The sequence below is a fragment of the Dipodomys spectabilis genome, unplaced genomic scaffold, assembly GCF_019054845.1.
Source record: "Dipodomys spectabilis isolate Male_0828 unplaced genomic scaffold, ASM1905484v1 ptg000089l, whole genome shotgun sequence".
NCBI classification, from domain to species: Eukaryota; Metazoa; Chordata; class Mammalia; order Rodentia; family Heteromyidae; genus Dipodomys; species Dipodomys spectabilis.
The window spans coordinates 593,999-837,791 of NW_024870766.1; the positions used below are offsets into that span (position 1 = coordinate 593,999).

General features: G+C 39.3%; 1 protein-coding gene and 1 long non-coding RNA gene across 2 annotated transcripts; one reads left to right on the plus strand and one right to left on the minus strand.

The window, feature by feature from the left end:
- Window positions 1-45,526: 45,526 nt before the first annotated feature.
- On the minus strand, window positions 45,527-80,603 carry LOC122111859. Its single transcript, XR_006148055.1, has 2 exons — window positions 80,448-80,603; window positions 45,527-45,694 (listed from the first exon to the last, which is right to left on the minus strand). It is a non-coding gene; the product is annotated as an uncharacterized LOC122111859 (long non-coding RNA).
- Slc25a13 (solute carrier family 25 member 13) lies at window positions 79,624-240,485 on the plus strand. Its single transcript, XM_042684629.1, has 18 exons — window positions 79,624-79,802; window positions 102,698-102,751; window positions 110,105-110,247; window positions 142,319-142,434; window positions 158,972-159,111; window positions 173,418-173,564; window positions 176,175-176,313; window positions 177,034-177,127; window positions 177,349-177,433; window positions 181,370-181,454; window positions 181,932-182,090; window positions 194,306-194,358; window positions 195,670-195,750; window positions 216,364-216,504; window positions 231,281-231,419; window positions 239,275-239,433; window positions 239,534-239,624; window positions 239,879-240,485. Exons 1-18 carry the CDS (start codon window positions 79,788-79,790, stop codon window positions 240,063-240,065), a joined length of 2,028 nt encoding a protein of 675 aa, XP_042540563.1. The 5' UTR covers window positions 79,624-79,787; the 3' UTR covers window positions 240,066-240,485.
- Window positions 240,486-243,793: the final 3,308 nt, after the last annotated feature.

The window sequence follows — 243,793 nt, forward strand, 5'->3', positions numbered from 1 at the left end:
CTGAAAGCAGGTGGAATAACTAATAAGGTAAATAAAGTTAGATGGCAAATTTAGCCTAAGTTTAGGGAAGACAGGACCAGGACAGTTCAAGATGCTGCTTAGAAAGATATATTTAGAGCTATGTAGGCGTGTGATGAATTATCAGCTCCAGTGAGAGCTAAGCAACCTCAGGTCAGACGTTTTCTATGGCTCTTCTTCAATTTTCTACTCTAAAAATAAGGACAATATCAGTACCTGATCTCACAGTTGTAGAGAAGTAATATTTTAAAAAACATATTAAGCTGTTTATCACAATCAACAAAAGCAAACATTCCCACCTTTACAGGGTGTGGATATGTTAGGACACCACCTTTGCTGGGATACGCTACATATCGGTAGCATTACTACTTCATTACTATTTCTACTATTACTGTCTTCAAGATGAAATGGAGTATTCAAAACAGATAAGAAATGTACCCATGGATAAAGAGTTACTAAGTAATCAAACAAGAATTCCAACCCAAGAGAACTGGCATTGAGCCTCAGCCTTTAACTATTGGGTAGGTTTAAACATTATTGTTATCCATACTTTGCATTACTCCAGGTGTTGTCCTAGGAACAGGTCACCTTTAACTCAATTCCTATGTTGCTAATGGCTGTGTATATACATCTAAAGAGCTGCAGCAATTCCATTCTACACTAAACAATCACATTCCATTCTACATTAAACAATCTCTCTCTCTCTCTCTCTCTCTCTCTCTCTCTCTCTTTCTCATACACACACACACACACACACACACACACACACACACACACACACACACACACACATTATCCTCAAGGGCACTTTAGAAAGAAGTAGACTTTCTAAGTCAGAGAAACACTAGACATATTTAAAAAAAAATGTTACAGTATAAAAGGAGGATTTCTGATTCATTTTTTTCAGTTAGCCAAGAATCAATTACTTAAAGCCTCTCATTCCAGCCAGGTGTGGGTAGTTCATACCTGTAATCCTAGCCCTTGAGAGGCTAAGACAGGAGGATCTCAAATTTGACTCCAGCCTGGGAAATACAGCAAAACCTTGTCAAAAAAATTCTATTTCTCCTAGAATTCTGGTTAACTGAGATTATTCTGTACCCTAAAAATAATACATGTGGTAGAAATTATAGAGTCAAATGACTTCAATTTCAAAAAGGTACAAAAATTTACTCTCATTTATCTAGTTTCCAAAGAATCAAGTTTCAAGCTGTTGGTAAAATTCCAAGTAATATTTTTATTGTCCAAAGAAATGAAATTTGAAGAATTAGAATGAACAGAAGGACATGACATTCAATGGAAATATCAAACAGGGCCAGAAGTTGATCGCAGTAATATATTCTAATAACCAAAACATTACACAGCCCAGGGATATGGTTTTATACTTAATATACTGTTCTTCAAAAGTAGCTTATGTTTTATTTGTATTTTCATGTAAGTTCATGTATGAACTCATTTGATTTGCACAGAGAAATAGTATCAGGTGAAGAACACAGTAGAGATATCAGCCCATTGTTAGGTGAGGAAACTGAGGCTCAGAGATCCACTGGCCTGGCCCAGGTCACACAGTTGTTTATTTGCAAAGCAAGATTTAACATTTTTGCTATTCCTACTGAGTCTCAATTCTCACTGGTACCCTTGCTGAGTATGGTTTGTCATTTTACTTAAACCAAGGCAGCTAGTCATCAAGGATTAGGAAGAGGAATGATTTTTGTGGAGAAAAGTCTAGAACAAAAGGTGGTAATGCATGTCTAGCTACACCCCTCCCAAACCATGCCCAAGAAGCACTAGCAGAATTGGAGGAGAGGAGGTCACTGCTCAGGAGAGAGAAACTGTAAAAGGCAAATGTTCCAATTTTCCCACATCCTAGCCATGCCCATCCCACACTTTATTTTGTATTAAAACTTCTGGCTTTCGATTCCAACTACAGTGGTCACATCCTGGCGCCAGTCTTCCCTAACCTCTTGTGGCCCATTTCCTTGTTGGTAGAATGGCATTGAGAAGCAGACTGACTTTGCAGGGTGGATGAGAATTAAACAAAATAAAAGCCCATGCAAAAGCCACAGCATGGCAACTGACACATGGTAAGTACTTAATATTGTCATTATTATTTCATGCAGAGATGTAAGCAGCACCAGGATTTGGACTCATCTAGCTAAACTCCAGAGACCAGTTTCCTAATCACAATCTCACATAGCTTCATATTTGTTTTATCCATCTATTTGAAATGCACCTGCCCTTGATACAGCATCTGCCAGACTCTGCTCCTCTCCACCCAGAACCCCATTCATGTGTCCCTTCCTCTGAGTGCCCTTTCATGGCTCTCTGATTTGAAAAAGGACTCCCAGTGATGCTCCAACTCTTAAAGCTGTTACACTTTTCTTCATGCAGCAATTTAAACAATACTGGGTTTTCTTGATTATTCATGGACTGATTTGTCTATTAGTAGAGAGTAAATTCTGTGAAGGCAGGAGCTTAGTTTAGTTTGTATCAACAGCTTTTGTCTCTAGAACACATTCAATGGTTTGCTACATAAATTTATATATTAATGAGAAAAAATACATTAACAGCAGTAACTGACATAATGAACCATTATCAGCAGAAGAACCAAAGTATATAGAGAAGCTCTGCTTCACCTGGTGTACCCACTGGCAGACCAGTGGTGGGGGTGGAAGGATTGTGGTTTGAGGCTCAGGCAAAAGTTGGAGACTCCTATGTGAAAAATAAATTTTTAAAACTCAAAAGGGCTGGAGGAATGGTCAAAGTGGCCAAGCACTTGCCTAGCAAACTACCATGCTATCTATCTATCTATCTATCTATCTATTTATCTATCTACCTACCTACCTACCTATCTATCTATCTACCTGTCTCTCAACAGATAGAGAGGTGGTATTGGTGTGTGTGTGTGCATGTGCGTGTACACATATACATATAATACTACATAGGGTATATCATGTATATCATAGAGATTTTATTTATATTACATATATGTATGCTATATATGATAACAGTGTCTGCCAAGGTTAAATAAGTGAATCCAATCTCTGGCCCCTTATACCATGACTTTATCTTTTTGCTAAGGTGCTGACATCTCCACCATTCCATCCTGATACTCAGAGAATGGTCTAGAAGCAAATACCATCAAATAAAATTATAAGTTTTCAGAAAGCCACTTTAGAGATGCAATGCTCTCAATGAAATCAAACATAATATTTTGGGGGGATAGCATCCTTCAGAATGCTCTATAGCAAGTACAGTCAGTTCTACTCAACATACTTTTTTTTTCCTGGTTGTGGGGCCTGAACTCTGGGCCTGGGCACTGTCCCTCAGCTCTTCAGCTCCAGGCTAGGGCTCTACCACTTGAGCCACAGCGCCACTTCCAGGTTTTTTTTCTGTTTATGTGGTCCTGAGGAATCGAACCCAGGGCCTCGTGCATGCAAGGCAAGCACTCTACCACTGAGCCACCTTCCCAGCCCAAAGGACATATTTTTATCGGTATAATTTATTCCCCAAAGTAAACTAGGGAAGTAGATACTTTACAACTGCTAAAAATTCGAAAGCAAAGTAGGCCCTCAGCTTTGTTCAGTCCAAACTACTGGACTGTGTCTCCTGGGTAGGTCATTAATCAATCCCATTATGTTATAATGCTTTTCCGAGCTAAGAAAACACAACCCAAACAGTAGTAAGCATTTCCTCCCTTGCCACTTACCCCTAAATATGAACAGTGGCCTTCAAAAAAACTTCAGCCTTCCTGAGATTAGCACATCTGCAAAATGTCCACTGGATGTGTCCAGAGAGAAAATGTGCCAAATGCAATGATGTGAGAACATGGCTTGCCTCCGACCACTCTCACTCAGACTTATTTCCATCACCCCGATAAAGCAATGCAGAACCACACAGGATGACAAGACTAAAATAAAACAAATCATTTACAACATGATTTCCTGCTGAGTTGTGTTCCAAGCTGTCCTCTGTTGGATAGTTGTTAACTAACATAGAACAGACCCCAGAATCTTGAACAGCAAATCCCTTTAAATGACAAATAGCTTTGGGTGACTGCCTTTCTATGAATGGAGACTGCAGGAAAATAGCAGGCTATAATGAACATCAAAGTTTATAGCTGAGGAAGACTACACTGTACTTTATCAGAGAAGCTCACCTTGAAACCAGGAAAGTCTTGAGATTCTTATCTCCAATTAGCTATTTTTAAAAAAAAAGCCAGATGTGGAGCTGTGGCTCAAGTGGTAGAGTGCTAACCCTGAGCAAGAGCTCAAGGACAGCACTGGAGCTTGAGTTCAAGCCCTATGACTGACACCAAACAAAAAGAAAACTGAATGTTGTAAAAAGCAGCACCAATGTTGAGAGTAAGCTCATAAACAGAATTCATGTATTTCCTTCTATATATGCCTTGCACTTGTATATAGATTTCAGATGATGTGTAATTATATTTTGAATTCTAACTATCCCTTATATGGTTTTGTAAATATTTACTATTTATTTCAATGGTTGCAATAAAAGGTCACTGTGTTACTGAAACTCCTTCCTTAATCCTGAATATTTATTTGAATTTGAAATGAAATTGAAAATGAATTTGGTAATTAAGAGGCTTTTATGTTGCTTCTGTAGATTTTCCTTTAGAATTCTTTTGTGTCCTCAGTTCCAGAGGGCAGTTCCTTTATAATCATTTGTAAGACAGAGTAGATGGAAGATCATGAGCTCCAGCTGCTCTTGTTAGGGAAGGGAGGCCACCAAACAAGCCCAAAACCCAAGTTCTTATATTTGCCTTCAGTTATTGGATTGACTGGTTATGCTGTTCCTTTATTTTGATTTATTTCATCAGCCACTTATTTTAATCCTGTATTCCTCTTGGCCAGGTAGACATAGTTTAAAAATATGTGCAGAAAAGATGTTTGGACTTAATTTTAATATGTGCTTGTCTGCATTTGTTTATATCCTGTCTTGTTATATAAAAAAAGACTCCAAAGCAGCTCACTTAAGAATTTTTCTGAAGGACTTAAAATCTTTAATAATTCATCTTCTTTCTTGTTTTTGTTTCTCTGTTCCTAGAACACTGATATCAGTTAAAGAAATTTTATATAGGAATTTTATTTCTTACAGTCTTACTTAATATTACAGATATATAATATTGTAGCTCCTGTATGCTCTGCTTTCTATAGAGACATGCACAGTCTCACACTGGCATTTGGGATTAATACAAATGTATCACATTGTCTCCTGTGTAATGACAAGCTGGTGAAATATGTTTGCTCAACCTTCTTAGGTCACACACCAGTCTTTTCTGGTTTATATCCATAACAATCAACCAAGAAACAACAGCAGTAAAAAAGTAAAATGCTGACGATTTCTGAACACAGAGTTTAATAGTCAAGCAGAGTGTAAGACAGAGTGGCTAGAGTGAGAAAGGAGACTGGAAATGTTCCATTTTCCTTGCAATGGGAAATCATTCCATGGAGATGTTAGTTCAATTATGACATGCTTTTTTGTTTACTATGTGTTTTTATATTTTGTTTGTGTGAATTTTCTGTATTCTGCACTGTAGCTGAGAGGCATTTTGGAAAAGGAAGGACATCTACCAAACATAAGTCCTCAAGAATTGACATATAGGTTTCCCAGTGTGACTTTCACAACAACCCAGTGAGGGAGGTAAGGCAGGAATAAGTATCTCCATTCTATGGTAATGAAACAGAGAGGCAGCGATATCATGATTTCACACTCAAATCCATCAGAACTAGAAAATGGAAGAGAACAAGCTCAACCCCAGTTATTCCCATCCCCAACTAGCTTACTACCACTCACAGGTATAATTTAAATTTTTCAATAAGTAACCTTTCCCTTTGAGGAAATTCTGTAATTCACACTTACAGATTGGTTTTTACCAACAATTCAAGCGAAGAAGAATCTGTTTGTGAAACAGCTTTGCTTTTTACTTGGGATAAACCCAAGAGTTAGTTCTCCCCCAGATTGGAGAGTCCTGATATCTAGTGAAATGGTACTCACAAGAGAGTGAGACTTCCCAAAGTAACTAACACATGGGAACTTAGACAGGGACGAGACACCTCACCCTCTCTGGTTGGTGGTGGCTTCCTTTGGGTTCCCATATTTCCTCTCTTCACTCAGCCAAAGTCCACATTCCTTTCCCTGTCACCACACACAGTTTAACCCCAGGCCAGAGTGGCATCTTCCTCAGTCAGTCCCTTTGAGGTCAAAGCCCAAGCTGGACAGTGGGCAGTGGGCATCTGGGGACAGCTATGTCAGAGCCTTTCAGCAGCAGGCCCTACATCTTACTTCACAGTGGCCTTGTGTTCTCCTTGGTTCCTTGCTTGGGAAAAGATCCATCCTTCTCAGCCCAGGCCTCCCACCAAGTGTGTGACTTGGGCCCTCAACCAAAACAGGATGGTGGCTGAGTGTTGGAGATTATTTGACCACCATTAGCTACTCCTTACCTCACCTCCAGCTGCTTACAGCCAAAGGCATTAGAATCCCATTCCAAAGGACTTTAGGTTGTTTTGTTTCCAGAGCAGGAAAAAAAAATGAATGTTTTCTTTTCTTTTCTTTTCTTTTTTTCTCCTATGCTGCTCTGAAAAGACATGAGGGGTGGGCCCACTGGAAAGAAATATTTTCACATCTAGTTTACAGAGAGAAAGAAAAGTTTTAACCAAATGTCCAAATGTCTGAGAACCTTTTTATTATGAAAACCTGAGATGAACCACATTGAGGAAGATTGGCATCATCAAGGCTGGAGTACAACAGCGCCGTCTACTGGACAGAAGATTCAGTTCGTTGGTGTTCTATTAATCGCCATGAGAGAAACATGGCTGAAACTATGGATCAGTTTCATGAAAGAAAAGCCAAGAACAAGGACTTAACTCTTCCTGAACACAGCACACCCAATACAAGGCAAGTACTATAAGTCATTGCTTTCAAAACAAACTCCAGGACTTCAGAATTTCCCTTAAATTCAATAACTTTATTCCATATATACCCCCATGCCCATCTACTGTCCTTTTTATGAGTCTGTCACAAACATAAGCACTTATTAAACACCCTCTCACCTTGACACCCATACATTCATGTCTTTATTCATTCATTCAGCACCAAACCATGAAGTAGGCTTTTGGAATACAATGAGTAAGACCCAGAATCCTCATTTGTTGGGCTTCTTGAAGCAGGCATGGACAGGAATCCCTGTTCCTAGTCTTTCCCTATAGTAGAAAACTCCCTGTTCTGGTCTTTCATCCTTGTATTTTCCTTCAGTTCCTCTCTGAGTCCTGTTCTATACTAAAAAAATAAATGGTATATTCAGGAGTCCATGTAAATAAACCAAGTTACTAGATTAACAAAGGAATATATTTTTAGTCTCATGTCAAAATGAATCCTTGAATCTTTAAGAATGCTTTTGCACTGGATATAATGTCAAATGCTGGTAACCCTCTTTCAGGAGGCTAAGGCAAGAGGATCATGAGTTAAAGGCTAGACAAGGATATATAATGAGACTCCATCTCAAAACAAAAGAATGAATGATTCTACTGTTAACATCTTTAAGAATATGACAGAGGGAGAGAGAGAGGGAGAGAGAGAGAGAGGGAGAGAGAGAAACAGACAATGAATAGGACATAGGGTGTGTATCCTTCAACCAAGCACTAGCTCTGGCTGGCAGATTAGAACACAAAGAAGGTTGAATTTCCTTAGGCATAATGGTTTTATATAAATATATCTCTTGCATTCTTCATTTTATTCATTAATTCATGTATGAAATGTGTGGCCAGGTTTAAAAACATTGGGCAGCCTCAGTAGATGAACGGATCAAGAAAATGTGGTGTATATATGCAAAATGGAATTCTATGCCTCCATCAGAAAGAATGACATTGCCCCATTTGTTAGGAAATGGAAAGACTTGGAACAAATTATATTAAGTGAAGTAAGCCAGGCCCAAAGAAACATAGGTCCCAGGGTTTCCCTTATTTGCACTAACTAGTATATGTCTGAGTCAAGCAGAAAAGGTCAGATAAGTTGATGTTAGGTGAAATGAACCCCAAGATAAGGACTCACATGGTTTTTTCTTTCTTGCTATTGTTTCTAACAATTTATAAGGTGATTTTTTTTTGTTGCTTTATATGTCCCTCCCCCTCAGTATAACCCCTGTTTTCACTGTATTTGATGTTGGTATAATTTGTGGAGGGGAAGGGAAAAAACAAATTGTTTAAATAGGGATACAGGTGGACCCATTGCAGCAATGAGATGTACAAGATGCTATATTGAAAAATGAACTTTACAACTTTGGGGGTGGGGATGGGAGGGCATGGATGATAAGGGGAAACAAAGGAGGAGGCAACAATGCTTGATAAGAAATGTACTCATTACCTTACTCATGTAATTGTAACCCCTCTGTACAGTATTTTCACAATAAAAAAACTTATTAATAAAAAATATTGGGCAGGCCACACTAATATCATGAGGAAAAAAATAAACTTTGATAATGAGACAAGATACCTATCTGTTCATTAAGGAAGTTTTAATATGCTCTATGAGTATTTGTTCTTAGAACAAACATTCTCCACAATAGATTATTTACAAGGTGACAGAGGGAAAATGCCCACAGTTTCTTAATGCTAAAAATGAAGCAAAGCCCAAATATCAATGCAAGGTCAAGAGGAAAGGTTTTCTTGATCCCTTCATGTATTTCATTTCTCCTCATCCTCTTTCTTCTCCTCTTCTACCTCTTCTCCTCCTCCTCCTTCTCTTTGAGGAAGTGGTACTAGTATTTGAACTAAGGACCTCATTCTTGCTAGGTAAGTACTCTATAACTTTAACCATGCCTCCAGCTCATCTCTCTCAATGAAGCCAACTCAAAGCAAACCAGACAAATTATATGAATTTAATTATTACATTTTTAGGGGGCCAAGTGTGTTGATTCATACCTGTAATCTCAGTACTCTAGAGGCTGAGATAGAAGGATCATAAGTTTCTAGCTAGCCTGAGTTATACAGCAGGCTATTTTAAAAAAAAGACAAAACAAAAATAAACCCCACATTTGTTTCTAAAAATATTGGAGTTTAATTGTTGTTTGTTAGTTTCATCCTGGTAAGTAAAATATATTCATTATCAAAAAGGTATTTATTAAGCTTTTTCTGAGGGCTGAGGCTATAGGTCAGTGGAACAGTACTTGCTAAGCATGTATAAGAACCTGGGCTCAGTCCTCACACCATGAAAACAAATTTTTATGGTAATTTAAAACTCTAGATTAAACCAATGCTTGTGTTTTCTCACCTGGAGAGGGTGAAAGAGTGTAGACTAGAGATAGAGAGCCATAACCAACCAATTTATTTCTTGTAATAGTGTTCATACTCTTGAAGCCTAAGTTTAATTCCATTTAGGAGCATTTCTTTCCCATTATAAGCAATTCCAGATTGATGGGCTGTTTCAAATAAGCCACATCTTAATTTTTTGTTAAATGTGTGAGCTTAATAGCTCACAGTGGCATCACATCTTACAGTCATAAGGTAACTATATCTCTTGTCCCTTCTGTTTATCCAGTGCAGAATGATGGGTGATTTGAGTACTTGTAGGAAGCTATTAATTAATGCTTGTACAAATTTCCCTTATTTGGAAGGGTGCTGTGGCATAAGTGGTAGAGCACTAGCCTGGAGCTGAAGAGCTCAGGAATAGCACCCAGGCCCAGAGTTCAAGCCCCACGACTGACAAAAATAATTCCACAAATTCCCCTTATTAAAAGAATCACATGTCTCAAGCTAAATCAGAAACTCTTGGTTTATATTTCTAATTCCTGCAAAGGATGTGAAATCTTGAAATAATGACAACAGTGTTTTTAGAAATGAGAAACAGTTGCCTACATATCTGACATGATATTTGTTATGCAGAAGAACCATTTGTATGGATGGTACTGCTTCCAGTTCTACTAGAATTTGCTTTTTCTGGAACAGTCTGTTCCCAGCCCTGGAATAATGAACTCTTATCACCTGCACTGATTCCTCCTGCAGCCATAACTTCCTCTCTGTGTTGTCACCATGAGTGACAACCAACATCGCAAGTGCAATGGATCACTTCATAGTACAAAAATAATAGTCCTTCTTCCTTAGCTGGTTGAGTAAAGTCAATATGGTTTCAAACAACTTAATTTTATCTTTCAGGAGCAAGTCCTTCTTGAATCCCTTCTAACTTAAGAGGGATAGACAGTAGTATAATTGCTTCTTATTTAGCCATATTACTACTGACCATCAACTTTACCCTATTTTTGACTGCACCTAATCATCATCTTAAAATAAGTCATGTGAGTATTCAAAATATAAACAGGAATTGCTTTCAATAAACGAAGATGAGGAATATGCATTCCCTGATTTGTAAAATAGCCACAAACTAGTTAGTCTTGGTGGTTCAAACCTCTAATCCCAGTGCTCAGAAAGCTGAGGTAAGAAAATCTTCAGTTCCAGGTAAAAGTAGGCTATATAATGAATTCAAGGCCAGTCTAAGCTATGTAATAAGACTATATCTCATAAATAAATAAGTAGATAAATAGGTAAATTGATCAATGAAATCATAAACCTCATACTTGAAGAGCTAATGAATGATTAGCCTGGCATTTTGCTTCAGTCAGTAATTTTATATATGTTTTTATTGTAAAAATACTCTAAGGAGGGGTTACAGTTACATGAATAAGTTAATGAGTACATTTCCTATTGAGCATTGTTACCTCCTCCTTTGTTTTTCCCCTACCATCCCTTCCCTCTCCAGCTCCCCAACTTCTCCCTCTCCACCCCCCACCCCAAGTTGTAAAGTTCATTTTCAGCATAGTGTCTTGTACATCTCATTGTTACAATGGGTCAACCTGTATTCTTATTTGCTTCAGTCAGTTATTAACTCCCATCTTTGCATTTAGTTTGGCCCTTTTAACAACAAAGATTGTATATTTGAAAGTCTATAAACAAGTATTTATAAGAGACAGTAGACAGTACTATTCTGTTTTCTAGTCAAAATAAAAAACTTCTCAATATTTCCATTTTACTATCATAGACTATTCCAATATTTCTGTTAGTGACATTCAAAATTTAAATGTGCATACAATTTGAATAACATGTTCAATTCTAAGAACTGTAGTCAATACAAAGAATTGCTAAAATATATGTATAAAGATCTTCACCATATTATTATTGAAAATTAAATTTCCATCAATGAAAGAATTAATGATACTGGCATAAACTGGCACAGTTTAATGACTGAATATGTTAAAAAAATCTATCATCTGAATGAACAATAAGGTGTGCATATATCTGTGTGTTTATATGTCTCTGTGTGTGTTTTCAGGATAGATATTTTCCAGATATATATAAGAGAGAGACTATGATGCTGCTTTTTTCAGATATATGTGCTCTTTTTTAGTAAATACTTTATATGTTATGTAAAAAAGTGCATGCATAGAAAAAGGTTTCAAAAATATATCAAAATATTAACAGCAATTATACTTGGTGGGTAGCCTTATAGGTGAAATTATCCTTTAATTTTGTCATACATATATATATATATATATGTATGTATATATTCATATATACATGTATATTTTGCATCATTCCCGGTTTTAAAGGCTTTTTTCACTCAGGAAAAAGCTACTTCTTATCTGAAGAAAACATTTTATTTTATAAGGTTTTGTTGTCTTCAAATGAAACTGTGTATGTAAAGGAAAAGTTCTACATACAAAACTTAATTTTATGTAATGAAACTGGTGAACAAATGAGGAGAAAAATGCTAGTTAACGGAATATACAGAGTCTATGTGAGCACAGGGCAAGGAACACCAAAGAAACACTACAGAGTGGCTTTCATCCAAACTTCTAAGACTTTCTATTTTTAATGACTGGACCAAAACAAAAAAACAGGCAACTCTCAATCCAGCAGTGGTCATGAACCCACATTGTTTGGCTGTAAACAAGCATAGCTTCTCCCTCTACTCTCACCAACAGATCTACTATATGAAAATGACTTAACCAATTTGTAAAGCTGCTGACTAGGATGTATGTGTGTGTGAAAGAGAGAGGGGGGGGAGGGAGAGAGAGGGAGAGAGAGAGAGGGAGACAGAGAGACAGAGACAGAGACAGACAGAGACAGACAGAGACAGAGACAGACAGACAGAGAGACAGACAGAGAGACAGAGAGAGAGTGTGTATCAGTACTGGGGCTTGAGCTCAGGGCCTCATGCTCTTGCTTAGCGTTTTCACTCAAAGCTGTGCTCTATCACTTAAGTCACATTTACACTTCCAGCCTTTAGGTGGTTAATTGGAAATAAGACTACTAGATTTATTTGTCTGGCTTGGTTTTGAATCACAGTCCTCAGACTTAAGCCTCCTAAGTAACTAAGTAACTAAGATTATAGTACTGAGCCACAAACCCTAGCATCTTAGAGCTTTTTAATACTGGAGGGATGCATAAAGTGGTTTCCAGAATGCCATCCAGAGTCCTCAAGAGAAAGAGTCCCCTGTAAGACAGTTGACCAGACCTGACAAACACCAGTGTCCTTGCCTTGAACCTAATACATTCTTTTTCTGGCTGAAGAGTACATAGAACAGTATTTCCAATCTAAAGATTCTTTGAGAAGTTAGCAAACCAAATTATTAAGCTCTTTAAAATATCTAATACAAGACCTCTGAACAACCATTGTGCTCCATGTCACAAGAGATTTTCATTTTAATAGTTAGTGGCTGGTAAGGGATGACTCAGTCCCATGGAATTTAATTTTAAATTGCTCTCAGATAAACGCAAAGGGTCCCGTGGCATGAAACTTTGAAAGGTGACAAGGTGGCTTTGCAGATTTGAGAGTTTCTAAAATCATATATCAAAGGTGACCTGTGACAGTTGTGGGGATTTATCTTGTTCACGACATTAATTATTCCAAAAGGCTCTCAACCATGCTTTCCTGTGCAAGAAAATTAAATGTGGAATTCTTGTCATCTTTGCCTGCCTGGAACCTCAAAGTATCAAGTCACATATGCCTAGAAACTGCTCAAACATTCCTTTCTGGGGTTTGTCATTAAATCTCTGTTTTCTGGAGGCAAAAACTGTGAGGGTGAGCTATTGGTCAAGGTCACCCAGTGAGTCAGTAGCAAAACTGGGAATACAACCCAGACTTTCTGACTCCCTGGCCCATCCCCTGACCATCAAACCACATACTCTTGACCAGGATGAAATGAACTTGTCTGCCTCAGCGTTCCTGAGCAAGCCGAGAGAAAGAAACAGCAATAAATCCGCTTCCTTTCCCAACATTCGTTTGTCATTTATTTGATCAGCTAATAAGCAAATCACTTCAGATCATTCTTCTCACTTAAAAGGAAAAAAAGAACCCACTAATTTGTTAAGGAAATGCTATCTTCATTTGGAAGAGCAAAGAAAACCACTTTTCCCTCATCACAGCATATTGTGTAATACTGGCTGTGCAGCCACAATAAAAACCCACAGAAGCTCCTTCCTGTGTTGCTGAGGACTGGTTCTCCAGCCAGCATCTCCATGTGTCCTTCCTTGTACTGGGGTTGGGCATCCCACGGTTCTTGGCAAAGAAAGGTCCCATGGACAAGCCAGCCCTTGACGTGGCTGTTCCTTCTCCTCCTCTTTTGGATGTTCCTTGACCACAAGAGAACCCAGCCCTGCTGCCAACTGTACCCCACATGCCACTTGAAGTGGAGTCAGCGGTGACTGTCTAAAAAGGCACCAGCCCAAGTCCAGGACAACTTTACTAGGGACAAGGGCAAATGATCTCTTGCCCATGACCACTAGGAAGGAGAAAGGCTTCTGATACTACAGACAGCAGGACAGACCCCAGGGTTTCACGGTCATAAAGTTATTGCCTCAGTGTATTATTTCTGTCCTAAACACTTCTTTGTCAAAAGAAAATGAACTAATGTGTTTATTCCCAAAAGCCTGTTGCCATTTTATAGACAACTTTCCAAACACAGAGCTAGGATTTTCATCTCTCCTATTTACAATTAGCCATTGTGATCTATAAGACCTTAGTCTTAGGAGCTGCAGACTGGAAATGTGAACTGACGGGAAAGAGGGTGCAGGGCAGGACAGATGTGTTGTGCTGTCAAAGCACCTCTGATGTATGGCTAGTGAAGATCTTCTCCCAATCCATGGGCTTTCTATTAATCGTGCTAGCTATGTCTTTGACATGCAGAAGTTCTGCATGGAACTTAGTTCTGGAGTTGTTCTGGTGCAAGGTGATATATAAGGACCTAATTTTAGTTTTCTGCAAGTATTTAACCAATTTTTCCAATACCATTTACTGAAGGAGCTTTCTTCCATGCTATTTTTTGGCTCCCTTATCCAAAGATTAGGTGGTTATAGGTCTGCGGGTTTATTTCTGGGGTCTTCCATTCTATTCTGTTGGTCCTCAGGTCTGTTCTTGTGCGTGTGCCAAGCTGTTTTGATTACTCTGGCTTTGTAGTAGAGTTTGAAGTTTGGAGTTTCTATTCCTCCAGCACTGTTCTTTCTGCTAAGGATTGTATTTGCTATTCAGGGTCTTTTATTGTTCCATATGAATTTTTGGATTGCTTTTTCTATTTCATTGAAGAATGAGGATGGGATATTGATGGGTATTGCATTGAATTTGTAGATAGTCTTTGATCTTCACTAGCCATATAACAGACAAGGGCTTCATATCTCAAATATACTTAGAACGCAAAAGATTAAATCCTCCAAAAACAAATCCTCAAGGAAACAACTGCCCCATTAATAAATGGGCTAAAGACTTAAAGAGAAACTTCTCTGAAGAGGAAATAAGAATGGACAATAGACATATGAAGAAATGTTCAACCTCTCTAGCCATAAAAGAAATGCAAATCAAAACAACAGTGAGATTCCACCTCACCTCAGTTAGAATGGCTATAATGAAGAAATCTACTAACAACAGATGATGCAAGGGATGTGGCCAAAGGGAACCTTACAGCACTTTTGGTAGGAGTATAAACTTGTTCAATGACTTTGGAAAGCAATATGGAGGTTCCTCAAAAGACTCCACATAGAGCTCCCTTATGACCCAGCAATCCCACGTTTGGGCATTTACCCAAATGATCACAAACAAAGCCACACTAAAATTACCAGCACAACTTTGTTTATTGCAACATTTTTACCATAGCTAAGATATGGAACCAACCCAGATGCCCCTCAGTAGATGAACAGATCAAGAAAATGTGATATATATATATATATACACACACAATGGAATCCTCCATCAGGAAGAATGACACCGCCCCATTTGTTAGGAAATGGAAAGACTCAGAAAAAATCATATTAAGTGAAGTAAGCCAGGCCCAAAGAAACATAGGTCTTATGATTTCCCTCATTTGCAATAATTAGTATATGTCTAGGATAATTTTATCAGATGAGCAGAAAAGCTCAAAAGCTATGTACATATGACCATATAAAATGATGCTACGTGAAATGAACCCCAAGGTATGGACACAAGAGGTCTTTCTTTGTTGTTGTTTTTAATGTACTATGTGATTTTTTTTGTTTACTTTATATGTTCTTCCTTCTATGATATATCCCTTGTCATTGTACTTGAGTTTGGTACCCTGCATCTTGTGTATACATTTATCTAATTTGGGGAGGGAGAGGAATAACAAAAGGCTAAAACAAGGACACAGGATGACTTATTTCTTTTTTTAAAAATAAGTTCTTTGTTGTGAAAATACTGTACAGAGGGGTTACAATTACATGATCAAGGAAATGAGTACATTTCTTATCAAGCATTGTTGCTTCCTCCTTTGTTTTTGCCCTACCATCCCTTCCCTCCCACCTCCACAACTACCCTCTCCACCCTCCAACCCCCCTCCCCTGCCTAAATTGTAAAATTTGTTTTTCAACATAGCATCTTGTACATCTCGTTGTTGCAATGGGTCACCCTGTATCCTTATTTAAACAATTTGTTTTTTCCCTTCCTCTCCCCACATTATACCAACATCAAATACAGTGAAAACAAGAGTTACACCGTGGAGGAGGGACATACAAAGCAACAAAAAAAATCATGTGGTGCCTTATAAATACGTTAGAAACAATAGCAAGAAAAAAAAAACCACTTGTGTCCTTATCTTGGGGTTCATTTCACTTAACATCATCTTATCTGACCTTTTCTGCTTGTCTCAGACATATACTAGTTATTGCAAATAAGGCTGGAGGGGATGTGGCCAGAAGGAAACCCTACTACATTGCTGGTGGGAGTGTAAACTTTTTCAACCACTTTGGAAAGCAGTATGGAGGTTCCTCAAAAGACTCCACATAGAGCTCCCCTATGACCCAGCCATCCCATTTTTGGGCATTTACCCAAATGATCACAAACAAGAGCCATACTAAAGCTACCAGCACAACTTTGTTTATTGCAGCATTATTTACCATAGCTAAAATATGGAACCAACCCAGATGCCCCTCAGTAGATGAATGGATCAAGAAAATGTGGTATATATACACAATGGAATTCTATGCCTCTATCAGAAGGAATGCCATTGCCCCATTTGTTAGGAAATGGAAAGGCTTGGAAAAAATTATATTAAGTGAAGTAAGCCAGGCTCAAAGAAACATAGGATGACCTATTTCAACAATGATACTCACAAGACACTATGTTGGAAATGAACTTTGCAACTTCGGGCAGAGGAGGAGTGAGGGAGGTTGGGGAGGGAAGGGGTAGTGAGAGAACAACAAAGGAAAGGGTAACAATGCTGGGCAGGAAATGCACTCATGACCTTTCTTCTGTACTACAGCCCCTCCATACAGCATCTTTACAATAAAATTTTAAAAATTAAAAAAAAGTACCTCTGAACTCTTCGGTGCATTTGTTAAATCTTCTTAGTCCATACTCATCCATCATGCCGCAGTCAAGTGGGAGTGGCCCTGAACCATCTCAAATGTGATCACTGCCACATCAGCCTTTGCTACCTCAAATGCCTGTCTGCTACCTGTGAGAGATTCTGTGGGCTACATACTTCCCACTAACAGGGCAAAACCAAATCCCCACTGATGCATGAGGTGGCTCTAACTCAATTTTCCTACAGTTCTTCAAATTGCAAATACTTAACGAGCCAGTCCTAGCCAGGCACCCAAGGTTCACACCTGTAATCCTAATTACTCAGGTGTCTTGAGATCTGTCTGAGGATTGAGGATCGACGCCAGCCCAAGAAGAAAAACATCCACCATAAAGCCAGAAGTGGAGTTATGGCTCAAGTGGTAGAGTGTCAGCCTTGAATGAAGAAGCTAAGGGACAGAGTACAGACCCTGAGTTCAAGTCCCTCTATTGGCACAAACATACATACACACACACACACACACACACACACACACACACACACATATACCTAAAAGCTATTCCTGATTGTCTTTCCTATCACACATGCCTCCAAATGCACCCTATTCTTCTTTCCTTGCTTCTATCTGCCAGCACAGGCCATCAAATGCTACGTTCCTGTGAGAAGAGATGTTTGCTTAATGTGACAGCAGAGAATGTACTCCAGGGAGAGTGACAACATAATTTTGTTTACTATTCATTCCAAGTTCTAAAGAAGTAAACTTCATTACATTAATTTTTTTGTTAAAACACAAAGACTCTATTATTTGTCTTACCCATAAAATTAAAAACAACAACAATAACAACAACAGCAACAACTTTGATGTCCCCAAGAGGTAGAGGTTTTTTGGAACTTCTCTTCCCTATTCAAGTGATCTAGAGGCTGATGGAGCCTCTTTTGGCCTCTGACCTATGATGAAAATGTCCAGGTAGGCAGTTCTGTGGGCTACTCAACATAAATCTCTTTTACCAGCCATGTAAACTGAATGGTCCACATAGCAAGTTGGTTATCAGAACAAAGAGAGTTGGCTATAGTTTTGATTAACATTATATAGGCATACATTTTTCACTCACAGAGAGTAACAAAACTATGGAGAGAGACTGGTGTCTCATTCCAAATAGTTTCTCAAGCAAACGAAAGAGAATTAAACGTATTCCATACTCCACCACAGCTCTAACTTCAGTCAGAGATAGAGATGGAGAAGAAGAAGCACAAAGCAAGGTCAAGACCACAGCGAGAATGAATTGGCCTGGCCTCTTCCCTATATGAATCTGGTAGAAGCACTAAAGGATTCTATTTAGGCTTAATTTTCTGTCTGCCTGGTGAAAATGTGCTCTTTGAATAATAGATCATAGGATAAAGTGTCTGGGAATTTCTTTTAAATACTTTCGGCAGTACCGAGGCTTATACTCAGGGTTCTATGCTTGCTAGGCAGGTGTTCTACTATCTGAGACATGGATCCAGCCTTTTTTGCTTTCATAATTTTTCAGATAGGGTCACTTTTTTCCCTTTAGGCCAGCCTGGACTGCAATCCTTTTATTTGTACTTCCTAGTAGCTGGGTAATAGGAACAGAGCACTGCACCCAGCTCCTTTGTAGAGTTGCATCACTAGCTTCTTGCCCCGTCGGTCCTGGATCCACAATCATCAGAATCTTTGCCACTCAGATTACAAGCATGAGCCACCATGCCAATAATTTTTATAAGTGTGAAAAAACATTCAGTTATTTTATTTAAAAAAAAAAAAGCTAAAATACAGGTCGACACCCTCCCCCACCCCCAAAAACTGGATATTGGAGTATATTACCTTATTTTTAGTGACCTTATTCTATCTCTCAAAGGGAATGTCCTTGCATATAATTGTGTTATTGAGCATAGGCCCAGCCTCTGACTGCCCTAAGACATCCACTGCTTTCAAGGGGAGTAGCAGGCTAGACAGTCCAACAAAAGGAGGTCAGGCCTCTCACATTCATTTCATTAAAATGTGTTTGGAGAATGATAAATCTTCTATATGTTAAACAACCATCTTTCCTGCTTAATTTTAAAAGCAGCATTTGAAGATATGAAGGTCAACAATGTGAGTGTTTTCTCCCCCTCACCCCCAATAACCTGCTGTTTATGGTGTAATACACAAAGTTGGAGAGAAAGAATGTGAATTTCTAAGAGACGTAAGGAGACTTAAAATCGTGGGCTGAGAAGGTGGCTCAGTGGGAGAGTGCTTGCCTTGCATGCATGAGTCCCTGGGTTCCATTCCTCAGCAACACATAAACAGAAAATGCCAGACATGGTGCTGTGGCTTAAGTGGTAGACACTAGCCTTAAGCTGAAGAGTTAAAGGACAGCGCCCAGGCCCAGAGTTCAGGCCCCATAAGAGACAAAATGAGATGTACAAGACATTATATTGAAAAACTAACTTTACAACGTTGATCCTTCCAATCCAGGAGCATGAGAGGTTTTTCCACTTTCTAAGTTCTGTTTTGATTTCCGTTTTCAGTTTTTAAAGTTTTCATCATAGAGGTCCTTCACTTCTTTGGTTAAGTTAATTGCTAGATATTTTATTTTTTGTGGGGCTATTATGAATGGGGTTGCTTTTCTGATTTCAGCCACGCTTTTCTCATTGTTGACATACAGAAAAGCCATTGATTTTTGAGGGTTAATTTTATTTTATTTTTTATTTTTTTTGGGTCCCATCATGGGGCCTGAACTCTGGGCCTGGGCGCTGTCCCTCAGCTCTTCAGCTCAAGGCTAGCACTCTACCACTTGAGCCACAGCGCCACTTCCGGCTTTTTTCTTATGTGGTGCTGAGGAATCGAACCCAGGGTCTCGAGCATGCAAGGCAAATGCTCTACCACTGAGCCACCTTCCCAGCCCAAGGGTTAATTTTATACCCTGCTACTTTGCCAAAGTTTTGAATCAGCTTGAGTAATTTGGGAGTGGAGTCTATGGGATTCTTTAAATACAAGATCATGTCATCTGCAAAGAGGGAGAGTTTTACTTCATCTTTCCCTATTTGGATCCCTTTTATGTTTGCATCTTGTCTTATTGCTGTAGCTAGGCATTCTAATATTAAATTGAAGAGAAGTGGAGAGAGTGGACATCCTTGTCTCGTTCCTGAGTTAAGAGGAAATGGCTTTAGTTTTTTACCATTAACTATAATGCTGGCTGTAGGTTCGTCATATACAGCCTTTATTGTATTGAGGAATGTTCCCTGGATTCCTACAAATTCAATGCAATACCTATCAACATTCCAACCTCATTCTTCAAGGAAATAGAAGAGGCAATCCAAAAATTCATATGGAACAATAAAAGACTCTGAATAGCAAAAAACGATCCTTAACAGAAAGAACAGTGCTGGAAGAATATCAATACTAAATTTCAAACTCTACTACAAAGCCATAGTAATCAAAACAGCTTGGTATTGGCACAAGAATAGACCTCAGGACCAATGGAATAGAATTAAAAACCCAGAAATGAACCCACGGACCTATAGCCATCTAATCTTCGATAAGGGAGCTAAAAAAAATAGAATGGAAGAAAGACAGCCTCTTCAGTAAATTGGGCTGGCAAAATTGGTTAGTCACTTGTAGAAAACTAAAGCTAGATCCTTATATAGCACCCTGCACCTGAATCAACTCCAAATGGATCAAAGACCTCTGAGTCAGAGCAGACACTCTGAAAACATTACAGGATGGAATAGGAGAAACACTAGGTCTCCTTGGCACAGGCCGAAATTTTCTTAATAGAGACCCAGAAACACAACAGATCAATGAAAGGTTGGACAAATGGGATTGCATGAAATTGCAGAGCTTCTGCATGGCAAAGGACATAGCTAGTAAGATCAACAGAAAGCCCACGGATTGGGAGAAGATCTTCACTAGCCATACAACAGGCAAGGGTCTCATATCTAAAATATACCTGGAACTCAAAAAATTAAATGCCTCAACAACAAATCCTCAAAGAAACAACTGCCCAATAAATAAGTAGGCTAAAGACTTAAAAAGAAACTTCTCTGAAGAGGAAAGAAGGATGGTCAATAGACACATGAAGAAATGATCAACCTCCCTAGCCATAAAAGAAAGGCAAATCAAAACAACACTGAGATACCACCTCACCCCAGTTAGAATGGCTATAACCAAGAACTGTCATAACAACAGATGCTGGAGGAGATGTGGACAAAAGGGAACCCTACTGCATTGTTGGTGGGAGTGTAAACTTGTTCAACCACTTTGGAAAGTAGTATGGAGGTTCCTCAAAAGACTCCACATAGAGCTCCCCTATGACCCAGCAATCCCACTTTTGGGCCATTTACCTGAATGATCACAAACAAGACCATACTAAAGCTACCAGCACAACAATGTTTATTGCAGCATTATTGACCATAGCTAAGATATGGAACCAACCCAGATGCCCCTCAGTAGATGAATGGATCAAGAAAATGTGGTATATATACACACAATGGAATTCTATGCCTCCATCAGAAAGAATGCCATTGCCCCATTTGTTAGGAAATGGAAAGACTTGGAAAAACATATTAAGTGAAGTAAGCCAGGCCCAAAGAAACATAGGTCCCATGGTTTCCCTTATTTGCAATAGCTAGCATATGTCTAAGAAAAGCATAAATGGTCAGATAAATTGATGTTAGGTGAAATGAACCCCAAGATAAGGACTCAAGTGGTTTTGCTTTCTTACTATTGTTTCTAACATATTTATAAGATGATTTCTTTGTTGCTTTTTATGTCCATCCTCCATGGTATAACCCCTATTTTCACTGTATTTGATGTTGGTATAATTTGTGGAGGGGAAGGGAAAAAACAAATTGTTTAAATAGGGATACAAGTTGGCCCATGGCAACAATGAGATGTACAAGACGTTATGTCAAAAAAAGAACTTCACAACTTTGGTGTGGGGGGAGAGGGGGGGCGGTGGGGAGGGGGAGTGTAGTTGTGGAGGTGGGAGGGAAGGGAGAATAGGGGAAAAGCAAAGGAGGAGGCAACAATGCTTGATGGGAAATGTATTCATTACCTTACTCATGTAACTGTAACCCCTCTATACAGTATTTTTTTTGGGGGGGGGTGGGGGTTTGGGTCCGGTCATGGGGCCTGAACTCTAGGCCTGGGTGCTGTCCCTCAGCTCTTCAGCTCAAGGCTAGCGCTGTACCACTTGAGCCACAGCACCACTTCCGGCTTTTTCTTTTTGCTTATGTGGTGCTGAGAAATCGAACCCAGGGCCTCATGCATGCAAGGCAAGCACTCTACCACTGAGCCACCTTCCCAGCCCTGTATTTTTACCCCCAGTATTTTTACCCAAAAAAAGTATTAAAAAAAAAAAAGAGAGAGAGACTTAAAATCGATAGACTGTCTTTCCCTGGCAACCTTTTATGTACTTCCTCTTTTTTTTTTTTTTTTTTGTCGGTCGTGGGGCTTGAACTCTGGGCCTGGGCGCTGTCCCTCAGCTCTTCAGCTCAAGGCGAGCGCTCTACCACTTGAGCTACAGCGCCACTTCCTGTACTTCCTCTTTATATTTGCATAGTCTAGGTTTCTTTTCTAATATTTGTTCTGTATCCGATTTGAGAAGTTTTCAAGGTCTGCTTATGTTGTAACATGTTGAAAATTCCATTTCTAAAAGAGGTTAACTTTTACCTATAATGAATCAGATTTTGTGTGTTTTCTGTTTTCAGCCCTTATTTTCTAGAGTTGAGTTTATTAAATCTTCACAGGGGGTAGCAGTGGTCTTTTACCTTCTTAACAAAGATCATACGTCCCCTGTACTTAGAAGCCTTTCTCTGCTACCTGAGAAGCCCAAAGAGGTTCTGGTTTTATTTTGATTTTTCTTTCAAATTTCTGACATTAGACCTGATAAGCTTTTGTCTAAGAAGACAAGGACTAAAAATCTCAGAATGAGATAGGCTGCATGGTCCACCCCAAAAGCACATTTAGGGCCTCTGTTGACTTAAATATTTGTTGTAATTTTTCTGCTGTTGAATCAGGCAGGGGTAAAATGTGGACAATGGGCATTCAACAAAACCCTCACTCATGACCCCTGCTTTTGCTGGAAGCATTTAGTATAGTGCTTCTCAAGCTCACAAAGCCCAGTGCCAGCAAGTAATTTGTAAAGCTCCATTTGCTAACCTGAAATGAGATTCATAGTCACTATAACATATAGCCAGTCAAGACAGAATCTTTAAGAATTATATAATTAGGTCAGGTGTCAGTGAGCCACATCTTTAATCTTAGCTACTCAAGATTGGAAATCAGGGGGCTGGGGAAGTTGGCTCAATGGTAGAGCGCTTGCCTTGCATGCATGAGGCCCTGGGTTCGATTCCCCAGCACCACATGAGCAAAAAGAAAAAGCTGGAAGTGGCGCTGTGGCTCAAGTGGTAGAGCGCTAGCCGTGAGCTGAAGAGCTGAGGGATAGCCCCCAGGCCCAGAGTTCAGGCCCCACGACCGGACCCCCCCCCAAAAAAAAGATTGGAAATCAGGAAGATCACTGTCCCAAACTTGTATGTCCCAAACATACAAGTTTGCAAGTCCTCAATATCAATATCTATCTCAATAGAATATCAATATCTATCTCAATAGCTAGGTGTCATATACTTGCCATGTACATGTCATCTTAGCTATAGTGAGAAACGTAAATAAGAAGATTGTGGCTAGCTCAGAAGAAAAGTAAGATCCTATCTCAAAAATAATCAGAGCCAAAGGACTGAATAAGTGGTACTGCTGAGCAAGTGGGGGAGGGAAGGAGGGAGGAAGGGAAGGAAGAGAGAGAAATAGAAATGGAAATAAAAATAGAAATAGAAATAGATGTATTGCCAGGCACCGGTGGCTCACGCCTGTTATCCTAACTACTCAGGAGGCTGAGATCTAAGGATTGGGATTCAAAGCTAGCCCTAGCAGGAAAGGCTGTGAGACTCTTATCTCCAATTAACCACCAAAAAACTGAAGTGGCGCTGTGGCTTAAGTGGCAGAGCACTTACCTTGAGCTAAAGTGCTCAGGGACAGTGCCCAGGTCCAGAGTTCAAGCCCCACCACCAACCTAAATAAATAAATATTCTAATATTTAAATGCATGAAAATGTAATATATTCAAAAATGTATTGATATAGCCAGAAGCTTCATTTAGATGGAAAAATCACTTTGCCTATATCAACTATAAACACAAACCAAGATCCTGCTGTATAGAGATCTAAATCCTTTAAACAATATTACAATTTTTGACAGTCATTCATACTTACAAAATAATAAACAACGTTTTAAAGTTATATCTGGGTATGAGACTGAGGCAGTAGCAAGATACTGCATCAGAAAAGGAAAGAAGGAAGGAAGAAAGGAAGGAAGGAAGGAAGGAAGGAAGGAAGGAAGGAAGGAAGGAAGGAAGGAAGGAAGGAAGGAAGGAAGGAAGGAAATAAATCTAAATAAAGCCAAAGCACAAAGCTTTATTCCTAGAAAACACACTGTGTTTTCATAAGAAATGATGTTAAACTTCTTGCTTGAATAGTTATACACAAGTTTTTCCAGACTGGTAAATGTGCAGTTGGATACGTGAGAGTCACATGAGATATAGCAAGACTGTCTCAAATTTGTTACAACATTGATATCCTGGACACTTATTTAGTATATATTACAAATGATCCCCAACCAGTGCAGCAATCATAAAGCAAACTAAAAAATTAATGATACACAAGGGAAATACTATTTGGTACAATATTTTCTGAAGAAGAAAGCAAAAATTGCCAAGTGTGTTGGCATGCCCATTTTCTAGCATGAGGCTTGCAGAGAGAAGGGCCCACAGGAAAATCAGGCAGGCAGGCTCCTTCGACAAATTCAGTCTTTGGGGTAATTTTTGGACTTTACCCTTATCCTCTGCCTTTGTTTTAGGATGCTTCATCTACTTCCTAAGTCAAAAGAGAACATAAACAATTTTATTGCAGGGTGGTGGACTTCATGAGATGAACATGCAAATTATGTCATTGCAGCTTCAAAAAGAGGTCAGACTCTCTTCTACTTCATTTTCTCTTCAAGGTTTACCCTTAATTGCAGCCTCTAGACCAATGCTGCAAGCTTTGGCATAGCTCCTACACTATTAGAAAAAAATCTAATAATTTCTATCTATCAGTGTCTCCAGTCCACTTCAAACTCAGCTCCACACTAAATTTCTCTCCCCAAAGTTGGCTTAAAATCAAGGCTGGTAGTTTCCTGGTGTTTCCTAATTACCTGTGTCTGAGCTATCTTCCTCCCTCCCTTCTTTCTTCCCTCCCTCCCTCCCTCTTTCCCTCCCTTCCTTCCTCCCTCCCTCCCTCCCTCCCTCCCTCTCTCCCTCCCTCCCTCCCTCCCTTCCTCCCTTCCTCCCTTCCTCCCTTCCTTCCTTCCTTCCTCCCTTCCTTCCTTCCTTCCTTCCTTTCTTCCTTGTCAGTTGAACTCAGGACTTAGGCCCTGTCCCTGAGCTCATTAGCTCAAGGTTAGTGCTCTACTACTTTGAGCCACAGCACCACTTCCAGGTTTCTGGTGGCTAACTGGAGATGAGAGTCTCACAGCCTCCTGAGTAGCTAGGATTACAGACATGAGCCACAAGTGCCCAACTGAGCTATCCCCTTTCTAACACCTCACTCTCCTAATCACCATTCAAGCACAAACAATTTCTCACATTCCCAAAAGAGCTGTTCTAAAAGGGCAGATTCTACCTTCACACACAGTGAGACCAAAGGAGGATACTCTTAGGGGAGGATCACAAAGATGCAGATGCCTATGTGCTTCTGATCACACAAAATAATATTGATGGGAATGAACTCCAGGAAATAAAAAGGTTTTTTCTTTGTTGTTGTTTTTGTTTTCTTTTCGTCTTTGTCTTGTTTCGTTTATCTGTCATTGGAGGGCAAGGGGGGGAATACAGAAATGGAGGAATAAAGGGTGAAATGTAGCAGTGGTACTTACTAGACACAATGTTGAAAATGAACTATACAACTTGTGGGTGGAGATGGGAGGAAAAAACTGGAGGAGAGTAAGAAATGTACTTATTACTTGACTTATGTAACTATAACCCCTTTCTTTGTACATCACCTTTATAATAACAATTAAAAATAAAAACTTTTTAAAAAATTAAAAATAACTTTAAAAGAAAACTTTTTAAAAAACTTTAAAAAAAACAGCAAGACAGATTCTAGGCTAGGGGTGTAGCTCAGATTCTAGGCTAGGGGTGTAGCTCAGTGGTAGAGTCCTTGCCTGTGCAACACCCTAGGCCAGTCAGTCCCTGGAATTGCAAAAAGTAAAGAAAACAGATAATTTTAAAAAGCAGATTTATTTTATCCCTGTCACGTCAGAAATCAAGGAGGTAACATTTTACCAGTAAGGTCACTGAAGTATACAAAGATTTGTTGATTTGTAATTTTTTCTAATATCAGAATATGAACTCAAGGTCTCATATTTGCTTGGCTTTCTTGATCGTAGCTGGTACTCTGCTGCTTGAGTCACATCTCCAACTCAGCTTTTTGCTAGTTAATTGGAGATTGCATCTTGTGGAATTTTCTGCCTGGTTGGACTGTGATCCTTCCAGTTTCCAGACTCTTGATTAGCTAGGATTTCATACCATTATGTGAGCCATTAGCCATGAGCCCACACTACCAATTGGTTATTAAATTACACAATCAAGTAGCAAAAGGGGGAAAATTACACCTATTTTTGTTCACTTTTCTGCTATTGTCTTTTAATTTTAATTCAGTTAGTTTTTACAGTCATTTGTTCACTAACCCCATTAAAATAACAATCTCTTTAGTAAACTAATTTGTATCTAGTATTTCCACAATCCTTTGAGACTTAGCAAGTCTCTCAAAATGTCTTCCTGCTTTTCTTTTTGTCAGTACAGTGGGAAAACCTTTCATTTTCTAGTCTATCATCATATCCCCATAAGTGCCTCTGCCCTTTGGATGATTGAAGGTACCCTTCCTTTGACCTTTTCCAACATTATTTTTCTTCTGCATGTACAGAAATCAGACTTGCCACACTAAGAGATATGTATTTACTACATTTGGGCACATAGGTATGACGGTCCTTTCCATTTTATTTCTGAAGCACAATGTAGACTGAAGAGTACTTTGGACTTGAGATGTCTCAGAACATCAATCACTGTGTGTCTACCATATACTGAGGACTCAGCTTTTTGTGAGTCATACCTCACTTTTTAACCCTTTCTTACCCTAAAATTCAATCAACCTTCAAAGTTTAGTATGAATGCTTGCCTCTTCTATTATATTAGTATTCTCTAGAGAATACTAAAAATCCAATATGATAATACACACACACACACACACACACACTTCATATGGTAATAGAGGCTAGGAAGTTCCATGATCCAACATCCACAAGCTAGAGCTCCATGAAAGCAGGTGATATAGTTCCAATCTGAAACTGAAGTCCTGAGAACCAGGAGAGCCAATAGTATATGATCTACAAGAAGTCTAAATCCTGAAAACTGAGAGAGCCCCTTGCTCCTAAGGTTCATCTATTGGAAGGCTTGCCTCCCAATGCTGCATTGTTCAGAGATGAGAATTTAGGGAAATAACTGAATCATGAATGCTCTTAAGGACCAAAGTCACATCTTCTAAAGCCTTAAATAACACATTCCTATTCTAAGAAAACAAAAACAAAACAAAAAAAAAAGAGAATTGCCTAAGCATTTTAAACAAGAGGCTCTTTAGAAAAGCACTGTACCAACTGAAAGAAAAGATGAGTAATAGGGATGACTAAGAAAGACCAGTCCATATGCCACTGCAGTTGACAGCCAAAGGCATGGAGGGAGTAAGTAGGGCATGTTACAGAAAGCTGGGGAAAGAATCTGTGTCTGAACAGCCTGCTTATGTCATTAAGGTCTCTCACCACCCCGTTTGTCTCACCACCCCATTGCTCCAGCCAATTCTCCAACCATAAGTTTTAGCAACAGAATACCACATATATTGAGGAAATTTTAATTTAACTTGCCCCAAGAGCTGGAATTCTACCTCTTGCAGAGTTCAGCACATTCCTCAAAGCTGCTCTCACTTCCCTGCCTGGCTGAGTCAGGCGAGGTGGGGAAAAGGCCTCGGTTGCTAAGACAACTCCATCCTAGGCCTCCACCCTCTTGCTGTACTCTTGGACTAAACCCTCTGGGATCACATGGAAAATTACAAGCTCAAGCTATGAATGCTACTTCTTCACTTATCTTTTCCAGAAATCCCATTCTGATGTCTCTAACAACCATTTTATTTCCTAGCATTTTTTTTCCACTTCAAACTCCCTCTTTTTTTTAAGAGGAACATGGACTTTGCAGTCCAATTAAATTTAATTGCTGATATCTTTAGACTCATTTGCTATTATTCTATTTGTTTGAAAACCAAACAAAGGAAGGTGCAGAGAAGGAAAGACAAGGCATGTATCTGGTACTAGGTACTTGAGGCACACAAGTATTGAACCTAAGCTCATTTCCTTGTTAAAACATATGACACCATATATTAAATAATAGCAATATAGTGCCTGTGGATTTCAAGATGGTATTTGGCAAAATTTCAGGACAAGGAACAAGGTGAAAAATGGAAATTGGATAATGTTGTATGGTTAGAACACTTCAAATTTGACAAAACCCAGAAAGTGTTGGAGAATGGATCACCTACTTTTTGTAGGAAGGGCTGAAAGTTTATTTTCTGTTCTTCAAATTTAGCATCTCTTGGGCTGGGAATGTGGCTTAGAGGAAGAGTGCTTTCCCACGGTGCATGAAGCACTGAGTTCGATTCCTTAGTACCACATAAATAGAAAAAGCTGAAAGTGGTTCTATGGCTCAAGTGGTAGAGAGATAGCCTTAAACAAAATAAGCTCAGTGATAGTCCCCAGGCCCTGAGTTCAAGCCCCAGGACTGGCAAAAAAACCACAAATTTATCAGCCCTTATAGTAACACATGATATTAATTTTGCAGATGATTCAATTTATCTAGCCCAATGCTAGGGCACATAGTAACTTCTCAGTAAATGTTGAATCTCATTGAGAAGAAACCCCTTGATGTTTAGCTGCAAGATTGAATCACAGCTATAAATCAGTTTATTAGGCCAAAAAAGTTAGAATTATGAATACAGTAATATTGAAAAAGAATAAATGAATTTAGTGCTTGTAATAATTTGGACATGATGGCTTGTGTGTTGAGAGTTTGGTCCTTTATGGGTGGCACTATTTGGGGAGTGTCTAGGAACTCTAGGAGGTGAGATCTACTGGAGAAACTAAGTCACTGGGGATGAACCTCACGTATCTTCCCTGGAGCTTTCCTGTCCCTCTGTCTTCTTTCTCATTGCCACAATGTAAACAGGTCTCTGGTACCACACACTGCCACTGTCATAATGTTCTCCCCTCAACACAAAGGGCCAAGTAAAACAGCGACCAAAACCTCTGCAACTGTGAGAAAAAAAATTCCTCCTGCCGGGCGCTGGTGGCTCACGCCTGTAATCCTAGCTACTCAGGAGGCTGAGATCTGAGGATCGTGGTTCAAAGCCAGCCCGGGCAGGAGAGACCGTGAGACTCCTATCTCCAATAAACCACCACAAAACCGGAAGTGGCGCTGTAGCTCAAGTGGTAGAGCGCTCGCCTTGAGCTGAAGAGCTGAGGGACAGCGCCCAGGCCCAGAGTTCAAGCCCCACGACTGACAAAAAAAAAAAAAAAAATTCCTCCATTAAATTGATTACTCTGGCTGTTATGGGACAGAAATGAATAAAGTAGCTAAATTGAAAACTGGTAACAGAGAAGTGGGGTTGGTGCTATAACTAAAACTTACCATATAATTTTTTTGTTTGTTTTGGTACTGATACTAGGGCTTGAACTCAGGGCCTGAGCATTGTCCTTAAGCTTTTTGTGATCAAGGCTAGCACTCTACCACTTGAACCACAGTTCTACTTCTGGCTTTTTGGTATTTAATTGGAGATAGGAGTCTCATGAACTTTCTTGACAGGGCTGGCTTTGAACCACAATCTTCAGATCACAGCCTCTTGAGTAGCTACTATTATAGGTATGAGCCACTGGTGCCCAGTATCATGTAGTTTTTAAGCTTTTGGAACTGGCTTGGATATGTGGAATAATTGAAATGCTATAAATTAAGCTTAATAAGTAGTTCCCAGCAGGAGCTCAGAAGACGACAATGGTGACAAGAATTTGAACAGTGGCAACCAGGTTCGTGAAGATTTAGATAGGATCCAAAACTCTTAATAATCAGGCTGGAGGCCATTCACGTTACATTCTAGCCAATTACTTACCTACATTTTGTCTGTGTGCAGAGATTTTAAGTGAGATGAATTCCAAGTTAATAGACTAATTAAGTTGAAGGAGGTAGTTTTAAGACAGCAGAGCACTCAGGTTGTCAGATGGCATTGCTAGCAGTTTTTAGGTAGGTTTAGAGTGAGAATTGAGAGCAATAATCTGAGTGGAAAGACTGGGAAAATTGTCAATTTGGACAAAAAAATGAGTACTCTTAAAGTTGCAGACAAAGAGGGCAACTTGCTAAAGATAAGATATTATCAGGGGCTGGGAAGGTGGCTCAGTGGTAGAGCACTTGCCTTGCATGCCTGAGGCCCTGGGTTCGACTCCTCAGCACCACATAAGCAAAAAGAAAAAAGCCGGAAGTGGCACTGTGGCTCAAGTGGTAGAGCTCTAGCCTTGAGCTGAAGAGCTGAGGGACAGCGCCCAGGCCCAGAGTTCAGGCCCCACGACCGGATCCAAAAAAAAAAAAAAAGATATTATCAAAAAGAAATCAAGGCTTGAGGTAAATCTCAAGTGGTACAGTGCCTGCCTAGCAAGCGTGAGGCCCTGAGTTCAAACCCTGGTACTGGCGAGAAAGAAAGAAAAAGATGGAACAAAAGAAAAAGAGAAAGAAAGAAAGAAAAAGAAAGGAAGGAAGGAAGGAAAGAAGGAGAGAGGGAGAGAAGGAAAGGAAGGGAGGGGAAGGAAGGAAGGAAAGAAGGAAGGAAGGAAGGAAGGAAGGAAGGAAGGGAGGGAGGGAGGGAGGGAGGGAGGAAGGAAGGAAGGGAGGGAGGAAGGGAGAAAGAAAGAATGAGAGGATGAAAAAGAGAAAGGGGAGAAAAAGAAAGGAAGGAAGGAAGGAAGGAAGGAAGGAAGGAAGAAAGAAAGAAAGAAAGAAAGAAAGAGAAAGAAAGAAAGAAAGAAAGAAAGAAAGAAAGAAAGAAAGAAAGAAAGAAAGAAAGAAAGAAAGAAAGAAAGAAAGAAAGAAAGAAAGAAAGGGAAAGGAAGAGTGTGTGAGAGAGAACTTTGCGGTGGGACAGTAGACATCTTAGAAGCTGGTCAAACCCCACCAATCATAGGATCAAGTGTGTAAAAGGTTTTAACTCATTTAACAGATTTTGTTTGAGAAAAGCAAGTTGCTGAGGCACCTTGCTCACAAAGGGCCACTTAGGGAATTGTTTTAACAGGCACTCAGGGTACTGCAGCCATGGTCCAGTGGAGCCTAGACACTGCTCAAGCTGAACTTGAAATCATCCACATACTGATGTACAGAATGCAAATGTCACAGCATCATGAAAGCTTCCAATGGCCAAGCCATTGTCCCTATAGTGGACAATCCATAAAGCTGTATTTAAGGTGAAGCCTAAACTGTGGTGCAAAGAACATGGAATGCCTGCCCAGGGAAGCCAGGGGCAAGTAGAGCCAACACAAGACATTGGTGCTGTGATTACAAACTGAATCATCATAGAGACGGTATTGTCCAAGCTCGGTGGAGCTCACATCACGTCATGTATACTGGATGCTGGGTGTGGAAATATAAAGTATTCCCTGCAAGGCTTTAACCCCATTTTTCTTTCTGTACTTTTATTCTTCCACTAGAAAATAGGAAAGTTTCACTTTGTACTATTGTATCTTAACAGGGCTTTACAGCTAAGAGTTTGCCTCAAATCTCAGAAGAGACATTGAGTTGTGCTTTTAAATGATGGTGTTATTAATAACACTATAGGGGTTTATGGAGATGTAGTGGATATATTTTACACAGAGAGATATAAGTTTGGGGAGCACCAGAGGCAGAGTATTATAGTTTGGATCTGAGGTATCCAAATCATGTGTTGAACCCCCAGCTATTTTGACATATTCTAGAATTTACCTCAAGTAGGACCTAATTGGATGAAGTGAGATGAATCCTTGAGGTATCTTTTTTTATTTTTCTTTTGGTTGGTTGTGGGGCTTGAACTCTGGGCCTGGGCACTGTCCCTCAGCTCTTCACCTCAAGGCTAGCACTCTACCACTTGAGCCATAGCGTCACTTTTGGCTTTTTCTGTTTATATGATGCTGAGGAATCGAACCCAGGGCCTCATGCATTCGAGGCAAGCGCTCTACCACTGGGCTACGTTCTCAGCCCTCCTTGACGTATCTTGTTTTTCCCTGTCTTCACCCTTTCTGTCTCTCTTGCTCTCTGCTTCCTGTTCGTCATGAAGAGGAAACCTCTCCATTACATGCTCCTGTTGCCATGATGTTTGTTCAAGCAAATGAGGCCAAGCAACCATGGGCTGAGCCCTTTGAAACAGTAAGCCAAATAAATCTTTCCTCCTTTCAAGTTGTGTGTGTGTGTGTGTGTGTGTGTGTGTGTGTGTGTGTGTGTGTGTGTGTGTGTGTGAAACATTTGTCACAGTGACAAGAAAAGTAACTAATACAATGCTCTTCAGCCCAACTAATCAATGATAGGAGTCTATGACTGGGAAAATCCAATTAAACATATTTTTAAATGTAGAGGAAAAAAAGGACTGAAAGCAAAATATGATTAATAGATTGCTTACAAAGTTAATACAGGCTACATTGCATCATGTACAGATCAAGGGAGATAATAATTTACTCACCCTTGCACTGTGCAGACAACATCTGGAAGCTGTGTTGCATGCTAGGAACTGAATTTTTATGAAGATCATTAATCAACAGACCACAATGTCAAGGGAATTAAAATGTCGCTATTCAGGTGACCTTGTAATGGGAGAGAGTATCTTGAAATATCTGGGTGGGCCCAACATAATCACAAGTGTCTCCCAGGGTGAAAGTGGAAGACAGAAAATAAAATAAAGGACCAAATTGATGGCAGTATAAAAGAAAACTATCCTTTCTTTTTTTAACATGGTGCTAAATTTTTAATTGAATAAGACAAAGTCCTTGACCACAGGAAGTTTATAGTCTTGTGGTAGAAAATGACCTGAATAAATAACATGGATACGTTTCCTATGATTGCCTGCACATTGCAGGCACTTGTGTGGGTTTCAAATTGCTGCTGTTACAAATTATCAAAATTCAGTATCTTTTGCTTATTTGTATTGGAGATTGATCCCAGGATCTTTTTTTTTTTTTTGGTCAGTTGTGGGGCCTGAACTCTAGGCCTGGGCGCTGTCCCTCAGCTCTTCAGCTCAAGGTTGGCACTCAACCACTTGAGCCACAGCGCCACTACTGGCTTTTTCTGCTTATGTGGTACTAAGGAATTGAACCCAGGGCCTCATGCATGCAAGGCAAGCACTCTACCACTGACCCACCGTCCCAGCCAAATCCCAGGATCTTTTGACTGTTAGGAACATGCTTTCCCCCTGAACTATATCTGTAGTCCTTTTCCTTAAAACAAAATAAATTTAAGCCAGGCACCAGTGGTTCACACATGTATAATCCTAGCTACCCAGGAGGCTGAGATCTGAGGATTGCAGTTCAAATCAAGCCCTGGCAGGAAAGTCTGTGGGACTTTTAAACTGGAAGTAGTGCTGTGGTTCAAGTGGTAGAGCATTCACCTTGAGTTGAAGAGCTGAAGGACAGTGCCCAGGCCAAGAGTTCAAGCCCCACAACCAACCAAAAAAAATGAAAAGATAAATTTATTATCTTACAGTCAAGTCACAAGTCCAACATAGTTCTTACTAAGGTCAAATTAAGGTGTCAGCTTGGTGATCTTGAAAGTAACGTGTCAGCTCTTTCCTGAGTTTCAAACAGAAAATCCCCGCTTCTAGATACCATTCCTTGTTTTATAACCCTATTCCTCCACTTCAAAGCCAGCAATGTGAGGTATAGACTTGTCTGCACAGTCACCTTGCTTTCTTGTCCTTTGTTTTCTGCTTACTGAGTCCACATTTAAAGATATTCGTGATTACATTGGGGCCAACCAGATAATCCCAGGATAGCCTTCACCACTTCAATATCAGCTGAATAGCAACCTAAGTTCCACCTACAACCTTAATTTTCTTTGCCATTATGTCGGTTGGCTAGTGCTGCCATAACAAAATAACACAGACAGGGTGACTTAAATAACAACATAATGCCGATTCTCTTATAATTCTGGAGGTTGGAAATCCAAGATCAAGGTGCTGTCAGGGTTGAATTCTGGTGCAGTTTGTCCTCTTCGGGCTTGCAAGGCTATCCTCTCTCTGTTCCCTGACATGGACCTGTCTCTGCCTGTGGCTGCAATCCTAGTGCCTCCTTCTCTGCTTATATTGATAATTGTTCTGCAAATGAGGGCCACCTTCACACCAATTCAGTCCACAGGATCACGTGATTCTATGAATCACATATTCCCAGTGTCCAGTGATTGGAGTATGAATATATATATTTTTTTCTTCTTTTTTTAATTTTTATTTATTTTTTATTGTGAAAATACTGTACAGAGGGGTTACAATTACATGGGCAAGATAATGAGTACATTTCTTATCAAGCATTGTAGCTCCTCCTTTGTTTCCCCTTCCCATCCCTTCCCATCCTCCCCCCCTGCCCCCCCAATCCTCCCCGCCCTCCCCCCACCAAAGTTGTAAAGTTCATTTTCGACATAACAACTTGTATTTCTCATTGTTGCAAGGACTATGAATATATTTGAGGAGCTACTTTTTTTCTGCCACAAAACTCAGGAAATGCTTGTTTCTCTGTAGTTTCCTATTTCATTTTTTCACGGAATGGGGTTTAAACCCATGTCCGTCGCACTTGTTAAGCAAGCACTCTACCACTTGAATCATGCCCCCAAGCCTGGAAATGCTTGTTGAATGAATGAGCGAGTAAATGAGTGAATGCTAAGATAGAAGTGCTTACCGGACAGTCTAGAAGAAACTCAGATCACCCTGACATCTCAGGCAAAGATTCCTAGAAGGTCACTGCAAATGAATAAAATATTAATCAAAAAAAGAGCTGATTCGTTGGCATACCCTGGGTTATCTGGGGGGTGGGGAAACAAGAATGATTGTCTAGGTGAAAACTGCCTGATGTTGTCCAACTCTGTATAGTCAGTGGGCTACCTAACATTCAGCACAATAGATAAGTCATCCTAGAATTTAAGCCACTTCATTAGAGATGCAGTTCTTTTGTTTGAGGTCTTGCTGGACTAAGAATTTATTGCTGGCTTCTTCCCCAACTCATTTAACTAAAACCTTTCTCTGCTGATGGATGATCACTGCTTACTTTGCTGGTTTTAGAAATATACTTGGCCTGTTCACCATGTAGGCTGCGATTTCAGCCTGCTGGATTTTGAAAATCTGAGCTCAGTTGTGGGTTTATTTAGTTCTGAGACTGGAATTGACTTTCCACATTCCTAGGTCTTATGTATCTCAAAACGTTCAGTCTGGCTTTACAAAGGGATCCTATGGTGTAACATTAGCTCCTGAATGGTAACATAAATTTGGTAATAATAATAATAAGGAAATAAGGAACCATCTAAAATTATTAGCATGGACATGTGAAATAGGTCATGTTGCAACAAATCTGTTTCAAGGATAATAATCTTAGTTTGGACAGAATTGAAATCAAGACTTCAGCCTTGCTAGGATTCCCTAATCCATTTCTGAATATGAACATTTCCAGATATGTTCTTAAATGCCATGTGATCCCAACTTCTCTTCAGATGACACTCTAAAAGAAAGTCTTTCCTTCCAACATTTTTTCAAGTACTCTAGTACTTTTTTTTTAAAGATTTATTGTTATCTTTAAGTAGTTGTATAAAGGACTTGCCATTTAACAAAGCAGTTTATGAATATAATATATCTTGGTCAACGTCACACCTTTCAACGTTCTCACCCATCCCTCCCTGACCCACCCTTCTCTTACTCTTCTTAATTTTATAGGATATACATTGGATTCTTCTCTGTATTTCCCACCCACTTCCTCTTCATTCATTTATATCTTTTCCCTTGACCTAATCCCACCCTCTTTGAGTACCTGCTTCCTGGTGTTTTACTCTTTCTGAATTCTGATATTGATTCTTTAAGGAATTACACTATTTGAGATCTCTCTCAAATTTACCACATTTCAGTTAATATACTAGTATATACTTGTATACCACCCAACTTACTTATGAGTTTGTAAGCTAAATCTAGCTTCCACATATAAGGGAAAATATAGATCCTTTGTCTCTCTACACAAATTCATGATTTTTTGTTCATGTTGTATCTATATCCTGGCACATGTTCAGTATTCAAATATATTAATTGGCCTAATGGCTAGGCATTAGTTGTGCACACCTATAATTCTAGCTACTCTGGAGGCTAAATTCAGAGGATTATACTTTGAAGCCAGCCCAGGAAACAAAGTATATGAGATTCTTATTTCCAATTAACTACCAAAAAAAAAAAAAAGAGAGAAGAAGCCAAAAGTGGAATTATGGCTCTCAACCTTGAGCAAAAACACTCAGGGACAGAGCTCTGGCCTGCAAGATGTAGACAAACACATACACACAAAACACACACACACACACACACACACACACATACACACACACACAGACATACCACACTACAAAATTGGTTTAATAAATTAGTTAATGTATTCTGAGTAATTCTAATTAAAAAGCTCATTTCTGTGGTTATTGAAAGGATTTCTGCATGATGGCACATGCCTGTAGCCCCAGTACATGAAGCTGAGGCAGGAAGATCTCAAGTTCAAGACCAATCTGTGCTATATACTGAGACCTTGTTTCAAAAAGAAAAAAAATAAAAGTAATGAAAAAGTTATTTGAGATATCAAACCTGAAAATATTCATAAACCCCTGAATCCTAAGATCAACCTATTTTTTCCCTTTATGCTATGCCCTGTAAGATGTGGAAAAACGTATTTCTACCAATTAAATTGACTTCAGTTTTCTAAAAATTTATTTCTAAACAAACTATGCAATTAATATGTTTTATACTTGCTGTCATTCAATTCTCCTTTTATTTGAGTTAACTTATTTGGAAGAAATCCAACTGTCAAGGGCTCAGCACTCATAAAACCTCATGCAGTATATTTTATATAATTTGTTTTGAAGATTATCTCGTCTTTCCTCTAGACACTGAACACATACTAACATTGCCCATTTTCAAAACACACCCTTCCAATTTTATAGTTTTTCTTTGTACTACAAAGCTAACTGGGTCAGCTTCATGTATCTGAGCCTATCTACAGCATACTGTTTAATGTGGTGTCTTTCCTGGGTGGTACGTGTTGTCTCATTAGAAACACCTATTTCAGCCATCCTGGTAAAATGCCAGGGGAGCATTAACCTTTCTAAAGTAGGTGTTATGTCAACAGCCACATACGTGTGTGTGTGTGTGTGTGTGTGTGTGTGTGTGTATGTGTGCATCCAGCCCAGAATTACATGCTGAAGTTTTCCATTACTTCTGGTAAACTAGGAGAATTGAACACTCCTCCCTTTCACTCTACTTTAGGATTTTTGCCTATGAATTGAATAAAGAGGAGCAGAAGGCTGCAGATAATCTAGTTCTTCCCTCACCAAAGAGGGAAGAGCAATGATTGGCTGGAGGCTGGTGGCTCACACCTGTAATCCTAGCTACTCAGGATGCTGAGGTCTGAGGATCAGAAAAGTCTGTGAGACTCTAATAAACTACCAAAAACCAGAAGTAGCACTAAGGCTTACATGGTTAAGTGATAGCTTTGAGAAAAAAAAAAATGCTCAGAGACAGAGCCCCAGCCCTGAGTTCAAGCCCAGGACAGGCTCATGCACACACACACACACACACACACACACACACACACACACACACACACAGAACAGTGATTGATGATTCTGGAGTTTTCTGCAGTATATTTCATGTGAAATAAAAAGGTTAAAAGAGATATTTGAAAGAGATGCTGCCGGCCACCGGTGGCTCATGCCTGTAATCCTAGCTACTCAGGAGGCTGAGATCTGAAGATCATGGTTCAAAGCCAGCCCAGCCAGGAAATTCTGTGAAACTCTTATCTCCAATAAACCATTAGAAAACTGGAAGTGACGCTGTAGCTCAAGCAGTAGAGCACTCACCTTGAGCTGAAGAGCACAGGTACAGCGCCCAAGCCCAGAGTTCAAGCCCCACAACTGACCAAAAAAAAAAAAAAAAAGATGCTACTTTTTTCATTCCCACTTAATATCAGCTTCTTAACAATAATAGAGTATACTTTGACCCTAAAAGGTATAAAGGTTTGACGCGTATATGTGTTTTGTGATCTTACAAAGAGAATAATTTGATTTTTACAAAAGGACAAAACTTGCTCAACCACTAAGTATCTTTATCTTGCACAGTGTGCTCTGATAACTACTCTTAGTTCATGCATTCTTGGGACCTTGTGACATCTACAATGACTCTTTAGGCCATACTGTTCTTCACATAGCTCTGGCACAGGTTTCAGATGTCTAGCCTGGGCTGAGTCTTCCGTCTTCCATCTTCTAAACACTGTCATCTTCACTATAAAAATGTAGGTCTAAATTCCTATATTTTGTAGAGAAATTACTTTCTATTTGAGTTTTTTCCAATACACAAAAGCATAAGATAGAGCTATACTTTGCATTAAATAACAATAAATATGCCTCTCAAGAGATGAACTTGTAATGTGGTTAGGCAGTCACTTTATGTCCTACACAGTATAAGGAGGTCAGCCTATATATGTTATTTTGGAAAAGACTGAACTCCTTCACCAAAGATATTCTTCATGTAGAGATTAATGGCTAAAAAACAAATAAATTAACTTCTTGATCATGTACCCAGGTAAGGTGAATCTTACCAGTGGATAACTCTGTAACACAATGGTGATTCAGGAGCCTAGACTATAGATAGCTGAGCTATCTTCAATATCTTCCCAAATTCTATTTACAAGCTTAAAAATAGACTGGAAGAACCAGATGATGCTGGCTCATACCTGTAATTCTAGCTACTTAAGAGTCTGAGATCTATTGAAAATAAGGGAAACCATGGGACCTATGTTTCTTTGGGCCTGATTTACTTCACTTAATATAATTTTTTTCAAGTCTTTCCATTTCCTAGCAAATGGGGCGATGCCATTCTTTCTGATGGAGGCATAGAATTCCATTGTATAAATATACCACACTTTCTTGATCCATTCATGTACTGAGGTGCATGTGGGTTGGTTCCATATCTTAGTCATGGTAAATAATGCTGCAATAAACATAGTTGTGCTGGTAGCAAACTAGTATATGTCTGGGACAAGCAGAAAAGGTCAGATAAGATGATGTTAAGCGAAATGAACCCCAAGATAAGGACACAAGTGGTTTTGTTCTTGCTTGCTATTGTTTTTTAATGTATTTATAAGGTATCGTGTGATTTTTTTTTTTGTTGCTTTGTATGTCCCTCCCCCATGGTATGACCCCTGTTTTCACTGTATTTGATGTTGTTATAATTTGTGGAGGGGAAGGCAAAAAACAAAATGTTTAAATATGGATACAGGTTGACCCATTGCAACGATGAGATGTACAAGATGCTATGCTGAAAAACGAACTTTACAATTTAGGGGGTGGGGAGGGAGTGTAGTTGTGGAGGTGGGAGGGAAGGGATGGTAGGGGAAAAACAAAGGAGGAGGCAGCAATGCTTGATAAGAAATGTACTCATTGCCTTGCTCAAGTAACTGTAACCCCTCTGTACAGTATTTTCACAATAAAAAAAACTTATTAAAAAAAAAAAGAATCTGAGATCTGAGGATCACAGTTCAAGAAAGCCTGCAGGAAAGTCCAAAAGATGAGACTCTTATTTCCAGTTAACTGCAAAAAAACAAACAAAAGAAAACCCCAAGAGGTCTGGGAAGGTGGCTCAGTGGTAGAGCACTTGCCTTGCATGCATGAGGCCCTGGGTTTTATTCTTCAGCACCACATAAGCAGGAGGGGAAAAAAAGCCAGAAGTGGCGCTGTGGCTCAAGTGGTAGAGCTCTAGCCTTGAGGGACAGCAGAGGGACAGTGCCCAGGCCCAGAGTTCAGGCCCACGCCTGGACCCCCTCCAAAAAAAACCAGAAAAACAAGAAATAGAGCTGTGACTCAAGTGGTAGAGTGCCAGCCCTGAATAAAAAGCTAAAAGACAGTGTCCAGGCTCTGAGTTAAAGTCCCAGTGTTGGCACACACACACACACACACACACACACACACACACACACACACACACACACACACACCACCCATACTGGAAGTTTTAGCACTTTATGGTTAAGGATATGGCTCATTAGTTCCTCCCCCACTGTATAACCCCTGTTGTCATGTATTTGATTGCGGTGCCCTGCATCTTGTATATACATTTTTCTAATTTGGGGAGGGGAAGGGAAAAAACAAAATGCTGAAATAAGGATACAGGTTGACCTATTTTAACAATGAGATGTACAAGACACTATGTTGAAAATGAACTTTACAATATCAGGCGTAAAGGGATGGGAGAGGGGGAGGGAGGAGGGAGGCAGAGGCGTTGGGGAAGTGGGGAGGGAAGGGATGGTAGGGGAAAAACAAAGGAGAGGGTAACAATGCTCAATAGGAAATGTACTCATTACCTTACTCATGTAACTGTAACCCCTCTGTACAGTATCTTTACAATAAAAAATATATATTAAAAAAGAATATGGCTCATTAATAATCTTATTACATCAAGCTGTAAATTTACTCTTTGCTCCCCTTTGTTATTGTCACAGTGACTTTTTGTTAATATTTTCTCTTTTTTTTCTTCTTTTTTTTAATTGTGAACATACCATACAGAGGAGTTACAATTACATGGGCAAGATAATGAGTACATTTCTTATCAAGCATTGTTGCCTCCTCCTTTTTTTCCCCTTCCCATGTCTTCCCATCTCCCCCCTCCCCTCCACCCCTCTCCCTCCCACCAAAGTTATAAAGTTTGTTTTTCGACATAACGACTTGTACATCTCATTGTTGCAATGGGTCCACCTGCATCCCTATTTAAACAATTTGCTTTTGCCCTTCCCCTCCACAAATTATACCAACATCAAATACAGTGAGAGCCAGTCCTGGGCTTTGAACTCAGGACCTAGGCACTGTCCCTGAGCTTCTTTTGCTCAAGGCTAGCACTCTACTGCTTGAGTCACAGTGCCACTTCTGGCTTTTTCTGTTTATGTGGCACTGAGGAATAGAATTCAGGGCTTCATGCATACTAGGCAAGCACTCTACCACTAAGCCACATTCCCAGCCCTGGCATAGTAACTAATTTTTCATTTGCAGAATTATCAAAGCTCATTGATTAAAACCATACATTTCTCATTTTTAAGCTCTCTTGAGGAAATGAACTACTCTAAAAGAAGATTCCTTGTATATATATATATATATATGTATATATATATATGTATATATGAAGGATTAATGATACAGGTTGATGTTTAATGTCTTATTTGTAATTATGTTGATATGCCAATGTCAGACTGTCTTTCTGTAGAGGAACCTAAGCTTCAATAACAAACAAAAGAACATGTTCTTTATATTCTGTTTTTTGTTGACACCAGATTTTTGTTCTACTCAAAAACAAGGGCTTTTTTTTTCTTTTTTGTTAAGTAGTGACTTGGACTAAAAAAGAAATAAGAAAATAGCAATGTATCATTTAATCTAGGAGACAATGGTAACATTTTTTAAAAATACATTGTGAAACACATAGAAAAGTGGGAGAGTCTGAAGAAGGGTATATTTTTAATTGTTTATGATTTCTTAAAAAAAATGTGTGACTTGAAAGTTGATCAGTGTTCATTTCTGGGATAAACAGAAAGTCAAAAAAGGTGTACATGTAAATATATTTACCAAGTCAGAAAAAGTTATTCTTTGTATATGTATAGAATATATATACATATATATGTATATATAGATATATATACATATATACACACCTATATATACATATATAGGTGTGTGTTTGTTTACTGCCTGCTGTAGAAAACCAGATATTTGATTGGTTGAGTTATGCACTGGTGGCTTATGCCTCTAATCATACCCACTCAGGAGGCTGAAATTTGAGGCTTGTGGTTCAGAGCTGGAGAGGGGAGATGTGTGAAGGACTCATCATCAATTAATCAATCACAAAGAGTCGGAAGTAGAGTTGTGGTTCAAGTGACAGAGCACTAGCTTTGAGCAAAAAGCTAAGGGACAGCACCAAAGCCCCAAGTTCAAGCCCTAGTACACACACACACACACACACACACACACACACACACAGAGTCACCTGGTTTCTCTATGAGCTGGCTCTCTTAGGCAAGAAGATCAACAACTCTTGAGCAGATATTCTGATGCAACTGGAAACAGACAAGAGGCTACTTCAGTAGTGAAAGTACTCTGTGGTTTCTAAAGGAAGGAGAGAATTCCATGCTCTCAAGTCACTGCCCACCTTCTACCTGTTGATGGACTCAAGTGTAGGAGATGTTCATATCAGCGTGATCCTAAATCCACCCACCCCTCCCCCAAGACACTTGATGTTAAATCCCAGAGGGCTGCTTCTCTGCCTTCCATGGCAGTCCCAGTTTTGGCCACAACCATTTCTTTCTACATTTTCTTTCTCCATTACAATGCAGAAATTTGTGATGGAGCATGGAACATAGTACTCTAAGCCAAACAAACTGCACTTGTAAAGACTGTTCAAATATCCTTCAGTTAAAAAGTCACTTGGCTTGTAATTTCAAATGCTTGTGATTTCACATTTACAAAGTTGGGGCTACAAACTTGTGAAATACCCAAAAGACCACAGGGTGGAGTGTTACAGACTAAGCTGTAACAGAGAACAGAGAAAAGATACATCAGAAATGCAGGGAAAGAAAGGATCCCTAATTAGAAGCTGTAGGGTTGATGTTCTGCCTTGAAGATACTTTAGCTATAGCCAATGCCTTTCTCTAGTACAAAACCATGGGTTGATATACATGTACTAGCTGCTCATATTCTGTAAATATTAATTATCCCAATTAATTATTTATATTATTAAGGAGAGTTAAGAACCAGTCGTATTTTGCTGCTAGTATACCTGGTATTAACAAAATAGCTGTAAACTAAGGTGATCAACTATTAAAATACATGATGAATTGGAATCTAAGCAGTCAACTGGAAAGCAATCATTTCCTTCTTTTCTATTATGTGCATATATGTACATGAGATGCACACGTGCACACACATACACACACATGCACACACACAGAGCAGCCAAGGGGGAATGAAAAGAGGTAAGTAAGGAAAAGCAACTAAAGCAAAATGAGGCAGAATTGAAAATCAAAATAAACTTGCATCTGAAATGATGTGATTAGCAAAGTAGCCAAAGCATGCTCCTCAGACATCAAAGTAACAAGAGCAGGACCAATTTCCAAAAGTCCACATAGAATAAGGGAATCATTTCACTGTACCAACTGCAACAATATACACAGAATGAATCTTTCTAGTCATAACAAGAGTTACTTGAAACATATACAGAGCGAAGAAAAGAGTTTTGGTTTTGAATACTGAAAATTCAAGGAGAGAGAAGTTATTTCTTTTGAAGGCTGGAAAAATATATATATTACATACATGTGTGTGTGTGTGTGTATATATATATATATGTATATATATATATATACTGTGACTGTAAGTTTTAAAATTGTGCGAGTTTTATTCACTTTTATATTGAGAACCTGGAATCATTTAACTTTCTTGCAAATTAAAAAAAAATATTATAAGGGTTGGAGCTGTAGTTCAAGAGAAGAGCACTTGCAATATGCACAAGGTCTAGGGCTCCACCCTGCACATCATAGCAAAAGGGAAAAGAAGCTGTAAATGTTCACATGACTGGGCATATATTTAATGGAGATAAAACAATGAGCAAAAAGAATATTTTGGTTATGGTAGTGGTGGGGAAGTTCCGAGACAATGCTGGATTTGAATAATGGTGATCCTCCTGTATCAGACTCCCAAACTCTGGGAGTGTGACCCACTACACATCATAAAATAAGGGAAAAAATCCCCCTGTGCTGGTACTGAGGCTTGAATTCAGGGCCTTGGTGCTGTCCCTTAGCACTTTTGCTCAAGGTTGGTGCTCTACCACTTGAGCCACAGTTCCAATTCCTCAGGAACCGAAACTTAACAGGCATTTTTTTCTAAGAAAAGATTTCTTGAGTGAATTTTCCAATGGTTTTAAAAACAGAGTAGGGTTTGTTCTATGTACCCGATAGACAGATAAGATACAGATAAAGGTAGCTACAAATTTGTGTGTATGCTTATGGTTTTTTTCATGCTTTTTATTGTTATTATAAAGATGAAGTATAGAGGTGTTACAGTTATATAAGTCAGATAAAGAGTACATTTATTTTTGAACAATGTCACCCTTTCCCTCCCTCTCTCTATTTTTCCCTCCCATCCCCACCTACATTTGTATAGTTCATTTTCAAATAGTGTCTAATGCTGCATTTGTTCACCCTTTGTCCCACAATTTCTGTTCCCTCTCTTACCCTACAAAAGACCAATAAACAAACAAGACAAAAAGAAAATAAAACAAAGATAGCAACAAAGAAAAAAAAAACCTCTTGTGTTTGTTTTTGCTGAGAGAAGCATTGACAAATGTTGCAGAATGTTAATAATTGGTGAATCTAGGGAGAGTATGTAACTTTGCATTCCTTCAACTCCTCATTGGGTTTGAAATTGCTGAGGGACCATGAGTAACTGAAAAATAGATACGTGCAATTTCTCTATAGAAGTGTTTCATACAATAAATGAAGATGTCATGACAAACTATTTCTACTTTGCAATCTCTAATATACTCATGGATCTAAGCTCTTAGCATCAATGTCCAGAAAAGGAAAAGTAATCAGATACTGTATGCTTTTTCAAAAAAAATACACCACTACCATGAAGTAATCATGCCACAAAATATGAAACATTAAACAGATCAAAATCGTAGGTCAGCCTTTTTCAAATATCAGTGGAAATAAGACCCTTAAAGTCTTGTGAAATCACACATTGTTGGACTCACTACAAGCCATGCTTGTGACTCATTGGGGTAGAGAATGGTTCAGTGATTTTTATTTCTAATCTCTTGAACTGTTGAGATTATGTTTCAGGACCACTCTTTGAGGGCAAATTCTTTAAATTAACCTAATGGTTTATAGTAACAGTATGTTAAATATTACTATGGGGATGCAGTTAACAAACTAGAATTTGGAAAAGACTAGTGGAAAAAAATTAGAAAAATAACCTCCCTACTTCTTAAATTCACAAATTTCAATTGAAATAAACATGAGAAGACAACACAGGTTAAAAGAAACTCATAGATATACCAAAATTGAATGGTGTTTTTGGAAACATGTATATGCTTTTCTTCTTGTTTCATCATTTTCCTGACTGGATGAATTATTGTTAACTTGGTGGTGTTTTAAGGAGTTCTTACTTTTTAGATACACATGTTAAAGCAGAAAAGATTAAAAGAAAAAAGAAAAATATAAAAATAAAATTAAAGCAAATCTATAATCTTAATGCATTCACTGATTTTTATTCTCTACCAAGAATATTTCATCTTCATTTGTTTTATCTTTAACATTCTTTCTTCCTCTTCTCCTCCTGCTCCTCTTCCTCCTCCTCCTCTTCCTCCTCCTCCTCTTCTTCTTCTTCTTCTTCTTTGAAACTCAGCTCTTAGAAACCTGAGGTGAAAAAAAAAAAAAAAAGAAACCTGAGGTGACCATCACAGTTATTTGCATGGTTAAACTCTGTCTTTACAGATCCCAGCATGTCTCTCCTGAATCCAGGTTGTGTATTGATACAGGATTGTGGTTGATTTCCACATTGTTTTCACAATTTTAAATGTCAAAATACTAAAATATCAAAAAATAAAATAAAATATCAAATGCACTGTATAAACTATATTTCTCTAAATTACAAGTAAAAATAGTTTGGTTAAACTGTGAAAATATCACCTACAAAGAGTATGCAATGAATGCATAGCTTGAAGAATAACAACAAAGTGAAGGCCTGTGAATTCTCCACTCAGCCAAGAAGTTGACCGTTTGTCAGTACCCTGACTGATCTCTGAATGTTCCACTTGGAACACTCCCCCTTACCACCCCTTGGAAATGACTAGCCTGCTGGATTTTGTGCCAGTTATTCTTCTACAGAGCTATATGTTTGTTTTTTTTTACTGCCCAACCCTGTAGCTTTATCTGTCTGAAGAGTTGTAAAAGTAGAACTATATCATGTGCATTCTTTTACATTACTTATTGTTGTTGTCTTTACACTGTCTTCAGGATGCCACCATATCAATATATCCATCAGTAAATATAAACCATTCATTTTTGAGCTGGATCATTTTCACTTGTAAGGATATTCCAAGTTATCAAGTGTTGATGACTATGTTATCTCTTTTTTCCCAAATTTTTTATTTGATTATATTATTACCTCCATTTCAAAGTTGCAGTAGATGACTTGGCAAGGGGGAGTTGACTGTTTGAACTTTGTTCTTCCTGACTTGGGTACAGTGCCTCTAGTGTTTCCCATTAGTCAGTGCTGCCTCCCAGATTGAAATAAACACCTATGTCCTATTAAGGAAGTATTCATATATTCTTATTTAATTGAATGTTTTTGTCAAAATTATTGCAGAATTTTGGCAGGTGCCTGTTCATCATTTATGAAGATGATACTATGATTTCTCTAATCAGTACCTCCAATTTAATAAGCATAGAACTGTGATTGGTTCATTGAATAAGCTCCCAATGCTAATAATGTTTTAATGATACATTTTATTTCTACTTTCTTTAGGAGTATAGCATCAGAATTTACAAGTTAAATTGGTCTGTAGCCATTCCCAACTTTCATTTAAAAATTTTCACATTTTGGAATCAACATCTTATTCATATCATAAAAATAATTTGGAATAGTACTCTGTGTACTCTGTGTGTGGTGTGCATGCATGCATGCATGTGCATGCGTGCCAATACTGAAGCTTGAATTCAAGCCTCAGACACTGTCCCTTAGCTTTTTTACTCAAAGCTGACACTCTACCGCTTGAGCCTCACCTCCATTTCTGGCATTTTGCTGGTTAATTGGAGGTAAGGGTCTCACAGACTTTCCTGTTTTAGCTAGCTTCCTTGAACTGTGATCTCCAAATCTCAGCCTCCTGAGTGGCTAGCAATACAGGCATGAGCAACTGGTACCTGACTGAAATGGTACATTTTTCTATGCAACATGCTGTTGAAATAGGAAATAGCATGAGTGTTGTCATCCTTTAAAGGTTTAGTATAGCTTTGTAGAAATAAATAGGCCTGAAACTTTTATTTATTTCTCTACTTCCTCTAAGATCAATTTTTAGATGTAACTATGTCTTTTGATGTCAAGTTGAGTATTTTATTTCTACATAAAATTATTCTTTTCTCTAGATTTTCAAATAAATTTTCACATAGCAAAATCAAGTTTTCTCATTAGTTTTTCATTTCCTATTTGTTTTCTCCCCTTATTATCATTTCTTCCATGAATTTGCTTTATTTTGTCATTTTATGATTAACCTAAATAATCTCTTACCTATTTATTGTTTTTATATGGAATTTTTCTTTTTCCTTTTTCTTTTTTTTTTGCTGGTCATGGGGCTTGAACTCTGGGTCTAGGCGCTGTCCCTCAGCTCTTCAGCTCAAGGCTAGCGCTCTACCACTTGAGCCACAGTGCCACTTCCGGCTTTTTCTGCTTATATATGTATATATATATATATATATATATATATAGGTATATATATACGTATATATATACGTATACATATATATACCTATATATAGTTTATATATATAATTTATATATAAATTATTGCAAAAATACTGTACAGAAGGGTTACAGTTACATGAAAAAGGTAATGAGTCCATTTCCTATTGAGCATTTTTACACCTTCCTTTATATTTCCCCTACCATCCCTTTCCTTACCACCTCCTCAATTCCTCCCTCCCCTCTCCCACTCCCCACAATGTGCCCCCCGCAAAGTTGTAAAATTTGTTTTTAACATACTGTCTTGTACATCTGATTGTTACAATGGGTCATTCTATGGAACTTTTGAAATATAATATTGAAGATATATTTCCAGCCCAGCACCAGAGGTTCATCCCTGCAATCCTAGCTATTCAAGAGTCTGAGATCTGAGGATCACAATTCAAAGTCAGCCCAAGCAGAAATGTCCATGAGACTCTTACCTTCAATTAGCCACTAAAGGAGCCACTAAAAGAACCAGAAATGGAGCTGTGGCTCAAGTTGTGGAATACCAGCCTTGACTGAAAAGGCTAAAGGAGAGCTGCCAAGCCCTGGGTTCAAGCCTCAGTGCCAGAATACACACACACACACACACACACACACACACACACACACAAATTAAAGCTATCAAATGTTCCTCTAAAGGCTGCTTTTGCTCTATCCTATATGTCTGGATATTTGGATATTATTTTTCTTTCACAGAAATCACTTGATTTGTAACAGGATTTACCATTTGTTTACAAATGAGATAGACTATTTGCAATTTCCTATTTTCATTTAGTAAAATATTTTAGTAATTTTTTCCAATTAGTATATAAATTTTTTAAATCCATATTGTATGTTTTCTATGAATATATCTAATTTCACTTGTTCATTGTGCCCTCACTTAAATGTGTAGAAACTATATCCAGCCTTTGATGGTATAAGCAATATTTAAATACATATTCATTTATGAATGCTTAGGTAATTATATCTGGAGGAGAAATTTGAAAAAGGGAACTGTGGGTTTTCATGAGTTTATATATCACCAATGTATGAGAGTCAGACATGCCATTTGAAAGACATTATCCAGCATGTATACAAAAGGCTACATAAACATTGAATTGACTAATAGGAAGAGATAAATGCTAGATGACCCTCATCTGTTTATGAAAACACATCTCTATTTTTATTTCACCTTTTTCCCTGATGAATTCAACCAGTTACCATTACTATAGAATGATTCATTCATGATTTCCTAAGCATGATAATTAATTTTTAGGGTTTAGAAATATTTTATAGAGTTTCCAATAGAATGATAAATAGCCATTTAAAATGACAGACAATATCATCAACAGGAATTTATGGGCAAAAAGAGAGTTGTTTGAAAAATGATACATTCCAAATTTTCATGACTTATTCACATTACTGTGTTTTTAAATGTTTTATGGGTCCTTTGTGAAGTACTGAAGGTTACTGAATGTATGACTTATTTTTGCAAATCAAATGTTTCTTTAAAATTCAACAAATTTTCAATGAGGTTTAATTAGGCAGAGAAGTGGCTCAGAACTCATTTTAAAACATGCATGATAATTAGGCAACATCAAAGACTATTGTTACATTCTAAATTGTAAACAACTGACTGTTAATGATTTAACAAATTCCAAACATTATCAGATAGGACAGAGAACATTTATTTTTTTCCAAAGGCAAGTGAATATTAGGGTAATGATTTACTCCATCTTTCTTCTTAAAAAAAAATAAAATAAAAAAGCTTCACCAAACACTGCATCTATCTTTGTGAGGGTCAAAGTTTCTTCAGTTTTGGCATCAGAAGAGACCTCAAGATCCTCCCACCTCCCAGCAGATGTGGACACCAACTTAGCTAATGTCATATTTGATGACAAACAGATTGAACTAGCTTTCCTGGCTTCCAAGCCTGATCACTTTTTAACTACATTTTGTTAAATCTGTGTTAATACATGTAAAAGCACTTGCAACACTGCCTAGTGAGGTTTTTTTTTTTTTTTTTTTTTTTTAATGAATTAACCTTTTTTTTTTCAATTAAAAAAATTTGCTGTTCAGTAGTTGTACAAAGTGGTTACAATTTGGTAAGTTGGGTTATAAGTGTAGTACATCTTGATCACAATGTTACTACTTCTATTATTTCTATTGTTTCTATTGTTTCTATTGTTCTTCCCTCATTCCTCTGCCTATCCCTCAAATTATGTCCTTCAGCTTTTATATAATGTGCATTGAATTTGCTCACCCTTCCTCCCTCCATTCCTTTGCTTCCCCCTCAAAACTTGTTTTCACTTTTTGGTATTCTGTTTTTTGTGGGGTTTTTTGTTTTGTTTTGTTTTGTTTTTGTCAGTTGTAGGGCTTGAGCTCTGGCCTTGGGCAATGTTCCTCAGCTCTTCAGCTTAAGGCCAGTGCTCTTCCACCAGAGCCACAGCACCACTTCAGGGTTTTTCTGGGTATGTGGTACAGAGGAATCAAAACTGAGGCTTCATACATTCTAGGCAAGCACTTTACCACTAGGCCACATTCCCAGCCCTTGGTATTCATGTTGAAGAACAGTTCATTAGTTCCTCAGAGGAGTTACATCTTTGGATTCCTCCCCTAGGTATACTGTCCTATGGTCTGTCTGTGTGTATATGCATAGAGCTTAGCTCTATGAGTGCTAGAGGCTCATGCCTATAATCTTAGCTACTAAGGAGTCTGAGATCTGAGGACTGAAGTTCAGAGCTATCCTAGGCAGACAAATCCAAGAGACATCTATCTCCTATTAGCAAGACACCAGAATTGGAGTTGTGGTTCAAATGATAGAGCTCCAGCTTTGAGTGAAAAAAAAAAAAAAACAAGAAAGAGTACAAGACTCTTGAGTTCAAACTCCAGTATTAGTACCCTCCCTCCACCCCCTCCACCCCCACCCCCACACACATACACAATAGTTCATGTCTGGAATTGACGTGATAAGTAATAGAGACACATAATGAATGGGGGAAAGAGTTTCTCTCATTCTAGAATCTATATGTTGGTAGGAAGATTGCATTGCCATGAAAATGCTCTAAGGAATGTCTGGGAAATCCTGCTGGGGCTGATTAGCCCATCTCTTCTGGGCTTGCTAGAACAATGGCATTCCTGTATGTCAGCATTGTCCTATGATCTGTCACACTTTGATAACAATCTTCATTTTCTCCCCCACACTTGAACTTCCCTTTTAAAACATGCATCCATCACCAGGTGTGATCATCTCAATGTCTTGTGAGGCAGATATCATCTCTGTTTCCCAACTGGGGTACATACAACTCAGAGAGGGTGACTTGCTTGAAGCTTCATGGTCATAAAATTGTAGAACTAGCACTCAAACCCAGGCTCTAGGCCTTTAAGGTAAATGCAAGAGCCATAATATTAATCAGAATTTCACAAAGTCCAAATATTTATTTTTCTAAGAATTCTGACATATTAAAAGGAAGATCTTTTAGTGAAAATTTGGATAACTTAAATATCCAAATTATAGAATGCTTTCTTAGAAAAAGAAAATAGTAGCATCCAAAATTTCCATGGAAATGTTGTGGTGGCTGTTTGTACACTGTGGGGTTGGCCTTTGTTCCTCCATTGTTTGTTTCATTCCTTGTCATGGGGCTAAGGAAACTTGAAAAATAAAACATCATTGAAATTAAATATGTTTGGAAAGAAGTTTGTCAAAATAGTACCAGTAGTTGGGTTACTATTTAATTTTCTTTTCTTTGTTTTCATATGAACATTTCTCATAATAATTATTTTACATTTATGAGAAATGATTTAACCTGTATCTATATGTGATTCCCAAATTATTAGAAGAAAGAAATTAAGACTTTTTTTTTTTACTAATTATGATGGAGAGATACTTGGATCTGCCTCTGATAAATATTCTTTTAAAAATATCAAATCTATGGGGCTGGGAATATGGCTTAGTGGTAGAGTGCTTACCTAGCATGAATAAAGCCCTGGCTCAATTCAGTACCACATAAACAGAAAAAGCTGGAAGTGGCACTGTGACGACTCAAGTGGTATAGTGTTAGTCATGAGCAAAAAGAAGCTCAGGGACAGTGCCCAGGCCCTGAGTTCCAGCCCCAGGACTGGGGGTGGAATAAGGTAAAGAATTGATTTGAACATTCTTGCATTCTTTTGGACAATTATTGAACAACTATTATATGCCATGCAGTTTTAGGTATAGGAATACAAAACTAAACAGAACAGAACAAAATTCCTCCCTTCAAGGATCTTACTTATATTTTGGATGTATAAACAGACCAAAAGAATAATATTTGTGTATATGTGACAATCCTGCTGCTTAAACTCAGAGCCTGGGCACTATCCTCAAGCTTTTTTGCCAAAGGCTAGAGCTCTATCACTTGAGCCATAGACCCACTTCCAGCTTTTTAGTGGATAATTGAAGATTAGAGTCTTATGGACTTTTCTGCTGGAGCTGGCTTCAAATCACAATCCTCAGATCTCAGCCTCCTGAGTAGCTAGGATGATAGCCACAAGCCCTAGCACTTGGGCAAAAAAAAAAGCCCCGACTTTAAAATGATAATATATTCAATAGAATGTGATAAATGCAGCCAATTATTAAAAGAAAAATGAAGCCAACGAAAGGAATCAAGTTCCTGGGGTGGGAACATTTTAGATAGGATGTTTCGTGAAGGCTGAGGAGGAAGGGAGAGATAGACAGCATCTAGATTTATTTTGAAAGTAAGACCAACATGATTTGTTTATGGACTGAATAAGGGCTATAAAGAAACAGCACTCACTCAAAAAGCTATGACTGTGCAACTAACATCCAGACTTGTCATTTTCTAAGACAAAGTAGGCTATGAGAAAAGCAGATTTGAGGTGGACATAATTAGAGCTCATTTTTGGATCTACTAAGTTTGAGATGTTTTTCCTCTGTCAAGTAAAAATGTTAATTTGACACTTAGGTAAACTCATTCAAGGGCATGGTTTGACCTAGAGATATGAATAGAGGGCTTGTGAGTATGTAGATGACATGGAAATCCATGAAACCAGATGAGAATAGCAAAGACTATGTGGACATAAACAAGTAAGAGCCGAAACCCAAAGACTGAGCCCAGAGTCCCACCTACAACCACATGCCTGGGAAGAGAAAATAATTATGAGTCAAGGCACCTTGGAGAATATCGAGGACATGGTCAGTTGATGGTAAGTCTGGTTCTGCTGAGTGTTTTCACTAAAGATCAACTAGTTCTCAGATAATTCTGAAGTTTTTGTTCCTGGGCTTAACTACCCATACCAACTATGTCAGTGGAAAAATACTTTTGAGGCTATGGGATAATGGGAAAAAGTCCGTTGGAAACATGGGGTTGAGAGTCAGCTCCACCACTTACTGGCTATGTGAGCTTAGGAAAGTCACTGTTGGCTGACAGCATCTGTGAGACAGAAGCAGTCCCGGCCTTCTCACGCTGTTGCTGTGTGAAACGATGGAAATGAAATCCTTACTGTTCTCCCTAACCAACATTAGGCACTCAGTAAATGGTAACCTCTTGTTTATTTTTATTTGTTTGTTTGTTTGTTTAGTCAGTCATGGAGCTTGAACTCTGGGCCTGGGAGCTGTCCCTCAGCTCTTCAGCTCAAGGCTAGTGCTCTACTACTTGAGCCACAGTGCCACTTCTGGTTTTCTGAGTGGTTTATTGGAGATAAGGGTCTCACAGAATTTCCTGCCTGGGCTGGCTTTGAACCGCGATCCCCAGGTCTCAGCCTTCTGAGTAGCTAGGATTACAAGCGTGAGCCACCTACACCCAGACTCTTTTTTTGCTTTGTTTTGTTTTGTTTGGGTCTGGTTGTGGGGCCTGAACTCTGGGCCTAGGTGCTGTCCCTCAGCTCTTCAGCTCAAGGCTAGCACTCTACCAATTGAGCCACAGCGCCACTTCCAGCTTTTTTCTTTTTGCTTATGTGGTGCTGAGGAATCGAACCCAGGGCCTTATGCATGCAAGGCAAGTGTTCTACAACTGAGCCACCTTCCCAGCCCAGTCTGGACTCTTTTTTATTAAATGGGCTAGTTCCTGTGGCCAGTGTAATAGAGAGAAATATAGGAGTGTCTAAGATACTTTGAGTATCACAACATTTATCCGTGGTAACCAGATTTTCCTTCTTTCTAATTGCTCAAGTGTCAAATGCAAGTGTCTTGCTAAACTTTTAATTCAGCTTCTTATATAAACAAACAAAAAGCCACCTTAAACTAAGGAACATATACAAAATAACATAAGACCATGTCCTCCAATATCCTTTGTTTTGTTTTTTGAGGTAGGGGCCTGTTTCTCCTTCCCAAGGGCTGCAATGACAAGATCACAGGTGTGTGTCACCAAACCCTGTGTCTTCAAAAATTTAAGGTCAAGAGAGCCTAAGAGCTGTTTCACCAGTGCTCTGGAGGCTCACATGGGAGGAATACTTGAACCTAGGAGCTTGAGGTGAAGCTGGGAAACATAGTGAAGGAAAAAAATGAAAAAGAAAAAGGAACAAGAAAAAGAAGGAAGAAAGAGAGAGAAAAAGGAAGAAAGGATGAAAAATGGTGAGGAAGAGAGGGTAGCAAAGAAGGAAGATTAAATGACATGACAAATAAGAACATATTAGACTGGTAAAGCTATAATAAGGATAACTGACAAAATTGAAATATAAAATGTATATTAGGCTACACATAATTAATATATTAAATGTCCTGAACTGGATTACTGTGCACAAACATCTTAGGGGATATCCTTAATTTCCAAAATAAAGACTAAAGCATTACAGAGTAAACAATTTACTAATAAAATAACTCTATATAGCCAAGAGAAAGAAAAGCAAGAGAGTAACAAAATGTTAAATACCAGTGAATCTGGATAAAGGGAATGTAACATACCTCTGTATTATTTTGCTCTAAGTTTGAAATGTTTTCAAAATAAAAGTTGAAAAATATTATTATGTTAATAACTTCATGCAGAAAGTTTCTTGCCCAGACCAGTTTGGGGGCAACTTTTGCCCAAAATATCTTACAGATCCTTTTATATGAATGATAAATTTCATAACAAAGAAATTGAACAAAACAATAAGAAATGTCTGCATATTTGTATTCATATGGAAATAATCAATTGCTACAAGAAAATAGAGGTTGTAGGCCTCCACATTTTGTGTGTGTGTGTGTGTGTGTGTGTGTGTGTGTGTGTGTGTGTGTGTGTGTGTGTGTGTGTGTGTGTTGGTTAAAGAGAACCAAAAAAAGACTTGGCAGGCAGGATTAAATTCGGACACGGAGATGGAAAGACTATCCTCATAATCCAAGCAGGACCCAAGGAATCACAATTGTTCTTTCAAATAAAAGTAGAAGTCAATCAGAGCATTTTGAACATGTTATGCTGTTGGTTTTAAAGATGGAGGAAGAACTATAAGTAAACTAAAATAGTTGGCCTCTAAAAGCTGGAAAGACAAGGAAACAGACTCTCCCCTATGTAGATTTCCTGCTGATTGCATGAGTGTGTTGAGACAGAACATTGACACAGTCAGAAAAAGCCTATTTCTTGAAAATAGACAGTAAGGATAAACAGAGGCCTAGGAGCCATGAAAATTGGACCCCCAAGGATTAGGAATACAACTTAATGTAAAAAGAAGTCTGTCTATACTATAGCTCTTCCATCCTGGGTTTATATACCCTGGACACCATTTGGCCAGTGGAGCTCAAGCATTACAGAACATCTTGTTCTAGAAGGAATAAGAATTTCACATCCCAGGGGCTGAGAAGTTGGCTCAGTGGTAGAGTGCTTGCCTTGCATGCCTGAGGCCCTGGGTTCGATTCCTCAGCACCACATAAGCAGGAAAAAAAAGCCGGAAGTGGCACTGTGGCTCAAGTGGTAGAGTGCTAGCCTTGAGCTGAAGAGCTGAGGGACAGCGCCCAGGCCCAGAGATCAGGCCCCATGACCAGACTCCCCCCCACCCCAAAAAAAAAGAATTTCACATCCCAGTAGACTGGGAAAGTGGCTCAGTGGTAGAGTGCTTGCCTTGCATGCATGAGGCCCTGAGGTCAATTCCTCAGCACCGCATAAGGAGAAAAAGCCGAAAGTGGCGCTATGGCTCAAGTGGTAGAGTGCTATTCTTGAGCTAAAGAGCTGAGGGACAGTGCCCAGGCCCAGAGTCCAGGCCCCACGACTGGCAAAAACAAAAAGAAAAAGAACACATCCTAAATTGTTGCTGACATTTCTTCCTGGTCTCAGGATGTTTCATTTTCTGTACAGTCTGCACAAAGCTTGCAAGCCAGAGGGGACATTTTCACCTGGGTCTTGTTCTCCTATAGCCTAGAGACTCCAGAAGGAGTCTTTATTTTAACCCAGTAAGATCCAGTTTATATTCTTTGAACCTCCAGAACTGCACAGTAAAACATTAAGCTACTAAATTTGTAGCAATTTGCTACAACAGTAGAAGAAAACTGATAAGTGAAGTTATCTGTACAAATTTATTAGACTTTTCACAAGCCAAAATTTTGTTGTTCAAAGTGGTAGAGAGAGGGGGAAAGGGATGACATTGTCCAAAGAGAGATGTATTCAGTACCTAACTTAGGTAACTATAACCCCTCTGTATATCACCTTTATAACAATAATTAAAAAAGAAAAAAATTAAAGATGATTACAGAGACTATAAAAATTTTGTCATTCAATAAATAACATTTTTCAGAAACACAGCAATCACCGTGATTTCTTCTTAGGTCTCCACTATGTGTTGGCAACAAGGGAGATCTTGAGAACTGAGAGAAATATAAATGCAGTCCTGGCATCCAGGAGATCTCAATCCACAAGCATAGGGTAACAAGGTCATATTGATTGTACTTCTAAGATTTCATTAAGTGTAAAAGTGCTTTTGAGCAATTAAAGCAGAAGTTGGATTTTAGCAATATTTTAGAAGTTGGTGCTTTAGAAGCGAAGCATTGCAGATATCATGGGTTAAGAGCATCAACTTTGGACTCATGGGACAGAGTCCTGAGTCTGCCACTGCTTTTCCCTAGAGTGATCTGGAAAATTACGCGATTCCCCTCAACACAATTTCTTCATCAGTACACGGGGATAATGAGATTCATGCCTGAAAGTTGTGATGAGAAAAAGAAGTATATAAAATAGTTGTGTGCAAAAAAAAAAAAGTATAGGACTGGGAATTTGGCTTAGTGGTAAAGTGCTTGCCTAGCATGCATGAAGTCCTGGGTTCGATTCCTCAGTACCACATACACAGAAAAGAATCAAGTGCTGGAGTGTTAGCCTTGAGCAAAAGAAGCTCAGAGACAGTGCCCAGGCCCTAAGTTCAAGCTCCAGAACTGGGAAAAATAAAAATTAATTAAATAAATAAAGGTATATAGACACTTTAATGTTTGATACAATATAATAGCTCAATAAATATTAACTTTGACCCAATGTTGCTGGCTCTTACTACTACTCAAGAGGCTGAGATCTAAGAATAAAGGTTTAAAGCCATCCCTGACAGGAAAGTTTATAGTACTCTTTGTTGTTGTTACTGTTGTTGTTTTGTCTGTTGAGGGGCTTGAACTCTGGACCTGGGCACTATGCTTGAGCTCTTCAGCTCAAGGTGAGTGCTCTACCACTTGAGCCACAGAGCCACTTCTAGTTTTCTAGTGATTTATTGGAGATAAGAGTCTCACAGACTTTCGTGCCCAGGCTGGCTTTGAACCATGATCTTCAGATCTCAGCTTCCTGAGTAGCTAGGGTTACAGGTGTGAGCCACCAGCACCTGGCTATAATACTCTTCTCTCTAATTAATCACCAAAAAGCTGAAGTGGAGATTTGGCTCAAGTGGTAGAAAAGGCCAAGCAAAGAGTAGAAAGTTCTGATTTCAAGCCACAACACTCTACTATGCAAAAGATTCTTCACACTGAGTAAATGTGGCATCTCTCTTCCTTTTGGAAAGTTAGGATATCTGAGAGACAAGTCTATATATTGGTTTTTTCAAAGGCATCACTCCTCCCACTATAGAACTTACATAATCCATGTTATATATAAACTGTTAGCTATAGTAATCTTCCCCTGAGATCACAGTAACTACCCAAGATTTAGGCACTTGAGACCGGATGCAATTTCTGGGCTCTCAGAAGGCAGCAGAATCCAACTTGCAAAAGAATTCAAACTATTTAATAGTGAGGATCTTCCAACCAAGGTACATAAATAAATGTTAGCCTCCCTCATACAGAAATATAAACCCCAGTGTACATATTGCTGGTGTGTGTGGAGACTGGAATCTGTCCAATCTCAGGCTACTAAAGAATTCAGTTCCTTTCATTATAACTACTTATTAAATGCCTTCTTTGTGTCTAGCTCTGTACCTCAATTCTGTAGGAAATACAAGGACAAAAAAGTAATAAAGAAAGAGATGGAGGAGGGAAGGGATAGTGGGAAAACAACAAAGGAGGGGGTGACAATGCTCGGCAAGAAATGTACTCATTGCCTTACTCATGTAACTGTCACCCTCTGAACAGCATCCTTATAATAAAATAAAATGTTTTAAAAGGTAATAAAGTAAGAAGGATAGATCTTTGCACTAAAGATTTTGTGAACAGCTCCTTACAGTAGAGAAATTTAAATTTTCAAGACTTCATTTGAGTAGCTATGGTTATGAGCCACCACATCTAGCTTAATCTCTTGATATAGGCAACAAGTTGGCCTGATTTCAAGGGCATTGTGTTGTGTGGGGAAAAAAGCTAACTCAAAGGTAACACACTGTATTATTTCATTTATGTAACACTCTCCAAATGATGAAGTTACAGAGGTGGTGAATAGATTAGTGATTAAGGGGTTAGACATGATTGGAGATAGGTCAAGCCTGAAAAGCTGGCATGTGGAAGATCTTTGTTATAATGGAGTAGTTTTGTATCGTAAGACAATGGCTACCTGAATCTACACAAGTGATAAAATGGCACAGAAGTAAGCGCACATTGTACCAATATGAATTTCTCAGTCTTGCTATTATACTAGTAACTGTGTAAAATTGGGAGAAATGTGGTGAAGGGTTCAGGATAACTTTCTGAAATACTAGTTACTTCAAAATAAAAAATTAAATAAAGCCAGATGCTGGTAGCTCATGCCTGTCATCCTAACTCCACAGGAGGCTGAGATCTGAGGACTGAGGTTCAAAGCCAGGCTGGGCAGGAAAGACCATGAGACTCATCTCCAGTGAATCATTAGAAAACTAGGAGTGGTGCTGTGCTTCCAAGTTGTAGAGTGCTATCCTTGAGCAAAAGACCTGGAGTTCAAGCTCCACAACTGGAAAAAAAAAAAAAAAAAACAACTAAATGAAAAAAAAAAGCTGAGAAGCATGGTAGGGGGTACATACCTAGAATCCTAGCACCCAGAAAGAAAAAGCAGGCAGGAAGATGAGGAATTTAAGACCAGCCTGGCTACATAGTAAGACCCTGTCTCAAAAAGAAAGAGAAAGAAGGAAAGAAAATGGAAGGAAGGAAGGAAGGAGGAAGGAAGGAAGGAAGGAAGGAAGGAAGGAAGGAAGGAAGGAAGGAAGGAAGGAAGGAAGGAAGGAAGGAAGGCAAGAAGGAAAGAAGGGGAAATAAAGAGAAAGGTAAAGACGTGATAGATGAGAGAAAAGAAAAGAAAATAGAAAAACAGACAATGAATTTGCTTTGGCTTCTGGACTATAGTTTTTAACGACTGGAAAAAAGACAAAAATATTGCAGTATAAATAATAAAATTCAATGTGTATAATATTTAAGAATTTATAAACCAGCAAGGAAATGACAAACAAGTGATATTTTGGGGGGGAGGGGTCTAGTCGTGGGGCCTGAACTCTGGGCCTGGGCGCTGTCCCTCAGCTCTTCAGCTCAAGGCTAGCGCTCTACCACTTGAGTCACAGTGCCACTTCAGGCTTTTTTCTTTTTGCTTATGTGGTGCTAAGGAATTGAACCCAGGGCCTCGGGCATGCAAGGCAAGCACTCTACCACTGAGCCACCTTCCCAGCCCCACAAGTGATATTTTTAAAGTGATACAAACATAAATAATTCACAGAGAATGAATGTCTGTGAACACAGCTCAGTAATTTAAAAAGCCAATAACATTTTTTCTACAGCACCAAAAATCTACAAGATTAATAGTATTGGTAGCATTAGAGAAATATGTACTGACATATATAGTCAGTAGGAGCCTAAAATACAATTTAGTGGTTTCTATAAAAATTTTAGCAGCAGGGGCTGGGAAAATGACTCAGTGGTAGTGCACTTGCCTTGCATGCATGAGGCCCTGGGTTCGATTCCTCAGCACCACATAAGCAAAAAAAAAAAAAAGCCAGAAGTGGCGCTGTGGCTCAAGTGGTAGAGCGCTAGCCTTGAGCTGAAGAGCTGAGGGACAGTACCCAGGCCCAGAGTTCAGGTCCTATGACCGGACCAAAAAAAAAAAAATAAGAAAAAAATTTTTAGCAGCAACTGGTGACTCTCAGTACTTAGAAGAGTTAGGCAACAGAATCATTAGTTCAAAGCCCATCTGGGCCACATAGCCAGACCTATCTGAAAAAGTAAATAAAATCAAAGTAATTAAATAAATATTCCTTTGGTCCACAACCAACATCTCAGAATTAATTCCACAGATATTATTGAGAACCACAAAGATAAATGTATAAGGATGTTTACATGTTTTTTAAGAGTTCATGGAGGCTTCATTTATATAAAATAAAATTCACTTATTTTAAATACACAAATCAGTGATTTTTAAAAAATTTAAAAATCCATAATTTCTTTTACCTCTAAGAATCTTTATTCCATTTTGAAGTCATTCTCTATTTTCACGACTAGCTCTGTGTAATCATGAATCCACTTTTATTACTATAGATTTGCCTTTTCTTTGATTTTTAAAAAAATATTTAGAAGTGCGTGTGCATGATAATGGCTTCATTTGTATTGAGACAGATTATCTTTGTGTAGCCCAAGCTGGCCTCAAATTTAAGATTCTCCCATCTCAGCCTCCTGAGATGGGAAATGAAATGAAATGAAACTGCATTTCATTTCAACTTTAATTGGAATATACTCAATACTCAGCATCATAAATCTGGTACTGATCATAAAGCTGGTACTGATCCAGTACCAGTTATGGATATGATTCAGGATCATGCTCAAATTTAGCTTAAAAGCATCAAAAATACAGCTTCAATGGTAGGAGATGGAAGGAATTTTAAATTGTATATCACAGAAATTGGTATTAACACATTTACTTGTATTCTGTATTTCTTCAGAATTTGATGAGCAAAATCAGTTGAACTTTGTCACAGAATAATGCCACGCTGCTGTTACACATTTCCCCATCTATTGGGTGAAATAAAACGGATCGGTACATTTTCAAAGCGGGAGGCATTGGTACTTTGACAGAGTTCTATTAAAGCGACAGTATTCCTATTATGCCAAATGTCTAATGTACACCTAATGATTGTATTATACACAGAGAGCTGTTATGCACTGATTACCAACTGCTGTTTATAATCTTTTAAATGCATTTTTTCAGAGCTGCAAAAATACTGGAAAAAAATCACGAGAGAGAAAATGGAAGAGAAAGTGATCCATAAACAATGGGGCTTTATGTAGCTCCATGTGGCTGCATCAAGTCTCATGATGTCTGAGAATCACTGACAAGTTTTAGGGGCATGATGAGTCTCTAGGCTTAATGACAGATGCCTTTGATTTAACATGTCCGTTGGTTCCAAGAGTGTTATAAGCCTTGACATCATGAGTCCTGAGATGCTTAGGCTGAACAGCAATTGCTGTGAGGATTATATGCCAGCTGTAAATCATCAGTAATCCTAATCAATCAGGTATCAATTCTCCTATGGAGAAACTGCATGCTTAAATGTTCAGAGCTATTTTCTATGTTGGTTATGATCTAATAGTGTTGTCAGATATTTAAAAGGCTACATGCAGAAGGGAGGAAGAGGATTTGGTCTCTTGGTGCAGGGTGGGTACTGTCAAAACCAGGATAGTATTTCATGGTTATGTTTTGTTTACCCATTCATGTAATAGATAGGCCTTAAAATGTGTCTGCCTTTTGTTTACTGCGACTGATGTTGCTAAATTATGTTGGTCTACAAGTATCAGCTTGGACCTCAGCTTTCAGTTCTTTAGGTACAGACCCAGGAGTAGTATTGATAGATCATATGGAAATCTGTGTTTGACTTTTTGAGGAAGTAACCTCCTTTTTCCTACCACTTACATGTTCCTTCCAAAATGGTGTCCTGCTAATGACTTGCACTATATAGCAAGAAGGTAGCAGAGTTTCAGCTTCTAGTCCCATTTAGGAAAAATGACTTTTGCTTTTTATCAATCTGCTAGGCTATGTTATCTTCTTTGCTATATAATTTAATAGTTCAACCCTACCAAAGACAAGTAATTAACTGGTGTATACTGAACTCAGTTTCAGGGATTTAAATGTTATATTATTCATGCAAGTGAAATAAAATAACAATTCAGTTTCATTTTTGTTGAGTCTAGCTCTAAACTAGATGATGAAAAGGTAAAATTAAATCATCACATAGCTTTGCCTCTATGCTATATGCTTTTTGCAGGTCGTATTTGGTAATGATAAGGATGAATCATGGATGCTTTTATAGGATTGCTTCCCAATTTGCTTTTTTCACGCTAAATACTTGGATGCTTAGTTTGCAATACTCTAGTTTCAAAGTCGTTGTATGTAATTCATTCATTCTCAAATGTGTTTGGAAAGTGTGCAGTAAAAAAAAATGTTAAAACTTTGGTGTTGCAGGGTGCTGGTGGCTCATCCCTATAGCTCTAACTATTCAGAAGGCTGAGAGCTAAGGATCATGGTTCAAAGCCAGCCCATACATGAAAGTCCCCAAAACTCATATGTTCAATTAAGGACCAAAAAAGCCAGAAGTGGAGCTGTGGCTCAAGTGGTAGAATGCTAGCCTTAAGCAAAACACTCAGGGATAGCATCTAGGCTGTGAGTTTGAGCCCCATGACCAGCAAAAACAAAACAAAACAAAATTTTGGTGTAACATATTGGTGTGCAGACAGGATATAGTGTATATACTTATTTTGTAGTATAACTTTCCTATCACTTTTAACATTCACTCGAAGTTTGAAAACTGCTGCTTTACACAGTCTTTTCCTCTTATCCAGTAAAGCACTTTCCCACCCTCATGGAATACAGAGTCAGGACTCCTTTCCTCATTTCTTGCCAAGTTTAGGCCATAGTCACTCTGGTTTTAAGATTGTACATGATTAGTACTCTCTTCTCTTTCCTGAGTCATTTTTCTGTGAAAGTTTTGCTTCCTAGTAACTAGCTTCTGACCTTCACAAGTTAAATGTGACCTGCTTGCTGGATTGGTCGATTGTCATCGTATTATTGGCTTTCAATAGTCTCTCTTCTAGAAGAATATGCTTTATCTATCTCTGTAGGATTAATCTGACCAAGGAAATTACCCATACTTTTCTCTATACTGACTCATGGTTTCAGATAAGGAAAATGGTTTAAGTCACCACTTCCAAATTTGTCAGTGCTTCTCTGAGTCATCCAAAGAATTTTAAAGTAATACAATTTCCCTGGACCTAACCCTAGTCATAATTGAATTTTAAAAAATTCCAGAGTGGTTCTGAAGTAACTAAAATTTCACTCTATAATCCAATTTTACTTTTACTACTTTTTATTTAGGAGTGGAGCTACATTTTATAATAATATAACTTCTCTTTATCATTCGTAAATTTTAAAATGTTTTCTCAATTACCTCTCAAAACTCTGAGATATAAGCAGGGTAGGTATCATAACTTTTTTTTTTGGTAGGTCATAGGTCTTAAACTCTGGGCATGGGCACTGTCCCTGAGCTTTTCAACTTAAGGCAAGCACTCTACCACTTAAGCCACAGCTCCACTTTCAGTTTTCTCTGGTGGTTAATTGGAGATGAGAGTCTCATGCATGTTCTGCTCTGGCTGGCTAGCTAGGATTACAGACATGAGCCACTGGCCCCCACCACGTGTTACAATTTTTATAAATGAAGGTTAAAAGATGACTGAGAACAGCTGATCAACAGTAAGCCAGGCCATGGTCTCTGGTTTCAGTTGGTACAGTCTACCAGTGGTGAGATACAAGATAAAGTGCCATACATAATAGATAATAGAAGGAGCCCAGAGCACATAACAAGAACAGCTATGTAGGATTTGGGGATAGTTCCATGTCAAAGATGAGAAAAATTAGAAATTAAAAGTCAGAAATGAAGATGTTTAAGAAACAGAAATTAATCCAGATTGACAAAACAAAGATTGCAGGAATCCAAGTAGTCAAAGATAAGGCTAAAGTGATAATGTTAAAACTTTGGGAATTTATCTAAGGACAACAGGAGCTGGTGATTTCTGGTAGAGGAATGGCTTGATGCATTTTGTATTTTCCAAGATTCACTTTGGATGTCAGGTGGAAAATGGTGTAGAGAGGAGTAAGGCTGGAGTGCAGAACAGTTCAGAGACTATATTAGAACTCCTACTGACATGATCATAGATCTATCAAAGCTGTTTGGGTTAGTGTTCAATTTGGACACATAAAGTATAAATACTCAAAAGCAAATACATATTTAAGAAATATTAGTTAGCTCAGGTACAGAAAAAGAAAGAGGAAAGTTAAGATGACAATATGGGAAAACTGGAACTCAAAGAGAGTAAAAATATCACAGAGGTAATATAACTCAGGTCTTCTTATTCATATTGTAATGATCTTGCCTAAGAACTAGAAGGGAGAACTCCAACATTGTATTAGAGTCCTGACTCAGGGAGAGTCTGGACTTTTTATGCCTTATTTTCTTATCCTATGGTAAGGAGATATTAACATACACTGTCTTATACAGAGATCAAATGAGAAAACATATCTAAAACATTCAGCTTAGTGTTAGATATGCAGTACAGCCAAGAATCCATAAATGATAGCTTCCACTATCACATTCAGTAAATTGTAGGTACAAGTTCCTTTGGAGGTTATGGCATATATTACATTGAAGGATATTGATTTTAATATTTTGATTTAAATGTTTTTCAATTTTAAACAGTAGTCACTGGACTTGGGTCTGTTACAAAGATGGAACTTGGTGAGGTCAGAGATAGAGATAACCATTTGTGTACTATTTTAGAGTAGCTCTGCCTAAAGCTAAGGAAGTGATAGGAGTGATAAGTACTTTTAAAATCTTGGGAATTTATATAAGGACTATGGTGAGCTTTTGGAAGATTCAGGGTGGAAAAGTATCTTAATGGAGTTTGTATGTTCCAAGACTCACTTGGAGGTAGGATGGAGACACAAGAACCACTTATAAAGTTATGCTTATTTATGTTTGGGGATATTGGTATTAACTATAAAAGCAATAAACTCCTTTATAAAGAATAGGGTACCATATATGGAAGGAAAAATGCCCACTGCATGAGCAGTACTGTAGTATCTGTTCTCATAAAGAAAAATTATGAACAGAAAAAGACATGATAAATATGCTAAGTTTATACAATATGGGCTCAGTGATAAATATTCTAAGCATGTACTTCTGTAATTCTCTCATCAGAGCAGCCTTGTTACCCCCACCATCAGTAGATACTGATAATTAATCAACTGAAATGAATCTTCACAGAATAAACAAATCTGTTATACATGAATGATGATTATGTCTCTTTCAGTTGTGAAGGCTTTTCATAACTTATTCATACCAGTGTTAGAAACACTTCTCCCTTAGGGAACAAAATCTTCTGTTTGGCAAGGTCTCTTTTTAGACTCTTCTTGGCAATTAGTATTATTTTAGCCCTATCTAGTGGATGTGGGTTATTATAGGAAGCAAATATTGGTGTTCTGTTTCATCTCCCAGAGGGTCACAAGGGTCCTCTAACTCTCTCATGCACATTTGTAGTCTTGCTGGCAGAGCCGGGACAGTTTGCCCTGCTTTCACACGTGAAAGTGTACCTGACAATTTCCTAATGAGTGAAAACTACTCCCTGACATCTCTATGGCTAGGAAGTGTAGAAAAAAAGTAGACTGTCATCTGATAGCCAGGTGCTGGTGGCTCACGCCTGTAATCCTAGCTACTCAGGAGACTGAGATCTGAGGATCGTGCTTCAAAGCCAGCCCGGGCAAGAAAGTCCATGAGACTCTTATCTCCAATAAAAACACTATAAAACTGGAAATGGTGCTGTGGCTCAAGTGGTAGAGCAGTCGCCTTGAGCTGAAGAGCAAAGCGATAGCGCTCACGTAGAGTTCAAGCCCCATGACTGCCATCTGAAAACAGGCTTCAGGACTGAAGAAAAGAACATTAACCTAATAAACAAAATATATGATAAATTAGCTCCTAACATAGTATTTGTTACTGTACTAAAGGTAATTCCTTACAGATTTCTCTCTCTCCTTCCCTCCCCCCTCTCTCTCTTCTCTTTTGGAGCTGGCACTGGGCTTGACCTCAGGGGCTTTCACTCTCACATAGCTTTTTTGCTCAAGGCTGGTGCTATACCACTAGAGCCACACCTCCACTTTGTTTTGGTGGCTCATTGGAGATAAGAGCCTAATGGATTCCTCCACAGTCCTAAAATCTCAGCCTCCTGAGTTGCTAAGCTAGGATGACAGGTATAAACCACTGGTGCACCACAGATTTCTTGCTTCCCCTCCACCCCATCCCTGAACGGATTCCTCTATTGGCCTTTGCTCCAAATTATTTATCAGGATGTTTTCATGACAAACAGCTTCAGATGCTCCTGAATTTAAGAGGTTGCAATCCACTGCAACTTCAGATACCAGTCTTCCCAAGGCTTCTCTGTGAGAACGGGGACTTGTGAAACTGAAGATACTCTTCCTGTTGATATTGACCCTCATGTGACCCAGGATTCCCACATTTTCTGTCATTAAGCACAAACTTGTTAGCTTTCAGGCCGTTCCTGTTTTTCAACATAACATTTCAGCATATATAACATTTATTTCAAATTACTGTAAGTTTTAATGTTCTTTAGCTTAAAACTTTAGCTTTTGTGCTTCCATTCCTCCCAAAATGAAATATAGGATAGAACAGACCTATAGTCAATAAAAACAAATTTTATTTCTAAAGGTGATGTTGAAAGCCAAGTGGTTATATTCTTAATCCATAGTATAGAAAATGGTTTTTTACATTTTAATTATTAAAAATGAAGAATGAAAAACAATACTAATATTTTCTCAAAAAACAGACAAAATTTTATAGTAGGAAGAAAACTTTACAAATGAATTGATTAAACTGACTTCTTCAATTAAAAACAAAAGCCATCTGAAGAATGATTCTATTGACTTCCTTTGTATTTCCCACAATGGCTTTTTATAAACTCCTACTTTCCTTAGAAATCACAACAAATTTGATACCCAAAGACATTAATCACATTTTACTTGTGATAAATAAAAAAATGATAAATAATTTAAAAGCCTATGACTGGAAAATGGTTGAAATGTTGGCAGTTACAATGGCATATTGGGTAACCATTCATAATTGTGTTTTCTAAGAATACACCCTGATGTGGCAAAACATTTATAAAACAGTATGACTCAAGAGCATTTATCCTAGTAATAAAGCACACAATTACTGCACATACTCATGTATATAAAGGCAAAGGAAGAAAATTACTTTAAAATATTAAAGCAGTTATAACTGTGTTAGGAGAGTGTGGATGATTTTACATGTTCTTTTTTTCTTCTATGATTTCAAAATTCCTTATAACCAGAATTTTACAAACATTACCTTTTATGCAATAAATGAAAATCTTATTCCTACATAATAACATTAATGTGAGAAGGGTCTATCTTTCTTGAATCCACCATGTCACTCATTTACTTTTCTTTTTTCCATTTGAACCCTCTTCCCTACCAGTGAGAAAATGCACTTCCAAGACATTTGGAAGGCTGGGATGGGATTGTAGAAGTCTCCTTTCTCGGGGCTGGGAAGGTGGCTCAGTGGTAGAGCGCTTTCCTTGCACGCATGAGGCCCTGGGTTTGATTCCTCAGCACCACATAAGCAAAAAGAAAAAAGCCGGAAGTGGCGCTGTGGCTCAAGTGGTAGAGCGCTAGCCTTGAGCTGAAGAGCTGAGGGACAGCGCCCAGGCCCAGAGTTCAGGCCCCATGACCGGGCCCCTCCCCCCAAAAAAGAAGTCTCCTTTCTCCATCCTGACCCTCCTGAGCAACTTGTCAACTCTTGCTTCATAGGAAATCACATATCTTGAAAGTCTCTAGAATTTTTACTTTTGGCAGTCACAGACAGCTCCTTGGCATGGTGGAACTTTTGTTTTGACCTGCTGCCTAGCGGTGCAATCAAGCCCAAACTGTGAACCCATTAGGCAAGGAGTCTTCTGGAATCAGTCAATTCTCTGCATCTCCTCCATCAATGTCCCCCTTTGTTAAATTGTCTTCTCTCCTACACACACACATACAGGCACACATGCACGTATGTGCACATACACGCACACAGAGAAACTCTACCTCTAGATCAGCACTATCCAAATGAAAAGTATTTGTAAACCTCTAACTAACTTAAAATTTTCTAGTAACAATAACAAAAGTGTTAAAAGGAACACATGCAATTAATTTTAAGATATATTTTATTTCATCTAATATATCTAACTCATTGCTATTTCAAAATGCAGTTGATATAAGTATTATTTAATACAGTATTTTGTATCTCAGTTTTCATAATTAATCTTGGAAAATCACTTTTTAACATTGTTTTTCAACAAACTTCAGTTCACATAGCTTCAAGACTATAGTATTAGACAGGGGAGAAGTCTTTTTCTCCATCCCTCCCCTCTTTGGTAGTGATATTAACTCAGGGCCTCACACTTGCTGGGCAAGTGCTCTACCATTTCAGCCATACCCCTAGCCCTTTTTAGCTTTATTTTTCATGTAAGGTTTCATGCTTTTGCCTAAGCTGGACTTTGTAGTGTTCTCCTCCTACCTTTGCCTGCTGATAGCTTTGAGGACTGATTCTACCCAGAGAACTACTTGCATTTAATTGGAAGGAAATTGCTTGTCTTAGAGCGTGGCACACATGTTTGAGGTGATAGTAATTTCTTGTTCTGCTATAGAAGAGTAGGTAGTTCATCTCTCTGGCTTCTTAATCCAGCAAGGGTAAGTGGAGATCTGCCTCTTATTAAAGGGCAATTTGCTAGTGAAGTCCAGGGGCCACGTTTCCCTGTATATGGTAGCCTATCCTCCCCCCTCCCTCTAAAGTGAAATTGGGGATAGAGTGTTACTTTGAAATTGGCTGTCCAAGAAAATACAGGAAAGTAATAAAAAAAAACAAAACACAAAACTAGAGTGCTAGTATTTGAATATGCCTCTTCAACATCGACCTCCCTCATTCCATTGACAGAGAAACTGAATCCTGGAAGGGAAATATGACTTTCCCATCATTATATAGCACTAGCTATAAAGTAGATTGGAATTAGCATTCAGGTCCCAAGTCACTTTTGACAGTGTTAAGTATTGAGTGGGTTAATATGTCAGGTCATTTACCCCCCAAAAAGTCTCAGAATCCACAGATGATAAAGAGGCATTCCTCTTCTTATTGGAGCCCAAGTCTTGTTCTTCAATGTCATTTCCTGGTAGGAAATATACTTTTTTTTTTTTTTGTGAGTCAAGGGACCTGAACTCTGGGCCGGGGTGCTGTCCCTCAGCTCTTCAGCTCAAGGCTAGCTCTCTACCTCTTGAGCCACAGTGCCACTTCCGGCTTTTTTCTGTTTATGTGGTGCTGAGGAATCGAACCCAGGGCCTCATGCATGCAAGGCAAGTGCTTTACCACTGAGCCACCTTCCCAGCCCCCAGAAAAAATTTTTTTAAGACCAAGATTATTATTCCCTCACTATGATCAAAGACCAGAAGGCAGGGCTGTAGAAACATACAAAGATGGGCTGGGAAGGTGGCTCAGTGGTAGAGTGCTTGCCTTGCATGCATGAGGCCGTGGGTTCGATTCCTCAGCACTACATAAGCAGAAAAAGCCAGAAGTGGTACTGTGGCTCAAGTGGTAGAGCGCTAGCCTTGAGCTGAAGAGCTAAGGGACAGGGACAGGCCCAGAGTTCAGGCCCCATGACTGACAAAAAAAAAAAAAGAAAGAAAGAAAGAAAGAAACATGGAAAGATGAGGAGCTTCTAGCTTTCCAAGGGGAATTCCCAGAGACATTTTCCCTGAGGACCAGTAAGAAGAGAAAGACAATCTGGAAAGTGGTATGGCAGACCTCTAGGTAGTGAGCAGAGCAAGTATGGAAGCCCTGGGATCAAGATGAGGCTAGTTTGTTTCAGAACACCAGACAGCCTGTAGGTAAGGGACCGGAGGGCCTGAAACATGACAAGGGGTGTGGTAAGTATAGTCCTATAGAGAAGAGCTAGGCATTCAGGTAAAAAAAATATATATTATTTTCCCTTTGATAATATGATGAGTTTCATTTTAATGATATATTTTTGCTCTTTCAGGCTAAACATGGTGGTTCATGCTTGTAATCCTAGCCACTGAGGAGGCTGAAAAATGAGGATCATAGTTTGAAGGCAACTTGGGCAGAAAGTCCATTAGTGAGTGTCTTGTTTCCAATTTATCAGCAAAGAGCTAGAAGTGGAGGTGTAGCTCAAGTGGTAGAGCACTATCCTTGAGAGAAAAAAAGCCAAATGAAAGTACAGGCCCTGAATTGTTCCTGTACTGGAACAAAAAATTATATCTATATATCTATATACATACATATGTATATCCATACACATATAAATTGCTGTTTAAATTTTTTTGTTTCATCATAATCTAATTTGTTGTGCAACCTAAATTTACACAACCTAATTATCTGTGCCACTTGTAAGAGTCCTTGAAGGTGGAATGCTGTCTCTTGTTTCTAGCAGTGAATCTAAGGGACTTAGGCAGTAGCAGCAGGAAGTAAGTTAAAGCTCTGCTACAGTTGCTGGTCCTGGGGGTGGGGTCATGCGATGTTCACTTGACTAGTCCAGACAGGAGCAGTTTTGATCCAGTATCACCAAGCTGGAAATCTAGAGCTCACACTAACAGATTGCTCTTAAATACTCAAATGCTTTTATGTTTCTATGTTGTCATCCAAGATTAAATTTCCAGTTTCAAAAGTAGATTTTGGAACTGAAAGTATGGCTCAGTGGTAGAGCAGGTACATAGCATGTGTGAGGTCCTGGGTTTGAGCCCTAGCAACAATGAGGGGGAAAAAAAAGGAAAAGGAAAGAAATAGAAAGAATAATTTGTAATTCTTCCTTCACTCCTCAAACCCCTGTTTCCTTGCTTTAGAAAGTCCTCTAAGGAGCTATGGTCTTCCTCCTTGTACCAGAATAATAGAGGTTAGGTTGGGCTCTGGGAAGTCTCAGAACAGCTTCTGTTCCTATATGACCTCTCATTTCAGTACTATTATTATTATTGTTGTTATTATCATTAATATATTCTTATGTGCCATGTGTTTTATATATATATATATATATATATATATTCAATTCTTGTGGAAAACTTTAAAAATGAGTGTTTTTAAACATTTTATTATTTAATAGTTGTACAAGGAGGTTACAATTCCATCAATGGGGTTATGAGTACGACGCATCTGGATCAATGGCTCTCCTATTGTTCTTACCCACTTTTCCCCTCTCCTATCTCTACGCTCAAGTTACATAGTTCGGATTTTACATAATGTACATTGAAAACAGTGGGTTTTAGAAATCTGTTTTGTAAATCAGAACACCTACGAGTTTTGCTTCCCCTTCTCCTCACCAGTCAAGCGCCAGACCACCCTGTTTGTTTATCCCATAAATACTCCTAAACTCTACCCTTGGGCAGGTAGATTTCTTGATAGCTCTTCTATCTCCATATGATAGCTGCTTCCTGTATAAACTTTTTATCTTTATAAATAAAATAAAAACTGGTAAGATTGTTTTACCAAGCATCTAATTACTTAAAATATTGTATAGCCCTTGATAAAGAGTTTTAGGAATTCTTGCAAGAGAACTTGCTGTTCTTTGAAGAAACACTTCGGATATGGGATGACCAGGTATTATCACTGGCTGCTGCTAACTCTTGCTCATTCTCAGATACTGGGCTATTGGGGTACCTTCCAGTTCTGATGTGTGTATTTGACTCTCCGGACCAGGATGTTCAAAGTTCAATTTCTCACTGCTGGTAAACCTTAGCTGGGTTCACAAACACTATCAGGCTTGGTGAAAGACAAAGGGGTGTTGTGGTTCTGGGCCCTAAAAACTGAGCTCAACCACCAAACTCTTTTCATGTAGTTATACTGTGAAGGGTTACTTTTGCTTTACTGGGATCATATAGAAGGTATTTTGTTGGTCTTGAGTCATGCACACTGGGCCTGGGCGCCGTTCTTGAGCTCTTCAGCTTAAGCCAAGTGCTCTACCACTTGAGCCACAGCACCATTTCCAGTTTTCTGGTGGTTAATTGGAGATAAGAGTCTCATGGACCTTCCTGCCTGGGTTGGCTTTGAACAATGATCCTCAGATATCAGCCTCTGAGTAGCTAGGATTATAGGTGTGAACCGCCAGTGCCCAGATTCAAATAATGTGATCTTAAGAGCTAGTACTTCTGTAAAATTTGTTAACCTCAGATAGAAACTCTATTTGGAGACATGGTCTTTCAAATATTAGTTTAAAATAAGGTCATTAGGATAGATCCTAATTCAGCATGACCAGTGTCCTTATTGATGTAAAAAGGACAAGTCACAGACATTCACAGAGGAAAGAAAAGTTATTGTCAAGCCAAGAAAAGAGGGTCATAGAAGGAACCGATTTTGCCAACAACTTTACAGTTTTGAGACTGCTGTTTAAACTGTCCAATTCTTGGTTTTTTGTTATGGAACACTCTAGCAAACTAATGTATTCAATTGACTTTAACATTATAAGGCTATCCTGGGGTCCTTAAATAAAGAAGAGGGAGACAGAAGATGAGATCAGGTGATGTAACACGGATCTGGACTCTCTGTGTCTGGCATTGAGGATGGGGAAGGGCTAGGAGCCAAGAAACATGAGTGGACCTAGAAACTTCAGGCAAGGGGATGAATTTTCTCCTACAGCATTCAGAAAGCAACATCTCTCCTTTATTCTCAGAAACTAGCAAGTTAAGGCCTTGTTGACAGGATATAGTATCATCAAGGTGTTGGAAATTTCTTTTCAATTATATTTCCCTAAGGTATCTTACATTTTTTTCCTCCTGATTCACTTCCTCCTCTTCCTTCCTCCTTAACTAAAAATGTTGACAGCTTCCTCATTTGGATCTACTAAGAAGTAAGGCTATGTCTGCCCATTCATACGGCAGATTTGTCATATATGACCTGAGGCCTGCTAGAATTATACAACCAAATTACTGCAACAGAGGGTGTCTCTGTGTTCCTGAAGGTCTCCAGAGCTTGGGAGCTCCTCATCTACAAGTGTTCCCGTGACGTGTCACACCAACTCCTTTACCAGCCCTCTTGTTTATTACCTTTGCAAAATACAATCTGCGTAAGGATTGTCACTGAACTTTGTAGTTACATGTTTCAAATTTCCTGTAGTTGATGTACAATGCAACCGTTCTGACTGGATTATCTAGCCTAGTAGTGGAGCTTGCTGGCAGTGGTAGTGGCATCTTGTGTTTGCTTGTTTGTTAATGTAGCAGATGAGCATCAGTTAGTTTGCAAGCTGGTCAAAGGGCATCTACAAGGCATATGTACTTTGGGAAAGGTGAAAGCTCAGAGAGGGCCACGTTGTGCCCTGTTTTGAACTTGGCCTCAAGCTCTTGTTGTGTACCTTTAGCCCACGAGCTTTCCCCATGATGTAGGTTGGCTGCTTTCCCGGCCAGCAAGGTTTGCAAAATATGCTATAAAACACAGGTGGTTTGGGGATCTATATTAGTTTCTGAGGGTTGTTGTAACAAAATACCACAAACTGGGTGGCTCCAAACAACAGAAATCCACTCTTTCACATTTCTAGTAGATAGGAGCCCCAAACTCAGGAAATAAGGGGGCCAAGCTTCCTCTCGCACTTGTCAGAATTCTTTCTGGCTTTTTGCTAGACTGTGAATTCTGGTTTTTTTTTGGTCCTGGGGCTTGAACTCTGGGCCTAGGCACTGCCCCTGAGCTCTTCAGCACTCTACCACTTGAGCCACAACGCCACTTCTGGCTTTTTCTGTGATACTGAGGATTCGAACCCAAGGCTTCATAAATGCAAGGTGAGCACTCTACCACTAAGCCACATTTCCAGCCCCTAGACTGTGAATTCTTTTGTTTTTTTTTGGTCGGTCATGGGGCTTGAACTCTGGGCCTGGGGTGCTATCCCTCAGCTCTTCAGCTCAAGGCTAGTGCTCTATCACTTGAGCCACAGTGCCATTTCCTAGACTGTGAATTCTTGATGTTACATGGCTTGTAGCTGTATCACTTTAGGCTCTGCCTTTGTTATAAGGTAAAATTCACCCAGTGTATCGCTGTCACCTTATAAGAGAATCAGACATACCGGATTAAGTGCCAACATAACCTTCTCCAGAATAAACTCATCTTAACTAATTATATCTGTAGTTCCCAAACCTCAAATTAGAGGTATGAAGTTAGGACTTGGGGATGAGGGGCATAGTTCAACCCAAATAGGAACTCTCAACCAAATTTCAGTACCATAAATTGTGTGTGTGTGTGTGTGTGTGCATGAGTGTGTGTGTGTATATGTCCGTGAGAGTGTGTGCGTGTGTGTGTGTGTGTGTGTGTGTGTGTGTGTGTGTGTGTGTGTGTACTTGGACTTGAACTCAGGGCTTAGGTGCAGTCCTTTATCTTTTTTGCTCTAGGCTAGCACTCTATCACTGGAGCCATAGCTCTAGTTCCAGCTTTTTGTTGATTAATTGGAGATAAGAGTCTCATAGAGTTTTTCATCTAGGCTGGCTTCGAACTGTGATCCTTAGCTCTTAGTCTCCTGAATAGTTAAGATTATAGGCATGAGCCAGTCACTGGCCCTGGTCATCATTTACTTTTAAATAGAAGGGGAAAAATGTGGCCTGTGGATAGAGAAGGGACAAGATAATTCACAGTTACATTTATATCAGAGGTGCATTTAAGCTACAGGATAAGCCAACATGACAAAGGAAAAGTGGAAGGTACACCATTTGCTATTACTTGATATTCCCAAGTGATGTCTCACATCATTTTTTTTTGTTGTTTAAAATAAAGTGGAAACCAGCAAGCATCTTTGACTTTCTTCTTTTAACTATTATGACAGCTTCCCTTATTATTTGTATTTGGGGATTTCAGAAAAGAGTGAAGCTTAATTAGCTGAGAAGAATTCTAAATAGAAATAGAAATACACTTTTATGAAATATATCCAGTGTATTAGGTTTGGTAGGGTGAGTAATAGCCTTCCCAAAAGATGGCCATAATCTGATCTCTAGGGCCTGTAAATGTTATCTTATGTTGAGAGACTTTTAGATGAGACTTAGGATCTGGAGGTAGAGAAAAACCCCGGATGATCTGAGAGTCCATAAATGCAAATAGGTATCTTCTTTGTTGTAGTCTGGGGGGAGGCAGGGTCTCATTATTCACCCAGGCTAGTCTCCACCTTGCTATACAGTGGAGCTAGTCTCTAACTGGTGATCTTCCTTCTTCAGGAGTGAACCACCATGCCTAGCTAAAGGTATCATCACAAAATGAAAGACAGAGGGAGATACTGTGCTCCCTGCTTTTGAAGATGGAATGTGTGCCATAAGATGTAGAAAGGCAGAGAAACCAATTCTCCCCTAGAGGCTCTGGAAGGAGAATAGGATTGTGGACTCCTTGAGTTTAGCCCAGACTTATTTCAAACTTCTGGTCTCCAAATGAGTAAGGAATAAATTTCTGTTGTTTTATGATACTAAGTTTGTTGTTGCTGTTGTTTATTGCTTGTATTGGAGCTTAAACTCAGGGTCTGTGCTCTCTCTCAGCTTTTTTGCTCATGGCTGGCACTCTACCACTTGAACCATGACCCTAATATGTCTTTTTGATGGTTAACTGGAGGTGGAATCCCTTGGACTTTTCTGCCCAAGATGGCTTGGAATCAAGACCTGCCACATCTTAACCTCTTGAGTGGCTAGAATTATAAGAATAAGCTAATGATTACCCTGCTGTTATAACTTCTTATGGAAGCCTTAGAAGGCAGCTACTATACAGGATGATTCATTATACTGAAATTTAAAAATAAACCAGACACAATCACTGTATGATTCCACTGATATGAAGTACCTAAGCTAATCCAGCTTGTAGGAATAGAAAGCAGAATGATGGTTGTCATGGGATGGGCGAGGAAGGAATAGAAATAGTGATACAGTGGGTATAGAGTTTTAGTTTAGTGAGTTAAAGAGTTCTGAATTTGGGGCTGGGAAGGTGGCTCAGTGTTAAGAGTGCTTGCTTTGCATGCATGAGGCCCTGGGTTAGATTATTCAGCACCAAATAAGCAGAAAAAGCCATGAGTGGCGCTGTGGCTCAAGTGGTAGAGTGCTAGCCTTGAGCTGAATAGCTGAGGGACAGGGCCCAGACCCAGAGTTCAAGCCCCACAACCAACAACAACCAAAAAAAGAGTTCTGAAGTTTGGTTGCACAGCACCATGAATGCATTGAACATTTGTCCACTTGAACATTAGAGTAGTAAAATATTCTATGCATTCTTTTGGGGGGGGGGGTCCGTCGTTGGGCCTGAACTCTGGGCCTGGGCGCTGTTCCTCAGCTCTTCAGCTCAAGGCTAGCGCTCTACCACTTGAGCCACAGCACCACTTCCTGCTTACTTCTTTTTGCTTATGTGGTGCTGAGGAATTGAACCCAGGGCCTCTGGCATGCAAGGCAAGCGCTCTACCACTGAGCCACCTTCCCAGCCCTCTATGCATTTTTTTAAAGGCTCCATTTCTTTTTACAAAAGGATAGCCTTAGTGTCGCTTTAAAACAAATACACAAAATATGGTATGAATCTGTTTTCATACAGTTGCACTTTCTTTTTTTTTTGTTGTTAACAAAGAAGCAACTTTATTGAGAAGGTTCCTACACTGTACAGTTGTATTTTCTTTTCATCTTTTAAATACCATTACAGCAGTCATTCTTTACTTTTCTGTATCGAGTCTTCTGGTTTTTTTTTTTTTTTAAAGATAGGGTCTTGATGCTTATTCTAGCCTGGTCTTGAACTTGCAATTCTCCTTCCTCTGACTCATGACAGCTAAGATTATAGGTGTGTGCCAACATGCCCACCTTTTGCTTTTGTCTTTATTCTTTTACTATTCACTGGTCCTCCTTTGGGCCTATGAACATGCTTAAGTCTTCTGAGTTCTGATGGATTTCTAGAAGTAGGTTAATTAATGACTCCTTAATGAAGGCTTCATTCTGTGGCTTCCTTAGTATAACTTGCATGTTGCATAATTTTTTACTGATAGACACAAATACCTACAATATATACTCATCTTGTATTACTAACCAAGTATATCTCTCAAGAAAACAGTATTTCAGGCCATGAGGGAATGTATGATGAATACGTATATATAACTGATCTCTATGGTCAATTAATTTTACATTTCACATATTCCTTTAATCCTATCATGGCCTCTCTCAGCCCCCGTCCCCCCAGCTTGTCTTGTTGGATATTCAGGCTGTTTTAGTCTTGACTGTCCTCCATACTACAAGCAAGTGGCTTAGCCTGATTTCTGCTGCTATTACACAGTACGTGAGACCAGGTGGTTTGTAAGAGACAAAAATTTATTTCTCTTAGTTCTGAAAAGTCCAAGATCAAGATGCCAGCAAATCAGGGCCTAGGATCTGTTTCCAATATGGCTTCCTAAGGATTATGTCCTCCAGAGAGAGAAAAATGTTATGTTCTCACAAGCGAGGAGTGTAATTATTTTTGGAAGCCTCTTCTTTGTTTGGACACAGGGTTTTGCTATGTAGTCCAGGATGGCCTAGAACTCAAAATTCTCCTGCCTTTACCTCTGGAGTACAGGGATTAAAATCAGTTTTGAAAACAGTATTCCAAGCTCTTCTTATTGTGATATTAGTCCATTCATTAGCACATCTTCCAAAAGCCTTCTACCTCCCACTACTGTTGCCTTAGTGATTGACTTTCTCACATGTGAACACAGGAGACAAATTTAAATCACAGCACAGAGAGATCCATCTATATCAGAAACTAGCCATGCTTCTTCTAGTATCAAAGCGCCTTAGAGTGTGTACATCCTTTCTTGATGGCATGTGACACACTCCATGACACATTCAATTCCAGTTCCTGCAGCCCAGACTCCTCTACCAGGCCCACAGCGGAGGTCACCTCAATGAGCAAGCATCTGGGCTCCCCAACCATTTCTGGGCCTTCTGCTTTTCAGTTTTCCTTTAGATAGAACACTTGCCAGGACCCCTTCACTGGACTGCCACAGAGCTAAGTCATCTGTAAGGCTTCTTCAGTCTTCCTCTTTCTCACAGTCCTCCTGGAGTAGGTTGTTGTCTTAAAAGGTTAAAGGGAAGTTGACATTTCTATCTCTCTTCTTGCTAGCCCTTAGGCTATTTAAGTGCCATCACCATCCCTTACATAATTTTGTTGTTTCCCAAAAGAAGTGCTGTGACTGGTACAGCTGTTAATGTTCACTAATTAAAGTGATATACAACACGTTAAAAGTCATTTGTCTCAATCCTTGTCTTCTAAACTTGGACAATAAAGCCAAAGGAATTAAATCTTGACAAAGAGGAATAAAACCTCTGGCAGTTACACAGTTTTTTTTCCCCTCTTTTGTTTGCAGTCACTAATTGCCATTTGTTTTAGTAGAGCCTGCTTTGGGAGAGGGCATGAATTTTTTTCCCCCAGCCATGCAGTTTATTTGTACAATATTTGAATGGTATTTCTGCTATATCCACCAAAGACTATGACTTACACAGAAATGTTACCTTTTCTGCCTATTTTATTTTAGCATGCAGGCCAGGGTGAGTGTGAGTTAGCTATAAGGTATCTAATATTCTTCTTTCCAGGTTCTGAAACAGTGTGAAGGTATATGCTGCTGAAACCTGGAGTGCAGCTAACTGCTACCAGGACAAACTGAAAGGGGAACTGACTGGTTTTGTCTTAATGTACAGGGCGGTAATGGAGAAATTCCACAAATTTATTACTCATACTTTACCTGTTGCTTACTAGATCTGATCTTAAAAAGGAGGTTTGACAGCATAATTTGCCACCTCCCCTCCCATCAATCAACGTGTGTGTGTGGGGGACGCTTATGTGCACTCAGGGCTTACTGCTGTACCTTACTTTTTTTTCACTCAGGTGCTTTACCACTTGAGCCACAGCTCCACTTCTGGCTTTTTGCCAGTTAACTGGAGATGTGTCTTATGGACTTTTCTGCCCAGGCTAGCTTCAAAGCCAGACATGGTCCTCCAATCTCAGCCTCCTGAGTAGCTAAAGTTACAGGAATAAACCACTTCTGTCCATCTAGTAGTTTTGGATTCGAGACTTTTTGGATCCATTCTATGACAGAGCAGAGCAGTCTCTAGGAAATCAAACAAACTCGGAGGAGCTGGCTAAACACGTGCTTTAGTGTAGAGCTCAACTTCCCCAGGCTGGGCACCACCTACTGCTCCTCCCAAGCCCCAGGTACCCGGGAAACCAGCTTCCCCCCTCCCCCACACCTGGTCACTGGCATCAGGTGAAGGGCTTGCACTGGGCCGGGACCCCCGGGACCCCCGCCGCGAAGGGAGGCCACGCGCAGCCGGAGTCCCGAGTCCGGGCCCCTCCGCAGCCCCCCAGACCAGGGCCCTCCCCGGCCTCAGGCCAGAGGCCGTCGGATCACGCGCGTCCCAGCGGGCTCCGGCCGGCCCCGGCCGGCCCAGCCAATGGGCTGGCGGCTGCCGCATGACCCGCGCCAGCGGGAGGGCGTGGGGAGAGAGGCAGGCCGGGCGCGCACGCTGCCGGGCCGCATCGCCACCCCCGCCGCTGCCCCGCTGGGACGGGAAGTGAGCCGCAGGGACCTCCAGCGCCAGCCAAGCCCGGGAGAGCGGCCCCCACCCCCCGCGCCAGCATCCCGGCCGCAGCATGGCGGCCGCCAAGGTACGCGCCGGCCCGAGCCCGGGCGGGGGGGAGAGCATCCGGGAGGCAGGGCCCGGGAGACCCGGGGCTGGCGACGCAGAACTGGGGTCCCGGGCGTCCCGGGGAGCTGTTCCACCTCGCAGCTGCGGGAGGACGCGGTGTGTGTGTTGGGGGGCGGGGGGACTGCCCTGCTTCGGCCGCGCACACAGCCATACGGAGGCCGAGGCCCCATCTTGCAGCGGAAACTTTGCCGGTTGGACACTCCCACTTGGCGGGGGAAGGGAGCTCGTTCCCGAGGGGCCCCAGGCGAGGTGGACCCGGCTCCGCGGGCGCGATCGGGCCCAGGTGACCCACGGTCCGGGATGGGTTCGGGCCCAGCAGGGGTCCCCTGGCTAGCTCGGGGCTTTCCAGCTTCAGAGCCGGCTTGTTGTTGACCGGGGCATCCCCTTCCACAGGGGCAGCGACAGGGCCCAAGCCTGATCCTATTACGGATTCAGTAGCTCCGCCCTCCCGCGAGTAAGGAAGTCACCTTGACTTCGATTTTGGAAACTGCCCGGGTGACTCGGCCTGCGCACGTGTGCGCGGCTGGTCCTGGGACCCTTCCCTTCCTCCTCCTCCCCTGCCTCTCCGCCCTCCCCCCCACCCATCCCATCTGATAACACTTACCAACTGGCCTCGGAGCGTTTGGGGGGCTTCTTTTTGGAAATGACAAAACAGATGGTCCCGAGAGCTTGTCACTCCTATGAAGTTGTACTTAAAAGGAATTCTGTGTAATGTGAATCATTCACTACCCCGGTGGAAAGGGAACTCTGACGGCTTGACCTTTCCTCTTTCACCATGTCTTGAAACCTGGACACCATTTCAGTCTCTTTGGACTTTATTTCAACTTTGCTGGCAGAATACCATTTTTAGGCCCAATCACTTGAATCATTGGAATTTATTGCTTTTAATTTTAAGTTCACGAAGGCAGCCCTTTAATCAAGACTGCAACTTCTTAGCTCATTTCAAGTGCAGTGAACTTAAATATACCCAACATTTCAAACATTTGTCCTTAATCAAAACTCTGTGATAACCCTCAAGAGGAAAACATGGCCAACACATCATATTCCTATTTATTCAAGCAAAGTAATCACATTTGCAATGGAAATTGTAAGCAGACAAATATATTTAAATGCCTTTCTGTGTCTTAAGTCTCTCCAGGCTCTCCAAATCTGCAGGCTTCTTGTTCCTAGACACCATGGCCCCAAGGGGCCTTTCTCCTGTCTATTATTACTGTTTCACCATCAGGAGTGTACTCCGTGTATGTGTGAGTGAGCACATAGGTATGTAGGTATGTGAGGGGATATTTCTTTTGGAAATTACATTAATTCAATCCCATAACCTTTGACCTTTTCTTTGGATTAAATTTGTATTAAGCCAAATGTCCAAGGTATCAATCAGTTCCTCAGAGTAGATAGGAGTCAGTACCCATTCTTTAGTCCCTTTTTCTGTCTTTAAATGAATTAAATAATTTAACTGTTGAGATAAATTACTGAGGATCCTAAAAGAGTGTGGTTAGAAACATCTTAAGACTGAATTAGTATGAAGTAATGTAAATGATGTGGAAGTAGGTTGCCCGTTTCTTTTATCTTGTTATTAAAATGTCACCTCCTGTCAAGCGCAATTGGTTTTTAGCCAAGTAATGAATGTCAGAAAAGTGTAACATTCATTTGTTGGTTTGAGAACCTGCATTTTGGTTATTTATTTGTTTAAACTCACCTCTTTTCAGGATTTCTGATGGCTCACATCCTGAATACATAAATGTACAGTCCAACAGGGCATATCAAAATCAAATCTGAATAGATGAGAAAGCCAAGATAAAGTGAGTTGAAGCCAGGACTAAGGTTAGTGGGGGAAAAAAGTGTGTGCCTTCTAGAGGTAAGTATTTTCTAGCAGCCAAAGCAAAGAAATAATCAGAGAGGTCAGTTACATGGGAGAGAAGGCTTCTTGTGTTTTCTTTTTTTTTTGGTCCGGTTGTAGGGCCTGAATTCTGGGCCTTGGCGCTGTCCCTCAGCTCTTCAGCTCAAGGCTAGCACTCTACCACTTGAGCCACAGTGCCACTTCCGGCTTTTTTCTTTTTGCTTATGTGGTGCAGAGGAATCGAACCCAAGGCCTCATGCATGCAAGGCAAGTGCTCTACCACTGAGCCACCTTCCCAGCCCCAACTCTTGTATTTTCTGAAGGCAGTTTCTTCCCATGTCCTTCTATATGCTGTGGATGAAAATTTAAAACTAAATCAGTACCACATCTATGGTTTCATAAAGCCATTTCTTACCCTGCAGCTCAAGGGTAGGTAGTTCAATTAATGTAGTCTTAAAGGGTGTCACAAGGAAGCTATGCGATTCTAGCTTTGTCCAATAATAATGTCTGACTTGCTTTTGGGTACCATCCTTATATTGCTCCTATCTGCTATGGGGATCCTGAGTTCAGGGCTACACTCCTTGTTTTTTCTGTGGATCATAGGAACTATATGCTGTCAATTGATGTCAGAGCCTGCAGATTTAGGAATTTGATCTGGGGCTAAGATTTATACTGCCTGAAGAATTAAGCAGTTAGAGAAGGAGAGAAGTTCATCCCAATGGAATTTTTAAGGAGCTGGACAGTAAACTTGAGGGCTCAACAATTATAGGAGAATTCCAACCCTAACCACACTCCCTGTAGTGAATTGTTTGTATATTCAAGTTGACTTAATATTTTCTGTATAATTTTTACCACCATTAATCATTTCCTAATCTTGTCTTAATTTTCTTGGTCTTTGTGGTTATTCAAAGTTTATGAATCATTCATTTCCTTCTTTAAATTAATTAAATTAGATGACTGAAAAATCCAGTCTTTGGTCTACTTTGTGTGTGAGAGTGGGTGGGTGGAGTCCTGGGGGCTTGAACTCAGGGCCTGGGCACTATCCTTCAGCTTCTTTTGATCAAGACTATTACTCTACCACTTGAACCATAGCTTCATTTCTGGCTTTCTTTTTGTGGTTTAGTGGAGATAAGAGTCACACAGACTTTTCTCCCAGGCTGGCTTTGAACTGCAGTCCTCAGATTTCAGCCTCTTGAATAGCTAGGATTACAGCCATTGTTCCTGGCTTGGCCTGCTTTTTAAAGTTTTGATTTCTGCCATGAATTTACTATTTAACAATGAAAGAAATATTTGTTCTTTTTTGTGAAAAACTTTGGAGTCATTATTTTTTAGGTTAATCCCAAAACTTGCATTTTCTTCTGGGAATAATTATTGTTGTTAGGTCTGCATGTTCTATTTGTGTTTTTGGCTTTTCTTTGAGAAACCTTCAAAAAAACTGCCCTGCATGTATTAATGTGAGGTTTGTTTTGTTTTGTTTTGGTTGCTCATTGAGCTTGAACTCAGGGCCTGGGCACTGTCCCTGAGTTCTTTTGCTCACATTTAGCACTCTACAACTTTTTGTTTGTTTTTTTAAAAATGTATTTATTTTTCTTTTTTATATTTTTTTTCCTTTATTGAAAATATCAACATGAGCTCCAACTTATGGAAACAAGTGGTTTACATTGCATGTAGTTTGTTCTTTTTTCTCTATTTTATTGTTTTTCTTCATTTTTCTTTGTACCTCGTGTTTTTTACATATTAGACAAAGCAATATGTGGAAGGGAAAGGGAATCACAAACAGCAGGACAACAAATGAACCACAGCAACATTGATACTCGCTTGACACTTGGATATGAGCCATAGCACCACTTCTAGTTTTCTGATGGTTAATTGGAGATAAGAAACTTAAGGGTTGTCTGAGAAGGTGGCTCAGTGGTAGAGTGCTTGCCTTGCAAGCATGAGGCCCTGGGTTCGATTCTTCAGCACCACATAAACAGAAAAAGCCGGAAGTGGTGCTGTGGCTCCAGTGGTAGAGCGCTAGCCTTGAGATGAAGAGCTGAGGGACAGCGCCCAGGCCCAGAGTTCAGGCCCCATGACCGGCAAAAACAAAAAAAAAAAAATAAAAAAAACAAGAAACTTAAGGGCTGCCTGGCCTAGGCTAGCTTTGAACTATGATCCTCAGACCTCAGCCTCCTGAGTAGCTAGGATTACAGGTACAAGCCACTGGCATCTGGCTTAAAGTAAGGTCTTTTTTAGGTTATAAAAATGGCATTGCTAAAAAGTAATAATTTCCTCTCTGCCCCCTTTTTATGCAAACATTTCCCATTTTGTCATTGGTAAAGTTTATATATTAAGACTGGTGAAATTGAACTGCATAAAGTTTCAAATTAGAAATTGCTTATATGAGTTCAGGTATGAGAGGTGAGAGATATCCTGGTGTAAAACTTGACATGACTCTACTTGGTAAAATTAGCCTATACTAAAAGAAATACATGTTGTGACAAAGCATTAATAATAATGAAAAACTGATCTGTAGGTCCTGTGTTTTTGCTGCTGATTTTCCATTCATGGATGAGTCATATCTGTGGTTATTAACTCAGCTAGAATTGTGTATTGTGATCTTTCTAGCATGTGAGTGGGACTAGACTCAGAACATTAAAATAAATTGGACTTTGGGCCTTTGAGAAAACCAAAACTTTATCAGGGACTAAGTTCTTTTTTTTTTTGGGGGGGGGATGTCCGGTCATGGGACCTGAACTCTGGGCCTGGGCGCTGTCCCTCAGCTCTTCAGCTCAAGGCTAGCACTCTACCACTTGAGCCACAGTGCCACTTCCGGTTTTTTTCTTTTTGCTTATGTGGTGCTGAGGAATCGAACCCAGGGTCTCAGGCATGCAAGGCAAGCGCTCTACCACTGAGCCAACTTCCCAGCCCCAGGGACTAAGTTCTTTAATGGAAATATCTTACTATGAAGACTCTGGGATCCTGAGGAAAGGAGCTCATCGATATCTGTGGGCCTGAAAGAAAACTTCTCAGAAATGGTGGTATTCTAGAAAGAATGGGTGGGGAAGAGGACAGATTCAGCCTAGTGATTGGAAACAGCAAATTAAAGGAAGGGTTATGAGAGCACAGAATGCATACTACATTTAGGGAATTACAGGTAATAAGTGTTTAGCAGATTAGCCCATTCAATGCCTCTGATGCCTGCTATAGGAGACTAACTCTATTATATGGATGAGGACTCTTAAATACCAATGATGTAACTTGATCATTGAAAATACCAAAACTTAATAATTAGGAGGTGATGGAGCTGGGATTCAAATGGTGATGACATTCTGGCTCAGAGACTTGCTCAATTGACCATATTTGGTTCATGGTAGCAAGGTATGTCAAAAGTAGAACCTATCAGAACATGTGGGAGATAGCTTGGGAGGAAAAGTTAGGGACCTCTGTATAAGCTACACTTTTTAAGAGATTGCCTACTTAAGTGTTTGCTGTGTGCCAGTTATTACCAAATAATTCATTTGGATTCATAATGCCAACAAGTGTGTACTTTGTGTTTTTTGTCCTTATTGTACAGGTGATAAATTTTGGTTCTGGGAGGACCAGTAATGTCTCAAGATAGTACAGTCAGTAGTCATTCAGCTTGGGCTTGAGCCATTTCCCCTTCAGACTCACCTTCAGGAAGTATAGGGATGGTCTTTATCTGTATCTAGTCTCCCTTTCCTTCCAGATCTTAAAAAGAATTCCTTCCATGTTCATGAATTGACAAGCCACCGATTATGGACATGTGTATTTTCTGGTCATTCCAGGCTAGCAGCTTTTGTCTTAGAACACCTTTGTCAGTTAATAGAGGCATCATTGCACTGCTTTTTTTTAAATCTCTCCAATCATATTGTAAATCTCCACAGGACAAGAATTGTCATATACTTGTTTAAACACTGCTTTATTGAGATATAATGCACTTACCATACAATTCACCCACATAGAGTAGTGTACATTGGTAGTTAGTATAAGTCTCAGTTCTGTAACTGTTACCACTGTTCATACCTTTGTAAAAATATTTTAGTGCTTGGGCTATCTGTTTAATTTTTGTGTTTGTCATATATTTTATCTATAATAAAACCCTCCTCTGATGTTTGTTATGAGGATAAAATATGAGTGGATTAGGATATGAATCATTTGTCAGGCTTCCTTTCCCTTATGGGAGAAATGTTTGATGATAATACAGCAGACCAGTCTGTGTTTGTGCTAGAAGCGAAGGAAAAAAATTATGTGTTGTTTCTAGACTGTTGCAATAACTGTTCGGAGGGCAGGTTTCTATGGTCCTGTTCATATATGGATTTCAGGGTTTCTTAAATTGTTGGAATTGAATGGTCCTTAGAGTTTATGTAGCACCATGCTTTTCAATTCAATCAAAGGAATGGAATTCTGGGAAAATTTTCCATTGGTCCCAGTTCTGTAAACTCTTTTGGTTTGTTCACTCTTCTAAACCAGGGTTTCGCAACCATTGGTATCACCTGGACAGGTATAAAAAAAGTTACTAATGCTGGCATCTCACCCCACAGCTTCTAAAGCAATTAGAATCTAATGGAGCCTGAACCCAAAGTTTTTTTTTTTTTTTTAAATCCTGACAATCACTGTTCCAAACTATTTGCTTCAAGTGATTATTGTTTGGCTCTGTAGGATAAGAAAATAATTTATTGAGATAGACGAGACACATGAGATAACAAAGGAAATTAATATCTGGGATATAATTCAAAGGAGAGAGGAGGAGGACTTCAAGTTCTCTTTCATGAAAACTTCTTTCCAGTTCTGCCTGTGTCCCCTTGGTGCTTAGGTATCAAAGTTAACACAGTTTATAAGTATCCTAGAAAGCAGATTTTGCCATTAAAATGGATTGGAAGCTCTTCTGTGCTCGTTCAGCTGTCTGGTTTCCTATGAACAGAGAAGAAAACATCAAGAGTGAGTCTGACCTTACAGCCCATGTTCCTGACTCCTTATCCAGTGCCATAGGTGCCAGTATTCCTGACTGAGGTCACTTGATCTTATTATAGGAGTTGGTCAGCAAGTAGAGGAATGGTTGGGGGTTGGGGAATACTGACAGGCCATGTGAAGTGACTGCTATTGAGTGATTGATTTGTGGGTTTTTAGAAGATTGCCAGAGGATTCCTGACTTTCTTTCCTACTGTTTCTGCTTCTTCAGAAATCTTTCCCTCTGCTTTTCATTTGTCCTTACAGGAGTTATTCCTTCCTTTGTCCTGAAGGATGAGTTTGATGCCTGCAGAGTACTGTCCCTTCCATTTCTCCCCACATAGCTTTTGCTGCCTTAATAGCAACTACATTTCATGCATGTTTGGTGATTTAGAGGAATTTATGACCCTGGCACTGTGTGTTGGTTCTGTGGGCTGGAAGGTGTGACCCAGTGTGCTAAGCAAAGTACTACTATCTCTGGAGCAAACCTGTGCTCACAGCCTGTTCAACCAGATCCTCTTGTTGCATCCAATTAACTCATTTAAGTGATGGCTATCTCACTTTTCTAAATTAGAGTTCATGCTAGTAAGTGATTCGTAGAATATTAGTCCAGCTTGTTGATTTGAAATGTTTAATGGAATGCATACACTCATCTCTTGTGTAGTTGCACAAGTGAAGACGAGGCCTGGATGGTTCCTTTTGGTGTTTGATGCTGACAAACATAGTGCAGTTTGCAGTATTGAGATTCTAAGCAATTCAACCTAAATAAGCCACTCTATTTAATGACTGCTATTAGGCTAGTAGCTTTGTCTTGATTTGCACAGAGTCAGTTTCCACATTACCATGAAAACTGTTGACTTGTTAGGAGGGTTAGATTTCATGATACACTTAATGTTTATAGGGAGATATCTAGCATAAGATGTGTGCAGTGCAATTTGTAAGAAAACTTCAGAAATAAGTCTGATTTGAGCAGTCTCTTGTACATCCAGTTACATGTTTAGTATTTTTTTTTTCAGAATGAGATTTGGTGTGATTTGTGGATGATTATTCTGAGCACTGTTTTAGCTGTACGTAGAGCGTGTAGAGGACCTGTGCACCTATGAGCTCTGTTGTACTCTCTCATGTGAAGGAGGCTGCCATCCGTCTTTTAACCCCTCAACCCTAGCTAATAGTTCTGCTTAGTGAAAGACCTTGGAGCAGAAGGTAGCAGAAGGTAGGTAGTTGCCACTGATGCTGAAAAAAAAAATAGGTAAGATTTGAACTTGTCTGGCCACTCAGTATCATTCTAGTGCAAATGGGACATTTGTAATATCTGTGATGATCACATGAAATTAAACAGGAAAGCATTTTAGGAATCATGAATTGTAATATGAATATCAAAAGATGTCTGAAGTAGGACATTTTCAATTAACTTCAAAGTAGGGGCAAATATTTGGCCTATCTGTACAAAACCTGGTGTGCTTCACTGAAGCTCAGGATCTGCTATCATGGCTAGCCAGCATGCTTGTTTCAGTAGCTCTGTTCTCCAAGTGCTTTGCTGGAGCTTTGCCATTGGAAACTTTTTTTGTTCAGGCACTAGAAGTCTTGGCTTTACTTGGGAGCTTGTTAGAAATGGAATGTGTTAAACCTCATGAGGCTTTTGATGGAGCCTCTTCCTGGGCCTGCTAACATCTACATGAGATAGTGGCTATGTTAAATTTAGGATACTATGACTTTGAAACTCCTGTTACCATGTAATTAGACTTAGGTATCTTTCTTAAATATAAGTGTAATGCTTGTTGGATTCATTACAAATAGTCCAATTTTTTGCAAAAGTAAATATACAGTGACAAAATCCAGTTTAAATTTTAGGGTTCTTAGTGTTTGTTTTGATTCTACCTTTGGGCCCAAGTATTACTTGGGAGCACATGTCTGAATTACTACTTAAGGGAGTTATATAAGAAGTTGTACTTCTCTTCGTTTCTTTGCTACCCCCCTCCACACTTAAAATTCCTGAAGATGAACATCTGCCTGTCCCCTTTTTATGTCGTTGTGTTCTTGAGGTTACCTGTGATCTTTGTTCTCAAGTCATTTCTAGCCTCATGTGAATATCTTTGTCTTCCTACCATGCATGCTCATGGTGAAACTTCTCATGCTCGACCTGTTGCTGCTCATCTATTCTGTTTTCCTTTGCAGCCTTGTCTTCCTTGCATTGGCATCCCCCAGGACTCTTTCCTTCTCCTTCAGTTCCTGTGGCATTACCTGCCTTGAGGAGAGTGGTGGGGCAATGTCACTCTTCAGCATGTGCATCACCTTTGAGCCCCAACTTGTTTTCAGATGTTTGTGAGAAACCTCCATTTGTGTGTCTCAAACATATTTCAGACTCTATTCATCTAGAGCATAGCATTCCTTTCTTCTAGCCCACAATTTAACTTTGCTACTAAAGTTTTTGCTCAGTGAAATTAAGTGCCTCTTCTAGGGGGCCAGGAGAAACAATAGGTAAGTAATCCCTTCTTCCCTGGCGTTTATATGTCCTGTCTTCTCCATGTAATTTTAGTTCCTCATTATTAAATGTGCCATCACAGTGGGTCATACACTGGTTTCCTTGACCTTGATTTCTTCATTTCTATTCTGCCCCAAACTCAAAAGAATCTTCTAGGATTGGTTATTGTTACTTAGAGAGTAGCAGAACTGTGGTTGTGTGTATAGAACTTAACAGTCTTAAATATACATTCAGATATATAGTTGACACCACTTGTTGGTTTCTCCAACAAGAAATCTATTAGACCTGTTTTCAGGGATCTTACAGATACAGAGAGTAAGCTACCCACATAATATGAAGACCCAAACTCTATTATAATCATGTGTGAGGTAACAGGGAAGATGCTGATAATGGCATTTAGCAGAATTTAAGGATCAGAGAAGTTATGCAAATAATAGCAACATTAGTTTATGTTTATAATTGCTTATAAAAGCCAGGCACTGTTCTAAACTCTGTCAAGTAGTTTAATCTTAATAACAATTTTGTGACATATGAGCTATTATTGTCTTTATTATACAGATGGGAGACTCATTTGCTCAGAAAGGCTAAGTTCTGTGAGGCATGGATAGATTACATAGCTTGTTTAAGGTACACAGTATATAAATGGAAGAGGAATAGTTGGAACACAGGCGGTCTGATTCTACAGCATAGGCATATAACCATTGTGCTACATTGCCCTATTATTTTTCATGTTTTCTTTTTCATTGTCCTCTTAATTTACCTTGCTACACAGTATAGCTTCTATGGTCAATAAAACAAAATAAAATTTAAACTGTTTAGAAAGCTAAATTCTCCTTAGTACTTTTCCAACATTAGCTCACACTGATTCTCTGTCACATTGTCACAGCAGTTTTCGGGGACAGATCCGTCCAACCCGTTTGACATCCTTGCCATAAAGCCATGGCAGTAGTATAGTAGGGAAAAAGCAAAAGCCTGCTTGTTTGCATATGTGTCTAACTTAGACCTCGGTCAGAAATAGGAATGGTTCCTGTTACTTCTCGGTGTTGGTGGATAGACTTTAACATTTTAAAGCTCTTCTCCTTAATTTTCTGTTTTCTCAGTTCTTGTAGACCCCATCAGAACATGAAAACACAGGTTATAAGTTACCGTTTTTTCCATAGGTTTTGTTCTAATCAGGCTGCACACAGTCCACATGTAGCATTTGGCTGGTGTTTTGTTTTTTGTTTTTTTTTTTTTCTTTTTTACGGTCGTGGGGCCTGAACTCTGGGCCTGGGCGCTGTCCCTTAGCTCTTCAGCTCAAGGCTAGCGTTCTACCACTTGAGCCACAGTGCCACTTCCAGCTTTTTTTTTTTTTTCTTATTGCTTATGTGGTGCTGAGGAATCGAACCCAGGGCCTCATGCATGCAAGGCAAGCACTCTACCATTGAGCCAACTTCCCAGCCCTGGCTGGTAAGTGTTTTATGTCATGTCAGTCTGTGGAGTCTTTAAATTTTTTTTTTTTTTTGGGGGGCAGTTTATATGCTGAGGGATCCTTTTCCCTGTAGTCCTCCACAGTTTGGACTTCGCCTGTTTCTTAGTTCTCAGCACCTCTTGCCAGATGATAGTTCTAGAAGCTTGACCAAGTTAAGCTCTTGCTTATTTCTTTTGTGTGTGTGTGGGAGGGGGAGGGGAAGTGGTAAGAAACAAAGCAAAGTGAGATGTGATGGAAAGTAGTGAAGTAAAACCTTTGTGTGTCAGTGTGTATGTGCGCACATGTGTGCCAGTAATGGGGCTTAAACTCAGGGCCTGAGCATGTCTCTTAGTTTTTTTCTGCTCAAAGTTTAGCACTCTGCCAATGAGCCATAACTCCACTCCCTACTTTTTCATGGTTACTTGGCAGTAAGAGTCTTACAGACCTTCCTATCTGGACTGGCTTTGAACCTCAATCCTCAGATCTCAGCTTCCTGAATAGCTAGGATTATATAGGCATGAGAACTGGTACCTAACTGAAAACTTAAAAAAATTATCTTAGCCAAAGAATGCTACTTTTATCTCCAGTTGAGTAACAAGAAGCTGGAAGCGGAACTGTGACTTAAGTGGTAGAATGCCAGTGTTGACCAAAAGATAAAAAGCTAAGGGAGAGCAAGAAGTAAGCTGTGGTAACAGCGTATACATATGAAAAAACAGGGGCTGGGAAGGTGGCTCAGTGGTAGAGCGCTTGCCTTGTATGCCTGAGGCCCTGGGTTCAATTCCTCAGCACCACATAAGTGCTGGAAGTGGCGCTGTGGCTCAAGTGGTAGAGCACTAGCCTTGAGCTGAAGAGTTGAGGGACAGTGCCCAGGCCCAGAGTTCAGGCCCCACAACCGGACTCCCCCCCCCCCCCAAAAAAAAGAAAAAACATTGTTAAAAAAAAAAAAAGCAGGGCGCTGATGCTTATGCCTGTAATCCTGCTTACTCAGGAGGCTGAGATCTGAGGATCGAGTTTTGAAGCCAGCCAGGGCAGGAAAGTCTGTGAGACTCTTATCTCCAATAAACCATCAGAAGAACCAGAAGTGTTGCTGTGGCTCAAGTGGTAGAGCGCTAGCCTTGAACTGAAGAGCTGAGGGACAGCGCCCAGGCCCAGAGTTCAAGCCTATGACCGACAAAAAAAAAGAAAAACAAAAGAAAAACATTGTTGCAATTCCCATTGTTTCAGAGTATGAACCTATAAATGACTTACTAGTTACAAGAGAAAACTATCTACATGGAGAAATTGATCATTCATAAGGGATAAATAAACTGTAATTGTGTACCTAGTGACATGGGGCCACAGGAAATGATCTTAGGAGAGCATTTGCCAAAATTTCCCAGGGATTTTAATTGTGAGAAATCAATTAGAAAGTGAGATATTCAATAAGATCGCTGGCCTGATTTAAAAAATGTCAATGCTATGAATGGAAAAGTCTGAAAACAAAGATGACTCCCCCCCCCCCAAAAAAAAAGATAGGAGTAAATAGATAATTTGAACCTAGATACAAAAAGGATGAGTGAATGAATGAATGAATTGGTCCACTTGAAACAACTATATATCAAGTGATACTGTATTAGTTTGATAAGGCTTGCTTCTGTAACAAAGTGACAAAGACTAGGTGCCTTACACAGCAACAGTTTATTCTTCCTTACAATTCTGGAAACTGAAACCTTGAGGGTCAAGATGTCAAAAAGTGTCAGCTTCTCCTGAAGACCCTTTCCTTGGCTTGTTGCTGGATAGCTGTTTTCTTCCTGTATCTTCATGTGGAAGTTCTGACTGTCAGTATACTAATTTCTAATTCTTGTAGAAGTACTAGTCATAACAAACTCATTTTAATTTAATCTCTTTTTTTTTTCTTTTTTGGGTCCGGTCATGGGGCCTGAACTCTGGGCCTGGGGGCTGTCCCTCAGCTCTTGAGCTCAAGGCTAGTGCTCTACCACTTGAGCCACAGCACTACTTCCGGCTTTTTTCTTTTTTCTTATGTGGTGCTGAGGAATCGAACCCAGGGCCTCATGCATGCAAGGCAAGTGCTCTACCACTGAGCCTCAATTTAATCTCTTTTATGACTTTTCTTCATGTACAGTAAGTTACATTCTTTGGTTAGGATCATAGAAATTTCAGTGTATGAATCTGAAGGAACACAGTTTAGTTCTTTACAAATATTGAGCCATTTTAAATCCTGTTGGGTGAGATATTGAAGTTGTGGTTCTAAGGAGAATGTTTTTTGCTGTTTGTTTTGTTTCCTAGTAGATTTTAAGTTCCTGTGGACAGGAACCTTCTCTAAACTTACATATCCTGCAGATTACCTATTGTGTACTGTTCAGACAAGTTGTTTGTTGAATTGTCCATTCATTTGGCAGGCCACCCATAGCAACGTGAATGGGGGAGTAATTAGTAATGTTTCAAGGAGGGTCAGCTGCTAAGCAAATCTGGGCAGTGGTTGGGTATACCTTTGTAGGCTACTTTCCACTTGTTTACCTATAATTCTATTTTTTGGTGACTATGGAAAAGCTGCTTCAAGTGAAGGTGCCTTGAGAAATACTTTTGATTAGGAAAACCCAGCTACATTGCAGGGCCCAATCCTCAGCAAATCCCAAACTATACTTGGTCATAAGGTAGCTTGAAATATGAGTTGTGATGGTTGATCTCCAATCTGACCTTTCTGTGTCCATGGCTAGAAGTTTCATTCACAGACTCATTTTCTTGCCAGTTGATGTTGAACTTAGTGGAAGGATTTCACTTTCTTTTCATTATCTTCCAGTTCAATTTATGGAATTTTCCATTAGCCATTTATTATGTCTACCAGTTGCTTAGATATAGTCTAGTCATGACCTTTTACCTGATTTTCTGTTGGGTTTTGTCTGATTTTCTATTTACACATTGATTTGTTCCAAGAGGACTTTAAAATCACGAACCTTGCCCCATTGGCCCGTCTGTGTAGTTATTTCTCCCTTCAGTTGTTTGATGTTTAACTGGTTCACATTAATTTGATGTTAGTCATTTTATTCTTTTATGGCTTCTAAGTTTGTAAGTTATATTTATAATAAGCCTCTCCACTTAATATTACATAAGAAATATTTTCTAATTCTCTCTTGTATCCCTCTGTCTCTATCACATGTGCCCCCCACCACCACCACACATCAAAGGTAGCTGTCTCATAATAGGTGGACATTTAGTTAAAGCTTGTTGTTCAATCCTAGGTGTTCACTAGCTTTTACTAGTGCCAGTCTTCAGCCGGTATGATCCACTGCCATGCAGACTAAATCTGCATGGAGTCTTAAGAAAAAATATGATTAGCTAAGTAGGCACAGAGATCCTACCCCAATGCTCAGGTATCTTCTGCAGACTCATTCATCTGGGCTGTTCTGACCATGAAATTAATAACTGCCAAGCATGATACTGCTAGATTCTGTCCTAGGCATGTGATTTCATTTGACATTTCTCTCTCTTTCTCTGAGATAGGGTCTCAAATATAGACCAGACTGCCTTGAGCCTCCGGAGTGATGGTTTTATAGACATATGCTAGTATCTCCCTCTCCTTCCCCCCTACTCTCTCTGGCTGGCATTCTCTCTCTCCCTTTCTCTCCCTCTCTCCCCCTCTCTCCCCTTCTCTTGCTCTCCCTTTCTCTTGCCCTCTCTCGCTCTCACTCTTTTGTTTTTCCAGGGCTTGACTTCAGGGCCTGGGCACTGTCCTTGAGCCTCTTTATGCTCAAGGCTAGTGCTCTACTACTTGAGCCACAGTGCCACTTCTGGCTTTTTCTAAGTAGTTTATTGGAGATAAAGAGTTGCATGGACTTTTTTTGCCCAGGCTGGCTTCCAGCCACGATCCTCAGATCTCAGCTTCTTGAGTTGCTAGACTTTTAGGCTTGAGCCAACAGCACCTGATTTCTCCCTCTCCCTTTTGTAACAAGTGGGAATATAAGAAGCTATGCTGCTGTTAGCAATAGGGTCAGAGTTTAAATTTCTGACAAAGCACATAAAATAGGTGAATACAGGAGAATCTGATTGGAGAATCTAGGAAAAAAATTACAAGAGGAAGAGGCATTTGACTTCATTTTTGAAAATGAAGGCACAGCAGAAATACCAGTTTATGACTAATATTGTTTCATTTATACTACATTCTCTTGCTTCCCACCCTTTATTTTTTCAAAAGCAAATGCCAGATATACTGTTGTGTCCTTAAGTATTTTATTTTTGTATATATCTCTAAACAAGATTTTTTTAATTTATGGATTTTTTTTTTCTGGAGATTGAATCTAGGGCCTCTGGAACTCTGCCACTAAGCTATGTCTTTAGTCTTTTGAACAGTTAGAAAATTGTCCTTAAAAGCATAATCACAGGGACATTATCATACTCAAACATTTACAATACGTTTTCAATATCTTTGTATATTTATTCTATATGGATTTAAAAAATAGCTATTTGTAAATTGTATTGAAACCAGGGCACATGTTACAGTTAATTGATGTGTCTTGGCCTCCTCTTCTCTCTCCCCTTCTTCTTTCTTGCTACCTTTCCTGGGGTTTGAACTGGGATTTGAGCCTAGAGATTGCAGGTAGCCTGTACTCTGCCATTTCAGCCAGACCTCCACCTTTTTTTCTCCTTTAGTTATTTTTTTTAAGGTAGGGTCTTGTGTTTTTGCCAGGGCCTGTCTGCAAACCATGATCCCCCTACCAATCTCACTTTTATCAGTCTGCACACATTCCTAGCTTGAATGTGTCAGGCTTCATAAGAGTGAGAAGGGAATCTTGCCAACTTTTCAGCTGGGTTGGATTTGAACTGTGATCCTCCTGATCTCTCCTTCCCGAGTGAGCTACCAGGACTTCACTTTCTCTTAATCTGAGTTTTCTTGTTCTCTCGTGCTTGCTCTCTTTTCTCTTGTAAGGCAGTGTAACATAATGGTTGAGATGAATTTGTATTTATATATTGTCTCAGCTACTTGCTATGTGATTTGAGCAAGTTGGACCTATCTTTACCTCAATTTTCTTATCTAGCAAAGGGTCATAGTTGTAGCTATTTTTGGGTGCTGTTGTGCTAATTTTTTCAAAGCTTAGAACACAACCACCACTCTCATATATTTTATTTATGTTAGCTGTGGATGTGGAGTCAGAGATGTTGCTCAGTGTCATGGCAAAAGTGCCTATGCCATGGGAGAGGTTCAGGAGAGCTCAGGCGCATGGAAACCTTTGGGATGGGGCTCCTGGCTGTATAGAGGGCTCCTCGTTTTCTTTTTACTTCAGTGAGATGAGGATGAAACCTAGCAGAATTTTGAACAGGTAAGGTATTATTTAGTGGGAGCAACTTACTTTATTGTTCTTTCACTTCAGGCTTTCTCTTTCTCTGTATTTATTAACTAGCTATTCTTACTCAGAAGCCATTTTAACTTTTTATGGCATTATCTGGGCTCCAGCAACTTGTGATCTCCTAAGTAGAGCCTTTCAGCACTTTATAAATATGTCATATAATTTTTATATTCCTTTGTTCCCCACTAGGAACATGCATTCCAGATTTCAGAGCAGCACAGTTTTTATTCGTTTGGGGAGCAGTAGTAATTTGACACTTGCTAATATGTAACAAATTATATTGGGAGCAGTAATTATAATTGCAGCTGGTTCCTAATTATACTGTAACCTTGATGCTTAAAAAAATTGAGACCAAGTACAGTATGTATTACTAGAAAGCAATATTCTTCATTAGGCATTTCTGCCTTCTACTGAACTATAGACATTTATGAATCATAATGCTAAATCAAAAATAATTTTAAATGGTATTACTTAAAATGCTCATGGAACAATTCATCAGAAGGGCTTTACACTATCCTTGCCAAATTCTAGGCACATCTTATAGATTTGTGTGTGTGTGTGTGTGTGTTTTCGCGCACGCACGCACACGCGTGTGTGTGCAGTGGTACTGGGTCTTGAACTCAGTGTCTAGGCACTGTCTCTGAAAATTTTCACTCAATATTAGCACTCTACCACTTGAGCCACAGCTCTACTTCTTGTTTTCTGCTGGCAATTGGAGATAAAGAGTCTCACAACTTTCCTGCTTGGGCTGACTTGGACCATCAATCTTCAGATCTCAGTTTCCTGAGTAGCCAAGGCTACAGGTGTGGGTCATTGGTACCCATCAGTTCTCCATATTATAATTAGCCTAGAATCACCTGAAACTTTTTAGACTCTGAAATGTCTGAGCTTCCACATCTGAAAAGCAGAAAATATTGATGCCCCTAAAGAGTTTAAGTGATATTTAAACGATGTCTAATACACCGTTTTAATACTAGGCTAGGTGGTGGTTGGCTTTAACCAATAATAAATGATCAATAATAAATGATGCAAAATGTACTTTTGTGACACCTAAACTCCAGCAGAATTATAATCTTGGGTCCTTCTCCACTGTACTTTGTGATAGCATGTATCATCACATACTTTGTACCAGCCAGTTGTTGGTAACTGTTATTTCCCCTTGGGACAGGGGAAGTAGCTTATTTGGCATAGTCTCCTCAGTGGCTGGCAGTGAGACTGGTACACTGCAGCCTTCCTGTACCTGATGCTGCTGCATGTGTGGAGCATCACCAGCTAATACAGTTGATACCTGGGAATGGGACAGATATTTTCCCCTAAGGGGATATTTAACAGTGTCTGGAGACTTTTTGATTATCATAGTTTGGTTTGGGGTAGCTGGCTACTGGTGTCTAGTGGGTAGAGAGCAAGGGTGCTGGCTCAATGTCCACTGCACTGGATATTGCAACAAAGAGTGATCGTTGTACCCTACCATCAAGATTGAGAAATCTGGTCTAAGAATCTGACCTGGGTCTGTGACCTTGTAGAAAAGGTATGGTTAATAGATCAACCTGTGGGAAGGGATGTGAAGGGTAAACCAAAGGAGGAGGCTGCAATGCTTGGTAAGAAATGTACGCATTATCCTGCCCATGTAATTGTAACCCCTCTGTACAGTATGTTCACAAATAAAATAAAATTAAATTAAAAAAAATAGATCAACCTGTATTTGATCTTCAGTTGTCTCAATAGTCAAGGAAAAGGATCTTACCCGCTTTAAGAGTTGTATGGAAAGAAATGGATGTGGCTTAGAATGTGGCTTAGTGGTAGAGTGCTTACCTAGCATGTATGAAGCCCTGGGTTTGATTCCTCAGTACCACATACAGAAAAAGACAGAAATGGTGCTGTGGCTCAAGTGGCAGAGCACTACCCTTGAGAACAGAATGACTCAGGGTCAGTGCCCAGGCTCAAGCCCCAGGACTGGCAAAAATTAAAAATAAATAAATAAATACATAAATAAATAGATGGAGGTTACACAGGTATATGTGTAGGGTCATTTTGATGGTTTCAGCAACCTACCATCCTCTGACCTGGGTTTTATTTTATTAACATTTTTATTCTCCCCATCCTACCCCACGCTCCCTACCCCAAACTCAATTCCCAGCTTATCTTGCATGTTAGAACACAAACTAATGACTTTGGCTCGGCTAACCAGATGCCTACAGATGAGATTTTGATTAGGAAGAGAGCAACCTGACAAAACAGGATTATGTGAGGTTTTCATTTCAATTTGCCTGATAAACAACCGTGTTACAGGAATCAAGGTGAACTTTTTACCAAGTCATTCTGTGGTAGTTTTGGGCAACACTGGTAGAACCTTGGGTTTAGCTAATTATTTAATTTTCCTGATGAAATGATGTTCATTTTCTTGACTTTTTTTTTTTTTGTTGTTGTTGTTGGTTGTGGGACTTGAACTCTGGGCCTGAGTTTTGTCCCTGAGCTCTTCAGCTCAAGGATGCTCTACCACTTGAGCCACAGTGCCACTTCTGGTTTTCTGTTGGTTAATTGGAGATAAGAGTCTCCTGCTCAGGCTGGCTTTGAACCACAATCCTCAGATCTCAGTCTTCTAGTAGCTAGGATTACAGGCTTCAGCCACCAGTGCCTGGTTATTCCATAGCATTTTAATAATATTCTTTCCTTTTTTTCCCCCGTTGGTCGTGGGGCTTGAACTCTGGGCCTGGGTGCTGTCCCTCAGCTCTTCAGCTCAAGGCTAGTACTCTACCACTTGAGCCACAGCGCCACTTCTAGTTTTCTGAGTGGTTTATTAGAGATGAGAGTCTCATGGACTTTTGTACCAGGGCTGGCTTTGAACCATGATCATCAGATCTCAGCCTCCTTAGTAGCCAGGATTACAGGTATGAGCCACCTGCACCCGGCTTAATGTTTTTCTCTTATCCTGTTTTCTTCTGTTTTCTTATTCGAAGTTCAGTTTACGATGGACCTCTTCACATCCCAAACATATATGTGATTGGTAATGTCATGTACTATTTCCATCTTACTATTTTTTAAATAAAAAAGTACATCTGATATTATTACCAATATATCAGTTTAAGACTTATTGGTCCTTTAAAAAAATTTGAATTGCTTGTTGGATAATCTGAAATAGATAAGGTAGATTTTATTATTATATGCCTATTTACACTTGAAAAATATACACTTCTGAGATGTTAACTGACTTGCCCAGGGCCACCATGCATTGCATGGCTCTAAGTCCTCTTTGTGCTTCTCTGTGCTCATGCCAGCAGGAGCAAGTATCTCTTGAGGGTCACTGTGAGGAGTTGAGACTTTAAACAGAAATACATCTACTATGGGACAGACTCAAAATGTGTTGTGAGTTTTTTACTCTTGGGAACACTTACTGGACATTTAGCTTTATTTTAATGACAATACTACAGAACCTAAAACTAGTGTGTTTAAAGCAGCTAAAACACCACCATTCATTTCTGAAACTGTCATACTCTACTGCTTAATATTAGACTTTTAATCATGGTGGGTTTTACAGTTGTTTAATGTTTGTCTACAACAGACTAGAGTTAAAGCCAGTATACCTCACAACCTATTAAATTGTTCTGATAAACATCTCCAGTACCCCTGAGATGACGTGCTTGTGTAATTACCCAGTGGCTTAACATTTGTGGCATCTGATGCTTTGTAAGTAAGCTGTTGAGTGAGATGAACTTTTGAGGGTTGATTACCCAGAAATGTTGTGGCTTGAAGAATGCTTAAAATGGTGTCATGTCTGTATACTCATTTGTATGTTAGTAACTTTTTGCATAATTACTATTATTGATTTATTAGGGCTTAGGGAAACCAGCATAAGGGATGAGTGGCTCACTGGTTTCAATAAAAAATGATTTTCTTAAATTTGATGAGACACCTCTTTCTTTTTTCCCTTAGGTAATGGGAACTGTGTGGTTTTAGGGAATTCCAAACTTTCCTTTGCAATTACTGATTGTATCAGTCAAGGTTCACTTGCAAAGAACAGAATCCACTCCAGCTAGTTTAAGCTGAGAGAGATTTATTACAGGGTATTAAATGGCTTACAGAATGTGTTGGGAAGGTGAAGTAACAGATTTGAGGTTGAGGTCTCAAGGATAGTTTTCAGATCCTCACAGCAGAGTAGACCACCATGGGAGCAGGGGCCTGTTCCCTGTGCAGTCAGTATACTACTGGGGGATGCTTAATGGGGATGCTTGAGGGCCATACTACCATTGATACATGAGGGTGGGAAGGTGCCTCAGGAAAACCAGACACTTCATCTGTGGTACCTGCTGGCAAAAGCAGCAGAAAGTGGTTTCAGCTTCTGAATCTTGGCTTTCAAGTCTCACCCCACTTCATCTAATTGATATCACCTGCTCATGTAGCTGCAAGGGAGTCTGGAAGTATAGTTTCACTATCCAATATCTGCAGTACAGGGAGATGGGGGGAAGAGTGTGGGTCTCAGATGCCGAATTGTTAGGCACACATCCAAGGATAGTTAGGATTACATGTTTGAGCTTAGATAAAGTAACCTTTTAATTACAATACTGGATTAGTACTCTAAACTGGGAATCTTGATTTCTATAGGCCACTGGTTGCATTGTTTTTTTTACTTGAGCTTTCCTCCAGTGCCTAGACCCTGGGTGACTTTTAAAGTGAATACAGGTTTTTCCCTCACAGTTGATGTGGAGCACTGAATGTACATTTTGAGTTGTGCTGTGGAATTCAGGGCATGTGTTCACTCTGGACTATTACTTGCCTGGGGAAGGTTTTGCAAAGTGCCTGGTGCAGAAAACTGTTAAAGGATGATAGAGCAAAGAGTTCGTTTTGTGGACCGTTTCTTTTTATTTTAAAAGAAAAATCAACTTAAAATACCTTGTATTTTTTAAAAGAAACGTTACTAATGGAAGTAGGGGCAGTGGCTCATACTGTAATCTTAGCTATTCAGGAGACTGAGATCTGAGGATTAAGGTTTGAAGCCAGGCTAGACAGACGAGAGAAACTCTTACCTCCAGTTAACTAGCAAAATGCTGAAAGTGGAGGTGTGGCTCAAGTGTGGCTCAATGTTAGAGTTCCAGACTTGTGTAAAACTAAAGGAGCGTAAGAGGTTCTGAATTCAAGCTTCAGTACCAGCACAAAAATATTACTTATGGACCAGTATACAGAATGGGGCTCTTACTGTGGAGGAAGGACTTTTCTACTTTGAAAGGGGAGCTCAGGATCATATGTTCAAAGACAGCCCAGGGAAGGAAAGTCCTTCAGATATTGACTTCTAATTAAACACCAAAAAGCTAAAAGTGGTAGGGTACCATCCTTGAGTGAAAAAGTAGGAAGAATGCCCAAACCCTGATTTCAGGCCTGAGTAATGGCACGAAAAGAAAAGAGAGGGGAAACGGGAGGAAGAAGAGAAGTGGCACTTGCCTCCCTTCCTTCCAGGAGTGTTCACCCCTCACCTTTCTTGGAGACCTAGAAGCCAAGGAATCCCTTTCTGAAGCTTTGAGGTCAGAAATTTCATTAATATTGGTTACATTGGTTAGCAGTTTTATTTTTCCCTCCTTTACTGAACAGCAAGGACATTAACCAGCAGGATTTTGAGAAAAGATCACAGATGTTTATGAGAAAAAATAGTGTTGTTGGTTACAGGTAGTCAGCTGATGTGAAAAGAGTTACCAGCCAGTCTTTGGGAATCAAGGTGACCAACCAACTTGTTTCAGGAAGATTACATCTCCCATTCCAGTGATTAGTTAATAAAATTATTCCTGACAGTGGCAGGTCAGTGAACTCTAGCAGTTCCATATGAGAGACAGAGAACCCATTGTCCAAAGATCTCAGAAGAGCCTTTGCAGGCTCATAGAAGAGATTTAGAACAATTTGCATAAATCTCCCCATGGATAACACCATGGTTCCAGTGTTGGGGTAGTTCCAGGAACCCCTCCTTGGCTGTATCATGGGGCAACGTTGTGCTTGGTGAGAATTCAGTCTCATGACAGTTTTTGCCAGCAGGATTGGGTGATGGAACGCTGAATAAACCCACTGTTTGATTTCACATAAGAGCTCTTTTGTGTTGACTAGGGGCAGTCATGTTCAAGTTTGTCTTGCTTTTTTCCCACTGATGTTTTTGGACTTTGTGTCCTGGAGAATTAAGTACAACACCTATTCTGAGCTAATCTGTCAAATTTTAACTCATGGAAGGTAACCAAAGCTCCTTGCAGTTTTAGAATGTAAAGAATACTAGCCATATCCTTGGAGACTTCTGGTTTATTAAATAAAAAGTTGGGAGAGAGGAGATGATCCTGGGCATACCTTACTTGATAGCTAGATATACATGCCTGTTCATGGTAGAACTGTGGGAAGTAATTCCCTTTGGTTCCTTAATATGATCTGCTTAACTCACTTATACTTTTTTAAGAAATATGTTCCCTTGTATACGTAGCAAACTGGTTGGCCTTTAATTTTAATATTCCCTTGTGAAATGGCATAGGTTCTACTGCAGTGTAGTGAAAAATGCTAAGTGTTTACCAATCAAGTTTACTTTCTCAGTATTACTAGATATTGAGAACTTTAACTACTTACTATTTTCTTACACCGGATATTGTCATTTTAGAGGCTATAGATGAAGTCACAGTCAAAATCTGGGGAATCGTTTATGCACTGGGGCAATTTGGTGCTTTAAGAACAAAATTGAGATCTATTAATTTCTAACCTGAAGTTTATTTTTCTTTAGTATGCTAGTTTTATTTCAGCTGTGTGCTAATATAAACATTTTTATGTTTATTTCTAGGTGGCTTTAACCAAGAGAGCAGATCCATCTGAACTTAGAACAATATTTTTGAAGGTTAGTATAAAGGAATCTATTTTGTTTCTTATTTGGTTTGTGTTCTAAAACATTAAAAGGTACTTTCAGATAACTATTATTCTGTTGTTATATTTAAAAAAAGTCCTCAGAAGTACCTTTTGTGTATAACTTAAAGGAATCCTTTACTATTCTAATTTTTAAAAAAATGTACAGAAAATATGTAGGCGGTCGTCTGTGATGGCAGCATGGTTTATATTTTAATGTCTTTCATTTCACATGAGGTTACATACTGAATGGGAGTTGCTGGGGGATTTAATTTTGCAACTCATTTACCTCTTCATGGTTGATCTATATAAGATGATGATAATGTTTTCTTCTACTAAGTTTAAAGCTCTTTGTAAGCATCCTTTGTTCATCCAAGAGGGATTTCCCTGTTTGTCTCTGATGTCACTGTTGTTACCATGAGAGCCTTTGTCATCTTATTACAGTGATGCCTGTGAGGAAGGCTCACTGTGAATGTCATATCAGAGCACAGCAGGTATGACATCAGCTTCTTTCCTTGGTATCTCCTGCTCCTTCTACTGTATAGTAGTGGACAGTGAATGATTAGTATAATAGAAGTCCACCTAGGGAATCAAACTCTGAAGTACCTTTGTTATTTTACTGAAATTAATGTACTTAAAAAAGAAAAGACCACTTTTCTGAAGATAATGACAACAGAATATGTGGATCTTTTCTAAACATTCTGAAAAGGCAGCTGTGCCAAATGGGAAAAGGTATCAAAATGTCACATGAGAAACTGAATGTGTGCTGACTGAGATGTAGAAAGTTGTTAATTCTTCAGGTTTCCATTTTCCTTCTCTAAGTTTAGATGTATTAATCAGTCACTGGAGGTTCACACCTGTGAACCTAGCTACTCAGGAAGCAGATCCAGAAGATTACTGATCAAAGCTAGCCAGGCAGAAAAACTGGTGAGCCTCCATTTCCAAATAATAAAAATTTGAACGGGAGGTGTGGGTCAAGTAGTGAAGCACCATCCAAGCAAGTATGAAGAAACCCTGAATTCAAACTTTAGTACTGCCAAAGTGGGGGGAAAGTATATTCAGTGAAAATTGAGACCTTGGGGATGTTCATTTATGATAGACTATTTGCATAGAGGATAGGAGACTCTGAATTCAACTCTCATCGTTGTCAAAAAAGTTGACACTCTTTAAGGGATTTGAACATTGATAGGATATTGGATATTAAGGAATTAAAATTAATTGATTTTAGGCTGGATTAATGGTATATGTTTTGTGGATAATGACTTTGACTTTGAGAAATATATAGTCTGTATTTTACAGGTAAACAATTACAGATGAGATAATGATACCTGTACTTTCCTTTAAATAACCCAGTGTTGGTGATACTTTTAGAAATTGGAAAATAAACCATTAGGTATGGTTTGAATATGTTCATAATAAAGTTAGAAAACTAGTAACAATTCAATGAGATAACTTCCAAGAAAGTGTTTAGCATCAAGTATTTAGCAAATACTTGAAATTAATTAATTCCAATACTAGAAAGAAAATGATTAAATATAGAAAGAGTTTTCAGAGGCGGAAGAAAAAGACAGATTTATAAGGTGGTTTGGGTTTTATATAAAAAAAAGAATTCCTTTATAAAGTTGTTTTCTGCCTAGAAATGCCAATAAAGAATTATAGGCTCATGTCTATAATCCTAGCTACTCAGGAGGCTGAGATCTGAGGATCGTGGTTTAAAGCCATCTCAGGTAGGAAAGTCCATGAGACTATCTCCAATTAACCAGCAAAAAGCTGTAAGTGGAGCTGTGGCTCAATTGATATTGTACTGGCTTTGAGCAAAAAAACTAAGGGACACCTGGGTTCAAACCCCAATTTTGGCAATCCCCCCCTCTCACCCCTCCCAATAAAAAAAAAGTAAGGATCTTAGATGGAAAAGCATTCTTGATGACAAAATTCCAGAAAACAGAAAGGCATTTATTTCTTTTCTAACTGTCTATGGCTGTGCATATGCAGCCAACCATGGTTGGGATGAAGTGTTTGAAGGACCCATAGAAAATTTTAGTGTTAGGTGTGTTTAAGGTCTGTTGATATGGTGAGATGCTAATGATGGAATTCTGAAAGACATTTGCAGTGGTTGCCAAGGAGGTTAGATAAATGGATAAAAACTCTTGCTTTTGGGTCATTGAAGTTCAAGTCATAATCATTAAGTTTTCTAAATAAGATTGTGAAACATCCTTCTGACAGAAAAAGTAACAACTTAGGAGCAGGATCTTAGTAGATGGTGTGGCTTTGATGCTCATTGGTTTGTTCACATGATCTGTTGGAGGGTCTGGTAGAGGCTGTATCCAGCTTCAGAAGCCTGTGACATCAGCTAGGCTTTGTTAAGACTTAGTTTGGAATGATACATCTTTGCCAGCTGCTAAATCCATTCCCAGTGCCAGGCAAGTCTATATTGGGGACCAAGCCTAATTAGCCAACATAGACACATGGAAGATGTGCTTCCCATGTAAAGCTTTGGACAGGCCAACTATGGGTTTTCTGTGTACATGGGCCCAAGGCTGTGTGGAATCTTGAGAGAGACTTGGATCTGAGGAGATGGGTGGGGCTGGGGGCTACCTGAAGAAAACAGCGTCCACAGCTTGTAGAAGGGATTGTGGATTTGGCAAGGGTTTTGATGACCTCACTAGGCTTGGATAGTGTAGGCCCAATGCAAATCCACCTTGGCTCAGCATGAGGAGGATTTCTTGTTTACTGTCTACTGCAGTAAGTGTTGTGGTGAAGGGGAAAAAGGGGAACGAGGCGCCATGGAGGCTGCTAGGCTGGTTGTTTTAGTAAAGGATGGATCAGCAGTCAGCATTCTGTAAATGTCTCTGCTTTGCTGCTTTCCTGTGTGTGTATTTTTCCCAGTGTGTGAATTTTTCCCAGCTTGATTTTTGTCCTAATAAAAATTCTATGTGAAATATCCCAATTGTCTTTTTTTTAACTGACTAGGGAAGATCCTGTAGTTTGTGGGGGGAAAAGAGTTTTTTGCCCTTTACACTAGATGTACAAGGATGGGTAAGTGTTGTCAGCTCTAGCAGTCAGATAGAGCCATGGAACTGAGTAGGTGTGGAAAGAGGGGTCCTGGAGGACTAGAAGGAATGCATGTAAATTTTTTTTTGTTTGAGAATTGTTGTACTCAGTTTGACCTTTTTTTGAAGATGCTTAAAAAATTTTAGGTATGGTATTAAGCATTGAGTATATAAAGATGAATAGGTCTCCTACTCTTAAATGTCTCACTGTGTGTTAGTATAAGAAATTAAAAAGCCATGATCCATTTGATAAACATTATTATATAACATTAGTTTACAGAAAAATGTGAGACTATCTATCCATTCTTTTTTTTTTTTTAGTCATGGGGCTTGAACTCTGGGCCTGGGCACTGTCCTGAGCTCTTCAACTCAAGGCTAGCACTCTACCACTTGAGCCTCAGCCCCACTTCCGGCTTTTTCTGCGTATGTGGTGCTGAGGAATCGAACCCAGGGCCTCATGCATGCAAGGCAAGCACTCTACCACTGAACCACCTTCCCAGCCCCAGTGTAGGCTGTTTTGGAGAGAAGTTGTAGGCAAAGTTTTATGTGGATGTGGAAGTCCAAGCGTAGGTTGTCAGTTCCATTTCTGGTATCAGTGTTGACAAGTGCATTTTGTTTACATAATGATTTCAGTGCTACTTCATGTTAATTTTAACAGATATGCAGTCTTTATAGTTTAAAAAAACTATGAGACTACTATGAGTTGGAAATATAAGTAGAAATATAAGCAATGATATAGTGTCTCAAAGAGCTCAAATTTAAGAGACCAGATTTGCAGGTACACAGCAAGAATAAAATCTAAGTCAGAATGCATAAAGGATCCACTTGTATGGTTACAGCAGTGTTGATGAGAAACAAATGTGGGGCAGTTGCCATTGTGGGCAGCAACAGTCTGGCAGACAGTTGTGTTTAAATACATACTTAAAGAATGAACCACAATCCTTTAGCCCGAAGAGGCCTTTTATCTTCCAAACCTATCTCTGTCTCTCCCTTCCCCCCATCCATGTTCCATGTTCCTTTTCTCCTCTCCCACCATGCAGAGGATTTTCATAGTCCTTTAAACTGTCTATACTGGATTATCTTTTTAGTCCTAAGACATTTCCCAGCGTGGAAAAGAACTGTTAGTCACCCCAGCATTCTCCCATAGATATTTAGACAGCCTCGGAATATTCATTGTCTCTGGTAAACTATTGCCAAGTCATCAGAATCAGTATTGAGGATGGAGCCTGCTTGTCAAGGGTTTTGCTTGTGACTGTCTAAAAGCTCCTAGGAGACCATTATCAAGGAAAAGCAACGCTCAGGATGAATAGAATTCAGTACTGTACTACAGAAGCTTTATTCATTTTTCCATTAACACTGCCAAACTTCTACCAGCTTCATGCTGACATTCAACAAATCTAAACTTTTACTTTATCATTTTTACTTTTACTTTATTACTTTTACTTTATCACTTCAGTTAAGCACATTCACTTTTACCCTATTTGGGAGTGCCATTTGCTTTTTTTGGAGGCAAATTTTCATGAAAGCAAGTGAAGGGAAACCATACAGTGATTTAAACAAAATTGATAGTAAAATGAAAGACTCACTGAGAATTTCTCCTTATTAACTGAGCTGCATAAAGCATGTGCTGGAATTTAAATGTTTGGTTTTGAATTTTTTTTTTGCTTTTTTGTTTTTTTGCTTGTGGGGCTTGAACTCTGGGCCTGAGCACTGTCCCTCAGCTCTTCAGCTCAAGGCGAGCACTCTACCACTGGAGCTACAGCACCACTTCTGGTTTTCTAGAGGTTTATTGGAGATAAGAGTTTCACGGACTTTCCTGCCCGAGCTGGCTTTGAACTGTGATCCTCAGATCTCAGCCTCCTGAGTAGCTAGGATTACAGGTGTGAGCCACCAGTGCCCAGCTTGAATTTTTTTTCTGTGACTATCATTATTATTATTTGGGGCAATACAGATATTTGAACTTAGTAATTTAGTACTTCACACTCTGCTTTCTTATTATGCTGATTCTCTACCACTTGAGCAACACCTTTACCTCAGCTTTTTGCTGGTTAGTTGGAGATGGAGTCTAAAGACTTTCCTGCCCAAGCTTGGAACTATTATCTGTTGGATCTCAGCCTCTAGTTGCTAGTATTTAAGGAATTAGCCATTTAGTTGTTGCTAGTATTTAAGGAATTAGCCATTTAGTTGTTTCTTTTTTCTTTTTTTTGGCGGGGGGGGGGGGGGGGTGGTCCGGTCATGGGGCCTGAACTCTGGGCCTGGGCACTGTTCCTCAGCTCTTCAGCTCAAGGCTAGTGCTCTACCACTTGAGCCACAGCGCCACTTCCGGCTTTTTTCTTTTTTCTTATGTGGTGCTGAGGAATCGAACCCAGGGCCTCATGCATGCAAGGCAAGTGCTCTACCACTGAGCCACCTTCCCAGCTCCATTATTTATTTTTTACTTTATTTATTTATTTTGTCAGTCATGGGGCTTGAACTCAGGGTATGGGTACTGTCCCTGAGCTCTTTTGCTCAAGGCTAGCATTCTACCACTTTGAGCCAAAGCTCAACTTTGGTTTTCTAGTGTTAATTGGAGAGTCTCATAGACGTTCTTGCCTGGGCTGCCTTTGAACCAGGATCCTAAGATCTCAGCCTCCTGAGTAGCTAGGATTACAGGTGTGAGCCACCAATGCCCGAAGGATTGAGCTATTTATTATGAGCTTATTTATTAAGTTGTTTGGCCACATTTGGTCAGACCATGTGTAATAAGCCTGCAGTTAAGCTTACTATGTGAGAAAACATGCATCCTAAAGAGTAGGGAAGAATGATTTAGTTTGGGATCGTGGCAAAACCAATAATGGAAAAGACTGAAGTTGGAGAATCCTTATCTCTAACCACACACACACACAAAAGTACTGATTGTACTAATAGACCTACTTTATACAACCTAAGAGAACCTATGTGTGACCAAGTAGTCTTAAAATGCAGAATGTTTTTCTTAAGCACAGAAGTGTAGTAGAAGAAATTGCAAGGGAAAAATTCTATAGATTCATTTATATAAAAATATCAACCCGGACAAATATTTGAACAAATATGATAGACAAAGGAGGGGAAGGGTCATGTTCTTACACTGTTGGTGGGAGTGTAAATTGGTACAATCTTTTTTGGAGAGTAGTGTGATAATAAGTACCAAGCGCCTTAAAGTTCCTCTCCTTTGACTCAACAATTTCTTTTTCAGGACTCTAGCTTTTGAAAATTGCCAGGAATTTGGACAAACGTTATATATAAAAATGGCTATCTTAGGTTAGGCTAAAAGAATCTGAAACTGGATATAATCTAAATGTCTGCTGGTAGGAGAAATTGTGATTTAATATATATTAATCATTACCATAAGGAAACGTACACATAACTAAGTAATGGGATTGCTGTAATTAGCATTGACATAGTTTTACTTGCATGTTTTGCCTCATTTAGAAAATCAAAATATGTTCTTTCTTCTACATATCCCCGTAAACCATGGTAATTGGTAACTGAGGATTGTGGGATTACTGGGCCATCTTTCATTATGCTAATAAGTGTTAGTTGATAGCCATCAACCTCCATTAGATAGTGTGGCCAGGATCCGTAGCTGGTACTGTGAAACTGTTCATTCATTGCATTCTTGTCTCTGGTATTATAGAAAATTTATATAGCACTTACTATGTGTAGGGTATTGCTAAGGAGATCACATAGTTATCTCATTTATTTCAAGCATCAACCTAATGGAACTAGCAATACTTTTTTTATACATTCTACAGATGAAAAAATCAGTGGACTAGAAAACTTGAATTTTTCAGTCTCAGAGAAAAAGACAGAAGGGGCAAGGAGGAGTGGCAGGGACTGGGAGTGCGGGGAGAAGAAAGGAAAAACTGTCTTTACTAAGAAACAAGAAATCATTTTTCTAAATTTTTATAAGCCAGCTTTTTGCTTAAGCATGTTCATATTTGGGCTAGATACCTCTGTTGTAAGAAGTATCCAGTGTATGCCAGGAGCATCCTTTACCATTGAGTTAATAGCAGTGAAAATTGTTATCAGACATTTGCGAGTGTCCCCTGTGGGATATTACCTACAGTTGAGAGCTATCGATTAGTATAAAGCTTGACAAGCTCTCTGTGTTTTTGTTTTTCTTGAAGTGAAGGGAGCTAGCTGCTATTATGAAGAATGCATTGTCATAGCTAATATTTTATCCTTTGCGTATTTTTAGCTATTTTACATATTGATCTCATGATAATATACTTTTGAAAATCAAATATATAACTATATCTACCACTGTTTTTTAACAGTATGCAAGCATTGAAAGAAATGGTGAATTTTTTATGTCTCCCAATGACTTCGTCACACGATATTTGAATATTTTTGGAGAAAGCCAGCCTAATCCAAAGACTGTGGAACTTTTAAGTGGTGTGGTGGATCAGACCAAGGATGGGTATGTTTATTTTTTATTTCCTATTTAAGTTTTTAAAATTCAAAACAACTTTCTTCTGCTTAATGATTTTATTAAATATATACCTTCCCATCTCCTCATAGTATTTTTCTATACCTATCGCTAATGAGACATTTATTTATTTTTAAATTTATTGTTATTGTAAAGGTGATGTACAGAGGGGTTATAGTTATATAGTGTTTAGTGAGTATCACTGCTGTATTTGTTCACCCTTTGTCCCATCATTTCTGTACCTCCCCTCCTCCCCCCCCCTTACTCTCCCAAATACAGATAAACGAACAAACAAGACAAAAGAAAAAGAAAACAAAAACAGCAACAACAGCAGCAACAAAACCCTCTTGTTTCCATTGCCTGGAGTTCATTTTGATATATATATTTTTTAATGGGTTGTGGGGCCTGAACTCTGGGCTTGGGCTCTGTCCCTGAGCTCTTCAGCTTAAGGCTAGTGATTTACCACTTGAGCCATGGCGCCATTTCCAGCCTTTTCTGCTTATGTTGTGCTAAGGAATTGAACCCAGGGCCTCATGCATGCTAGGCAAGCACTCTACCACTGAGCCATCTTCCCAGCCTGATAAATACGATTTTATATGATGACCAAGTACATGTAGCTCTTGTGCTTTTGTGATACTTTCCTAAGAATATCCTCCTCTCGCCTCACTTGTGTGAATGCTTAGAGACCTGTGTAATTCATCAGAGACATTATTTTGGAAATAAAACCTATAACCTTTCCATTCAGTGGTCAATGGTCATTTTATAGTTGGTGATTCCATTTTTACTTTTTTTAAACCAATTCTTGTTATCAGCGAGGTCATGTGAAGGCATATGAGAGTGTTGGAAATATTTGTATTTCCAGTATAAATGCTAGTATTTTTCAAGGCAGTTGTAAAATTTTGAGTATGCCTAAAAATAGATCCATGGATGTAACTTTTCAATTATCTTTCCCTGGGGGCTAGGAAGGTGGCTCAGTGGTAGAGTGCTTGCCTTGCATGCATGAGGCCCTGGGTTGGATTCCTCAGCACCACATAAACAGAAAGAGCCGGAAGTGGTGCCGTGGGCTCAAGCGTTCCAGCGCTCGCCTTGAGCTGAAGAGCTGAGGGACAGCGTCCAGGCCCAGAGTTCAGGTCCACAACCAGCAAAAAACAAAACAAAAAAAAAAATCTTTCCCTTTGTCCAAATCACCTTTAAAATTTTACAAAAAATTAAATGATGCAAGAAAAGCATTCTGTAGTAAGTGGAAGAAAGTGACACTACTATATACAATAGTTTTTCTTCCTGTTTTTCTGTAATTCCTGAAATTTGTGTATCTTGCCTTATTTGTAAGAATGAGAATATGAGTGGGGTTTTTTTTTTTTTTTTTTTTTTTTTTGGTCGGTTGTGGGGCTTGAACTCTGGGCCTGGGTGCTGTCCCTGAGCTCTTCAGCTCAAGGCTAGCACTCTGCCACTTGAGCCACAGCACCACTTCTGGTTTCTGAGTGGTTTTTTGGAGATAAGAGTCTCATGGCCTTTCCTGCCCAGGCTGGCTTTGAACCATGATCTTCATATCTCAGTCTCCTTAGTAGCTAGGATTACAGATGTGAGCCATCGGCACCCAACGAGAGTATGAATTTTGAGATGGAAAATAGCCGTGTATTTTCCATTACAAATGATTTTGTAAGATCGAGGAAGGCGGAGCTTTGACACAGATCTAGGGTAGGATGAAGCACTGTGTCCAGAGACAGAGATTGCAATGAAGTGTCCACAAGCCAAAGAATGCCAGCAGAAGTTGAGAGAAATCCTTCAGAGGATATCTCCAGCTTTGTTGATACCTTGGTTTAGAACCTCTGACCCCATAGGACTGAGCCAGAATATTGTGTTAAGACACCCAGTTTGTGGTCACTTGTTTTACAACTTATTTTTAATTGACAAAAATGGAATATATTATGGTATATAACATGATCTTTTTGAAATGAGTATCCATTGTGAAATGGCATAAATCAAGTTAGCGTATCCATTACCTCAATAGTGCTTTTGTGTGTGTTGAGAACATTTAAAATCAGTTTACAGATTTTAAGTGTACAGTACGTTTCTATTAACTATAGATACTGTGTTACATAAAATTGATCTTATTTTGTTTAAATTTTTATGTTTTAGCAACATCATCCCAATAACCCTTCTTTGTGGCATTCCTTTTAACCACCATTCTCTACTTACAATGTTTTCTTTCTCTCTCTCTCTCTTTCTTTCTCTCTCTCTCTTTCTTTCTTTCCTTCCTTCCTTCCTTTCTCTCTTTCTTCTTCTTCCTTCCTTCCTTCCTTCTTTCTCTCTCTCTTCTTTCTTTCCTTCCTTCCTTCCTTCTTTCTTTCTTTCTTTCTTTCTTTCTTTCTTCTTCCTTCCTTCCTTCCTTCCTTCCTTCCTTTTTCTCTTCCTTCCCTCCTTCCTTCCTTCCTTTTTCTCTTTCTTCTTTCTTTCTTTCCTTCCTTCCTTCCTCCCTTCCTTCCTTTCTTCCTTCCTTTCTTTCTCTCCCTTCCTTCCTTCCTTCCTTCCTTCCTTCCTTCCTTCCTTCCTTCCTTCCTTCCTTCCTTCCTTCCTTCCTTTCTTCCTTTCTTTCTTTCTTCCTTCCTTCCTTCCTTTCTCTCTTTCTTCTTTCTTCCTTCCTTCCTTCCTTTCTTTCTCTCTCTTCTTTCTTTCCTTCCTTCCTTCCTTTCTTTCTTTCTTTCTTTCTTTTCTTTCTTTCTTTCTTTCTTTCTTCTTCTTCCTTCCTTCCTTCCTTCCTTCCTTCCTTTCTTTCTCTCCCTTCCTTCCTTCCTTCCTTCCTTCCTTCCTTCCTTCCTTTCTTTCTTTCTTTCTTCCTTCCTTTCTTTCTTTCTTTCTTTCTTCCTTCCTTTCCTTCCTTCCTTCCTTCCTTCCTTCCTTCCTTCCTTCCTTCCTTCCTTCCTTCCTTTCTCTCTCTTCTTTCTTTCCTTCCTTCCTTCCTTCCTTCCTTTCTTTCCTTTCTTTCTTTCTTTCTTTCTTTCTTTTCTTTCTTTCTTTCTTTCTTTCTCTTTCTTCTTCCTTCTTCTTTCTCTCTCTTCTTTCCTTCCTTCCTTCCTTCCTTTCTTTCTCTCTTCCTTCCCTCCTTCCTTCCTTCCTTTCTTTCTCTCTCTCTTCTTTCTTTCTTTCCTTCCTTTCTTTCTCTCTCTCTTCTTTCTTTCTTTCCTTCCTTCCTTCCTCCCTCCCTCCCTTCCTTCCTTCCTTTCTTTCTCTCTCTTCCTTCCTTTCCTTTCTTCCTTTCTCTCTTCCTTCCTTCCTTCCTTCCTTCCTTCCTTTCTCTCTCTCTTCTTTCTTTCTTTCCTTCCTTCCTTCCTTTCTTTCTCTCTCTCTTCTTTCTTTCTTTCTTTCTTTCTTTCTTTCCTTCCTTCCTTCCTTCCTTCCTTCCTTCCTTCCTTCCTTCCTTCCTTTCTTTCTTTCTTCCTTCCTTCCTTCCTTTCTCTCTTTCTTCTTTCTTCCTTCCTTCCTTTCTTTCTTTGTTTCTTTCTTTCTTTGTTTCTTTCTTTCTTTCTTCCTTCCTTCCTTCCTTCCTTCCTTCCTTTCTCTCTTTCTTCTTTCTTCCTTCCTTCCTTTCTCTCTTTCTTCTTTCTTCCTTCCTTCCTTCCTTCCTTTCTTTCTCTCTCTCTTCTTTCTTTCCTTCTTTCTTTCCTTCCTTCCTTCCTTCCTTCCTTCCTTTCTTTCTTTCTTTCTTTTCTTTCTTTCTTTCTTTCTTTCTTTCTTTCTTCTTTCTTTCTTTCTTTCTTTCTTTCTTTCTTTCTCTTCTTCCTTTGAAACTGGATAGCCTATAATTGTGAAAAACTTTTCTTTGGTCAAAGACAGCTTGATCCAGAAACCAACACCAACAATAAAAGCCTTGTGCCAGGATTAGATTTTGTCTAATCTAGACATTTCCTAATCTGTAAACTATCTCCACAAGGCCCTTTCTAAAAACTTCATCTAGATGTAGCTTTCAGCTGAACTGTGGGCAGGGAAAGTTCAATGTCTGTGCACTACATGAACTAAAGGTCTCAACATTTCCAGCTTGTTGGCCAAGGGATCCTGTTTTCTGGAGAGCTCTTGTTTCTGCTTTCGTGATTCATGAGACATTGACTTGCTCAGCCTTTCATGCTGGTACCTTCTTCTTGAGCACCATCCAACAGTCATTCAGCAGCTATTTGAGAGCATGGTCTCTCTGTATTACTGAGGAAAAAATATGGCAAGTGGAAAAAGGCCAGTGTTTTGCCTTGAGCTTTTACTTTAGTGGAACAGGCAGGTGTTAATCAAAGAGCCATAAGTAAATGTGAGTTGATGTGATGGAGAGATGATCCAGGACTATCTGGACTACCTCTTAAGTTCAATCACCCGGGGCGCTCCCCCCTCCTCCCACGAGTGTTTGAACTTGAACTCAGGATGTTGTCCCTTAACTTTTTCCATTCAAGGTAGATGCTCTACTACTGAGTCACAGCCCCCATTTCAGGCTTTTTGGTGGCTAATTAAAGGGAGATAAGAGTCTCCTGGATTTTCCCACTTGAGTTGGCTTGGAACCCCTGTCCTCACATCTCAGCCTCCTGAGCAGTTAGGATTATAAGCATGACTCAGTGATGCCCTGAAGTCACTCAAGTCTATAGAAGATAGAGTCAGAGGGAGATCTGGACAGAGGTGATGGAAAGAGTAAGCGTCTGTATACTTACAGAGAGACATGGGAGAAAATAAATAGGGGCTTCATTTCACTGAGAGGTCAGACAAACTTCCTGTTAGCAACATTTGAGTTGTAGGATTTCAGGACAGGGTGCAGAGGACAGAATGTTACAGGAAGAGGGAACAGTAAGTGCAGGTTGCATTCTGAAGAGCAGAGGCTGGTAGACCTTCAGTATAGAAGGGCAGGACCTGGTGATGAGAGCGGTAACCCGTGTAGGAGCTTGTACTTCCTGGTGAGGATTAGTAGTGTTTATCTAAAGGCAGTGGACAGGCCACAAAGGTTAATTGGAATCTGAGGATCGGCATGATTTGCCCGAATGATAGCATAGTCTTTGTTAATATTCCTCCTTTTATTCCACTTGTTTTAATCAATTTAATGATAGGCTCAATCAGTAGGTCCTTAATGAAGATGAGGACAGATTTTGAACATCCAGGGTTAGAAGCCTTTGGATAGAGTACGCATCTGAGGAAGAGGAGGAGGAGGTGGGGGGCGGGGAGGGATATCCATGAGGAGATGGGAGGGGTCTCCAAGGCTTTCTCAGGGCCCACACTTGCTTGTGACATGGAACCTTGTAACCAAACCATGTAACCTCTATGCTTACTACTGGATTTGCTTATCTTGTTATAATAGTTTTCATTTATAATGGGATGGGTCTTTGTGTGTCATCTAAGTATAATTTTCATACATTGTCTATAACACTTAATAAGTTTTATGCGGATCCCTTTGGACTGTGTAATCATGATTCTATTGTTCTTGGTTATAAAGTTTTCCTAGCTATTGAGGCTAAAAAAGTGTTTTTATTAGTGCCTACCCTTCAACCTGGGAAGACTAAATGGGGGTTAGAATTAGAAGGAGTATGTTTCAGGGGGCACCGAGTGTCCCCTAGAACATGTAATTGGCTTACTGTGATCCCAAATAAATTTACTAGATTACAGTTGTCCCATAGTGTCCAGGTTCCCAAAAGGATCCTATAGATACCAAAGTCGGACCACACTCAAGTCCCTTAAGTAAAATGCCATAGTATTTGCATATAGCCTATGCATGTCTTCCACTGGATGTTTTAAATTACCTCTGTATTATTTCTGATATCCAACACACATGTCAATGCTCTGTCAACTTATACTGTAATGTTTAGAGAGTAATGACAGGAGAAATGCAGATTCGTTTTTTTCAGAATACTTTCTATCTGTGCTAGATGGAATCTGTATAGATTTGAGACTCATGCATAAGAGAGGCCAACTGTATATATTTTCCATCTCAGGTGTGCAACCATTCCTTGGTACACTGTGAGAACCTACCTGGCTATTTTGAAAGTGGGAATGTCACATCCCTGATTTGTGGTACTGACAGGTCCAGTTTCCTACCAAATGGGTGATATGAACAGTATCAGAATATAGAGAATCAGTCCTGGGACAATTCCTGTTTGGATGCCTGAGGAATAAAAGTGTCAAGAAAAGAAAAGATAAAAGAATTCTGGGGTTTTACAATGTGTGACCTGTACAGATAAAACTAAATTTCTGCTTTTTCTGTGTTTGCTTTTTCTCCTTCCCAGACGGGGAGAAAAAAATCTCTACAGCCTTTTAAATACTTCATAAGGTGAATGAGGATATAATAAATGTTGATGCTAAAATCATCTTTATATACCTGTTTTCACTTTGTGAGGCTGTAGAGAAGAAATCCAGGCCGTGGCCACACGCTGGGAGTTAATGAGGTTTACAATTGGCAATGCTTAAAGAGTATTAGGGTAATGTATTTAAACATCATCAGTTCACAGCCTGAAATGCTCATCATCCGTCAAGTACAATCACAGATCAATAATAGATCTTTCAATTTGCTAACAACGGTAGTTTCTACATTATTAGGGTGGACAGAGATGTCTGGTAGACACATGAAATTCAGAAACTTATAGAATTAAGCAAAGGCATCTCTTTAATTAAAAAGGAAAAAAAAAAACCTCTATAATAATCAACAGCAGTCACCTGAGAAGCTTAAATGTTCTTCATATTCATCAGACTCCCAAATTAATCTACCAAAACAAAAAGCCTCATTAACAGCTCTCATTGAATCAGTGCTATTTTATTTTTCTTTCTCTCAAGATGTCTGATTAACCCCCTTTCTTTTTGCATTACTCACTCTGTGTTAATATTTGATGTCTGAAATCATGAGGGGTGGGGGGTTGTGTGCAATGTGGTGGCTAGACACTGTCTACAAGGAGTAAATTAAAAAGAATTTTTAAAAAGATTGGTATTATGTTGCTGATGCATTAGAAAATCTTTAGGAATGTGAGATGCCTGGGTTTTATTTTTCTTTTTAATTCCAGAAAGGGTTGATTAATGACTAGGTACTGATTTCACATCTCATTCATATGTACCTATCACCTTCCTTCCCAATGCCCTCTCACTTTGTCACCCTAAGCCCTCTTTTGGAGAGTTTGCTGAAAAGGGAGGGTAAGAAATGGGGGCACACATGAAGGGGAAAGAAAGGTGAAGGGTCTTTGTAGGTGGATAGATAACATTACACATGTTAATGAGTGAAACTGGATAGAAAGTGCCAGAAACTGATAATGTAGGAAGGGAAAGGAAGGCATTCTGTTATGCTGCCTAGGAGGCTGGTCTTCAGTAAGAACGTACATTGTTATTTGTCCAGAAATGCTTTCCTCAGAGCATCCTCATTGGACCCCTAGAAGTTGCTAAGACCTTTTCAGGAGCCCAAGAGGTCATACCTGTTTACATAAAGTGCTAAAGTTCAATCTACTTTTCTTCCTTGTAGTTTTTTGAACTGAGCTTTCTAAAAGCAGTGATAGGTGTTGCTGTTTCTAGAAATTCATGCTGACACCTAACCTCCACAGGAATGATATCAAGAGGTGATTAGGTCATTTGGACTCTCCCCTCCTGGGTGTCGTTAGTGTCCTTTTAAAAGAGACTGAGGAAGCCTGTTCATCCCATCCACCATGTGCAGATACACACAAAGTATCATCTATTTACTACCAGGTACTACATCTTGGATTTCTCAGCTTCCAGACCTGTGAGCAAGAAATTTCTGTTGCCTAAGATCTTTTATTACAGCAGCTTGAATGGAGTAACACAGATGCCAACAGAGATACTATGAGTAGTATAACAGCGTCCTTAAATACACATTAACAGTAATTATAATTACATTTCTGTTTCAGAATATTCTTGAAGAAGCAATATGTTATTGATTTTCATTGAATTTTACTTTTCAGTACACGTCATTTTTACACTGACTAAATGGAAAGTACTTAATAAGGAGAACTTTTCCTTACTGTAATATGATGGTTGTCTGAGCAAACATTTGAGTAGTTTTACTCATCAAATTTCCAAAATATGAATTTATTAAAATGAATAGATTTACTAGATGAGCTAGTCTTTTGATATGGGGTATTGCTTTTACTTTAAAGAATTAAAGTTTTCACATGGCAGCTACTCAGTACTTAGACTTTTCTTATGTCGTTGGTGATGACATCAATGCATGTGTCTTTAATATGTGGTGCAATGAAAGGTCCCAACATTCAGAACATCTATACAGCTTAGGAAAACAGTGTTTTCCAGTTGGCCAGCGCATTACGTGATAGAATCATTTATGGGTTAAAAAAAAAATCTATTCAAGGTGTATAACAAAACCTGACTTTTAAAGTAGCAGAGTAGGGAAAAGTTTAGCTTCTACATTGTAACTAATTTTTAGAACATTATTACTTATTGGGATTTGATATAAAAAATTGTCATCAATTAGGTAAAAAGAGAATTAAAATATTCCTCCCTTTTCAAAATATAATTCTGTATGAGACTGAAATCCTTTATATTCTTCAACCAAAACAACATTGTATGCAATGTGGTTCATTAAGATATCAAAGAGATTTGCAGATTACAAAAGTGCTTTTTTTCCCACTAAATCGTTGTTTTTAAAATACTTGCTTTTCATACAGGTGTTTAATATTGCTAAGTAATAGATTATTCATTTTAATAAATTCATATTTTGGAAATTTGATTTCTAATATAACAACTGTGATAGACGTAACAAGTAAAATAATTATGATAGATGTAGCAAGCAAGAGTTCTTTGGAGGGCTGGGAAGGTGGCTCAGTGGCAGAGTGCTTGCCTTGCATGCCTGAGGCCCTGGGTTCTATTCCTCAGCACCACATAAGCAAAAAGAAAAAAGCCGGAAGTGGCGCTGTGGCTCAAGTGGTAGAGCGCTAGCCTTGAGCTGAAGAGCTGAGGGACAGCGCCCAGGCCCAGAGTTCAGGCCCCACGACCAGACCCCCCCCCCCCAAAAAAAAAAAAGAGTTCTTTGGAGACTTTAGTAATTTATGAACATTAAAGGAATCCTGAGACTCAAAGTTTGGCAGATAGAAGCTAGAAAAATGAAAGGGAAGGTAGAGATTAGGGTAGGGATGTAAATGTAGTATGATGGTGGAATTGAGGAAAAGGTTTACTTTTCATTTCCTTGATTCCGTGCCTCTCCCCCCTCCAAGAAATAGATGAGAGGGTGGTGCAGTTTGAGTTATGGCAATTTGTGGTAAGAGAATAATACTCCATCATTTAGAAGTATGTGTTGGGCCAAAGTCCTAGACTGGACCCTTACCCATATCTTGAGAGTTTGTTACAATAAAATTTAATGTAAAATCAAGGCTACTATGACTATGTACTTTATTTTTAAGTTAAGCTACTCGGGTCCAGGGATGGAGTAGAAAGGGTTAGACATAACCAGGGTGAGGTATTGGCTGTGGGGGTAAAAAGGGTAACCTAGGAGTCAGACTGCTGGTGGAGCCCGCCATCCACAGGATGGAGGGAAGAATGCAACTCATTCTGGTGGACAGCAGATACAGGGAGGCCTCTTTATAGAATTGCAGGGAGGTTGGGGAAGGCTCTTTTACTACTTGTTGAATGTTTAAAACAAAAATACTTTGTGGATAGGAGCTTTGCTGACATTCCATCTCAGGTGGAAGACCATAGGCAGAAGGAAAGAAATCAAGAAATCATTACTGAGCATATGTTACAGATCTGGTGCTAGCAAACTTTACCCATTTTTTTAATTTAAACTTTAGATGAATCCTTGAAATATATTTTTGAGCCCTCTTACAGAGAGGGAAGTACAGAATCAGAAAGGTTAAATGATTTGCTCAATTTTATAGTTAGTGAGTGGTAGGTAGAACTAGAATTTGGACCCATTTCTTCCTAGTTTGTGCCCAGTCTGCTCTGCCACAAAGCTTTCTATGAATCAAGAAGGACATTTAAAATTATGCTTTATGTGAGGATTGTGCATATGTCTTTTCTCAGAAGTTCTAGTAGATGAGCTGTGCAAGATTCCTTTTTTAAATCTTCTCAGTATCATTCCATTTTTATACGTGTGGCTATCACAAGCTCTGCAAGATTCTTGTCTCCTAGATGCTGCATCATTTAGCTTTCTTGTTTGGTTTACACAAGGTGGACCTACAGCCATCATGAAAACTGCCCTAACTGTCCTTTATACCCACAGACTTGTTTTTTAAGTCTGGCTTTATATCTTAAATATTTTATATATACATATATATGTATACTTATTTATATGTACTCGCCTCCTCTCTCTGGAAATATGGTTCCAAAAGATCACCACTGAGGAAAAGCTGTGAGTCCTTAGGATACATAGAGTTGACTACAGATATTTAATTATTTTTACATAACACCACCATACTTACGCCAAAGACATGCTGCCTTTCAACACATCTAAAACTTTTCACTTTGTTACTTAAACCAAGCATACCAACCTTTACCTTGTTTCCTGAGTACCATTTACTTTTTGGGAGGCAGCTTTTTGTAGAATTAAGGTCAGAGAAACATTAGATCACACAGCGATATTGAACACAACTGACAATATAACAGCACTGAGACTTTTTCTGGATCAATTGAGCTGCATAACATGAGCAGGAATCAAATTTTTATTTTATTTTATTTTTTTTGGGTCCGGTCGTGGGGCCTGAACTTAGGGCCTGGGCGCTGTCCCTCAGCTCTTCAGCTCAAGGCTAGCGCTTTACCACTTGAGCTATAGCGCCACTTCCGGCTTTTTTCTTTTTGCTTATGTGGTGCTGAGGAATCGAACCCAGGGCCTCAGGCATGCAAGGCAAGCGCTCTACCACTGAGCCACCTTCCCAGCCCCAGGAATCAAATTTTTTATGTTAAATTTCTCTTGATTTTTTAAAAATTTATTTTTTGTGTGAGCTTCCACGAAACTAATAATCCTATAAAAAAGATAGGCTCCTTGTGTGGCTATGTGGTATGTGTATATACCCATTAAAACACATTTTTTTTTTTTGTCGAAGTGATGTACAGAGGGGTTACAGTTGCATAAGTAAGGTAAAAAGTACATTTCTTGTCAAACTTGTTACCCTTCCCTCATTTTTCCCTTCCCTTCCCTACCCCACACCCAAGTTGTACAGATCAGTTCAAACATATTGTCTTGTGTATATCTCTGTCGCATTGGTTCTTTGTCTCACCATTCTGTTGTTCCCCTTCCCTTCCCTAACTCAGCATCAGGGTACCAAAATTGTATACATATTTTTTAAAGAAATCCAGAAAAGGATTTTGGAACGCTACCCCCAATCCCCCCTTTTTTTCAAATTTTTTTTTATTGTGATTAAGTGGTTACATAATTTCCCAAATTTCACAGTATTGTGGGATAGTGATGCTCAGTTAAAGTCACAAACACATTCTAGCTTTCCTGGAGCAAATTGTCTATCATGGTCTATAACACTTATGAGTTCTATGAGCTTTGCAATACAGTTATTTCTTCCACATTGGGTGGTATGTACTTTTCTTTTGTTTTGCATAGCATCAGCTGTTCCCTCTTTCCCATTTGTTCCCTCCCTTCCATCACTGCCATTGAGTTGCTTAGTTCATTTTGGTCAATGTCCAGTGCAGCTAATGGGTCCCGCTGTTGTATGTTTTTCCCTGATTCCCTCTAGTTCTGTGTTGTCTTCCTGGTTCCCCTCCTGTGTACACATATATATCATACATGTGATCAGCAGCATGGGGTTATTTAGTAGTGATTCGACCAGATGAGTGGAAGTCCTTTCCACTTCCACCCCCCTTTTTTAAAAACTAATCTTTTGTTGAAACTTGAGGTACCATTACCATCCATAGACTCAGGATGCTTACATTTATGGGACCAACTTCAGATATCAGATTTTGTTTTATATTATTTCTAGCATGTCACTATATTCATGTTTGAAAGAGAGGTATTGTTATCTTCCTAGTTTGTTAAGGTGCAGAGACAGTTGGTTTGCCCCTTGTGTTTATCTGGTTCCTAAGTATTTAAATCTCAGACACAAAGTCTTAAAAAAAAAAAAAAGACATCAGATGTAACTTCTTTGTCCTAGCAACTTGCAAATACGTGTTTTCACCAGGATGGCTTTTGTCTATTGTGATATAGTAAGAAGCCCTGGATCTTATACTTTCCAGCCTCCAAAACTATGAGGAAATACATTTCTGTTGTTTATCTGTTACTTAGACATATGTTTTTATAATTATAAACACACACACACACACACACACACACATACACATACACACACACACACACACACACACACACACACACACACAGGGCTAAAATGAGAACAGATTTCTTGCCTGTACCTTCCCATTGATTACAGCATCATTGTCAGTGGTCATCTTTTAGAAGTACACTGAGGAGTTTTTCTTTTGTTTTGTGTTGTTTTGCCTTTTTGTTTTTTGTTCCAGTACTAGGACTTGAACTCAAGGCCTGAGTACTGCGCCCACGCTTTTTTGCTCAAGACAATGTTTTACCACTTGAGCCACAGCTCTGGGTTTTGCTTGTTAAGTGGAGATAAGAATCTTAGGACTTTTCTGCTTGGACTTCAAATTGCAATCCCTAAATCTCAACCTCTTTAGTTGCTGGAATTTCAGGTATAAGCCATCAGTGCCTGGCTTCTATGACTCCTTAATGAGCAGTTATATAGAGACCACAATCTGGAAATTCGATTTCTTTTTTGCTTTTGGATTGTCATAATCTTAGAGGCATTTTCAAAGAGTAAGACCTTTTCAGTGATGGGGATCTTCAGTTTATAAAGCTATTTCTAATTCCAGGATAAACAGACTAAAGTCAAAGAAGTTTTACTTCATCAACTTCTGTTTCTCTTTCCTCTTCATTGAAAATCTTGGTTACCACCAACATTCACATAATTACATATTAAGTATTATATAGGACATATTCAACATAATAGCACCTGTATTGCTTCTAACAATTTGGTATTGAATGAAGCTTAATTTTTCTTTTCACCTTCGTTTGTGCTTAGATTATATTCCACAAAATATATGCAGTTGAAATATTGTGTTCTAGGGTTATTTGAAATAATCCATTTCTCTGTGTGGTTTTGCCACCAACTTGATATATGGTTAAGTACATTCGTTTCAGTTTGTTTTCAATTTTTAGGGATTGCTTTTTTCCCTTTAGACTTAATTGAATTTTTGAGTATGTAAAACATATGTTTCCAAAGTCAACAGAAATATATAACAGAAAGGCGATCTACTTAGGGAAGTCAAACCTAGGCCTGTTCCCTTCTCTCTAATACAAATTTAGAGTAATTCATTTTTCTTTAGTCTTTGTCCTTCTTCGTTTGTCACTCAAATATAAATGAATTGGAATGGACATTCATGTTTGTATTAACTCTCAAAAGGCAGCTATGTAAGCTCTATATAGTATATGTATACTCAGAGAGAGAAAGAGAACAAGCCTGGAGATATGTGTGTGCGCTTGCACACACACACGGAGCAATGAGCAATACAGATAGAGAGAGGACATGTGACAATATACAAACATGGAAGAGTGCAGAGAGAGAAGGAGCGCTCACTAAAACAGAATATACACTCAGGCACAGATAGAGAGCACCGTGACAGTATATGCATGTGTGCATATATGTTTGTTAGGTTCTTCAGAGAATGCATCAGTTATGAAGAATTGGCTAACGATTGTGGAAGCTAAGAAGCCCCATTGTCTGCCACGTGAAAACCAGTGGTGGTGTTCTGGCTGTCCAAATGCCCAAAAATAAGGAACAAATAAAGTAGCTGTCAATCTGATGGTGGTTTTAGCTATAACATTTAGCCATACGTAAGACAAAGAAACTGTTTCCTCTTTTTCTTCACCTTTTTGTTTCAATCTCTTAATGGATTGAGAGATACCCACCACCCACCATTTGGGGTAGAGCCATCTACTGTACCCAGTCCTCCATACAAATGCTAATCCCATCCTGAAGTACCCTGGTACATAAACCCAGAAGCAGTGCTGTATCTGAGTATTTTAGATCCCAGTCAAGCTGACATAAAATTAATCATGTGTCCCTGGGAAACATACATACACACACTTTCTCTCCCTCTCTCTCTCTCTCCCTCTCCCTCTCTCTCTCTCTCTCTGTATCTCCTAACCATTTGCTCTGAAAATAACTGTAAATATGGAATCTTACTCATTCCTTTTTTTGAGAGAGAGATAGAATTGGGTTTGTTTATTGGAGAGCCCATGACTCATTCCTTTTTAATGATAGTATAGAAACTTAGATTTTTCAGTCCCTTCTCTTATTCGAATACCTGTTTGCAGATTAGTGCTTTTAGGGTTTACGTCATTCAAATCCCTTAGACCTTTTTCCTGATCATGTCAAGACTGTTGGAAAAGAAACTAGACATAGCATGATAAACAGTGAGTTTTATTCTCAAGATGTCATTTAACTTGCTCCTGTGTTCCCTCATTTCATGCACCAGACACTTCTAAGCTGTTTGCTTCTCTTTCCCACTTGTATTTGCTGTTATGGTGCTCACAGTTACGCTTCTGAGTCTCATCTCAGACAAAATGGTTCTTTCTCATAGGAAAGGCATTACATAGTGGAAGGAACAGCCATGGCTGAAAAACATTCATAGCTAACTAAAAGTCTGTTAAAATCTGAGACCTCGGGCAAGTGACCTGACCTCTCTGAGTCTGTTTTTCCTCGAGTAATGCTTATGTCTTGTCATGCAGTGAAATAACCTCTGTTAAGGAGATTATTTAGCTTGCCCATCATTCTTTGCCCCCAGGGAAAGTTCCAACATCCTTTCCTCTCACCTTCCCACCATCCTCCTGCATGATCACTTGCTACTCCTTTCCCATTTCATGGTGGCACAGAAGCATGTATTCTCTCACATTAAGAAAAACCTGGGATTCTACTCCATTCAACCTCCACCTCTGTGCTCTTCCGCAGCTCTCATCTCTCTGTCAATTCAATTAATTCCTCTGCTCATTCAACCTTCTGTCCACCCTCCTCAAGTTTTTTCCTGCTGCAGGACTGAATTTACCCTGGTTAAGGTCCACACCTCGGAGTCCAATGATAATATTAGTTCTCAGGTTGGCACAGTTGCTCCCTCACACCTCCCTGAAAAATCTCTCCTCACTTGCAGTACACTGTGTTCTCTTGCTTTCCTTACACCTCACTGCCCGTTCTTTCTCAGTCTCCTTTTCTGGATCTTCCACATTTCTAACTTTTCCAAACTAGTTCTTGAGTGAACTCATCCTGTGTTATACCTCTAAATACTTACTATTCACCACTTTTATTTCCCCAGCCCTCTTCTACCCATCCAGGTACTTCTTCCATATCTTTTGTTTTTGTGTTTTTGAAACAGAATCTTGCTCTGTAATCTAGGCTGACTTATACTTGTGATAAGATCCATCATTTGCCTACATAGGGTTGCCCTAAACTTGGCCCCTGAGCTTTAATTTATTTTTGAGATTGTAGTGAATGTGAATTGCCGTGGAGGAATTAGAGATGTAACTGAATCTCTATGGATCTCAGTACATCTTATTTTGCTTATGATTTATCTTTGCTATCAGTTTTTTTTAATGGTTTGCCTCACCCACAATTTGTTTAAAGCAGATTTCTGAATGCAGTGGAATATGCATTTAATATGAAACATGTTTTCCCTGCCAACTGTGTGTCCCACTGGATGGGACATATGCCTGACATTCACCTGTGTGGCTAGATGAATGTTTTTGGAGCAGTACATGTAGGAGCATATCACCCAAAGTGAAGTGATTCCATTTGTGTGACATTTCTGTGTTTCATTAGGAAACAGGTGCAGTATCTCATTCCCCATAATCATGAAGTCCTTTATTCTTGATGAGTTTTCTTTTTAGTTATTCTTGAGTGGACAGTGTTCAGGCTGCCTTTTGAACCTCTGTTTGTCCTAGACTAACCCTGCACCCATAGAGCCTTCCTTTCTTTTGTAATGTAAAAGGTAGGAAAATTGAATAAAGTATCAACTGATCCTTTTGATTTTTTTTTTTTTTTGCTAGTCCCAGACCTGAGGCTTGAAATTAGGTCTTGAGCTTTGTCCCTGAGCTTCTTTGTGCTCAAGGCTATCACTACCATGTGCTACAGTGCTACTTTCAGCTCTTTATGTGTTTATGTGGTACTAAGGAATTGAACCCAGGGCTTCATGAATGCTAGGCAAGCACTCTGCCACTAAGACACATTCCCAGCCCCTCTATTTTCTTTTATGTATGGCCTTTAAAATTAACATTGAAGCTGGGTGCTGGTGGCTCACACCTGTAATCTTAGCTACTCGGGAGGCTAAGATCTGAGGATCACTGTTCAAAGCCAGCCCAGGCAGAAAAGTCTCGATGAGACTCTTACCTCCAATAAATTCCAAAAAAAACCAAAAAACAAACAAAAAACAAATCTGGAAGTGGCACTGTGGCTCAAATGGTAGAGCACCAGGCTTGAACACAAAGAAGCTCAAGGACAGCACCAGGTACTGAGTCCAAGCCACAGGAGCATTCAAAAACAAAACAAAACAAAACATTGAGCATATGGAGGTCCTATGTATTGCAGTTGATAGAAGACAAGTTGAAATTGTATATTGGCTAAGAGTTTAGGTATATATGGAATTATGATATATTTCTTTTTCTTTTTTCTTTTTTTGCCAGTCATGGGGCCTGAACTCTGGGCCTGGGCGCTGTCCCTCAGCTCTTCAGCTCAAGGCTAGCGCTCTACCACTTGAGCTGCAGCGCCACTTCTGGCTTTTTCTGCTTATGTGGTGCTGAGGATCGAACCCAGGGCCTCATGCATGCAAAGCAAGCACTCTACCACTGAGCCACCTTCCTAGCCCCTATGATATATTTCAAAGACAACATAATTCCATAATTTAAAGGAGTAATTCAATTGAGATGTTAGAAAAAGCATATTTTTTAATTTATCCAATCAGTTTATTGACATATATGGTCATATCTATCAGATATTTAAGTTGCACAGTTGGTGTGTGTGGTGTTGGGGATCAAACCCAGGATTTGGGACATACTGGGCCAGTGCTGTACCATCCAACTACCCCGATCCCCATATGGTTTCTGTAGACGTAGAGTCTTGGTTGTTATGGCTGCTACTTTTAATGTAGCATTTCTCTAGACTACCCTGTATACCCTGTATAAACCATATATTGCAATAATCTATGCAGTCTTTTATTATGTTTTGAATATTTAAAATATTTTAACTGTGAAATAACTATGTAAGGCGACAGTTCCATAAATAGCCTTGATTCTGGTAGTCATTTCACACTGTATATGAAAATATGAAACATGTAATTGTTTCGGTTACATATACCTCAATAAAGCTGGGAACAATTTCAATAGTGGACAAAGTCTTCTGTGCTTTCTATTTATTTCTTTATGTCTTAATTTTTAAGTACCTTAAATTCATTTTGTTACTGAGTTCAAGTACCTTTTTTCTCTCTTCCTTATTGCCAAAGTTTTTGGTTTGAGATGTACCAGATAGAATTATTTACACTGAGAAAAGCTTATAAACTTCATCCATCTTTGTTTACATTTATTTCAACAATATTGATAATTATGAATCCCTTTTTTCTATTTTTAAATTTCAGTTTTTTAAATTAAGTAGTTGCGCAAAGCATTTTCAATTCAGCATGTCAGTTTATGGGTGCAGTATATCTTGACCAGGGTCATCCTTCTGTCATTCTTCCCCATCTCTCTCAACCGAGAAGTATTAATCTCTGAAACTTGATCTGAGTTCTCATTTGTTACCAGAGATTTCTGCAATTTCAATTTGGAATCAACACGTGGGCACTTTTCTTTTTTTTTTTTTTTTTTTAAATGTTCTTAAATACAGAAAATCATAATCTATTTTAAGCTTATTATAAATGATGGAACACTTGTTTACATGGGTAAAATGACTCTATCTAAGTAGTATATTGAAGTTCTTGTTAATGTTTGCTATTTAATGACACCTAATGATATTCAATGAGGGGTTATGCTAAACTGAAGAGAAAATGTGTTACCCAGGCAACTGCCACTGGCAGACTAGAGATTCAGGCATATGGCTCTATAGTACACATTATTTCAGCATCTTTAAGCATAAAGAACCACACATGTAATTGACTGTGAAAAATTACTGCTCAGTTACTGTATTGTATGGTCATAATAGAAGTAAATGAATACGTCATTGTTGTTGGAACAAGTCTGTTGGGAATCACTTGTAGACTCTACCACTTAAGAAGCAAAAAATACAATAAGAAGAAAATAGCTGGTTTAATTAACATGTAAAAATTGGGTTAATTTGAATTCAGCTGGCACAGCAGATATTAATGTTGGCTTTCTATGTGTGTGTGTGTGTGTGTGTGTGTGTGTGTGTTATTCTGGTTCAAGCCTACTTCTGTTTCCTCTTGCCCATACCACAAATAACTTTAGTTTTGAAAATGGTAAGAGCTGTTTCAATCATATAAATTTTGCTTTGCCAGGGTTTTTTTTTCTTATCACAGTCACATTTAAAAACATTTTTGTATGCTTTTCCTCAAACCTTAGAGTTATAATTGAATCAAAGAAAAATGCTAAAATGTTCCAAATTGATAATGCTTCTTAAAGTGGGATCAGTGTCATTGATTTGATGTATTTTTTAAAATTTCAGTTCCATGCTTATTTTTCAGTATTTTTCCTTTTTTATAGTGTCTAGTAATTGGACAATGGGACTTGATATTTCCATATATGGACATAATATACTTTGATTAAACTCATCCTGCCTTTCCCTTTTTAGCAGAAAAACTGACTAGGAGTTCATCATTGTTCCTGGTACTTTTTGTGTGTCTGTTTTTAGGCATTTAAAATTTACTTTAGAGTACTGTTTTAACTCACCATTGCTTGGCTTTAGAGATTCAGAAAGACCCATTGAGAAATGCTCTGGTGAGCCAGGAGCAAACAGATAATTGGATTTTATTTTATTTTATTTTATTTTTTTGGTGGGTCGTGGGGCCTAAACTCTGGGCCTGGATGCTGTCCCTCAGCTCTTTAGCTCAAGGCTAGCACTCTACCACGAGCCACAGCGCCACTTCTGGCTTTTTCTGCTTATGTGGTGCTGAGGAATCGAACCCAAGGCCTCATGCATGCAAGGCAAGCACTCTACCACTGAGCCACCATCCCAGCCCCATAATTGGATATTTTAAAGAAGAAATCTGCATGAAAATCTTGTGTTTCTCAAGGCTGTGTCTTAGAGTGTCTGGAGTAGTAGGTACCTGTGAACTCTGGGTTTGGGCGCTGTCCCCGTGCTCTTCACCTCAAGGTGAGCACTCTACTGCTTGAACCACAGCACAGCTTCCGGTTCCCTATTGGTTTATTGGAGATAAGAGTCTCACAGACTCTCCTTCCCCGGGCTGGCTTTGAACTGTGATCCTCCTATCTCAGCCTCCTGAGTAGCTAGGATCACAGGGGAGAGCCACCGGCATCCGGCTTTAGAACTCTTCAGTTCTCAACAGAGGGTAAAACTGGAGACTAGTCCAGCTAGGGAAGGGCTTGGTAGCCTGTGTTCTGGCCTTGTGTTCCTTAGTGCTATCTAGTAATTTTCCTTATTGTTGTTATAGAGGTGATGTACAGAGGGATTGCTATTACATGAGTCAGGTAATGAGTGCATTTCCTTTCATAGAGTGTCTTCCGTTGCATCACTTTCTCCCAGCCCCTCTCTCCTGTCTCCACACATGAGTTGTATAGTTCACTTTCATCATTGTCCAGTGAACTCCACTGCTGCACTTTTTTACCCTTTTTCTCTTGAGTTCTGTACCCTCCCCCCAACCCATCTGAAAGTATACATGTGAATACACCATACATAATAACCTGCTACTTTATAAAGATTGTTAAGCCAATATAAAAAATGCTGATAGATTTGTTCACCTGCTGGCTTTTCAGTGAGAAATTCCTTTCCTATAGCTTTTACCCCCAATTATTCTCATCATTTACTGAGTAGCAAACAAGGATAGATGTAGGAAATACAGACTTTTCTGTTTACCTAAATCAGTTTTGGTACTGGTTTGCAGTTACTTTTTACTTTCCCCAAATGAGCTTTCTTAATATCTTTCCCCCTTCCTTAATGACAGTACATAAAATGAATTGTTTATGTTGGGTGTTTTCTTTTTAAACTTAGTAAATTTTGCCTTTAAATAAGGCTTTGGGACTGGGGGCCAGTGGCTCATGCCTGTAATCCTAGCTGCTCAGGAGGCTGAGATCTGAGGATTGAGGTTCAAAGCCAGCCAGCCTGGGTAGAAAAGTCCCTATAAGACTCTTATCTTCAATTAACCAATCAAAAAAACGGAAGTAGCACTGTGTATCAAGTGGTAGAACACTAGCCTTGAGCACAAAGAGGCTCAGGGACAGCACTCAGGCTCTGAGTTTAAGGCCGGCAACCAACCAAAAAAAAAAAAAAAATTTGGGGGCTGGACAGGCATGATGTTACATTTGTGTAATCTCAGCTACTTGTGAGGATGAGAGGGGAAGAGCACTGGGAATCCAGTCCAGGCAAAAACAAACAAAGAAACAAAAGCAACTTAGTGTGCTTGTAACCTCATCTACTCCAGAAGGAGAGAAAGATAGAATAGAGGTTTAAGGCCTGGCAAAAAGCTTCAGACCATATATAAAAAGCAACTAATAGAAAAAAAAAGTCTGGGAGTTTTGTTCAGGTATTAGAGCACCTGCTTGGAATATGTAAGGCCCTGAGTTCAAACTTCAGTAATACCTAAAATAAATCTTTAAAATATAGTGATGTAAAATATGGTACACATTTGTAATTCTAGTCTTAGCATTGGTAATTATATGAAATGGAAATGATATAATCTGATAGCTTTCCAGGTTTAATATTTAAGAAATCGTGACTAGTTTTTTTTAATGTAATTCTTTTTTTTTTTTCCCTCGGTGCTGTGACACTCAGAATTGGTCAGACTTAGTAATGTTTTATGACCCAAACTTTAAAAGATGTGAGGCTGGATTGAGTGGCAAGGACATGGGGACAGTCTCCTGAGGTCATCAGAGAGTGGTTATTTAACAGGACAAGGAGGAATGAACGGGGTATAAAAAGATATGTAGGGGAAAGACACTTGTAGTATTGATTAAACATTACTAGTACAGGAGAACTACAAAAGTGATGAATTGTAACTGTTAAATGTGTTCAATCATCGGCAGAGGAAGAGGAGTTGGGCGTGGACTAAGAACTCTCTCCCTGAGGAGCCCCCCTTACCCTGGCTGGCCTATCAGCTTGGACACTTTGTGCACTGTTTGTGGGGGGACCTTTGAGGCTATGGAAAGACAGGTTGGGCTGGCAGTATCACTTACTGAGTTAAGCACACAATTATAAGAGCCTATATATTTATCTTCTTTTTGCCAATGTAGAGGCGATGATATATAAGCAGAGGTGGTATTTATAGGCCAAATTCATGATAACTATACAGTAAAATTGCTAGTAAAATCTTTAATAGGATTTTAAAGCCAGGCAGTTAGCCTGCTTGTTTGAACAATACTCAAATCTGCCAGGTTTCATGGAGCCAGCCAATGGATTTAAATAGACCCTTGGCAAACGCTACACTGAGATTTGAAGCAGAGCTAAGCTGAGCCTCACTGGCCTCCCAACTGGCGCAATCTATGGCTACCAAGCCTATACTGGACCCAGGAGGGCATGGAAGGACTCCATTGGAAGAACAGCACTGTTGAGTGACAGGCATGTGAGAGAGCATGACCTGGAATGGGAGAGGTCACTCAGCCCCCTTCGACCTCAGTCCCCATGGTTTAGCATATTAAATACAAATGTTTATGAACTAGCTTTTTCATCACCTACCTACCCGGAGCAACCTCAGGGGCCATGTTTCAGACTGCCACAGCCCAGCAGCCATGGGCCTCTGGGTATCCTTGTTCAAGGCCTGGGCTCCTGGGCTTTAAAAAACTCCTTGCATTGACTTCTCCAGACCTTGCTTTTGTGTGTGTCTGCTTGTAAGTGAATAAGTGCGTGCTAGTACTGGGGCTTGAACTTAGGGCCTGGGCACCGCCCCTTAGATTTTTCACATAAGCCTGGTGCTCTACCAGACTTAAGTCATACTTCCACTTCTGGGGCTGAGGTGGATAATTGGAGATAAGAGTTTCACAGATTTTTCTGCCCTGGCTGGCTTGTTCAGCTCTAACAGCTGTCTAGGAAGTTTTCTAGATGTGACCACATCTCCTTTCTCTCTTTCCTACTACAATTCTGTTTCAGCTGCTGGCCTTGTTCTGTTCAGAGTGTGTATTCTACCCTTGATACTAAGGGAGTCACATCGCTCTTCTGCATACCCCCAACAGTGCTATTTTCCTGTGTACCAGGAGTCAAATCCATGTACATTCTGCCACCCTTTCCCCAGCCATCTAGCTGTCTCCCTGCCCTCTGGAAGTTGCTAAGGTCCATCCCTTAGGCCCTTCCCAGTGCTGCTCCTTCATCCCTCTGGTATTTTTGTTTTCGTTGTTGACTACTGAGGCTAAGCAGCTCTATCTCTCATCTTTACTCCTCTTTCCTCTGGTTGATTTTCTAACTAATTTATTTAGTGCTAGTAGTAGGTTTTGAGCTCAGGGCCTCATGCTTCTGCATGGCTTCTTCATCCAAGGCTGGTGATCTACCGCTTCAACCACACCTACACTTCTGGCTTTTTGCTAGTAAATTGGAGTTAAGAATCTCATACACTTTTTCTGCTCAGGATGGTTGTAAACTGCAGACCTTATATCTCAGCCTCTTGAGCAGCTAGGATTATAGGCATGATATTATACCATTGCCTGGCCTCTGGTTGAATCTCAGTCCTGGCCGCATAGCGGAATCACTTGGGAAGTTCAGAAAAATCATTGCATGTTTATGTCCATGTTAAATAGTGTATAGTGTATGGAATTGAGTACATTGAAATAGTGTGGTCTTCTGCTTATAGTCTGAACAATTATGTAATTCTAGAACTATTTGTATATGTTTGTGCTCATTTGTGCTCTTCCCACTAGAATGTGGTTCCTTGAGGACACAGATTCTGTCCGTCTTAATGATACCAAATGCTTAATGAGTAAGGCAGTAACTAACATGCATATACAGTGAGCACAGGCTACTTACTTGCATGGCTGCCTGAACAATGGCCTTTGGGACAGAAAAGAACTAGACAAGCCAAAAGTTATTGTGAAATATTAAAATCATGGAAGACAAAGCTGTTTTGAGGAACTAGTAATCATCTTCAGTTCTGATATTTTTTCTTAATGATTTCAGATTCTTGAACCTGGGTGGTCTTGGAACCCTGTTTCTAGAGTTAGATTTTACTTTTATCTCTATCATTAATCCTGGACAATTGCTTGGCTTCTGTTGTGACATATGAAAGAGGGTAATAAGTTATTTTTGGGAAGTGCTCTTGTGGTTGGAAACCTTAAGAAAAAGTGGTATGTAATTGGATATTGATATGGTGCATTGTCTACACCCAAACTTCCTGAAATCTAAATAGATCATGTCCTTATGTGCAGTTGCTGAAACTGTACATAGCTAGGCCCATTGGCCTAGAGAAAGGAGCCAGTTGGAGATGGGAGGTCCACATGGGATTTCAGCCCTGCACAGGGGGAGGAAGGTAACTGGAGCTAGCCACTTGGTGTAACTGCAAGTACCAAAGATGGTTTATTTTCCCTCAGTTTTGCCTCCCTTGCCCTGTAGCTCTCATTCAGTCCTGTCCCTGTCCAGGGTTAGTTAGGTACTGCTATTTTGTTTCGGGTAACTTTTTTCTTACATACACACCAAAAAAAAAAATCTATATAAATATATATAGAGAGAAAGAGAGCTGGGTGTTAGTGGTTCATGATCCTAGCTAGGTCAGTTAGTGAGGTAAGCTCTGAGGAATGAGGTTCAAAGACAGCCTGGACAGTCTGTTTTAATTAGCCAGCAAAAAGCAGAAACTGGAGGCATGCCTTAAGTAGTAAAGCAAAAGAGCCAAGTGAGAACATGAAAGGCCTTTTATTCAAGCCCCAATATTGGCACCAAATAAAACAAAAGAAACAAGCAAAAAGTAGAACAACAAAAATGGAATACAGTATCTGTAATACTGAAAAAAATTTGAAAACTTATAAGCAACCCCCCCATATCTTTATATTCTTGATATTTTAGCCACCTAGAGATATAGTTGGCTAGCACTTTGAAGTAAATGTTTAAGACTTTGTGTTGTATAAAATTAAATTTTGGTTCATTAAAAAAAATTGGAATCTCCTTTTCTCTCTCTCTCTCTCTCTCTCTGTCCTCCACTCACCCCCCCCCCCCGCTCTCTCTGAGGGTGGGCAGTAGTACTAGATTTTGAATTCAGTACCTCTTACTTGTTAAGCAAGTACTCTATACCAGTTAGTCAAATTTCCATCCTCAAAATGGATTTGTTTTTCTATATCATTTGTATCACTGATTTTTAAAATTTAATCCTATGGAGTTATTAATAACAGTTTTTAGTATGATGATATTTATTTAGTAACATAACTCTTGTATATTTTTTTCACTTTTTTGTTATTATCAAAAATACTATACAGATGTTTCTGTAAAGAAAAGTTTATTATTACTCATCGTATTTTTTTTTTTTTCGGGGTCCGGTCGTGGGTTCTGAACTTGGCACTGTCCCTTAGCTCTTCAGCTCAAGGCTAGCGCTCTACCACTTGAGCCACAGCGCCACTTCCGGCTTTTTTTCTTTTTGCGTATGTGGTGCTGAGGAATCGAACCCAGGGCCTCATGCATTCAAGGCAAGCACTCTACCACTGAGCCACCTTCCCAGCCCCTACTCGTATTTTAGGATAATTTTCTAGAAGTGAGATTGTGGTGTCAAAGAATAAAGACTTTTTTTAAGACTCTAGCTCTGTGTTGTCTTCTGGAGATGTATACAACATACTCCTATGCCCTTATCATAGGGGATGTCTTTTATCTTTCTCTCTTAGAGCTTCCTAACTCTTTCTAGATCCTACCAACACACCTTTCCTTCTCTAGTCCAGTCTTACCACATTTGACACATTACACATTTCCACATTACATGCTTTCCACCATGGACCTCTATGTTAAGGACCTAAACTCCAGCTTGTGGCTTTTTAAAAAATTTTAAATAAGTTTTTTATTGTGAAAATACTGTACAGAGGGGTTACAGTTACATGAGCAAGGTAATGAGTACATTTCACATCAAGCATTGTTGCCTCCTCCTTTGTGTTTCCCCTACCATCCCTTAACTCCCATCTCCACAACTACATTCCCCCCTCTCCATCCCTCCCTCCTTCCTCCCCCCCACCTAAATTGTAAAGTTCGATGTTTAACAGTGTCTTGTACATCGCATTGTCACAATCGGTCAACCTGTATCCATATTTACACATTTTCTTTTCTCCCTTCCCCTCCACAAATTATACTAATATCAAATACAGTGAAAACAGGGGTTATACCGTGAAAGAGGAACGTACAAAGCAACAAAAAAATCACACGGTACCTTATAAATATGTTAGAAACAATAGCTAGAAAGAAAAAACCACTTATGTCCCTATCTTGGGGTTCATCTTATCTGGTCATATATATGTATAGCTTTTGACCTTTTCTGTTTGTCCCAGACATATACTAATTATTACAAGTAAGGTAAACCATAGGACCTATGTTTCTTTGGGCCTGGCTTACTTCACTAAATATAATTTTTTCCAAGTCTTTCCATTTCCTAGCAAATGGGACAATATCATTCTTTCTAATGGAGGCATAGAATTGCATTGTGTACACACACACACACACACACACACACACACACACACACACACACACACACACACACACACACACACACACACACTTTCTTGATCCGTTGATCTACTGAGGGGCATCTGGGTTGGTTCCATATCTTAGCTACAGTGAATAATGCTGTGATAAACATAGTTGTGCTGGTAGCCTGAGTATGGCCTTGTTTGTGATCATTTGGGTAAATGCCCAAAAGTGGGATTGCTGGGTCATAGGGGAGCTCTATGTGGAGTCTTTTGAGGAACCTCCATACTGCTTTCCAAAGTGGTTGAACAAGTTTACACTCCCACCAACAATGTAGTAAAGTTCCCTTTTAGCCACATCTCTTCCAGCATCTGTTGTTATTAGAGTTCTTGATTATAGCCATTCTAACTGGGGTGAGGTGGAATCTCAATGTTGTTTTGATTTGCATTTCTTTTATGGCTAGAGAAGTTGAGCATTTCTTCATGTGTCTATTGGCCATTCTTATTTCCTCTTCAGAGAGGTTTCTCTTTAAGTCTTTAACCCACTTATTTATTGGGCAGTTGTTTCTTTGAGGCTTTGTTGTTGGGGAATTTAATTTTTTGAGTTCCAAGTATATTTTAGATATGAGACCCTTATCCATTGTATTGGTAGTGAAGATCTTCTCCCAATCCATGGGCTTTCTATTGATCTTGCTAGCTCTGCAGCTTCATGCAATCCCATTTGTCCAACCTTTCTTTGATTTGTTGTGTTTCTGGGTCTCTATTAAGAAAATTTCGGCCTGTGCCAAGGAGACCTAGTGTTTCTCCTATTCCATCCTGTAATGTTTTCAGGGTGTCTGCTTTGACTTTGAGGTCTTTGATCCATTTGGAGTTGATTCTGGTGTCGGGTGATATATAAGGATCTAGCTTTTGTTTTCTACAGGTGATTAACCAATTTTGCCAGCCCCATTTATTGAAGAGGCTGTCTTTCTTCCATTCTATTTTAGCTTTCTTATCAAAAATCAATGGCTTTTCTGCATGCCAACAATGAGAAGAGTGCAGCTAAAATCAGGGAAGAAACTCGTTTATTAGTAGCCTCACAAAAAAATTAAATGCCTAGGAATTAACTTAACCAAAGAAGTGAAGGACCTCTACAATGAAAACTTTAAAAACTTGAAAAAGGAAATCAAAGCAAAGCTTAGAAAGTGGAAAAACCTCCCACACTCCTGGATTGGAAGGATCAACATCGTGAAAGTGGCAATACTTCCCAAGGCTATCTACAAATTCAATGCGATATCTATCAATATTCCAACTGGTCCTTCAGGAAATAGAAGAGGAAATCCAAAAATTCATATGGAACAATAAAAGACCCCGAATAGCACAAAACGATCTATACTTGGTCATATCTTACACCTATGGCAAAACATGTTATTTGTTCACCTGGTTGCATCTTCCCTCTGTGCCAGGACTGTTCTGATGTCCATTGGATCACACATCCCCTTGGGAGTATTCCTAAATTTAGTAAGACTTTCTTCATCTCCTCCTTTCGCTCAGTGTAATAGTTATCTTCATGTTTCTCTCTAAATTCATTATCTTCAGTTTTTTTTAAAATGTGTCTCACTGCTTTTTCCATAATAACAAGGGTTGTCAGTCTGTATTTTCTGGTGTATATTAAGTATGTCCAGGCTAGTAGCTATCTTTTGCTACGTTGAGAATGAGAAGGATTTAGTTAAGTTATGACAAAGTACCACCAGCATTTTGGTGTTTTTTTCTTGTATGTGTTAGATACATTATTTTTACACTGCTGTAAACAGTATACAAATACAGTCCACTTTTAATCCTTTTCCCTTTTGGCTCAGTATTTTATAGTAGTATGTAGTCTTCAGACTGTTTTCTTTGGAAGTTAAAGGAGTTGTAAAGTTGCTTCCAGATGGAGTATGTTTTGAAAAACTAAAGTGACTTGCCAAAAAAAGTTTCTGGTAGCGGAGAAACCTACTGCCCCCTAGACTGTGAGCAGTGTTGTCCTATGAAATAGAACTTCTGCATTTGCTTCCATGATGGCTGACACATGTCCTATTTTTGGTTGCCATAGATAAATGTTGGAGTCTAATACTTTTCCTTACTCACAGAATTAGTCATATTTGTGTGATTATTTTTAAAGGGCATATAACATTGTCAAAAGAAGTTGCAGGAGTTGGGAGTGGAAAAGGAACTGAGTAAGCTCACCAGCCAGGTCTGAACTTGATTAAGATTAGTCTTCATTGCAACTTATGCTAATACCCATTAAATCTGTAAAGTAAGACTGAACTGTGTTTATATGAAAATATAGATGTTTTTAGATATCCTGCCATAAGTGACTAAAGTACTATATAATTATTCGCATAGCCTTCTAGTCAGATTACCTTAAAAATCCAAAATGATCTTGATGAACAGTAATACATTATGATTTCATGGTTCATCTATATACCTCCTACATTGATGTATAATGCTTGTATCTAACAAGATTACCAAATTACATACCTTTTTTGTATCAGTAACATGCTTAAAATACCATCATCTTCAATGGCCAGTTGTGATTATTAAACCATAGTATGATTATCAGAAAAGAATGTATTCCCACATATAAAGTCTTCAGATTGTTTTCATGTCATTCTGAGAGAGGTAAGATGCCCTTTTTCTTGATTTTTAAGCCTTTCTTCAGACTGGGGGACCAAGGGGGTGGGCTGGGGGTTCTTTTCTGGTTCTCTTCGCTCACCTAGTGCCTCTGCAGGAGCCAGGCGCTGCCTCTGCACATGCGTTGTCCTTCCCCCGGTGGCAGCATGGTAGGGCTGCAGGGTTGTGGCATCTGCTCACAGGTGCACGGGGTGAGGAAGCAGGATAACATTCCGGGTAGATGCCTAAGAGTAGTAGTATGGCCAGGTTGTAGGAAGATCTATGGTTAGTTTTTATGAGAAACTTCCAGGATGCTCTCCAGAGTGGTTGTATTTACATTCCCACCAACATTTTGCTGTTTGAATTCACAATGTTGGCCAGTCTACCTGGGGTGAGATAGAATCTCAAAATTGTTTTGATTTGCATTTCCTTTATGGCTAGGCATGTTGAGCATTTCCTCATGTATTTCTTTGCCATTCTTACCTCCTCTTCTGAGAAGTTTCTCCTTAGTTCCTTTTTTTTTTTTTTTTAAATTAGTCGTGGGGCTTGAACTCTGGGCTTGGGCACTGTCCCTCAGCTCTTCAGATCAAGGCTAATAATGCTCTACCACTTGAGCCACAACGCCACTTCCAGCCTTTTCTGTTTATGTGGTGCCAAAGAATCGAATCCAGCGCCCATTACATGCGAGGCCAGCACTCTACCACTGAGCCACCTTCCTAGCCCTTTCCTTAGTTCATTTGCCCATTTAGTAATTGTTTTGTTAGGTTTGACAGAGGTTACTTTCTTGAGCTCCTTTTGTATATTTTGGATATTAGGTTGTTTTTTTTTTTGTTTTGTTGGTCATGGGGCTTGAACTCTGGGCCTGGGTGCTGTCTCTGACCTCTTAAGTTTAAGGCTAGCGCTCTACCAGTTAAGCCACAATGCCGCTGTTTTCTGGTGGTTAATTGGAGATAAAAGTCTGATGGACTTTCCTGCCTGGGCTCACTTTGAACTGTGATCCTCAGGTCTCATCCTCCTAAGTAGCTAGGATTACAGGCGTGAGCCACTGGTGTCCGGTAGATATTAGGTTTTTGTTTGATGGATTGCTGGTAAAGATCCTCTCTCAGTCTGTTAACTTTCCTTGTAGTTTAGTAACTATGTCCTTTGTTGTGCAGAAACTTTTTTTTTGCCAGTCCTAGGCCTTGAACTCTGGGCCTGGGCACTGTCCCTGAACTTCTTTTGCTCAAGGCTAGCACTCTACCACTTGAGCCACAACACCTCTTCTGACTTTTTCTGTGTATGTAGTACTGAGGAATGGAACCCAGGGCTTCATGCATGCAAGGCAAGTACTCTACCACTAAGCCACATTCCCAGCCCTGCATAAATTTTTTAGTTTGATATAATCCCATTGGTCAAAGTGTCTCTCCTGTCTGCAGTGACCCTGGGACTCTTCAAAATGTTTTTGCTTATACTGTTTCTCCTACTCCCTCTTGCAGTAGTTTCAACGTTTCAGGTCTGACATTTGAGGTCTTTGATTCACTTTGAATTGATATTGTGCTAGTGGCAAACAGGGATCCACTTTTAGTTTTCTGCATATGGATGTCCAGTTTTCTCAAAGCCAATTGTTGAAAAGGCCATCTTTTTCCTACTCTGTCTTTGGCTCTTTTATCAAATATCAGATAACTGTAAGTATATCGTTTTGTTTCTGGGTCTTCTAGTCTGTTCCGTTGATCTTTGGGTCTGTTTTTGTGCCCATACTAAGCTGTTTTTGTTATCATAAATCTGTAGTAGAACTTGAGGTCTGGGATTGTGATGCCATTCATATTACTTTTTTTGCCTGGAATTTCTTTGGCTCTTTGAGGTCTTTTGTTGTTCCATATGAACTTTTGGGTTGTTTTCTCTGTCTCAGTAAATGGGAACTTCATTGCATTGAATTTGTCATCATTTTCTTTCAGTTTCAGTTTTCTCAAATGTGAAGTGAAGATCTGTAAGACTTACTCATCTTTAAAAACTCACGCCATGCTTCCATGAAACCTTCCCTGGCCCTTCTTCCAGAGAGACTAAACCACTCCTCCTTAGTGGCTTCTTTTACTTTTTTCCCCCACACTTACCTCGCACTGTGTGGTATGTGTGCTTTGATTGTCTGTCTTCTCTTTAACAGGGAGGGAGCTCTTTGAGTTCAGGCCAAGAATGCTTCTCTCCCACCCCCACTGTGCTTTGGACTTGCTCTCACATTGATGCTTAGAGGATGAGCGTGGAGGGGAGGATAAACATTTGTTATCCTGAATGGTCCATGCGTGCATAGGATGTGCTCTGACTGGAGAATGAGACTGAGGTGCCCTGTTGAACACACCATGAATGTTTCTCTTCTTTATAGCATTATTGTAGTCAGATGATATTCTATTAGTGACACTGTAAAAATTTATTCTCTTTATATTTCTAAGTAATATAAGTGTTCTCAGAAACATACTTAGCCCTTTTTTTCTTCCCTCTACGTCAAGCATAGCCTTAGATGTGTGTGTGTGTGTGTGTGTGTGTGTGTGTGTGTGTGTGTGTGTGTGTGTGTGTGTGTGTGTGTGTTGGTCCTACAGCTTGAACTCAGTGCCTGGGTGCTATCTGTCCCTGAGATGCTTTTTTTTTTTTTTTTACTGAAAGCTAGCATTCTACCACTTGAGCCACAAACTCCACTTCCGGCTTTTAGGTGGTTAATTGGAAATAAAGTGTCATAGATATTTCTGCCTGGGCTGGCTTTGATCTCAGCCTCATGAGTAGGTAGGATTATAGGTGTGAGCCACTTGAGTCCAGCAAATTTTACACATTCTTTAAGGCCCACATTAAATTATGTTTCTACTACTAAGTCTTTTGATTATTTTTTTTCTAGAAATTTGCTATCATTAGTTTTTGTCTGCAGATTTGACTCCCATTTACTGTTTGTAGTTCTAGTGCTGACTATCTCACTGGGTTACACTGGGTTAGAAGCCCCTGAAGTCACATTTCATGTCTAATTTATCTGTAATCCCTTCTAATCTTCTTACTTCAATTCACTTCTGGTCAGTAGAGATCAATAATGGATGATTATCTGTGAATCATTTTTTCATTTTATTATGGGTGAGTAACAGAGTGCTCTTGTACTGCTGTCATTCAATTATTACTTAATCTAAATTATCTGAAAGCCCAGGGTGTGTGCCTGTTTTCTTAGCAGCACAGGAGGCTGGGAGTTGAGGATTCAGATTCAAAGCTAGTCTGGTCAGGAAAGTCCATGAGACTGTCATCTCTAATTAACCACCCAAAAGGCAGAAGTGGAGGTATGGATCAAGTGAGTACTAGCCTTAAGCCAGAAAACTAGAGAGCTTCCAGGCCTTGAGTTCAAGCCACATTACTGGCACTAAATAAATTAGTAAATATATTAATACATGAAAAAGTATCTGAGCTTTAATTAGAGAATCTAACAAATGCCTGAGCAAAGATGGAGGAATGCAGCATGAATGATACTGGAAAACACACTGTTGTTCATAATCGGTGTCTTTAGTGGTTTGCTATGTGTCAAACTTGTCATGTCTCTTAGATTCTGTACATTGCTTTTTTAGTCCTCTATGAGTACCAGGAAATACTGTCTTCATGAATGTATTTAACATTGAATTTTACTTTTTTGACAGTGACATTTTTATTTTTGCCATGCTTGTACGTTTGTATATGCTTTTCTGATTTTGTCTTTATTTTGCATTGCAGATTAATATCCTTTCAAGAATTTGTTGCATTTGAATCTGTCCTGTGTGCCCCGGATGCTTTGTTTATGGTGGCCTTTCAGCTGTTTGACAAAGCTGGCAAAGGAGAAGTTACTTTTGGTAAGAGTGGGAGTGTGTGAGTACCTGTGCAAAATTAGACTGGTATGATCCTTCCTTTTTCAAAATGGAATAAAACATCTTTTACAAAGTTAGCATATTCTCCTTCATCTTCTTTTTCTTCTTTTTTTTTTTTTCTTGGTGTCAATTCCAAGGTTTGAGCTTAGGTCCTTGCCTTAGGTCCTTGGCTGTTTCTCACAAAACTGGCTTTCTGTTATTTGAGCCATATTTCTACTTCTTGTGTTTCGCTTGTTAATTGGAGATAAGAGTCTCATGGACTTTTCTGCCTGGCTAGATTTGAAACATAATCCTCAGATCTCAGCCTCATGGTTAGCTAGTATTGCAAACATGAACCACCAGCATCCAGCAGTGTATTTGTTTAAAAAAATGTAGCTTGATGTTCGGGCTCCAGTTCATATAAGTATTTGGCTTAGTTTGTTACTCAGGCTTAGCTTCAGGTTGGTTACTATGTGGCATGACACCTTTTGCAGAATAGAATGTGACAGCCAAACAGCACATTTCCTTCTCTTTCATTGGTTTGCTTTTGCAGAACCTTACGTCCTACCTACAACCAGCAATTATTGTATACCCAGCTCTTCCTGTCCTCCTTTGTCCAGGTGGCACAGTTTGTTCTTAGAGGCACCACATATGTATGGTTCACACGTGTGTGTGTGTGTGTGTGTGTGTGTGTGTGTGTGTGTCCTGTTTGGGGAGGGCAGTTCAGCCTTTATTTTGGAAAGACAAAAACATCTTCATTGGAATTAGTGCTAAATCTCAAGAAAACACTGAAAAGATTAAGTGCTTAGAAGATTAGGATGTGGTGGGACAGTGATTCTTCTTGAGAGAAGCTGCCTAACGATGGTAGGTGTCAGAAAGCACCACGTTTTCCTTGGACTCCATGGTGCCCAGTGCATGTTGCCTGTGCCCCTGAACATGAAATATATTGCTCATGAATGATTTGTGGCATCTTGATTGGGCTTTCAAGGGAAACAGTAAATGAGTCTGTTTTAAAAGTCTTTTCCAATTTGTGCAGTCCTCTCAGTCTTATTTGATGCTTTAATATGCCTAATGTTCTGACTTTATAGAGACTGAATCACTTTCAGCACTGTTTCTGAGCCCAGTTAATTATCCTCTGAAGTCCTTATTTTATTTTATTTTATTAAAAAATGAAGATAATAACTAAATAATGTGCAAGATAGTTTGACAGTCATCACCTATGGTTCATGTGGGACAAAGAATGGAAGGATCATTATTTTAGACCAGCGTGGGCTGGTCTAATTTTGGGTGATTCCATCTCCAAAACATTACAAGTTAGAAGCTGGGCTGGAGGCTTGACTCAAGTGATAGAGTGCCACCTGAGCAAGGATAAGACCCTGAGATTAAACTCCAGTATGAAAGGAATAAAAAAGGAAAGTAAAGAAAAAGATATATAACAGATTTATCATGCCAACCTTGTCCTCCACCCCCACTCCTCCATTCTCACTTGACATAACAGAGTTATTCAAGGTAAGATCAGCTAGGGCAAAGGCAGAAGATTATGTGCTTCTTTCTAGAAGCTCTGATGCTTCCCATTATTTAATATGGGAAGATCCTTAGATTAACTTCAGTTTATTTCTTTTTCTATCACTTAATTCCTTTTAGCATGACTGTAACAACAATTTTTTAGTGGAAAGCCAATTTAGAAAATGCCACTAATGGACTAGGGGATGTAGCTCACTTGCCTGTGGTGAATAAGGCCCCCGGGTTCATCCCCAGAACTGAAACAAAGAAAAGTTCCAATATCAGCTTCAAGTAGTCAATGAACCTGGAGCTTATGGGGGTGTGGAGGTCAGTTTGATAAAAATGATGCAATCATGTTACTTTGTGGATTCAGCACAGAGGTACTGCGAGTGAAAAGCATCTGGTTGAGGGTTAAGAGGACCTAGGAATGGGATTCAGATATTTTCCTTGCTACTTATCCACAGGGCAAAGTATCAAGGAATGTGGGTGGCAGCAGACATACCATGGGCCTTAATGGAGTAATGACACAGACGTTTCCCAGTCCAGGGAGAGGCAAAGATGTATGGTACTATGGTTGAAAGGGCGGATATAGAAGTAGGCTATAAGAGTCAACAGTGAATTTAGAGTGCACCAGTGGTCTGAGATTTTCTTCCCAATTTCTTACCAGCTTTGAGGGACAAATCTTTTCAGCTTTCTGAGCTTTATTTTCCCCATCTGTAAATAGCTGCCCTATGTGAAAGGATCTACCACATATTATCTGAGAAACAAAAGACCTCTGTAAAAGTAATCACAGTGTAATAAAGAGCCTGAAAGCAGAGAGGATTTCCTTTTTTTTTTTTTTTGTTAGTTCTCCTTTTTCTATTCTTTTTCCTAGAAAGACCTTTCAATTTGTTGTTTAGCTTCTGGCCAGTTAGTAGTTTGCTCATACTCTGCTTTAGGTTAAACACTGTCCCTTCTCTGAAGGCATATTCCAAGAGCTAACATTCTGATTGTCATCAATTCCATATGACTCTTGCAGACAAAAGCACTTCTCCAACTACCCTGTCTTCTAAAGGTAACTTATTCCTGTCTTACCAAATAACAACACGTTGTCTACCTGCATATTTTATGATAAGCCAATTGGGTCCTTACCTTATAGGCATCATAAAATGAGCCATTAATCCCTACTTAGGAATAGATGGAAAGAAAAATTCATAGACTAAGATACTTAAGTGACTATGAAATTACAGATAAGTATCTCACTTCTATTATTTTTCATATGGTAGGGGGAAAATCATTAAATGTCATAGATACATGTATCAGTCTTTTTTTCTTTTGGTACTGGGCCTGGTGCTTGAACTCAGGGTCTGGACACTGTTCTGGACCTTTTTTGTTCAAGGCCAATTAGCCACAACTCCTTTTTTTGACTTTTCTTGGTTGTTAATTGGAGATAAGAATTTTATGGACTTTCCTGTCAGGGCTGGCTTCAAACCACCATCTTCAAATCTGAGCTTCTTGAGTAGGTATGATTAGAGGCTTAAGCCACTGGTACCTGGCTGAACCATTTATCCAAGTAAATAAAGTCATACGAAGAGCATGGCAGTTTGGGTCAGAGTCTTTTAGACAGCAGGGAGCTTAAGAAGAAGCTAGCAGCATTTTCTAGAAGACTCATGATGCAGTGGAAGAGAAAGAAAACACCTCACAGTTGTATAATAAAGCAGATAAAACTAGTCAGTACTGGTCCTGTAAACTCAAACTATTCAGAGTCAAATTCTAGATGTATAAGTTAATTATCTGCCTATTTGAGCTATTTTAAAGTACAGGTAATGCTGATTTTCCCAGTTCTTTTCCTCAGCAACTTTTACAAGTCTGTTCAAGAATGGCCCTTAGTGATTTGGGAAGTTGCCTTCTTTAGAGTGCATCTTTGGGAAGAGTGAACTTGAAGTGGTAAGAGAGGAAGTATCTCTTCTTTTACTCCCCGTATTAGCTCAGTTAACAGTGGAGACTGTAGGGTGAGCCTTGTTTTCACACTGTACTAATGGTTCCCTGGGACCATTTCTTGAATCACAGGGAAGACTAGAAAGCCTTCCCCAGCCTTACATTTCATGCAAGTTGAGAGAAAACACTCTGTTTATCTGTTTATGTGTTGGGTTTTTATGAAAAGAGAAATGTTTGAAGCAGGGCTTAAAAGGATATGTATTTAGTGTGTATTTAATCAACCTGTTAGTAATAACAACTTTGTTATTAAACTGTAGTTAATATATTTAATAGTCATTAACCATAATTAATGAAACTGGTGATATATTTGACATGTATTATGATCAGTCTTATCATGAGGCTAATTGAAACAATACTTATCTTTATTTATTGATACCTCATTGGTTGTATCTGTAGTTATCCTAATTAGTAGCCTAAGCTCAGTACTAGTATAGGATTTGGTCCTACTTTTGTCTAGTGGATTTACTTGAGAATTGAAATTGGGTTCTGTATGATAGCACTTTCTTGAAATGTAAACTTTTTACTTGGATAATGCATTACCTATTTTCCTCTTAATTTAACTTCTTTAAGATCTTTTTCATTACAATGAACAAAGTGAAATAGCTAAGAGTCAGAAGAGACATTATTATTTTTTTTGCAAATTCTTTATTGTGATTAAGTGATTACATAATTTCACAAATTTCACAGTATTGTGGGATAGTGATGCTTAGTTAAAGTCAAAAACACATTCTAACTTTCATGGGGCAAGTTGTCTATCATGGTCTATAAAGTTTATGAGTTCTATGAGCTTTGACAATACAGTTATTTCTTCCACATTGGGTGGTGTGTACATTTCTTTTGTTTTGCCTAGCATAAGCTGTTTCCTCTTTCCTACTTGTTCCCTCCCTCCCATCACTGCCATTGGGTTGCTTAGTTCATTTTGGTCAATGTCCAGTGCAACTGATGGGTCCCACTGTTGTATGTTTTTCCCTGATTCCCTCTAGTTCTGTGTCCTCCTCCTACTTTCCCTCTGGTGTGCACATATATACCATACATATGATTAGCAGCATGGGGTTATTTAGTAGTGATTAGACCAAATGAGTGGAGGTCCTTTGTTTCTCAAGTCTTGTCTCCTTAGGTTTTGGATTTAATATCCACTTATCAGGGAGACCATGTGCTGTTTGTCTCTTTGCTCTTGGCTTACCTCACCCAACATAATTTCTTCTAGTTCCATCCATTTCCCTGCAAATGCCATTATTTTGTCCTTTCTAGTGGCTGCATAATATTCCACTGTGTATAGATATCACAATTTTTCCATCCATTCATCTGTGGTGGAGCATCTGGGTTGTTTCCATATCCTGGCTATTGTGAACAGTGCTGCAATAAACATGGAGGTACATGTGTCCTTGTATACTGGTTCCTGTTATTCAAGATGGATGCCCAGAAGTGGTATGGCTGGGTCATAGGGGAGGTCCATATTTAGCTTTCTGAGGACCCTCCAGACTGCTTTCCAAAGTGATTGTTTAAGTGTACACTGCAGCAGTGTAATAGGGTTCTTCTTTCTCTGCATCACCTCCAGCGTTTATTGTTAGCTGACTTTAGGATACGGGCCATTCTGACTGGGGTAAGGTGGTATCTCAGGGTTGTCTTTATTTGCGTTTCCTTCACAACCAGGGATGGTGAACATTTCCTCATGTGTGTTTCTTTGCCATTTTTATCTCTTCTGAGAAGTTTCTCTTTAGTTTCCTTGCCCATTTAGTAATTGGTTTGTTGGGTTTGGGAGGAATTAGTTTCTTGAGTTCCCTGTATATACTGAATATTAACCCCTTGTCTGATATATTGCTGGTATATATTTTTTCCCCAGTTAGTTGGTTGTCTTTCTAGCTTGGTTGCTATGACTTTAGCTGTGCAGAAACTTTATTTTAAGGTAATCCCATTTGTCGAGTCTCTCTCCAATTTGTTGTGACTTTGGGACTCTGTTCAGGAAGTTCCTGCCTGTGCCTATAAGTTCAAGTGTCTCTCCTACTCTATCCTGCAGTAGTTTCAGAGATTTAGGTTTGATGTTAAAGTCTTTAATCCATTTTGAGTTGATGTTGGTGCATGGTGACAGGCTAGGGTCCACTTTTAGTTTTCTGCATGTGGCTGCCCAGTTTTCCCAGCACCAGTAGTTGAAGAGGTTGTGCTTCTTCTACTGTATGTCTTTGGCTCCTTTGTCAAATATCAGCTGACTGTAGGCTTTTGGTTTTATTTCTGGATCTTCTATTCCATTGGTCTTTAGGTCTGTTTTTGTGCCAGTACTAGTCTGTCTTTGTTATTATGGCTCTATAGTAGAGTTTGAAGTCCGGCATCGTGATCCAGAAGGGATATTATTTGAAGAAGTTGTTGATATTGATTTTTAATTTGACATTTCACAAAAACAGTGTGTTATTTAATCTACAGTAGATTTTATTCTAAGGTAGAGGTACCTAAGTACGCTTTCTTACATATGCTTATGTTCTAACAGAGGTAAGAATTCCAAATTGGAACAGTGTGAGTTTTGAAAGTAAATTCCTCAACTTTGACAACAATCCTGACTTCATACTGAGCATCTTGTCAGAGATCCTAGAGATTGTTCAGAAGCTGTTCCAGTTCATTGGGTCAAAAATCCACTATTTACGAAAAAGCTAAATACGGATTTGCACGATTGACCATAATGGCTTCAATTTTGAAAGATAGTAGTATCAGAGAGCACTTCCAGTTGGTGGGATAATTTGAGAATCATCCATGCTCAAATGGCTAAAATATTGTACTTTTTGCTACTTCATCACTCCATTTTAAAAATAGGGAGGAAAAAAAAAGAGGCAGTCCTGTTGAGAAGGTGGAAGAATGTCAATTGAAGAGTAAATCACAATAGCTATGTGAAGTCAGTCCTTAGTTAACTACTGCCTGAAGGTTAACTTCTCAGGAAGGCTGGCAAGGTGTGGAAAAGCTAGATTGGGGGCTCCTGCCCTCAAATGTGTGTGTGTCTGTTTGTGTGTGTGTATATGTGTGTGTATGTGTGTGTGTGTATGCATTCAAGAGTGCAAGATGAAGGGCAAAGAGAACATGATCATAGAAATGAAGAAGTAGAGAACAGAAAGTTGCTAACATTAAATCCTGAGACATGAAGCCCTGGGAAAATTTGACTATCTTAAACTGTACAGCTCATTTAAAAATAGTAAAATTATGCTATTATTCTTTCAGTATGAGAGAGAGATAAAAATACAGTTTTTCTAAATTGGAAAATTTGCTGTAATCTTACTGCTAATGACTGATTTCTTCCAACAGTTGCAAGGCAGTTTTTGCTCTGATAGGTTGATAAAGGAAACAAAATCATGAACATATTGGAAGTTCTCAGAGAAAATTACAGTTTAGATATATGTTGGGGGTGGATAGTTAGACATTTTAATTGAAATAAAACAGTTTCATACTAATATGGGATCACTGTGGGTGTGCATTTGTAGTACATCTGCTCTTGAAGCATTTAAGTAGGGTTAAATGTATGTTAATGCTTTTGTAAGAAAATTATTTTTGATAACATCCGTCGAAGGAAACCAGCTTGGGAAATTGCTTTCTTAAACAATATAGATATTATACTTGCATTTACAGAATGAATTAGGATTCTTTGTACTGCTTTAAGGATTTCAAAGCTGTGAAGTCTCCTTTAATGCTGGTGTAAGTTAACAATAATTAACACAACAGATGATTAAAGCAAGTACCTCTGGAGAATGACCACAGTCTGCTTTCTGACTAACCCCATTTTAGCTGACCTACTTTTGATATGATGAAGGGCTGCTAATGACTTATTCTACTCAATTAGAAGTACTTTTTCTAACAAGTAGATTGAAAACATCTCAGCTGGTCTCTCTCCTGTTGATTGAGTTAATGTACGTGATAGATGATTAATGTCTTATGCTAAATAGGTGCTGCCCTTTACTATTTTTTTTCCATCTTCTTTTACTGCACGACTTAACATGCTGTGTAGAGGATCTGTAGATCTACCAAATTTTTGAACTGGATTCTTACCAGTGAGGTGGATCATAGATTCTCAATGTAATAGCACCGGGATGTTAGTTACAACTGTGTTTTGTTAGAACAGGGCACCCTGGCTCCATTGCAGATTCAAAGTGTTTGGGTACGAGAATGTTTAAACAGCTTTTCATGTTAAACATACATCAGATGAACAATGGCTGGTGTAGTTTATTTCTTTTTTTATGTAAGGGAACAGGCCCAGAGGGGGAAAGTTGACTGGTTTCATAGGAAATACAAATAAGTCTTCTGATATTAGAAGGATATTGTTCTTTCCATCATGCCACATGACCTTCAATCAGGGTAGCTTTGTCTTTCTCTACAAACAGATCTTAAAGATTACTACCTAAATCTTAGGTTAAATTAGCCTTAATTTTTATATAACACTAATATCATATGTGACTTCAATATAATATTCAGCTCAGTTTGACTGTGTGTGTGTGTGTGTGTGTGTGTGTGTGTGTGTGTGTGTGTGTGCTTACTTCTTGAGACATACTTATCACTACTGTACCTAAATGCTCAGAATAGTAATAAAAAATGTACAGTGTCTCATAGAAAACTCAGTTTGAATGTAAAGTGCTTATGCTGTGCTTACTCTGTTTTAATGGCACCCATTTTCTTCCTAGAACTTCCCTGAATGAATCTCAATTGTAGCCAGAATACTTCTTTCCTCTTCAGACCCTTAACTGTGATTAATAAAAAAGGCACTTGTCAAAAGGGTTTGAAATGGCAACCTTGATATTGGAGTATGTGGCAGGAGATAGGTCTGCATCCACTTACTCCATTATGTTATTTAACTTGCGAATTCAACAATTTGTCTTCTGCTCCCTGCTTAAAAGACATGGCCATATAAGCTGTTGTTAACTCTATCAGCAGGGTGGGATATTGTTTCCTTTAGGGCACAACCACAACTTTCTTTGAGGATTTAGCTTAGAAAAAGTATGAAGCTATTCAGAGATAAAGGGGAGCCATTCTGCTGCTCTCCTCCTGCCTCTCTGAGGGGTTACTTTTGTGTTTTACAAAAACATCCTTTTTGTGTTTATTGTACTAATACAAGTTTCAGGATCCACAGAGGTATTATGGTTTAGTGTTTGAAATAATATAGCTTGATGAATCTTTTTTTATTTTAATGAGAAACTCATTTTCATTGATGTGCAGCTTCAAAATGTGAATCTTTTAGAAATTAAAATGAATTAATTTAGTTATTCTGTATGGAAACAAAAATGTAGAAAGTTAGCATTTGCATAAGTGAAGACCTTGATGATTTCAGATTATAGTGGTGAAGGTTAAGGAATAAGAGCCAGTAGAATTTGTAAAAACAAATTCAGTCTAACCACTTAATGGCATGTGCAAGTAATTTGCCAATTAGATATTTCTAGTATCTGAAAGATCTTCAAAGTAGAGAGTGGAGGTTCTTAATCTTTCTTAATTTTGTACTTTAAGAAACATAATAGAAAATTACTTAGTTTTTTAAATCACTTTCCATTCAAAATTTTAGTATATGTGCTCAGGGAAGGATGTATTTTAAATATTTGTGGAAAATTATCGTCTTTTGAAAGATGTATAAACTTATCAGATTTATAAATCATACTGTGACTCTTTTTTAAAAAAAATATCATTTGTAAATATTTGGTGCCCAAATAATAATTTGCAGTATAATGAACACTTTCCATTTTGGAGTATCATCATTTAATGGTCACCTGCTATGTATGGAACATCATATAAGCATACTTAGCTCCATAATAACACTCTGAGAAAAAGATTTTTTTCCCATTGTAAAGATCATGTTCATTAAGTCATAGTAAGCAATTTGCCCAGGATAACAGTAAGCTGGGAATCTCTGGCAGTTTCTGACTTATTTTAAAGTGGCTTTATTTACCCATGAAAGCTATATAAATCAGTGCATTTCCACAGTTTTTCTGTAGAATATCCTACAGCAGTAAATACAGTAACTATCTCCGCTTTGCATATTAGAACAGTTTCATCAGAATTTCAAAGAACCCAGACTTCAGCCGTCACACTTTCTTTGGTACCCCACTTTCATTTTCTTTGGTCCCTACAGTCCTTAGGCGACCATTGATCTGCCTTCTGTCTGAAGGAGTTTAGTTATTCTCAGCATTTCCTCCAAGCCTAATTACACTTGTTTTCAAGGTTCTTCCACACACTAGCATGCTATCATTCCTTTTCTTATTGATACGATTATAGACCATTATATGGATATGCCACATTTTGTTTACTAGTACCTGCCAATTAATGAGTATATAGGTTGTTTCCACTTTGAGAATGTTATGAATAATGTTCCTGTGACAATGATAGCAACATGTTATGCACATGTGTTTTACTTTCTCATGAATAGGTAACTCGAGAAGAAATTCATAGGTCATATGTTACTTATCTTGCAAATTGAACAGTTCGTCTTCTGCTCCCTGCTTAAAAGATATGGCCATATAAGCTGTTGTTAACTGCATCAGCAGGGTGGAATATTGTTTCCTTTAGGGTACAACCACAACTTTCTTTGAGGATTTAGCTTAGAATAATTATGAATTTGGTTTTGATGACCTGCTTGTCTGCTTTCCAAAGTGGCTGTACCATTTTATTCTCTGCAGTGAGAGTTCCAGTTGCTTCATATCCTCACCAGTCCTTGTTATAGTTTCTCTTTCCTTTCTACCCATCCTAGTTGGGGGAGGTGTCACTTCATTGTGGCTTTGATTTTTAGCTCCCTGATAGCTAATGATATTGTGTCTTTTCATATACTTATTGGTCATTTCCTTTCTTTTAAGGAAAAATATCTACTTATATCCTTTGCTCATCTTAACCTTTATTTTCTTTTCATTAATGAGTTGTGAAATTTGTTGTATATTGTAGGGCTCCTTATCAGATACGTAGTTATAAATTTTTTCTGCTAATCTGTAGAATAACTTTCCCCATGGTCTTCATTGGAATAGAAAAGCTTTAATTTTGATAAATTCCTATGTGTTTCTTTTTCCTCTTGTTGCTTCTATTTTTGGTACCATGTCTAATCAATCATTTCCTAATTTAGAACTACAAATATCATCCCTGCTTCATTGGCACACATCTCCTTCATAGGAGCATGCCCTTCTTTGCTGTCATTCATTTTTATATTTTTTTGGTGTGTATTAATTGCACCAAAAGGCTTCCTATAACACTGAAATATGCATATACTCTATCTTAGTCAGCACCATCATTTCTAGAGCTTTCTCTCCGAAGCTCCCAAACCTCTTATTGATCAACAGCTTTCAGTGATCTAATGAATTTTTAGTCAGTTCCTTAGATTTTCTGTTTGCAAGAATATTTTACCTGTGACTCAACTTTTAAAAGTCCCAACTCTTTCCACAGTATACATAGGCAATTCATTAACCTGAGAAATCAGTTGGCTTTTTGAAGTTAACTTTAGGAAAGATACTGTTGCCTTTTTGTAATTGTGTTATTATAACACGCACACACACACACACACAATGTCAGTAGGCTTTTTAGCTAGAAATATTTGTGGAGAAAGTCTCATAAATAAAGGAACCTTAAGCTTCTTTGGTGAAGTCTTGCCTTGAATAATACCACCCATAATTGGTGATTTTAGGAGAGCAATATGCCTTCCAAGCATAATAGTTTGGCGCAGTAGAATAACATGGATCATACTTTAAAAGATGAAAACATCAATTTCTTTTCACTTTCAACAAGAGTGGCTAAGCTAACAGAGAAGCATGATATTTATAACATCAATACATATCTAGTGCTACATTCACATTCTAGTATTAATTCTGTTCTGCTTCATGGCCTGTATGACCTCAGTCTAGGAGCAAGCTGCTGCTGCTTCTGCTACTGCTGCTGCTGCTGATAATGATAGAGATGATTTGTGTGTGTGCTTGGACTAAGAGCCAGGGTACTGTTCCTTAGCTTATTTGCTCAAGGCTAGCACTCTAGTACTTACATCTTCACTACTTTTTGGTGGTTAATTGGAGATAAGAGCTCATAGACTTTCTTGACTGGACTGGCTTCACACTAAGATCCTTAGATCTCAGCCATGAGCATGAGCCACAGGCTCCTAATTGAGGACAAGATTTTTAAGGCCTTATGTTTTAGATCTGGTAAGACTTCCTTTTTAGATCTGTCAAAGAGTGATTATTTGAAAGCTCTCAACTGGTGAGTTATGGATTATTCTGGACTAATCAAAAAGGCTAAACATATTTTAGGTTTTCTCTTTTCCTTTTCAGGAATGCAGAGTATGTTTGAAAATATCTAGAAATGTTAAGTGCTTAGTGATAGGACAACAGTAAATTTCACTTCTGGGATTCCCTCATAGTAAACCTTATGGAAATAGAGTATAAAGTATAGAGCTGAATTAATTAGGAAAACTATTTTGTTTTTCATTCCTAATTTTTCCAAGCATAAGCTAAAAGGAGTATCTTGCCTAACATTGCTTCACAAAGCCTGGAGAAATCTTAAAACAATCACATGCTAAGTGTGAAACCTATTCCTGCCTCCTATGAGGAGTAAAGGATATTAACCTGAGGTGCTCGTTTAATGTCTTTCAAAGTAAGGTGGGAATGCCAGGAACCCATTGTGTTTATTTATTTGGTTTATAGATGTTGGTTCTATTTATGAGCCTGAAGGCAAATATTTTAGAAAATGAACACCCCAGAATGACTTACTAGAACAGGAAGTATTTGGAGACTTATGAGTCTATAAAATATTTTTGCAGAACATGTGTGAGTTTTCCAGAGTAGCAAAATTTAATATTTTAATTTTATTAGCTGTGAAATGAATAGAAATTTTGGTATATTTCCTCTAGTAAAAACCCTTCCATTTTTTGCTCATCATTTAGTTGTGCCATTAGAATACCTTGGCAATCTTGAGAACAATGATTCTTTTAGATAGGTCAGAGGAGAGCAGGATAAACTTCGTAGAACTTGGGCCAAGTGGTAAATGACAATTCTGGGCCTCTCTTTCTGCAAGGTGGAGTCCCATGGCCAACTGTTCTACCCAGAGCAAACTTTCCTTCACTATAAATGTAGCATCAAGTCTTGAGGATTTGAAAATAATAATATTTGCTGCTGGCCGATGATGTCAGTGTCTGTGACTCCTTGGAACAGGATCTGTCATGCCTTAGGGACCCACAGGGCTTTAGGTTAAAGCACTGTACCTGAACTCTTGATTTACTTCCAAAGAATTCAACCTTTTTCACACAGAACTCCCTTGCAATTTGGGTGCTGGTAGCATATGTCTGTAATCCTAACTACTCAGAAGGTTGAGATCTGAGGATTGTAGTTTGAAGCCACCCTAGGCAGGAAAAATCCATGAAACTCTTCTCTCTAATTAATCACAAAAAACTTAAAGTGGAGTGTGTTAGAGAGCTAGCATTGAGCAGAAAAAGCTAAAGGGCAGTGTGCAGGCCCTGAGTTCAAATTCCATTACTAGTGTCCAAAACAAACATAAAGCAAAACAAAACCCTTAACTTTCTAAGTAAATCATTAATAGACATCATGGCCTACAATCAGTTTTGTCTGTTTTAAGATGTTTTTCTCTTCCACTGCCATGCCTTCCTTTAAAAAAATTACGTTATTTTTGCTTTGGGATCCTTGCAGTTTAGCTTGATCACAGGTTGCTGTTGGATTATTTCTTGTGGGTTATACTTGGGTACATACTCTTAGCTCTTTATATACTCTTAGCTATGTAAGGGGTGCCATTCTTTCCTACAATAGCTGCTATATAAGAACAATAAGAAACTTGCAATTGAGTCACATTCTTAAGGTTATATACTCTGAATACTGCCCAAATCCAGGAGGAACCAGTCACATGAACCATAAGAATGGATGGTATTCACTGGAGTTGTACAACATTGTGACTGTGAGTATTTCCACAGGGTCTTCTCATGACCTGGGGGGTTACACATTACTTCATTATACTGCTTGCTCTGGAGACTGTCCCACCTCTTTCTTTTCATATTTTTTGTCCCTTTTTGCTGGAAAGTTAAAAATTATTGAAGAGTGAATCCAAACCATCCATAACTATTAAGGTCATTTTTGCAAAATTAGGTCCTGAACCCTTGAATCAGGAAAACTTAGGATGCTAGCTAGGTATTGGTGGCTCACGTCTCTAATCCTAGCAACTCAGGAAATTTAGATCTGAGCATCATGCTTTGAAAGCCAACCCAAGCAGAAAAGTCCATGAGACTCTTATTTCCAATTAACCAGAAGAAAGCTGGAAATAAAGGTGTGCTTCAAGTGGTAGAGCACCAGCCTTGAGTGAAAAAGCTAAGCACAAGTTCAAGGCCCTGAGTTGAAGCCCCAGTACTGGCACAACCCTAGCCCCTGAAAACAACAACGACAACAACAACAAACCTCAACACCCTAACATAGGGCAGTGCTGGTTAAAATGCAGATTTCAGAGCCTCAGCAGATGTCAAGTCGGTCTAGGAAAGGGGAGAAAAGTTAATAAACAATGTTGAGAAAAGTTAAAATACTTTTCAGTAGTATAGTACCTTAAAGGGTTAATGTGACCCCGTCCAACATACTGCACTGTGTATTGTAAACCTTGCTGTCTCGCTTCAATATAAAAGCTACACACGAAGTTCTCCATGCCCACCACTGTGCAGCAACCTGGAGAGTCAAAGGAGAAAAATGAAGTCTTTACTGTCAAGAAGCTAGAAATCCCTTTGGAAATAAAAGATACACAGTAAATTTGTACCGGTGAGCACATTTAAATATGTGCGTACATATGCATACCATATAAAGATATATTTTAAAAATGTATGATTGTCAGTTTAGAGTTGCTGTCAACTGCAGTGATTTGGTTTTTGTACTTCATAAAAGTATTTGTATGAGAGGGAAACTTTGGAATAGTGGGGGAAAACCCTTTACAGAGTTAAAGGTTCAGAGTTTTTGATTCAATTTTGACCTCAAATAAAGCCTCACATGGTAGTTATATCAAGTTAGCAGAGATAATCCAGAAAGCTATTGTTGCTTGCTTATTATTTCCCTAAAATTTTGTTACAATGTTAAATTTCACTTGAGATATAATGGAAGTAGAGCTGTGACTCAATGTGATAGAGCATTATCCTTGACCACAAGAGTGGAGGGACCAGTGTCCAGGCCCTGAATTCAAGCCCCATGACCCGGGGGGGGGGGGGGGGGGGGAGGGGGGGGAGGGGGGGGGAGGGAGAGGTACAGGGAGGTGGGGAATGTAAAATAACTCTTTTGTGCTTTGTGCCATACCTTCTTTTGATCATGGTTCTCTCTCTCTCTCTCTCTCTCTCTCTCTTTCTCTCTCTTTCTCTCTCTCTCTCTCTATATATATACACACACACATATATATTAACGATACTGTGCAGAGGGGTTACAGTTATGTGAGTAATGAGTACATTTCCTATTAAGCATTGTTACCCCCTCCTTTATTTTTCCCCTACCATCCCTTCCCTCCCACCTCCCCAACTCCTCCTCGCCCCTCCCAAGCTATAAAGTTTGTTTTCAACATAGTGTATTGTACATCTCATTGTTCCATTGGTAATTTATCAGTCTACCTTAGAAGACTTAGAGCTGCTCCACACAGAAGTGTAGACATGGAAAACAGATACAGATAATTTATAGCAGGATATTTTGCCACTGAAGAACATCAGGATTCATGATGTCAAGGGACTTAGAGCCATTAGAATAAGACTTGGCTCATAGCAAGTGCCAGGACATTTTGGCTGCTGTTATTAGTAGGATTGGAACCCAAGTCATTTGAATTTAGTTTAGTAATTTCTTCTCAGTTGTAATTGAATCTCAGTCTCCTACTTAATTCATTTTATTTTTTCTGGTCAGATGATTTGGGACACGCACACACACACGCACACACACACGCCACGCGCGCACACACACACACACACACACACACACACACACAGAGAGAGAGAGAGAGAGAGAGAGAGAGAGAAAGAGAGAGAGAGAGAGAGAGAGAAAGCGCTTCTTCTTTTCTCAGTGCAAGAGGTCCAACCTACATCTTTATGAATGGTTGGCAAGCACTCTATAGATGAGCCACATCCTCAGCCCTGTCTATAGGAGAGGTTAAGCAGAGATGAATTTTGAAATGTAATTATTTAGATAATTTGAGAATCTCTTTCAAGTAAAAAAAAAAAAAGGTGGTTTAAAGTTAAAAAGATATGAGCTGCTATCTTTTCTTCCCTTCTCCTTTGGCTTCATGTACAGCTGTGTAAGTTTTTGACTTTTTGAAGCTCAAGGAGAATCTTAGAGGTGTTGAGTATGTACTTCAAGAAGCTTCTAAAACTTTTCTAATAACTCGATTGAGTATACTTAAAACTAATATATGTTATACCTGAGCTTTTTTTTTTTAATTTAATTTTATTTTATTTGTGAACATACTGTACAGAGGGGTTACAATTACATGGGCAGGATAATGTGTACATTTCTTACCAAGCATTGCAGCCTCCTCCTTTGGTTTACCCTTCACATCCCTTCCCAGCCTCCCCCATCCCCCCCAATCACAATCCTTCTCCTTCCCCCCCTCTCCCCCCCCCCCACCGATATACCTGAGCTTTTTATGTATGTTTTCTGCCACTAAAAATTGAATTCTGCCCCCTGTACCTATAAAACAGTCAATATATGTTTGATGTAGAACAAATGAGATGATAATAGATTTCAACTTTTGGCTTTGGTTTTCTGTTGCCTTTAGGCTATATTGATGGGGGGGGGGGCGGTACACACATGCTCACACATATGTACCTATGCACTCCCTCGCCCTTTTGATTTCTTGATTCTGTGAGGATTCTGAGTTTTGCTTCTGCCATAGTTTCATATGTGTGTTTGAAGTTCCTTTTTAGAAAGAAATAGCTATATCCATTTAAGTTTTTTTAATTAAAAATTATTGGCATAATTGTACAAAGGGGATTCACTGTGATAGTTACATGAATGCATGTAATGTTCTTGGATACAATGTACTTGGATTCCTTAACTGCCTATTTAAGTTTCTCTAAGAATGAACTTGACTTACTTTGTTCAACCAACGTTTTCTTTTCTCTTTTCAGAGGATGTTAAGCAAGTGTTTGGACAGACTACAATTCATCGACATATTCCATTTAACTGGGATTCTGAATTTGTACAACTACATTTTGGAAAGGAAAGAAAAAGACACTTGACCTATGCAGAATTCACTCAGTTTTTGCTGGTAGGTCTAGCTCTTACATTTTTAATTTCTTTTTTTTTTTTTTTTTTTGGTCGGTCATGGGGCTTGAACTCTGGGCTTGGGAGCTGTCCCTCAGCTCTTCAGCTCAAAGCGAGCGCTCTACCACTTGAGCTACAGCACCACTTCCAGCTCTTACATTTTTAAAAAAGTATTTAGTAAAACCTGGGATCCAATTTTGTATAAAAGGACACTTTCTTTGACTTGAGCTCTCAACTCTTAGTACTAGCTTTGTAATGCTGACAAGACTACCCCACATAAAGGTACCTCTCTATTAGTCTGTTGAAGTCATAGAAGTAAATGGGCTCCTGTCATAAGTCCCAAATTCAAATTCTAGTTTTATTTCACTTGAATTGAGTAACCTCAAGTGAATCATTTAATTTCATGGGGTCTCAATGTGTATTCAAACAGAAAGGGGTTCTACAGTTCTGGCAGACTTTGCCAGACCCTCTGGGTTGGGGCGGAGGTAGACCCCCTTATTTATGTATCTGGCCATGGCCATTTTTACCTACTAGCATATTGTAATAGATAAACTCCCATTAATGATTTTCTTTTTGACTTTGAATAGTAATGCTACAATACATAGAATTTACTGTGCTTTTTAGTTTGGGTTTATTTTCCTGGGTTTTTAAAACTTAAACCTTGAACTTAAAAACCTGCCTTTGTATTTTCTTTTGTAATCATGATAATGTCTGTGAATCCCCATGTTCAGTTCTCTATAAACATAAACCTACTTAAAGAACTCAGGTGGAGAGTGGAATGTGAGTTATAAGAATTTTACTGATGTTTACCCAGGACACTGGCACACCATAGGAGGCAGTATTCATTTTGATGAGGAATAATTACAATAATGCTATTGAGACAAATGCCTCAAATTGACTTTATGGAACACAGCCTAATTAACTTTTAGTCTTAATGGGATGTTCGCAATAGTAAGGATGATCGCATTTCCCCCTGTAAGTAACTATCAATTATGGTGATTCGAACCGATTGTAAACCACTTAACAACAGCTCCTAGGCTTTCCTCAAGCGAGGAAGCCAGAGTCAAGGCTTAGCTGGCTCAGGGATGATGGGCCATGTTTCCAGGTTCTTCTTGAGTATTCACTTGGATTTGACTCCATTCTGTGATGGTAAGTAGATATAGCCCTCAGTGTCCTACATGAGATGATTTTGATTTTGGAGTAAGAATGGAAGCCTTGAACTTTTACTTGGATCGTTTTGGCTATGGCCTTGCTTTGATGCCCAACTCCAGACCCAGTTTTAAAGGAAGTTGTATTATAATAGACTTTATTTACATCTATGCCAGTTTAGTTATCTGCCTTGGGTCAAGTCCCTCCATTTCAAATGCTTTGTCTACTTCCTTTGAAATGTTTTCTTTTCTTTTTTTTTGTTTTTGGTCGGTCGCTTGAACTCTGGGCTTGGGCACTGTCCCTGTGCTCTTCAGCTCAAGGAGAGTGCTTTACCACTTGAGCCACAGTACCACTTCTGGTTTTCTAGCGGTTTATTGGAGATAAGAGTCTCATGAACTTTCCTGCCCGGGCTGGCTTTGAACTGTGATCCTCAGATCTCAGCCTCCTGAGTAGGTAGGATTACAGGCATGAGCCACCAGTGCCTGGCTCTTTGAAATGTTTTCTGAATGCAGGGAGAACTTTAAACTTCAACTTCAAATACTTTGCTTCCTTGGGCTCTTTTCTTTATGCAGGTAGCTTCTTAAAGCTAGAAAATGTATTTAATTTCCTGTGTTTCTGGCTTGTGCTCTGTCAGGCACGTGCTGCCATTCTGCTGTAGGGCAGGGCTTAGAAACACAGGCATGGGTTTGCTGGCTGCTGCCAATATGGCAATAGCAGATGCTTGGCTCTTTGGGATGTGAAAGTGCTGTCACCATTGTGTGGCTAACTGTCACTGATAAGGAAGAGAAGCAGCTTCAAGGATGGTACCTGTCCTTTCTAGGAGCTTCAATGGATATTCAGATACTGAAGTTTCCTAGAAAGCAGTTCATTTGATTGCAGTCAGCAGGTGTTACCCGTGTGATTGGTGTAGTGCCATTTTCTGCAAGTTCCAGATTTTTTTCCATTTAATAATGCTTTTCATATCTAAGCAAATGTGAGTTTATTACAAACCACCATGTGATGGTGGATCTTACTTGATTTATATGCTCATTTGTGTACGGTCTGGATAAGAGCCTCACCCTGATGTGGGCAGTCATGAGAATTGTTTCAGTGGTGTATCTGTTCTTGTACTTTGTAAAATAAAGGAGTGAGTCAGTATGATTCTTTGAGCTAAACTTGCCTAATTTGTACTGTGCATCCAACTAATAATGCCAAATAATGATGCCAGAGTACATAGCAGAGATATAGGCATCCTTCCTATAATCTAGTTTCTTGTTGGTGGGGAAGGATTTCAGAAGGTAGTGGACCACACAGTGCTGTTACCTTTCATTTGTACTGTTGCATTGACCATTGCTTTATTTGTCTACTTACTTAATTTTGAGCCAGTGATTGAACTCTGGACCTTGTGTACACTAGCACACTGAGCTCTATCCCTAGCCAAACTGCTGCTGTTTTTCTCTTTTATATCCAGTCAGTTATTTTATTTCATGGACAATGATGTGTATGTATATATGTATGTAAATGTTAATAATATGTGTCTTAACCTAGGCACTGGTGACTGTAATCCTAGCTACTCAGGAGGCTGAGGATCTGAGGATCATGGTTCAAAACCAGCCTGAGCAGGAAAGTCTATGAGACTTACCTCCAATAAACAACTCAGAAAAAGCTGGAAGTGGTGCTGTGGCGTAAGTGATAGAATGCTAGCCTTGAGCACAGAGAGGCTCAAGGATAGAGCCCAGGCCCTGAGTTCAAGCCTCAGGACCAGAAAAAAAAAAAAAGATATCTTTTAAAATCATCTGTGAAATGCTCCATGTACTTCTACTCAGTTCAAAGAGCAAAGATCTCATTTTATCATTGCTTATACAAAATTGGACTTTAGCCAGGTGCCGGTGGCTCATGCCTATAATCCTAGCTACTCAGGAGGCTGAGATCTGAAGATCATGGTTCAAAGCCAGCCTGGGCAGGAAAGTCCATGTGACTCTTATCTCCAGTAAACCACAAGAAAACTGGAAGTGGTGCTGTGGCTTAAGTTGTAGAGTGCTAGCTTTGAGCTGAAGATCTGAGGGACAGCACCCAGGCTCAGAGTTTAAGCTCCACAACTGACAACAAAACAAAGCAAAAATACCCCAAAAAACTGGACTTTTGAATATTAATACAGATATTGAGGAAATCTGGACAAATTTTTCTATTATGTATTTGTGCAGTCTTTTTTGTAGATGTTGCCTCAAATTGTTTAAAAGCATGTTTTGTGCTATAATTATTCTAATGTGATACAATTCATTCACTTCAATAAATTTCATGGAATATATAGAGTTTGTTCTAAGTCTTGTTCAAAAGACTGAGGGTTAAAACAGTTCTTAAAAACTCATAATGTAAAAATCTGGGAGCTTGTCCCTGTGTAGCCACTTGGTTAGACCAACAGAAAGATTGTAGGTGTATAAGGTATACTCTGAGTTTATTCTATTGTAACAAAACCTTAACAGGGATCCAAAGTAGAGACTTGCAGAGTCAGGTACATGGCTAAGGTCATCTAGCTAACTGTCCCATTCACAGAGAAGACAAACCTTTCACTGTATAGACTTGTAAGAGTTTACTTATTTGTGGTTTTGAGTTATGCCTGTCTAATAACTGAAGCAATTAAAGCACTTTAAAGTACTCTTTGGCTGCTTTGAAGAAATGTCTATTCTTTGCTTAGTTTTTTTTTAACTGAGTGGAATATCATAGAGCACAGAGTAAAAGTTCTCAAACTTTTCTGCCAAACTATTCAAGAATCAATTCTAAGGCACACTTTAAAAAACAAGAAATCAGGAAGTGGCGATGTGGCTCAAGTGGTAGAACGCTCCCCTTGAGCTGAAGAGCTGAGGGACAGGGCCCAGGCCCAGAGTTCAAGCCTCACGACCGACCAAAAAAAAAAAACAAAAAAACGAAGAAGAGATCATAGTATCTAATACATGTATGATCTTTATTGTTTCCAAAGTACTTTTTGATACTGTTCTGATAGTAGCATCCTCTGAATATGAGAGGTAAAATTGTCATTATCTCCTATTATATGCAAAAAAAATAAAATAAACAAGTTTTAGGGTAAAATTTGGTATTTACAGGTAATTTTCTGGGGAAATTACCCATAGCTTTCATTAAGCTCCCAGAGGAGTATCCCAGACTGGTAACATTGGCTGCTCTAGAGTTTAGCTTTTTTGTGAGATTACAGGCATGTGATAGAGTCAGAAATAGGATGTTGTTACCATTCTACTGTACTTTGTCCAGGGCTAAGGCTGTGGGTAAAATGTTTTGTTCTGCATAGGTCAGAGTGCATTGCTGGACTCCTAGTATTCCTGAACCCTATCCTTCATTTGAGAAACATTGGTTTAGCCTAGATACCCTGAATATTTAAAAACATTGCATCTGGCCTCAGGTCTTTATCCTAGGGCTACACAAAAGCCTGTAGAGGTAGATCTGGTCAGACTTGTGTTTGAGAAGGATCAGGCTGACTGCTGTATGGGAAATCAAGTATATAAAGACATTGCCGAGCCAGGCACCGGTGGCTCACTCCTGTAATCCTAGCTACTCAGGAGGGTGAGATTTGAGGATCGAGGTTCAAAGCCAGCCAGGGCAGGAAAGTCCGTGAGGCTCTTATCTCCAATAAACCACTAGAAAACCGGAAGTGGTGCTGGGGCTCAAGCGGTAGAGCGCTCACCTTGAGCTGAAGAGCTCAGGGACAGTGCCCAGGCCTAGAGTTCAAGCCCCACGACTGACCAAAAAAAAAAAAAAAAAGACATTGCCGAAGAAAGGTAGACCGATTGTTCACTATCTGACTTAAGAGTGAAACAACTGTGACCTAGGTTCGATGGAAATCGTGATGAGCCAAAGTAAATGCATTCAAGAGAAGCCAAGGCACAGTCCTGACTGCATTTGGTGATTTAGCAGGAAGGAGCTAGTCAAGGATTTTCAGGACTGCGGTCAGTTCCTAGATTTTGTTCTTGGGCAAGTGGGAGGAAATGGTGTTTATGAAAGAGGGGACACAGGAAGAAGGGAAGCTTCTAAGGATGGGTGCCAGGTAGTACTTTGCAGTTAATATATTTGTTGGTGCGTTGGCTCTGCCTCTTTTACCCAGTTCCTGGGAATTAAGAGAATACTTTCATAGGAGCCCTATGTAGATTTGGGATCTTTGAAAGAGTTCTGTTCCCTATTTATGAAGCTGGAAAATTTGTCTCAATCCAAGGATTTTCATGTCAGTGCTGTAGGAAGAAGCACCATTAAAAAATCAATGGTGCTTTGAATTGGAGTGCTTTGAAGTGTTAATTTTGGGTCATAAACTTGAGGGGAATAACTCTAAAGGTCCTGCTTAATGGCTTCTCCTCAGAAAATATGAACATAGTTATGGATATAATTCTAGCTACTCAGGAGGCTGAGGTAGGGAGATCATGGTCTGAGGCTTGTCCCTGAGTAAAAAGCACAAGACTGTCTGAATAATAGCACAACAATATCTGGAGGCATGTCTCAAGTGGGAATGTGCTTGATTAATAGGCATCAGGCATTGTGTCCAAACCCCATCTGTGTACTTACATCAACCCCTCTCCCCAATCCCAAAGAGGTTGAGAATGAGATTACCTGAGCCAACAGAATTCTAAACACACAGATGCATTTACCATAGTTTTTTTTTAAATCGGGTTCTCATTTTGTTAGAAGAGTATGTTGAGACTCAGAGAAGTGAATCACAGTTAATGGAATTATGAACAGAACAAAGGTATCTGAACTGAGCTGGATTTGGTGTCTCAGACTAGCTATTTTTATTGGAAAGAATTCCTATTTTCAAAGGAATTATAACAAGAGCTTTGTTGGATACCAAAACATACTTCTTGCTAGCAGTACAACTAAACACTTTTGTTTCTTTTTGTTAAACCAGATTGACCATTGTTTTGACCTATGGATCTGATCTAACTTGGCATCTAGATCAGCCTAAATCTTTTCTGTGTGAAATGGACCTTTTGGTTATTCAAGTTTTGAGCCCTAGAGAATATAGTGATAGGAGTTATCTGCAGTTGCCTCATGTTCCTGCGGAGACAGAGATTTGCTGCTGCTGGTTAGCTCCAGTCCAGGCTATACATGGGAATGGGAATCTTCTTTCTACTAAGGACCATTTAGATATTTATAACATGATTATGAGCCATACAAACTTATTAATATAGACAGACAGCCTCATACAGCCAAAGAGGAACATATGTGTCTGTCCTGTCATGTACTAAGTTATTGTGCAGTTTTTGCATGGCATTTGGAGGACCGGATGTTCCCCACTGCTGCACATTGATTAGGATTTTCCTACGTTGTCTTAGAATCCTGGTATAAGGCAAAATATATAACAGCAAGAAGAAATTGTTCTCCATCACCACTATCAAACAAAGTAAAGTATACTTTCAACATAATATCAAACTCTCAAGCTTTGGTGGTAATAATAAGGGATTTTTATAAAAAAGTAAGCAGCTGTAGAACTCCATGAAACCACAACTACTTACTCAGGTTAGTGGACAATTGACCAGGTCCTTTCTTAGGACTGAGTAACCTAAGCCACTTGTATTTCTTTTTTCTTTTTTTTTTTTTTTTGTCGGTCGTGGGTCTTGGGACTCTGGGCTTGGGCGCTGTCCCTCAGCTCTTCAGCTCAAGGTTAGCGCTCTACCACTTGAGCTACAGCGCCACTTCTGGTTTTCTGGTGTTTGGTTTTTTTTTTAAATTGGATTTTTGTTTGTTTGTTTGTTTGTTTTGTTTTTATTTGGGGGGGGGGGGTCCGGTCGTGGGGCCTGAACTCTGGACCTGGGAACTGTCCCTTAGCTCTTCAGCTCAAGGCTAGCGCTCTACCACTTGAGCCACAGCACCACTTCCAGCTTTTTTCTTTTTGCTTATGTGGTGCTGAGGAATCGAACCCAGGGCCTCATGCATGCAAGGCAAGCACTCTATCACTGAGCCACCTTCCCAGCCTGGTTTTTTTTTTTTTTATTGGAGATGAGTCTCACGGACTTGCCTGCCCGGGCTGGCTTTGAACCTCAATCCTCAGATCTCAGCCTCCTGAGTAGCTAGGATTACAGGCGTGAGCCATCGGTTCCCGGCCCTGTATTTCTTTTTTGAACCTCAGCTTGTTATTCATATTATTGAAAGTATCTATACCATGCACCCTTAGTAGACAGAAACCACAATCATATTTGCATTTTTAACATGTGTTGATTCTAAGTTGGTACAGCCAGAAAATGTAATATAATTTGGGTGCTGTTTTATAAATCCACTGTCCCTTTGTATTTGAAAGGAGTCATGGATAAAGGTGGCTATGTTGTTTGTTTGTCAGTTTGTTGTCAGTAGATCAGGTTCTCTTTTCATGTCCAAATGGAAGCTGTGGCTAGTTTGGCAAAAGGTGACTAGAGTTGTGATCCTAGTCCCGTGGACAGTTTGATGCAGGACATCTTCCATTTATATTGCACATTTTGTACTCTCTGGGCAAAGGAAATCAGGATTCACTGTGCCAGGTGTGTCCACAGTGTTCATCTGCTTGCTGTTCTGTTGAGTAGCCTGTTGTGTAGGCTTTTACACGAACATCCTGCTTTAAAAAAAAAAAAAAGAGCGTTTCCCAGCCATTCCCCACTGTGAAGTTTAACATTAAATCAGAACAGCAAGGAAATAGAGATAGAAAGGCTCTGTACTTGGTTTCTGCCAAGGTGTTGCTATATAGCAGAGCCGCATGTGGCATCACTTCTGATGGCTCTTTTCATGAAAGGCTCCAGCCAGGAAACTGGGGGTGAAATTTCACCATGTACTCTGAAAGTCTGACTAGGGGAGAATGTGGAGGACAAAGGAAAATGTGAAGAATGGGAACTGTGTGTCTTTCTACTTAGTTCATCATTCACTTACCTTTTTTACTCCTAATTAAAATATGGAGACTTTCATCTTAATTTAAATTGTTCCCTCCTATTAGCATAGGATTATGAAAACAAAATATGGTAAATATTCCTTAGGTTCTGATGCTTGATGTAATTTGTTGAAATAGGGATAAATAATATGATACCATATTTTAAAGCATACCACCTTCATGTATTTTTGTTCTTTGTTTTGGTAAACAATTAACCTGCATTTTGTCTAGAATTCTTCTTTGAATTATTTTCTTAGCTCTGCTTTTATTCAAATTTCATATTAAAAAAAATGAAAATGCTCAACACAAATTGGCCAGCTTTTTTTTTGTCGTGTTTTTGGCTTTATAATATAAATCATCTGGATCTGTTGCTTACTTTATGGGTCTTTTTTTTCCTGGTAAATTGTTCTCAGGCTAAAGTACAAACTTGTATGTCTGAATAGAGGTGGAAAGAATTTTTTGCATTCAAAATATACCCACTTGAAAATTGGAGATTATTAAGGAAATGACAGGCCTGGAACTATTAGAAGCATGAATGTAAGACCTGAAGCAGAGTAACCCCTATATATGTTTATTTCTGTACACCTAGCAATTTTAAAGAGTTTGATTTTTTTTTTCCTACAGCAATCTGAATGGGTGTGTTGAAGTAGTTCGAAACTGCTACAATAAAAGCCTATTCCATTAAGCATCATGCAGCAGAATAGAGGGAACAGAAACAGTTCACTGGTGAATACTACAGAGGAATCTGGCCTCCTTTCATGTGCTTCAGCAGAACTACCTGAGAGAGAGCTGAAGAGCTTCTTGCTCTGGGGCCTTATGACCTCAGGAGATAGAAGGGGTATTCTCCCTCTTTCCCCCTAGTATCAACTTCATCAGCTGCATTTCACCAACCTCCCTTGGCTGGCACTGTTAAGATCTCTCTTCATGGAGGCATGGCATCTGCCCAGCATTCTGGAGTTTCTACATACTCTCAGACTCCATTGTGTGTCCTGACTCATTTAGTTTTGTATTTGTATATATACCTTCATATATATACACAAGTGACCTGTGTAGGTTGAGGTCATTGCTCCAGAGCCACACCACCAGGATGTACACCACCAGGATGTTTGTCCACTTTGTCCTTGGCCTCTTTTAATGGTGGCTGTCTTCACCTCGGTTTTCTTGTAGTATTGGTGGGATCCATCTCATAAGGTGTTGGAAGGGCTTAAAGAGATGAAGCAGGAACACCCCACAGTTTCCATGTGGCACAGTATACACTCTACACTTGGTAAAAGTATTTCACTGAAAACCCCAGTTGTCTAATTGCCAAAATTAATATTAATACCTATACCTCCAGCTAGCTTTTATAGAGAGCAGCATAACTTCTGCTTATAGCTTAAATTTATCTTATGCCAGAATTTTCTTTCTGGTCAACCACCTTCCCCTGCCACTCCCCTCTCTCTTTAATTATTTTTCTTCATGGTAGATTCTCCTATCCCCTCTGTTCTCCAAGGTGACAATTACTAGGGAATATTCTATCTTGCTTCATTTTTACAGCATTCAAACCCTCATCAAAAACACTTCTTAAATTCTTTTGTTATGACCCCTTTATAATAAGGGAATCATAAGTCATTTGAGAACCCCAGTTTTGGAGTCAGGTGTTTCATGGTATGGATCTCAGGTTAGCAACTCCTAAGCTATGTGGCTTTGGGCTACTTAACCATCCTGAGCTTCCAGTATCTCTGTAAAGTGAATGCAATAAATATTACTTCATATGGTTTTAAATCTTTAAATGAATTACTGTCTTGAAATTCTTAGCCTAACCTATGGCCTACAGTAAATATGTAAGCCTTCAATTTGCCATTTTCACCATCCTTCTTTTTCTGTGGCTCTTTTAGAATCACTCACAACTCTCTTCCATACGTTGCAAAGGACTTTAGAGGATTTTAAACCTTCCATCTCAGCAAAAATCAAAGCTCTCACGTACTAAATGCCCATCATGCATGACCTTGTCTCAAGGTCATGTGCAGCAGACTTTAACGTGCATGTTTCATGAAGGAAGAAGGGTTTCATGAAGGGTTCAGATCACCTGGCCATATCTCCCAGGTCATAGTTTTGAGATTGTTCCTGCATTCTTCTTCCAGGTTTTCAAACTATTGGATCTGGCACACACACACAGTACTTTCATACCCATCTATTAAAGCAAAATTGTGTGTGGTTAGCTACATCCAGACAGGAAACTGCTACTTTGCAAGTGAGCATTGCTCAATTATTTATAGGTTGAGTACTACTGCGTAATGTGCTAAAACCTCACTCAAACATTTTGTCCATCAATTTTTTTAAAGAAATGTCAATAGCCAAGCCTATAGCAGTGGCTCAAGCTTATAATCCTAGCTACTTTCAGGTGGGGAGATCTGGAAATTGGGCCGCTAGGCCAAGTAGGGATCGAAGATCATTCCTGAGACTCCATCTCAACCAGTGGCCGAACATTTTAGGATCTGAGTGGGTTCAGTTGTATGTACCTATCATCTCCGGTGATGAGAGGGAATAGAAATAGGAGGATTTCATTCCAACCTAGCTTGGGCATAAAGCAAATCCCTATCTCTAAAATAAACTAATGGAAAAGGGCTAGAAGCATGACTCAAGTGGTAGAGGACCTGCTTAGCAAATGTGAGGCCCTGATTTCAGTCTGGTTTACTGTTAAAAAAAAAAAAATCCTAATGGCTTTATCCTTGATAGATTTCTACCATGAATATGTGGTTAGAACCATTGTGCCTCAACTGTTATTCACATCCTCCCCTTGCCCCCATGACTTGCTTACGCATTCTGGTCTTTTTTGCTTTTAGGAAAGGGCATTATTTTGTATATGCTAAATTCTAGGCACACTAAAACTAAAAGCTCTTTCAATTTTTAAAGCTCTTTTATCCCTTCTAGGTTCAAATGTTAGAACGATCAGTCTTGGTAGCGCTGCACATTTGTTAGGTTTTCTTCAAACAGCTGTAGAGGTGCCCATGAGAACTTGGATTTGATGTTGTTCTTACTGCTGTTGTTGTTTTTCCCCCTCTGCAGGGCTAGGAATGGAACCCAGGGCTTGATGTTATCTTAGTGGTATTTTTACCAGGGAGATACATCCCAGCCCTTGGTATTTGAGGTAGTGTCTTTTACTGTAATAGATTGATCTGGAACTTGATATCTAGTCCAGGCTGGCCTCAAGCTCAGTGTTCCTGCATCTGCCTCTTGAGTGCTTGCATTACAGGAGTGTGCCGCTGTGTACAGCTGAAAGCATCATTTGTAAGTCACTGTTACTGATGCAGTTTCTTCCATAGGAATCTACCTACATTTCTCCTTCTCAGTCTCGGGGCTGAGAGAGAACAAAGAAGTGAATAAGGACAGAACATTGTATTTTGTTTTGTTTTTTGGTGCTAGCACTGGGGCTTGAACTCAGGGTCTTATGTTCTCACTTAGCTTTTTTTGCTCAAGGCTGGCACTCTGTCACTTGAGCCACACCTCCATTTTTTAAACTTTTTATTGGTTTTTTGGAGATAAGAGTCTCTTGGATGGAGAAAGTGGTTTGGATTGGTGTCTGGTGGATTCAGATCATAGTGGTAGGTATTTGGATAGTGGCAACAGCCAAGAAACAGATAGCCAGCCATAGACAATTACAAAACCTACCTTCAGTACTCTACCTTAAAGTGGAAGTACCATCTAATATTTCACCACTTAAGTGTTTCTACTATTGAAAGAACTATATAGCTCAGGTTTCTTGTCTGCATGGAATTTTCATGTTTCCAATCTTCAGGAATTATCAAAAGTGTCTTCTCAAATTGTTGATGATCACTGTGTGAAGAACCTTTTAACCTCCCGATTGAAAGAATTTTGATAGTTAATAACAAATAAGAAGGGTGTAGAACTTGAATTTGAACTCAAGGCCTTATACTTGGTAGGTAAGTACTCTCGATTTCTTAAACCTGAGTCCTTTTTGCTTTTAGTTATTGTTTGAGTAGAGTCTTATATTTGCCTGGCACTGGACCTGGGTTATGATCTTCCTACTTACTGCATAGCTGAGATTCAAACAGATGTGTACCACATGACTTGCTTATTGGTTGAGATGGTGGTCTCATTAATTGTTGCCTAGACTAACCTCAAACTGTTATTCTCCTAGTATCTGTCTCCTGTAGATGGAATTACAGGCATGAACCACTACCACCAGCTTCTGTGATACACAGATGCATTTCAGTCACAACTGCATCCCCTATAGTGCGAGAATCCTCCCCTATTCCTTTGGCATCTGTTTTCACCAGAATGGTCTTAGGTTCTGATGGCTTCCTGCAGTCTGAGGAGACAGTAGTGAAGGGATGTAATGCCAGGATCCCTATGACTCTGAGTTACAAACTAGAGGAGATGGTAAACAATTGAACATACATTCTGCTTTTGTGGAGAGTAATACTGGCATTAACAGTGTGTCTGGCAATTTGAAGGAGACTGTTCATTCCTTTCAATTGAATGCAGACTATAGGTTGTTGAGAAGTTGGTTCCTTCTGTCCTCTTGAATTGGAGGCATTCATATAGAGAACTTTTGCTTTGTTCAATAGACTATGGTTTGTTCATATACCTGATTTTTTTGTCTACCTGTCATCAGTGGTCACCTTTATTGTGTGAGTATGGACTATACCTGAATCATTTCCCTTAGCAGACTAAGTGGAAGAAACAAAATTGGTACATGGTAGAGAAAAGTGAGAATGCCAGCTCTTATTCTCATGTACAATGGAATAACAGGTTTCAGAATTAAGGAACAGAGGCAGAGGGACACATGAACTCAGGACACTGATTTTCAGTTAGGACACTCAGTTGAATTTACAAGCTGTAGGGAGGGTCTGGCAGGACTGGGCATGGGTTGATGAGAGATGATGCTAAGACTCGCTCTTGTAAGCATTTGAGTGCTCAGCCTTGGACATGGGTTTCTGTGAGGAAGGGCCATTAGCTGTCTGCAGAAGGAGGTAAAGGTCAGAAAGGAGGTTATTGCATTCAAGGTAGACTGCTGAGGCCAGAGTGAGGAGGCTTCACATTGCAGCTGGGCCATGGTGCTAATTTAGGTGATGCCTAAGGAGGCCCTGAACCTCTGGAATCAGGATGGAAAAGGAAAGGATGCATTTGAATGAATTTTCACAGGCCTCAAGAACATAATTTGATTATTCTTGGGACAAAGGAAGCTAGAAGAATGGCAGCCAGTGATCAGAAAACCGATATGCCAATAACTAAGCTTTGAGGGACCAGGTTTGAGTACTGTGTGTGGAACAGGCAAAACTGATAGATGCCAGAACTAAAATGAAGCAATATTTTTTTTTTTTTTTTGGTGCTAATACTGGGGCTTGAACTCAGGGCCTAGTAGCTATCCCTTAGCATTTTTGCTTAAGTCTAGTATTTTATCACTTGATCTACAGTTCTACATTGGCTTTTTTCTGATTAACTGGAAATAAGAATCTCCTAGACTTTTCTGCAGAGGTTGGCTTTAAAGTGAAATCCTCAGATCTCAGCCTCCTGAGTAGCTAGGATTACAGGCATGAGCCACCAGCGCCCAGCTGCCCAGCTTTTATACTTGCATATATTTCCAGGAAACTGAACAATTGAAAGCTACATTCATGCTAAGATACATTATATGTATGTTCAATAAAATAATGAAATAAACGGTCATAGGTGGGATTATAAAAGTATAACCACAGAGCAGTGGTCATCTCAGTAAGGACAGATGGCAATGTTGGGAGTCATTTTTGATTGTCATATCCCTTGGTGGGAGGAGCTACTGGCATCTAGTGGAAAGAGAGGGAGGGATGCACAAGGTAGTATCTCACGACAGTCATGTCAAGGCTGAGAAATCTGTGTTAGAGAAATAACATTTTCCCACAGAGGACCACTCTTTTCATTCTTGTTACATCATGTGTTTAATGTAAAGCAGCTTGTGGTTAAGAATTGCTCATCTTTGGAGAGGGACTAATGTTCTGTGTGCATTTTCCTTTTGTTCTGCATCACTTTTTTGCTGGATCTGGCGAGATCTTCAAACCTACTAAATGTTTCCTGTTTTCATTCTGTTTATGTTTCAGATTCTAGCAGAGCAAGAAAATGGTTCTTTGACCCCAGGATCCAAGATGGATCACTGATCTGACTGTACCTTTTGACAGCAGCAGTAGCTTGGGGATGCCACTAAATAGGCAACTAAGGGCATGTTAAGTTATGATGTAGCAGACATTTCTTTAGCTTGTCATTTGTAGTAACAAATAAGAGGCATAAAGTAATGATTTTGTAATCTGTATTTATAGGAAATACAGTTGGAGCATGCAAAGCAAGCCTTTGTGCAGCGAGACAGTGCCAAGACTGGAAAAGTCACAGCCATTGACTTCCGAGACATCATGGTCACCATCCGCCCCCATGTCTTGACACCTTTTGTAGAAGAATGTCTAGTGGCTGTAAGTTGTACCTTGCTCTAATGAAGTAGTTTATTCCACCTAGTTTCAGTAAATAATGAATTATAAATAACAATTCTTAGCCAGGTGCCCATGTCTCATGCTTATAATCCTAGCTACTTAGAAAGCTGAGATCTGAAGGATTGCAGTTGGAGATCAGTCTGGGTAGATAAGTCTTCTAAAGATATGGCTCAAGTGGTAGTGCCAGCTTGAGCAAGCAAGCATATAAAGAATAATTCTTACATACGTTGTTTAAAAACAAAAACATTTTGTACTGTCATTGCATATATTATACACTGAGGAACAAAAGTATGTTTAGGTTTATTTAGTAGGTAGGTTAATTTGTTGTCTTAGCATATACTATAGGGTAGTTTAGAGAAATATTCAATCATCCACCAGCATCTATGAGAATGATCCCAGAACCTCTCACATTCCAAATTCTGCACACTCAAATGGTTTTATAAAATGGTGCAATCTTTGTATATAAACTATGCACATCTTCTAAATACTTTAAATGATCTCTGACTACTTTTGATTCAATCTGATGTTACATATATATATATATATATATATATGTATATATATTAATTCATTATTATTTTTGTTTTTGTTGATGATGGTTGTGGGGTTTGAACTTGGAGCTGGGCACCGTACCTAAGCTCCTTAGCTTAAGGCTCGCACTCTACCACTTTGGCCACTGCTCCACTTCTGGTTTTCTGGTGGTTAATTGGCAATAAAAGAGTCTCATGGTGTTTCTTGCTTGGGCTGGCTTTGAACCCTGAGCCCCAGATCTCAACCTCATGAGTAGCTAGGATTACAGGCCTGAGCCACCAGTGCCCAGCTATATTTTTATATCTGTATTGTTTAGGGAATACTAAGAAAATATGCATATGTTTAGTACAAATACGATTTTTTTCTCTCAAATCTTTTCACTCTGTGATTGGTTGAATCCCCAGATATGGAACCCATGGGTACTGAAGCTATCCCATATTAATTGGTTGAAGAAAAACAAATTTGTAATATATTAATGTTGGTGAATATTTTTCAGTATATGATATGCTAATCTTCATCTTTCTTTATTGAGGGGATAAAAAGCATACACATTACTTGTTAGAGTCATGGGCAGACCAGAAATTGAACCATCTTAGATCTCTCATTGACTCACTCTGTGTGTGTGTGTGTGTGTGTGTGTGTGTGTGTGTGTGTGTGTGTGTGTGTGTGTGTGTGTGTGTGTGTGTGTGTGTTGGCTGTGGTGGGTGTGGGACAGGCCTAGATCAGCCATTGCACGTCAGGAGCACCCATCCCAGAGAATGTACAGATGTTGGATTTAGTCCATGGGCTCTGGAGTGTCCTGCCCCACTCTGGGATGGAGATTCCCTAGCCTTGATCATAGAATCTTCAGAATCATGAGGAGTAAATATTAAAAATACAGAAAGTATCTTCCAGAGTTGTCTTGTCCCATTTATACATGGTGAGGTCTTAGAATCTAATTTATGACACTTCTAGGTAATACTGATGACCACTTAGATTTGGAGACACCTTGCTGGTCACTGTCCTTTTTCTATTTCCAGGAGAAGAGGGTGAGTTCTCACTAGCATCTGTGTTTCTCACAGTGCTCAAGATGGGCAACACCTCAGCTAGCCTTTTGGTTTTCCATTTATTTTCCTAGAGCCGTCCTTGTTCTGGAGACATGACCTTCAGACAAGGCTTTTCCTACTCTGGCACTATGTTAATTTAACTCCTTTTCTTGTCCACCCACCCCCTCTTTCCTATTCCATATTAAACTCCCATGTCAGCTATTTTAACTGATTGCTAAGTGAAGATTTATGTGGTTTTTACCTTACAAAGAAGTGCTCTCCTAATAAAAACATTTTGCCTTGTTAAAGAAGGATATAATTTGAAACCCTTAACTAAAGTTCCATTCACAGTGGACAGGCTGCTTTTCCTTGACTCCTGTGAAGAAATATGGGTCCTTAAAAATTATGATTATCAGAATTCTGACCAATTTTAACCCCTATCCACGCATGTGACATCTCATAATTTTACCATAGTATACTGTTTGTTAGAAATCCCACCAATATAAAGTCTGCACTTAAATAATTATTTATTGCTAGTTACAAGTAAATGGACAAGCCTTGATATTAAAGTTAGGCTGACCACATTCCATATTTGCTTTGATATGTGTGTGTGTGTGTGTGTGTGTGTATTTACCTGTGTAAGCACATGCATGTGTGCATGTATCTGTTACAGTTTTTATGTTCAAGCCTTTATAAGATTTGCTCATTAGATGAAATAAACCAACTTATAAAACATTTCCAATTGAAATTTGAACTCTGTCAATTACTACTGGTCCCATTGTTATAATCCTACACATGTATTTATTTAGTTTTTTAGGGTAGCATATGGAAAGCACAAGTTCTGGTCATGATTAGTTGGAGTTACTTCTAAAAATCAGTTACCGCTTTTTTTTTTAAATATTAAAGAGAAATATGGTCATTTCTTCTGAAATATGCATTCCTCATTGTTTCTAAACTAGTATAAGCTATATGTCCTTTCAGAACTCCTTCACAGCACATCTTTTTTTATCATTCTCTCTGATTTCAATTTACCAAGGCTGCTGGAGGTACCACATCCCATCAAGTCAGTTTCTCCTATTTTAATGGATTTAATTCTCTCCTCAACAACATGGAGCTCATTAGAAAGATCTACAGTACTCTGGCTGGCAACAGAAAAGATGTGGAGGTGACTAAGGGTGAGTGGAAAAAAAATATACATACACACACACACGCACACACACACAGATATATATATATATATATATATATATTACATTTTTTTTTCTTTTCATTTTGGTTGGTTGTGGCTTGAACTCTGTGTTTGGGCACTGTCCCTCAGCTCTTCAGTCTTCAGCTCAAGGCTAGCGCTCTACCACTTGAGCCACAGTGTAACTTCCAGCTTTTTCTTTGTATGTGGTTCTGAGGAATTGAACCCAGGGCCTCATGCATGCAAGGCAAGCACTCTACCATTGAGCCACCTTTCCAGCCCAAGTGAAAATACATTTGAATTCTAGCCAAGTGATTTGGGAAGTTATTATTACATTGAAGAAGTCAACGAGAAATTTACATTACAGATTTGTTTTTGTCCTGTTAACACATACTGACCATTGGGTGCATGTATGTTTTTGATCAGACAAACAACAGCAAGCAAAACAATCTTCACTAAATTTTGAATGAGCTTTAAAAACGCCTTGAGGTGGTACCAAACTTTTCATATTGGGGAAAATATTCTCCATCCTCTTTACAAGTGAGTGAAGGGACTGCAGGAATGTTTGTCCTATTTGGATTGACTTGAATTCCTCAACTGACAATAATAAAGTGTTGTGATGTCCATCCTTTCCAGTTAATGCTGAGTTCAGTGCTATCCCTTCTTTGAATCTTTCCCTTTTAACTTTTAACTTTTTTTCCCCATACAGAGGAGTTTGCTCTGGCAGCTCAGAAATTTGGTCAGGTTACACCCATGGAAGTTGACATCTTGTTTCAGTTAGCAGATTTATATGAGCCAAGGGGGTAAGTTGGCTTTCTTTCCTTTTTTTTTTTTTTTTTTAATTAGTTTAATAAAAGGAGGTTAGGAGGTAGGGGTTGGAGGAGGGGCAGCATAGAGAGGAAAGAAGCCAAATGAAAAGCAATGCTGAAATATGGGGAATGATAAAAAGAATATTCTGCAATGCTGTAATGTCAATATAGTCGGTTAGAATGTGTGTTGTTGCTTATGTTGGTTTTTCCTCTAGACGTATGACTTTAGCAGACATTGAGCGGATCGCTCCTCTGGAAGAAGGAACTCTGCCCTTCAACTTGGCTGAGGCCCAGAGGCAGGTGAGTGAAGAGAAAGAATAAGTTTTCCTCTCCATGTGTTCTGGGGAGCCCCTAGCCCCTTTTCCCAAGCAGTACCTTTCTGACTCTGGTTTTTTACTTACCAATTTTTACTTGACATCTCTAAACTTAGGCATTTTTAGAAAGCTGAGAAGAGAAATTACTTAGAGACTTTCTTATGAACAGACAATGGTATTTGTTTCCTTTCCAAGGTAGAGTGATTTACCTAGTGGCTCACGCCTGTAATCCTAGCTACTCAGGAGGCTGAGATCTGAGGATCACAGCTCAAAACCAGGCCAGGGACGCCAATTTGTGAAATTCTTGTCTCAGTTAACTGGCAAAAAACTTGAAGTAGAGCTGTGGCTCAAGTGCTAGAGCACTAGTCTTGAGTGACTAAAGTAAGGGACAGTGCCCAGGCCCTGAGTTCAAGTCCAAGTATTGGTTGCCCCCCCTACCCCCCCCCCCCAAAAAAAAAAAAAAAGAGTGCTTCCTTGCTACATTCCAAAAGTATTCTCAGGCTGAGGGGATGGAAAAGAGCCTTGAGTTGTCACCATCCCCGTCAGCAGCAGCTGCACATGGCTAAATGAAAGTTGTCTTTTGCTCCACAGAGGTACTCTGTCAGTGTATTGTCTTAACTGTAATGCCTTCCTTTTTTTTTTTTTTTTTTAAGTATCAAAATGAGATAATTTTGTTTAGTCTGGAGTCATAGTTTGGAGGCTTTTAGACCTATTTTCTCTGTGAAAGGATTCATAAGTTATGTGGAAACAATTTTAGGAATGCTAAATTTTATTTTATGGTTAACAGAACCCAATCTCTTGAAGTTGTGGGAGTCAGAAACTTAAGACTTGGGACCTCCTCACTTAACTCTTGCTCAGCTCACTGTAGATCAGCCTTTGTGAAGAAAAGCCTTCCTGGCATGTGGTGTGCTTATACGGCATTTATAGAATAAATCCACTCACAGACAGAGTGTCGTTTTTAGAAAAAAGACCTCCTTTAAGGCAAAGCCATCTCTGAGTCCTGCGAGACTTAACCGTTTTTGGCTTGGAGCTCTAGTTCTGTATAGAGACGCCAGTTTGACCACAATGGGTTGATGCGGGCTACATTTTTAGGACTGCCAGGCTTCAAGCCAGGACCCTCCTCCTTTTTAGCTCCTTCCCACCCAAAAGCAGTGGCTGAGTTTTGTGTGCACCATGGAAGTCAAACTAGTGGGTGTGTACTCAGTAAATCCCAGCTTGGCACCTCTGGAAACCCAGCTGGCTGTGGTTGAAAGAGGAAGCTGATTTCCCTGGGTGCAGAAGTGGAGGCCATGTTTCTCCCCTCCCTTTGATTTTTAAACAACAAATATGAGATGATGATCTCTTCTGTATGCCATCGGCTGTTGTTGAAATTTGGGGATAAAGAGAAAGCAGAAAAGGTTTTTTACATGTCCCTGCTCTCCAGCTGGCAGTGGCATCCCACTATTTTTAACCTGTAAGCCCTTTTGCAGCTTTTGAGATTTTGTGTTGGGTGATGGTTGATAGTGGCCATGAAAGGGTTAGGGCTAGTTTGATGAGATTTACAGCAGGAAATGATTGGCTTCTGCTTAGAAGTTTAGAGCAATTCACAGCCAGCCTGGTATGGAATACAGCATGCTTTTTACTCCATGAACCCCACTGGGCATAACACATTTGAACAACGGAGGTCATCCACCTGTAGGCAAGTCTGCCTGTCCCAGCACTGTGGAATGTTTCTCCTACACAGGAGTGGAGAAGGTGGAGTCTTTATTATGTCATTTTTAACAACATGCTACCATTTGTAGCTTCTGAAAGATTAGAGTATGGAGTTTCATTTGTCTTTTAATTGAGAATTAGAGGCAATGGGAGGTTCCTCCCCTCGTTTATTTTCACAATACTGTAAATCATTATTTTGATACCCAAGCATATCTAAGTATTGCATATTTTTATGTGTATAAATAAAATTGTGCTTCTCTTTTGAATGTGTTGGTCAAAATGAAGGTATTATTGAGCTCCATCTATGCAGGCACAGAATTGGGATCAGCTTGTGAAATTTGCACGACATGTTTTACATTCTTAGAGTTGTATATATCTATGTAAAGCTATTTTCAGTTAAATGACAAGGAAATTCCAAATAATCTCATTATATTAGAATTGTGCTACATTGACAGCAACTAAAATTCAGACGGTAGCTGGGGTTGATGATTATTTTCATTGTTCCCTGATTTTTAATTATCAGGGCTTTTGGAAAACAAATTTAATTTAATATATTTATTCAACAAGCCCTGACTGTATGTCATCCTTATTTGACAAGTCTATGAGTCATAAAATCACTATTTTATTTATGTTAAAATGTTCTTGCCCCAGAAATACTTCAAACGATAGGCTAGAAAGATAGCAACCTAACAACTGACTGACCTGGAGTATGAATTTAGGAAAGATGGGCTAAAGGAGGAAAAATGAATAATCACATATAATCAGCCACTTACTAAGGATGTCATAAAAACATTGAGTAGCTATCTCTGGGTGGTAGTGTTAACAAAATGTTAATATATAGTATTTTGTATGCATATAGACCCACAAATATGAGTAGCTATCTCTGGGTGGTGATGTTAACAAAATATTAGTATGTATTTTGTATGCATATAGACCCACAAATAATTTCAATAAATGACTTCCTGCTGCATTGTTCAAACATTTTCATTACCACGAAATATTTAAATGGAAAAGGAGTTCTTATGGAAAATAGCTGTCTAACCACAATGTTCTTCTTAGCTTATATTTTCTTATTTCTTATATATTCTTATTACAAACATTTTTGAAAGTTGTGATGTTGGTTTTCTTTTTGTTGTTTTTGGTGTTTGTTTTTGTCTTGTTTTTGTTTTTTGTTTTTTTGGGGGGGTGGTAATGGGGCTTCAACTCAGGGACTAGGTACTGTCCCTGAGCTCTTTTGCTCAAGGCTGTCTCTCTACCACTAGCCACAGCACCACGTCTTATGATAATGTATTTTAAGTAGTTATCTATGAATGGTCATTAAAGTATTTCCAGGATTTTACCTTTTTTTTTTTTTTTTGTTAAAAAAAAGCTGCTTTGTAGAATTTCTGTAGTTTGACACTTTTTTTTTTTTTACTAGCTTACTATCTAGTAAGCTACTAGCTTACTACTAGTTTACTAACCTAATTATTTACTAGCCTAATGTTATATAAGTAGAGTTTTAAGTGTTTGGATATATATTATCAAATTTTCCTCAGCTTTGCTTTGTTTGATAACTATTTTGATAAGATCTATTTTACTTAATTCTTGTGAGCCTGGATATTGCCACTTAAAAGCAAAATAAATAAATAAATTAAATAAAAGAGCCAGTTTAATTAATGAAAAATTATATCTCACTCATATTTGTTGAATTTTCATTCCTTTGGTAACCAAAATTAAGTATTCACTTAAAACATTTTTATTGTAAAGATGATGTACAGAGGGGTTACAGTTACATAAGTAGTAAAATAATGTATACATTTCTTTTTGAACAGTGTTGCCCCCTCCCTCATTTTCTCCCATCCCCCCAACTTTACCCAAATTGTAAAGTTCATTTCCAACATAGTGTCTAGTAGCATTCATTTTTTAAAAATTACCTTTAGTGAGTTGTACAAAGGATTTTCAATACAGTCAGTTTACGAGTACAGTGCAACATTTTTAGTAAATAATGGCTTTTTATTATGTCCAAACGTGACTTTAAATACTTTAAGAAATAATATAGTTTTTATTACTGAGAACTTATGGAATCTAACCTAATTTTCCTCTTTGGCACTTTAGTTGTATCACAGATTTAGACCTAGAGAATGTTTTTTAAGTAATATGTGCTGTTTATGTCTTTCCTCCTCCTGCCTGGAACCCCCCCTCCCTCCCCCCTCCCCCCTGACTCCCCCCCCCCCCCCTTTCCCATGTGCAGAAAGCCTCAAGCGATTCAGATCGGACAGTTCTCCTTCAAATTGCAGAGTCTGCCTACAGGTTTGGTCTGGGTTCTGTTGCTGGAGGTTAGTTACGATTTGTGCAAGATACTCACTTTAGTGTTTCCTTTTGTCTTTTCTCAGATTTTCTATTTTGTAGCATTTTGGAGCAAAGCCTTTCCTGGTTGTTGCCCAAATCAATCTGTCTATATGACTAAATGGGAGCAAAGGGGACTTTGTTACATACCTGCATATAATTAGGCTCTTACAAATAACATTTTTCTCTTCCTGATCTTCAAGCAGCCTTTTAAAGATTGGCAAATAATGAGGTTAAGGCTGTACTGTTATGCTTTTAATTTAAGCCCTGTGACATCTTTTTATCAGGAGATACAAGAAGGAAAATCCACAAAAGGTTTATTAAGAATGTAGAAAGTTAGTGCAGTTTTAAAGTCTCTATATGCAAAATTTATTTCTTTTCTTAGGCTTTCTTTGATTTTATCCATTTTTCCCTTCCTTCCAACTGACCTTAATTCCCTCTAAAATTTTGATATTATTTAATTTTAGCTGTTGGAGCTACTGCTGTATATCCTATTGATCTTGTAAAAACTCGAATGCAGAACCAACGATCAACTGGCTCTTTTGTGGGGGAGCTCATGTATAAAAACAGCTTTGACTGTTTTAAGAAGGTGCTCCGTTATGAAGGCTTCTTTGGACTGTATAGAGGTTAGTGCCATGCCCCTTGTCCTGTAAGGAGAAATAACAGTCAGAGGTTTGGCTTTCTATCTCAGTGCCTGAAATGAATTAGAGAGACTGTGTTAAAATGGAATACAGCAGATTCTCAATTATCCATGCTAATGGGTGTGGGCCGGAGGCATGTAGGGCATGGCTAATCAGAACAGCCCATAATCTGAAAGCCATTTATATTGCCCTCCCGTATGTTTTATTTCTTAAAATAATAAATTATTTTTTATAAACATCTTCAGTGAGTTTTTAAAAGGTTCATTGTGTTCCTAAAGTATTCCACTCAGCAGCTAATAAAGGAAAGGTATCCTCGGGACAGGACAAAGCTGGCATGTGATTCTTGATTCTGGAACATACAATAGCCTCCCTTATCTAAGATGTTGCTTTCCATGGCTTCAGCTACTGAGACAATCATGATCTGAAAATGTTAATTAGAAAATTCCAGAAATTAGCGAGTCATACATTATAAATTGTGTACTAGTCTGAAAAGTGAAATCTCATTTCTTCTGGTTTCAAAATGAAGTGGATATATCATCCGAAGGTCATTACATCACACTGTCCTTGTCATCCACCCAACCTTCATCTCAGCACATAGCCATCTCATGTCACCACAAGTAGTGTAAGGATAGTACTCTACACTATTCTGAGAGTGACGACGTTTATAAAGCATTAATTATAGCATATTATGATTGTTCGGTTTTATTATCCTTGCTAAACTTTTAATTTAATTAGTTTATTTATTTACGTATTTATGTTTGTAATGTTAGGTATGGAACCCAGTATTTTGCACGGGTTAGGCAAATACAGTACCAGCTATGTGCCCAGCCCTAAATTTGCAGATTAAACTTTGTCACAGGAAAGAACATTCCTGTCCATTGTTTAAGGAATCTGCTGGAGATCTTGGAAGGTACCTCTATAGATACTGCAGGACAACTGACTCTACTCCAGGAAATCTGCCCAGCAGATAAACTAAGCATTAGTGGAGCCCTCCCTCCCTGCCTCCTTCTGAATTCAGGTTACCTCTTCACATCATCTGACTGTATCCACTCTAGCTAGTTCATCTTTTATTATGTCTCCAACTACCTTTATTTTGTCACTGAAGATTATTAAGCAAAGAAGATGTCATCTCTAAGGCAAAGGATCCTACAGCCTTTCTGGATTTTTTTTGCTAATATTGCCTAACACATACCTTGACTTCCTGCCTCCCCTTTTGTACCTGCCTTCTGAAAAGAAGAAAAAGTGTATTTGCATCAGTTAAAAAACAGAATTGCAAGGTGTTTGATGCCCTGCTGCTTTGCCATTTGTCCACCTGCAGGTCTTCCCTCCTCTTCCTACTAGTGCTTGCTCTAAAAGAAGAAAATAGTGTTTAATGTTCTGTTCAAGGCAGATAAAACTGGCAACTATGCTAACCCAGGCCTCTAGGCCTCTTCTGCCATCTGCTGACTTCAGTTTCTCTCCAAAGGAAACTTCCATGTGAAAAACAAAAATTCCTCTCACCTTAGAAGCTGGGAGCTTTCCAACTGTAGAGAAGTTCCATTTTTGCAGATCCTATTAGATAGGTAGATAACCTTCATCAAAGGCCTTTTGATCTTTTCTCTTCCCTCCTTCCCTCCCCGCTTCCCCCCTTTCTTACAATTGGGAAGGTCTTTGACCCCAGGTGATTGATGATGACCCCTATTGGGTCAGTGCCTTCCATTGAAATAGTTTTCCCCCTTGGTGACAACCCCCTTGCAAATGAAATGGCTCCCAAGTAGTACAAGGTTAATGTCACAGATCCTACTTTGAGGCCAGTTAAGCAAAATTGACCACCTTACCTGCTTGTGTGGGTGGCTTTGTGAAAGGAAAACTTTTAACCCTCTTTTCAGAACAAATGTCTGCGCCAAGGCTTTGCTTTACCAACTACTTTTATGAGCTTTGCTTTTATGAGTATTGGAGTAAATAAATATCAGGAGTGCCTTTAGAGTTGCGAGAGCCCTGTGCAGCACTGCTGAATGTCTTCAGTGTGCTTGTATTGACTGCATTTGTTTGAAACTTTCCTCTGTGATCACACCTGGCAGGCCATGATTCTTAATTATAGCTATATTTCTCTTCTGTGACCTGTCCTTTTGACCCCATGGACAGAAGAGTTCAAAGTGTACTTGAGCACTGAGTGCTAAGCAACATAGGTTGTGAAAAGTGGTTCCTATCTCTTGGTGGTTCAGTTGTTGTCTGAGTAAGAAGAGTGTGACTAATTTTAACTTCTCAGAGAAGGGAAGGGAGCTGGCACATAGAGCTGAGGCTCATTCTGAACACTAAAGAAGCAGCTCTTCAGCCTTTTGAGGAGTTATAAATAGCCATTTATTTAACCTGTTTGAGGTGCTGAGCCCAAAGGGCAAAGGCCAGAGCTGTCTGTCAGGATAACAAGTAGAGTGTGACTGTAAGAAGATTAGCTCTGGGAGTCACCTATGTTCATTTCTTTCTGAGTTCTTATCTTTCCTAGCAGAGGATTTTAAAACAAAAGATTTACTATAAAACTCTTGTTAAGTTCCAATCTATAAGTTGCATCCTGAGAGCAAAGAGATGATAGACAGTTCAAGTTAAAGAAAAAAATAGCAATTTACATTCTTGCCATGAAAAATGACTCATTCCTGTTCTAAATTGGTCAGGAGCCTATTCCCTAGTTTTTTGCACATGATCAGTTATTATATGCCACTCTGTGTTTGTAAATGCTTATCATTGGGCAAGAGACAAACAATATGAAAAGACAGGCAAATCCTGGCAAATTTATTAAAGGAAATCAGAGTAGGAAATTTAAAAGCCAAGTATTTTTGAGATGCAGCATTATGATCTTTATGTACAAAGCTAAGATATCAGATACCTACATGCAATTCCTTGTCCATTTCTAGTTAAATGTAATTCAGTTGTTTGGGTTTTTTTTTTTTTTTTGTCACTTCAGGGGAAAGCAGTTACATTTAAGTTTTGAGAATAAAACTTGCAGCTATTAATGCTTTCACTTGACAATAATTGAGATGATGTTGGAGTTCATGTCTAATGTATAAACATGTTTCAAATGAGCAGTTTTAGTATTTACATAACATGCAATTCTCCATCAAGATATGTATATGCATGTGAATGTATAAAATGGTTCATATTTCCTGAATAGGGTAATTTGGAAATATTAGGAGCTATCTCCCTGGTTTTAAAATTACTTTTGTGTATTCTTCTTCACCGTTGGCAAATGGCTCTGAAAGATGTGGCTTTACATTATGTTTATAAGGTTAAAAATTATTTTTCATCACACTGTCCTTCTCTTACAACAAGAATACAACTGTTGTTGTTGTTGTTGTTTTTAATTTAAAAGGAGTTCCCTGTGGAACTAAAGTGAAGGTTATTTTCAGAGAATACTTTCAGTGCTTCAGAATGCATTGTTTTGCTTTTTTCCTTCTCTAGCAGCTGACAGCGTCTGTACACCATCCTGGAAGTTGTCCAGCAGTAATCAGAGAGCACATCTGAATCACTGCCCATGGTCCTTAGGAGATGAGATAGCTGGGGAACTGTAGGATCAGCCAGCCAGTGGTCTTCAATAGCCGAGCTACAGACAGACATCAGCAACTTTAATGTGTGAACTGGTTAATTCTCTTCTTTTCTTCAATGTAGGTCTCTGTTTCTTTGTCTCTATGAGACCCAGATTTTATTTATGTTTTACTTGCTGGCAAAGATCCACGTAAGAATCTTAAGTCTCTGGCTCCACAAACCTTGGTGATGCAATCTGTGTTCTTTATAAGAAAATGACTACTTTACCTAGATTTATTTTTATTTTTTTGCAGTTTTTGAAAATCTGACCACCAGAGAAATAATAATCTGGGATAATCCAGGGCTTCCTAAGTCGCTTGTAAAAAGTCCGTCTGTTTCTTCCCCAGTCCCATACTGATTTAACTTGTTCGCTTTAATGAATTTCTCTCCAGCTGGATCTGAAGGAACTGCATAACCAGAGATGAGTCAGTCCTTGGTCTTTCACAGACTGGGCATATTTAAGAGAAACAGTTGATTAGGTAATAGTCCATAATGAAAGGCTCTTAATGTTCCTGGATAACTAATTTCTGTTTTCGAATTTTACAACACCTTCCTGTCATGCAGGCAGTGAGATGAGGAGTCTCTCAGAATGGAATGTTTTGGAAGAACCTTCGAGTAAATAAAAATATATATAAGAGAAGTCAGGGTCTATCAGAAATACATTCTAGAAGAGGGACTGTTGGTAGAAGTCCTAAAGAAAATCCCCCCCCCCAAAAAAATATAGATCATTTTGTGAATTAGATTTAATTTGAAACTGGAGCAGGGGAAGTGGGTAGAGGGATCAGCTAGTTAAAAATACAGGCTTGCAAATTTTTGGATGTGTCAATGGCAAGTTGCTTCTGTATTGCAAAGAAACCTTCCATCCCGGAATGTTCTCAAGGTGACATCTAGAGGATTTTGTGGAATATCTCGGGAAGTCATGGATCTGTACATGTTTAAGAAGGAACTTATCAAGGAGCTAGTGTGAGCCAGGTCTCCTTCCATGGCTGATGGCACTTAGTAGGCAGAATCCAAATTCTGTAGACTTCTGGTTAGATTGCTTCTTCCTCAACAGTTCTTTTTTTTTTTTTTTGGGTCCGGTCGTGGGGCCTGAACTCTGGGCCTGGGCGCTGTTCCTCAGCTCTTCAGCTCAAGACTAGCACTCTACCACTTGAGCCACAGCACCACTTCCAGCTTTTTTCTTTTTGCTTATGTGGTGCTGAGGAATTGAACCCAGGGTCTCACGCATGCAAGGCAAGCGCTCTACCACTGAACCACCTTCTCAGCCCTCTCAACAGTTCTTGTAGATTAAAAGAAAGATTAAAAACTCCTAGGTCCAATGTAAAATGATTGAAATTTCCATGTCTGTTTGCATTATTTAAAGCACATCTTGGGAGAAATCAGTTAATTTGTGAACTTCCCTGAGTCATATATCTACCATTATCCACCAAAACTTTTAAGTAATGCAAAATAGATTGGTTTAAATCTTCTTTCCTTGGTCACTTTCTTCATGTTTTCAGTTATGATGTTAAACTGTGAAAAAAATCAAAAGACAGATGTTTGAACATATGAAACCAAGAATGAGGAAAAGATGTGGACAGTTCACTCATTAACTTATCAGGTCTCCTGAAATCTCTAGTGATTCAACTGCAGTGCATTATCAGCTGAGTCTAAGACAGTTGAAACTCCAACTACGGGGGTGGGGTGGTGAGAACATTGGTAGAAGCTTTGGAGAGCAAGATAAGAACAATATTGAGCTTGGAAAATCAGGAAAGGTATCAAAAACACAGAATTCAGTGTAGCCTGGAGAAGGAACCATCAGCAATTGAACTAGTTTCTATCCTGTATAACTTGTTACTAGCATTGCTGAGACTGCAATGAGAGAAATAAATGAAAAGCTCATTGTTTAGGTAGAAGAAAAAAGAGCCCGGATCCTGAAAGTTGTCACTGGAGTAAGAGACTGAAAGATTGTATGATTCATCCTCCTAATGGTCTTCAGTTCTGGAAAACCACACCACAGAGGAAGGAGTCAGAAGTACTGACCTTTTCCCTAAAACGGAATCAGATTCAATTAGTTTTTATACTTAGATTCCTAAAGACATCCTGAGCCATAGCTTAAACAGATGGTACCTGACAGTTTGAGGAAGGCATCGAACCCTGATTAAACAGGTATTGAAATCCCTGCCTTTGCTCCCTGCCCTTTCCCCAACCTACTTGGCAGCATAGGGAGTGGCCCAGAGAGTCTGAGGAGCACTGAACTGTGATGAGGGCTTTGAAAGGGGATAGTGTGCTGGGGAAGGTGGAAGCGCTTCATGCCTGGGGCAATATGAGTCAAAAGCGACAGACAAATGGGAGGAAGAGGGGGGCAAGGAAAGAAAGCTTGAACTGGTGGGGGAGAGAAGGGCCTGGATACAGGAGCAAGTAGAAAAGCCCTGAGTCCTGGCTGCTGGGAGTGCTGATAGCTTCACAAAGAAGGTTAATCTGACGTTGAAAGCAAGGAGTGAGACTCTTGGGAGCTTGGGGCAAGCACAGTGGCTTCCACAGTGAGGTCTGAGAGGAAGGTGCCACTTGGTTGAAACTAGATGACAACAGTGTACTGGCTTCGGCTTTGGCACTGGGTATAGAGTGTCTTATGGACTCCATTGACCCATTAAATTCTGACTCTTGTCTCTGCCTGTATATCTACTTTATGTACTCTTTGCTGTCTTTTTCAGGTTATGTTGGCCTTATTTGAACTGGGTTTTGTTTGGACTTCTTTCTTCTTCCTTTCTTTCCAAAAATGAAATCTTTTTTCTTTTTATTTATTTTTTAAATTTTATTTTATCGTAAAGATGCTGTACAGAGGGGTTACAGGATATGAGTAAGGCAATGAGTAAATTTCTTGTCAAACCTTGTTACCCCTTCCCTTGTTGTTTTGCTTCTCTTATCTAGCAGTGTTCTTTGGATCATTGGCTTTGTGTGACTACAGTTGTTTTTTGCCATCAACCTGGCTTCACTGCTTTCCCAAAGAGTCTGCTATTCCTGATGGGGAGGCAGAGGGAAAGGCATGATATTGATTGATGCCTGCTCCATGACCACCCTCACCCAAGAAGATGGTAGAATTATTCTAGTCCCATTTTACAAAGAGACTAATCCCATTATTAGTGGGAATTTCCAGTAATAGGTGTGGAAATGGAGGTATAAAGTGATTAGGTAACTAGCAGACAATTATGCACAGCCAATAATTTAAAGTCTGCCTGTTGGACCAATGCTTTAATCCCTTAGCTTTTCTGATAGCTAGTAAAAATATTGTAAAAACTTGCTTATCAGCCAAGTTTTAAAAAGATTATATTTTTTAACCTACCTTGATAACATATAGCTGAAGAGGCTAGTTCATTACCTTTTCCTTCAGTGCATGGGGCCCCTAGACATTCTCAAACCATGAGGGCTCTCACTGCTTAAGGTCAGCTTTTCCAAGGATAGGGAAAATGTCACTGGAACAACCATTATACCCCTAATTCTGTATTATGGATATTGGTTACTCTGAGCTGTCTCTGTAAACAAGAAATGAATCCAGGCAAAGACTGAAAAAAGCCAGCACTGGTGGCTCACGCCTGTAATCCTAGCTACCCAGGAGTGTGAGATCTGAGGATGGAAGTTCAAAGCCGACCTGGGCAGGAAAGTCCATGAGACTATTACTCCAATTAATCACTAGAAAACCAAAAGTGGATCTGTGGCTCAAAGTGGTGAGTGCTGAACTTGAGCAAAAAAGGCTCAGGTACAGAGCCCAGGCCCTAAACTCAAGCCTATGACTTAAAAGAAAAAGAGAAAGAAAAATTGAAAACATAGCATCAAGTACTAACGGTTCTTGAATATAAAATAAGTGATGAATTATCTGATTTTCATGTTATGAAAAATAAACTAGCAAATAGTAATTAGCATGCTTGTTTTTATTTATTTATTTTTGTGTGTGTGTGTTGTTGTTGGTCATGGGGCCTGAACTCTGGGCCTGAGCACTGTCCCTCAGCTCTTCAGCTCAAGGCTAGCACTCTACCACCTGAGCCAAAGCGCCACTTCCAGCTTTTTCTGCTTATGTGGTACTGAGGAATTGAACCCAGGGCCTCATGCATGCAAGGCAAGCACTCTGCCACTGAGCCACCTTCCCAGCCCCAGCATGCTTGTTTTTAGCAGTGAAGAATTTCATTGAATTCAAAGAGTAACTTATCCAAGATCACTCACCACAACAGAGGTACAAACCTAGAATTCCATCGAGGTCTGTCTATCTACCTCTAAAACCTGTACCATAAAACCATTCATTTTGCTGCCATTCCATTGGAAGTTAATTGCTTTAAATGGCTTAGCATTTGGTTTTGTGAAGGTTTGGTTTTGTTTTGGCAGTACTGATGCTTGAACACTTGCTACCCAGGCTCTCTTATCACTGAGCCACACTTCTGGACCTGCTTTCTGCTCATTGTTTTTGAGATAGGGACTTCTTGTCTAGGTACTCACATAGGTGCAGAGCCATCCATGTTAGGCTACTAGCTGTACTAGGATAACAGGCATGTGCCACTATATGCATCTCTGTGGAGTAGGAATCTCACAAACTTCTCTGCCTGGCCCGGCCTCCAACTGGGGTCCTCCCAATCTTAGTCACCCAAGTAAAGATTACAGACATGAGCCACCAGCACTTAGCTTGGGCTAACATTGTTAATGAATTTCTTTCCCAGACTTTTGCCAACTCTGAATTGATAGAATTATATTTCTCAAAAGTTCTTAGATTAAAAAAAAAATAGTGCACATTACTCAAGGGAATAAATACCTTTGAGGTTGTGAAGGAAAAAGGTAAGCTTCTGACCTGGGACTTAGGTCCTACATCTCTAGCTGAGTTCTCATTGAGTTGTACAGGGGCTAGAATTAGAAAGGACAATATGATTTATATCTCCAACCTATGAAATTTGAAGACAAAACACGGTATTAATTCTGTGCCCTGTAAATCTTTTCACGCATTAGCAGCCCCCGGTGGAGTGAACTTTGCTAAGGAAGCATTGCCATATGTGCCGATGGAGTTGGACTCCAAAGAGTAGATTAGAAACCAACCACACTAATAAATTTCAGTCAAGGCAGTTGGAAAATGGACTGCAGTTTTGACAAGTTAGAAACAACACACACATTCAATCTCTGTTTCAAATGGTTAAAATGAATTTCCAGAAACATCTTATATTAGAAACCTGATTTTTTTTTTTTTTGCTGAGTTACACAGATGTCAAACATATATTCACTTGAGCTTTAAATATGACTATGATGAAGTGCTCTAACTAGGAAGTTGGCTTTAGGTTTACTGAGCCATGATACCCTCTTCCCTCAGAAGTCTAGGTGTACAGAGTGTTACTAGAATTCCCACCTCTGCAACTTTTCATTGTCCCACAGATCATGAGGCTTCCCAAAGAGCATTTACCTAAAACTAGACATGTCAACTCCACATTTGTAGTGGACTTGACACATCATATCCACAGATTACAACTACCTGTATTTTGATGCTTAGCCATAGTAGATTAAAAGTAAAAATTGTTCCTATTCACTGCCTACCTCAGTGCTGACATCTTTTCCAGGTCTTAGGAATGAGTGCTCACTTTGGTTCTCTTACTGAATTGACCTTTATTTAATATAAAGAAACTCTTGACTTCTGATTATATTACTTTAATTCTTCCTAGCTCTGGTCTCTGCCCTTGTTGTGTCCTTTTTCTGCTGTTACAACTTTTAACTTTTTTTGTTTTTAATTAGGGAGGTAGTGGGGTTAGAATTCAGAGCTTCATGCTTACTAGGCTAGTATGGTACCACTTAAGCTGTGTCTTCATAGCTGGTTTGTCGGTTGTAGGGCTTGAACTCTGGGCCTGGGTGCTGTCCCTGTGCTCTTCAGCTCAAGGCAAGCGCTCTCCCACTTGAGCCACAGCACCACTTCTGGTTTTCTAGTGGTTTATTGGAGATAAGAGTGTCATGGAATTTCCTGCCCGGGCTGGCTTTGAAGCATGATCCTCAGATCTCAGCCTCCTGAGTAGCTAGGATTATAGGCATGAGCTACCGGTGCCCAGCTTGCTGGTTATTTTTGAAGTATGGTCTCATTTCTTGCTCTGGCACATGCTAGAGCCATGATCCACTTAGTTTAGACCTCTTATTTTTATCTGGGATCACAGGCCTGAGCTTTTCTTGATGGTGATGGACTCTTCTGGGCAGGCTGGTTTGCCACTGCAATCCTCCCAGTCTTAGCCTCCCAACTAGCTTGGGATGATAGGCACATATACCACTGTGCTTAGCTGTGGGTTCTCATGAACTTTTCTGTCTAGCCTTGAACCTCAGTCCTCCCATTCTCAGTCTCCCAAATAGCTAGGATTATAGGCATAAGCCACCAGCACCTGGTGAAACATTTTACTTTTAAAGCCGTCCTCCATATCTACAGAATCTTGCCAATGCCCCTCTGGAGCCAGACCATCTGGATTGAAAGCCACTTCCCATCTAACAACTGAGTGAACTTAGGCAACTCCATTGAAGTTGGCTTATTTCTTCATTGATGGGAATAAAAATAGTGTGCCCTGAACACAGTTATGAGGATTAAATGTGTTAATTCACATAAAGCATTAGTATTAGTAATACCTGGTGTGCAGTAAATACCCTGGATAATACCACTATTATGTATTATTAGATCTGTGGTTTAACCACAGTCTCCAGTAATTTTGCCCAGTCCTAAATGTGTCATGATGTTGAGACACATTTTCCCTTCCATCTGCAACAAAAATCAAACAAAAAAATTCTATTGTGAGGATATCAACAAGAGTAATAAAAATAAAAACTGGCACTTGTGCTCATTGAAGTACCAGCATTAGAGCAGAGTGGAGACCTTGGATTCAGGGTCTTGTCTAAAAAGTAGAGCCTTTCCTAATCTAGAAAGATTGCTGTGGTGTCAGAAAAAGATCCAGGCTGCCAGTTCTTTTTTTGCAAGAAGCTTAGTTAGATTATGTTTTAAAGCTCATGCTCCTCAAACATACCCACATGCTAGAGACATACAGGATCAAGAATCTCTGGCCTCGGGCTGCTGCTTCACAGTGTATATAGCAGAGCTGGTTGTTCAGAAGAGTCTGCCAAGTAAACTTTCTTTGTGTGTATATGTGTGTGTGTGTGTGTGTGTGTGTGTGTGAGAGAGAGAGAGAGAGAGAGAGAGAGAGAGAGAGAATGAGTTGTGGGGCTGGATCTCAGGGCCTGAGCGCTGTCCTTGAACTCTTGCGCAAGACTAGGACTCTACCACTTGAGCCACAGTGCTGCTTCCAGTTTTTTGAGTGGTTAATTAGAGGGAAGAGTCTCACAGGGACATTTCTGCCCTTGCTGGCTTCGAACCACGATCCTCAGATGTCAGCCTCCTGAGTAGCTAGGATTATAGGCATGAGCCACTGGTGCCTGACAAGTAGACCTTCTGTGTAGATGAATTAGACAATGGCTAGCACTCTGAAACCCTTTGTAAAGGCATCAGGATGTACGGTCTAAATGTATTTTTTCCTCAGCTCAGGGTAAATATCTAAGAAGACATTAGTCTTTGATTTTCACTTATTTCTTTTCCTAGAAAAAAATACATGAAAATAGTGTTTTTAAGCCCAGATATATAGTCCCCTACTGTTTTTACTGCCACACCTGGCGAAGGCCGCACTTCTCCCTAGTGCTTTGACTCTTGCCTGACTCCCAATTCAGCTGAACATGTCCAAAACATAGCTGTTCATGGGTCAACCCAAACGTTACTTTCCACAGGTTTCTTCAGCTCTCCCCAGCTGGTCATGCTAAAGATTGAGCAGACTTAGTCAAGAGTGGTTGTTCTCTCCCACCCCTTCCTTCCTAGGACATACATGTGTGACATAACATTCCCACACAGCCAGCATTCTTACCTTGTCCAGCAGCAGGCATATCACTCATCTGCTTCGAACCTTCTATATACTGCTCATCTGAGTGAGAGTATATCAGGCTCAGGATCTTGCCCTAGATAGTGGCAACAGTATCTAGCCATTGGTTCCTTGGGCTACTTCCCTATGACTCCGGTTCCTTGGGCTACTTCCTTATGACTCCTCCACATGGGCCAGGATGGTAGTGTTTTCCATTCTTGAGTACCATTGGCATGTTTCCACTCTGCTTCCTTTGCTTTATCTATTGCTCTTCTCAGAACGAATCTTTTTTCCAATCGCCTTTTTCTAATGTAAGAGGAGTAAGAGCGTGCCCTACCATATAAGGTGCTCATCCCCAAGTTAGAGTTGTTCCAAAAACGAATGCCTGATCTACGGGCATTTAAAGGAGGGCAAAAACAGTCTATCCATCTATCAGTATATTGTTCTATATTTAATAAAGTCCACTGAGTAGGAGGTGTGGGAAGGGAGAAGGTAGAGACATACTTTCCTGTAATAATGAGATTTCCTGCATCACTTACTGTGGATTGACCCAATGTGCAAATGATCCATAAAGTAAAAGGGGCTGCTGTGGCTGTTAGAAGTTAGTACTTCAACATTCCATCTCAAGTATTCTCATTAAAGGTAATAGCAGAAAATTGCAGCAAAGATTGCCCCAGTTTTTAAGTGGTGATCCCCTCTACAGAGCTGTTGATTTGTTTAGTTAATGCTAATTTATTTAATATACTTCTGCTCCTTGTTGATTTTTAGGTTTGCTGCCACAGTTATTGGGAGTCGCCCCAGAGAAGGCCATAAAACTTACAGTAAGTCTTTTGAGTTGGAGTTTCTTACGAAGGGAATTTGCACATACTTAAGAATCTAATAGGTAATCTTCTGTGAATCAGCAGGTTGGTGGTTCCTCAAAGGCGCTAACTAATTTGAAGGTCAGAGTCTCTCTCACCACACATGGCTTTTCATTATTTCCCATTTAACACTGAACCTTCAAAATGTGATAATGACCTTGGAGAACACTCTTGGTGGTTTTACCATCATCTTTTCCTTAGAGCAATAGCAGTGGTGCAGCAGCAGCAGAGTTTTCCCTCCATACATCCCATATTAGGCACTTGACATTCGTAATCTTATTGTTTTAATCTCAAGCAAAGTGTGATCTACTGTGTAGAGATAAGGAGAGTGAGGCCTCAGGGTTTAGACAGTTTACCTATGGCCACATAACTCATGAGCAGGAGAACTAGAATTGCAACTCAGACTTTCTGACTTCAAAGTGGTCCTCTTTCAATTACACCTGCTTTTAATAGAATGTGTAGGGTGTGTCACACTAGCATTTGCCAAAGCCAAATACTGAGATCTTTGTGTTCTAGTTGAAGTTGACCTTACATCATGTTGTTTACCCCGTACCTGGCTCATGTTGACAAGTGATTGGTACTCCTTTGAGTGTTTGCAGAAGTTTGGTTGTAACTCAACTGAGGCTTGAAAGTCCCAGAAAGTTCAGTTCCAAGTTTTAGATTTGGCCATGGAATTTCAATCCTGAAATTCTTACACCATTTTATTGTGTGATTTTGAAATAGTTAATCTTCTCTGGCCTATATATGTCTTAAAATGGCTTGTAGTACATATCACTTTCAAAATATTATACTTAATTAATGCAATTGATGCTCTTTGAGATCTTTGAGGAATTTTTAGATACTGAATTGCTACTAAGCTGAAAAAAAATCTAAAAAATTGGTCTCAGTGAGGAGTGTTTTAGATTAAATCTTGTTAGACTTAAAAGTGATTTTTTTACTCATACCTTACAAGATAGTTTTTAAATTATAAAATGTATGGGTTTATGTTGTTTGAACTATCAGTGTTTCTTACTATTGTGACTGCAGGACTTTTATGAATTTTGAGCTTCTAAGTCATTTTATATTTTTTCTCCCTACAACGTTAAGAAGGAATATATATTTTACCTTTTCAAAACCATATGTATGCTATTAAAATACTTCTCTCAAACCGTATTAGATCTGTTGAATTATACAGTAGACAAAAAATGAATATATATTAACAGATGCATATTATTTGTGTTTAATGACTTTGTTTATATTTTTCATCAGCTTCTATAAATATTTTTCTTCAAGGTGAATGATTTTGTGAGGGATAAGTTTATGCACAAAGATGGTTCTGTCCCAGTGACAGCAGAAATTCTTGCTGGAGGCTGCGTAAGTACCTTTTGCAGATTGCCTACATTTGAAAAATCTTGTTTTACATACATATCACTGTCATGGTCAGCAAATATGAACTAAGCTTCTGTTTAACCACAGATCTTGTACCAGGGCTGTGTTTCCTAGACAGGCGGCCATTCCTGAGGTGAAGGGTAAATGTTTCTGATCTTATTGCCTGTTAAGTCATGCCTGTTCAATTCATCATTGCTTGTGGTTGGTCTGCTGTAGAAGTCATTTGTGGCAGGAGTGTTTGGCCTTTGAAAGATCTTTGCGAACCCTTTCTAAAATTAATTTGTAGTACATTCTTTCCTCGTGGTACCCTCTGCTGGGTCAGGCACTAAAATTTGTAGCATGGAGCCAGCAACCATTGCTTTCTGCTTTGCTTTTCTATGCAAGTGGCTACAACCCTCCCAGCCTTCAGTGCTTCTGGGAGGAAGAGGCTGTGCAAGAGCTGGCTGAAGATCTCCGCATAGTCACATTGAGCAGACTGCGTCTTGTTCTGAAGTTCAGCAAAACTTTTTCCATCGCTATCTCATGTACCAATTTGTCTATGTGAATGCAGGTACATTAAGTAGATGAACCCACACACAAAGATTTGTGTTATTTAAAAGCAAGCTTCATTACAGAAACAGGCTTTGATCACTCAGTCAAGATAATATCTAACTTCAAATATCTTTTCTTAGAAGAATTGTGAAGTCTTTCTCTTTCCTTTTTTAATTAACTGCTTCTCAATAGCAAGTGTTATTCACAAAATAAATTTTTAATTGTTATACTTTAAGTCATACAACAGGGTTTCATTAGTTTATGAGTACAATGTCACCCCTAATTTTTTTTCTTGAAAAACCATTGAGTTTAGAAGCTGAACAGACACTTGCACATATTCATGCTTGTGTGAGAGTTTATTGTCCTATCTGATGTTGAATGGTAGCTCTTTAAAAAGTGGCAGGGGATCAGTAGTGCTGGTTCCTGGTAAATTTTGAGAGATGTATGGAATCTGGCTACTGCCTGGCTCTCTGTTTGATCACTGACCTGTCAGAGATAGCTAGGTAGGATCCTCATAGTCTGTGAATTTAGGATGGAAAGAGGGAGCCTTTAATGTCTTCACTAAAAAGGCACAATAATAACCACAGAGAACAGCAGGAATTGCCTGAAACTGTTCTCCTTCATAAGTACACTTCATTTCAGACAACCCCACAGGTTCCACTGGAGGATATGGGTTATCGCATTTTTAAATTAGTGTTTCCATGGGTTAGATCTAGCCAATAATTGCCAGGGGCTGAAGGTAACATAGCATTTCAGTAGGTCAGGTGGAGGTGGGTTTTTTCTTTTTAAGTTAGATTTTAAACCTACTATAAAGACGCGATTATAGATCTCTCCAAGAATTTAAAATGCAAAACAAATTTTGTGATGCTACTCAAGATTCTGGCAGTCATCCTGGCATGGTGCCCGGAGGTGTATTTTCTTACTGAAAACATTTTGCCTTCACATGCCTGTGGTGCCAATGAGACTGGCTGTGGCACATACTGTCGAGGTGCCCTCTGTAGGTGGTCTTGTTTTCCAATGCAGAATACAGATTGGCACCAGACGTGGTGCCTCGTTACTATAAAAAGGTGCAGCCCTTTTTCTGATCTGTTCTAAACACAGGATTAAAATTGGAGCCACTCGGGCTTTACCTAAAAAATTTCAAAATGAAGTTTGCCATCCTTCATCTCAAAGGTAGGTAGAATGGTCCTTAGTATTTTACAGTCACCTCCTCTTTCCTTCAGTCACTGCTTCATGAAGTAAGAGCTTATAGTCAGATAAGCAGTCCTGTGGGAAGTAGTCAGCTGCTAGAAGTCTTTCGATCTCTAAATAGAACGTATAACATTGTGGGCAGGGGAGTAGGGGACCGCACGCACCTGCCAGAACTGGGTCTTGAACTCAGGGTCTGGGCCCTGTCCTGTAGCTTTAAGCGCAAGGCTAATGTTTTACCACTTAAACTACTGTTCCACTTCCAGCTTTTTGGTGATTAATTGGAGATAAAAGTCGTATAGACTTTCCTACTTGGGCTAGCTTCAAACCATGATCTTTAGAGCTCAGCCTTCTGAATAGCTAGAATTACAGGTTTGAACCACTAGCATCTGGCAGACGAGTCCGTCTTTGTGTGCGTGTGCATGCGTGCGTGCATGTGTGTGTGTGTGTGTGTGTGTGCGCGCGTGCGCGCGCGTGCAAGCAAACGTGCGGTCGCCTGCACATGCAGGCTAAATAGCAGCAGTGTCTATTCTTACAGGCTTTAGCAAAACTTTCCCTAATCAGAACCAGTGTGTACTTAGAAAAACTTATGTTCCACAGCCTGCTCTGTCCAACTGGAAATACAAAGGGTTTTGTGAGCCTGTGTCAAATGAGCAGTTCCCTGCCTTAGTTCAGCCAAGCATTGCTGGGCAATGACTTTCAAGTCCCTGGGGAGCTCACCTTGCTTCATTATTACTGAAAGCTTGTACACATGGGTGACTTACGCACTCACAACCAAAACTGGTTCCTTCTTGAACAAGGCCTTTTCTGTTTTATAATCTGACTTCTACAAAAACAGGGAAAATATGCTGGGAGATTCTTGTCTCTTAACCTCATAACTTCATAGTGCTTAGCCACACAGTCTTGCTTTATTTATTATTCTTTTTAGAAAAATGAAAGTGGTAGTATACTTGGAAGAACACAGTCATGAGCTCTTAACAGGAATAAATTTTAACCCATTCCTTTTTTTGTTTTTGATATAACCGTATCTGACACATACAAAAGTTTGACCTTATTTTTAAGCTCATTTTTTTTACATTGGGATCTTTTATTTTAGTTTGGAATCTAAAATTGGACTTGTTCTCTGAAGCTTTTTGTAGATTTACAGTTAGCTGTAGTGATATATTCAGCAGAGTTCAAGCAAGACTAAACTAGATGCTAACACTGGGGTTTATAAACTTGATGTCTGAAAGAGTTCTTTGTGGTTGCATTTTCTCTGTGAGTAGATTTCTGCATTCTAAAATATTTTAGGCTGATAGTTGCAGTGGTTCTGATAGGGACCTGGGCCTTCTAGTTTCCTTGTACTGAACATAGATATCCTTCTCTTTCTTTTTACCCTTCCCCTTTTGTGGGTCAGGAACTGTTAGTGACAGCAAATGTGTTAGAGGGGAGAGAGCCTGTGACTACTACCCCATTTCCAATGATGTAAAAACTGGCATGCTATCTCTGGGTATGCTACCATTGTTTCATATTTGTTAAAAAAAATTTTTTTAATCTGTGCAATGCCATATGATGTATAGGTTACAGTTTTCTATCTTTTGTGTATCCAGTGGAAATACGGGGTTAAAATCATGGGGAATCTGGGATCATTAGTTTTGATTCTTTGATATTAATAAGAAGAATAGCTAAGAAAAGCAAGGGTACCATATTTAGGATATGGGGATTGGGTTTGAGTTTGGTTTAGTATTTGTTGTTTGTGTTTCTGGTTCCAGAATTTGAACTTAGTGCTTTACACTCTTGCTCAACATTTTTGTTTGTGATTGGCACTCTTGCCATTTGAACCATGCTGTCAGTCCAGCTTTTTATTAGTCAATTGGAGATAGAGTCTTAGAAACTTTTCTGCAGGGATTGGTTTTAAACCATAATCCTATGATAGCAGCCTCCTGAATAGTTAGGATTATAGGTGTGAGCCACTAGCACCCATATCAGAATTGGTTTTTAAGGGAGAAATATAAATAAGGTGATGAATTTGTCTCACATTAAAATTAATATTCACCAGAAAAGCTATGTCTACAACATATGAACCTCTGCTCATAAAGTTCATAGTTAGTAAAAGTTACTTATATGCCAATGGAAAAGGGATACTATTTGGAAAATAAGTGAACATGCTTTTGAACTATATTTTTTGATATTGTATTCCCAGTATTTCCTATTGTGATTCACTCCTGTGTATGCCTGCTTATGGGTGTTTATATTCATTTTGAATGGGATAAACCATTGGTAAACTCACATCACTAGTTCTGAAAGGGATTGGTAAGAGTGCCACCATTGGGAAAACATGGAATGAGCAGTAATTTTAATTGTTTTCCCCTGCAAATAGATAGTACCCTGCAGCTGTCATCTGCCTCTGCTTTCCCTGTTATACCAATTCTCATATATGTGGGGCTTCTTAATGCTTGTTTTTGTATAGTGATGTATCAGTTGTCTTTTGTTTAGACACAGGGTCTTGCCCACGCTGGCCTGTAACTTCCTGTGTAGCCCCAAGCTGGCCTTGAACATGTGATCTTTATGCCTCTGCCTCAGCATCAGTTGCTAAGATTATATGCATGTACCACCAGATGTCATTTTTAAGGCAAATTCTTAGACTCATCTTTTTAACATTACATTCAGTTGTGTTTTTTTTTTAACTTTTGGAAAACATGAAAGATGCAGACACAAATGTATTCCCACTTAACTTAAAATCACAAACTTGAAAATGAGGTTCTCGTGTATCTGTTCTAGTTGTTTTTCCCTTCTTCATATCCAGAGACAAACCTACCGTGAGATAAACTTGGTTTTCATTCCAATACATATCTTCCCATTTTATGTCATGAAGAACATACGTGAGCCATGTAAATGTTTGCTTTTAGTGTTTACTTCAGATCGGGTACAATAAGAACAGTTCGTGGTTTTTAGATAGAAACTTACGCATTCTTTTTATCAGTGCTACTGATGTTCTTTACTTTTAGAGAAGAGTATCAGAAGGGAGCATTGCTTCCAATTGTTGTAATGTGGTATAGTTGTAATCAAACAGCATGTGTGAATTTATAGGCCCGTTAACTATGGTTAGAACAGTATGTTCATTTAACCAAGTTTTTGGTAACTTGGGGATTTTCCCTAGACTTTAGTCATTTCTTCAGTGTTAAAATTTAAACATATATCCAGTTCTGAATAAACTTAAAAATGTTAACCTTCCCCACTGAAAACACACTCTCTGTCTCCTATACCGGGGATCCTACCTCATTTCTGTCTTTTTTTCTCTTTTCTTCTCCCTCTGCATAGCTCTTGCCACTTTTCAATCATTCTGTGCAGTCTGTCTACCTCTTGCTTTCTGTGTTTTGTTATAAAGGATAGACACCTCACGGGAAGGATCTTCTCACTCATTGGCATGGCCCAAGGACCTTGGATTAACATGGCAACTGGCAGGCTCCTAGTAAACATTTGCTAAATGAAAAAATTTTGAAGCCAAAACACCTCTTAAAAATAAGTTTGTCTTGGACTTCCAAAACTCTGAACCATGAACTAATAAGACCTTATTCTTTGTAATTTTTTAAATGGTCATTGAAAGTCTTCAATTTAGTTCATATACATCTTTTTTTCCTGTGTTAGTTATGCTCCTTTTCATTCATAATAAAATGTACCTTCTGTCTTTTCAATCCATAATGATAGTGATTCCCAAGTCATCCAGAATAGAGAGGATTTAGAAAGACATCACTTTGCAAAGTAAAATATTCTGTTCAACCTTTTGCAGGTCTAATTTTGGAGAATTACATAGTAGAGCTGATTTAATTTATAAAATAAGTCTTTATGAGAATAATAATAATAATTTAAATGATCACATATAACAGCAAGCAATCCCTGTGCTCTAAAGAACATGGTCTTTAAGTCATTTCCAGATCCTGAAGCCTTCACCTACCAGTTGTGAGTCAGGGACTAGAAAACATAATTGCTTTAGATGAACCTTAATATTTGTTTGTTAGGGTTTTTTTTTGGTCGTGAGGTTTGAACTCTGGGCTTGGGCACTGTCCCAGCACTCTTCAGCTCAAGGCAAGTGCTCTACCTCTTGAGCCACAGCACCACTTCCAGTTTCCTTTTTTTTTTTTTTTTTTTGGGTCCGGTCATGGGGCCTGAACTCTGGGCCTGGGCGCTGTCCCTCAGCTCTTCAGCTCAAGGCTAGCACTCTACCACTTGAGCCACAGCGCCACTTCCGGCTTTTTTCTTTTTACTTATGTGGTGCTGAGGAATCGAGCCCAGGGCCTCAGGCATGCAAGGCAAGCGCTCTACCACTGAGCCAACTTCCCAGCCCTACTTCCAGTTTTCTTGTGGTTTATTGGAGATAAGAGTCTCACGGACTTTCCTGCCTGGGCTGGCTTTGAACCATGATCTTCAGATCTCAGCCTCCTGAGTAGCTAGGATTACAGGCGTGAGCCACTGGCGCCCTGGGTGCCTTAATTTTTATCTGCAAAATGGAGATAACTTTATTTCAGTTATCTGTTGCCATATCACAAGCCACTCTAAGACATAGTGGCTTAAAACAATAACTTGCTTCTCTTCATAGTGACTGGATAGTTCTGTATATTTCATATCATTTTATCTGGATTGTTGGGGTTTCTGGAAGTCCATTTCCTCATATAAATAGTAGCCAGCTAGGAGCTCAGGCTAATGCCTGAGGGTAGAGGGGTCTCCTTCAGCTGGCCTTGCCACTGGCTAACTGGACTTTCTTAAGCCATGTTGTCTCCCCTACTCAAAGGAGGCCTGAACGTACAGTGAGGGACCTGGAATCAATTTACCCACATCGTATTTGTTAAACAATCAGATTCAGTGGCAAGGAAAATATGCTGTTATTCTGAATGGAGAAAATGGCAAAGCTCTTGTAGTCATCTTTAACCTATTACTCTTAACCTTTCATGGTCATGGCGATGATTGGCTGAGAAAACATCGGTAATAATTAAAATACGATGAGCGCTAATCTTCCTTCTGTTCCAGTATCTTTTGGTAACTTTGGATATATGTTTTGCAGTTTATGAAAGCATGTGTTCCATTTAGGCTTTTTGAATGGAAAAGAATGTGATCACACACAGTTGTATTAGAGGAAAGGAGAGTTTTTGGAGTTTGGCTATGGACCCAAACTACGTTGAGGACTCTTGAAATCTCAGATTTTTTTCTTTTTCGTAGCATTTGAATATATTAATTCTCAGAATACCTGAGAGTAACAACTGAAAGGATAAAAGATTTCTTTTTGGCTCATAATCTCACTGTAAGCTGGCACGACTGCTTTGAAGCCTGTGGTAAAGCAGAAACAGCATGGCAGAAGTACACAGTAAAGGAAAGCTACCTACCTCATGGCAACCAGCAAGCAAGGTAGAGGAGGCCAGGACAAAATACATCCTTTCAGGGCATTCTCCTTTATGCCCCACATGGCTTCCACCACCTCCCCATGATGTCATTAGACTATGGGTATATCCGTGAATAAATCCACTGATGAGGTTAGAGCACTCACGCCCTAGTCACTGTGCAGAACTCCATTGTTCATGATCTAGTCTTTACAATAACATGAGCGTTACGGTGACACTTCAGATTTAAGCCATAAGGCTGGAGATTGGTACTGAACCCAAAGAATTATGCTCTACTGCTCAGCTCCAAACAACCCCAGCCCCTGATCTCAAGTATAGTTCTGCTCGCTCATCAGTTTCTAATGACCAGTTGATTTCTCCCCTTCTCTTTTTTCTTTTTACTCTTTTTTTCTTTTCTTTTTACTTTCCTTGCCTTGTCTGCCTGCCTGCCTGCCTGCCTGCCTGCCTTCCTTCCTTCCTTCCTTCCTTCCTTCCTTCCTTCCTTCCTTCCTTCCTTCCTTCCTTCCTTCCTTCCCTCCTTCCCCTCCCTCCCTCCCTCCTTCCTTCCTTCCTTCCTTCCTTCCTTCCTTCCTTCCTTCCTTCCTTCCTTCCTTCCTTCCTTCCTTCCTTCCTTCCTTCCTTCCCTCCTTCCCCTCCCTCCCTCCCTCCTTCCTTCCTTCCTTCCTTCCTTCCTTCCTTCCTTCCTTCCTTCCTTCCTTCCTTCCTTCCTTCCTTCCTTCCTAGTTTGAACTTAGGACCTTGAACTTGTTGGTGTGTCACCATTTAAGCTATGCCTCAGCCCTTTCTGCTATAGTTATTTTTTGAATAAGGTCTCAAGTTTCTGCCTAAGCTAGCCTGAACTGCAGTCTTCCTATTTATGCTTTCTGCATAATATACTGGAATTGAACTCTAGGCCTTGTGCTTTACTAGGTATGTCCTCTCCCACTTGAGCCCCACTTTCACCCTATTTTGTATTGGTTATTTTTGAAATAGAGTCACACTTGATGTCCAGGTCTGTCTGGGTTGCATTCTTCTTACTTGTGTTCTCTGTGTTGGTAGAGATGACAGGTATGCATCACTGTGGCCAGCCATTGATTGAAATGGAACTTCTTGTGAACTTCTATATCCTAGCTGGCCTCAAAACATGATTCCTCAATCTCTGCCTCCTAATTATGTATGAGTACAAGCTTGAGCCACCTTACCCAGGTCTGCTCAGCTTTTTATTTGGTTGAGGTAGGGTCTTTTTGTCTGGGTTGCCCTCAAATTGTGATCCTCCTAATTTCTACCTTCCAATTAGCTAGGATTATAGATGTGAGCGATTGCACCTGGTTCCAAGTATCCTTTTATTATGGTTTTTACTGTATCTTAGCCCAGGTTGCATGCTTACCTCTTAATTAAGAGCTTACCTCTTAATAGTAAGCAGATTTGAGAAGAAGAGGTATTTTGATTACTACTGCACACACAAAAAAAATCATTTTAACACCTAGTGGCTACAGGCAACAATTGATTATTATCATCTCAAGGTTACCTAGGTTGACTGGATCTTCCCCAACCCAGTATAGACAGAGGGCAGCTAGGATTGGAGTGTCAGCTGCCAGCAGTGTGACTGTGGGTTAGAGCATCTACTGTGGTTTCTCTGAGTGGCTGAGACATTGCAAACTATGGGAGCCTGATTCTGAAAGGGAGCTACCCAACAATAGGGATCTTTTAAATTTCTGGATAGAGCCATTCACTACTCAGGAGGTAAGATCTGAGGATCACAATTCAAAGCCAACCAAGGTAGATAAATCTCATCCTCAACTAACCAGGGGGAAAAAAAAGTGGAAGAATGCCTCAGATGGTAGAATGCCAGTGAAAAGTTGAGCAAGTACATGAGTTGAAATCACACACACACACACACACACACACACACACACACACACACACACCTGAACACACACACACACACACACACACACACACACCCCTGAACAAAAGCTACAAGATAGTCAGATACAACATTGTATCATTTCAGATCCACAAAAAGAAAAATTAGTTCTCCTTAATAGGAATAACAACAAAGTATCTTTTAAGTACTAGACAATTCAGAAAACAGTGTTGTAAGAGAGAACATCATCCTCTTCTACCCTGGAAGCCATCTGAGCCAGTTACAGGTCTTCCATGTGAGTTGGTTGCTTATTCTGGAACTCATTGATCTTCTGAGGTTGTTTGTGGTTACAAGGAGCTCTAAACTAGCAGTAAAAAAAATGAGGATTTACATTCATGACTTGAAACTAAAGGCTCTTGAGAATGGAACTGACTGCCCTCTCCGTTTTCTCCCCTTGGCCTACTTGATCTCTCTCACAGTAATTTAGCATCTCTTCCCTTCCCTTTTTTCCTCTTCCCTTTTTCCCTCCCTCCCTCCCTCCCTCTCTCCCTCCCTTCCTTCCTTCCCTCTTTCCTCCTTCCTTCCTTCCTTCCTTCTTCCTCCCCTCCTTCCCTCTCTCCCTTCTCCCCTTCCTCCCTCTTTTTTTCCCTCCCTCCCTCCCTCCCTCTCTCCCTTCCTCCCTCCCTTCCTTCCTTCCTTCCTTCCTTCCTTCCTTCCTTCCTTCCTTCCTTCCTTCCTTCCTTCCTTCCTTCCTTCCTTCCTTCCTTCATTCCTTCTTCCCTTCCTCCCTCTCTCCCTCCCTTTTTCCTTCTTCCTTCCTTCCTCCTTCCTTCCTTCCTTCCTTTCTCTTTGTTTCTCTCTCTGTCTCCCTCTCTCCCCCTCTCTCTCCCTTGACACCCCCCCCCCCCTTGCTGTTCCTATACTGGGTCTTGAATTCAAGGCCTTTCACTATTTTTTGCTCTTTTTTTCTTCTGCTGTTGAGACAAATCCCAGCCCCAAAGCCTTGTACTTTCTTAGCTTTTTCTGCTTACAGCTGGTGCTCTACCAGTTAAACCATACCTCCACTGCTGATTTTTGTTTATTAGTTGGAGACAAGAATCTCTTGAATTTGTCTACCAAAACTGGTTTCAAACCTTGATCCTCAGATTGCACCCTCCTTAGTAGCTAGGATTACAATAGAACCTTTCAATCTCTTTTTGTCCCCTGCATTGGCCTCAGGTAATTAGCCCATTTGTGTTTGATTTTTTATTTAGCTACTACTAAGATAAAAAATTTGATTGACAAATTGTATTTCAGATAGAAGGTCAATGACAAACCTTGAGTCATGACCCCACCTAGATATAAATGATTATATCCTCAATAGTTTAATTTTTTCCAGCACCTATAAATGTCTTCAAACTCTTCTTGTGCTGTTTTGTTTTTAGCTCTGAATTCTGTAAGTGTGCCCTGAATAATAGTGTGGGTACTTTCATCATAAAATATACCCAAAGCCATATTCCTTATGATTGAGCTTGAAGTCCCTTGAGATTTCAGAACCAATCATATCAAACTAGGGAGAAAATGCCCTTGTGTAATGAACACATAGACTCAGGCAATCAAAGCTGGTGAGGAAGATTGCCTGAAGTGGATTTAAGTCCTACTTTTGCGATCTTGCTCTTCTCAGGGTTCCTGTGGAGAGCTGGCCTCACAGTGCAGTTTTCTTAAAGCAGAATTCTTCTTTCACTTACAAGTCTCTACACATATCGTATTCATAAATGTAGGATGGCCTGAGGCTCAGTCATTAACTCAAAATCATTCTTGTGTGACATGTAAAGTAACAAAGACGATACTATGGAAATAAGTTCATTTTTTTAAAGGCTTACATTTTTAGAGTCCATTTATAATTTAATAACAATTTAATACATGATTTTTTGAAATATTTGTTTTTATTTAGACTATTTCCTAGGGGAATTTTCTGTATATACTCCAAACTGTAAGAAGACCACCTTACACAGATTATTTATGTTTACATTAACCCTGTTCATCAACTCCTAATGACTTGAAGCCTTAGAGACTGTATCAGGTGTTATGTATAAACTGTTGTCTTTGCTTAAAGAAAGAAAGAAAAAAAAAAACAGTCACTTGAGAAGATCTTTCATAGAAGATAACTATGTGTTGTCAGCTCATTGTATCTCTCAGAACTTTACGGACTAAACTAGGACATCCAAATACTGAAGAAAGAATCCCCATCACACTGAGATTGATCTGTGCCTTGGGAAAGTTCAAAAAGTATTGAATGAATAAATGTTTGACTAGTAGGTGGTATTGATGAGGCAATTACAGAATTGGGAAAGAAGGGTAGTTTCTTATATACCATGTCCAATTTGCTCAGAAACAGATGACCAATGAAGAACAGTTACTCCAGGGAAGGCAGTAAAGGAAAAATTGATAGGCCTCTGACGTAGCTGTAACCATATCTACATATGTGGATCCCAGGATGTTTCTCACGAGTTTATGCCATCCATGAGTACTCAGTAATAGAACCAACCTTTAAAATGTTTATTTTGACTTCATTTCTAAAAATGGCAAATAAGTAATTCCAAATATATTCAGAACCTTAAAAACAGGATAAAGATAATAACATGGGGGAATTTTGTATAGTTTATTTATTGTGGCTTATGTTTTAAGAAAATATTTCATTGAATGGTTAACTTGTGAAATTATCATGTCAAAACCATGAGGGAATCATATAAAAGAGAGGTTTTTCTTAAAAGAGCCAATGATTGGGGCAGCAGGGGGAAGGGGGAAAGCCAACCATGGCAATGTCCAAATTTGGAGATTTCTGAGAAGCCGAGGAGGTAGCTCCATCATGGTTCACCCAAAAGGCTGTCTAGGGGATGGGACTAAGGTTTTGGCCTGGAATAAAGTTCCACTGGCTGCCTGCCTCAGGGACAAGCTTTCTCCAGATGACTCTTGCATAGACTGACAAAAGGGAGGGAATAAAAAGGAAGAAAGAAAGGAAGGAAAGAGAGAGGGAGGGAAAGAAGGGAGGGAAGGAAGGAAAGAAAGGGAGGGAAGAAAGAAGGAAGGAAGGAGGGAAGAAAGGAAGGAAGGAAGGAGGGAAGGAAGGAAAAGACTGACCTGATGGTAAGAAGTTTCTGAAGGCTGTAAATTTACTGTTTACTTCCCTATATAATTAATGTCAAAACTTAAAAGCCCAATGTGATTGTGTTAGCAGTTTGGGGGGAGATAAGTTTAAACCATGAATGCAACGCAGTGCCTTATAAAAGGGATCTACAGAGTACCCTCTTCACTTGTACCATGTAAGAACATAGGGAGACGATAGTATTTGTGAACTAGGAAGACGACCTTCACCAAGTCCCAACTATGCTGGTACCCTGTCCTTGGACATCCAGACTCTATGTTGTTTCTCTGCTGTCTAGCCTATGATAGGTTCTTGTAGGCACACTAAGACATTTAGGTATAACCTGTCTGGTTACAGCTGCCTTTGGAGTCTCGGATGATACATTATCTTAGTAGAACAAAGTCCAACATTATTATAGCCACAGAGACAGCCAGATACCATCTTTTGTTTTCCTTGCTTTCCGTTCTCTATTAAAGTCTCTGAATATTTTTGACTCTGGAACCATTATTCTGGATTTCTAATAAATAGAGGAGGGATTTGTTATGCTTGGAAAATCTGAAGAAAGAATGGGCCACAGCTTTCATACTTTAGATATGGAAAGTCTGTAAAGCATTAAATGATTCTGGTGGTAGTAGTCAAAATAGACATGTATAACAAGCAGACTCCAAATGTTAACATATTTGACAAGTTTGTAACTTAATTGCTTTTTAATGTCAGTCAAATAGCTTCTGCTTTGGTTTCTTGGCCAGGTTCCTATAGGCCTATTAAAACCTTATGAAGCTGAAAATATGAAACTTAATATTTATAAAATCTGTAAACAGAATAGCCATTTCTGCCTATCATGTGGTTGAAAAATTAAGATGAGAACACAGCCTAATTAAATGGTAAGAATCTATTTAATTCTCTTTGCAAAGCTTAACTTATATACCAGATCAAAGGAAAAAAAATTGTATATTGCTTTATGTTTAGTGAAGTGAATATTTAGTTGGAGTCTCAGTGATTCGTTTACTAGGTCTGCTATACCAATACAAAAATTTATGTCTCACAGTTCTGGAGATCCCAGATTGAGAGATTGGCAGGTTTGCTTTCTCTTGAGACTGCTCTCCTTGTTTTGCCTATGACAATTCTCTGTGTTCACAGGGTCACTCCTCAGTCTCTGTGTTATCTGTATCCTAATTTCGTCTTAGAAGGACACCAATCCTAATGACCTTGTTTTATTTTATTACTTCTTTTTTTTCTTTGTATTTATTATTTTTTCTGCCAATACCTGGCTTGAACTCAGGGCTTTGTTCACAGTTAATACTCCACTATTTGACCCAGGCCTTCAGTCTGGCATTTTACTGATTAATTGGAAATAGAGTCTCAAGGACTTTTCTATACCAGCTGGCTTCAGACCTTGATCTTCCAAGTCTCAGCCTCCTGAGTTGCTAGGGTTACAGGTGTGAATCACTATCTCCTGGCTTAACTGCTTCCTTAAAGGCCCTGTTACAAAATACAGTCTCATCTTAAAGTACTTTGAGTTGGGTCTTAAATGTATGAGTTTTCTAAAGATATAATTTAGCCCATAACAAGTAGAGTTTAAGAAAAGATACTCTTGTCAACTTGGGTGGGAACTTAAGTTCCTGATTACAGAAGATGACAATGTGTCTTGGATGACAATGTGTGTCCCCATACACATCCTTTCAGAGCCAGATAGAGTGAATGGCGTTTGACCTCATATTACCTCAAATGGCCATCTTTTCTGGGAGGTTGTTGAATGCCTTCTTCAACACTTAGCACAGTAGTCGACTGCTACTGAGTAATGCACATTAATCCAGTCCATCCACTACTATTCACTGAATACGTGTGTTTATGCCTTTGACTCTTATATAAACTAATAGTATTTGTGTTACAAATAAATAATTTTAAGGCTTCTATCTAAAATTGAGTTGGTAAGAGTAGAAATGAAAGTAAATTGAAGTTTGAAGTTTCTTAAGAAATTTCTTAAGAAATCCTTATTTTCTAATTTACTGGATATCCACATACCTTCATCATCACATATATATTCATTTTAATGGACCACAGATCATTAGGCATTTACCTAATTGTAGTTGCAATTTTGTTTGTAGCCAAATATTCAAAATAAGGTATTTGAATTTTAGTTTGTTTTTGTCATATTCTGTAACTTCATATTAATCTATTTTTGACACATATAAGCACATATTTTAGAATATCAGTGTGCAATTAGATATTCTTAGCACATGTCATTTGTGAAAAGCACTTTAAATCTGAGTACATTCAATTGAGCATAATTAAAATATCAAGATACACATTCTTCATATACATTTTGCCACTTAATTTTTTAAGTACTTATAAGTATCTACCATGTGAATTCAAATTAAGGGAAGGTGATTAAATTATAGTTATATTTAATGCTTTTACTTTAAAACAGCAGCAATTACTCTATGTTTAAAAAAAGGAATTTGCTGTATTTTCTGTGGACAGGGATTGATTGTGATATAAGTATAGTATCCTCTGAGAGTTTGGAAGACTGTTGGTTAGAATGGCTTGGTAGGAAAATCATAAAAAAAAAAGAATGGATTTTCATCTTCAGAGTATTTTGACTTGACTCCTCATATCCCAAGAAAGAATACTATTAATTTAGTGGAGAGGCACAGGGGAAAGGTTTGCTTTTGCAGATGAAAAAAAAAGTAGACTGTGGAGTTACAGGAACTGGAGCTTCTGAACTGATGCTTTAGATATAATATTTTTAGGCTGTTGAAATTTCTTATGGTTATGATAATGAGCAAAATGTCTTGAAGTGACTGTAAATCTTACTTGCCCACTCCTGCTCATTGTTCTTGAAGTACTAAGAAAACATGAAGCAGATAGTACGATTACAGTGCCTTTCTCATATTTGCATTTTTGAAATGTTGCTCTTGTTATATTTTTTAAAAGAAATAACATGGGACACTTCTCAAACTAGAGTCCCCTATGTTGAGTTTAGAAGTGTCTACAATGAAGTAAATAATTATGTGACACAGCAAGAGAAATTTTGGTTGCAAAATTATGAGGAAGACAAAGAATTAAGCTTCTAGGAGCATCTGGACATTGAAAGAAGCTGTGATAGAAGCTTCATTTTTAGGTTCTTTGCAAACTATCTATCTGATAGCCCATTTCAGAGAGGGAGTGTTACAAGAAAAAAACCTATAATTTTACTTTGAGCTGTGAGTACTGTATCATGTGAAAAATTAGAGCATTTGGAAACGATGATGCTTTGTGTTCCTAGAGCCTTATTCTATGAGAAGCTGGGTGGTTGGGCTTCATGCTGACAGACTGGTAGCTTTCACAGCCCCATTTACCTTTCCAGTTGCTCTGAGCCTTCCTCTCTTGCATGCAAAGGTGGTGAGTCTATGAAGATTATACGCTTCAAGTAGAAGTCTCCATAGCTAAATATGTCATGAACTTTGGTTTGTATGTCGACAAGCAAGGTACCAATAGCTCCCATCTTTGTGTGGGGGTGGGGGTGTATGTGTATTCTGATACTGGGACTTGAACTCAGGGCCTCATGCTCATACTTAGCTTTTTCTACTCAAGACTGGTGTTCCATTACTTAAGCATAGCTCCACATCTGACTTCATTTTCTCTATTGAAGATCAGATTAACTTCACCATAATTCTCTCAGAACTTTAATCATGTCTCTTTACTTGATTCTGTATTTATCTTTGAAGCACAAGTAGTAAAGACAATTACTAATTGATATGTTTTTTCCTATAACTCAATTCTTCCCAACTCTGTATACCATGAAAGCAAACTTTAGTTGTTCTGTGCCAGTACTAGGCCTTGAGCTCAGAGCTGCAAGCTCTTGCTTGAGTTTTTCCATTCAAGGCTGGCACTCTACCACTTGAGCCACACTTCCACTTCCAGCTTTTTTTCTGGCTAATTGGAGGAAAGGATTTCATGAACTTTGAACGGTGATCCTCAGATCTCGGCCTCCATGGTATCTAAGATTACAGGATGTTCATTGTTCATCCCACTCTTAGTCCCTCTCCACTCTTGGTTTTGCTCCCTCCCATCGCATGCAAGCTCCTGGCATCTGTTACATGTGGTATATGCCCTCTCTCAACTTGCTATGCCTTGCCTTCTGCAGCATGTTCCTCTTTATCACTTGCGTACCTGTTAAGCATGATCTTATCCTACTTTCTGTTCTGAATTCATGCCGTAGACTCTTAAATAGACACCACTGTGGTGCTTCCTGTGGCTGTGGGTCCTCTGAGGCCCTGTTCAGATATCACCTAAGCTGTTTCATGGACCCTATGGTCTCCCACCCCTTACTTCATTGCAGATGCAATTGTTTTAATTGTGGCCTTGTATCTTTCATGTAGTCTGCTAAAACCCTAATTATTCACCCTGCTTCAGGCCTTTCTTCCCACATTAGTGCTGTGGACACTCCTGTCTGCTGCTCAGGAGTCCTCCTGCGGCTTGGACACCAGTCTTACTATTCTACTAGCTATGTGCTCAGCCCTACTTACAAAAATTCACTATTACCTTATCCATCCATAAAGCAGCTTGTTCTTCTAAGTTAGTGTCATTAACTTTCCATGATTTAGCTCTACAACCTCGCTGTTGACTGGCTACCATCTTTCATATCCGTTCTATGCCATCTAGAAGGCCACTGGTCAGACTTCCATGCTGCCATGGAAGGTAAGGAAGTGTCCAGGCTCTAGCTGCCAGCAACTTTCACGTAGAATCATAGTCTCCCTTCCTAGCTCAGTGACTATGGGCAATTTAAAGAATCTCCTTACTCCTCTCAACCTCAGTTTACTTTGTTTACTTATAAAATCAGGATAATCTATATTATTGCCTACCTTATGATATTATGAGAACCTAGCCAAAAATGCACAGTGCCATGTACATTGTAGATGCTCAGTAAGTGATGATGGATAAAGTAGATCTCATCATAATTATTATCCTTATTCCATTTTACTTTACAAATGTGGTACTAGGTCTGCTGCCATACACATTTGGTATCCCCTTGTTGCTGGTTTTCTTCTAGTTTTACCTAGACTACCTAAGTCCTGAGCCCATTTCATTTGTCAGCTAGCATTTTATCTTCTATTTTTATTGTCTTTTAAATAGTTATACAAACGAGTTAACATGCAGTTTAAGAATGAAATCAATCTTGTTTGATGTCACACTTTCATCGTTTCTTCCCTCCCTCCCTCACTTCCTATATTTGTGAGTCAAGTAGTTACTGTTTTGGACAAAGTGTTGGTGATGCCAAAATGAAGAACCACAGATGGTGATTTAAACAAATGATATTTATCTTCTTACATTACTGGAGGCTGGAAGTCCAAGATAAAAATATTGGCAAACCTGGTTTTTTCTATGGCTTCCCTTTTGGTCGTTTTATCTCTGTGTCTTTGCATGATCTTTTCTCTGCACCTTACATGTCTCTATTTAATTTCCTCCTCTTGTAAGGTTACCTGAGAGATTGGATTAGGGTTTACCTTAAAGACCACTTTAACTTAATTCCCTTTGTTATAAGGCCCTGTCTCTATAAATATAGGTCACATTATGACACATAGAGAATGGAAGAGAGTCATAATCAACTATTTTCAGCCCATAATAGTTGATCTAATCTTTCTATGCCTCAGTTTACAATTAAGTAAAACACACACACACACACAATGTACAGAGCAATACCCAAGTAGCCCATAATGGATGTTAATGTTCAGTGAATACCCATTCTAATCTTACTTCAAATTCCTTGAGAACAGAAAGCTTTCTCAGACATCCTGTATCCCTGCTGTTGCTAGGACAAACTTTGAACATGATCACTTCTAAATGTTTGGGGAACAAATATGTGAATGAATGATGAAGATGAAGAAGCAAGACTGTAATAGGTGAATGTTTCTTTCTTATAGGGATTCACTAACAAAAGCAATGGAAGGAAACATGTGGAGAAGTCGTGTCTCCCACAGCAAATACAGTGTCCCACACTGAGTTCAATATGTAAAGCTCTCCCTGTCCTACTTGCCAAAGGTCCTAGAAAGTTACAGGGAAATGACTTGTGACAAAAATTACACTCACAAAAACGTCACCATCTTTACACAGCCAGAGCTCGCAAGTGATGAGGGACACAAAGACTGTGCACAATAGGGATTCCTGTTCGTTGTCTGCCTATTCTGCCTACTTGACTGTCTTTGATCTCTGCAAAGGAGAAACATGGCTAAGGTACTGTGAACAGATAATAGACTAGGAGTTAGAAGAGCAGCAGGCAGTGTGTTGCTCTGCGATCAAACTGTGGTGATACTCAGACACCGTCTGAGGATAAGCATCTCCTCCCGGTGCCTTGCAGTCTCACATTTCCTTCCAGCCTGACTCCAAAGGACCCCTTGATTCATCTTTGACACCTTATGCCACATTGAATCTAAGTTGTTTCTTTCTGAGTCCACCAGAAGTTATGGGCCCATAGTTCCTTTTTCCTGGTATCATTACAGTCTTCCTGAAGCATCTGTTTCATGCATCATTCTGTGGTGGTATCAAGTGTGTTATAGAAAAGGGTACATGCATCTTAAACATGTGAGAGTTTCTAATTCAGAGGAAATTTTGAACATTTTTCATGGTATTTTTATTGGCTACATATATTTATATATGTATCTATATGTATACATATAGATATATGTATGGACATAATTTAACCAATTCCTTGCTTTTAAATATTTATATTGTTTCTAATTCTTTATTTCCAGATATTGTAAATAATACCCCAAAGACTATCCTTGTGGTTAATTTTGTTTGGGTTCAGATCATTTTGGGAGGGCCCATACATAGGAATAAAGAATCTACCATGAAGTAGTTTTGAATTATGTTGACCCAAATTCCCCATGTTACCATGATGGTATCTACTGAGCTATGAAATGTCAGCACCATGACTGCAGCGTGACTTTAGTGACATCTCTGCATTCTGAATTGTAAACTGGGCACTGGTGGCTCATGCCTATAATCCTTAGCTACTCAGGAGGCTGAGATCTGAGGATCATGGTTCAAGCCCAGGCAGGAAAGTCCATGAGACTTTTATCTCCAATAAAGCACCAAAAAAACGGAAGTGGCACTGTGGCTCAAGTGGTAGAGCGCTAGCCTTGAGCTGAAGAGCTTAGGGACAGCACTCAGGCCCAGAGTTCAAGCCCCACGACCAACCCCCACCCCCCCAAAAAAAATTCTGAATTGTGCTACATACTAATCTAAGTTTGGATGATACAACAATTTAGCAAATTGGTGGCAAGGAACAAGTTGAAGTATATGATAAGAATATAATTGCTTCTAATAAATATAGGCTTAGCTTTAAAATGGCTAGCTTAAAATTTCTAGTATAGTACACTTTAAAGATTTTGCTAGTGATCTTGGAGGTATGTCATCCAGCCATTGTTGGAATGAAGTAACACACACTATTCATAAAGTTTGGGCCATAATTGATTTTAATATATATTTTTACTACTTTGACATACCATTTATCTTATATGAAAAGACAATTCTCTATACAAGTAACATATGAATGATATAATATCATATGAATAATCCCATAACTGATATTTGATGATCCACCCAATTAAAAAATGTTATCTAAGTTTACCTGTTTGCATGCAATTTTTGAATCATTGCCAGAATCCTGGAACCCATTATTTAAGAGTATTTGTCTTACTTTTCCCTTGTTATTGTAAAAAGCAGGGTCTGTGTTTCTTTATTCTAATACTGATTTTTTTTTATTTTATCACTACCTTTGTACACTTGGCTTTGATGTTTGTGGTGGTATATGCTTGTACAATAGGATTTTATTTTTTTCCTGGTGCTGTTCTGGAACCCAGAGCCTTACACATGCCAAGCAAGTACTCCATGATTGAGCTACATCCTCAGTCCCCAAAGATTTCCAAAGAATCTTTTATCATTTACTATGAGGCCAATAGAAGTTGTCCTCTGATCTTGCCCTCTTTCAACTTCCATATTGAGAAGTTGGAGCTTCCACATAAAAGACTTTCTAAGCAGTGATTTTACTTGGATTCGTTTATAACCAGATATTTTAATTAATAGAGATTGAAACTACAGACTCTTACAGATAAAACTGTACGTGTGTATATGTGTGTGTGTATGTGTGTACACATGTGCTGTGCTTGTGCCCATCCTTGGGCTTGAACCCAGGGGCCTGTTTTTTTGTTTTGTTTGTTTGTTTGTTTTGTTGGTCGTGGGTCTTGAACTCTGAGCTTGGGCACTACTCGTGTGCTCATCAGCTCAAGGCGAGCACTCTACCACTTGAGCCACAGTGCCACTTCCGGGCCTGGGCACAATCATTGAGCTTTTTTACTCAAGGCTAGTACTCTTCCACTTGAGCCATAGCTATACTTCTGACTGACTGGAAGTTCACCACTATCTTCAGATCTCAGCCTCCTAAGTAGCTAGGATTACAAGCATGAGTCACCAGCACCTCTATAAGAACTCTATCTGTGACCCACATTAGCATATCACAATTTTGACCACAAATCTTTTCTTTTACTCTTTAGGCTGGAGGCTCCCAAGTGATCTTCACGAATCCTTTAGAAATTGTCAAGATCCGTTTGCAAGTAGCTGGAGAAATCACCACGGGTCCCCGGGTCAGTGCTTTGTCTGTTGTGCGAGACCTGGGCTTTTTTGGCATCTACAAGGTAATTTTACTTTCAGTCATTATTTGATTACTTTCTCATCTCCTAAACTGTAGCTATTCTTCCCAATGAAATTGATCTCTATTTCTGCACCTAGAGAAGATGTTCTTCTGGAACCCATAGGACATCTTTATGCCAATTCCCTCCACCTGCAGAAAACCTGCCCTAATAGATGCAAAAATCTAGGATGACTGTGATGTGAATAAGACTAGGAGGCACCATTTTTCAGGAGATAGGCTAAGCTCTGTTTTTAAGGAAGCAGTCTAGGCATGTCACCTGCCTAGCATGTGCAAGACTCTGTGTTCCAGCTCCAATACCACAAAACAAGGGGGAGCTCATACTAGGTCATGAATTTCTTTTTTTTTTTTTTATTGTGAAAATACTGTACAGAGGGGTTACAATTACATGGGCAAGATAATGAGTACATTTCTTGTCAAGCATTGTAGCCTCCTCCTTTGTTTCCCCTTCCCATCCCTTCCCAGCCTCCCCCCTCCACCCCCCCCCCCCCCCGCACCAAAGTTGTAAAGTTCATTTTCAACATAACAACTTGTACATCTCATTGTTGCAATGGGTCCACCTGTATCCCTATTTAAATGATTTGCTTTTTTCTCTTCCCCTCCACAAATATACCAACATCAAATACAGTGAAAGCAGGGGTTATACTGTGGGGGAGGGACATAATGAATGTATTTTCTGATCAAATGTATCCTGGTTCTGTCCTCATTTTCTGTATCTCTGTTTCATCTTAATTATTATAAATCTTAAGCACTTATTATTTAGAAACTTTTTTCAGAATGACTATAAAACTTTCAGAGAATTCTAGAGATTTGTTATTTACAGTCTTCTGTCACCATATTGTAAAAGAGTATACCAAAATCATCTGTGTATATACTTAGCTCTACTACTTCAAATCAAAGTGCTTAGCATTTTTCAATGAGGTTTCAAAAAAGATTCCATACATTTTATTTCATTTATTTTTACATTATATTTGTATTATCTTTAATTAGCTATACATAGGGGTTACCATTCAACATGTCAGTTTATGAGTACAATGCATCTTGAACAATATATCACACGTTCCATACATTTTTAGAATTTTTGTTTTAAAAAGGATGCTGTACAGAGGGGTGACAGTTACATGAGTAAGGCAATGAGTACATTTCTTGTCAAGCATTGTTACCCCTTCCCTTGTTCTCCCAGTATCCTTTCCCTCCCTCACCTCCCCATTTACCTTTATATATAACTTGAATAATTAAACTTTTAGGGGATATTGGAGTGATTAATATATACTTAAAGTAGTTTCATTAATATCCACATATTAAATGATAAATAAATGATTATATGCTATACTGTGTTAAATGATAATACTATACTATATTAAATGGTAATGTACACATATTAAATGGTAAAATGAATGCTATTCTTGCACATCCATATTAAGAAATACTTTATTCAAATTATTCATTTGAGTGTTAAATCAGCATTGTAATCACTCATAATCATAGCCTCATCCACTTTTGGACCATCTGCTAACATGTGTTTTTACCCCAAGCTATGCAAGGTAAGATCCTTATGATCTTCTTGTACAATATTGTCCCTAAAAAGTTTATGTCATAGACACAACAAGGAGTTGATTTCTTCTGTTCTTTTCTCAGTTCATTCTGAATGAATGTAACAATTCTTTGTAATGTGTAACAACTCTACCAGTCACTTTTCAGAGAATCTTTAATTGACTTGTTTTGACATTCAGCCCAACATTTATGAGATCCTACTCCCAGGAATACATTGGGTTTTTATTTTATGGGATTTTGTGTATGTTTGTGTATATGTGTGTTTTGTTTTTTGTTTGTTTGTTTTTTGTAACTTGGGTGCCATAAGTGACCTCAGTAAATATCAGTCTTAGATTTAAAAAAAAAAAAAAAATAGAAGCCAGGCGCTAGTGGCTCACGCCTGTAATCCTAGCTACTCAGGAGGCTGAGATCTGAGGATCGCGGTTCAAAGCCAGCCCGGGCAGGAGAGACCGTGAGACTCCTATCTCCAATAAACCACCAGAAAACTGGAAGTGGCACTGTAGCTCAAGTGGTAGAGCACTTGCCTTGAGCTGAAGAGCTGAGGGACAGTGCCCAGGCCCAGAGTTCAAGCCCCACGACCGACCAAAAAAAAAAAAAAAAAATAGGACTTACTTCAGGCAAACCTGCCTTCCCTAAGTGACTTCCAAGGTCTAGGGTTTGCAAAAGTACCTCCATAATTGAACCTTTGCAAGTGTCAGTATACTGTCCTATTTAGGGGAATGATCTTAAGGGATAATGTTTTTTTATTTAGGCATTTGTAGTATTTAGTAATACACATGCTGATTTGTTCTTTGCATTTAAGATGCCCATTCTGCAATTATGCAGGGAACACAGAATTTATACATATGTTGTTTACCAATTCATTATCAGTTATTGGAAATAAACAGTATTGTCATGTGGCATAGTTAGGTGAGTCTGAAAGAAATCATCTTTCTGGATTTTTAGGCTTCTGCAGTCTGTAACAGGATGCAGAAGCTTGCCATTTTGACAGGATGCCAAGCAGCCTTTCAACAGACTGTCTGGTCCTCAGATACTATGGTAGTGACAGTTACCAAAATGTCTAGGTGAATACAATGGTAAGGACTTGTTTGCTATTACAGAAGCAGACTATTAAAATGTCTGCAGATGATCACGACTAGGATTTAGTGCTTTTTATCTTCATATTACTTTATAATCTTAATTCTCTTTAAGGCCTGTGGAAGTAGCTGGTATCCTGATCTCGTAGCTGAGTGAGCAGAGCTGCCAGCCATGGTATTTGAGCTGAAACTCAGGCTCAGAAGTTGTCTGTTTCCACTTTTGTGTGAAAATTGCTTTCCTGAAGTGAGCAGGATTGCTCAAGTTTGAGCAAGAGAGCTCTCCCATATAAAGTTAGTTTAATTACTAGTCTAGTGGTTTAATCTAGTTCAGAGGCATTCCGCAAGGCTTGGCACTGGCCTAACAAAATGCTGTTTTTGGTGTGTTGGTAATTACTGAGTGGAGTCACTAGCGCTTTGCACTGGAAACTTGGTTTCATCACAAGGGAGTGCACAGGCAGTCCCATCCTTCCTGCTGTCCATCCATACTAGCTGATCCAGAGACCTGAAGGTTGTTCTCCGGCAAACATGACCTGTGTGAGGTGTGAGCATTTTGCACTGTCACACTTGTGATCCTCATGTGTGATACTGAACTGGTGATACTAATCTTGGAACCTGGTAGGGGCCCGCACCTTTTTATCTTGTCCCAGCACACTCTCTCCTGAAAGAGTCATCACTGGCCCCGTTAGGACCTATCCTTTTAGGGATCCCCCCAATTTGAGCGTTGCTGTGTGCCTTCATATGTTTTTTGTTTCAAAATAGTACCTTTTAACAATAAAGCTTCTCCATCTGTAAGTCTTGGTTGGGTAGAAATGAGCAAGTGGCCAAGAATGACCTAATACTTTTTAGCCTGGTATGTGTCCCTCTGTGTGGGTTTTTAAAAAGAGACCAATGGCCCAGTTTTAGTGGGGACCCCTAATCTTCCCTCTGCTCCCCTGGGTCCCTTTGTTTGTCTCTGTTAACATTACAGTGCCAGACCCTGGAGGGTGAGTAGTTGGCTCTCTCTGTGTGTTTAGGCCTGCTGAGCCTAAGCTTACCTAAATTGGGCTTAACCAGGCTTTCTGTTTTTCTCCTAAATTGACTTGCAAAACACCTTGCTCTTCTGTGAATTCACAGTGAAAGGCAATTGGAATACTTGCTTTAAGAATACATTTACAACTGAAAAATAAATGTGGCTATAGTAAACATTTCACATTCCTGAACTTAGAAGTTGTTTTATACAAACATTGTGAACTATAAACAAAACCCCTTTTCTGCAAATGGTAACCTGTTGTGAGATATAATGCAAGAAATAGACCATTGAAGTAAAGGTGGGATTATTAATTGCCTTTGAAATAACTACTTGAAGATAATGTAGTTAAGGAGAAAAATGTATAACGTATACTTGTTTTCTTAAGAATATGTGGTATTTTAGCTGGGCATCCATGGCCACTCAGGAGGCTGAGAACTGATAATGGTGATCTTAAGCCAATCACGGCAGCAAAGTCTATAAGAGTTTTACTTGCAGTAATCAGCAAAAAGCCAGAAATGAATGTGTAGCTAAGTGGTAGATCACTAGCCTGAAGTAGAAAAAGCCAAGGGAGAGTGTGAGGCCCTGAATTCAAGCACGTGCATCACGTGCACACACCTACCACAAACAACTGTGTGTGGGGGGGGGGGAGGGGCGTTTAGAGGTCTCCAGATGTAGCTCAGTAATACAGTACTTGCTCAGCGAGCATGAGACATGAGGTTCAATCCCTACCACTGCGGAAAGAGAGAAATTCCTCTTCACCTTCCTATCTTTATTACTATGTGCCAGGTACACTACCTGCATTTCTATCCTTTCAGATACTCCAAGCTCCATACTTCTGTCTGCAAGCACTCTTCCCCTTAGATCTTAACACACACTTCTCACTTGCTGTTTTAGTTCCCATTCCAGTTCTCTGGCCATGCCTCTTACCATCTTACACTTTTCTATGGATGTTTGTGTCTTCCCTCATCTGGAGTGTTTTTGATAGCAGGGACTTATTTGTTTATCACTGCTGCTTTGTAACAGTTTTGACACACCTGATGAATGTCTATTGAGCATGTGAATAATAACTAAAAGCCAGGTATTTTCATATTATGCATAAGGACATTAGAGCAAAGAAAGAGAGAAAATTGATTAATAATGACCAGAGTCCATCATATTAGGAAGAATCTCATGTGAAAGGAGGACAATTGTGTGAGAGATCTCTTTCCAAGTTTTCGACATTCATTCTCCTCTAATGCTTGGGATGCAGAACCAAATCAGTAAGGGATGGCACCACAAGGACTTTACCAGCTGTGGAGCAATTGGCTAGCTACAGATTCATACAGTACAGTACTGCAGTTAAGATTGCACAAGATGGTACAGTACAGTATTGCAGTATTGCACAAGATGGCCAAGAACAGCTTTCTGAAGCCTCTGATGCTGAATCATGGTTAACTTGAAAGGCAGGGACAGATATCCTGACAGAAGATAAAGGACTTTGTAGCTAAGGGTGGTGATACTGACCTGGACTAAAGGCCGTGGTAGTGGGGATGTATTTGAAGGGTGTTAGAAAGAGAGTCTTAGTTGGAGAGGTAGAAAGTAAAGGAAGATTAGAAGATAGCATGCAGAGTTCCGGCTTCAGAAACTGATAGATGGTAATAATGTAAACTTTACAATTTCAGAATATTTCAGAAGCTGTGAGGTCCTTGGAAAATCTTCTACCTATTGTTAACTTTATAATTATCGAAGAGAAGTCCAGAGATGAAATAGTTTAGTTAGATGGCCTAGATAGACAGGGGCAGGACTTAGACTGTTGCTGATCCTGTTAAGGTTAAGGTACTGAGGGACTAGAAGCTGGCAGACGAATGGAGACAATAAGTGTTCTGTGAGAATCATCTGTGTGCCTAAAATCTTGAGAGTGGATGAGATCTCCAGGTTATGGGAAAACCAGTGGTAGAACTCATAATCCACCATAGTAGCTGCAGTAAGTACAGACGGGGAAGAGAGCAGAAGCAGGTGTCTGGTGGAGAGTTGGAATGACCTGAAAAGCAGGAAGAGCAGTGAGTGATGCAGACAAAGGGATGGGGAAAAAAGAACAAAAACCAAAAAGCCTTAGAACTTAAATATGTTTGTCAGCGGTTTTCTTTAAGTTTTTGTTTTTGTTTTTTTTGGTGCCAGGTTTTGGGGCTTGAACTCAGAGCCTGGGCACTGTCCCTCAGCTTTTTCACTCAAGACTGGTGTTCCAAACCTCCACCTCTAGCTTATTTGGTGGTTAATTGGAGATAGGAATCTCAAGCACTTTCCTTCTTGTGATGGCTTTGAACCATGATCCTCAGATCTGAACCTCTGGAGTAACTAGGATTATTGATGTGAGCCACAGATGCCCAGCTAAGAAATCCATTTTAAAGAGAATGGTAGGGCTCCCACATGAGGAACTGTAAACAGAGACAACTCACTCAACCTAAAAGCTTCTCTATGAAAGAATAGCAGCTAGAAGAAAAAGTGAAATCAAGGCATGCTGTTTTGGGGAGGAAAGGAAAAGTTGAGAGATAGTGTTTGCTCTAATTTAGGTCTTAGAGATTCAACCCTGGGCCTCATGCATACTAGGTAAGTGCTCTGTCACTGAGTTCCACCCATGGCCTGTTTGCTTTAATTTTATTGGGAAAGCCAGACCTCTCTGGAGACAGTGGAAAAAGAGTCTAAAGAATTTGAAGCATCTGAAGGTAACAAGATCAGATGTGATGATTAGCACTTTCGTGGCAAAAACAGAGACCAGATTTAGAATGGTGTATGCTGAATTGTAAGCTCATTAGAACTAATGATTATTGATTGTTTACTCCACTGGACCCTGTGCTGAAGCTGTGTAGGCTTTAAACTGTTTAATCCTATGGGACAGATATTGTTTCTTTTGAAGCTCCAAGTTATAACAGAGGAAAGATGGGTTTAGGCATTTGTATAGGTAATATACCTTGTAATTCAACTGGTAAGGCCATGTTTCAATTTCAGTGCCATCTCTCTATGAAACCTGACTTGTCACATAAAGATGTGTTGAGCCATGTAAGAGATAGTACATGTATAATGACATAGGTTTCCAGGGAGATATTCATAAGGTAGTTGTGAGGATTTAGTAAAATAACACAGGAAAGCATATAGGACAGAGGTTAGCACATAGTATACATAAAGCACAGTAGTCATTGTCTCTTATTTAGAAACTCAACTAAGGGATCCTGGCAAAAATCCTTACCTAATTGCATTTATTCTGCCCCAGACCTACATAATCTCAGATGCTGTTTGGCTAGGTATTCTGCCTTGGGCTTTGGAATAGCAAATACAAAGAAAATGTCTGGAAAAACACTGTATGTGTAGAGCAGTATCCAAAGAAATTGAGAGTGTTAAAGAAGCTGATGGGGAGAAGAGAATAAGTTCTTAGAAATATTAGCAAATAATAGTTAATATTCTACTCTTCTGTTCATTGAACAAGTATTTGTTGTGGGTGAGCTCTCCACTCAGGCTAGCATGACAAGGATATAGATGGCATCATTGCCTTCCATGTAGTCGGTGTTCACAGTACAACCTTAACCCTGGAGGTTGAACTCAAGGCCTGGATGCTGTCCCTAACCTCATTTGCTCAATGCCAGCTCTCTACCACTTGAGCCACAGCTCCACTTCTCTCTTTTGATGGTTAATTGGAGACAAGAGGCTCACAGATCTCCCTGCTTGGACAGGCTTTGAACCCTGAGCCTCAGATCTCAGCATCTAGAGTAGTTAGGATTACAGGTATGAGCCACTTTTGCCCAGGCTCCACTTTTAAACCCCAAGGGTGACCCAAAAAGAAAAGGGTATCTAACAGTAAAATTTTGTTTTCCCAGCCCAGGTCCTGAGGTCAAGCCCCGGAACCCGGGCAAATCAAAAGATGTCCAACAGTAAAATTTTGCTTCTCCAGCCCCATGCTTCAGTAGAATGTATCTTTCCTGAGATTTTCCTTTTCTTTTTTCTTGGCGGGGGGGCGGGGGGGGTGGGGTGGTGGTGGTGGTCTGGTCATGGGGCCTGAACTCTGGACCTGAGCACTGTCCCTCAGCTCTTCAGCTTAAGGCTAGCGCTCTACCACTTGAGCCACAGCGCCAACTTCCGGCTTTTTTCTTTTTGCTTATGTGGTGCTGAGGAATCGAACCCAGGGCCTCACGCATGCAAGGCAAGCGCTCTACCACTGAACCACCTTCCCAGCCCCGTTTCCTGAGATATTTTTACTAATTATTTTTGCTCTGCTATTCACTTTATTTTTCTATTAGTTTTTGACAAGTACTCAAAGATTCATTTAAGACAGAACTTTTATCTAAACTTTTAGAGTATAATTGCTTTCCTTCATGTTAAAAAGTACAGAAATGAGCCAAATTTTATGGTTTACTCTAGTAACCCTAGCTAGTTAGATGGCTGAGAATAAAAGGAGGGATGATTGAAGGCCATCCTCATCAGAAAAATTTGAAAGACCTGTTCTCAAGCAACAGTTGGGTACAGTAGCATATGTCTGCCATATCAAGCTATATGGAAGGTTAAGATTGGGTTGATTGCAGTTCTAGTAAAGTCTAGGTGGGAAAGTTAATGAGACTCCCTTTCTACTGAGGGAAGCTGGACGCAGCAGCATGAACCTAGGATCTCAGCAATGGAAAGAAACCTAATGTAAGCAGATAGAAGCTCAAGTATTATACCTGGGCAGGAAGCAAGACCCTACCTAAAAAAAAACTAGTAAAAAATAGGGCTGGATGTATGGCTCAAGTGGTAGAGCACTGACCTAGCAAGTGCCAATTTCTGCTTTCAGACACCAGCATTGCTCCATTATCCAATGATTTTTCCTAGTCTGCTGTTTACATTGTTCTCTGAATACATTTTCTAAGCAAAAGAAAAAGTGGGACCAGACATAATGGGCACACATTAATCTTAGCTACTGCGGGAAGTATAGATCAAAGGTGTGGTTAGAAGCTAGTCCCAGATAAAAAACACAAGAGGCTATCCAAAAACTATCTAAAGCATAAAAGGTTTACCTTCCTAGCAAGCAAGAGACCCCGAGTTCAAACCCTAGGGGGAAAAAGTGAAACAATGAGAGTGGTAAATGTTCTATTAAAATCATGTTACCTTAACACATTTGTATGTGTATATACTTATATGTAGGTATAATTCCTAACTACCTAATACTTTGAAGCTATATTTAAAATTTATAATTACAAAATGTTGGTCTGCTTTTAAGAGCATGGATCACACAGGAAGAAAGCAAATTAAAATTTCAAAGTCAACACTTAGGTTAGAAGTAGACTATGCAGCAAATGGTATAACTGAGTAGGGGAAGAAAAGAAAGAAAACAGGTAGAAAAAGATGATACAGCCCACCTATAGGGTTTTGACTCCCTTTAAATGATAAACACTTTTCCCTGCAGAGCAGCCTATAGTAAGTAAAACCATAAGACTGCCCGAGTGGCATTTTCTACTTGCCAGGGAAAAGACATGGGTTGCCATGATGATTTTTTTTTAGACTTACAGTGAAATTAAGGGGGGAAATACAGTGGTGTAGTAGTCTCAGGACTAGTCATTCACGTCTGATACTTGAAAGCATTTCAGTGTTTTTGCATGGTAAGTCTTCAGTTGTTCTATGGCTTAACTGGCTTTAACAGCAGTACTAGTCAGTATAATGGGTCATGGCACCAGAAATGTTTCTCAGCAAGATTCAGAAACTCGCCCTGTTCAAATCCTGGGCCCATTAGGTCTGTGCCATTCCTCTATTGGACAGGAAACACACCTTCAGGCTGTGTTACTAAGGGTTAACTGGCTTGGGGAAAACCAAGAATGCTAAGGGATCAAGACATGACATGCTGCCCTTTGTTTGTAGCTCCAGATCAAAATATACAATTATACATGCCAAATAAATTCAAAACCTGTAAGGTAGGAAAAGAGGGGTGGCTCTGACGACAGGTGCCAGAAGCATTAAATAACCTCCTCAGACAAGGTGCACCACTGTTGTCTTCAATGCTGCAGGGTCCCCCAGTCTGGCATTTTCCCCCTTGCTAGACAATGTGCATTCACTGCTGGAGTCTCTGTTAAGCCTCCGTCTCCCAGACCTGCTGGCTCCTGGTGCCCCAGCTGACACAGAGGTGCCTTTGTGAGTGTAATTACCTTTCCCTGTATTAAAAATAGTCTGTTTAGAGCCCTGTTTGCAGGTAGGGCTAGAATAAGCAAGAATTAGCATGCGTAAAGACCTGCCCTGGCCCTGACTCCTTGATCAGCACCATCCTTCAGGACTAGCTCTTTTCCTACTGTTGGATTGATTGAGCAGGTGTGATAACCATCCAAGTTGAGGAGATTTAAAAGAAAAGGCATGGGGGATAACTGTGAGCATAGAGGTATGGGGATCCTGTTGTATTTTGACAATTTCCTGTCAGGTAGAGCTGCCAGGATAAACTTTAGTGGATCATTCCAGCAACTTAGGAATTGATCCAGGGCTTCCTCAGGCTTTCAAAAAAATGTGCACACATCAAAAGGGCAGAAGAAGCAAAATGAATGATTCTTCTTTCATGATTATTCTATAGCCAGTACCTCTAAACCTGTCCCAAGTGACTGGCCAGTTGTGGGTTATGAACTTGAAGTGAATCAAGGTGAAGTTTTGAAGAAGTCTTCCTACACCTTGACTTGAGCTGTGATGAAGAATATTAGAACATAGAAATTGGAGCAGAACCAGAGCTCATAGAAGATTATTTACACATAAATTACCTGAAGATGCTTTTTTATTCATATTTGTATATTAGTAGGCCTTTTTATTTACAAAGAAAAAATAATTTTCTTTGGAGAATATTTTAGTGACTACTAAGAGATTAGAAATTTATTTTTCCTAAGAGAAATCAGGCAGTATGATCAAATTATTTGTTCAAACCAGAGAGTTGTGGTTTGCATTATTAATTCTCCTCCAAGTGACTTTACTTTGTACAAAGGAAATTGGGCGGCAGTTGGAGAGCACTGAGGGCAGGTCTGTCTGTAGATCTAGCAAGACTTCAGGCTGGAAAACGTAGACTTTTCATAGAAGCCAGAAAGATTGAAAGATGGGTTTTAAGTGGTGCACACTTTGTAATTTATTAATTTTTTAATGGCCAGAGTAATTCTTCCTGTGTTGCTGACGCAGACTATGCAGCGTTTTCCTTTTATACAAAACAGCTTGCTCAGAATGGTTGATCACTTGGTAAAAATTATACAAAGGACAAGTAGAAATCAAGTCAAACAGGTTTAGTTTCTGATGTAGGACTGGAGAATGGGTGTTCACCACCAAAGTGAAGAAATCATCAAGGAATCTGGAAGAGAAACATTTTCACCCTTGGAACTTTAAAAGGCTTTTCAACATCCTGCTTCCCTTGTTATTGTGTGGGAGCAACAGGTCAGGGATTGCCTTAGGCAGCCTTGCAAATTGGCACCTGCCTTTGTGCCTAAGACCTGGAGGAAGTACTGGGGGAAAGGAGGCCAGGGAAATTTAATAAGTCTGTAAGTTCTTCTCCAGCCTTTTGCAAAGCTAGCTCTCTGTGGGGATTGGGCTTTGATGCTGGGGTGCCGGAGAAGCGACAGCTACCTCCTGTACCTCCTGACTTAGCCAGAACAGGTTTTGTTTTGCTCTAGGGAGACACCTGAGCAGGTGCTGGGCTGCTGAACAATATAGATCCCAGGAGAGGCAGGCAGCCCTTCTGGTCCCATTTGTCTCTTGCATTTGTACTAGAGTGGGTCCTATGTAGACTTTTAAGGTTACGACCTCATTTATTCCCAAAGCTTCAAACCCACCACTTCCCTCTGATGATTTTTAACAGGTGAGAAAGGTTCTTTTGCTCATTACATGGCTACCTAGTATCAGGGGGGATGATCTTCCCAGTAGGTGTTCTTCGAAGCTCAGTAGATGGGTTCTGTGGTCCCCCCAGGCTCCTTGAAAAACTCAAATTCATTCGTATGTCCTCACTTTTCCTGTGTCCCAGGGATGCATATGTCTGATTTCCTGTCTTGTCCTCCTGTGTCTGACCTTTGAATCATATTTATGACACAAAGCATAAGCCTGGGTCACTCTCTCCCCCTTTTTCCTGCTCTGCCCTACCCCTCTGTCTCTTTCTTTCAACATTAACCTTCCAGTACAGAATGACTTTGGGGTGGGGGGGGGGCAGAGGGGCGATCATGAGGCTTGAACTCAGAGCCTGGGCACTGTCCCTGAGCTCTTGACAACCAGTTTTGCTAAGTGTTTTATAAATTAAATGAAAGCAGATAACAATTCCTGACCCCTCATTTGAATAGGCAACAGTGACCCTGGCAGATATAAAGAAAACTCAGCATAACGCTGAAAAGTCTACTATTAAAAGTTGCTCAGTAGAAAGGGTAGAGTTTAAGGTTTAAATGAATGAAGAGGTTGATATTTAAAAGATTGGTATTCTTGGCTTAGTCATCATCAAAAGAGATGCTGAATGAAGAGGTGTTATTTAAGAGATTGATGTTCCTGGCTTAATAGTCATCAAAGGAGATGCAGGAGTGATAGGTGTACCTTGATTGATCAAATATAGTGTATTTATAGCTTTACCAGGGAAGAGTTAGGTTTACTGTCAATAGGAAATTGTGGAAGTGAACTTATTACAAAGCACTGACATGGGTAAGAATCTTGGGGTCAACCATTAGGACTCTCCCCAAATCAAAGATGATGGTAACATATTTTAATCAAGTAGAAAAAAATGCAGGCAACATTATTAAAGAATGAAGAAGTGATTTAAATTGGACATGCAAAAAACAAAGCACAAACTGTACATAATAAATTTAAGAAGAAAAATGACTAATCTAGAACCACTCCAGAAGAATTCCAGTTCTGGAGTGTTTGCTAATTTTTATGTTGACTGAATGTTCCAAAACTTTCACTTTTTATTTGCAGTAGGTTTTAGCTATGGGCAGTTTAATTCTTGATACCTTTATATATTTTTCTATGATAAATACTCCACATTTTATAACCAGAGTGGGGGGATGTGTAGGGGGAGACTTAAATGGAAAGTAGTAGTACAGCAAAGAAATGAGCACACAGATTGAAATCTCACTGTAAAATGCAAACACTGGGAAATGTGCTTAAAGGTAAAAATGAATAGCTATAATAAGAAGCAAAATTTGGATGAGGAATTATACGAACCTGAAAAGTTACTCCAAATGACTTGTTTACAATGTCAGTACTCTGGTGTCAGTAATATAGTGATGGTTTTTACTATAATGATGAAGGCAGAGGTAAGGATTTAACGGACCTTTATTTAATAAATATTTCGTATCTAATTTGAATATCACCTGGACAGAGTGGATAGGATTTATAGAAAGGTGTGAAGGTAAGATAGTTTTACTATACCTCCAATATCCTAGCTTCCCGAATTATAACTTTTTAAAGACTGACTCATGAGGGGCTGGGAAGGTGGCTCAGTGGTAGAGCGCTTGCCTTGCATGCCTGAGGCCCTGGATTCGATTCCTCAGCACCACATAAGCAAAAAGAAAAAAGCCGGAAGTGGCACTGTGGCTCAAGTGGTAGAGCACAAGCCTTAAGCTGAAGAGCTGAGGGACAGCGCCCAGGCCCAGAGTTCAGGCCCCATAACCGGACCCCCCCCCCCCAAAAAAAAAAAAAGACTGACTCATGAAAGACTAGTACTACTTTCACGTAGTAACATTATGCTGTAGAACTGTTTCCCTGTGGTTGACAGTTCATGAGATGGAATATGAATACCCATATGCACAGGAAATGGAGGATATTTAAATTATCCATGGCTAAGCTTACTCAGGCATGGCCAGTGTGCCCACCAATTCTGCACACAATCCAGATTCTAAGCATTTGTTCTAGTTGGAAAGATGAGCTAAACTAGGATTAAATTTAATAGGATTAAATTTAAATTCCTATTTACCTTACTTGTATAAGACAGCTAATAAGTTAACCTTAATTAGGCAGACTTTAGTTTTCTGACCTCTATTCAGGCAATAGACTTGAATCTATAGTAGTTTCTGGGGGGGGGACAAAAAAGTAAGGGTTTATAATGAAAAAAAATCTCAGTTTGAGTCAGGAATAAAATGTATTTATCAGGAAAAAAAAACCACAGAAACAAAGTTATAATAACAGACGTGTGATATAAAGTAACTTTTAAGTGATTAGAGCCAGCATGTATCAGACACACCAGATCCAACACTCTTAGACCTTTGTTAATATCAGTAGATATAGATAGAGTTTATTTTATAGAATTTATGGTTATTAGAAATCTGTGAGAGAAATGGTATTAAATAATTAAGTGTTGAAAAGCAGTAATTTCCTTCCCATTCAGCCTATTCAAAATATAATATAGGTGTTGTGGTTTTCAGTAGAACATTTCAGTAGAATATTATTCAGTAGAACATTATATCATATTTCTGGGCACTCATCAATTCTCAGGGCCTCTGAATGGCATCTTGGCACCAAGAAGTTACTTGGTGAGGACTTTGCTGTAGGAGCTAATTGAGCTATACAGAGCTCTTATATGTGTCAGAATCACTGTAAATACTTTAAGACTTAAAGGGCAAGCATTTATTAATGTTTTATAAACCCTGGATGGTGGGTAAGTATGTGAATAAATTAAGGGGATCCAAGACTTCCTGAAAAGATATATAATTGTTTTATGTATATGTAATTTTTTTCTGGGAAAGAGTCCAACACTTTCATCAGATTTTCAAATAGTATAAAAAACGGGGCCCCTTCCTCTTTTCTAATGTGTATACGGAGGCCTCATGACTGTTCCTACCCCATCTACTATCGAGACTACCAAATCTCTTCCAAATGATAGTGACTTGCCACTAACAGGGACTTGAAAGGATATGACAGCCAGATTTTAATCAAAATTTTAATCAAAATCTGAGCATGAGAACAAAGTTCTTCCCCTCATACAGCCAAACGAATTTTATGTTTTAAAAAAAAAAGACTCTGACTTGTTATTTGAAGAATTTGGCTTCTTTTTTTACTGCTCATCTTTCAACTTGTGAGTACAAATTTGGTCTTCTCCAGGAATATTTTGTTCTGAGGTGGGTTCCAAAGAAGCTTGATCTTCTCAATGGGATATGTGTTACATGTGGTTTTTTTCTTCCTTTGCAAATGTACAGGGTGCCAAAGCATGCTTTCTGAGGGACATTCCTTTCTCGGCCATCTACTTCCCATGTTATGCTCATGTGAAGGCTTCCTTTGCAAGTGAAGATGGGCATGTTAGCCCAGGAAATCTACTCTTAGCTGGTGCCATAGCTGGTGAGTGTCCTGCATGCAGTTCTGTTGCTGCCTCCTCACCCATCCTCAGTGCCTCCACTGTCCCCAGCCCCCCACCCTCACCTCATACTACAACATGCTGATGGATCATAGCAGAATAAAGATAGGTTGGCTATAGGTTGCTTTGAACAGTAATTGACAATAAAGACTGAGAAATGACTCTTACACTGGCAATTTCAGGCGAGCTTAATTTCTGAACTCTAAAAATGGCTCATTAAATATTGGTTCCTTCTGTGGTCTTGTTAGGTGGCCAATTCAAGTTCCGTATTATTCCATAATTCCATTTCAGAGCCTAAGAATGATTCAACTAGAAATTTTTAGTTTTTAAAATTTTTGAGTACTTCTTCCCTGCAGTCCAAACAAAATATTGTATACAAACTTGTCCTAAACTTAAAACAATGGTTACTATCATTTAGATAAAAGAAATGTGGTAGAACCAGAATCGAGGGACTGATTCCAGACCCATGTTTCCTCCCAGGGTCGTGCAGTTAAAGGGATTGGGTGTGTATCCATTGAACCACAGAAATAGCTGTCTTTGCAGTGCTGTGGTGAAAATATCTACAGAAAAGGCAGGGATCAACCCCAGTGGGTGCTTTTGTGAACATTCTTGTCCTAAGACCCTTAAGGCTGGAACAATCTGGGTAGGCTCTCCAGGGGGTAGCAAACATGTATGAGTTAACAGACCCTAAGGCAGTCATGGGAAGCCTGACTCCAAATTTTTTGATACAGGTGCTTTTCTCATCTGATAAGAGGCTAGAAGCAGTTTTCAAAGAATAGCATGAGGACAAGCCCCAGCTTTGATGCTGTCTGCTTTTGCACCCCCCCGCCCCCCCCCCCACACACCCCTGGTTTATTCTTTTTTTCTCTTTTATTCTTAGTCTTTTTTTTTTCACAGCTATTGATGAAGGCCTGTGAGGCAAATTTGTTACTTCCTGTCTGCTTAGTAACCCTACTTGCATGAGAAGCTATAAGACCACAGTTGTACCTATATCAAGAAAGCAGGAACTCAAGTCTGAAATACAGGATTCCCAAAGTTATGTCTAATCTGTCTCAATTCCCTGTGCCCCACATAGGCCATTTATATTTGTATAAATTACTTGTAATTGGATAGGGCCTGATGAGAACTAAGTATCGCTTACTAGTGTGGTGTGGCATTGGGCAAGTTACTCAACTTCCCCTAAGCCTTCCTTTTCTCAGCTCTAAGTAGAGACAATACTTAGACCTACTTGCTATAAAGTGTGGTTCTGCATCTCAGAAGGACATGGAGTATCTAGTGTGGGGGATGTGTTCAATCTGCATCTAAGAGAATTTGCTTGTCAATCACTTCAAGTGTCAGTTGTGACATTAAAGATACATAGTAGGGGCTGGGAAGGTGGCTCAGTGGTAGAGTGCTTGCCTTGCATGCACGAGGCCCTGGGTTCGATTCTTCAGCACCACATAAGCAGAAAAAGCCGGAAGTGGTGCTGTGACTTGAGTGGTAGAGCACTAACCTTGAGCTGAAGAGCTGAGAGACAGTGCCCAGGCCCTGAATTCAAGCCCCAGGACTGACAAAAAAAAAAAAAAAAAGGATACATAGTAGAACTCAGATCAAGATTTAGGGCTCTTTCCTGAGCTTTGTTTCCCTTAAAGTACAAAAAATATTTAAAAAACTCTTAGAGAAAATACAAACTGGAAAGCAGTTTCATCTCTGGATAGGAATTTGTTAAAACAATTTATGCCACAAAGCTGGAGAATGTACTAGTGGGTTATTTTTCCTCCCTTATGATTTTTTCCCCTATTTTGTTTTTATGATTTTGAAAGTAACATTACTCATTGTAAAATAGTTGGAACACTTCTGGAAAGAGCAAATAAGAAAATATCCATTATTCTACTGCCAGAAGATACTATTCAGTATTCAGTATATTCTATCCTTCCCTCTTTAATGTTTTCCACAGTTCTGAGCATAGTGCACATATGGTTTGCACTTTTTCTTGTATCTTAAGCATTTTGGCCATCAGAGCAAGAGGGTTAGTGATGTGCACAAAGTGTTTCAAAGCTACTGAGGATCAGATTCATTTTCCTATGTAGAACTGTGTGACCTGCACAAGTTATTTGATCCTCTTTGGCTTAGTTCTCTTTGTTTGGGGAAAAGAACAGTCTTAGTCTTAACTGATTATTATGGGGATTAAGTGAATTAATAGATATAGAAGTCCAAAGTAAGTCCTAGTATACAATAAATATTCAGAAAGTTCAATAATACTAATTTTATTATTTCAAACTCTAAACAGTTTTAATTGCTACATAATTACATATCCCTTAATCTTAAGCATCCCTTCATTTTTTTTTCAAAAACGTATTTTCTTTATTTTTAAAAAAATTTTATTGTTAAGTAGTGGTACAAAGAGGTTACAGTTTCTTAAATCGGGATAAGAGTACAATGCATGTGGATGCTTGTCACTGTTGATGAATGTCACTCCTTTCATCGTTCTCTCCATATTCCCCTTCCCATCCCTACCTTCAAGTTACATAGTTCAGTTTTTACATAATGTACAGTGAATATCATGACAGCATTTGCTCACTCATTCTCCCTTCATTCATATGTACCTCCCTTGTTCTCTCCCCAAATAACATGTTTCGGCTTCCTGGTATTCATTTTGGTAAATAATTCATTAGTTGTTCAAAGGAGTTATATCTTTGGATGAAACTTTTAGCTAAGTGATTTTAAAAGAAAGAAAAAATCATTAGGCATAAAAGCTTTTTCTCCTGTTTACATCAGTGAAGTGAGTTTGTTGGTAAAAAGTGTGATTATAGCCAAGTACCAATGGCTTACTCATGGAATCCTAGCTACGAAGGTGGTTGAGATCCAGAAGGTCAAGGTTCAAAGCCACGAAAATCCATCTCCAATATAATGGACCAAAGCCAACTCTGAGCCAACATGCTCAGCAAGCATGAGACCCTGAGTTCAAAGCTTGTACTGCCCATGACCTCCACCACCATTACTCACTACCCCTATCAGCACCACCAGCTCTATCACCACCACCCACCATCACTTTCACCACCACCACCATCCCAAAGGTAAGAGTATGGTTGTTTGTAAGTCATTGCCAAGTTATTTTTAAAAGTTTTGGAGCCATTGGCATTCCTGTGCTAATAGAGATACTGCATCAGGGAAATGGATTATGTATATTTATCCATTTCTCCTCAGAAGGATCTAAAAATGTCAGAAAATACATTTTACAGATTCCTTATTGGTCCTAGAAAATGGTAGCATCGGCTTCACTTAGCAACACCCACAAGCAACAGCCACAATGACTTTGAAACTGGACTGGATGATATCCCAACCCAAAACATTGCCAGGAAGAAGTACTTCTCCTCTGTAAAGAAAGTGAACCTCCAAACAGTAGTGTCCCTGGGGGCTGATGGAGTGGAGACAGCATTAGGATAAACCATAAATGAGTTAAGAGAGCTGTGTGTGCTGCCACTTTGATCTAGTCTGGAGCTTTTGGCAGCACTTACTTGCTAGTTCAGGGCTATGTTATAAAGAAAGGACTCTGGGCCCGGAGAGGTAGTGTGGTGCTAAAAGAAAACAGGGCAGGTATATGACAATTGCATACCACAGGTGCAGAAAAAAAAATAAAGTAATAGCTCTTTCTCAGAGTAAAAGAACATAAATCCTTCCTTCAGAGTAATACTTTCCTCATAAGAACCATTTGGAAGGTTTCTGTTCTGCTGACCTACCCAAAGTCCCTTGCATTTTGGGGACTATCTTATTCAAGAGAAAAACCTATGGGGAAAGCAGACCTGGATTATGGTACACGCCATCCTCAGCCACATGCTATGTACAAATCTGCCTGCCCTTTGAACGTGAATATCAGTAGAGTTGGAAGTCTGCAGACAGGAAAGAGCAGCAAGTTTAGTAAACTGAAGAATTGCACAGGAAATCAACAATTCAGGAAACAGAAGAGACCTTTAAAGAGCTGTAATTAAGATCCTCAAAGAGATTTGAAAGGAATAAGTTAGGTAGGGTTTTTTTTTAATTAATGAAAAGATTGCCAAAATTAAGAATCTAGAAATGATTCTGAATGATACAGTGGTTATGATCAAAGACCACGGTAGGCATTGCACAGTGGCACGTTTGTCTAACCCTCCGAGCATTTAGGAGACTGAGACAGGAAGATCTTAAGTTAAAGGACAGCCTAGGCTACATAGCAAAGCTGTCTAAAAAGAAAAACCTAAGTTAGACATCTGGAAAAAAAAAACAAAAAACCTCTAGAATGTGGTACAAAAATACAGAGATGGAAAAAGATTAATGCAGGAAGTCTAACCTCTACTTAATAGGAGTGCCCCGGGGAGGAGGAATAAGGTGAGAAGCAGAGAAGACAAGTTAGTAAGGAAGATAGGCCTTTCCTCATCTGCAGTGTAAGATACTGTCAAACCACCAATGTCTGGAACTGTGATTATGTTCCCAGGCACAGCAGCATTCAGGAGTGAAGCAAAGCTTAGTTTCTCACATGCAGAGACCCACAGATTGCTTCACTGATATTCTCTGCAGCAAAGTGAGAAATGGATTTAAGAACAATGTGGGGTACTTGAAACAGAGTCAATAAAAATTAAATTTGTGAAGAGGTCTAAATTATATGCATTTACTATACAAGAAGGGTTATTGGGAGACACATAAAGAAGAGAGGACAGAAGTACTTTAACTTAGTTTGCTGGAGGAAAGTACCAATGCTGACGAATTGTACACTTTGTAATGATACTTGTACCACCTATGCATGAACTATTTAAACAGGTATGTCTTTGAAAAGGGAAATAAGTCAAAAGAGAAATAAGTAGTAGCGGAGAAAATGGAAAAGTTTGGAAATAAAACCTATAGCCACAGTAAGTATGAATGGATTCAATGCCTCTGTAAACCAATGCAGTAGATAGTTTTTGAGAGGAAATCTTATGAAATGTGGGGAAATCATGACATAAAATGAAAGCAAGTGGATTTAAAGATGCATGCCAACACTAAATGAGCATAGGAATATTCATGTCAGACCAAGAGGAATTTAGAGATTAAAATAGCATACAGAGCCAGGCACTGGTGGCTCATGCCTGTAATCCTAGCTACCGGGAGGATGAGATCTGAGGATCATGGTTTGAAGCCAGCCTGGGCAGGAAAGTCGGTAAGACTCTTACCTCCAATTAACCACCAGAAACCTAGAAATGGCATTATGGCTCAAGTGGTAGAGCTAGCTCGCCTTGAGCTGAAGAGCTCAGGGACAGCATCCAGGCCCAGAGTTCAAGCCCCATGACCAACAATAGCAACAAGACAAAAAGCTACAAGTGGTAGAATGTAACTAAAGAGGTAAAGTACCAGTCTTGAGAAAAAGCTAAGGGAAGCCCGCAAGTCCTGAGTTCAAGCCCCAGTACCAGCACATAAAAACAAAACAAAATAAAATAGCATTCAGTGGCATAGAGGCTTTTATGAATAGTGATAAAATTCTTTGTCAACCTCTGATGATGGTTGGTATATTAAAAGTTCTCAGTTTCAAAGGTTGAAGAAAACATGAAATTTTTCTCCTTCCTATGGGAACTTCAGCCCACTGCCCTTATTTAGAAACTGACATAAATAAGGACACAGAGGAGATTCGGAAAACAAGCTTTCTCCTAAAAGAATGTTATACTAACCTTTAAACTGTAAGTAGAGAAAAATCACATTCCTTATGAATACTTACGAAAAGAATCCAGACCCAAAGCTTGATTTTTGCAGTCACATTTTCTTTCCATTGTGAATGGTACTCTGTCCTCCCAGTTGCTGACCCCTTGAAGATACACTATGGTTTTTATTGTCTGAGGTGCCCCTTGAATTGTTCCTGTCACAGCTGTAGTGGGTGGCCACCAAGGATGCACCTTAGTCTCAGCCCTTCCTAATAAGCAGGCTACTAGTGCTCTTCCTGTCTTCTAGTCATCCTCCTCTTTATTTCCACATGCTGTGGGAGCAGACAAAACTGAGGCCACTTCATGAATGTACCCTTAGCCCTTGGAATCTGGGAAAACCAGGCAGATTGACTTAGGGACTTAGTCAACTCTAACCTGGTATCAGCAGCTCTGGTAAGCAAGCTCTTTCTCGTATCTGCCGCTCTGCCAGCCTTGCTTTGAAGCTGCCTCCTGCAGGTCTCCAGATTCATTTAATAAATCCCTATACCAGAAACGTCTTCTCTACAGAGATGTTCACAATTGCTCCTAGGCCCCTAGGAGTCATGGAAGCAGAGAATGACGTGTGTTGTATTCAGGTTGTCATATTCCAACATCCTTCCAACAACACTAAACCCTTTTGTCAGACAACTACTCTATACATTCTGCACACCATTTCTGTTCCAGTAGTAGTATCTGGTCTCCCTGCTGCCCCTTCACCAACACTGCTCTCTCTACTGGATAAGGACTGTTTATCAAGAGTACCACAGTGGAAAGACAGCTCTTTATCCACTTTCTTGCTCAGATGTGTTTCCCAGTTACACTTAGACATGCCTGCCCACCATTGTGTGAAGGATTGTATTGCATGTGGAAAGCTGACTGCCTGCTAAACTCTTTTTAAACCAGGAAGCGAAACAAAATCGGTGGTGTGAACACAGTGGGTTTCTAAGCATTTTTCGTGTTTCCTTCCATTATGTCGGAGAATAAATTCTTGGCTCCAAGTTAAAATAATGCCTCCAAGCTAATAGGAAACTCAGTGTGACTTACCCAGTGAAGTATTGAATATAAAGTGAGTTTTTTCACATGTAAAATTGTAGAGCATTTTATAACAACTGTTACTTAAAATTAGTGTTTGAGGAGCTGAGTAAAGATGGGAGAAAAGAGATTGTTTTAGTAATGTAAAGACAAGCATGTAGAATGTAGATTCACGCATGCTCACACTCACACTGTAACTTTTAAGCTGTCTGTTAGAAGGATGAGATGTAGTTGTGAGCCAGACCATGCTGGTTTGGACAGAAAGTCTTACAGAATTATTAAGCCTTAAAAAAAGCAAGGGAGATTTATGCATCTGCATTTGACCAATTTGGTTTGGAATAGATTCATAATGGAAAAGTAATAAAACCGTAAGAGACAGTGTCTTCTGAGTATAGTCTCACTTTTAAAAAATCTAAACATGGTTGTCCCATTTTGGGTAAAAATGACTGTAGAAAAAAATTACCCATTGGCAATTTGGGGAGGGATTATTGTTGCTGATTCCTTTTCATTGATTATCAGCCAGGGTAAATTTTAAGCCTCTGTCAAATGTTTTTCTAGAGACATCAGTCTTTGGAGAAAGTAAACCTAAAATATTATATGTGTGTGTGCGCGCGCACACACACAGTGTTTGCTTAGCTATCAGAACAGTATTTTTCTGGTGTAACAGAGAGGTTAGGTTTGGAGGGTAAGTGGGTGAATGTGTGAGAGAAGGCACCTCCCGTGACTGCCAGCAGCCAGAAAACCATGAAGAGGAAACACATAATAAGTTTCACCTCTAAAAAATCAGACCTAATAACTTCGTGAGGTTCTGATTTCAACAGGAAAGCAAAAAACATTTTTGAAAAACCACTTTCCCCATTTGTTCCCAACCACTTGAAGTAGCGTTCCTGGTGAATAGTTGCTTAAAATTACTTAGGTATTTAAGAATAGAAACCGAACAAATGATGGCTTTGGATAGAGGGAGCAGGGGAAAGGGTGGGGGGCAGAAGCTGTCATATCTGAGCTTCCCAACGAGGACAGCAAAATAGGCCTTTTATTGTGCTGGCTTCTTAACTTTCTTTCCACGGCCAGCAGTTCAAAGCACAGTTATTTTTATATAGTGAGAATGTGACCAGACTGAGATGGTGCTGTCTCTCTCCTACAGGTATGCCTGCAGCATCTTTAGTGACCCCTGCTGATGTTATCAAGACTAGATTACAGGTGGCTGCTCGGGCTGGCCAAACCACTTACAGCGGAGTGATAGACTGCTTCAGAAAGATACTACGGGAAGAGGGTCAAAAAGCTTTGTGGAAAGGAGCTGGTGGTATGGAAATAATCGGTTCTTAACTAGCCCTTTGGTATCAGGTAAATTTTAAAAAAAGAAAAATCTAATGATATCCATAATTCCCCTTTTGTTTTCAAAGCTCGTGTATTCCGATCCTCACCGCAGTTTGGTGTCACTTTGCTGACTTATGAACTGCTACAGCAATGGTTCTACATTGATTTTGGAGGAGTGTAAGTATCTTGTGAAATCTGCTGCTAAGTTTCAGCTGTTTCTGACACTCGGCTCTCTTTGCGGCAAGAACATTAGTGTAGACCCTGTGGGGAAACGGAAAAGACTTAGGAAGGAAAATGTTTACAAGATTATTTCAGAGCATACTGCTGACATACAGCTCCTTTACCTTAAATATTTTAACAGGTTTTAAATGTTATTTTATACCAAGTTTAGGAACCCACAGATTCTTACTTGATTTGCTCTCTATTCTTAGAAAACCTGTGGGATCTGAGCCCGTTCCCAAATCCAGGATCACACTACCTGCCCCAAATCCTGATCATGTTGGGGGTTACAGACTGGCAGTTGCAACATTCGCTGGGATTGAAAACAAGTTTGGACTCTACCTACCTCTCTTCAAGCCATCCACGTCTACCTCAGAAGTGACCAGTGGAGACCCCTAGGCAGACTGATGTAGGATGCAGCCTCCAGTAGTGTTGGTACTGCAGGAAGAAGAACGCAACTTGTGCTGAAGCAAAGCTTCACACTTTTCCTTTCTATTTCCTGCTAAAATTCAGGTCAAAGCTTTTTATAAAGTGAAATCATTTATTCCCTATGTGTTTTCTTAACCAGATCATTATGGAATTATTCTTAATTATTCTTTGGACCTCTCCCCATGGGTCTATGTTTATATCTTTCATGTGCTGGGAGATTTGGTCAATACTAATATAATTTCAGGGAAGGGACAAGGCTCATTAGAAATTAGGGCTCCCCTTCTTGGACTAGAATTACAATCCCAAAGAGACTACCAAAGGGTAGTCGAGAGGGTAAAGTGTTCTGTATGTGTTAAAACTGTTAGGAAACTGGGTCCATATTTATAAAAATGAAAAGCATTGAAAGGAACACACACACATACACACACACACACACAGATATCAGTAATAGCCAGCCTGGATTCACATTTTAAACATACAGAAATTTTTGTCTCTGGATTATATTATGAGGCTTTTATGTGAAACATGTTTCTTTGTAATGCAAACCACATTGGAGATGTTTAGTAATCATATTCCGTTACTGGTATCAAGACTACGAGGGAAAAGTTCTTGCAGTGTAAGGAAGTGCTTTTGGCATTTTTATTATGTAGACAGAGAAGCTGAGACACAGTCTCTCTCTTAGATGTTCTAATTTTTGATAACTACTGTTACGTTGCACATGTACCGATTACTGCCAATCTCAATAAACACTGTAAAAAAAAATACAGGAACCCTATTGCCCCTACTGGCCCTACTCCTCTCCTGACACCACCTCCGTAATTGGCACCCATTTGCTTTTAAGATCCACTTTGTCTTGAATCATGTAAGACAAATAAACTCTAAGGTTTTATTTAATTTGTGGTGCCTTGCATAATGGTCAGAGGCTCATGTATTTTGAAAGCGGAAATAAACTATTTTTCAAGCTATTGAATTGTTTCCTGCTATTCAGTTGTCATAAATGGAGCATTATGCATGTCAGGATTTGGGGGAGATTGTATTCATATTGGTGTGATCATTCGCAGTATTATATAACCATCATTTTATGGTTCAGAATAATTAGAAACTACATTTGATCCTAGATAAGCAAAGCAATAGTGAGTGAACACTTATTCTAGCCATCTCTAGCACTATGGACATGATGATTAACATCATAGAAATTTTCAGTACGTGTTGGACATGAAAACTAGTATAAAAAGGTATCACTAAGTTATAGGGTTGGAGTCAATACCATCTACAAATCTTCCACCAGTTGAGTTTGCTTATGTTCAAGTGTTATCTTCACCAGAAATGGGACAGGTATCTAATTCCAACTCTCCCTCACTCTCCCTCGCTCACTCTCTCTCCCTCCCTCCCTTCCTCTCTCTCTCTCTCTCTCTCTCCCTCTCTCCCTTTCTCCCTCTCTTCCTTCCTCTCTCTCTCCCTTTCTCTATTTCTCTCTCTCTCCCTCCCTCCCTCCCTCCTTCCCTCCCCCCCTCTCTCTCTGGTCAGTCATGGGGCTTGGGCACTGGGCCTGGGCACTGTCCCTGAGGTTTTTGGTCAAGGCTAGTGTTCTACCACGTTGAGCCACAGCTCCACTTCCCATCCCATTTTTCAGTGGTAAATTGGAGATGAGTTTTACGAACTTTCCCACCCTGGTTGGCTTTGGACCACGATCCTCAGATCTTAGCCTCCTGAGTAGCTAGGATTATAGGCGTGAGCCACCAGTGCCATCTCTTTTTGGCAAAATTAATGGTTGACTTCCTCCTTACTCCCACCATATGATAAATGATAAATATATATAATCTCAAAAACCATTCACAAATCTCCAGATAGATATGTCTCAGAAATGTGGATGGTATTATAATGACATAGCATCTACCTTTGGTCTTTTTGAGTGTAGAGTCATTGAGTCTCTGTATTTCTTCGCTTTACTTGCTCAACATTTTATTCAAGATCATATTTTCATGGCAGAAACACTGACCCAGATGTCATAATGGTGCCCTGCTCTGACTGCTGCTTTACGAGCTATTGGATTTGATGGGGAGCATCTTGGCTTTGCTTAGACTTACCCAGAGCTCAGGGTGATACTCCCTAATAAACAAGAACCCAGAGGCCCCAGAAAGCCAGTGGAGATAGGGCCACATGGCTTGTGTTTCTTAACAAACAAACAAGAAAACCTTGGCTCAGTTCTGTTTAGGGAGAGGCAGTGACAGGAGAGACTGAAGGAGGCCTAATTTCCCTGAGTTCTGCTCCGTGGGTGGTGTGCCTATGACAGGCCTTGAATAGGACTGCAATCACCATGTGGTAGAAACCATGTGAAATTTGTTCTGGGTTTCCCTTCGCCCTGAAGTGACAGCACATCATGTAGGCAGTGGTGCAGCAGCTGTCAGTGCCTGGGTCATGTCCCTCCGTGAAGTTGAGGACTGGAGGACTGCATGCTTATGTGCTTCCATGATTTGAGGGGGGGGGGGGGGGCGGGCTCTGCCAGCCCTGGAGTCTTTCAGCTCTGCCCTTGGTCCACCTCATGATTACTGGAGGGGGAGGGAGGGGGTGGAGACAGGCCTGACTTTTGTAGCAGCTCTTTTTTTTTTCATCTTTCAAGGAGGGGAAAAAATGTGAAGCTGACCACAAAGTGAACACACTGATTCTTGGGTTCCAGTTGTGGCTGGGTTTCTTGAGGCTGGGTGGCACACTGTCGCCAAGCCCCCGCTGCACCTCATAACCCACAGCCATTTGCTGAGTTCCCTGGGGTCGCCTTAATCCCAGCTGCCAGGGTCGCACAGGGGAAAGTAAGAATTCTGGCACAGAAAAGTCATTTCAATGCTTATTGCATTTCAAGCTTCAGTTTTTACTTAGCTAAAATATTTACCATTGCTGGAAAACAATGTTTAAAATTTTGTGCCTATATGTTATTTAATGGTGTGGCTTATGTAAACCTTGGGATGCTTACGTTTTGACAGTGTTCTGGAAATGTTTAACAGCACATAACCAGTGAGCGGGGAATAAAAATGGGAACAAATTGTGCTTGAAAGTATGTGTAACCTCCTCTGACTGGGTATTCAGAATGCAAGCCACTGGACTCCTCCTTCAGGTAGAGGAAGATCTTCAGTGATGGAATTTGAACCCTGACTCGGAGTTCCATTTATCAATCTAGATAAACTCTCCTTCAAAGTCTTCGTGTGCCTTTGCACCACAGAAGCCATACTTGTGGGTGAATTTGTATCCTTGCCACTGAGCAAAATCCCATTTTAAATTCAGGGTAATCAAATGCTTTCAGGATGTGGATTTTTCCAAAGATTTCTAAACGACGTGTTTCTTGGGCAGAGCAGTGAAATGTTTCTACAAATGGTACATCCCGCAAAGGGGTATGTGCCTTTTGTTTTTACCTTTGGAAAAAAGTCCTGCCCCAAAGTGTTCTGTAATTAGTGTTAGGACGACCATAGTTGTTAACACAACTCTCTCAGAGTCATCTACCAGCAAAATGACCTCTGTTTTTCAACAGTGGCAGGCTTGATCCTGCATCGAGAATGGGGCCCCCAAATGATAAGGGGAAGGGGGTTCAGTTCACTTATTGGGCTCTTATTGTCTTGAAGGATGACCTAACAAATGGATGAATGTTTTGGAAATGTGTTTTCCCCCAATTTTCCTTTATAATCCTTTGCTGCTGCTAGAGTTAAAAC

Excerpts from the sequence above, each read along its gene's own strand:
- Slc25a13 (XM_042684629.1), top strand. Across the intron at positions 102,752-110,104 it reads TTAGAACAATATTTTTGAAG|TATGCAAGCATTGAAAGAAA; the intron begins GTTAGTATAAAG and ends GTTTTTTAACAG. Across the intron at positions 176,314-177,033 it reads AGATGTGGAGGTGACTAAGG|AGGAGTTTGCTCTGGCAGCT; the intron begins GTGAGTGGAAAA and ends TTCCCCATACAG.